The sequence below is a fragment of the Camelina sativa genome, chromosome 18 (genome assembly GCF_030686135.1).
Source record: "Camelina sativa cultivar CO46 ecotype springtype chromosome 18, ASM3068613v1".
NCBI lineage: Eukaryota > Viridiplantae > Streptophyta > Magnoliopsida > Brassicales > Brassicaceae > Camelina > Camelina sativa.
The window spans coordinates 3,958,829-4,241,521 of record NC_141897.1 but is presented as its reverse complement, the minus strand read 5'-3'; the positions used below and the strand labels follow the sequence as shown (position 1 = coordinate 4,241,521).

Here is a 282,693-nt window from a genome sequence, read left to right as displayed (position 1 = left end):
CACCCAAACTTCCTCTTATCATCAATAAGACCTTCAAAGATACAAAAACTGTTTTGCAGTTAACCAAGCCACGAGATTATCGTAGAGCGCTTGTTTCTTCTGTTGATGATTTTGCAGGACATAAAAGAGGCAAACCCATCCCTAAATCCCGCCCTGGTCTTCTTCCTCACATCCTTGGCAGAATTCATGCACCTAACGCTTATACACCATCTTGGATGAAAAGGTCATCCTGTGGGAGGCATTCACTGCCACGTTCTGATCCACCCGATGCCTGAGCTTCACCACAGTCAAGCTAATGACTGATAACAAGCGCTTAGTGGGAGGCAACTCATTTCTAGAATAATCATCCAAGGATTGATCCATCAACACAACTATCTGCAACTAACAAGGATTTATGGCCAAAAACACCATTCGTGATGAGTGTCGATCAACACTAAAATGGTGTCGGTTGACACCGCTGGGTAACCCGAAAACAGTTCATCTTTTCATTACAAATTTCAATCCGTTTTTGTTTCTTTTTGCTTTCCTCTTACTTGAAAACACTGGGGACAGTGTCGTTTAAGTCTGGGGGAGGTTAGTACTAACTACTAACATAGTTTTGGTTTTTAGTATGTCAAAACCGATTTTTGTTTTTATTGAGTCAAATTTTTCAAAATTGTGTTGGGGACTATGATTTTTCTTTTAGGTGTATTGCCTTGGTTGACTAATGCTGCAGATTGAATCCACTATTCCGACTAATGAAAAATCCAATGGTTGACCAGTAAACCAGAGACATCTAAATTTCCAACTGAATCCATAAAAGCATGAGGTAACTTCTGCACTTTTCTTTTACCTCATCAAGGAGATTGACTCCTTGTTCATACCTGACAAGTAAGATTTTCAAAAGAAAATGGTACTCATCTCCCTTATTTAAGTTGAAGAGATTATTCTTGAGAGCTTTGTTTAGAAAAAAAAGAGAGACTAAAAGATGAGATGATTTTGATCAGTTTAGATAGGTAGGTATATTACATGTGACCTCATCATTCTACTCTTGAGTCAAATGATCCCACAAAGCTTGGAAGCGATGGGTAGGTAAATTATTGATGACCCCATTATTCGCCTACACCTTTGCTAGTAAAAAAAACAGCAAAGCAAAGCTCAAAGGAGGATAAGAATAGAATAAGTCTGGGGGATAGGAAGACTACCACATGTTGTAAAAAGATATATCTTGCTTGTTATGGTATAGTACGGGAATGAGTCTAGAAGGTTCTTGACATTGATAAAATTGATGAGACCCACCGATGAAGGCTTAATGGAGGAAGTAGTGGAATTTGGTTTGAATTTGGGATGCTACGAATGTCAACGGAGAAGTACATGGTGGTTCGATTTGGATTTGTCTGCTAAGCATATGGATTATGGTTTGGATGATCATGGCAGTACCTTAGAGAGAAAATGAGTTTCTGTTTTGCTTGAGGGCAAGCAAAGGCTAAGTCTGGGGGAGTTGATATATCATGGTTTTTGTGGTTTTTAACCATGATATAAAGAGTCTTTTAGAGTCTTTTGATTTATTTTCTAGGATGTTTTAGAGTTTTTACAGGTTTTCTAGGATTTTGGCATGAAATGAGCAAAATGGAGCAATTAGGATGATTTTGGAGCATTTAACCAAAGGAAATGAATTTGGAGCCGAGGAAGGATGAGAGTGTCGATCGACACTGCCTTAGCATCGATCGACACCATGTTTAGCCGAGAGAGAAGCAAGTTTTGGAAATTTTACAAATCTGCCCTAAAGTTTTCCATATTTGCATCATTAGTGCCTCACGTGTTTTTGGACATATAAATAGTATTTTTAGGTTTTAGAAGACCCTTAAGTTTTATTCTAGCAAGTTTTATTTTTCTGCAATCCTGTGAGATTTTGAGAGCTTTTGGGAGAGAGATCTGAACTACTTTGAGAGAAGAATTCTTGAACTCTCTCTTTACTCTTTTAATCTCAATTGCTTATTATTCAGAATTATGTTTTGCTCTTCATTGAATATGTCTGAGTAGTTTGCTTGTTAGGTTCAGAATTTTTCACAAAGATTTTATGAATTATTATATCTGTTTATTTAGGATTCTTTATCTTTCTAAATCTTCATCATAAGTTGTTATTAATGCTAGATCTTTGATTAGTCACCTAGAATTAATAACATAGGAAAATAAATTGATATGAGAATATAATTGATTTTCCTGATAAAACCTTTTGATGAGCAAAATTACTTCTTGCAAAGAGATTTGATTTAGTAATTTTGTGAACAATCTAAACTTGTTTTTAAAGCTGATTTTTAACCTAGAATTTTACAAAGAGATTTGGATTTTCTGGTTTTAAATTTAGATAATATTTGCAGTGAGAACTGATTTATTTTACAGAAGTGTTTAGAGTTCTAGATCTGATTTTTAATTGTTTGAATCCTATTTAATTATTGATTTAATATTTTGTAATTTCCTGAAAATTTCCCTGGACCTAGCTTTTTGATCTTCTGAATTTACAACAGTTTTATTTGATATTTTGCATTGCTTTTTTATTTATTTAAATCAACTTGTTTAGCTTAATTATAAAACTCTATAATTTATTGTATAGACTTGAGTCCTTGTGGAATTCGACCCCTAAGTATTATAGTGACCTCTTAATTTGAGAGAGTAACTCTAGAGTTTAATTTGAGCACATCACTTTTGCCTCTGCCTTGTCATCCTTGCTGATTAATCCTGACAGTTGGTCTTCCTCTTTCACTTGTGTAGAGAACCGTTGGTGAGCTTCTTTCATTCACTTTAGCTCATCCAACTCTCTCTAAAGACCTTGCAGATGAGACCACATCCTGTAGTGACGACAATGTCTGATTCCCATACTTTAAAGTATGCTTTAGCTGAGTGTAGCTACCAAGTAGACCATTCACTAACAGAACTGCTTGAACTTCCTATGCTACATAAATCTCCAGGCTACCTAGCTCAGCCACAATCTTCAAGAAGTCATTCACATTCTTATTAGTGGTCTTCGATTCACTCATCCTGAATAAGTAAAACTTATGTTGTACATAGATCCAATTTGATAAAGATGTCTCCATCTACAACTTATTCAAGGTCTCTCACATCTCGGCATCACTAGTACAGTGATTGATCTTCCAACATCACCAACATGAGTTATTATAAGATCCATAGCCTGTTCTGACTTCACAACCTTGTCAAGATCAGAAACTTTGTTTGAGAAAATTCTGATTCACCTTCTGCAGCCTTCTTTCCTTCAGCTTTTGTAAGTGAAACCATATTCATCAGAGAGAAGTCTTCAGTGATTCCTTTTAGCCCAGCTAAACCCAAATTAACTTGCATCTGAATCTTCCATAACGAGAAATCTGAATTCTCATTAAAGACTTGGAACGAAGTCTTCAAATTCGTGTTCTTGATCAAATCCTTCTACAGTTTTGATTTCTTTCAAACAAAATCATATTTTTTCTTCGACTTCCAAAACTGATGCAACCAAGTCACATCAAGCTAACCGGTTGAATTGGATCACACCATAACATACAAACATAGATCTAATTCGTTGTGAGCCTATGGTTGATTGATCTCACGAGTCACGACCATGACTTGGGTCATGACTTAAGAAGGTGTTGAAATTGGTTGATTGGGTTTGGGTGTTGGAATTGGAGGTTAGGATACTCAAGGGCTTGATTAACGATATGAGTTTGTACTAAATTGATCAGAATTGATCTTTCTCCACCGTCGTAGTGAGTTTTCCGGTGGAAACTGCTGAAACAACCTATTATTGAGATGGAAACATTGTTAAATGGGTTTGGAGCAGATGATATGTGAGGTTTAAAAGAGAGAAACACATAACAAAAGATTTGAGATTGGAGAAGAAGTATTGAGTTTGTTTCGCTGGAATCACAAATTGTGATAATTCACTTCTTTAAAATGATAAGAGCATAAGAAAAATATTTTTTTTGTCCAGAAAAAAGCATAAGGAAAAGATTTAGGTCACAAAACGGGGTGTAGAAGAAGAAGAATGGCAAAAATGAGATTAACTTGGATCAAGAAGGAGGTTTATTGATCGGTTTAATTAGAAATGCAGTTATTTGTATTAAAATAAAAGTTTAAGTTATAAATTCAGATTTCTATATTTATGAAATTTATATATCCCAAAGATCATCTAGATTTGATCTAATTCAACCATAAACACTTTTTTAGAGAAGAAGAAATACTAACCTTGATTCATTGCTTGATTATGCTTGATGATGGATCCAAGTCTTCAGCAAATTGATTTTCTCTTCCCTTACTCCTTATTGCTTTCACGTGGTCTTTGATGAAGAAGATCACAAATCTCTCTTTCTGGTGTGTATTTGGTGTGGTAGTGTTTCTCACATTATGAGAACACAACCGTTGCAGTAATGATTCAACAACCACACATATATATACATGTATATATAGTCACGTTTGAAGAGTTGTACTGGCTTGTAATAGCACCTCTTAATAATGTATAGACATAACATATATATGTATATATATTACTTATATAATATAATTAAGAGAAGGGAAGAGGGTTTTCAATACACCCAAATTCTAATACATTAATCGAAACCGGTTCCTCACGGTGTCGTCTTTAATATTAGAATCCACAATGTTAAATATAAATAAAACTTTATTATTAAACCGAATGACACATAGACCACATAGAATATAAAATATTTTTACATTCTCCCACTTGGCTTTTGTGTCAATTTAATGGTTTAATAACTTTAACGCACACTTTAATATCAAGTTCTCTTCACCTTTAATGATTTAAATAAAATCAAATTGATCGAATCTTGGCGGTCACACATCATTGAACAACATGCTCCCTTCCATGTATCACAAATCAATTCCAATTTTATATTATTCTTTTATATTGAGAAGAACCTTAATTCTCAAATAGTTATGTTATCTATTAACCATAAATGTGTACACTTACTTTAATGATAACATGTCTAATAAAAACAGAAACATAACTTTAAGTGAATTCATAGTGTCTCATACATAATAAGCATCCTATAATCAAAACAGCAAGGTCTTATCTATAACACTTATACGCTCTACATGGCCAATGAACACATTGGGTGGTAATTCCTTAGTTAGCGGATCTGAAACCATCATATACGTCCTTATATGCTCAAAAGACACTCTACGTTTCCGCACTTCTTCTTTGATAGATATGTAATTTATCTCCATGTGTTTAGCACCTTTCGAGTACTTGTCATTCTTTGGAAAGAAGACAGCTGCAGAATTATCACAGTAAATTCTCAACGACTTCTCTATGTTGTCGACAATCCGAAGCCCTGAGATAAAGTTCCGCAGCCACAATGAATGAAACTGCGGCCTCAAAGCATGCCACAAATTCGGTCTCCATAGTGGAAGAAGCATTGACATAATGCTTTCCACTTTTTCACGATATTTCTCCTCCATCTAACAAGAACAAATATTCAAACGTCTATTTCCTACTATTAACGCATCCGGCATAGTCTGAATCTGAATATCCAATGACCTCGAGGTCATCAGATCTCATGTATGTAAGCATGAGCTCTTTGTGCCTTGCAAGTACCTGAGAACCTTCTTTGCAGCCTTCCAGTTGTCCATTCCGAGATTACTTTGATATCGACCCAACATACCATCATCAAAACTGATATCTGGTTGAGTACATGTTTGAACATAGTTCAAACTCGCAAACACTGATGCATAAGGAATTCTTTCCATTTCTTTACATTCCAATTCATTTCTTGGACATTGCATTTTACTGAACTTGTCCCCTTTCTGAATTGGAATTTTACTAGCAGAGCATTCACTCATTCTATATCTCTGTAAGACCTTATTGATATATCTTTTCTGAGACAAACTTAGCAATCTTCGTGATCTATCTCAAATTATTTCTATTCCGATCACAGAAGATGCCTCACCTATATCTTTCATTTCAAAGTTCTTAGATAGATACTTTATTTATGTCATGTAGCATACCCATATCATTCGCAGCAAGCAAAATATCATCAACATATAAGACTAAAATTAGAAACTTGCTCCCGCTGACCTTTATGTAGATGCATCGGTCAACGATATCCTCTACAAACCCATATGACGTAATGGTATCATTAAACTTCAAATACCGTTGTCTGGAAGCTTGTTTAAGTCCATATATTGACTTTTTCAACTTACACACCAGTTGTTCATTTCCTGTGGCCACAAACCCTTCAGGCTGATCCCTATATACTTCTTCCTCAAGCTCTCCATTCAGAAAGGCAGTTTTCACATCCATTTGGTGAAGCTCCAGATCATAATGAGCCACCAAAGCCAAAACAATTCTAAGAAAATCCTTCTTTGAAACTGGAAAGAAGGTCTCTTTATAGTCAATGTCATCTTTTTGGGTGAAACCTTTGGCAACAAGGCGAGCCTTGTATCTTTCAATGTTACCTTTCGAGTCGCGTTTATTCTTAAAGACCCATTTACAACGGTTTTGAAACCGTTCGACAGCTCTACTAAGTCCCAAACATTATTATCACCAATAGATTTTATTTCTTCTTTCGCGACAATAGACCATTTTTCAGAATTGTCACTTTCCATGGCTTTTTGGAATATGTTCGGGTCTTCGTCAATGCTTAAGTCACATTCACTTTCAACAACATAAACCACATAGTCATTTGAAACGGCAGATCTTCGGTTCCGTCCAGATCGCCTTAATGGTTCTTGTGGTACACCATTTTCTTCATGAACAGCGACAAGTTCAATAATTGTCCCTTCATCTATTGGGATTGGTACATCATCATGTTGTTCTATTGCCTCATTTGACTGTACTGAAACAATAGGAACGACAACCTTATGTGTAACAGCAGGTGAAGAAACTTCAACCTGAACTTCTTGAATGTCCACCATTCTTGGTTCACCACTCTCACTAGTTTGACCATTTTCAATGAACCTAGCATTTTCCGTTTCAACTATTCTCGTACTATGCTTAGGACAGTAAAATACATACCCCTTTGATTTTTCCGGACAGCCAATAAAGAAGCCACTAACAGTCCTCAAATCAAGTTTCTTTTCATGTGGATTATATGGCTTTACTTTTGCTGGACATCCCCAAACACGTAAATGTCTTAAGCTAGGTTTCCTTCCCGCCCACAGTTTAAAAGGAGTCTTAGGAACTGCCTTACTAGGAACCCGGTTTAAGACATACATTGCAGTCTTTAATGCATATGTCCACAACGAAAGGGGTAAAGAACTATTACTTATCATGCTCCTAACCATTTCCATTAAAGTACGATTCCGCCTCTCAGCTACACCATTATGCTGAAGAGTACCAAACATTGTATATTGTGCACAAATACGTATACTATCAAGTAGCTTTGCAAATGGACCAGGACATTGTCCATTTTATGTGAATTTTCCATAAAACTCACCACCTCTATCAGATCTCACTACTTTCACTTTTCTATCTAATTGTCTTTCCACCTCATTAATGAATATCTATAGGATATTCACAGACTCAGATTTTTCATGCAGGAGATAAGTAGAACCATAACGTGAGTAATCATCAATAAAGGTATAAAGTATTTTTCATCGCACCAAGATGGAGCATCATACGGAACACAAATATCAGTGTGAATTAACTCAAGAACTTGAGTACTTCTTGTGATTGGTTTCTTTGTATTGTGTTTAGTCTGCTTTCCTTTCATGCAGCCTACACACACATCTAGATAGACTTCCTACAATCGACTTGTCAGCCAAATCAGATTGTGAACACTCCTTAATTTTCTCTGTCTTAGGCATAGATGGCTTAACACTTTCTGCTATCGTCATTCTGATGAGGTTCAAACTCAGCTTGTTAGATCGCTCCTAAATCTCATAACGAGATTTTTCAGTTTCGAAGCAATCTGCTGTAATTGCTGCAGGTTCATCATCCAAAGTCATTATACCCAATGCAAACCGGATTTGATCGTTCACTGTAATTCAGCCCATTGAACTTTTACGATAGAGTTAGCAGATGCATACAAGTCTGAAGAAGCTGCAAACATGTAAACATGTTTACCTATTAGTGCTTTGACACTTTTACACATATTCTTAAGGCCTAACTTAAATTTAATGCATGAATTTAAATAACCTTTGGGCAATATTTAAACACAAACACTTTAACCAATGCTAAAATTATAATTTTATAATTAATCAAATAACATATTAATCAAAAATAAACATGTTACCTTTGGGTATATATATTATTGACTATATTAAAAAGATTAATTCTTTTCCTATTATTAACTATATTCAGTGATCCACCTTTAAGTGATTTTCAAGAATATAGATAAAAAAATAATTGATCAATCAAAGCTTTTATGTTATTTTTTAGCATCTCTTTAATCATGATCAATTAATAAATCTCTCAAATTTTAATATCTATATGTAATATAACAAGACCACTTTGATGACTAACAAGTTATACCCAATATAATCATTAAAATATTTATTTATTTGATGGGTATATATTATTTTTATATTGTGTTAATGTTACTTAACACAAACTACCCTATTATTAACATAAACTAAAAAAATTTACAGCGGAAGCAAATTAAGCAATAATTCTAAAAAGTCATAGTTACTGATCACGACTTTACGGTGGCGCTAATGGTGTTTTCAACATAAAAAATTGAAGATGCATCGTTACTAAAACAAAAGTAGTACAGGATGTGGATCAGCAGGGTCAAGTTAAAGAAGAAGGAAATCTATTTAGTGTTCAAGAGAAAACTCGAGAAGCGACAAGAAAGATTTAGAAGACTAAGGATTTTCTTAACATAAACATAAAAGGAAGTTTTATGAGAATTGTTAATTACCTAAATTCTAAAAAGGAAATTAACAATTCCTAGTTTGATTAGAATTGGGAATTAGCCTATTGTGTGGCTAAGTCCAATTAGTATAAATAGGGGAGGCTGAGTCTTGAGAAAGATTAGCACTTCATGAATTTAGAGATCTTAGCGTTTGAATCTTAAACTTCAAGAAAGAATAGTTTGAAGATTCAATCTAGGCTAGAGAGAATAAGATTAGAAAATAGAGTTAAGGAAAAACCTTGTAAGAACTTATTTTCTAATAAAAAGAGAAAGTTGATTTGATATTCTGTCTTAAAAGCTAAATCACATAGCTCTTGCGTTTTCAATTGGTATCAGAGCAAGCACTTGTAAGGATTTAGTACGGGTGAGATCCTGTGGAAAAGATGGAGAGCTACGGTGATCTTCTCAACAAAAACAAGGTCATTCTTGACGATGGAAACTATGGATTTTGGAAATCAAGGATGAAATCGATTATTGGTGGAATAGATCGACTTGCCTAGAAGACAGTTCTTGAGAAGTGGGAAGAACCAACAATCAAGGATGAAAAAGGTTCGAAGAAAGCTAAGCCAGAGGAAGATTGGACTGAAGATGACCTGAAGAAGTCAAAATACAACTCACGGGCTATCACAGCTATTCACTGCAGCGTAGGAAGGAAGCAATTTGAATTAATTCAAGGATGTGAGACAGCAAAAGAAGCATGGAATATACTTTAAATCCAGTATGAAGGTACATCGAAAGTTCAAAGCTCCAAAAAAGACATTTTGGCGTCTCGCTTTGAAAATCTGAGAATGGAAAAACATGAATCAATTTCTGATTTTAGTTCTAAAATCAGTACCTTGGCTCAGGAAGCTGTAACCCTTGGGAAAACATATAAGGATCAGAAATTGGTTAAAAAGTTTCTCCGATGCCTACCCACAAAGTTCATGGCTTACATAATTGCGCTGTGTGTATCAAACAAAATCGAAGATTTGACCTTTTCAGAAGTAGTAGGAATGCTACAAGCTCATGAGTTGGAATTGGGAGGAGTTAAAAATACTAAAGGTGTCGCTTTAACGGTCTGTGAAACCAAGGAAAAGATAGAAGATGATGACCCCGTCAGTTTGTTTGTTTGCAGATTCGATCGTGTACTCAAAAGAGTAGAACAAGGTCAAGGTCAGAAAAGGTTCACTTCGTACAAGAAGACTGGCCAAGAGAGCAAATTCACAAAAAAGGCAGAGATGCAATGTCATGAATGTAAAGGTTTTGGCCACTTTATTCGTGAATGTCCTACAATCAAGAGGAGAGAAAACAAATTTTCTGTGTGCAAAGGCTTAGGACATACCCATGAAGAATGTGTAAGTCGAAAGAAGAAATCTCTGTTAAGTATGGATGAGGATACTGAGGAAGACAATGAAGAAGAAATTCTGAATTTTGTGGCATATCTGGGTATTACAGAGTTCGTAGATGGGGAGGAGGTTTCAAACTCAGAAGGTGAACCTGAAGAAGAATTAATAGACAGCTATAATGAGGTGCGAACTGCACTTATTAGAATTGGAAAAGAGAATCAAGAATTGATAAAAGAAAAGGATCGCCTTGCAAGTTTGGTTAACTGTCTACAAGATGAATTAGAGTCTGAAAGGAAGCTTAGCCAAGAAAGTGTGTTACTGATTAAAGAAAAACTCAATTTGTCTAAAAGGTGTGAAGAAGTATAGAACAATTTACATGCAGAAAAAGAAAAATCTACAAAGTTGCAAACAGAACTTGATGCCCAACATAAGAAGATTCACATGTTTGCAGGAACTAAGCAACTAGATGATATTCTAAGCTATGGAAGAACAGAACAGACTCATAGAGGCTTAGGATTTGACAGTCGAACAGCTGGTAATACAGGACGAACCAAGTTTGTTTCAGGTGGACTAAATACTCCGGTAACAAATACAGTGAGCAATCAACAAAGTACGGTCGTCAGGTGTTTTTACTGTGGGAGACATGGACACATAAAAGCTTTCTGTTACAAATACTGGGAAAAGGTTCAAAGACTCAAGCGTCAAGGCAAGTTCCTCTGGAATTGATTTCGTAAACAAATTTGGATAAGAAAGTCAGATCTATATCAGAGTGTATCAAGGGGAGTCACGAAGTTTACTTCAGGTATAAACTTCAGATGCAATATGGCATTGATTACAGAAGAACCAGATAATGACAGTCCTTGGTATTTCGATAGTGGTTGTTCTCGTCATATGACCGGCACACAAAATTATTTACAAGATTTCAGAAAAATCAGAGGTGGTAAAGTTACATTTGGTGATGGAGGTCATGGAGATATTCAAGGAAAAGGAAGGTATACCTAGTTCATTGCCTAAGCTAATGAATGTATACCTAGTTCAAGGCTTGAAAGCAAATTTAATAAGTGTGAATCAATTGTGTGATGAAGGATTGACAGTATCATTTACTAAAGTTGACTGCAAAGCTACTAACGAAGAGAATGATGTTGTGCTAAGAGGAAAACGATCTGGAAACAACTGTTACATGTGGATTGGCAATTCAGATGTGTGTTTTCAGCAAGAGATGATCTCAATTTGTGGCATCAAAGGCTTGGACATATAAATGTCAGAAATCTGACAACTTTGGTCAATAATGAGATAGTACGAGGGGTCCCTCATATCAAAGGAGTTGATCGTATGGTGTGTGGACCATGTAATCAGGAAAAGCAAGTGAAGATCCAACACAAGAAATTTCCTGATGTGCAATCAAAAGATGTTCTGAACTTAGTTCATATTGATTTAATGGGGCCTATGCAAACAGAGAGCTTAGCTGGGAAGAAATACGATTTTGTTCTAGTTGATGATTATTCAAGATACACATGGGTTCGCTTCATTCGTGAGAAATCAGATACTATGGAGAGTTTTAGGATCTGGGCTTTGCAACTCATAAATGAGAAAGGAGGAATTAAAAGAATACGCAGTGACCATGGTGGTGAATTTCAAAACGAAGCAATGAAAATGTTTTGTGAGAATCATGGCATATCACATCAGTTTTCTGCTCCTAGGACACCTCAGCAAAACGGAGTGGTTGAGAGGAAGAATAGAATTTTGCAAGAAATGGCTCGAGCAATGATTCATGGAAATCGAGTTTCACAAAAATTATGGGCTGAAGCATTAAATACAGCGTGTTACATCATAAATCGAGTATATGTGAGGAAAAACTCAACCAAGACGCCATATGAGTTGTGGAAAGGCAAAAGTACAAATCTGAGTTATTTTCATGTATTTGGATGCAAGTGTTACATCCTGAATGACAAGGATTATCTCGGGAAATTTGATTCTAAGAGTGATGAAGGAATATTTCTTGGTTATTCAGAAAGTAGTACAGTTTTCAGAATTTACAACAAAAGGTTGAGCACCATAGTAGAATCAGTTAATGTGGTCTTTGATGATTTGTCTTTTAATCAATGGACTGGAGATGAATCTGACAGTGATTCAGAAGATTTGGGTACAAGTAGACCAGAAGAAGTGGAAGCTGATATCAAATCTGAAGAAAAGTTGATCAAAAGCCAAGAACCTTCGCTGCAAGTTCATAAAAATCACTCTGCATCAGATGTTATAGGGGATCTCAGAGAAGGTATGAAAACCAGAGGTGTTAAGATTGATTTTAAGAAAAGGGAGAACAACTTTGCAAGATGGGAAAAGGTTCACTTGGAGTGTTTTGTTTCATTCTTTGAACCAAAGAATCATCTTGAAGCTCTTGATGATAATTCATGGATTATAGCAATGGAAGAGGAGTTAGAGCAATTTGAGCGAAACGAGATATGAGAGTTAGTTCCACGACCTAACAATGTAAATGTGATAGGGACGAAATGGATTTTCAAGAACAAAACTGATGAGAATGGAACTGTGGTTCGAAACAAGGCAAGATTGGTGGCTCAAGGATATACACAGATTGAAGGAATTGATTTTGAGGAGACATTTGCTCCAGTAGCAAGACTTGAATCAATAAGATTTTTTCTAGGAATGGCGTGTATCATGAATTTCAAGGTGTTTCAGATGGATGTTAAGAGTGCTTTTCTAAATGGAATTCTACAGGAAGAAGTATATGTGGAACAACCTAAGGGATTTGAAGATCCAAGGAATCCAGATTATGTGTATAGTCTAAAGAAAGCCTTATATGGTTTGAAACAAGCTCCAAGGGCATGGTATGAAAGGTTGACTAACTTTTTATTACAGCAAGGTTATGAACGAGGAAATGTAGACAAGACTTTGTTTGTATTAACCAGAGAGCAAAACATCATGGTTGTACAAATTTATGTGGATGATATCATCTTTGGAAGCACATCACAAGATTTGGTGAATAAGTTTGTGGAGAATATGTCTCAAGAGTTTGAAATGAGTCTTGTTGGAGAATTGAAGTACTTTCTGGGTTTGCAGATCACTCAAACAGATGAGGGGATATTTGTGTCACAAAGTACCTATGCAAGGAAGCTACTAACAAAGTTTAAGGTAGATAAGTGCAAAGAAGCGGTCATTCCAATGAGTACGACAAAGAAATTAACAAAGGATGAGAAAGGGCAAGATGTTGATGTTACCTTGTATAGAGGTATGATCGGAAGTTTGTTGTATTTGATAGCAAGCAGATCTGATTTATGCTACAGTGTAGGAGTTTGTGCAAGATATCAAGCAAAATCCAAACAATCTCATCTAGAAGCTGTGAAAAGAATTATCAAGTATGTCAAGGGAACACTTGATCTCGGTCTTTGGATGTCAAAAGGGTCAAATTCGAGTTTAGTAGGATATTGTGATGCAGATTATGCTGGGAGTCTGGATGATCGAAAGAGTACAAGTGGTGGTTGTTTCTTTTTGGGAAATAACTTAATTTCTTGGTTAAGTAAGAAACAGAATTCTGCATCATTATCAACAGGTGAGTCAGAATATATTGCTATGGGAAGTTGCTACACTCAATTACTTTGGATGAAGCAAATGTCTGCAGATTATGGCATGGATTCAGGAATCCTTCAAGTTTTATGTGACAACCAAAGTGTCATCGATTTGTCAAAGAATCTTGTACAACATTCAAGGACAAAGCATATTGATGTGAGGCATCATTTTATTAGAGAACTTGTTGAGAACAAAGAGGTTCAAATTGATCATATGTCTACAGAGATGCAATTGGCTGATTTGTTCACTAAAGCACTAGATTATCAAAGATTTGTGATGCTGAGAAATCTGATTGGAGGAGCAGAATTTGATTGTACCTTTGTGGTACAGTAACTGGTTCAAGATTGATAGAAGTAATTGTTTTGACAGTGGACCAGTTGGGTGTTTTTGTGCTTGGATCGTATAGTTATGGGCTTGAGCTGTTTTGTTTCTTTTTAATAAAGGGTTTATTGGTTTATAATCGGAGGTCTTGTAGCTATCGAAGAAGAGGAATAGGCAACTATAAAAAAAACCCTAAATTTTTGCTTGTCGAAGAGAAGAGAGTGTGAATTGCAATGGTTCGAGCAACACGAAGTGGGTTGATTTATGGAAGAAGAAAGTGTGAGAATCGGTCCGATGGTGATAAAAATCAACCACATCTAGTTGATGAAGAAATCAAGGAGTTGGAGCATGCACCAGGTTTGGTTCCGTATTCGGAGGATTCATCTTCGAGAGACACAATTTCGGACGAGAATGAGTCGTTTGGGACGGCATGTGATGTTGATCTGAATGAATCGGAGGAAGTCGAGTTCAATGAGCAGCCTTGTGGGATTTTGACTACTCGAGTTCGTGATTCTCGAAAAAGAAAGGAACTGATTTTAGAGAATTCGGATGATGGAGTCGATCCAATTGAAGTTACGGTTGAAGAGCAGATTGATCGGATGACTAAGAAAAGAAAAATCCCCAAGAAGTCGGGGCATGTTTCACCAAGCAAAACAAGAAAAACAGGGGAACCGAGTACAAGATCTAAATCAAAGGTTAATACAACAGCTTCATCAAGGTACAATATTTTTATTTCTCGTGGAATTACGGAGGAACGTTCTGTGAATCTTAAGTGTAAGGATGAATGGGGCTTTCTAGATTTGATTAAGATAATGGGTATACCAGATTGTGTTGAAAATTTGCCTTGATATGTTAAAGAAGTAATCGCTGAGTTTTATGCTAGTTTGCCAGTCAAAGCGCCAACAGGTGGAGTTGTAGTGAGTGTTCGTGGGTATTCTTATGATTTTTCTCCAGCTGCTATTAACAGAGCATTTCGCCAATCACCTTTGACTGAAGCAGAAAAACAAGCTGATGTAGATGCTGAATTACTTAGTCTTGGTAAAATTGCTGAAACTCTGAGTGGAGAAGATAATATTTCATGGGCAGATATGAATCCAAAAGATTTACCAGCTGCGTTTGGAGCTTTATTCAGCATCTCGGGTTATAACTGGATACCATCGTCTCATAGGAATCATGTGTCTGAGCAGCGAGCTAGGCTTGTGTACAAAATTTTCAAAGGAATTCGCTTCGACTTTGGAAGAATGGTTTATGATCAGGTGTTTGAGTTGTCTACTGTTAAGAAGAATGATTCTCGGTGGTTAGTGTTTCCTAGGACTATTTTTAAGGTTCTTATGCATCAGAAGAAGATATAGACAACTGAGTCTGAAGTGTTTGTCAAACTTGTAGCATATTGGAAAGATGCTCGCACTGGTAAGGCCTATGCTACTAAGTTCCCTGAGTGTCCTAGTTTTTATGTTCCACCATTATCATCTGCACCACCTCCTGCTGCAAATCCTGGTCAGAATTATCTTAATGTTGAGCTTGGAAGCATTCATATGCCATTGATCGATCAGAATGATCCTGAGGTTGTTTATGGAGCTCTAATTGATACAGCTCGAGTACTACAAACTCTATCCGGAGTGGTACATCGATTGACCCAGAATCATCCAATGTCAAAGATGCTCTGATTGGCTTTTAACCTGTATACTCTTCAAGCAGGGGGAGAAGAATCAGTTTATGGGGGAGTATGTCTCAGTTTGCGGGGGAGCATCAAGATAGTTTGTTCTTCAGTTTGTTTTAAATGTTGAACTTCTTTTGTTTTTAGACCTTGGTTTTTGGGATGTTTCAGTTTCGTGTTAAACTTTGAATGCTTGTCAATCAGACTTTCTGATAAGTTTATGAAGTTTAGTATTGCTGCAAATTATAGATCATGGATGCTTGAAGGAGCATAAGGTTAAAAAAGGGGAGACTGAAGATGCATCTATTGACATAGATGATGTACTAAAACAAAAGTAGTACAGGATGTGGATCAGCAGGGTCAAGTTAAAGAAGAAGGAAATCTATTTAGTGTTCAAGAGAAAACTCGAGAAGCGACAAGAAAGATTTAGAAGACTAAGGACTTTCTTAACATAAAGATAAAATGAAGTTTTATGAGAATTGTTAATTACCTAAATTGTAAAAAGGAAATTAACAATTCCTAGTTTGATTAGAATTGGGAATTAGCCTATTGTGTGGCTAAGTCCAATTAGTATAAATATGGGAGGCTGAGTCTTGAGAAAGATTAGCATTTCATGAATTGAGAGATCTTAGCCTTTGAATCTTAAACTTCAAGAAAGAATAGTTTGAAGATTCAATCTAGGCTAGAGAGAATAAGATTAGAAAATAGAGCTAAGGAAAAACCTTGTAAAAACTTATTTTCTAATAAAAAGAGAAAGTTGATTTGATCTTCTGTGTTAAAAGCTAAATCATATAGCTCTTGCGTTTTCAAAAATCACCTGTTGCCGTTTAGCACTACCACAAATCAAAGAACATAATTCAAGGATATACCAATAAAAGAAAAAACAGAATCATGCACACGGATATCATCAAACGTGAACGTGAACTTAAATAGACAAACAAGTAGACATGTGCCATGAACTTATACATGGAATCGAATACATGTATGCATAAACATCACTACTCATCATTCCTATAATTCCATCTACGACCATGCATATTTTATTATTATAGGTTATGATATGGTTACACAGTAAATATGTGTTAACCGTCTATAGACATAACGAGTGATTTCTAGAAATCAAGAAAGAAGTTTTAACACAATCTCGAAGAAAATCTCTTTATTACTTTAGGAAAAATAACTCAAAAATTCAAAGTTCTCTCTTCTTTCAAATCTTAATAATAGGAAGTCACAACTTGACAACTCTATATATAAAGATCTCTCAACTCGCCTTTCCTAATTTCTATAGGAAGACGATTTCCTTATTTCTCATAATTTCCTAAACTACTAATCCTAATCTCTTTAGACTTGCTTGTGCGTCAAGCTTATCGCAATATTCTCCTCTTTAAGCTTGAAACACATTTTCACTAAGTCTTGAACTCCCATGAACTCTCTCATCTCTTTTAACCTCATTTTTCCCAATACCTTATTAAGAATATCCGCCTTTTGCTTGATTCCTGGAAAATGCTCAACCTCAACTTCTTCATTCTCCATACATTCTCTGATGAAATGAAAATGTCTTTGAATATGTTTGCTTCTGCCATGGAAAACAGGATTCTTCGTAACAGCTATGGCGGATTTATTATCAATATGAATAACAGATTTCTTGACTTCGACTCCCGCAATCTCACTCAGCAAGTCTCGCGACCAAATAGCTTGTTTAGTTGCTTCGGTTCCAGCCATAAATTCTGCCTCACATGATGATAAAGCCACTACAACCTGTTTTTGTGAGCACCAAGATATAGGACTATCTCCTAAATAGAAAATATGACATGTCGTGCTTCTTCCATCGTCCAGATCAATGCTAAGGCTGCTGTCACTATATCCAACTAGTCTTTGTATTTTCTAGCTTCTTTTAAAGGTTAAGCCAAGAGTTGTTGTTCCTTTAATGTACCTAAAAAATTGTCTCATTGACTCACCATGTGACACCCTGGGACTATGCATATACCTGCTCAAGACACCTACACAATACGACAAATCCGGCCTTGTGTGGATTAAATACGGAAGACAACCGATTTTTTTCCTTAAGTCTGTAGCGTCCATCTCTTTCTCATTCTCTGCTTTCAACAGCGTGAGTCCAAACTCCATTGGTATGTACTCGGGATTGCAATCCACCATTCTTGTTTCTTCCAAGATTTTCTGAGCATATCTCCTTTGACTTAGAACAATTCCATTCTCATGTTGGATTACCTCTATCCCGAGATAGTAAGTTAACTTACCAAGATCACTCATTTCAAATTTAGCAGCCATCTCCTCCTTAAATTTGTAAATGATTTGCTTGTCTCTTCCTGTGACAAATAAATCATCTACATAAACTGAACCAAGGTTTGTTCTTTCTCTGTCTGTCGATAAACAGTCTGCTCCTTCTAAAACTTTTTGAACTGCAGCTCCTCAAGAATCTGGTTTAGTTTGTTGTTCCATGCCCTTGGAGCTTGTCGCAAACCATACAACACTTTATTCAACTTATAAACCTTGCCTTCACACCCTTTCTTCTCAAAACCCTCATGTTGAGTGACATAAACTGTCTCCTTGAGTTCTCCGTGAAGAAACGCTATTTTTACATCTAAATGATGAATTTCCCACCCGTTTGTCGCTGCAATAGTTTATGAGAAGTCTTATAGTTTCGATGCATGCAACAGGAGCAAAAACTTCCTCGAAATCGATTCCATATTGTTGCACATATCCCTTAGAACCAAGTCGGGCTTTATACTTGTTGATGTTGCCATCAGAGTTTCTTTTCAGCTTAAAACCCCATTTGAGTCCAATTGGCTTTATACCAAGAGGTAGGTCGAATAAAACCCAAGTATTCAGCTTTTCGATTGACTTAATCTCTTCGTTGCAAGCATTAAGCCACTTATTTGATCCTCTTGCTTTATTAAAACTTCTTGGTTCATTGTTAAGACACAAAAGAAGTGTTTCTCCTTCTTCTTCGGCAAATAGGACATAGTCTCCAAGATACTTAGGAGTATTACTCTGTCTTTGGCTTCTTCTTAGAACCGGCTGATTGTTCTCCACATCATCAACTTCTTCTCTGTTTTTTGCAGTCTCGTGTTCTGTTATTTTAGGTGTATGACCATTGTTCTTTGTTTCTTCTCTCTCATCTTCATTACCACCATCAGTATTTTCACCAAACTTCGGGTTATCACAAACAACTTCTTGCTCATACACTATACCATGGTTCCCAAACTCACCAAGAATAATATTAAAGCTTCCATCACTGTCTTGCTCTGTAAAGTTTTGTTTCCAATTCCAGCATTTACTCTCATCAAATATCACATCCCGACTTACGATAACTCTTCTTTTCTGTAGCTATTCTATTTAGCAGATATGTGGAGTATCTCACTGCTTCCCCCCAAAGATAATTTGGAACTCTCATGTGCTTTAGGATACTTCTTTTCATCTCCATCATTGTTCTGTTCCTTCGTTCTACAACACCATTCTGCTGTGGTGTATATGGAGCAGTAAGATGTCTCTGGATCCCGACATTCTCACAGTACTCATTAAACTCTTGTGAGAAAAACTCACCACCTCTATCTGTTCTAAAGGTCTTGATTCGAGCCCCTGATTCTTTCTCAACATGATTCTTAAAGGTCTTAAACTTCTCAAATGCTGAGCTCTTTTCTTTCAACAAGGTGATCCACATGTAACGTGAATGATCATCAATGAGAACAAAAATAAAATGATTTCCAGCAGCTGTACTCGGTGTTATAGGTCCACAAAGATCTCCCTGGACCAGTTCTAGAGCTGAAGATTGTAACATCCGCGAACCAGTTTTTAGATTTTTAGAGTGAGTGTCGACCGACACCAGGTGTGTGTCGATCGACACCACTATTTCTGGGTTCGTCGAGTTTGGTTTTAATTCGTAATTTTTTGTTTGGTTGGTTTGGTTTAGTTACCTAAACCTAGTATATAAGAGGGGAAGCAATAAGTTAAGGGTTTTAGAAGGTGTTGTCGTCGCCGTTTGCAGAGGAAAAAGAGAGAAAGGAGAGAACTTGTGGTTTTTGAGATTTTGGCTTGTTTTTGGCGAGATCTGAAGCTGTAGAAGGGAGAGCTGTTGTTGGGAACGAAGGAGAAGCTTCTTAAGGTGTTGGTTCCACCGTTTGTCATTCAAATCTTCCTGTAAAAGAGGTGAGTGCTTGACCATGGCTGATCTAAGCCTGAGATCTCTTTTGTTTGGTTGTTCTTTGTCTATTTGTGGTGTTTTGCTTGTGTGGTTTGGTTGGTTTCATGTTTCCTTAGGTTCCTAAAGCATTTGGGGGAGTTTTGGGATGGATTGGAGATGATTAAGAACGGAGATTTTGACGACCGGCTTCGAGCAAAACGTGTCTGCGGGGTCAGTTTCAATCGACACCAAGTGGATGTCGGTCGACACCATGTTTGGGCCAGTGTCGATCGACACCTATCTGGTGTCGGTCGACACCAACTTGTGTGATTTGTGATTCTTGGTTTGTTGTGTTTTGTTGTTGTTTGTTAAACATTGGAGTCTCAGTTGCTTGTGTGTATAGCCTAGTAGATGGGAGGATGGCCTCACTGAGTATTTATAATAATACTCATGCATCTCAATATGTGTTTGTGGTGCATGTAAAGGCAAAGTGTGATCGTGGAATCAGGGCGATGAGGAGGAGGATGTTCTAGAGGCTTGAATGTTTGTGGTCTAGCTATTGTTAGGTTTCTTGTGTTGAGTTGATAGAACATTGTAGGATGTTGGAACTTGGTTATTGCATTATTGGTTTAATGGAATTGTTTTGTTATCCGCTGTTGTAGATTGTTGCTAGGTTGTTAGTGGGTATGAGACCACTTGTGAATTAATATTATTATATAAAAAAACGGGAACGGTTGTTTCAAAGATACTCTGTATGTGGTGGCTTGTGGAAGCGTCTGTCTTGTATGTTTTCCAAGAAGACATGACCTAAAGATCTCCTTTTCGAACGCTACGTGTGGGAGTCCTTGGACAAGTGATATAAAAAAACCATGATATAAGTGTGCTTTTTGAGTCTTTTGATTTGTTTTTATGTTGTTTTTGATTCTTTATAGGATTAGGTACTCAATTGCACGAATGGAACATAATGGAGTTAAATGGGAAGATTTGGAGCATATTCAAGCATTGAGGATGAGATGTGAAGTTGGGAGACGAGTTCATGAGTATGCATCGACCGATGTAACCTAAGCATCGTTCGATGCAGCAGTCACAATCCAAGGCGGAAGTTTTTCCCACAAGTTTTGGAAGATTTACAAAAATTGCCCAAGTTTTCCTTATTTGCAATTGAGGCCCATTCGTGTAAACAAGTATATATAGGATTTTTAGATTATTGTTTAGACCTACGTTTTATTTTCTGCCACTTTTTGAGAGAGAGAACCCTGAGAGCTTTTTGGGAGAGAGAAATCAAGAACTCAGCCCTGTTGAGAGAAGCTTTCTAAACTCTTTGTTTTTCTCTTTTATATGATATCTATTTTATTCATGATGATTGCTTATTTCAACATGTCTGAGTAGATCTCTTGTTAGGTTCGGGGTTATCATAGGGTTTTTATGATTTACTAGATCTGTTTTTTTATTAGGATTCTTATTCTTCTATGATCTTCATCTTTGGTTGTTATTCATATTAATTCTTGATTGATCACCTAGAATTGATAACCTAGGAAAATAAATTGATATGAGAATATAATTGATTTTCCTGATAAAACCATTGATGAGCAAAATTACTTCTTGCAAAGAGATTTGATTTAGTAATTTTGTGAATAATCTAAACTTGTTTTTAAAGATGATTTTTAACCTTGAATTTTACAAAGAGATTTGGATTTTCGGGTTTTAAATTTAGATAATATTTGCAGTGAGAACTGATTTATTTTACAATTGTGTTTAGAGTTCTAGATCTGATTTTAATTTATTGAATCCTAATTTATTAATTGATTTAATGTTTCATAAATTCCTGAGAATTTTCCTAGACCTATCGTTTTTAATTCCTGAATTTACAACACTTTTTAATTCTGTTTTTGAATTGTTTTTAAATTAATATTTTGATTTAGCATAATTAAAAGATTAATAAGTCTATTGTGTGATCCAGAGTCTTTGTGGATTCGACCCTTAGAGTATTACAACTGCAAGGCTGTTAGTACCATTAGGGTATTACAATTTGAGCATATCAACTAACTCTCTCTGCTTCATAAACTTGATAGTTTCGGAATTTATATGTCCAAAACAAGCATGCAAACGACTAGATTCACTTATAGATGACAGGTTCAAATAAGCATTGTCTTGAAAGTCCATACGAATCTTGTAAAGTCTGTTCTTCAACCTTGGAGCTTTAGCGAGTAATTTTCCTTGAGCATCTCTCATTGTTAGATATCCTCCCCTTAACCTGATGTCACATCCTGCTTCTGTTGCTTGGCCCAAACTGATAATGTTACTTTTAAAATCAGGGATGTAGTAAACATCTGTCATGACTCATAACTCACCATTCATGTCAACAAGCGAGATTGATCCTTTTCCTTTTATATCAACAAGATAGTCGTCTCCAAACCTTACCTTCCCGGTAACAGACTCATCCATCTTTTCAAAGTATCTTCTATCTCATGTCATGTGGTTACTGGCACCATTGTCAAGGTACCATATATTGTCCTCTCCCGTGTTGGTTTCAAACTTACTTGAAATGCATCGTTATTCATTAAGAAAAACAATCTCATGCATCATAAGTTCATCAGCCTCGTGTATTAGCATTATCTAGAACTTGAGCTTCTTGGAGCTTTAGTAAACGGTCAGGACAATCAAAAGCAAAATGACCTTGTTTGTTGCATTTGAAGCAGGTGATGCGAGAAGCGTCTCCTGGTCCATTATCGCGTCCTCTCCCTCGTCCTCTATAGAAACGGCCTCCTCGACATCTGTTTCGATAGTTGTTTGTATATTCTTGACTATTTTGGGTCTCCATGTTTGCATACTTTTGTGTCTCCATGTTTGCATACATTAGTTTAGATTGATCCTCTTGTACTTCGCCTGCATCAACGAAGATTTTTTCTTCATATGCTTTAAGCCGCCCTATAATGTCTTCAAAAGTGGTGGTGTTTAGGTCTAACACATGTTTAAAAGAAGCCACTATGTGGATGAACTTCTTGTGAGGAAGGCAGTTAAGAAACTTTTTAACCATCTTGGATTCTTCAATAGCTGCTCCGAGAGAGGCGGATTTTGAAGCTATCTCTGACATCTTTCCTGCGAACTCATCTATTTTCTCTGTATCTTTCATCTTCAGTCACTTAAAGTCAGCCATAAGTGTTTGTAGGTGTGCTTCTTTCACATGTTCTGCTCCCACATGTCTTGACTTGATGGCATCCCATATCTGTTTAGCCGTATCTAGATCACCAATTTGCATAACAAGGGCCTCAGATATAGACTGAAACAATAGAGCCATAGCCATATTATTTTTGTCTTCGTCGGTTAATTCTGTTTCAGGTTCGATGGCTTCCCAAACCTTGTGAACCTTTAAAGCAATCTTCATCTTTAACGCCCATACCGTGTAGTTTGTTGAATTGAGCATAGGACATTGGATGGTCGTAGATAGGGACAATTGCACCCTCAGACATCGCTCCATAGGATATCGTAACGCTCTGATACCAAATCTAGAAATCAAGAAAGAAGTTTTAACACAATCTCGAAGAAATCTCTTTTCTTACTTTAGGAAAAATAACTCAAAAACCTAAATTTCTCTCTTCTCTCAAATCTCAATAATAAGAAGTCACAACTTGACAACTCTATATATAAGGATCTCTCAACTCACCTTTCCTAATCTCTCTAGTAAGACCAATTCCTTATTTCTCATAACTTTCTAAACTACTAATCCTAATCTTTTTAGACTTGCTTGTGCGTCAAGCTTATCCCAACATTATTTATAACGCACCTGTTCATGAATGATGTCGTTATCATTCTAATAATCGCAAATGACCCAGATTGCATGAATATGTAAACACTCGATCAAACAAATACATTACGGTTGACTATCGGTGAATTAAATAAATCTAGTTTTGCTCTTATACCAAATATAAATTCAGATTTCTATATTTATGAAATCTATATATATCCCAAAGATCATCTAGATTTGATCTAATTCAACCATGAACACTTTATTAGAGAAGAAGAAAACACTAACCTTGATCTATTGCTTGATTATGCTTGATGATGGATCCAAGTCTTCCGTAATTGATTTTCTCTTCCCTTACTCTTTATTGCTTTCACGTGATCTTTGATGAAGAAGATCATTCATCTCTCTTTCTGGTGTGTATTTGGTGTGGTAGTGTTTCTCACATTATGTGAACACAACCGTTGCAGTAATGATTCAACAGCCACACATATATACATGTATATACAGTCACCTTTGAAGAGCTGTCCTGGTTTGTAATAGCACCCCTTCATAATGATAGACATAAATATATTACTCATATAATATAATTAAGAGAAGGGAAAAGAGTTATCAATACACCAAAATTCTAATACATTAATCGAAACCGATTCATCACGGTGTCGTCTTTAATATTAGAATCCACAATGTTAAATATAAACTTGAATTTTATTATTAAACCGAAAGACAAATAGGTCATATAAAATATAAAATATTTTTGCATAAGTAGCTCTACAAAGAATAGACTTGTTAGGTGAATTTTAAAGAAGTAAAATTTTCATGTAGAAAAGTTGAGAAAGCAATAAGTATAAGGGTGAAAAATACGGCAAACCAAAGAACATGTATTGAACCCAAGTTACAGAGTCATTCATGCACGCTCCAAGTCGAGATGATGGACGAGCTGAGATTTGAGTTTTGATTTTATACCGTAAAAAACTACATAAAAATACAAACTCGATATTATTTTTACTCGATATTATTTTTATACTATTGAAACATTGTGTTTTTATTTTCCGTATGGTTTATGAGTGACATTACTTTTTGGCACGTCGTCGATATACTCAAAGGGTTATATTGTAGGTGACTTTTGAGGTTGTAATACTGACCTACATTTTTGTAGAGTCATATGGTGTAGTTGCAAATTTTATATTTTGGATGGTTTTGTTCTGGAAAAAAGATAGTCAGCTACACAAACTATATCAGAATACATGACCACACATGTCAATTTTGGAAATGTATATTCAACTATACAAAGTATATGTATTACGTGATCACATATATCAACTATATGATATCATGTGCTCAACATCACAACCATCTTATTTCGGTACACTATTCATCAGAATGCGGTGTTGACCAGTATTGACCGGCGTTGACCGATGTTGACCAATAAAAATATGCATTTTTTTTTTGTTTTTAGTATTACAAACCAAAATAAAAAAAATTAATTGAATTATTTAAGAATCATTTATGGTGTTTTATAATTAAAAATATATATGGATCCAAAATAAAGATATATTATATATATATTCCATTCATTTAGTCTTATAAGAGTTCCTTTTTTTCAATTTCAAAACTTAAGTAAAATTGAAATAAAAATCATTCATAAGATATGAAAATTTAAATTCAAACCAGATAATCTTGTTGTAATAAATCAAATAAGAAAACGAATTATTTTAACATTATTAATTTAAAACATCAACTTCTTACTTAAATTATCTAAATAGAAAATTAATATTATTTAATATTCTCAACCACAAAAAATATTTCTACAACAAAAATACTTAGAACCAAACCCAATAGATATCAAAATCATTAGAACTATTGAAATTTTTTATAATTAAATTTTATTAAGAATTATTATAATATCTGAAAAAATATTAAGGCTTTTTCATTTCACTTTTATTAAGTTTTGCAATAGAAAATATAGTGTATATATGTTAATTCATCCAGTCTTATAATAGTTAATTTTTTCTATTGCAATTAAAAACATCAACTTATTATTTGATTTATTTAAATACATTTTTCATTTAATAAAGAAATATATTTGATTGTAAACAACAAAAACACACAATATTTATTTTTAATATATAGAAGATAGAAGATCCAAAAAATTGATTTTGCAAAACAATATATTTGACTGTAAAAAAGTTGACTATTTGTTTAGCTTCAAAATAAAAATTACTAATTATAAGAATGTATACATTAAAAATGTAAACAAAATATTTAGTTATATAATATAGAATATGTCTTAATTTTAAAAAAAAACTATAACTATTTCATATAGCAATTTATTTTTTTTGGTTTTTAATAGTATACATAAAAAAAAAATTGGAATATTTTTTTGGTCAATTTTGGTCAACGCCGGATCAGTCAACTGGTGTATCGGAATTGTATGTTTATGGTGTTAACCACATGACGTCATATAGTTTATGCATGTAGTCTTGCAATACATCTATATTGTGTAGTTGAGAGTGCAATATTATACTTGGCATGTGTGACTATGCATTCTCGCATACTTCATATAGCTAACTGATGACACGAGGATTTTCAATCCTCTGCTCTACCAACTGAGCTATCCCGGCGAAGGATCATCCTCGTTTTACGAATGGTGACGCAAGGATTTAAAGTCCCCCGCAATTATCATCTCCATAGACCAAGAACTACGAGATCACCCCTTTCATAATGATTTGGTCAATCATGAATAATTGAGTTCTGAGATCCCATAAATAAAATTGAAATTTATCATAATTTATGCAGAGATAACAAAAAAAAATCTTTTTTTTATTAAAAGTTATTTTTTATTATTAAATGTTCCAAGAGTAAGACTATGATTAAATTTACTGAATATTGAATTTGGGCTCCTATTTATAAGGAACTAAAGAAATTGAGTTTTCTATGTATACATAGTGTATTGAATCCGCCGGGACTGATGGGGCTTGAACCCACAGCTTCCGCCTTGACAGGACGGTGCTCTGACCAATTGAACTACAATCTCACTTTTACACATTTGTATGAAGAAAAAGATTTGTCCAAATCTGCGGTAGAGTTTGTAAGACCACGATTGATCCTGAAAGGAATGAATGGAAAAAATAGCATTATTTTCTGGACAAAACAAATAAAATATCCCGACATAGTGGCATCTTGATACAGCCAGGAAGAGGAAAGAAAAACTCGAAAGAATCCAAAAATTTTAAAAATTGGATTTATGTCCAACTGATCACACCAACCAAGAAAAAGTTTTTTGTTTTGGTGCGGCCCGTAGCCACCTATGAGATGCTCACGATTTGGATAGTCATAGCAGTGATTTGAATCTTTTTTTTTCACAAAAACCTTTAATTTATTATGTTTTAGGATTGACCACTTACTTTAATGGGCTGGGCCTTAAAGAAAAAAGGCCAACATAAAAGGTTACAACTTAGAAAACTCTTCAAAGGTGCATTTTCGTTATTAAGACGTGAAATTCAAAAACCGGGAAGGCAAGGCACGGCGGGAGCTCCGGGACCTTGTCAGCGATGACGGTGGCTCATTCACACCGGTTCTCGACGGCGAGTAACCCCTTTAACATAAGCTTGCTTTCAAAACAACTACTTCAGCTAGGAAGAACCAACAACAATTCCGTAACATTTCCAGAGATCAGCCATCAAAGAGAGTTTCTAGTGTCTTCACTCATCTCGAACCTCGATGATTGCATCAATCTCAATCAAATCAAGCAAATCCACGGTCATGTTATCCGTAAAGGTCTCGATCAAAGCTGTTACATTCTCACCAAGCTAATTCGCACGTTAACAAAGCTCGGTGTTCCCATGGATCCGTATCCTCGCCGCGTAATCGAGCCTGTGCAGTTCCGGAACCCGTTTCTATGGACAGCAGTGATTCGTGGGTATGCGATTGAAGGTAAAATTGATGAAGCTGTTTCAATGTACGGATGTATGAGGAAAGAAGAGATCACGCCTGTTTCTTTCACTTTCTCTGCTCTTTTGAAAGCTTGTGGATCAATTGGAGATTTGGAATTGGGTCGTCAGTTTCACTCACAGACGTTTCGTCTTAGGGGGTTTTGTTTTGTTTACGTTGGGAATACGATGATTGATATGTATGTGAAGTGTGGCTCTCTTGATTGTGCGCGTAAGGTGTTTGATGAAATGCCTGAACGAGATGTGATATCGTGGACAGAGCTTATAGCTGCGTATACGAGAGTTGGGAATATGGAATCTGCTGTGGAATTGTTTGAAAGTTTGCCTACGAAGGATATGGTGGCTTGGACCGCTATGGTTACGGGATTTGCTCAGAATGCTAAGCCTCAAGAAGCTTTAGAGTACTTTGATAGAATGGAGAAATCAGGAGTTCGAGCTGATGAAGTTACTGTCGCTGGATTTATATCGGCTTGTGCACAGTTGGGAGCAAGTAAGTACGCTGACAGGGCTGTTCAAATCGCTCAGAAATCTGGTTATTCTCCTAGCGACCACGTTGTTATTGGGTCTGCGTTGATCGATATGTACTCAAAATGCGGAAATGTAGAAGAGGCGGTAAATGTGTTTGTGTCGATGAACAACAAAAACGTTTTCTCTTATAGTTCGATGATCCTTGGTCTAGCTATGCACGGGCGGGCTCAAGAGGCTTTAGATTTGTTTCATTACATGGTAACGCAGACCGCGATTAAACCAAACACGGTTACATTTGTTGGTGCGCTTACGGCTTGCAGCCACTCGGGACTCGCTCACCAAGGACGTCAAGTGTTTGCTTCTATGTATCAAACATTCGGTGTTGAACCTACGCAGGATCACTATACTTGTATGGTCGATCTTCTTGGCCGTGCAGGGCGGTTACAAGAAGCCCTTGAGCTGATTAAAAGTATGTCTGTTGAGCCACACGGAGGTGTATGGGGTGCATTGCTCGGTGCCTGCAGGATTCACAACGATCCAGACATAGCAGAGATTGCTGCAGAACATTTGTTTGAATTGGAACCGGACATTATCGGAAACTATATATTGCTCTCCAACGTCTATGCGTCAGCTGGAGACTGGGGCGGAGTTTTGAGAGTGCGGAAACTGATTAAAGAAAAGGGTTTGAAGAAGACACCCGCGGTTAGTTGGGTTGTAGATAAGAATGGTCAGATGCATAAGTTTTTCCCGGGAAACCTGAACCATCCGATGTCAAATAAGATTCAAGAAAAGTTAGAAGAGCTAGTAGAAAGATTAACGGTATTAGGGTATCAACCGGATTTAAGCTCTGTGCCCTACGACGTGAGTGACAATGCGAAGAGGTTGATACTGATACAGCACACCGAGAAGCTGGCTTTAGCATTCTGTTTACTCACTACAAGCAGAGATTCTACAATAAAGGTAATGAAGAATTTGAGGATGTGCCAAGATTGTCACACATTTATGCGTTTGGCGTCAGAGGTTACAGGGCGGGTGATTATTATGAGGGACAACATGAGGTTCCACCATTTTAGGAGTGGAGCTTGTTCTTGTGGTGATTTTTGGTGAGAATCAAGGTTGTACACAGACCGAGTTAAATCTTCGAGGAGATTTTTTCTTGAGAATCGACTTGGGAAAATTGGAGAACTGGATATAGTTTTGCTAGACAGTCAAAAGATTCGTCGAAGAATTTTGAACAACATCTCCTGAAGACGTTGAGAGTCTTAACAGAAACGCCATGGATCTGAACCTGATCATAGTTATACAACGTATTGTTATGTGAAATTTGATTTTATTTGGTTCTTAATACTCATCTTTTATTTGAGATACATTTTTAGCTTGTAGAATGTAAAAAGTAAAATTATTGTCTGAAGTCTCAAGTCTGAAAACGTCTTCGTTGTAACTCATTTTTCACGTGGACAACTTTGATCAATAATACAAACGTGTTTCTATCATCGCTATCATAACAACTGTAAAAGTTTGGTAATATAAATGAAGATTTTTTTTGGAACGATGGTCCACACTCCACACAAAGATGGTATATTCGGGGACGGCGAGAGCATCGAAACTTCGTCGTAGGTGTGCACCACCGTTTTGTTTTGTCTTTTACTCGCCCAGAGATAAATGCGTGCCGTTTTCTGAAACAGCAAACAACGGAACGTGTCATCTGAATCAATCTAAACTGCATCACGAGGAGCCGATTTCTACGGAAGTCAACAAAACGCACCGTCGCTGCAGATCACTACCTCCTTTTCCTCCTTAACGAAAACATTGAACAGAGCTGAGAACAAAAAAGTCACGAAAAAAGCAAAAGAATTCTCAAAACTCCTAAGAGAAAAGGAAAAAAAAAAAAAAAAAAAATCGAGCTCCTGGGTGATCGATAAGGTAACGTTTCGTTCAATCTTATATATAAGAATTTGGAAGGTTTGCGTTTGAATTTTTTTTTGCTTCTTCAAGCTTGTTTGTTTAGCGAGATGGAATAAAACAATTGAGGTTTCTCCTGATCTCGATGTGTTGAATTGAATCAGATTTGAGTTGAGATCTTGAGAGATTTGTGGTGTTTGAAATTTTGATTCGATCTTCCTTCCTAATTGGGGGAAACTGTTATTGTTTTCCTCTATGTGGGTTTTGGCTTCTTCAACAATGGGGTTTATTGTTTGCCCACCCGACCCGAGTTCACTTATATTGTAGAATGATAGTAATTTGGAATTAGGAAGTGGTTTTGTTGTTACTACGTTTATGTTCAATGTGCTTTTGATTTAGATTTACAAATGTCATCCCTTAATGTGAAGTATTGCTTAACCATTCATATTTGGCAGTTGATTGGTGGTAAACTTCAATCATCGTTTTCTGAGGTTAAGGATGGAATGAATATTAGAAGAGTTTTTCTTTAACAATGAAGCGTTTTGTTTACATTAACGATGATGAAGCTTCGAAGGAGCTTTGTTGTGATAACCGCATATCTAACAGAAAGTATACCTTGTGGAATTTTCTTCCCAAGAACTTGTGGGAGCAATTCAGGTATTGGTTCTCATGTTCTATAACACTATCATCATTTTTATTAAGTTTCGACTTCTCTGATCAAGGTATGTTCTATCTTCTTCTTTTTCAGCCGGTTCATGAACCAGTATTTTCTGTTGATTGCGTGCCTTCAGCTATGGTCGCTTATCACCCCTGTAAATCCTGCTAGTACCTGGGGTCCTTTAATATTCATATTTGCTGTCTCTGCTTCCAAAGAAGCTTGGGATGATTATCACAGGTTTCTATCAGATAAGAAAGCAAATGAGAAAGAAGTTTGGATCGTGAAACAGGGGATCAAGAAGCATGTATGAATCACTTCTGCGAGAATTTTTCCTTTGCGATTGATTTTTTTAGGTGATATTTTGGGTTAACTGTACTAGTATATTGCTTGTAGATTCAAGCGCAGGACATTCAGGTTGGCAATATTGTCTGGTTGCGTGAGAATGATGAAGTTCCTTGTGATCTAGTTTTGCTTGGTACCTCTGATCCACAAGGTGTTTGCTATGTAGAGGTAGACTTCTTGTTCATGCACCTATATGATTTATGCTACAATTTAGTTTCAAGGTTGATGCTGGTAGCTTTTCTTGAGTACTTCCAAATGTGCTAAAAAGTTAATTAATACATGCAGACTTCTGCTTTAGATGGTGAGACTGATCTCAAAACAAGAGTTATACCCTCAGCATGTGTGGGAATTGATTTAGAATTGTTACACAAGATGAAAGTAAGTAAGACTTCTTAAATAATCAGGTCGTTCCTGGCTGTCCATGTTGTTTCCTATAAACGAATTTTATATTAAGCTGTCTATGTTTTCAGGGTGTGATTGAATGTCCTATTCCAGATAAGGATATTCGAAGATTTGACGCAAACATGCGCTTATTTCCACCATTTCTTGACAATGACGTCTGTTCTTTAACCATAAAAAACACTCTTCTTCAGTCCTGTTACTTGAGAAATACAGAGTGGGCTTGTGGAGTATCTGTTTATACAGGTAACGTTTTCTTATAAAATCGTTTTTTTCTTGTGGACCATGCATTCTCAATATCTCTGGTCAGTTGTATGATTGTAGTTGATCTTGACAAAGGGGGTTCAATGATTTTTCATACTTCTATAGGCAACCAAACTAAGCTTGGTATGAGTAGGGGTATAGCTGAGCCGAAGCTTACTGCTATGGATGCAATGATTGATAAACTGACAGGAGCGATATTCGTTTTCCAAATTGTTGTTGTTATGGTCCTGGGTGTAGCTGGAAATGTTTGGAAAGATACAGAAGCAAGGAAGGTTTGATTCCTACCTAATCCTCATATAATGTCATGTCGATAATAAATCTTTTACCCTTGATTTTGTATGCTTGGGGCAGTTCTGAGCTATACGAACTTGGTTTTTTTTTTTTCAGCAATGGTATGTGCAGTATCCAGAGGAAGCCCCGTGGTATGAGCTTCTTGTAATCCCTTTGCGGTTTGAGCTCCTATGTTCCATCATGATACCCATCTCCATTAAGGTAGTTTAGACTTCCTTGCTATACTATGTGGAACTTCTGGTAGCTCCCTTGCTAGCTCTAGACTGACATAAAGAATGCATAAATCAGCTTCTTGGCATGTGAAATAGATATTGGATCGAAAATCAGGGCTGATCATATTTTATGGAACAACATCTTGATTCTTGAAGATAACGAAATTATGATAAATTATCATGCCTGTTTCTGCTAAGCATGCTAAGCATGCTAAGCATCTTATCGATGTAATGTGGCAGGTGTCTCTAGATTTGGTTAAGGGTCTTTATGCAAAATTTATAGAATGGGATGTGGAGATGATAGATCAAGAGACTGGTACAGCATCTTATGCAGCAAAGTAAGTTTAGGATAGAGTCATACTACCTAAGACTCACCTGCATTGAACACGTTAGTTTCATAATCTTCTGTTGCATTATGTGGCTTTTTGTGCATGACAGCACAGCAATAAGCGAGGACCTTGGGCAAGTAGAGTACATTTTGACTGACAAAACTGGGACCCTGACTGACAACAAGATGATATTTAGAAGATGCTGTATTGGTGGCATATTTTATGGGAATGAGAATGGAGATGCTTTAAAAGGTTTCAGACTTTGTTTTCTAGTGTATTATGTTCTCACTTTTATGCTTCCCCAAATTTGTGTCGATCATACTAATTTATACATTATTTGAAACATGTGCATCAGCGAGTATGCATCAAAGGAGTATTCTTTCTTACTTATTTTTGATTTATCTTTCTGATCAGATGCACAACTTCTTAATGCCATCAACAGTGGCTCTACAGATGTTATCCGATTTCTTACAGTTATGGCCATCTGCAACACAGTTATACCTGTGCAGGGGTAAATTTTAACTTCTTGAAATCTTCACAATATCTGTTTTTGGAAAAAAGGGAACTTCATAGATCGTTTCAAGCTCTGCAAATATATTCCATTTGTCTAGAACTTTCATTTAGTTATGATTTTTTGGGTTTCTATCTGACAGCAAAGCTGGAGATGTTGTTTACAAGGCCCAATCACAGGATGAGGACGCTCTTGTAGTTGCTGCTGCAAAGTTGCATATGGTCTTTGTCGGCAAAAATGCCAATCTTCTAGGTAATAGTCATCTGATTTCAGTGTTGCTCTCCATGGAATATCCGAATATGTACCTAAAAAGTAGTTATCATTTGTCTTTCCTCCTCTATATTAAACGCAGAAATCAGATTTAATGGTTCGATAATTCGCTATGAGGTACTGGAGATTCTTGAATTCACTTCAGATCGAAAAAGAATGTCAGTGGTAGTGAAAGATTGTCAGAATGGGAAAATTATACTTCTGTCAAAAGGTGCAGATGAAGCAATCCTTCCCTATGCATGTGCTGGTAAGTTGACGTATCTCTTATCAATATGTGACGAGTACATAGTATTCAATTGAATGTGCTCAGAGCTGATGGCCGTTTATTCTCCTCTATGCTTTTAGGTCAACAAACCCGAACTATTGGTGACGCCGTAGAGCACTATTCCCAGCTGGGGCTTCGAACATTGTGTTTAGCTTGGCGTGAACTGGAAGAGGATGAGTATCTAGAGTGGTCAGTGAAGTTTAAAGAGGCTAGTAGTCTTCTGGTTGATAGGGAGGTAATTGAAACAATTCTCTTTCTGTTGATATTTTGACCTACAACTTAACTGGCTAAGTTGATGCACTTGATTGCCTCAAAATGATATGTTTCTCATGTCACAGTGGAGAATTGCTGAGGTCTGTCAAAGGTTAGAACATGATCTTTATATTCTAGGGGTCACTGCAATAGAAGACCGCTTGCAGGTAAAAGTTTAAATGTCCAGGACATAGTGAGGTTCACAGTGTAATATTATGTAGCATCCTAAATAGGAGAGGACTGTCTTATATATATTTTTGCCTTATTTACTTAGGATGGTGTACCAGAGACAATCGAGACACTTAGAAAAGCGGGCATAAACTTTTGGATGCTGACCGGAGATAAGCAGAATACAGCTATACAGATTGCTCTTTCATGTAATTTTATCTCCCCAGGTAAGTTGGGATCATTTCCTCTTTTTTTGCTATTTGTGTTAGAAAGATTTGCCTATTGCTACTTATCATGCTTTTCTACCATAATCATGTTTATATCAGAGCCTAAAGGTCAACTTCTGATGATTGATGGAAAAACTGAAGAAGATGTTTCTCGAAGTTTGGAGAGGGTTTTGCTTACAATGCGGGTTACAGCTTCAGAACCCAAGGTAAAATTTTGAACTTTTGCATCCTTGGAACAATTTCCTGTCACCTGTATCAGAGAATAATTATATGGATCGTACAGGACGTGGCATTTGTCATTGATGGCTGGGCTCTAGAAATTGCTTTGAAACACCATCGCAAGGATTTTGTTGAATTAGCTATACTTTCTAGGACAGCCATATGTTGTCGCGTAACGCCTTCACAAAAAGCCCAGGTAACCCACCCAACGTTAGGTGCTATTGTCTCTAATTACATTTATTTAAGTATTCACTATTTTCCAAGTGGCCTTTAAATGCTCATCTTATTTGATGTTTTAGTTTAAATTTTTCTCTCGACTTTGCAGTTAGTTGAAATCTTAAAATCCTGCGATTATCGAACCCTTGCAATTGGTGACGGTGGGAATGATGTAAGAATGATACAGCAAGCTGATATTGGGGTCGGCATCAGCGGAAGAGAAGGGCTGCAGGCAGCAAGAGCTGCAGATTACAGTATTGGAAGTAAGAGCATTAGCAAGATACAATTTTTCCTTAATATTAGCTTGAAGATATGTATCATGTACATATTTTCCATATACCTTTATATCCATGCTTCTCGATTGTTTTGCATGGATTCATTGTTTTAGCCAGTTAAAACAGTTTCTGATTGGTTTTTGATGGATTCTTTAATCGCAGGATTCAGGTTTCTCAAAAGACTGATTCTTGTTCATGGGAGGTATTCATATAACCGGACAGCATTTTTGTCCCAGTATTCCTTCTACAAATCATTGCTAATATGCTTCATCCAGATTTTGTAAGTTTATTATCTCAGATGTGTTGTCAGTAAATACATTCCAGGTTGTTCCTAAAATACTGACAACAGAATCTACGTAGCTTCTCGTTTATTTCAGGCGTTTCGGGAACCAGTCTTTTTAATTCAGTGAGCTTGATGGCTTATAACGTTTTCTACACCAGTGTTCCTGTTCTTGTTAGCGTAATTGATAAAGATCTTAGTGAAGCATCAGTGATGCAACACCCTCAAATTTTGTTCTACTGCCAAGCTGGAAGGTATGCTTGATCAATCGTGTCTAAATCTTGTTTTACTATTTCTGAAGGTAACTGTTCGTACGTTCATGCATATTTGTTAACTTCATCTTATTTTTGAACTACTCAGGCTTCTAAACCCAAGCACATTTGCGGGGTGGTTTGGCCGATCCCTTTTTCACGTGAGTATTGTCATCACAAATCTACTTAATTGAGTTTATTTTCTTCACTACTTCAAAACTCTACATCACTAATTAATACAGTATAGTACAAATTATGCAAGCTCCACATACCTAGTTGAAATGCTTATAGTACCTGTTTTTTCTTCTTCCTCCTTTTTGTTCATCTTCCCTTGTATAAATATGAATTCTGAAATTTATCTGCAGGCAATTGTTGTGTTTGTAATAACCATACACGCATATGCGTATGAAAAAAGTGAAATGGAGGAGATTGGAATGGTAGCTCTCTCTGGATGTATATGGCTTCAAGCTTTTGTTGTGGCTCAAGAAACCAAGTACAGCTCCCTTTTCCTTGTGGCTACTCACATATAGACGCATACATCACATTTAAATGTGCATGTTCGCAATACAAACACCCATGCTCAGTGCTTATTCTCTCTCTTTCTTTTTGTTCGTTGCAGTTCCTTTACGGTGTTGCAACACCTTTCCATTTGGGGAAATCTGGTTGGTTTCTATGTCATAAACTTTCTCTTCAGCGCCATACCATCGTCGGGAATGTACACAATCATGTTCCGCCTCTGTTCTCAACCTTCTTACTGGATAACGATGTTTGTGAGTATCAATCATAGTCATCTCCTAGCACCTGTGTATAAGTCTTCTTTACAAAACACCAAAGAAGAATAAAACTTCGTCTCTTTTTCTTGTGCAGCTAATTGTTGGAGCAGGCATGGGTCCAATTTTCGCATTGAAGTACTTCCGCTATACATACAGACCAAGCAAGATCAATATACTCCAGCAAGCTGAACGAACAGGCGGTCCAATACTGACTCTAGGAAACATTGAAACGCAACCAAGGACCATCGAGAAGGACGTATCTCCACTATCCATCATTCAGCCCAAGAGCAGAAGCCCGGTCTATGAGCCTCTGTTGTCAGATTCTCCAAACGCAACACGGCGCTCATTTGGCCCTGGAACTCCGTTCGAGTTTTTCCAGTCACAATCAAGACTATCATCATCCTCTGGTTATAGCAGAAACTGCAAAGACAACTAAAAAATCACTGAATTTGTTTTCCTTCAATTTTTACTGTTCCGTGACCTTTGTGACTCTTCTGATCTCAATGGTAAACGCAGTCCAAGTCGCGGGCATTAACCAGAATTGGTAAAGCACAAAAAGAAAGAAACAGTTGTATATAAGAAGACTACTTTACTGAAAAAAAAAAAAAAAAGACTACTTTACTGGGTCTGGCAGATATTGACTAAGTCTTTGATTTAAACAGCCAAGAAAACACTTTGTCTTGTCTGCAAAATAGATCTTACTTTATTGATTTATTAGAATTATGCGAGGGAAAACCAAATGGGATTCCTCTGCCATAGTTTCTGAAGAGAACAAATGAATACTTATTATATATATGTATAATAAACTCAAGTATTACAATCTCGATCTACGTATAAACCTCGTCCCCGGTTTCCGCCTAGACCGCCTGGTTTCCAACAACTTTACATCCCAATCCTCGACATTCTTCGGAATGTAAACATCAAATAAGATTTGGCCAAGAACACCATTGGGTTTAACTGTGTCATCATCAGTTTGAGTACTGGACAAACAAATCATATCTTGTTTGTGTACATCTTGCACAGACCCTCCGTTGCCCACGTAGTAACCTACAGTGCTAGGCACGAAGAAATGATCGGTTGTGACAAGTGGAGTTCCGTTGAAGCTTCGGTTAAGACCAGAGGTTGATTGCCCCAAGCTTTGAATTGGCTCTGTTATCTCATCATCACATTTAGTTTCTTTCATAGCTTCTTCTCTGTCAAGTCTTCTTGCCTTCTGCAAATATACCAACGCTGCTTTTGACAAGAACTGGGATACAGCAGCTTTATAGTCAACCTGGTTATAACGATAATGACCTGAAAAGCATTATGTATTGATTAAGGTTCCGACCATAAAGAACTAATTTTGGAGATAAAAACATCAGTAAGTGTTAGTCTATACTTACCACAATGAGGGGAATCATTCCATTTTACAAGTTTTACATTTCCTCCTAGTTCTTGGAGACGTGTAGCGAAATTGTGTATAGTTTGATAAGGAGCGAGATCATCGTTTTCAGAGCATAGAATGAGATAAGGTACTTTCATATTCTGCAGCAAATGAACGAACATAAAAGAAAGAATGCAAATGAGATGAGAGGTAAAACCAAAATCAAAGTTAAAGAACTCTTTCACCATTTCATAGTATGTTAAAAAAAAAAGGCTCTTACTATAGTAGAGTAAAGAGTCTGCCAGTACTCGGCTCGCTGTGATTCAAACCTGCTGAGGAAAACATAATCGAGACTCGAAGCAAGACCATTCGCTGCCCATACAAACGGTTTAGGTGGATTAGACATTTTGAGGGTAGATGGATGAACCGCTAATCGAGCTCCCAAGTCGCTAGTGAAATCCACAGGACATGAGTCATAGATAAACCCTGAGATGCAGTTTCTAACCAATCTACAATCATCCTGATATGAACCAAAAACCCATTAACCTAAGATTCATCTAGAGATGTAACAAGAATGAAAAAAACAACAATGGCATACCTGATTTAGTCCAGTTTCACATATTCCTTCAAGTATCTGCAAAAAGAAGGATCTTGGTTATGTACTCAACTTCCATTCTCTAAAGACATCAAAATGTTGAGTAAAATGGTGTAAAAAACAAAAACCTTACTTGAAGAACTTTATACATACAAGCATTAGGACCACCTGAGAAAGAAGCAAAAACTAAAGGAACTGGCTTTGCTTTGAGCTCCTACAATAACATCATCAAAACCAAGAACTAAAATAAGCTTCTGATGAGATCAATTAGATCAACCAAAAACAATCAAAGTTTCAACCTTTTTCTACCTTCACAACCTCAGACACAACATTAGAAGCTAAATCCGCAGCTTTTTCTGGAAGAAACCTAATACACGAAATCAAGATTGAATCAAGGATCAATCTCAATTATGAAATTTAATGGAGAAATTGAAAACAGAGAGAGAGAGAGAGAGGTAAAGAGATCGAACATGTTGAGAAATTGAGAATGGCAAACGAGAGAATCGCAAAGAAGAGAAGAGTAGAGATCGACATGGTTCTTGAGATTGCGTTCTTCACTAGACATCCAAGCGAATACCACAACGATCGCTTCGCTTTCTCCTCCTTCTCCGTTGTTGTTGTTGTTCCTCTTTCGCCAGTAGTAGTTTCCTCCAACTCCCCACATCTTCTCTGTAAACTAATTAGGGTTCTTTTCTTTTTTTTCTTCTGGAGGAGAAGAAGATGATGTTTCAACTGAGGTTTGACATAAGAAATGGAAGGCACAAGCCTCGAGCACAGAGACGTAGAGGAGGAACAAGATAGACCAGATCACTATCGTTATGTTTTGCCTTAATTATTATTATTATTATTATTAAGAAATCTTTACTTTTAACAAGTTTAACCAATCAGAAACAATATTGCATGATATAAAATATTAAACTAATCTAAAAGTTGCATACAAACTTAAAATCATCTTATATTATGAAACAAAAAACTTCTCTAAAACATCTTATATTTTGAAACGGAGGGAGTATAATTAATTCAGAATTTTATTTTAGCTTATAATATATTATTTACATTAGAACGTTTGTGGTTTAAAAGTATTAAATAATAGAAAAACTAATTTTTTGGTAAAAAATAATAGGAAAACTCTAATACCTAAATAAATTATATTAGAGGTTTTTTTCCAGATAAATTCAAAATCAAATTACAAAGTTATTATAAGCGTGGAAAAAAAACACAATTTAGTTTAATATTTTTAACAATTTCTTAATGCCATATTATATAATTAAATCCATATAGTACTAAGGTTTTTCTTAATTTTTTCAATCATTTTCTTATATTATAAATATATAAAAATTATTCAAAACAATTACATTCTTTCAAAATAAACAAAAAGAATAAATCACCATAGAAGAAACTACAACTTATTTGCTATTTCCAAGAAAACTTCAAGAAACAACTATGCATTAAAATGAGCACAATGAAAGACTTAATTTATGAATTTAGAATTAGATTAGGAGGTGTATTCAATCTAATATTCCATCTGATTTGATTTTTCATGAGATTTTAAATAATTTTGATGATTTTAGGGAACTTGATATGATTTATTGTAAAAAAATTTCAAATCCCACCTAAGACCATGAAATTTGGATTTATGTATTTTTAACTCAAGAAATCCTCTCAAATACTCCAAAATCCCTAAATATCATTAAAATTCAAATCCACTAACTGTTTGAATAATAATAGATTTTAAAGTAAATTTTTAAATCATCAGTTCAATAACAGTAGATTTTAAAGTAGATTTTTAAATCATCTATATTAACATTTTTGGAGTACATTTTGGTTTATGCCCTTTAAGTTTTAATTATTTATTTTTTTTACAACATTAACCCCTAAAACAATTCCATAAATAACATTGCTGAGAAACTCAAATACTAAACTTTACCAACATTTGTTACATTTATCGCCATAAAATCTTAACAAGATATATACATTCCGATTTTTCCAAAAACAACTCTACCCATTAAAGTTTTAACCCATTAAATCTCCAAAACTATTTTTATGGATGCTAAAATCTCTCAAATTTAAATGATATACAACAGATTTTCCATAACAAAAGTTTACAATATCCATAATTATATTAACATTAATAAATTTCCTAAACCGAAAATCCAATTATAAAATGTCACATTAAATATGTTGAAGACCCCCATATAATTTGGTTTATTTTTAATTTTTTGAGAAATTACCAAAAAACTTGAAATTCTATTAATTATTATAAACTATATATTGACATGGAAAAATTATAAACTGTATAAATATGCTAATTTGATAAAACAATTAACATAATTAAACTTGATAAAAAAAACTTATATTGATTTTTTTTTACGCAAAAATTTATTTTGATTTTGGTGAGACGGGTTGGCATTAATCTTATATAGGGAGTTAAGTGAAATTGTTTTTTTTAAACACTTTTAGATGTGTACAAGGGGATAAATGTATTATTAGACTATACATATACCACACGGGTTAAAACCTTGAATACACTACAAAAATCCTATACTTTGAATATCAAGTACCTGTAAAATTTTCTATTTTTTAACTCAATAAAACAATAATAAAATAACAAATAAATACAATATAAATTTTAAATTTTTAAAATTAAAAATATTGTCCCACGGTGTACCGCGGGTTAAATCCTAGTAATTTCAATAATAGTAGATTTTAATAGACTTTTAAAAAATCTATGATTGAATAACTTATAATTTGTAAATTTTACATAAATCACTTAAAATGTTAAGTTGAATACACCTCCTTTTGAACAACATTTAAAGCCAAAATTGTAATTAACTTTGTGATTTTGTGCACCAAAATAACCAAAAATGTGATAAAGTGTAAAGACATCGTATGGTAAGATAAGATACAGTACTTTATTTCCTCAATCTTACTATGACAAACCCCCATAATATATTTTTAGTTAATCTTGTTGATAGTGTACTTACAACCAAACTTTCTATATAAGACGAATATTAAGTATGACCATAAGGATTAACAGTTATATATATATATATATATATATATATATATATATATATATATATATATATATATTCTATCCTAAATATAAAAACAATAAAATTAGACAGATTTTTGATAGACTCTTTTATATACCTCGTCAAAAATTTCAGCAAATGTGGTTTGATATTAATTTTCTAATGGGTGTATTAACATATATATTCTAACATAAATCCAATGTAGTTTTGAAAGATATATGTTATGTCAAAATTTTGTCTTTAAATGTAGACGAAGATTTGACGAACTTACTATGAAATCCATATTGTTTAAATTTTTATCCATTTCCAACAAATCTCATTTTACTGAAATAACCATATTTTATTTTAATGTGATGGATGCACTAAACACCATTTGATTTGGATATTGTTTAAGTGTATGTACTACTTTGTTCCTTATAAATTGATGGTTTACAGTTCTCACACATTTTTAAAATTAATTAATAGGAGTATTTAATTATACATTATATTATTTTCCAATACAAAACTACACTTTCCTATAATGCTATATATAACAATTAACCAATAACAATTTAGTAAATTAATCAGATTTATCAGTTAATATATTTTGGAATTGACAAAACAAACTTGGCACACCAATAGTCTCATAATAAACTTGTCTAGCAAGTTGAAAAACGGTTCATCAACGTCCATGGACGCTCTAACGATGATGCTGGTATCTGCGTCGCAGATCATGACTACCAAACTTGTTACCAAATTGCGTCTATGATTGGGGTAAGATTTTTTGCCTAATTTAACTGAAACCTTATTTAAGTGTCGATCTCCGTTGATTATGGGGATAACGGGATCTTTGTTTGGGTGGGTAGACGCGCATTGCTTCGTTTATTGGCATATCTATCTAGGATTTTCAGTAATAATATAGGAATTCTGTTTATATTTGAAGCTAATTGAAGAGAATTTATGATTTATGATTTATGATTTTTTTGGGAATATGCGTTTCCGGATATGGTATATAATCAAGCACCCATTTTGTTTGTTTCACCCTTTTTGTAGGAGGAGATCCGCAGAGAAGAAGAGCGAACGACAACAATGTTGTTGTTCAGATCCAGGAAGAAGCAACGACCAAGGTTTACCAGGAGATTTCTTTGATGTGCTCATGAGTCTAGCTGATGACATTTTTGGTCACGAAGTTGGTGGTGTTAATCTTGGACTGGGAATGTATCATTTAGCGTAACATTCATAAATGGCATTTGAAGGGCCAACATGATACTTTTTAAATAAAAATACAAATTTCAAGAAATATCAAACAGAATTACTGACTTAAACAATAAAAAGTATTAGCTCACACATTTTTAAAAATTATTAATAGGAGTATTTAATTATATATTATATTATTTTCCAATACAAAAACACACTTTCCTATAATGCTATATATAACAACTAACCAATAACAATTTAGTAAATTAGTCAGATTGATCAATTAATATATTTTGAAATAGACAAAATGACAAAATGACCATTATAAACTTTTTTTTTATTTAATCTTCAAAGGAAACAGATTTTGTGAAAAAGAAACGGGTCATAGACATATGCAAACCACAAACTAACGATATAATTAAAAGGGGCATTCTCAAAAATACCCCTTTTTGCTTGCCCAATTTTTTAAATACCTCTCCTTTATACCCATTTTTTTAAATACCTCTCTTTGTTAACCATTTTTAAAACTACCTCTTTTTATGTACAAAATGATCAAATTACCATTTTTTTGAGTGATAGCAAGAATGTACAGTCACCAAAATCAACAAAAATTTACCGCCAAAATCGGAAAAAATCCCGCCAAAATTACAAAATTGGATTTTCCCGTCAAAAGTTTTGAAATTTATACATTTAAATAAACATATAAAAACCTTGTAAACGCTTTTAAAAACTTTTTAAAAAACTTTTTAAAAAACTTTTAAAAACCTTATAAATACCTTGTAAACGCTTGTACAAGGTTTTTAATAAGTGTTTAAAAAGTTTTCAAAAGATTTTTATAAGACATTTACAAAGTTTTTACAAGGTTTTGCAAGGTTTTTATAAGGTTTTTAAATCGTATAAAACCTTATAAAAATCTTATAAAAGCCTTGTAATTTTTTTTTGCGAGAAATTTTTTTTGTCAAAATTTTTTTTCGAAATTTTTTTTGGCGGAAAAATTTGTCTTTTATTTTATTGATTAAAATATTTTTCATATAAGGGTAAAATAGTCATTAAAAATTAAAAAAATGCAAAAATGAAAATAACCAAAAAAGATGGCATTTTATAAATATAATATATTAAAAAGTGTATTTCTAACAAATTCTCTAATTACAAAGCAATTAATAATAAAAGAAAATCATATTTGCACTTGATTATGAGCCATGTTGGTCCTTTAGAGTGCCATTTATGAATGTCACGCTAGATGATATCGCCTTAGTAACAAGATTGGCTGAAGTTGCCACTTCATGAAACTCACAAATCTCAAAACCTGTAATATCATTTTTGTGAAATTTTTTAAAAAATTCTAAAACATCAACTTATATAATTAAGAACAAAAGGAATATTTAGGTATGGATGTATTGGCTGAAAAAAAAAAGGTATGGATGTATTGGCTGAAAAAAAAAAGGTATGGATGTATTGATATTTGCTGATCTCATCCTAACGTTAGTAAAGTATTTCGCTTGGATCATGCATGCTACGAAATCATTTATGTTTTTGAGTGTGGACGAAGTGGCCTATATATTTGAAGAGCTGAAATGGTTATGAGTGTAGGTGATGAAAAAGTATAAGAAGCTTATAATAATCGAATTGGATTGTTAGTTTGTTTTGGCACAATGTTTCTAACTTTCTCTTTATATATATTTAACCGTATGGTTATCTAATTTATGTTGATGCATGTGCTCTATTTTTTGGTGTTTTAAAACTTAATTTCATAGTTAAATTGTGTGACTAAATACTAATTGTGTTGCGCGATATGGCATGAATTAGGTGTAAATAATCGTGAAAAATAAATTCATGTTTTCACCACAATTCAACTCCAAACAGTTGTGTTACCTTGCATTGTAAAGTTTTGCCTATGATTTGGGCTTTCTCGATCCAAGTGTCGACAAAAAAAAAAAAAAAAAAAAAAAAAAGAATGTATATGACGTTGAGGCAAAATCTCTTTATACTGCAATGTAATAAATGGAGACATGGGTGACATCCATGCAAAAAGTCTTAATGTAATTGGTATATTGTGGATGAAAAGATGCACTTATAAGTATAGGTTTTTACATCTCAACAAAGTAGAGGTGAGCAACGTACAGCTGTTGAGTATTAAGCTAATTATCAAATTATTTCGAATAATTAAGCAGACAAAGTTATTTTAGAGTAGGAACAGGATGAATAAAGGTTTCATGGTTTTGCAAACAGCACCACAAGAACCATGAAGCTAAATGCATTGGAATTTTCAAAAGCTGAAAAACTCCATGAACAAAACTCGACACTTGATGGATATCAAGAAAATATAAGATAACTGCACTTGGGTGGGAGTGGGACAGAGACATCAGACATATATCATATCAATACTCCATCAGATCGAAAAAGTTGTAACAACAATAGAACGACAATACTTTGTAGCTAAAGTCACAGTATAGTAAAAGGTGGAGATTAAATGCATAATTATAAAAAACAAACTTTCTCAATGTGTAAACAAAATTTCAGATCTACTAAAAGTCAATTCTAATATTTAAAAAAAAAAATTCTACACTCTTCTATCGCATTGTATTATGGGATTCATCTACCGTGGTCCTCACTCTCACTGTCTCACAGAGTCATATCTCGAAGAGTGAACACTCCATTAGATCGAAAAAGTTGTAACCACAAGAGAACGACAAGACTTGTACCCAAAATCACATATGTTAAGCTCCGATCATAGGAAGTAGAGTTCGAGGACGCAAGCCCTTATATGATAATAGGTGGAGATGAAATACATATATGTAAAAAAATTTCAGATGTACAAAAAGTCAATTCTAATATATGTTAGATTCTCTCTCTCTCTCTCTCTCTCTCTCTCTCTCTCTCTCTCTCTCTCTCTCTCTCTCTCTCTCTCTCTCTCTCTCTCTCTCTCTCTCTCTCTCTCTCTTCGCATTGTATTATTCATCTACCGTGGTCCTCACTCTCACATCTCAAAGAGTGAACACTCCAAAAGAAAAATCAAGATAAAGATGGGAAGTTAAGTACATGCATGCACCAAACTCTTCAACAAGAAGTTAAATGGTTAGAGTTCCATGTATCATAATATTTAAATCCAAGCTTATTAGGGTCCATTTTTATGGTGTTATTGGCCCACAGTCCTTTCTCCAAAAACATATGTAAATGATCATCTAATGTATGATAGTGAATATGTCTCCAAGGAGACATCTAAAGGACTTACCGACCCATGGAGATGAGAATGGGAACTAAGTATTGGTGGGTCATGCGGTCCACGTGACACCTACACACCCCGACACACTTAACTTTTGTACATTTGCTACTATGTTTATCTATTTATGTATATACATGATGCACATGATCACATGTGTAAGTATGTATAAATTGTGTATTATATCGTATCTATATGAGTAATGAACACCTCTACGCATGTACAGCTGTCGTTCAGATAAGTATGTCTCCTAGGAAACAAAGTGCTCTCGGACTGGGGGAAATATATCATCATTTTTTATACTCTAAGTGTCAAAATATTTAAGATTTTGCAGTGAATGGCGAGAATAGTATATTTGCTCCACAATCAACCAACGAAACCTAACAATAACGTTATTCTCCACTATATAAACTCGACTCGAGCGACATCTAATGTTACAATTACAATGTTAGGGCTCAATACTTGCTTAATTACCTTTGACATAGAGCATATATGTAAAGAATAAATTCTTATAACAATGTCTGTGGACAATTTATGAAAAGCATTAGACATATATAATTACAAAGTTTTTTATTAAACAGAATATTTTGAAGTAAACATTACATAGGAGTTCGATCCCAAATATAGAAGATATTACAAGTTCCAAGAGATCAATTATAGCAATAGAAGTTACTATTTAACAAATAATAACTCAGAAGAAAGTACTGTAATATTTTTAAAGCACGACATAGTACAGACTCTTAATTAGCTCACATGAAAAAAATCGTAAAACTTAACAAATATTTCATAAACAATGTACCACGACGGAACTCCGCCGCCGTATAATTCCTGCCGTCGGGAAAGAACTCCGACGGTTCACCGTTAACGTCACATTGTTCATGTCAAAAGATCGTTCACCCATCCGAGATCAAGATCACCACTAGAACCAACTTCAAAGCTATTCTTATCCCTAGCTTTCGCCGCCGTGAAAAGGCCACCGCGTGGTGTGAATTCATCGCTGAAGAAGCTCGATGACGGCTGGCTATGGAGGTAACTTGGAGTAGAAGAAGGTGAAAGAGCAAATTGTAAAGGACTGCCTTGATGCAATTGGAGATCTCTATCTCCGACATCAAGCCACGGCGGAATACGGTTCTGGTGGTGGTTGCCTAGATTCGCTGAGGCGATCATCGCCGCCGTGGAAACTGGCATGGTAACCGGAGACGACGAGGAAGCCGCCAGTGCTTCCGTGAGACTAAAGGAATCTAAAGAACTAATCAACTCGTTTAGCACGGCGGTGCGGCGTCGGCTCAGCCGTGAAAACGCAGCGGCTTTATCAGCCGGAGACAACGGTGGAGACGAAGACGGTGATCTTGACAACCCCAAAAGAGTGCTCGTCGGAGAGTGTGAACAAAACAAGCAACACCGGTTATTTTTATTACTTAACACCGACGCGGGAGATGACGACGCCGATCCGCCGCAACCGCCGGAGATATAATTCTCCGGCGAAGACGGCGGAAGAATTCTAAGCTGACGTGGAGAATGAGCAAAGAAACATACTTTTCTCTTACAATGCTTACCGTCTTTACAAGCTTCCGTACGGTAACGACTAGGGTGAAGCCAACACTCAAAAACACCATGCGCAAAGCCGCATTGGTCACCACGGCTACAATCACCGCCGCCTTGGCGACTATACTCAGGGCATACTTCGCCGATGTAGTGAAACCGGCGAGGGTCACGACGACGAGCCTTCTCACCAGGATGAGAGAAAGGACAGTCAGTCCAATCATGGCTACGGCTACGTGTGCACCGTCGGATCTTGAATTCGTACATCCGGAAATGGTCCCCGGCGTAAGGATCTTCCGAGTCAGAGTCGTAAGAATAGTCACTTTGGTCTTTATAGTCCCGAAGAGGACTTGAAACCGACGAAGGAGACTTGGAGGAGGAGAGAAGCTTTCTCGGCGGGATATCCACCGTTGGTCTATTGATGTGGCCGACGTCCATGTCTACGTGGCGAAAGATGAGAGATTGAGAGATATATATATACTTCGTTTGTGAACTAGTTTTGGGTTTTGAAAGAGAGATAAGTGTGGGATAAAATGAAAGATGCCTAATTGTCTATATATATATACGAGATATGGAGTGGTTATTAGAGAATAGAGATGAGGCCAAGAAAAGTTAAAGGCGTTTTATATTAGTTGTTGACAAACAAAATATCAAGACCTTGGACGTGGTTATATTCGGCTTTATAGGATATTTTGCTTAATAACACCATGATTAAAAAACTATAATTAATCTATGGTAAAATTAAAAAATTATAACTTTAAATATACAAAAATATATTTAATAGTTAATATATATATATATATATATATCTATAAGTTGTTTTATATAAAAACATGAGACAAACCTAATTTTAAAACTAAAGTGTTATTAATAATTAATTAAAAGTCAATCCAACCTATAAAAAAGACTTCATAATTTAAAGAGTCAAAAATATCAACAACATTAAAATCTGCCTAAAATTTTGTAACACATTTTATAAAGTAAAAAAAAAAACAAATCTTCTTAAACATCCTATAATATATATAGAACCACAAAGAGATTATAATATATACTAGAAAAGAAAAACATAATGATTATTAATTTTATATATTTATAATTCAATGCACCTCATTAATTAGTTTTAGTTCATATATTTACATTCTCTTTTAATCATATATATAGTCTGAAAATTTTGTTAACATTCTAAACTGAAATGTTTAGTAGTAGTATATATGTTAGTGTTATTGTTGTGTAGATGATAAGTAATTATAAGTTATTTTAAAAAAGGAAGAAGGATGATGAGGTGTAGAGTAAAGAAGGGGACAAAAGGGAAGAGTTCGTGGCGAGAGAATATAAAGATAGGTTCATGCAACTGAGTAGGAGCTGGCGTTCTCTTACGGATATCGAGTCATTGTTTCTGAATATACAATTTGATATATTTTTTTTAGATAGGCATATTTACATTACATGCATGTGTTATCTTATATTCTTGATATAAAAATTAAAGTAGCTAATGGTCAGGAGTCATGACTTATGGATAGTTCTGGAGGAAACTTTGCAACACAGAAAGGCACGTACATGATAATAAAACACTATTAAACATAACCATATAATATCTATTCATAATACATGTAACTTTAATGTTAACAAGCTTTCTTGATTTCTATAATTGTTACGTGGCTAGCTCACATGGAAACAAAGAACCTTTGTTTTTTTTCTTCCAACCGGTAGTTTCTTCTCAACGACAACTGATTCTATGTGCAAGTTTTAAAACTTACATTTTTTTTTTGTTACGGTCAAACAAATCGAAATTATAACTTCAATACAAAACGTTCCCAAAACAAATACGCATATGGTTTTTTTTCATTTGTATACTATTTAGGGATCCCTACGTTTTATGAAACAAAAATATTGTCGACGACATATTTTAACTAAACTTAAGGCAATTCAAATGTTTTCTTAATTTAAACGACAAAGATAAAGAAATTTTATATTGAAGAAGCATTTCATTCGATTTGGCTCTTCAGCACTTTTGTAAGAAAACTGAATTCGAAACCAAAAATGACACCAAGACCAGACTCAATTTTTTCTTTCAATTTGGCTGTCACATTCTCTGAACCAAAATACTCTAAAGCTGAAAAGGTTGTACGATAATAAAAAAAAAAAACAAAACCAAAATTGAATACAGAGATCCATTTTTGTTACCCCCTTTAAAAAATTGGCCACACAACAACCCATCAAGTCTTAAACCCTGCATAACAAATCACCATACACACGATATCATTAATAATGGTTTTGACTATATAATTTATGTTTTTATAATTTCTTATATAACGAGGATCATATTGAGTTGAACCCAAACTAATCTCAAAACCTACAAAGAAAATTCAAATATATTTCCACTTAAAATAAAAACTAATGTTTACATACTTACGTGGAGCAATCCATGCTAGAGGAGATAGGGAAGCTGAGATGTGTGTTGCAAAGAAGAGGAAGCTGTTGGATCTTATCAGCCAAGATTGGAGGCGTATAACCTCTCGTCATTATCTCAATACAATTACACAGAAGCCTCGGGTTCTCTTTTTTGTGTTTTGCAATTACGTTGAGTTTTGCGATATGGACACAACATTTTTTATCGGGTTTGTAGTAATAGCCCGTGAGAAAGTCTAGACAATAAGCAAAATAATCATATGTGTATGCACAAAATGGTACGTATGAGTGAACCTGAATCAGTGGCCTAGTGTGATCGGATATCACGAGAAGTACTAGTAGTAGTGATATCACGACTAATTTAGTCGTGTGTGTATCCATTTCTAGACTTTGATTTGATGACACAATGAGACAAATAAACTCTTAGACTAATTAACTTGATATATAATTAAGGAAGATTGTACATATAGTATTTAGTATTAGTCATGTTTAGTTCATGAGTTTTTGGTTTTGTTGATAGTTGGGGCATCGTATACGTATATTACCAATGAAACAATACCAACTGAATGAACCTAGCTAGGTTTTTTTTTCCTTCATAAAAAACGATTAAAAAAAACCTCAGGAAAGAACTAGCATAATAATAGTTACTAGGCGAGATTTTTATGTGCAAGTTTTCACTATATTTGTAAATAATGGGGTAATTTTCATGAACACTAGACAAAAGTAAAATCTTATAATTGATTTCTGAAGTGTAGGTGTTTAGCCAAAATATCTATGTAAATGATGTTTTAATACTCGTTATATCATGTGAATATTTTTCTAATAAATTTTTATAAAGGCTTTTTTCATACCAATATTAAGTTTACATTTTCTTGTGATCCTTTAATTGCTGGTTGTATATAGAACTTAATCTTTTTCAAAAGTTTATTTTCTTAAATTAAAATTTATTTTGATGATGATTTGGATTTGTATAATTAAGTCGACAACTAGGTTTTAGATGTTATCAGAACTCAAGAATGAATATTATTATTTTAACATAATCAAGCAATAGATTAGCAAGTAAGAAAAAATGGGTACACTAAGGATTTTGTTTATTTATCACACTATGATTAAATATACACGAAAAATTGAAGAAAAAACAAAAAGATTAAACAACCACTCTTATAGGCGCACACTAAATAAATTTTTATTTGTCTTCATGAGATAATTAGATTATTTTATAAATTTAGCGTGATTTGTTTTGTCTCACTCATTCTAGTGAGCAATAACGACACAATACAATTTCCAAGTTTAGGTTATGGAGGCTTATATTCAGATTTAGCTTGTTCATGTGTCTAGCTAGTTGGTGCTCTTTGATACTTTTTAAGTTTTTAACAGTATCAAATTAATATATGAATGATGATGCATTTGCATGAAGTGAAGTCAATATATATATAAAGATAAAAAATATATATATTTACAAAGAATTATGCAAATCCTACTCAATAAAAGGTTTGAAAACTAATATTAAATATTCTGATCAACCATTTACAAAAAACAAAATAGAAAAGGTCACCGTATATTGTTATCTTTTTTTCCTTGGCTAATGATTTCAATTAACTCACCATCCAATCTCTATTGATGCATCATTTGTGTGTTGTAGTCCTAGTGCATAAACAGTGCTTATAGCTGACTTTGAGTTTTGATTCTTGTGAAAAACTTAAAAAGTTTTTTTTTGGAGTACTGTGTATAAATCCGGTTTTATGCTGCTTTTACTTACATCTAATTAATTGTCTCCAATAATCTCAAGTAGTTGTGATTTTTCGTAGTACCTTTACGTAAAATTTTTGTTTTTATATGCGTTTTAAAAAATTCAAACGGTTGTATCTGTTCATTATAAAGTTGTATCTTTTCACTATATTTTATTTATATTTGTTCATCACAACTTTCATTGTAATAGGTGTATGACGTCATTGGCTTGTGTCTATTTAAATAGTCATGTCTTCTGAACTCTCTTTATATTTGTCTTTTCATCAGTAACCAACAAGTTCGTTGAAACAAATTTTTCATTTTATATTGAATCTAAATAATTGAATATTAATATCTAATATTTAATGTTATTCTATAATCTAACTAAAATTTTAGAAATGATTATAGCAATAGAAAAATTTAATACAACTTACTATAGAATTTATAGTTGCGTCTATTTATCGTAACTTTTCATTAAAACAACATTTTAATATTTAATATTTAAAAGTAATAATAACAATCTTAATAAATGAGAACAACAGTTGCGACTTTTTTTTAGTATTTTTTTGTGAAAAAAAAAAATTATTTGTTTTTTTTTTAACTCAAATAGTTGTATCTGTTCATTGTAGAGTTGTGTCTTTTTGCACTATATCTTATTCATATTTTATCATCACAATTTTTTCGTTCTAATAGGTGTGTCTATTTAAATAGTCATGTATTTTGAACTTTCTATTGTCTCTTCATCAATAATTATCAAATCATAGTTCGTTGCGACTTTCTATAATATAACATTTAATATCTAATATTAAATTCTAACTAAATTTTTAGAAATGATTATAGCAATATAAAAATTTAATAAAACTTACTGTAGAATTTATAGTTTCGTCTAATTATCATAAGTTATCGTTAAAAACTATTTTAATATTTAAAATTTATTTTACCATGTTTTTGAAAGTTTTGTATTTTAATTTCAATATTTTTTTGATATAGTTTCACTCTTATTAAATACATTTTTAATTATAATTATTTGATAAAAATTACATTTATTCATTACAACCATTAGTTCAATATTCTCAATTAAGATCACTTTGTCATTATGATTTTTTGTAATTGTAGCTATTTACCATAATTCTTCATAAAATATCTTATATATTTATAATACTTCAGACAATGTTTTCTGCAAATTTACGTCTATTCTACATAATATTTTTTGTTTATAAGTTTTCATTTTGATGGTTGTGCTTTTAAACCGTTTCTGTTTAATGTTTATATATTCAAATTATTCTATTACATTCAAATGATTTCATAATGTATAATTTCAAATTTCAAACTTATTAACTTTTTATAAAATACTTTCCCCGCGACATCGCGGGGGTCTGAGTCCTAGTAATAATACAATAAATCTCTATAAATTTACTGCCAAATATAAAATGTATCCAAGAAAAGAGAATGATTATAAGTGTAGTTTACCTTAAACTTTGTCAGGTAGAGGAATAATGAGCTCTAAAACAACTTAAGAAGGACAATGGTTCCTCATGCCAGAACAGAGCCAAACTTCAACAACCCATTCTTACCCCAAAAGTAAGTTCTGATCCAAATCAGGAGTTGATTTCTTCTCTTGTTTTTTTTTTTTTTACCTAAGCTGAGTAAAAAACACAAAACTCCATGTCAATTAAACACAGGTCGAACAAGGAGACGACAAGACCAAAATCACCAACTACGCTTCTTCTCCAATCTCCATTATAAAATGAGGCAGTAGTAAAAACTTCATGTGTTCTGAAACTTGGCTGATATATATATATATATATATAGGGAAAATGACACCCACACCCACTTTCTCCTAAAGTATTGACACTTACACTCACTTTCTACTATCCCTATACTTTTCTTATGTCAAATTACAACTTACACCCTCTAACTAAACTAACCTTCTCTTTCTACTTTTTTTTTCCTTCTCATCTCTCTCTCTAACTTTTCTCTTTCTTTTCTAATATTTTTTTTCTTTAACATTTATTTTTCATTTTCATTACTAAATTTTAAGTTTAGTAACTTTAGTTGGTGATAAACATACTAAATTTTAAGTTTAGTAACTTTAGTTGTTGACAAACAAAAGAAAGTTAACCTTATACCCTAAATATTAAATCCTAACACCACATAGACACTAAATCCATATAAGCCCAAAAACGTAAACCTTATACCCTAAATCTTAAATCCTAAACCCTAAACCGTACACCTTGAACCCTAAATCCTAAACCATGAATTAAAAATATAGACACATCATCCACATACCTAAACCTAAACTTTTAACCTTAACCCCTAAATCCTACACCTTGAACCTTAGACAATACAACTTAAACTCAAAACATAGACATTGAATCTATATACCATCTAAAGTCTAAATCCTAAACTATGGTGATGTTTGAACATGCAACAAACTTGTCAATAAATTTCATCTGGATTGCTTGTCCACGTGGTCAGAGTTTGGTGGATAGGCTTAGAGATTAATAATGACCATGTTTGTTGTGTAGTATGCTTCTAGTAACACTTCTAAGTTCTAATATCTCTAATTCTAGCTTAAAAATAGTACAAAAACATTTGGCTAAAAGACATCTAAGTGGCTAAACTATAGTGATGTTTGAACATGCAACAAACTTGTCAATAAATTTCATCTGGATTGCTTGTCCACATGGTCAGAATTTGGTGGATAGGCTTTGAGATTAATAATGACCATGTTTATTGTGTAGTATGCTTCTAGTGACACTTCTAAGTTCTAATATACCTACTTCTAGCTGAAAATAGTACAAAAACATTTAGCTAAAAGAAATCTATGTGGCTAATTTATCTTGGACAAATTTCTGCTCATGTAAAGAATGAGCAAGATATTATAAGATAAGTATCCATAACTACTAATCCACATGATTGATATTCAATGTTCTAAGTAAATCAATGTTGTTAATTTTTATTTTGTTTATTAACCACTTATGAGTGTATATGTTTCTGGACCAACACAAAATATGAAGCAAGGAGCTCATGGTGTCTATGGATTTAATTGTGTGGATGTTTTATGATGATTCTTTGGTCTGTCTACATTGGTATCCACAAAAAAATATCCACATGATCACATCCATAGCCACCATTCAACTGCTATTCTTCAGCTTAATGTCTAGATATGCTTTGTAAATCCATTGAGACCTATCCACAGTTTTTCTATCCACTAAACTTTGTTTTTTTTTTTTTAAAGTGAATAGTGTTGGTTTTAGGTTCAAGGGTTTATGTTCTAGGATTTAAAATTTAGAATTAAAGGGTTTTGTACTTATTTGGTCTATGTTGTGTTATGGATAATATGCTATGGATAAAGATCTAACCAAATTTATGTATGTATATTTTGTATGAATAAACACAAGTAACTATCTATTAACAATACTGCAATTGATTATCCACTTATAATTGAACAAATGTTCAACGACTGATGGATACTGTATAATCTAAAAATTCATAAAAAATATAGCAATATGTATCTTAAAATGTAGAAAATATATAATCATAACATATTTTATATAAATAAATAGAAAATTTGTTTTATGATAACAAATAAATATATTTTACTTTGTTAAAGTGTTAACAACAAAAAAGAAGAGAAAAAGAGAGAAAAGAAGGAGAGAAAGAGAGGTAAGTTGTTAGTAAGAGCAAAAATGTAAAAGAAAAGTGGACACATAAACAAAAAACTTGGGAAAGTATACCATGAGTGGAAAGTGGGTTTTTGTGACAGAACTCACACCCAAAGTGGGTTTTCATGACATTTTCCCATATATATGTAGTAAAACAAAAGGTTTGCCTTATAAATACTAAGTCTGTCACAAATGAAAAACTTCCTAAAACTAAAAAGCAACTGAGATATATAATCTAGCAAACGGACAAACATGCCCTGATCCATCTGTTTGTATATAATACATTGTTCGCACTTCGCAGCACGTCCTTAGGCTCCCAAGTTTCTTCACTCGGTTTGCTTCTTCTGGTAAGCTATGATCTAAGGCACAATCCAAATAAGGAAAACGTCTCAGAGAGTTGAATCATACTTTAGATTAGAATGAAAGACAAATAGAAACAAATTATTTATTATTGACGCTACCAAATGTTGTTCATGGCTGGAAATGAAATCGACTTTGAGCCTTGACAATGCTTCATTGTCTTCGAGACTTTGCATCTCATCTTTGGATGATGGTGCTGAAGCTGAAGTCACTACAGGGAGATTCTCTATTGTCGCATCTTCTCCTGCTCCTCTTCTTGTTACTAACAATTCAACCTCTTCACTCTTCAAATTCATCTGAAGTGCTACGAACTGTTCACCATTGGGAAGTTCACAAAATATCATATTGAAGAACTTTCACATCTATATATGTAACGAACCTTCTATATATGTAAAAATAATCACTTTCTATTGTGACAAGTATGTTAAGAGAGAGAGAGAGAGAAATGAGTACTCACTTCACGGAGCTGTTTTACAAGCAACGCGGGCTTGCAACAGAGATATGGCTGCGGTAAGTCTGGTATACAGTTTGTATCCAGCGAGACAAGCTTGAGATGGATATCCACCTGCAGGGAAAGAGAGATTAAGTTCAATCAAAATCCAAGAAAACAGCAATCTGAAACACAGGTCATCAAGAACAAGAGAATTATCGTTTCTTATCTTTGGTACCTCAACACTGGATCCATCTATGCTGCTACGTAGATATTCAACAAGTTTGTTCACGCGAGCATTCCTCGCAATCTTACTACTGCCTCCTGATATATTATTCCCATGCCTTGTGTTACTCCTTGTACCACCTCTTCCCCAAGCCAGTATCTCTGGATTCCACACAAGCCCTGGAGATAATCCTTTACTATCTTTATAAACTTCAGTGTCATTATCTGCGCAGTTACCATTGTTATTGTTTGCACCTGAAGAGGAAGGGTGTTGTGTTGAACGACTTGTAGACCGTTTTCTACGTTTCTTCTGTCGGACTTCTGTACCACGCTCATCTGAAGACGAATCTTTGCCTCCTCCGTTGTTGTTAATATCATCATTATTATCATCATCAGGGGCTTCTGATACGTTTTGTTGTTCCATGTTTCTGCAGTTCCTTCTCCTTCTGGAGCCACTAGCAATACGCGGTGATCTCACCAAGACTGCTGCCTCTTTACCTAAAGATCGTCTTTTCACAAGAGCCTCTGACTGTCGTTGCGATATTTGAGCTATAGATGCTTGAATCTACACAAAAGCCATAACAAGGTAGAGAAAAACAAATTTCAAGAACATAGCTTTAGCAACAGTCGAAATTTTTTTATAACAACAATATCCATATGACACATATTGCCTCAGGTATCAGACCTGCTTATTACGAGCCTTTTCATCTTCGTGAAAAGCCAGTTCCTGAAACAAACAAAACAATAAAAGCGTTTAACAGAAACAATCTCTCCAAAATAAACAAGCAGATAATATATGTTGATGCTTTACCGCTTCCTCATAACTATCAATATTTGTGAATAAAGCTGCAATAAGAGAATCAAATTTTGGGTCGTCTCTTAGAGAACGCCGGCTTGCACAATGTTTCCTGCAAGCAGGACATTCATTGTTCCTGCAATAGCAATTTCAGTTAATGTAAACTCAGAACAAAGCTTTAGAAAGCTGAAAGCCAATAGTTAAGGCTCCCAAGAGAATGAATGAACATGCAACTGTAAAGTGGCAGGAACAATTTGAAGCCATACCCCAATCTCATAGACTTATCAATACATTCCTGGCAGAAGCGGTGAAGGCATTCCATCACAGTCCTTGTCTTCCTTATGATTCCTGGAGACAGGATAGCAAGAAACTCACATCAGCCAAATGTAGCATACTGTATTAATGGAACTTCTTCATTTTGTGAAGGACTTGCAGCAGTAAAATAATGAGAAAGCTAGGCAAAAAAAGTTTCCCTCAAAAGAGACAAGTTTCAACATATTCGCTGCGAGTTATCTACAAGAATACGACATCAAAAAGCCGCAAGAATTTCATGCCGACTGACTGAAGAAAGTAACGGCTCTGTAGCTTTCATAAAAGTTTCGTTCCCAACGAGGAATGGATGCTGTAAGATTAACAAAATTTTTTAAGTACCTAGGCATATTGGACACTGCACGTCTTTCCGGATTTCTCCAAGATCAATTTCCATAAATCTGCATCAAAAAATTTCCAGACTCAATTAAACAACAAAGATTCATCACAGCATCTTTATTAGAGAACTATAGCAGGATCTTTCTAGATGCTATACACTGAAAGAGGTTAAGTTAAATGTTAGATGAATCATTCTTTAAGATCAACCTCCACAATGGTCACTATAATAAACCAAAGCTAGAAACTTTACATTTATATAAACACAAGAGCTGCAAATACGACTGGAATCACAACATGCAAGTGCTAAGAACGATGAAATCATCAGATTGCTAAATCAAGCAGAGGGATTTTTAACATGTAATTGAGTAGAAACTGTTTGCTAAAACCAAGAAATTGAAATGGAGAAGCGAACCCATCAAAGCAAAACACACATCTGGACAAGAGAGTGGAGAAGAGAAGAAAGACAGAGAAATGTAAAAATCATACTCTGATTGGTCTCCTCCTGGTAGAGAAGATGGACTTGTTTCCTTAGAATCTGAAACAAACAAGAGAGACCAAAATCGTGAGCAAACACACACACACACACACACACACACTCCCACGTTTAAGCGTGATTTACGTTTCCACGAGAGTAGACACAACCAGAAAAAGGAACACATCCTTTACCTTCTTCGTCTTCTTCTTCTTCATCTTCCTCTTCCTCTTCCTCTTCTTCCTCTTCCACCTCTTCTTCTTCTACTAACTTCTCAGCATCGTCGTCATCACCATCATCATCTTCCTTATCTTCTTCTTCCTCCGCTTCGTTGGGTTTCACTTCTTCTTCCTCCTCTGCTTCGTCGCGTTTCACTTCTTCTTCGACTATATTCACATCACCCTTCTCTTCTTGTAGATCCTGTTGAGCTTCCGGGTTAAATCGGTCGTTTCGTTGGTCTCCCTCATCGGGAATCTCAGAGGACGGGAAGCTATTACTCACAGGCATTGTAAAGGGACGCACACACACAGTGAAGATCTTCTTCAACAGAAACGCAAAAAAGGTTCAACCTTTCTCTCTCTCTCTCTCTCTCTCACTACGTATCTCTCTACTCTCTTCTTCTTCTTCTTCTTCTTCTTCTTCTTTTGCTTTCGTTTGGTTTATGGTTCGGTGCCGATATAGAACGAAGCAAAAAGTGAGAATTTTTAGCCCCTTCTTCTTTTCTCAATTATGTTAATTTTTTTCCCAAATTATCCAAATTATCTTATTTAATCGGTATTAAAAATAAATTTCCTTTTTTTTGTTTTGGAATATATATCTTATGCTATTGTCAAATTTTGGCCTGAATGATTTTGTATTTATTTACTCTGATTAAATACTTTCTGTTTATTTGCAAAATCAAATAGTAATACTTTCCGTTTAATGATCTTACATATATATTTTTTTTTGGGACAATTAGGGTGCTAAGTGATCGAAATAAAATATGTTGGGTTAAATTTTAATTTGACCGATAATAGTGGGGGCGTCAAAGGATAATTAACCGCTTATTATAAATTTTTAACTAATCCCACTTGCCATAGCCCATTTGTTGTCGAATGATTTAAAAAAGAAATTGAAGTACTATTTAAAAAGAAAGTTAAGCTCCGCCGTCTGTGGGGATCGAACCCACGGCCACGTGGTTAAAAGCCACGCGCTCTACCACTGAGCTAAGACGGCTGTTTGTTAATGTCATTCCTCAGTTAGAATGTATATGTTGCTACATAAATGGGCCCAATATCGTTTAAGCAATGAGGCCCAACTAAAGAGACGTTTTTTTTATTGACTGACTACTTTTTACTTTTTGTAACCAAATCGGTCCGAACTGTAATTGTACTTGTGTCCAAACAGAATTTAAGATTTTGTCTCTTTTATTTAGTCAAACTTGATCACTTTTACGGGGTGTATACAACTTGATATTTTAGAAGATTTTGGAGAATTATTAAAATCTTCTGTTATTTAATTGGTGATTTTTTAAAATCATATGAAATCTCATGTTATTGAATGTGAAATTTATAAAAATCATTTAAAATCACTTGTTATTCAATCAATAATTTATAAATCTCACTCCAAATTTACTGTTATTTTTTTAAAATTATACTGAATGTGATTCTAGAAGACTTTTCTAACATTTTTTAGTTCAAAAATATAACTTACAAATCACAACTTTAAAGATGAAACTTTGGATGATTTGTTTTTTATTAAAAGAGTTTGATGCCAATATTGCAACTTTTTATATAAAATACCTCCATCTCTGCAATTCTCTCTCTTTCTCACTTTCTTTCTCTCTTTACTCTCATATTCCACTCCGACACGCTGCATCTGGTGGTTGTGGGAATAACCACCGTTTAATTTGAATTACAGAGCCTCCACCGCTATCTTGAGGTCAGTGGCAACAATTTTTGATCAACCAAGACATTCACCATCTAATCAAATATATACGGCTTGCCCTCCCCCGCCGTTTTATAAAAATCATATGTCTCGGCCACCTCCGCAACGGAGCTTTCGCCAACGACGACTGTTAAAACCTTCAGATCACCTTGAATAAGAACATGCTAAAACGCCACTGCCTTCTGGCTCCAAGAAGTTTTGCTAAAAAATTGATCATCTCATTCAACTTCACACCACTTTGTATGTTCTCACAATTTGATTTATCTTTTTTATTGTCGAGGTGTTGGGTGATGTTGAGTGTAATAGTATTAGAGAAGTTATGTTGAAATGATGCTAATTGTATCTTCACAAGTCACAACGATGCCAGCTTTTGGATTAGATATATAGGTTGATCATATGCTTGGATCATTTTTGATAGGAAAAAAATAGTCAGCTACCTCAAGTATCACATAATGCATGGCCACACATGCGAACTATGGTAAAGGACATCCAGCTACATGACCTATATGTAATACATGGTCACATGTCTGAAGTTTAAGAAGTTATGTGCGGAACACTATACACATCAAATGTCGACAAACCGGACGATTTGCGTCGGTGTTGACTCATCGTTGACTCGTTGGACCCGAATTAAAACCCGATCGGATTTACAAATCTGAACCCGAGACCAAGACCCGGTTGAGTTTATGGGTAATTATCTTATCAGGCTGTGGGCCTAGAGATTAAACAAAAAATATCAGGCCCATTATCTTATTACCACAACATCGATGAAACGTAAAAAATTTAAAACTTTACGATTTCCCAATTGAGTGTGTAGAAGTCGATCTACTCTTCAACTAGGGTTAACTCGAAGAAGGAGAAGAAATCATCTGTTGAAGAGGGATCTGCTGTAATCGTTGGTTTTAATCGGAAGTAATTTGGTGTTCGGGTCTGATTCTCACAAATGAGGTAAATTTTTCAATTTCGTTTTCATGTTATAACATTTTTAGTAGTGGTTGAAGTATGAACTAGTGGGGATGTGGGGATGTGAGGATGTTGTCGGGTACTTTATGGGGTTGGTTTAGGTTTTTATATAGTCGATTTTTGTTTGATTCTTTATTATGTGAGTTGATTCCATTGTCAGTGAGTGACTTGTCGGGGTGGTGGGGAATATTGTTGCTTTATCCGATACAGTAAATATAGAAACAGACAAGTATTGTCTTCTTATGTGACCGAATATTTGTTTTTTTTTTGTAGTGAGAAAATTTCTGTTAAGGTGAAATGCCATCATTCTGGCGAATTCAAGTTACTCGGTGGAGTTTTAGACTACGTCGGTGGAGTTGTTGAGGAAATAGAAGTGGATTCTATCACTATCTTTGAAGATGTACTTATATATATGCTTGAGAAGCGAATTAAGTACATTGGGAAGATGTGGTACAAGCTACCATTTGAAGATGTATCAGATAGGAAGCCTTTGTGGGAGAATGTTGATGCTAACAAGAAGAAGTTGGTCTCAAAAGGACGATGGATGAAAGAAGTTGTCATTTACTTTGAGAAGGAAGGAGAAGAATGTGTTGAAGCTATAGACACAATAGCTGTTGGAAAGGAGAATGCGTGTGATGGTGCTCTTATTCTCAAGGAGAATGTTTGTGAATATGACGAAGGTCAGAGTTCGGAGGCAGGTTTATCTGAATCATCAGACTCAGAGGTTGATGGTGACATTGGTGACGAAGAGGCCGAGATTGAAGAGGAAGATATACAAGTTTTCAACAATGAAAATTATGAGGAACAGATACCAGACGAAGATGATGTATATCCTGCAACTGATGATGAATCAGGTGATGAGGAAGCACAAACAGAGAAGTTAGTTAGAAGAGGTGTAGTGGATGGTGTGTTCAGTTTAAGGTAGGTTTTCAGCAGTGGGATTGATTTTAAGAGGAATGTGATCAAATATGTCTTAAAGACAAGGCGGAATGTGGTGTTCGACAGGTGAGAAAAGGAGAGGTTGGGTGCTAGATGCAAAGCAAAAGGTTGTGGATGGAAAATCTGTTGTGCTGTGGAGATACCACTTGGAGGAAAGTGGATGGTGAAGACTTATGACTATGACCATCAATGCCATCCAACAGGAAGGTGTGAGATAACTCCTGTCATTGCTGATTTATTCCTTCAAGATATAAGAAGAGATCCGGAGATGAGCGGTCCAGAGATAAAAGATGAGATGAAGAAGAGGTATAACATAATAATCTCGCCAAACCAAGCCAAAGTTGCTAGAAGACGTGTATTTGATAAGCTGCAAGCTGAATGTGATGAGCAGTTTGCAAGATTAAGAGACTATGAGCTTCACCTAATAACGTAAGTCACAGTTTTGTTTTTGTATTATCACTTTGTTCTGATTAATTTTCGTATTTGTGTTAACAATTTTGTGATTTATTGTAGGTCCAATCCGCATACTACAGTTGAGGTTAATACAACAGTAAGGGCTGATGGTCGTGAGGCATTTCATCAAATCTACATCTGCTTTGAGCCGTTGAGGATTGCTTGGAAGCAGAACTGTCGCCCAATCATTGGTTTGGATGATACCTTTTTGAAAAACTCGACGAATGGGATGATGCTTACTGCTGTAGGAAGGGATCCTAATAACCAGATATTTCCAGTGGCATGGGCCGTAGTGGATTGTGAGAACAATCCCAATTGGTAATGGTTTGTTCGAAAGCTGAAAGAAGATCTGGACTTGGGGCTAGGTGAGAACATCACTCTGATATCAGACATGCATAAAGGATTAATTCATGGTGTGTCAACTGTGTTACCAATGGCAGAACATCGAGCTTGTGCTAGACATATCTACTCCAACTTGAAGAAATCCAATAAGGCAGATATGTTGAAGCCACTATTCTGGAGAGTGGCAAGCAGCTACAATGAAGCTGATTACAAGGAGAATTTGGCGGTTTTCAAAGAGTTTGATCCCCAAGCTTGTGAAACTCTACTTCAAAAGGATCGAACTACATGGTGCAGGGCATTCTTTAGGGTTGGTTGTTGTTGTGCTGATACTCACAACAACCATACTGAGTCGTATAACAGAACCTTAAAGATTGCAAGGAGGAAGCCATTTGTCCAGATGTTAGAGCTGATAAGGAGGGATGCTATGCAACGGGTTGCCATCAGGTCCACTATTGCTGGAAAAAAAACTGCTAAGTACACAAAAAAGGCAAGAAAAGAGCTAGAGAAATCATGTAACGAAGCTCAATATTGTGCAATGATCACAAGCACTGGTGGCGAGTACGAGATTGTTGAGTTTGGGACAGGATATTTTGTGAATTTGTCTGCGCGGACTTGTGCATGCAGGAAGTGGGATTTGACTGGTATCCCATGTCGTCATGCTGTTTGTGCAATAAGAGAAATGAATTACGAAGTGGAAGACTATATGTCAGATTACTACTTGACTGAAAAATGGCAAGGGACATATAGGAGGGGTCTGAGGCCTGTTAATGGATCCAAATTTTGGAAGGACTCTGGAAGACCACGGATTGTTGCACCTCCTTACAAACGTCTTGCAGGGAGACCGAAGGGCAAGGCAAGAATCAAGGGTCTAAATGAATCACCAAGCAAAAACAAATCTGACAAGAAAGTTGGTCGCCAAGGAAGAGTGGTCCACTGTGGTCTATGTGGTCAAGTGGGTCATAATTCAAGACGATGTCCTAATGAGGTATGTCTTCACACTATTGTTCTTTCTCTTTTAATTTGGTTCGGTTGTTCTGACTATACTTTGTTAGTCCTCTGAGAACAGGGCCAAGAGAAGAAAACTAAATGCGGCACCACAAGTGGAAGCTCAAGATCAAGCTGAAATGGCAGCAGCTTTTGCAGCAATGGAAGCTCCTGACCATGAACCTGAACCTCAAGTCGAACCTGAGGTGCAAGATGTTTCCTCATCTGCACCACAGAGAAGAAGCTTTGTCGAGAGGATGTTATTCGGATGAGGTAGCTGACTCATTTTTTGGACATGTCGGGTTGGTTTTAGACTCCTTTTGGTACAATATTGACATGTAGGGTTGGTTGTACATGTAGGGTTGGTGACTTAAAACACCTAATCGGGTATTATTTTGTTCATGTATTTGGTGAATTGAAACACACCTAAGGTGCTCTTATTTTGGTCATGTATTTGGTGACTTTAAACACACTTAGTCCCATATATTTTGTTTTGCAAAACCACTAAGCAAAGTCATTAGAAATTCATTAAAAAGTCATTACAAAGTCATTACAAATTCATTAAAAAGTCACGACATAATCACTAACCAAAAGCATTCATACAATAACAAAGCTATCTAATAACTCAACCAAAGACAATGGCTCCAATGGTGCATACCAGCAATCCTGTCAATCCAGTGATGATAATGCCTTGACGATACATAGTTGTTTCCATCTCAACATTCTTTAATAACATCTCCAATTGATGCTTCTCCAACTCATCACGAAGCTCCATGATTGTCGATTTTAGTTGACTTATCATCCTATTCTTCTCGTTAATTTCAGCTTGAGCTTCTACCAACGCTTGTCTGGGCCAGCCTTTCACCTCTTCTTCATCAACCCACCTAAAGAATTTGCAGTGTTCGTTACCACCTTCCTAAATCCACATCAATAAGAGACTGAACTAATCAACAAATCTCACCACCTCAACACTGTTAATAACACTTACGAAACATACCTTGTACAACTCACACCCAAAGAACTTTCGATGTGGATTCCTCGCCGTTTTAGATTTGAAAATCTTAGCCGGTAATCCACAATCACAGACTTGTTGCCCTCAATATCTGCTGCTACTGGAGGATCCCGAGCTTAATTCCATCTTCGAAACAATTAACCCTAAAAACCCTAATCGTCGACTCAAACCTTCGAAAAGATGAACACTAAGAACCCTAATAATGGAGAGCAATCGTTTAAAGACTGTGTTTCGGCTATATCGAAGAAGAAAAAAATTGTTGTTGTGGTAATAAGATAATGGGCCTGATATTTTTTGTTTAATCTCTAGGCCCACGGCCTGATAAGATAATTACCCATAAACTCAACCGGGTCTTGGTCTCGGGTTTTGATTTGTAAATCCGATCGGGTTTTAATTCGGGTCCGACGAGTCAACGATGAGTCAATACCGACGCAAATCGTCCGGTTTGTCGACATTTGATGTGTATGGTGTTCCGCACATAACTTCTTAAACTTCAGACATGTGACCACGTATTACATATAGGTCATGTAGCTGGATGTCCTTTACCATAGTTCGCATATGTGGCCATGCATTCTGTGATACTTGAGGTAGCTAACTATCTTTTTTCCATTTTGATATATATAAAATGAGCAAAACCAACCCAACAATCTATAATATTGGCTGCACAAGTGGTCCATATATACTACATGAGTTGGGGATACTTTCACGGTAGCATTTGCAGTGGCTATGGTAGAGGGGCAAGCCCCATGAGGAATTGCATTTGCAGATGAGCTCTTTTATCACTGTCTTGTGGAAGGATCAGTTGGAGGAGCTTGTAGAAGGTGATGGTGACTGAAACAAGAGAGAAGCTTCTTCACATGGCTTTTTTCATACATTATACAAGTCACGGCTTCACATGACTTTTTTTCTGAAAAAAATATCCTAAAATCACCTAAAATTAAATAACCAAATCTCCCCAAATTCCAAATTCTAATCTCACCAAATCCTTAAAATTTCAAATTCAATAATCAAATCATCTAAAATTTACATTCAAATCTCTCAAAATTCTAAATATTAAAATCCCACCAAATATCAAGTTCAATACACCCTCTTAGGGTTTCTTCTCAATCTCTTATAAATATCTTATCTTCCGCCACTTCTATAATCATTCTGCTTCTTCTTCTTCTTCTAGTTTCAATGTTCTTCTTCCGCCTTGTTCAGTTTCACTACTGTATTTGAAAAAAAAATGATTTGGGCTGGAGAATATGATGAAAGTTGTCGATTACGTGTGATGATTCTTATAGATTTAATTGATCGATAAAAAGTTTCAACTCGCTACGTTCTTTCTGATTCTTCATCCTTTTTAATACAAAAACAGTTTTCATATGATTTTTGGATTTTTGGTTACTACTTCAAATTCATTTTTTTTTATGAGAGTAATCAAATCCGTGAAAGGTAACATCTTGGAGAAATATGATGATAATAGTCAGTAAATATCTTAGGACACCTTCTGACACAGTTTTACTGTGCGTGAGAAAGATTAGTTAATCTGATTCTCCATATGATGTTATCTTCCAAATCTTTTATCAACCTGTTTTAATAACTTGAGATGTTTTTTATTAGCCTTAATACATATTGAATCTGGGTAGCGAAAAGTTTTGTAACAAAATCATAGGCAAGAACTGCATATCAAAAAAAAGGAGTGTATGACTATGTAATATACACATCTCTGTAATATATGAAGAAGTGTACACAAAGATCAAACTCATTGTTGAGTCTGTATAAATGTTATAATACACAATAATCTATTATAATCACAGAGCTGAGCTTTTTTTTATAAGCCAACAATCTTTTAATCTCTATATTACAAACAAATTTTCCCAAAAATTCACGAACCAGATAAAGACTCTTCTTGATACGATACAACAAGACTTGAATGGTTCTCTGTTTTTCTCCTCTGATAATGATTCCCAGCAATATATAAGCAGACACACATGATTTAGTTTCTCGACTGTTTTGCTTTCTGTCTGGTGAATTCCTGGAGTTGCCGGTCGTGTTCTTCCAGCATCTGGTCTACTTTACTTGGCTGAGCCAGTAATGGACCGGACATGTACATCTTGTTATCCCCTGAATCATACTGAATAATAAACAAAGACCGAGATAAAGGACAATGTAAATGAAAGGTGAAAGACAGTTTCTTTGTCTGTGAAATGAGGAAAAAAAAAGAATCTCGTGAGATCACTTACCCAAGATGGGTCATTTGGGATTTTGATTTGCCTCTTACTATTATCCATGGTGTCAGCTCTGTTGAAAGCTCTCATTTCCTTCCTTTCCTGATCCATGATTTGTTTATCTGAGCCAGCATAACCGCCTTGTCCTACTGAGTTACCTCTGTATGACGGTATTCTAGGGCCTGCATGGTCCTTGGTTAACCGACTGAGATTCCGAGTTTTCATCATCGGACCCGAGTGAGCGATTCTTCCACTCGTTTGATTGTTGCAGGCCATGTCATTTGTAACCTGCATTTGTCTTTGCGAGTTACCCGGGACACAGCTTCTTAGATATGGATTCTGTATTGGCCAACAAGTTTTTGTTAAGTTAAAGATTCTGATGGATCAGAGGCAACACCGAACCATAGCAGATCGAGCATTTCTGTTACCTCCACAGCTGCTGAAAGTGATGGATTATTAGCTTTTACCGGCGGGATGAGTTTTCTTTCGTGTGATCGTCTTGTCTGAGAGTCTTGTCTTTCATGCTTCTCCTGGTTGGGTCTTTGCCTTTTCGCTTCATCGCGGAGTTTAGCATCAATCTCTTTGCTTGGTGGATATTTTGGTAGAGAAGATGGATCACAAGCAAAGGGCTCTGTTCTGAAGTACTGCTCCACAAAAACTTAGAATGCATGAACGATCATTGATCACAAAGTCAAAATAACATCAACCATAAGTTAAACACACGCACCTCACTCTCAAGAGCTCTAGCTGCAGAGCCTCTCTTATCAGGATCTATGGAAAGCAAAGCATCCAAGAGCGAAAGAACATTCATCGGCAAGTCCTTGAACATCTCTGCTACACGTCTTCCATAGGGAAGCGCGGGTCTAAACGCAGCTGAAGGTGGTAGCTTTAGTTTCCTCCAGTAATCTTCTGTTGGTGAACCACATAGCTTGAAGATTTTATGCAGTTGCTCTACCTAGAAAAGATTAAATCATAAGTCGAGTTCAAGCTTACTAGAAGGTGAGTTCTGGATGTTTTAAAGAGTGTATGTACCTCGGTTTTCCCTGCCAGGATCGGTTTCCCGGAATATAATTCACCTAATATACAGCCTGTGCTCCACAGATCAACCCCAACACCATAATGACAAGCTCCAAGCAGAAGCTCTGGTGGTCGATACCAAAGAGTCACAACACGGCTTGTCAATGGAACGCAGTTTTGTGGGTCAAAAAACGTTGCTAACCCAAAATCTGCAATCTTCAAGATTCCATTACTGTCAATCAGTAGATTTGAGCCCTTGATATCACGATGCAGAACACCACGACTGTGACAATGATGAAGCCCGCTTAGAAGTTGTTGCATATAACATTTAACCTAGGCAGCAGAAGAACAAGTTTGATTGATGTCTACACAAGTTGATATACTGAGAATAAGAGTACGCAAAGCATAGTAAAGGGGTAAACCTGAGGCTCTGAAAACTTGATACCGGGTATGGAAGCAAGCCCGACGAGATCATGATCCATATACTCGAAAACTAAGTAAAGAGAAGATGAAACAGAGGCAGTGATCAAGCCTTCTAACTTAAGTACATTAGGATGATCAAGCCTTCGCATTACAATGATCTCTCTCGCCATAAACTTAACACTCTCTAAATCGCTAAGATCAAACCGAACTCTTTTAAGCGCAACAGTCTTGTTATTAAGAAGATCACGAGCCTTGTATACACTGCTATATGTACCTTGTCCAATCTGCATCCACACAAGAAGCATTGAAGCAAGACGTTCATGAAACAAGTTCATTTCATCAAAACAGAACAGATCGAAAAGGCAAAAAAAGAAACAACAGCTTACTTTCTCCAGTTTCTCAAAGGTACTAGCACGTCGTGGAGTCCAATTCACAAGTGCCTCACCAGCCACTGAGACTAACCAAGCTGGCCATCCTGCAGCCAATTCAGCAGCCTCCTTTGAAACGGTTTCAACACAGGGACGAATCACAACACTAGGCTCTCTCTTCAATTCCTCAGGAGGATGATGATCATCATCTTCATCTTCATCTGTATCACCAATCTCAGAAATCTCCAGATGTTGTTTCTCAGAAAACCTACTTGAACTAAACTTGTCAGATTCAATCAACCTAACTTTATTCAACCGATCTTGTTCCTCTTTAGTCTGGCTAGAATCATCAATCCTAGATGAAGTGATCCTCGAAGAACGCTTCTCTAATGGTTCTTTCCATGGTGGATTCTTCTTTGGAGACTTCTTCTTAGAGATTATACAACCCATGATAGAGAAGAAGACTCAACAACAAACAACAAGAACAGCTCAGAATCTAAATCCCTAATTCATCATCCACAACAACTTCAACGGCTCAACGAGACTCAATTTCACCATTCCTGAACACACACACACAAAGCAATAAAAAACAAAACTTTGATGTCAAATTCAAACTCAATCAAGAGAGAAGATTGAAGAACTCGATTAAGCAGAAGCCACAAGAACAACAACAAGAAGAAGCTCAAGAATCCAAATTCATACACTGTAGAAGAACCCTAGTTGTTCCACCATATAGCAAACAAAGACAACACCTTTTGGGGGGAGAGACAACGATCTTGATTGCAAAGACTTTAACAAACAGAACTGAAAGCAAAACCCATGAAAGAGGAACTCGAATCAAGAGAGCAAGTGATGACTTTTGTGACCTTTTTTGGGGGAGAGACAATTCAAGAGCAAGTGATGACTTTTATGGGGAAGAGAAGATGGAGAGATAGAGGTGTACGCAAGAAAACATATAAAGCAGATTGGATTATTTATTTTTCTTTGTTTTCAGATTGGTATCATTTGACCAAAGAAACACTGCATTGACACACACAGAGAGAGAGAGAGAGATGTGTATACAATTAAACAATGTATACATACATTAAATTGTATTTTATACATATGCAAAACACAGCTAACACAGGCGCCTACGTCAACCGAGAGAGAGATTCTTCTCTATCACTTATTATTATTATTACTAGGTGATTACCGTGCTATGTCGGGGTTTCTTTTCTTCTTCTCTATCACTTATTCTTTTTAACAATATCACTCACACAAAAACACATCATAAAATTCGTTTATAACCTTGTTTCATTGAAAAAGAGAAAAGTTTTCTTAGATCTTATAGAGACAAAAATTTTTAATAAAACAAAACTCATTAATAAAGCAATTTGCCACACAATTAGCTTACTGAGCAATTTTGATTTTATTTGATTTTTTTAATATCTGCATCACTTTTGTGTGATTTTCTCTTTTAAATCCCAACCCTTCTCCTTCATCACAACATCTCTATACAAAATGGAAAAGTTCAACTTTAGTTAATGATGATTTTACAATTAAATATGGACAATGACAATGAATCATTAACCTTTGGAATGGAAAAAGAAAAAAGGATATATGTTTCAAAGTTAATCTTAATTATAGACATGTGGCAGATATTAGAATGATGATGTGACACTCATATGTAGAGAGTTGGTTATTTTTGGCTAAATTAAGTTGAAATCTTCTTCTATGAAAAAAATGAGTTAAAATACTTTTTTGTTTTATTTAATTTTTCTTTGATCCAAATTAATTGGTTTCAGTATTTATATAGTAATATTAAATGTATAAAAGTTAGTTGCATTATAAAGTCAATTCAATAGATGACCATATATGGTGAAATTTTTGAAGTAAAGGTAACAAGACAAAAACAAATTATTACCCTTTTAGTAAATGAAGATAAAACAAAATTATTTTTTTTAGTTCTAATTTTATCATTTATTAAACTTTTATAGTAAAATAGTGATTATTTGATTATTTATTAAACTTTTACCTCAATAGTGAAATTTTATCATAAGTTTGTGATTGTGTGTGTAATTTTCATTAGTCATATATATAATGCTCTAACAAAAAAACCTAACCCATTATTCCAAACCCTAAATTCTAAACTCTATATTAAATTTTAGATTTCTACATAAAAAGAACACATGCCAAAAAAAAAGGCTTTCTTAATTGAGACAACTAAACTAAAGGTCTTCACATTAAAAAAAAAAAAAAAAAAAAAAAAACTAAACTAAAAGTAAACTTATCCAAATATGTTTAAAAATATCACAATCTATTAATTGCTTGTGACTTGTGAGTTTATTATTGTCATGCCACCTAACTACTCTTATAGTCATAGATATAACTTAGTTATGTCTAGCACTAGCAGTTTATGATTCTAGAAATGTCAACTAAAGGTTGAAAAGCTGGTGGGTCGAACACACATTGTTTTTATCATGGAATGAGTAAAAATTTTAACTTTTTGATGCCAAAAGAAATATGGGTTTTGGGGATACTCCATTGCGTAAATTGGTGACTGTTTTTACTCAAAGTAGAAATTTGCATATTTCCTTTTTGTATGCTATTCAAATCTTAATTACGTTGACATTTTGCGTTTTGATTAATAATAGACTTTTTATGTTGAGAAATAAAAAAGAGATAAAAAGCAACTGAGAAACTCAAGTGCCTTAAATTTATTTAAACATTCATTATACGGCATACAGCACTGGTTTATTAATTAATTATCTTGAATTTTCAAAACTGACGACTTCATTTTTATGAACTCTTGACTTATTAATTTGACGGTTCGTTGATAACGCCATAACGGTACGCTTTAACGGTGCTTGCTTCTGGTCTCGTCGCTGTACATCCTGTCATGCAGCAAGCAACAACTAAAACTATAATTTTTGTAAACCCTTAAAACCAACTTTAAAATTCACATAATAATAAGGTATATCTACAAAGTTAATATGAATTTAAAATCTTTGAGATCCAACTATATAAAGATTATATAATCATATACCAGTCATAAACTGTGGGAGAATTAGGATGAGAGGGTTTGTCAAAGACATTAGCACCAATCTCCCTTGTGGTCACATTACTTGCCGGATGAAACACACTCCTCCACACATCCACTTTCCGACCAGATCCTGGTGTCACTGGAGTAGATGGACTCGCCGGAAGAGATACCGATCCAGCCACCGACATTCCTTCTAAACACCCACACATGTAACATTCCGTTTAGAGAACAATATAGATTGAAAGGGTTGTACAATTAGAAGAATATAATATAGATTTTTATTAATTCATCTCATCAACTATATTCAAGAAGAAATTAGTGAAAGAAATTATCCCTTTAGGTTTTAGTATCCTAATATATTCATCTTTTTCTACTAGTTCCGGTCTGAGAAGATGACAAGATGTTATTGTTACTTAAATATTTTGGTTCACCTGTGGTATTGTTCAAGCTAGTTAAGCCGGTGGAGATTCGCCGGAGATGGCCACGGCCACCGGCTTCAGGTCGAGGACCAGCCACAACGTCGTCCCATAGGTTTTCGAGTACTCCCATTTTTTTTCCTTTTGCTTAGAGATATTCTTCTTTTCATGTCTCTCCTTTAAATACGTGACAGTGGGAGCTGGTCTCTTGCAACAATTTGTCCGTGTCCTTCGGAGATAAAATTAAAGCTTTCAAGAATTGCAAAAATAGTCTTTTTTTTTCTTTTTCACTCTCAGTTTTCGTATATACAAACAATTTTTTGAATACATATTAATTAAAGCGTGTGTATTTTAATATAATCATTTCTTATGTACATATATGTTCTCTTTAACTTTCTAGCTCGCAAGCTTCTTTAAAACAGCAGTCCATCTTTACATAAGGAAATATTCAGATGAGAATTTAACTTGTAAAGAATAAAAGGTCCCTAATAGCGCAAAACAGAGGAAACAGAGTTTTACACAGAACCGATTCACTTGAAGGCTCTTTACTTGGGTATGAGGAAACATATATTAACAGTCACATATATATTCTCTTTTTTTCTTCAGTCATGGTTCCTTACCTACGAAGTAAGATTTAGACTTTGAGGATCACATGATTTTGTCTTTTTAGATCATTCTCAAACCTAGAAGAGTTGTAGCAACGACATAAGTTGATGTGGCACAACCTAGGTTTATGTGGCACGAAGACGGGAACTGCATCACCAGTTGATGCTACTATAACAAACTTCAGGGGAGTTGTCCCCACCTGCTTCATTCAATGTTATCTCTACACCACAATGTGATACCACAACTTTGGAAGGGACCCAAGAATACAAACCAACGGTTAGACGAACCGAACCGAAACACCCAAGTGTTTGTTCATGACCTAACCGGCTACAATTGCATAAGCGTGTTTTATAATAATGGTTCGTGAACCCTATCAAATCGGGAATTGAGTTGAGCTGGTTTATATGAAAAATTCAAAATTCTCACCTAAATAAAGCTTTTAGGCAAACCGGGACAAAAGCTTTTAAGTATCAAAGGAATAGAGATAAAGTCACCAATTCTCGAACAGTAAAACTGGTGGTGACTCAGCATGATTAAAAAGTCTCACCAGGGTTCGAGTAACTATATTGGTACCCAGCTCGAAAGGGAAGAAAACACTGTTTCTCTTCTTTAGAGAAATGGTTTCGCTTCTCGCCTCCCGAGAATAATTTGGTGGAATCTGCACGACATGACGAGTTGAGTTCATCTACGTCGGGTCTGACACAGATCTCCTGAGAAAGTCTCATGGAATGAACTAGCCTGACGAGTAACGGAAATGGCTGTCGTAGGGTAGGGGTGTGTCTATCACAGAGAATCATGCCTTTGTCGTAGCAATTTGAGCTAAATTAGTCACTAAGATCTGTTAGGTTATAAAGGATTTCCTTTTGTTGACTTTGAAGCCGAAACCTTCTCATAGGGTTTCACATTAAAACCAACAACAACAACAACAACCTTCTCATAGGGTTAGGGTTTTGCCTCGTGAAGATGCCAAATGCCAAAATGGAAGAGACAACTGGCGAGGACATTTTAGTGACTTGCTGGAAGATTTGTTTGTGATAGTATTGGGTCTTGTCCCGACAAAAGACATAATGACCATCATCTTTATGTCGAAAAATGGTCCTCTATTTGGCCGATGATGACGACGGAGGTGAATATAAGATCTTCAAACCCATGATGTGACATATCCTCTGCTCCTTCCTTTGAGTAGTCCTTCTTTCTATTTTTCGTCTCCTCCGCTTTATCCGCAGCTCTTTTAGCTCCCTCTGTCACCTCTTATTCTTGTCTCTTCTGCGTAGTCTTTAGTCTTCTCTTTCATATCATCATAAGCTTTTTGTCCTTGGCTTTGTCTTTCGTCTCGTAGGCTTTATCAGCTGCTCTGCTTGCACCTTCGTTCACAGTTCACTTTATTTTTCGTTTTTGCCTATTCCTTTTTTCTTTACCGGTTTCCGCATTTTCTCCTGATTTCAAAAAAATTACAATTCATTAAAAACAAAAATAGCAGAGGAAACAAAGTTTTACAGAACCGGTTAGCAGTTGAAGGCTCTTTACTTGGATGTTAAAGTTATTAATAATTGTTGGGATAAGCTTGACACAAGCAAGCCTAAAGAGATTAGGATTAATAGTTTAGAAAGTTATCACAAATAAGGAAATATTCCTAGAGAAATTAGGAATATTGTTTTGAGAGTTCTTTATAAATACAATTCACTAAAAACATGTAAAACTTTATTTTTCGTTTTTTCCTATTGCTTTTTTCTTTACCGGTTTCCGCATTTTCTCCTGATTTCAAAAAAATTACAATTCAATAAAAACAAAAATAGCAGAGGAAACAGAGTTTTACAGAACCGGTTAGCAGTTGAAGGCTCTTTACTTGAATGTTAAAGTTATTAATAATTGTTGGGATAAGCTTGACACAAGCAAGCTTAAAGAGATTAGGATTAGTAGTTTAGAAAGTTATCACAAATAAGGAAATATTCCTAGAGAAATTAGGAATATTGTTTTGAGAGTTCTTTATAAATAGAGTTGTCAAGGTGTGACTTCCTATTATGATGATTTGAGAGATTGTGAGAACTTTAGGTTTTTGAGTTATTTTTCCTAAAGTAATAAAGGTGATATCTTTGAGATTGTGTTTAGTTTTGATCTTGATTTCTAGATTTTGTATCAGAGCATTACGATATCCTAGGGAGAGATGTCTGAAGGTGTTATCGTTGCTTCTAAGCCAAAAGAAGGAACCGGATCTACGTCCATCTAATGTCCTATGCTCAACCCAGCAAACTACACGGTATGGGCGTTAAAGATGAAGATTGCACTGAAGGTTCACAAGGTTTGGGAAGCCATCGAACCTGGAACAGAAGCAGCTGACGAAGACAAAAATAATATGGCCATGGCTCTTTTGTTCCAGTCCATCCCCGAGGGTTTTGTTCTGCAGATCGGTGATCTAGATACGGCTAAGAAGATTTGGGATGCCATCAAATCAAGGCATGTGGGAGCTGAACGTGTGAAGGAAGCACGTCTACAGACACCTATGGCGGAGTTTGAACGACTCCAGATGAAATATTCAGAGAGAATTGATGAGTTTGCAGGAAAGTTGTCAGAGATTGCTTCAAAATCCGCCTCTCTCGGAGTATCTATTGAGGAAACCAAGTTAAGAAGTTTCTTAACTGTCTTCCTCATAAGAAGTTCATCCACATAATGGCTTCTTTAGAACATGTGTTAGACCTAAACACCACCTTTTTTGAAGACATTATAGGGCGACTTAAAACATATGAGGAGAGAATCTCTGTTAGTGCCGTCGAAGTACAAGAAGACCAATCTAAATTTATGTATGCGAACATGGAGACATCAAAGTATGCTAATACGGAGTCACAAAATAGTCGAGAATTTACAAACGACTATCGCAACAGAGGACGCGGAGGTCGATTCTCTAGAGGACGATGAAGAGGACGCGATTATGGACAAAGAGACGCCGTCGAAGTACAAGAAGACCAATCTAAATTAATGTATGCGAACATGGAGACATCAAAGTATGCTAATACAGAGTCACAAAATAGTCGAGAATTTATAAACGACTATCGCAACAGAGGACGAGGAGGTCGATTCTCTAGAGGATGAGGAAGAGGACGCGATTATGGACAAAGATACGCCTCTCGCATCACTTGTTTCAGATGCGACAAACAAGGACATTTTGCTTTCGATTGTCCTGACCGATTATTAAAGCTCCAAGAAGCTCAAGTCCTGGATACTGCTAATATGCAAGAGGCTGATGAACTTATGATGCATGAAGTTCTATTTCTCAATGAAAAACGGTGCATTCCAAGTAAGTTTGAAACCACCACGAGAGAGGATAATGTATGGTACCTTGACAATGGTGCTAGTAACCACATGACAGGCGATAAAAGATACTTTGAAAAAATGGAAGATTCTGTTACCGGGAAGGTAAGGTTTGGAGATGATTCACGTGTTGATATAAAAGGAAAAGGTTCAATCTCACTTGTTGATATGAATGGAGAGTTACGAGTTATGACAAATGTTTACTACATACCTGACTTAAAGAGTAACATTATAAGTTTGGGACAAGCGACAGAAGCAGGTTGTGACATAATGTTAAGAAGAGAATATTTAACAATGAGAGATGCTCAAGGAAAACTACTCGCTAAAGCTCCAAGATCGAAGAATAGACTTTACAAAATTCGTATGGATTTTCAGGAAAATGCCTATTTGAACTTGTCATCTATAAGTGAATCTAGTCGCTGGCACGCTCGTTTTGGACATATAAATGTCGAAACTATCAAGTCTGTGAAGCAGAGAGAACTTGTACAAGGTCTTCCACACGTAGCATTCGAAAAGGAAATTTGCAGGTCCTGTCTACTTGGAAAACAGACAAGACAAATGTTCCCACAAGCCACCACTTATAGAGCATCTTCACCTCTAGAACTGATCCACAGAGATCTTTGTGGAACTATAACACCGAGTACAGCTGCTGGAAATAAATTTATCTTTGTTCTCATTGATGATCATTCACGTTATATGTGGACCACCTTGTTGAAAGAAAAAAATTCTGCATTTGAGAAGTTTAAAATCTTTAAGAATCGTGTTAAGAAAGAATCAGGAGCTCAGATTAAGACCTTTAGAACAGACAGAGGAGGTGAGTTTGTCTCACAAGAGTTTAATGAATACTGTGAGAATGCTGGGATTCAGAGACATCTTACTGCTTTATATACACCACAACATAATGGTGTTGTAGAACGAAGGAACAGAACAATGGTGGAGATGACAAGAAGTATTCTTAAACATACGAAGGTTCCAAATTATCTGTGGGGAGAAGCAGTGAGACACTCCACATATATGCTAAATAGAATAGGAATAAGGGCATTGACGGATAAGACACCATACGAAGTCTACAAGAAGCAGAAACCTTGTATCGATCATCTACAAATTTTTGGGTGCATAAGTTATGCAAAAGTTGATCAACATTTGTTAAAGAAACTAGACGATCGATCCAAGTTGTTAGTTCACTTGGGGATAGAACCGGGTTCTAAGGCTTATAGACTGTATGATCCACATACAAGAAGAGTTGTTGTAAGCCGTGATGTGATTTTTGATGAGAGTAAAGGCTGGAATTGGAGGCAAAATTTCACAATGCAAGACGGTGATGGAAGCTTTAATACTACTCTTGGTGAGTTTGGGAACCATGGCATAAGGTTTGAGTAGGAAAATGTGGGTAGTGAACCAGAATTGGATAACAATACAGATGGTGGTGAGAGAGATGAAACAGAAAGTAACGGACACACACCTGAAATCATAGAGCACGAGACTGCAGAAAACAGAGAGACTACAAAAAACAGAGTAGAAGCTGATGTTTTGGAGAATAATCAGCCGGTTCTTCGAAGAAGTCAAAGACAGAGTAATACCCCTAAGTATCTCGTAGACTATGTTTTACTTGCTGAAGAAGAAGGAGAAACGCTTCTTTTGTGTCTTAACAAGCAGCCAAGAAGTTTTATGGAAGCAAGAAGATCGAATAAGTGGATTAATGCTTGCAATGAAGAGATTAGTTCAATCGATAAACTGAATACCTGGGATTTAGCCGACTTACCTCTTGGTGTCAAACCAGTTGGACTCAAATGGGTTTTTAAACTGAAAAGAAACTCTGATGGCAGAATTAACAAGTACAAAGCCCGACTTGTTGCTAAGGGATACATGCAACAATATGGAATCGATTTCGAGGAAGTTTTTGCTCCCGTTGCATGCATTGAAACTATAAATCTTCTCATAAACATTGCAGCGACAAACAGATGGGAGATTCATCATTTAGATGTAAAAACAGAGTTTCTACACGGAGAACTAAAAGAGACAGTTTTTGTCACTCAACCGGATGGTTTTGAGAAGAAAGGGTGTGAAGAAAAGGTTTATAGGTTGAATAAAGCGTTGTACGGTTTGCGACAAGCTCCAAGAGCATGGAACAACAAATTGAACCAGATTCTTGAGGAGCTGCAGTTCAAAAAATGCTCCAAGGAACCCACTGTTTATCGTAAAACAGAGAGAGGACAAATCTTGGTTATTGTTGTTTATGTAGATGATTTATTTGTCACAGGAACAAACAAGCAAATCATTTACAAATTTAAGGAGGAGATGGCTGCTAAATTTGAAATGAGTGACCTTGGCTTGTTAACTTACTATCTTGGGATAGAGGTTATTCAACATGAGTATGAAATTGTTCTAACCCAACGAAGATATGCTCAGAAAATATTAGAAGAAACAAGAATGGTGGATTGCAATCCTGAGTATATACCAATGGAGTTTGGACTCACGTTGTCAAAGGAAGAGGATGAGAAAGAGATCGACACCACAGATTTCCGAAAAAAAATTGGTTGCCTTCGGTATATAATCCACACAAGACCAGATTTATCTTATTGTGTTGGTGTCTTGAGCAGGTATATGCATAGTCCCAGGGTGTCACATGGTGCGGCAATAAGACAATGCTTAAGATATCTTAAAGGAACAACAACTCTTGGCTTAGTGTTTGGAAGAAGCTCGAGAATACCAAGGCTAGTTGGATATAGTGATAGCAGCCTTAGCATCGATCCAGATGATGGGAGAAGTACAACATGTCACATTTTCTACCTAGGAGAAGGTCCTATTTCTTGGTGTTCACAAAAACAAGATGTAGTGGCTTTATCTTCATGTGAGGCAGAATTTATGGCTGGAACCAAAGCAACTAAACAGGCGATTTGGTTGCGAGACTTGCTAAGTGAAATTATGGGAGTTGAAGTCAAGAAAGCTGTTATCCGAATTGACAATAAATCCGCAATAGCTCTCACGAAGAATCCTGTTTTTCATGGCAGAAGCAAACACATTCAGAGACGTTTTCATTTCATTAGATAGTGTGTGGAGAATGAAGAAGTTGAGGTTGAACATGTTCTAGGAATCGAGATGAAAGCGGATATTCTCACAAAGGCTTTGGGAAAAATGAAGTTCAAGGAGATGAGAGAGTTCATGAGAGTTCAAGATGTAGAGAAATTGTGTGTCAAGCTTAAAGAGGAGAATGTTGGGATAAGCTACACACAAGCAAGCCTAAAGAGATTAGGATTAGTAGTTTAGGAAGTTATCACAAATAAGGAAATATTCCTAGAAAAATTAGGAATATTGTTTTGAGAGTTCCTTATAAATAGAGTTGTTAAGGTGTGACTTCCTATTATGATGATTTGAGAGATTGTGAGAACTTTAGGTTTTTGAGTTATTTTTCCTAAAGTAACAAAGGTGATATCTTTGAGATTGTGTTTAGTTTTGATCTTGATTTCTAGAATAATAAATTAATAAGAATGGAAAAAGGAATAGAACTCCATCTTCTATGACTAATTAGAACAGCCATGAGTTAGATATATAAACAAAACAGGAAACGCTATATACAAACACTAGTTAGAGAATAAAGTCCCAAATCGAGCAAACTAGTAGAAAGGAACTTAAACTCGATCGTGGTGGTTAGTGAAATTATAAAGTGCATTACTATTTAGATAACTAGATCTTTGTGTACTCTTTACTCTTTTTACATATCAACCTCAAAACGAAAAGAGACTCTCTCTCTCTTAAAAACCTTTTAATACCTTACATAAAAGTTCCAGAAACAGATCTTTTCAAACATACAAAGATGAACACTACTTATACCAAAATAACAACGAAACGCAAAAGGCTTAAGATGATCAATGAATTTAGAACCTCGAGCTTGAAATAGTCATCCTCATTAGTCATTACGATTTTCATTATTATAATTTTTTTTTTTTTTTTTGTGATAATATTTGGCATTTGAATGGTAAGTGATTCTACCATAGTTTTTGGATTTTGTTTTTCAAAACCTTTTTTTTTTCCATTCAAGATTTTACACTAAATATTCCCTAAAAATTAGAAAAACTAGGTTGTAACTTTTCTTTACAAATATTAACAAAAACTAGCCACATAATTAGATTTCTAACGTAAATATTTTTAGAGACATACTTGGGTTCACCTCTTGAGGTGAACCTCTTCATTCACCCTTTTACAAAATAAGGAAATAAAATATGTATACATTATTATAAAATTAGAAACTTAAACCGCTGTTTTATAAACTCAAACCGACATATAATTTCGTTCTAATTGTAAAATCTAAACCCTAATCATCTCATTTGTAAACCCAAACCAACATTTAATTTTTTTCTAATTGTAAAATTTAAACCCTAACCATCTCATTTGTAAACCCAAACCGACATATAATTTTGTTCTAATTGTAAAATCTAAACCCTAACAATCTCATTTGTAAACCCAAACCGACATATAATTTTGTTCTAATTATGAAATCTAAACCCTAACCACCTATTTATAAACCCAAACCGACATATAATTTTGTTTTAATTATAAAATCTAAACCCTAATTCTCATTTATAAACCCAAACCTATATATAAATTCGTTTAATTGTATAATTTAAACCAAGCCAATATTTAACTTCCTTTAAATAAAAGTATACATAATATGTTTCCTTAATTTGTTTGGCTTTTTAATTTAATTTGATTTATTTTTAAAATAAAATATTAGATAGAACATTTTGATTGGTTAAGAGGGGAGGGGGTGAATACCTAGGGGTGAACCTAAGGGCATCCTCAATGGTGGGATATAAAATTGAGTATATATGTTCTAATTTTTAAACAATATATTATGTACTGTTTATAAAATAAGAACTTTTAGAATTTTAATTAATATTATCCCCTCTCCAATGGTAGGATATAATTTTGAGTCTCTAATTTTTTAAAAGATAGTATTTTGAAAATAATTTTTTTTAAAGTAGAATAGAATTAGTATAAATGTTTAATTAGTTAGGAGGATTTGTGCTTAGGACAATTTTAATTAGGACAGATCATATAAGAATGGGTGAATGGAGTTGTTGAGAAAGAAAGCAACTTTCAGGATTTGGATGTTGTTGTAGGTCGTTGCTTCTTACGAAAGAGATTGTTTAGGAGCAGTCCAAGTAAAGGCAAACCTGTAACCATGCCTATGTAACCAAGCAACCATACAGGCCGTTTCATCTGCCGACACAGCTCCTTAAAGCTTCTCTTTGTTACATCTTCCTCAAGATTTTGTCCTCTCTGCTTCGATGATGCGGTGGTGGTATTGGTGTCTTTCTCGTATTTGACTGATGCCACTAACCCGTCTTCTGCAATGTTTAGGTACGGGCCTTGGTTTATCAAAGGCTCTTGTTTCCCTGATGACTCTGAGCTTCTTTTCTCTTCAATCTGCAAGAAAAATAGCTCACCAAGAGGTCCCATGGAGAGAAAATAGCCAAATAGCTACAACACCCCTCAGAGGAGTCTTTTCACCCTCTTCCCCAAAGTACTTAACCTGAAGCATGAGATAGTTTTCAGTAACCTCATATCAATATGCAACAGAAGGTCCATGATAGAAATCAAAACCATCACACTTCAACATAATTCAAACCTAAGACTTGTTTCTCAGCTGGATCAAATTGGAAGAAACCAAAATTGTAAAACACTAATGTTCCTGATTGAATACCAGAACATTTGCTCCAATGCTAGTTCCAACAGCAAAGATAGGAGCATTTGGGTATTTTTGTTGAAGATAACCAAGAACTACCCGCATATCCCCTGTCCATCCAGCATTATAGAAGTGATCAGACTGCATTCATTTGCAGCATAACAAGATTGTATATAAGCAAGCATAACGTTTTATAGAGAACAAGAAATCAGAATGCTAGGAGACTAGCGTAACTCACAGTAACCGAAACACCACCCAAACCTCTAAGGTTGCCTCCGCCGATTCGCATCTCCTCCGACCTTAACCCCCTCTGATTTCATCTCCTTCCATTGTCAATTGGCGAGTTCGATCGAGTTCCTGTTATCATTCACTAAGGTACATACACTAAGGTTCCTGATAGAAACAGAGAAAGGGAGAGGAAGAGAAAGAAAGAAAACCATTCGACCCTCAAGAACACAATCGGTTTTGTCCAACAAATTGGTGACACGTATGATCTCTTATTACCGAATTGAGTCTACTAAATAACAGGTCCTCTTATTATTTTTCTTTTCTCTGATTTAGTTTTTTCCTTCTTTTCACTTTAAAACCTCTCTAAATACCCTGGTTCGAGAAGGCCCAAGTATTTTTCATATTTTTATGGTTAACTAAAAAAACTTACTGATTCTTCTCTTTTATTCTGTTTTCTTATGTACATGTTTTTTAAAAACCAAAATTAAAATCTATTAGAAAAAAACTAAAAACCAAAAACTATAATCGAAAATCCATTTAAAACCATCTTCCATTCATGGCCTTTGTCTTCTCTATTGAAAGCTTACTAGGTTTTACCCCGTGGTACACCACGGATCTATTATTTTGTTGATATGATATTGTAATAGTTTTGTGGTGCTTGTAGTCGATGGTGAATTGCATCTATATATACTGTTAATGTTTGTAGATAGGTTTTGTATAAACTCTTGATTCGGAAGTTGAGAATATACATTTTATGATTTCGTTAGTTATGATTTAAGAATAAATGATATGGCATATTCTTATTTTGATTCTCAATTGATATTATTGGATTAATAGTGTACATTTAAAGCTAATAAGAACTTAGCAAATATGTAATCGTTTATTAAACACAACTTAGATTTTTCCTAAGATGTGTTCATCGTGAATTAGTTGCTATATTATAGGGATGTGATTACAAAATTTGTGTTATCAATTTTTTTTGTCAAACTCAGCCCAAAAAAATTGGCATGTAAATTAGATATTTCCTAAGATACAATGGGCATCAATTGACATTAATTGGATGTAAATAAGTACGCTATGGATTAAAAACCGGCCCAAAATATTCGGTAATCTTAAGGAAGATCCAGATAATTGAATCAGTTATAATTTTAGTTAAAAATCTGATCCGAAGTTGGCAAAGCCAAAAAGTGATGGCACCCTATTATACTTCAAAAATGTATTTCAAGCTCTATATGTGGATATACTTGTTTGGTTATAAAGATCCTAAGAAAAATTTTAAAGTATATATCTATTTATAAAAATTCAAATCACATCATATGTTAAAAAAATCTAAAATTTTATTAACTTTATGTATTAAATAGTAATTAAAATAATTAAATATAAGATTAAATAAAAGCGCAAAGAGAATTATATTTTAGTCTAACATATTGATTTAAATTAGGTAGATAGTTTTTAGGAAATTAATGTTATCAAATAAAGAAATGATTGTGTTTGGTTGTAAGGATTGTAGAAAATTTAGTTGAGACTTGTTTGGATACAAAGAGAAGAGAGGATGACACAAAAATGTACTTCAAAAATGTTAAGATAGATACATTATGAACCGAAAATTTTCATCACCAGTTTTGATTATTGTTTTCTATTTTATTTTACTGTATTTGACTATTGTTGAGCTTTGTTATAGAAAGATCTGTTTATATATGAGAAAATCCAGCACATAAGCTTGTATTATAAATAGGACCTTTTTTGTTTGGTATTATAAACTTATACTAGATTTTAACCCGCGGTACACCGCGGGACAATTTTTAAAAAAATAATAACATTTTAATTTTTTTTGTTTTTTTTATATTTAGTTTGTTTTGTTTAAGTAAATAATATTTTTGCTTAGATTGTCAATTATTAGAACAATAATAGGGGAAATAAATATATAAATATGTAATTTATAAGTTATTGTCGGATTAAGTCTCAATTTTACCAATGATTTAATTGTTTTACATAGTTTTAGTTAAATTACTCTAATTTAATATGTCTAATATTCTTATATTAGTGGTATTGACCAAATAATTAAAGGAAGATTTAACCTGTGTTTCAAAATCAAATTAATAATATTTTATATTTATACTAATGTTATTTCAAACCGTCATGTTAATAACATGTCCCCCTATATAACACCAAAGTGTCATATTAGTGGTTTAACTCGTGTTTCAAAACTGCATATTAGTGGTTTTGGTTGTGTGTTGTGTTTTGTTTGTGAAGTTGATATTTATACATGGAAAATGCTTGATGAGCAAGGAGTTTACGATCCATAGCAATAAAAGAGAGATTTTAGTGTTTTCCTATTTGAGTTGATAACATTATCGCATAATAATATTCAGTTTCTTAACACGTATATTTTATATTAAATGTTTTTCTTGATGCTAAAGTTAAATATACCCGATTATTGAGTTTCTAAAGTTGGGTTCTCGTTTTTATGAACTTTATTAACGTTATAATAATTATTGTGATTGTAATCATTTGTTACTCAAACTCGACTGTGTCATTTAAATTTAAGAGATCATACAGTCTCTAAAGATCTATTAAAATATGTTTTTAGATTTTTATGGGATTAAAAATTTAATGCGTAGAGTTCTTTTTGGAAAAATTGAAATGTATAGATGTTGTCAAGCTATTTATGGCAATAAATATATCAAATTAGGTCGATTTAAATAGTTCTATTAAATGAGTTTCCAGAAATTGTTATTTTAGAAAAATAGTTAGTGGTTAATGTTGTAAATAAACAAATTAAATAAGCAAAACTTAAAGGGCATAACACAAAATGTACTTCAAAAATCAGATTCTACTAATTATTATCTAGGATTTAACCTGCGGTACACCGCAGAATAATATTTTATATATAATATAATTTAGTTTTTATAGTTTTTAATTTGATATTAAAATAAGAATTTTGATTTTGATTTTTTTTAAAATTTGACCTGTAATATAGTGTAATTTAGTAATTTAAACTGTAGTACATAGATTTATTTTATTATATATGTGTAATATATGATTTCAAATTATTAGTGTTTTTAGATTTAATCTATGGTAAATGACTACATGTGTAATTTTTTAAACTCGTGGTACATTGCCAAATAATATTTTATTTTTATATATAATAATTTAGTTACCTTTTAATTGTATGATTTAGATGTTTAGTGTTTTTAGATTAAACTTGAGGTACATATGTAATTGAATATATAAAAAGGATAAAAACAAATCTATTTACATCATCATATATGGAACTAAAGCCAATACTAAGAATGGGCTAATGTCGATTATGATCAGTTCAACCAAGTTTTCATTTCACTTTAGTCATATTTTACAGTAAAAATTATTTAAGAATATATGTAGTTATAATTAATAAATAATAATCAATATGATTTTGATATTATGCTAATCAAAATAATTTGTGAAGAGAGAGAGAGAGAAATAGTAACAATCCAAAAGAAATATATATTAATTGTGATTTAGATTGGTTGATATATTTAGTTCCAATCTTTATTTTAATTCGTAGTTTTCACTATGATATGACTATTTTTTCTTCTCCCAAATTAAAAAAAAAATTATGTATTCTAAATTTATTTTTAAAAATCATTATCGGTATAGATGCAGATTTTTGAGATCTTTTAATTCTAGTTGTGTTGTTTTAATCTTAATAACTAATATTAATTATGATAATTCTTGTTGTGTAAATAATTAAATAGAAAAATAATGATACAATATTAAAGAGAGTAGGCTTATTTTGTGGTTTATATAAGGACAATACCTTTTCAAATAATAGACGACCGTAAAACTTAGTGAAAAGGCAAATACAATTTTTAAATTTTTGCCTTTTTGGTTATTATGTTATGGTTAGTATGTTTGGTTGTTATAATAAGTGGTAGATTATAAAACGAACAAAATAAGATGTACTGCAAAAAAAAATGAAACAGAAAACTTAATTCTATTGATATAATAAGCAAAACTATATATATCATGATAGAACATGGATTCATCTCTTAAAGATGAGAGTGACTTACTTACAACGAATATTAAATAACATCAAAAGCAAAAGAAAAAAAACATAAAGAAAACACAAAACCGTTTTTATAGATTACTGTAATGTTTAAAAAAAAAAAAATACTACTGTAAGGTTTCTTTGCTGGTTGTAAGTATGTTTGGTGCATTCTCCATTAGGTAGTGAGAGATTATTTATAGTGTTTTAAAAATGCATTAGGTGTGATATGAATTTAAGACTAAATTGGTGAGCAAGCAAAAAATCATTTAAAATGCCATGAAGGATCTTTCAAAACGTGAAGGATTTAAGGTATATTTATGGAATATACAATTTATTAGTTTTATATGTTAAATTTTAAATTTACTTTCCATTTAGTTTTATATATTGATTTTGTGTACCATAAAAATCGGAAATGAATATTGGATTAACATAATTATTATGATAGCATTAAACGATTAAATCTATATTTGAAGTATTAAGAATATTATTCGATTTTAATGGACTGTCGATTTTATGTATTCTAGTTTTTATTATTTTGGAAAACTTTCTAGGGATTAACTTTGTAAAATTTAAGTTATGCACTCATTTAAAGAGAGATTTCAGCAATCAATGTTTTATTAAAACAAAGATTTCTTCGGTTAATATTTACTTTACAAATAAGATATATAGACAACTAAATATTTGTCTTGGTAGTGTCATTATGGACGTCTTTGGAAATATGAATTTAATAGGCTAATAATTATGCACTCAACTTTAGTACCATCGAGATTTGAACAGATTGTAGTAATCGAATATGAAGGATTATGTATTTAAAAGACATAACATAACAATAAAATCTAATTTAATATGTCTAATATTCTTATATTAATTCCATTAATTGAGTTAAGTAGAACTGTTTATTTTAAAAAAATTTGTAGAAATTAATTAAGTAGAAATATTATTTTAGAAAATTTTGTAAGAGTTAATGTTGCAAATAAATAAATTAAATAAGATAAACTTCAAAAGCATAAACCAAATGTTAATATAGATTTTTTTAATGTGATTTAAGTATTAATCGAATTGAGATTAGGAGAGTCTCACCAGGGTTCGAGTAACCATATTAGTACCCCGTGAGAGGAGGAAACTTCTCACGTTCTTCCTGGTGAGAGAATGTCTCTCGTGGAAGGATGAATGGGCCTGAAGATGGCAGATTAGATAAAATCTCCATTTGGTCTGGCAGAGTGGAGTTTAGACGTAAGCTCCATCTGGTTCCCCGTGTTCTTCCCTGAAGTGGAGATCAACGGATGCCGGGTTTGTGTCTGTCACAGAGAACCATGCCTTTTTGATAGCGATTTGAGGTAATCTAAATTACCTCTTTTTGCTTTAGAACTTGATTCTTGACTACTCTTTACTTCTACATTGATTCAAAGCGATAAGAGAGTCTCTCCTAAAAGTAAAACCTTTTAATACCTTACTACCCAAGTTTCTTAGACAGAGCTTATTGAACATAAAAAGATGAGAACTACTTATATAAGTTATAACAAAACAAAAGGCACAACGTGATCAGTGAATTTAGAACCTCTTGAAATCATCATCATCCTTATTCCGATTTTCATTCGCCTTTTTAGACAGATCCTCCAAGCCCTTATCAACATCATCCCGAGCCCTATCCGCCTCCTCACCGGACCCAACCACCGCCTCTGTCACCTTCTGAGCCGTGCTCTTCGCCGTCTCCCACACATCTTTTACAGTCTCCTTAGTCTTCTCCCCAATATCTTGAGCCTTCTCCTTTAACCCATGTGCCATATCATCTGCTCTCTCCTTTGAGTCCTCTGCATAGTCCATGGCCCTCTCTTTAGTCTCGTAGGCTTTATCAGATGCTTTGCTCGCTCCTTCGTTCACCTTATCCTTGGCCTCTTCTGCGTAATCTTTAGCCTTCTCTTTCACATCATAGGCTTTGTCCTTAGCTTTCTCCTTTGTCTCGTAGGCTTTATCAGCTGCTCTACTCGCTCCTTCATTCACTCTATCCCTAGCCTCTTCCGCGTAATCTTTAGTCTTCTCTTTCGTATCATAAGCTTTGTCCTTAGCTTTCTCCTTCGTCTCGTAGGCTTTATCAGCTGCTCTGCTCGCTCCTTCATTCACCTTATCCCTAGCCTCTTCCGCATAATCTTTAGTCTTCTCTTTCGCATCATAGGCTTTGTCCTTAGCTTTCTCTTTCGTCTCGTAGGCTTTATCAGCTGCTCTGCTCGCACCTTCGTTCACTTTATCCTTCGTTTGTTCTGCCTAATCTCTCGTCTTCCCGTTCATATCGTACGCTTTACCCGTAGCTTTTTCTTTACCCGTTTCAAAGTATTCTCCTGATTCTTCTCTCCATTTCTTCGACTCATAGGCCAAATCAGCCCTCGAGTCTCTTGATTTCTCTACCGGATCATATCTCCCTGAAAAACCAAAAAAAGCATTGATCAGTCCTATAACTTCATCACTTCACCTGATTTCTTGTCAACCACGTTAACCTAATTATACCAACTTCTTTAATCAATATAGCTCACTTAGGATTTAGGAATTAATTAGCTAAATACACACGCTTATGAACCGGTTCATTAATTAATTTACCTTAGAATGGTTTACCGACGAGGCGAAAAAGACACGAGATGTTTTGCGACCAATCACCACCGCAAGAGTTCTCGGAGCTCGGCTTATAGGGAAAACCAAAAAAAGCAGTTCTCGTTAGTTGCATAGCCGCCATGTTCATCAATCAACGAAACAATATCTTCTTCTTCTTCTTTTTCGTAATTTAGCTTTATAAAATGCTTTTGTCTTAACTTTTTTCAATATGTATTCTTTTCTTAACAATATCTTATGTTGCGAACTTATAGAAACCATTTAGGACAGCTGGTGATACGAATTTGACACGTGTTGGTGTCGTGACACGTGTTTAGCAATGGTAGCTAAATTAACTATGGTGCGTTATCGAACACTTGCGGTGTATCTATATGGATAATGGACCGTTGGATTAGTGATTCTTTCTAGTTTCTATGCCTTTGTTTTGACTTTTTGAGTGTAAAACGCGAATTGACGTTTATCAAACGTTCGAGCATTCATAAAACGAAAAAGAGCATTCGTCATGTTTTTTTTAGTTAACATTGTATTATTCTTTCTACATCACCAATATTTTATATAAATATTAATTAGAAAAAAATAAAGTGTGACAATTTTTTTTTTTTACATATATACTCGCTTGATATCCCTCATCATCTGGAGTGTCCCTCCACTACCGATGTTTTAAAAATAATCACCATTGACTCATCAAATCAAATGGCTTCTATTTTTCTATCCAATGCACCTTTCTTTAATTTAATTACGACAATGTAAAATATGCAAAGGTTGCGAAAAGGACTACCGTAATTAATTAAGTAGCTTACTTTTTATCTATAAAAAAGCAGTTTAATACTAAATAATTAGTAATACACAATGTAATATTTATGCATATGTTATAAACATTTACATGGTCACATATATTTATTTTTTAAAGTTATAAATGTGGATTTGGATTTTGTATTGAGTGAATTCGATTATATACTATTTATAAACATTTTACAAATTTAGCTGTCATTGAGAGTTATATTTATTACTAGTTTTGACTTTCCGGGGTTAACTTACATTTTTTCTACAATTAGAAAATAAAGTTATAAAAATTGGCGACTGATTTTTGTTTTTTATTGAAAAGTACTCTATGTTTTTTTAATTAGGTTTATAAAGAAATTTTCTATTGTAGGGGCATGTATATAAACTATCTATATTAACATTTTTCATAAAAAGGCTTTAAGTTCAAACTTATTTATAGACAATGCTATTCTAATTACAATCAATAAAAAATAATAAAAAAATAACACAGTTTCGTTGGCCGAAAATATAGAAACTACAATCTCTTTTAACTTCCTTCGACTTCAGGCCTAATTTTCTGCAAATGCAACAATCAATCATAATCATTTACTACTAGGATTTAACCCGCAGTATACTGTGGGATAATATTTTTAATTAAAAAAAAAATATGTTGTATTTATTTGTTATTTTATTATCGTTTTATTAATTTTTAGATTGTATAGTAATGAATATTTATTGGTATTTGATATAAATATTCAAATTATAGGATTTTTGTAGTGTGTGCAACTTTTTAATGGTATATGTATAGTTTATTAATACATTAATTCCCTGGTCCACATCTAAAAGTGTTTTAAAAAATCAAATTTCACTTTACTCCCTATAATGCCAACCTGTCATATCAAAATCAAAATAAGTTTCCCGTCTCACCAAAATCAAAATAAGTTTTTTATCAAGTTTAATTATGTTAATTGTTTTACCAAATTAGCATATTTTTATATTTTATAATTTTTCATGGCAATATATATAGTTTATGATAAATAATGGGAATTTTATTATTTTTGGTAATTCCTCAAAAATTCAGTAAACCAAATTATATGCGGGATTTCAATATATTTAATGTGACATTTTATAAAACAATTATTATCATTATTTTAGTCAATTCTTAAACACAAAACAAAAGGAAAAAAATTAAATAAAAAGACTTCAAAAACATTTTTAAGAAGAATTATTGATAAAAACCAAAAACTAAACAAATACCCTTCAAGATTATTTTGCAAGAAATATTATCTACACCAAAAATAAAAACTAAAAACCATAAAACAAAAAATAAATTAAAAACTGCAAAACAGTTGATATGTACAATTTTTTAAACATTAAAGAGTATATAAACATATGGAAATAATTATTGTAAAAAACGCTTAAATAAATAAGAAAGGGAAAGTGTATCCATTTAAAACATCCGCTGATTGAAAAAAAAAATAAAAAAAGCATCAATGTAATATAACATAGTAGCATCAATGTTATAACTTTTGATTTATTACAATTTCTTTTTAAACACTAATAAGAATTAAATATAGTTCTTACTCCTCCATCATTCTTTATTGACTCTGTAAGTTTGTTGTAGTGAGCTACACCCTGATTCAACTAAAAATGATTTAATTGCACATGAAAACGTTAGTGAATATAAAATTACATTTACAACGAAGATCTCATTGCTCCTCTGTCAAAAGAAAAGGATGATATTAGCAAATTTAAAATTTGTATTTGTAACATAAATAGTTTAAGTAGATTACTACTGATTCTCCAATGGAGAATTCTAAAGAAAATCAGTTATTTAGAAGGAAAAAAACTAAACAGCAAAGATAAAACAAAATAAAAGTAGTTATGATAAATAAATTAGAAAACATACCTTTTGATGCACCGATTATTGCCATGATTACAATTGAGCTGCAAAAACAAAACAATTAAGAAATGTATATTAGTGATGCAGATTATACACTACAACATAGAACATACTATCTTACGTGGATAAGTATATTGAACTGACAAGTTAGCCCTTGGTTACGCTTTATCTACACCATTGGTTAAGACTTAGGAGTACAATTAATGGAGTGATTTTTGATAAATACAATACAAAGGCCAATAAACAAATCATATAAAAAAAAAAAAGGTTTCACTCTCTTTTTATTGGTCCACTTGGCAATGCAATTTTAACAAAAAAAAAATATTTATATTAAAACACAAATTTTAAAACAATTAATTTCACATTTAACTCATATAATATAAAACTGAAATTATATAAATTCCCCCTATGCATTAATTTTATTTCTCCACTAAATTGTATTAAAACAAAACAATAAATTAGAATTGTAACTCTCATTTTTCTAAATCTATTTTTTCATCATTTCTCTTCCTATAAATACTCATTATCTTATTCTCTTATTCTATCACTCTTTCATTCTCTCATCTTCTTCCACTACTCTCAAATCTCTTTTTTTTTGTTTTTTTTTGTTTTGTATTTTTTTTTGTTATTGTTGTTGTATGGGTTATAAAAAATTAAATCAAATAACATTGTAAAAGCTTAGTTTTAGAGTTTGAATAATATATATATCTTATATATATATATATATATATTAATCTTTTAAAAGGTTTATCTCCATTTTCTATTTTATATTAACATCTTGTAAGTTATTATTTTCATACTTTCTTACAATATTCACCACACAATAAGATCATGAAGTTGAAATGATCCATATCTAATTATCTAATATGTCTCTAGTTATCTCACATAATCATGTATTATTTTTAATAATTTATAAAGATCAATATAATATTTAAAGATCAATATAATTATCCATTTATAAAGTTTATTTTGTTTTGTAAAATCTATCAACTTTATTTATAAAGACTATGTTGTTTTGTGATCCAATTGATAAATCTGCAAATATCAATATAATATATATTTTTTTATGATTTGAGGTTTTTGAAAACAAAAAGAACATAATTAAACAATAGGTTTTTGTGTGTTTAATCAAAATAAAAAATGATCCAAAAAAGAAATCATATTCAACTGGAACTTAAATATAAAAATAAAATATAATTTTAAATATACCATTTAACTAAATTCTCTAAAGATGAAACCATTAATATGAAATCTAGCACTATAAATTAAATTGATGAGTGAAAAAACAAAAAAAAATATAAGTTATCCTTGGGGTTTTAAAAATCATTGAGATTGAAGAATTCATATAATTTTATAAGAAAACTAATTTAGTTTGTCACTTCAAAAGTAATATTTTTTTTATTTTGAAATATTATGTGTAAGTGTTGAGTTTATATCAACAAACAACCAAATCATGTGAATTTCGATTCGGCCACTTGGTATTCCTTTTATTTTAGGTTATAAAAAATTAAAATATTTATTTATAATTAAAGGCATGTAACTCCATTTAACTCAAATGTATCTCCTATCCAATAATTGTACATTAATTCATTCCTCATACTAACTTATTTATCTTTCAAGAGAAAATATTTTTGGTTAAATTTTAATATATTTTTAATTATTTTGGTTGGCTAAACTTATATTCATATTTTGGTTGGCTAAATTAATATATTTCTCATGTAAAATTATTGTTTATAATATATTTCTCATTTCAAAGTTTAAAGCAATATATCATATATATAAAAGTAAGGTTTTGGTCTCACCTTATTGGTTGATTTTCATTTAATGTTTTCTAATTTTTTTATTTTTTTATTTGCATTATAATTGCTTTAAACAATATTTAAGACCCAATAAACACAATACATTTAACTCACACATTAAAATAAAATTATAACTGAAAATAAAATAATTTATGCATTAATCATATTCTACCACTCAATTTTATTCAAACACAATAAATTACTATTGTAACTCCATAATTCTAAATGTAACTTCCATCATTTCTTATCATATAAATAAGCATTCTCTCAATCTCTCATTCTCTCATATTGGCATTCTTTTACTATATCATTTTCACATTTTCTCATTCTCTTATACAATACCTCAAATCATTTTTCGTTTTTTATTTATTTTTTATTTCTTATTTTTGTTGTATGGGTTGTAAAAAATAAATGAAATATCATTTTAAATTTTTAATGCTAAAGTTTAATTTTAGAGACTAAATGATATATATTTTACACTGTTCTTATTTTAAAAGATTTATCTCCATTATCTAATTTGGATTATTATCTTATAAGTAATCATTCTCTCTTCCTCTCCCACTAATATCAAATGTTGTTATATCTCATATGTGTTGTAAGAGTTTGATTCTATATTTTAATTTAGAAAGGACTAAATGATATATATTTTACATTGTTCTTATTTTTTAAAGATTCATCTCCATTATCTAATTTGGATTACCATCTTATAGTAATCATTTTCTCCTCCTCTCCCACCAATATCAAATGTTGTTATATCTCATATGTGTTGTAACTTGTAAGAGTTTGATTATATACTTTAATTTAGAAAGTATTACATATATTTAACATTGTTTTCAATTTTTATTTTATTTATATAAAAATAAAATATTTCTTTTATATTTCTTGCCTTTCTGATCTATTCATATTTATTTTTAAAATTTGCATAGTTATATATTAATTCACATATGTTGGTTTTAACAAAAAAATCAACTTTATTTGAGAATTAGATGTTCCTATTCATTTTTGAACGATCAATGTGTAACATAATATATATAAACATTTTGTCTTGCAATCACAAGTTTCATTTCCATTGCTTAACTCCATGGTTAAACTATAATATATGTTGTCCTATTTGTAGGAACAACAACATACTTATTTAATATATTTAAAAGAGCAGATGATTAATCGAAATGTTTATAATTCAATTAGTGTGAGTGTACTTATTACTTTGAAAAAACTTTACATTGAAGTTCATAAAATCATATAAGAAAACTAAAATACTATGTCACTTCAAATTTGGAAGGAAACACTTGGTATTCTTTTTTTAAAAAGTCAAGACACATAAAAATTTATTAATATTCAACTCACTTTAAAGGCATAAAAGGTCATTTAACTCAAAAATAACTTCTATCCAATAATTCTATAAATTCCTCCCACAAATATAAATATATATATATATATATATATATATATATATATATATATATGTTCAAGATTATCTTTAAATATTACAGAATATTTTTGTTAGCTAAACTTATAGTCACATATATAAAATATATATACATAAGAATTTATATTACTTATTAACACCATAATTCGACCCATTATTTGATTAACTCAAAATTGGTTACAAAGCCAGCTAAAGAAAAATAGAAACGATCTTATTGATATTAGACCAAAACATAGGCATACAAACATAATCACTTACACGAAAGATAATTATTTTTTAAAAATAACTTATTATTGCAACATTAACGTATGAAGGGTTTACATAAGCAGTTAATTAGAAAATCTAAAATACAATAAATGATAAGATTGGATCCTCAAAAGCAAGAAACAACATCCTCATAATTCATAAAAAATAAATGCTACAATTGTACACATCTAAACGAAATGGTATAACATATAGTGTATAAATACAAGTGACTGCGAAGCCCGTATATGCCTAATTAAAACGAAATAATACAAAAGAGAAAACGAAAAAGACAAAAAAAACAAAAAAAGTGCCAACTAAACCACAATCCACGCGTTGCGTGGGGAAGCACCTAGTATTAAGTAAACTTACCTTCAAAAAGATTTTGGTTGATGAAAAAAGAAACAAATTTTGGTATATGGGATTGAGATCTGTGAAACTATACAGTAAATCAATCCCTTATACCAAAATCAAAAGGCAAGTAACAATTACACAAAAAAAAACAAAAGTAACAATGCTAAAGTAAACATACCTTTAAAGAATAAGTTGTGCTAAATCATTTTCTTAGTTCTCCAAATTCTGAAACTCCTCTTCTGAACATCACATGAGTTGTGTCAAGCCATCCCACCATATAACTATGCACAAAAAATCACAATAAAACCTTCTTAAAAAAAAAATTATAGCCACTAATAAGAAGATGATAGTTTCTTTTTCGGATTCAGTACTTTTAGTACTGCCAGTGAATGGTATATATAGTGGCTTAAGAAGATGATAAAGATATATGTGTGTGTGAATCTAGAAAATCTTGTTAAGCAAGATTTGATTACGAAATAATGTATAGGAAAAATTTTTTATGTAAGGAATATGCCATTAATAAGATTTTGGTGTAGTAATTAGTTTCTGTTTTACATATTATCTCGATTTCCGCTTTATTATATTTATAATTATGGAAACAAAGATTTGTTTTTGATTTTTTATGGTTTATTGTTAATATTCAATCGTCATTATTGTTTTCCTTAAGTAGGCAAAATCCTATCATAAAAGATTCACCCATAAGAGAAACAAACGATTAAGTAAAAATCTCAATTTCATTGGAAAAATATGTTCTTGGGATATTATTGTTTCTTTTAAAAAACTAAAACATTTAACTCTTTTAATTTAAAAGGAAAACACAAATTAATTACGTACATATATCTTAGAAATAATTTTTTTTTGCGGTTTTAAGAATAATTTAGTTATTGCTAGTTTGAAAAAATTGTAAGGATTAACTATGTAAATATGGATAATTTTAATGTGTAGAGTTGTTTTTGGAAAAATCGAAATGTATAGATGTTGTCAAGCTATTTATGGCAATAAACATATCAAATTAGGTCGATTTAAATAGTTCCATTAATTGAGTTTATACGAAATGTTATTTTAGGAAAATTGTTAGGGGTTAATGTTATAAATAAAACAAATTAAATAAGCAAAACTTAAAGGACATAAACCAAAATGTATTTCAAAAATGTTAATATAAATTAATTCAACAATCAATCATAATCAATAAATATTATTGTGATATCAATCTACGAAGATATCGCACCCATAACATCCTCTTATTCCTTAATATACGCAAATTAACGTATCCTTCTAAATACTATCGGCAAAAAATCTAAACTTCCCAACAATAGCGAATCCCGTATATTCTTAATTTTTTAGACGCAATCATAACAATCCTTCTTTTCCATACTATATAAATACAGTCTCACCAATGATAGCCTCACAACAAACAAAGCTAAATAAATCCATACCTAAAATAACGCCGGTTTCTTTTGCTTTTCTCCGCGACATCCGTCCATACAAGAGGTCAAAGTCCTTCGTGCCAATATACAACTACCACATGCTAAGCCCTTGAACTCATTTTGGCTGACTAGACTGTGAGTATCACTTTCAAATAATGTATTCTTTTCATAAGTTTCTCTTCTCTCACTATAAAATATACCTTCACGGAATGAAAATACACGGGTCCGTGAAAAAAGACTTGGTGAACCGTTATGTCAACCACCTTCCCATTGGCTCATGGAGGTTCATGGTGAAATAAGTATTTATACTTTTTGTAGATGGCTAATTTGGAAGGAGGTTAACTGAAGATACTGGGTTGAATAATTTTTTGTTAGTTATTATCGTAACTCTTGCGACAAAAACTTTTTATTTTTCAGCTTATTTTTAAGCCAGATTGAAAACTAATTATTAAGTTGAAACTACTTCATTATCAAAGTGTAATTTTAAGACGTGGATTTTATCTATAAACATACCGCTTAAACTGTTGTGAATTACTACTTAATTTGACATAGAACAAAATCGCAAGTTCAAGACGTGAGAAATTTAAATACGTATCAGACAATATATAGCAAGGGTTTCTATATCTATAAACATAGTTCTTAAACTGTTGTGAATTGGTGTGTAGAAACAAGTCCCGTAGATGATGCGTTTTCATTACCATGTTGTCTTTGAAATTAGCCTACACAACAAATATTTTTGGACTATAAGTCAGATGATATATTAAGCAGAATGATCAGATTCAATTTATAAGAAAGACTGGAATCGATTCTTATTTCTCTGGCAAAACTTCTACATACTCTTTCATTGATATTCAGGTCCAAAACCTGACCTGAATAGAGACATAAGAAGCGCCTGTAAATATACTTATTAGGAACATTATAAGGCTGCTACTATAGCTGGTCATACTAAACTTCTTATTAAGAAAGTATGTTTTTTTTTTGGAAACCAAACTGACCTTAATGCATCTAAAATATGAAAAAGGAAAATTCACTGATCTTACACTATAGACGATTAAGGAAACCAATTTCAGGAAATCTGTTCATGAGGATCGACATATAAAACCTGCAAATCACATAACACAGTTTGAGTAATAAGAAATGTCATTTAGAATTCTTAAATTTCCTTCGTTAAACAATATTCAATCCTACCTAAGCAAAATTCCCAAAACCCGATTTTGGAAAACAGAAAATTGATTGCATCAAATTCCATAGTAGCAAACGAAAGACTAAAAAACAAACCGACAGAGTCGCAGTACAATTTTGGAATCAAAAATTACCTCCGTCACTTTATAATTCCGGAGATTATGACCAACTTCAATCTCATCGGACACTGTATGGATTTTAATCGTTTCAGGGGAAATAAAGAAGACCTTCAAGAGGAACATCCGAACAGACAAAAATTGATTCAGATATGTTCTTCATATCCGAAAAAAAGACGATACAGACAAAAACGAGAGAGAGAGAGAGAGTGAGAGAACATGGGTCAGAATATTATATTTGTCAATTGTATTAGGACCAAAATCTCATATCCTTTTCATCAAAACAATTTCTCAAAAACTTTGCTAAAACCCCAAAATCTCATATCCCTTTTTCTGCATTACTCCGACTTATAGGGGCAGAAAAGAACTAAATCCGTATTATTATTCTTATTGGACCTAACAAGAAAACGAGAGAGACAATGCACTCGGCCACACAATTGTAAACTCAATAACATTTGATAGTCAATTTTAATTCTTCTTAATGGGCCTCTACAGACTCAATGTGATTCTTGTTTGTTTTCTAAAAGGGTGTACAAGTCATACATAGAATAAGTTACAAGGACATAGATTTTATAAGAATCATTGTTTTGCTGATGCAAACAAATGTCTAGAATTGTAGATAATCTACTCAAATGAAAATTATAAATTACAATTATACAATCATTATACATAAACGCCAAGAACAAGAAACGTTATGTCACAAATTAACAAATTTTACTAATTTAAAGATTATACATTATACAATCTTACAGTTTTTAAATTTTAAACAATTAACCCATTTAAAAAAAAATCAATAGAAATCTACAGAATTTAGTTTAATTACGCCGCAGGTTGTTTTAGATTATTTTGTATTTATTAATTTATTTTGTATTTTTTGGAATACTATTTGTATTTTATGTTGTTTGGAATCAAATATATCATAATCAATAAAGGTTTTTGTAGTGGTTAATAATAATTTTTTTTGTATTCTTATTTTTATAATTTGTTTTAGTTTTCAAAGTAAAAATTGAAAAAAAAATAGAGTTAAACAAATTGTGATTACTATAATTTTTGTTACACATTGGTACGTGAGTCCGCATAAATGGTTTTTAGAAAAATTAAATAGTTAGATAAATAAACATTAAAATTTACTTTAATGATATATAAATTGGATGATATTGTATATAAATGTGACTTTTTATTATAATTCAAACTTACCCATTATATATATATATATATATATATATATATATATATATATATATATCACTACCAAGTACAATATTTTTGTCAATCAAGCTCAATAATTGAAGCCATCCAATTTAGTTCAATTTTCCAATACAACATGATAAACCGGGATAAGATTTTCCTTTGTAAGTATTATTAGTGGACGTTGATTAGTTAGCTTGACGACTTTAGAATAAAGTGTTTGGTTTAAATCATTGTCAACTTCTCCACAATATATCTTTTATAAAGCTTTGAAGTCTTGGCCATGCTTAGAAGAACCAACGGTTTGAACCAAACATCTTGAATCACTTTCTCATATGAAGGTGGCGATTCTGTTTTTAATGGTGTTCTCTATATGGCATTTGTTAGTTGTTTCGTTTTGTCCATAACTCATATATTGAAGCACGCCTCCAACCATTTTAGATATTGCAACTACATAACTGATCATGATTCCAATCTATCATCTGTTGTTTGCTACAAATCAAAGATGAAGATTTTGAAATTTACTAAGATCGAAAGGGAAATAAATAATGATAATTTTCACATAGAGAGTTCTGGAGTAGTAGTAACATTTATTGTACTAAACCTTGAAAAAAAAACGTTCTAGTCCAAAGCATCAATTTGCTCAACATCATCTTCATTCAAGACCTAAGTCAGCAAAAAAGAGGTGAGTCAATTTACACAAACGACATCTTTACCTCAATTAGACCTGCGATTCTAAAAGAAATTAATGAACTTTGTTATGCCTAAGTTGCTCTTTCGTGAATTTTATTAATTTTTTGTATATCAGACGACAATTGTGTGGTTAGGGAGGGGCTTACCTGAGAAATTGATATCTCTATGTCTCTCTTCTCTTCTTCCTTCATCTTCACATCACTCTCTCTCTCTCTCTCTCTCTCTCTCTCTCTCTCTCTCTCTCTCTCTCTCTCTCTCTCTCTCTCTCCTTTCTCCTTCTCTCTCTTTAGTATATCTTTTCAAATTTCTTCTCTATCCTAATTTTTAACTTCGCTTCTTCTTCCAAAGAGTTCTCGATAACCAGATAATTTTATTTCATAATCTGTAGATTTTGGTAAAATTATTGTTCGAATTAATCAAAGGTGAATTTGGTGAGATTGCTTTGCCTATTTAACAATGACCTAAGCTTCTTCTATGTCTCTTGCCGCACGAGTCATGCGTTTTCTTCTCTTTTTGATTGTTTCATTGAAGACAAATCTTTGTGACGATTCTTTTGTTTCTTCTCTCTAATTGAATTCAAGAGAAGTTAGTGTGAAGGAGACGAACAAACAATTAGAGTCTTGGTGTTTTTCTTTTATTATGTGTGTAAGAGTTTATGAAGTGAAAGACAACGTGATGTGGCACATAGGGATGTCAATCGGGCTGGCTCGACCCGGTCCGGCTTGAAATCCACAAAACCCACATATATTTGAGCCCTTCTCGGCCTGGTCCAAAATATTTCCGAGCATATATTTCAAAGTCCGGTCCGGCTCTAACAGAGCTACAAGACTTTTCGGACTATTCAGGGCTTATCTTACAGATCAAAAATTCAAATTTATAAGTTAGTTTATAACATGTCTTAAAAAGCAATGTTTAAAGGTGCAATATAAAACAAATCAATCAAAACTTAAATAACTCATCTATATTCACTAAAACCAACTTAATCTAAAACAAATAAATAACTTAAAACCAAATAAATTTTTATACTTTAACCAAATAAAAATATATATAATTCATATAAAATATCACAGATAAAGATTTTAAAAATATTAAGTAAGGGCATTAAGTAAATATGAAAACTAAGATTAGAGTTTTAAACTTTATTTACAATCAAACAATCATGAGAAAAATATATAATTATATTTGTATAATGGCTTTTCGGGCCGGTCCGAGCCCCATTGGGCTAAGTCCTATAACTCTTAAGCTCGACCAGGCTGAGACCAAAAAGCCCAATTTTATGGACATATATTTAAGTCCGAGCTCAGTGTTTTTCAAAGCCGGATCGGGCCGGACCAGCCTTCAGGCTCTAGGGCTTTTCGGGCTGGTCCGAGCCCCATTGGACTAAGTCCTTAAACTCTTAAGCCCGAACGGGCTGATGAGTCCAAAAAATCCAATTTTTTGGACATATATTTAAGTCCGAGCTTAGTGTTTTTCAAAGTAGGGTCGGGCCGGAACAGCCTTCGGGCTCTGGGCCTAATTGATACGTCTAATATCACATAGTTTTTTTTATTGATTTAGAAATCTTGGTTGTATTAATTCAAATATTTTTATTGGCTATTGATTTTAATTGATGTGTCAACAATAGCTTGAATGTTAAAGCTGATGTGTCATCACCTGGTGAAAACATCCAAGTTTTATTGTATTGATCAACGGAAAAACAGTTTAGTTTAATTTAAAAAAAAATTGTAATCAATATATTTACAAAATTTTAAGAAAAGTTTATTAATAAATATGTCGACAATATTCTACAGAGTAGACTCACTGAATATATATATATATATATATATAGGAGTATAGATATATACATATTTAGCTTTCCACAACCGCAAACACTTGCACAAAAGTTTTTTTTTTTTTTTTTTGGAAAAACTGAAAAAATGATTTTGACATATTATATTTACTTTTTAATATGCCGTGGCAGGAAAACAATCTTTTATAACTTGTGCTAAGGATATATATAATTTCCCTTTTTTTAATACACGTTGAAACCAAAATACAAAGAAAGAACAATCTCCGAACAATGGCGTGTCTTGTCCCGCACGGTAACTCCGGATTCTCTCCACAACCCGTTTCAGTTTCTTCCAAATCATCAAAAGGGTTTCATCCCAAACCCGGTTTTTTTAAATTCCCATCTCCCAAAACCCTAAACCCAACTAGGGTTTTCAAAGTCAGAGCTGAACCAAAAGATAAATTTCAACACTACTTTGAGAATCCAGATTACGACAAGAAATATGGATTCTCTGAAGATATAGATTCGTTCAGAATCCCTAAAGGTTTATCTGAAGAAACGATTCGATCGATATCGAAACTTAAAAAGGAACCTGATTGGATGCTTGAGTTTAGGTTCAAAGCTTACGCCAAGTTTCTGAAACTGAGAGAACCTAAATGGTCAGATAATACATATCCTCGTATTAATTTACAGGATATGTGTTATTACTCTGCTCCTAAAAAGAAACCAACTCTGAATAGTTTAGATGAAGCTGATGATGATAATACTCAGCTTCTTGAGGTTTTCGATAGATTAGACGTTCCTTTAACAAAAAAGAAGTGTTCGGGTAATAAAGTTGCGGTTGATGCGGTTTTCGATAGTGAATCGGTAGCTACCACTCATAGGGATACTCTAGAGAAGTCAGGTGTAATATTCTGTTCCATGTCGGAAGCTATTAGGGAGTATCCGGGTTTGATTAAGAAGTATTTAGGAAGAGTTGTGCCTAGTGATGATAATTACTACGCGGCTTTGAACTCCACTGTTTTCAGCGATGGATCGTTCTGTTATGTTCCGAAAAACACGAGATGTCCGATGCCTGTTTCGACTTATTTCCGGATCAACGCGACGGGGACTGGTCAGTTCGAAAGAACTTTGATTGTTGCTGAAGAAGGGAGTTTTGTTGAGTATCTAGAAGGCTGCACTGCTCCTTCTTACAACACGAATCAGCTTCACGCTGCTGTGGTTGAGCTCTATTGTGGGGAAGGAGCTGAGATTAAGTACTCAACGGTGCAGAATTGGTATGCAGGTGATGGTCAAGGTAAAGGTGGGGTTTACAATTTTGTGACGAAGCGCGGTCTTTGCGCGGGAGATGGTTCCAAGATCTCATGGACTCAGGTTGAGAAAGGGTCGGCAATAACTTGGAAGTACCCGAGCGTGGTTTTAGAAGGTGATGGTTCCGTTGGCGAGTTTTACTCCGTGCATTGACTAATAACTATCAGCAAGCTGATACAGGTTCCAAGATGATTCACAAAGGAAAGAATACCAAAAGTAGAATTATTTCAAAGGGAATCTCGGCAGGGCATTCAAAAAACTGTTACCGCGGTCTTGTTCAGGTTCAATCTAGGGCTGAGAATGCTAAAAATACTTCGACTTGTGACTCAATGCTTATCGGTGACAATGCAGCTGCTAATACCTATCCATACATTCAGGTAATTAAATTTGCCTATCATCTCATATTTAATTTATTATAAGGTTTATAATAAAGCTGTACATGTTTTTAATATGTGGTGGGACTCTGAAAAAATAACAGGTAAAGAATCCATCGGCTAGAGTAGAGCACGAAGCGAGTACCTCAAAGATTGGAGAAGACCAGCTTTTCTATTTCGAGCAGAGAGGAATCGATCATGAGAGAGCATTAGCGGCAATGATCTCTGGATTCTGCAGAGATGTTTTCAACAAGTTGCCTGATGAGTTTGGAGCCGAGGTTAACCACCTTATGAGCATTAAGCTTGAAAGATCAGTGGGTTGAACAAAACTCACAGTTACAGAACACAGTAATTAAAGAAAAAGAGACTGCTTTCTCATTATATAAATTTCTGATCTCTTTATAATTTAATCAACTAATTAAGTTTGTAATGTGAATCAAATTAGAAACTCAGTCGCTTCAATGTCACCTTTTTCATTTTTATTATTGTCTTAAGGAAGCAAAAAAAGGAAGAACAAGAAATGTAAGGCGGCATGAACACATTTAGGGGTCCACATTAACTAGGCTTCGTCCTGTCTTTAAATGAACGAAATATATTCAAACAATAGCTGAGATGTTGTTGAAGCCCTAGGAATATCTTTCAGCTTCTCCATCATCAGATGTTTCTCTTCATGATTCCTTTCCAAGGTGTACTCCAAAGAGATTATCGTGGTATTTAAACACTTAGAGCTGGCTAAGACGTATCTCAAGAACTGTTCTTCTCCTTCTGTTCCCCTATATTCTTTCCACTTAAAGGTTTCGAGCTGCGACGACAAGCATCCGGGAGTGGAGATCGGTTGATTCCATGAAAGTGTAATATCCTTGGCTGATCCCCAATCCTGAGAAACAACGATGGTTATATTTTTAACACATTTTAACTTTAATTATTCTAAAAATTTCATAACAAAGCTAGAAGAGGATCAGAGGAGAGATACACGTACACAATCTACCCATAGTTCTTTTAGTTTTGGGGAATTTTCAAGTAAAGATATGATGAGTGGTTCCAACCAATCTGATTCTCGTGGACATATTCTTAACTTTAAAAGTCTAGAGAATTTGATATTTCTACTACACACAAGCTGCGATAAAACAAACACAACATTAGTGGATGCTCGTAAAGAAAAATTAAGAAAGACTATTAATATTAATAGAGATATAAAAGATAGTTCTACCATTTCATCAGACAAAAAGAACTCAAGAGATGAGACCGAAGAAACAGAACTTATAATCTTTTCACTAGTGCAAGTGTCAAGACTGATATATGCACACTTGAGAAAATGCATATTCTCGATCGAGCTAAAGTCTCCAAAAAAATCACAGATGCTAAAGTCCTCTAATCTCGGAGTATCGATAACGAGGGCATCGTCTAAATCATAATCAAACAAACGATTAATATAATCTAATTCCAATAAAGAAGGAACTTTTATAGTGAACTTTTTCGCATTATCAGTCTTTTTCCGCTTCACGTATAGACACTTCAGAACGGGGCAGCCCGATAAGAACCTAACAATAGAATCCTCGTCTTTATACACCACACAGTCTAGATCGAGCTCTCTAAGGGATGGTAGGCATGATGGAGAAGGAACATCCACGAGAATCTTGTGGCAGAGAGTCAATGTCACGAGAGATTCGCAGGAGTAAAGGCTATAGGGCAAGCTGGTTGGATCTGCAGACCAGGAGAGCACGAATTCTAGGTCAAGCAAGCAACGAGAGACAGCGTTTGCAACCCACTTTACGACATCAACATCAGTAGGACATGATTGACCGAGTTTGACGCACAAGTGGTCTATTACAGGTGCCTTATGGAGTTGCATCGATTTGTCAAGAAAGTTCCAAACGCTCGTTTTCATTTCCTTGTACCAGACAGCATGCTTATAGAAAAGTTCACCGCCATCGTCGTAATAACCATAATCTTCAACGTCGATGTCTTTGTACTCAAGTGTTCGTATCATCGTCCAGACAGAGAGCCATCGTTTCGAAAGAAACATGGTGGCCACTGCGTCTTTTGTTGGGATAAGACTCAATATCGTTACAAGCAAATCTTCCGGTAACTCACTAATCTTGTCTTTATATATTATCTCTTCAACGTTCTTAATCTTTCGGTCTTCGGTCATCTTCACGAGGCAAAACCCTAGTTGCCGAAAGCAAAAGAATAGGTCATACCGTCATATGCGTATTCGTATATAAATCATAACCGGTACTTATATGTCTTTAAATCTTTAATATATAAAACCAATCCTAAATAACCTTTTTTATTTTTAATTTAGGTTCTACGGCCCACTTAAAACTATCCGAGAGAGAGAAAATAAAGTAAGCAACGGATCAGACTATCACAGTATCAGACCTTTTTCGCACAGGGTTTCATTTCGTGATCTTCAAACTAATGTCTTCAAACAAGAGTTTCTATCACAGTCCCAGTTTTAGAAGAAATGAAAAAGAGAATATGACAAAAAAAAAATCAATATATCATATATATCTTCCAATGAAATTTTGTATGTGTGAGATCCCATTTTGGTATTGGATCAAAAATTAATGTTTCATGTTTATCTAAAATTGAAAAAATTCTCTCAAATAATATCAAATAATTTATATTTTTATATTTAGCACTTTAAAATTCTAAAAACATGGTTTAATTTTTAAAAATTAATTTTAAAATTAAACCCTAAAGTCTATATACTAAAACCCTACCTCTCAAAATTATACATTAAGTGTAAAATAGAGAACCCAAACCTAAAAACATATTTCAAAAACATATTTTTAAATATTGTAATGTGTCAAATAATGCTATTTTGGTGTTCCATTTAGGTTTGGTGTACCATCTAGGTTAAGTTTACAATCAAAGTTTGGTGTACCATCTGGTTTTAGTGTTCAATCTAGGTTTGGTGTATAATATGCGTCTGGCTTATCATATGCGTCTGGTGTACCATCTGAGTCTGGTATACCATCTACATCTGGTGTACCATTTGGGTCTAGTGTACGATGTGGTTATGGTGTACGGTGTACCATATGAGTCTGGTGTACCATCTGAATCTAGTGTACGATGTGGCTATGGTGTACGGTGTACCATATGAGTCTAGTGAACCATCTAGGTCTAGTGTACCATGTGGCTTTGGGGTATCAACTGGGTCTAGTGTAGCATTTGGGTCTGGTGTACGTTCTGAATCTGGTGTACCATATGAATATGGTGTACAATCTGGGTCTAGTATACTATCTAGGTTTGGTATATCATCTAGGTTTAGTATACCATTTGAGTTTGGTTTTACCATCCAAGTTTGGTGTACCATCTAATTAAATCCTAAACTCTAAATACTAACTAGGTTAAGAGAACCCAAACATAAAAAAAAATTAAATATTAATTTAAAATATTGTAATGTTTGAAATACTTTTATTTTGGTGTACCATCTGGGTTTGGTGTACCATTTAGGTTTGGTATACCATCTGGGTTTGGTGTACCACCTAATTAAAAATTTTCACAATTAAACCATACACTCCAAATACTAAACTCTACCCCTTCAAAACTATATCCTCAATGTAAAATACAGAACCCAAACCTAAAAAAAAATCTAAAAATTAATTTATAATATTGTAATATATCAAATAATGCTATTTTGGTGTACCATTTAGGTTTGGTGTACCATCTGCGTTGGGGTGTACCAACTGAGTTTAGTGTACCATTTAGGTTTGGTGTACCATCTAAAATAAATAAATAAATTTCTACATTTTTCAAAATCATTTTTATGTTTTTGTGTTATTTTTGAAAAATAAAACTTTTGTAGTTTTCTGGAAAAAAAAACTTAAAGCGTGGTATTTTAAGATTAATATCAAAGTGTAGATTAATATTATAAACTAACCATTAAATCTTAAACACTAAACCCTACCCCTAAAGACTATACCCTAAATTTAAAATTGTCAACCCAAACCTAACAAAATAAATTCTACATCCTTAAATATAATTTTTTTTGTTTGTGGTATTTTTAAAAAATATTCTTTGCAAAAAAATAATTAAAACTTTTGTGTTTGTGTTATTTTTTGGAAAAAAAATTTGTGGTATTTTTAAGATTAATATCAAAGTGTAAATTAATATTAGAAACTAACCATTAAATCCTAAACACTAAACCCTACTCCTAAAGACTATACTCTAAATTTAAAATTGTAAACCCAAACCTAACAAAATAAATTCTACATCCTTAAAAACAATTTTTTATGTTTCTAATATTTTTGAAAAAATAAAACTTCTGTGGTTTTTTGGAAGAAAACAATTAAAATGTGGTATTTTAGAAAAAACTTAATTGTGGTATTTTGAGGAATTTCTATAATTATTTTGTATAAATTAATAACAAAATCATGTTAAAAAGTTAAAAAGGAAAAAAAGAAAAAGAAAGAAAAAAGTATAGTTGTACAAATACTTTTTGTGGGATATTTATCTTTGCACAAAAGGTTAAATAAGTCAATTACTAAAATGTCTATCTAATAGAGAGTTGTATTACAGAAGAGATAGAAAAGTGTCTATTTTACAAATATATTTTATAAAGTGCCTACTTTACAAATTATTCTATGAAAAAAGTGTATACTTTTCCAATTATGGCCCTTTTGGTTTGTTGCATTCAGATGGACTATCTCGATGGATCATTTAATTTAGATGTTGTTTATTTTTAAAAACAAATGAGCATCATCAATGATCATCATTAAATTTTAGTCAAAAATTTGAAATTCATTTGGATGATTTTCTAACTATACTATTTGGCCGGAGATGGTTCATCCAAAGTTAAAAAATGACAAATATAATATCTTGCAAAATATCAAATTTTTGTTTTCAAAACCCCAAAATATATTTCCTATTTTTTGACCAAAATGCAAATCACATTTTTCCTACTAAAATCTTAAAATCACATTTTTCACAAAAATCACAAAATCAATATTTTCCAGCTAAAACTGTAAAATCACATGATTATATCAAATGTAACTATGATTGTTGATATAATCAGCAAGGTGTAGCGGCTGAAAAATGTTGGATTCTTTGAGATTCTTATGGTTTTTAAATGAAATTTAAATATATTTTTTTTTAAAAAAATCATCCAAAAACTTTAAACACAATTTTTTTTAGAGTTTAGAAGAATGAAGTAAAATATTAAGATTAAGTTTCTTTCACCACAAAATAATTAGGCTAAACATTAGTTTAAGATGTACACCCATTTTTTGCATATGGTCTACAAGAACACCATTACCTCAAACCTATGTTCCCATTTTAGAGAGACTTCATAAGTATTTGGTCTGTTAATTAGGATCTTCAAGAAAAGAGAATTAAGTACGCTTAGTTAAAGATATTAAGATATCCACCTCTAAATATGATTGCGTCCTTTGTACTCGAAATAGGAATGATTCGTTTTCTTAATATTAGTTTTGCTTTGCTTTCCTAGAGTTTTCTTAATATTAGTTTTGCTTTGCTTTCCTAGAGTCTTCAATCTAGAGGGAGTGGTATAAGAAGGTCGTCATTGCTTTGCTCTGTCTAGATATATACACAGTGGAAAACTTGAGATAGATGACAAATTAAAGTTATGAACTGTTTAGAAGAAAGAAAAGAAGGTACTTCGTTTTAAGCAAGCTGACCATACTGTATTGAACACAAAAGAAGACCAAATAATGGGATCTCAGTTTAAACAACTTGCTTGGAGGTTTTCCCAGCCACCAGAATGATAACCAAATCTGTAGTTGTTTCAAGTGGAAGAGGAGAATATATAAATAAAAAAAACCAGGACCAAAACTCTCTTGACTAAGTTAGTATAAGTGGAGAAAAAGTTCCACAGCAATCCTATTTAATCACCAAGAGGAGAACAAAAAAATTGCAATAAAGGCTGTGTTCTTTTTCAAGTCTCTCATCCAGCGATCGCGACAGATGAAAACGACCACGGTAATTGGAATTAAAAATCAAAACAACAACGGTAACGGAAAAACGATGACGGGACGTGTGTATTCCAGTGAGAAAAAGTGTCGCTGGAGAGAGAAAGAGACCGTCGGTTTTTTCAGCAACTATCACGAAAGCTCATTTTAACAGTACGGTGACTCTTCTCCACAATAGCAGCGACTCTTTTTCACAACAATAGGACTCTCCTTGTCTATTATTTATGTCGTTGTCGCTCCTCCAGCGACTTGAAAGAGAAGAGGGCCAAACTCACCAGCATATCAATTAGTCACAACAGATAAGCACATTTTCATTGATATTTATATTGTTGAACAGAAGAAAAGTAGCAAGAAAACGTTGATTAGTAAACAATAGCAGCCTACATATCAAAACTACTTATTCCATATAGGTAACACTAGCAAGAAAACGTTGATTTGTAAACAGACTTATTCCTGAAAAGTGACCAGAAAAGTGAGGATGTGTTTCCAATTATATCTAGCCAATTATATCTAGCCTTGATTTGTAATGTTCTTAACCTTCGTCATCTTCATTGGAGTCTGTGCAAGCAGAGATTCTGTTAGTGGATTTGACAAGTATTAATATATATATAAAAAAAAAGAAAAACAAAGATACAACTATCACCTCATACTCTGGATCATCCGATGGATTCCAGCCAAGATCGAACTCTTCAATGAGGTCAGTCATTGCCTTATACTCTGGATTATCCGATGGATTCCAGCCACGGCGTAGATCCAACTCTTCAATAAAGTCAGGGAGGAAGCTACAACAAGCGTAGAGAGAGAGTCCTTTGCTGAATATCAGTTTAATGGATCATGTTGCAATTATATGGAGGTAAATTTGTACATAATTTGCAATTGTCAATTATATTTCAGATATTCCAAATTTTGCTGATTTTAGATTTTAGATTGGTTGCATACTAGTAGAGAAAGAGTTTGTATTACGATCACTTCGGATGTTGGTTTCTTAGAAAAGCTTGCAGAAATTCAATTAAGACGAAAATTTGATACTATTCTACTTCTTACTCCGTCTGGAAAATCATGGAATTTGATGCCACAATAGGCTGGGACTGGGTTTCTTGTTTGGAAGAAGGTGCATATGTTGTTTGCGCTGATGCTGGAAAACTCCTAGGCGCTGATGATGGGAGATCTCAAAAAGGCTTCTAAAAATATTTGAGATATACTCAAATAAGTGTGTAATTTTATAAAAACATACACAAATTACCTTTATACATGCATAAATTATTATAAATATCTTATAAACAGTTTATAATGACTTTCTAAATATTTTGTAAAAACTTAAAACAAACCATATAAATTCCTTGTAAAACATTAATTTTGAACCTTGTGAAATATCTTTTAAATTCTTTAAACCTTTTAATCACATGGATTATTCAAGCATCAGTTATTATTAATAAGTAATTTTTAAACTCCATACAACTTAATAAAATTTTCAGATTTGATGAAGAATATTTTTTTTTTTTTAAATGAGCAGCTAAAAGATGTATTTTTTAAAAGGACACAAAAAGATATATCTCAAAAATTCTCTTTTATATAATGCTCATATTATTTTGAAATTTTATATCTTATCTGTTATACGGAGTGCATATAATTAAAATTGATTTTTTATGATGAAATCTTATTATATAAAGTTGGGTTTTGAAAGTTAGTCATTAACAAGATTTTGACATGTGTCAAGTTATAAGTCTTAGATTTTGACATATGTCAAGTTATCAGACTGAGATTTTGACATGTATAAATATTTAATAGGAAGAATTTGATTACAACAAAAAGAAAATATTTTGTTTTTAAAAATATTAATAAAGTAAACACAAGCATACAACAAACATAGATAGATAGATTGGAAAAAAATAAATCGTTGTTGATAGATCCATAGGAGCTCAAAGACTCTGACACCCTGGTTTGCGGAAGGTGGAGGAAGTTGGACGCAAGGTTATCTCTCCAAGGGAGAAAGACGGAGCCAAGGTTCTCTCCATGATGGAGGAAGTTGGACGCAAAGTTCTCTCCATAAGGGATGAGGGCGGAGCCGAGATTTTTTCCATGGCAGTCATACATTATTGTGATGATACATCATTGATTAGTATATTATGTTATCTATAAACACATTAAGCCAACTATTTTACTTTCACTTTGGCATAGTTACTATCACGAATACATTCAGAAATTTAACATTAGTTACTATCAAAATATTTTTTGTGAAGTTAGAATTTTTTTTTTTACTTTTATTGGTTGTTGGAACAAGCCATTTTGAGATAGCAAAAAGACGTGAACATATTTCTCTACATAGGAGGAGGGCAAAGCCGAGGTTCTCCCTATGGTAGAGAAGGTTGGACACAAAGTTATCTCCGCAAGGGAGTAAGGTAGAGGAGATTGGACGCAAGGTTATCTCTCTAAGGGAGAAAGGCGGAGCCAAAGTTCTCTCTATGGTGGAGGAGGTTGGACGCAAGGTTCTCTCTATAAGGGATGAAGGTGGAACCGATGTTTTCTCCATGGTGGCCATACATTATTGTGATGATACATCATTGATTAGTATATTATGTAATATATTTTTTATTCAAAATGTTTTTTGAGCCAACAAATTTAGTAATTAAAAAAAGTATGCAGAAGTGAAAGTAATATACTTGGCTTAATGTGTTTATATAGACAGTTTCTAGATGGTGATAAAGAATATTTTTGTAACATACAAGAGTACATTTAGGTATAAAAAATATACTTTTAATAGTAACATACATAAAAGATTTGTAAATGGATATAAATCAGTGTATTATAACAAAAATAAAATTTATATATAACATACAACAAAATTTTTAATAAATTTAATTTCATTTATAAAAATTTAAACCCGCACATCGGGCGGGTCGGGTCCTCATCTAGTTAGTTATATTGTATTAAAAGATGGAGTGATTGAAAATACATGGGTTTTAAATTTTAAAATCAATATGTGGATAACTATTTCATATTTAAATAGTTTCAATAAAATTCAACATATAGTTCTAATATTCAGGTAAATAGTATTTACTCCAGTAAAAATAAAATTTGTGTTTTTCTAATTAAATTTACGATGACAAAAAGATAATAATACTATGTAACGAATAAATAAAATAATCGATAATTAAAGGAAACCGTGGAGAAAAAGAAAAGTAACAAAAATATTCTTTTATTAAGCTCTCGTTATTCTTCTACTCTTAGGGTTTTAATTTGCCTACATGTGAAGATGTTGGATACAACAAAAAGTTGTGGTGGTGGGAGAATTGAAGAGAGAGTTGGTGAAGACATGATCAGTGCTTTACCTGAAGATTTGCTTGTAAAGATACTCAAGTATGTGCCGACTAAAGATGCAGTAGCCACCATGATTCTGTCTAAACGATGGTGTTTTACGTGGACGATGTTGCCTAAACTTGACTACAAAGAAAACAAAGATGATGAGAGCAAGAGGAGCGTTTGATGGTTTCTTGAAAAGTCATTGCAACTCCTCAAAGCACCAGTCTTAGATTTGTTGTTGATAGAACTCGGTCCAAGATGTCCTAGTGATGCTGATGTAGGAAAGTTTGTTGCAAAGGCTGTTGATCACCGAGTGGTTGTGCTAACACTCGAGCTTAGCTGGTCCGCAGATCCAGCAAGCTTGCTCAATAGCCTTTACTCATGCAAAACTCTCGAGGTACTGTATCTCTCCCACAAGATTCTCGTGGATGTTCCTTTGTACCGCCTGCCTCCCATCACTAACAATGCTCATCTTAGACTGTGTGGTGTATAAAAACGATGAATCTCTCATTAGGCTCTTATCAGGCTGCTCCGTCCTCGAGAGTATGTATGTTAAACGGATAAAGGATGACAATGTCAAAAGGTTCACTGTGAAAGTTCCTTCTTTATTGGAATTAGAGTATGTTAATGATGTAGAAGAAGATACCGGTAGGTGCTTTTGGTTATATATTGACACTCCTGCATTAACAGTGTTTGACATAACGGATTACTCAGGAGACTCTTGCTCAATCGAGAATACACCTTGTTTCGAGAAAGTTTATATCGACATTGAGCGGTCTTTTCCTGATGTAGACAACTTCTTAAGATCTTTTAATTTTCCGCAGTCTCGTTTCTTGAGTTGGGTTTGACAGACGAAATGGTAACTCTCTCTCTCTCTCTCTCTCTTCCTCCCGTCGTGATCATATTGTTTCATCTACTTATACCCAATATTTTCACCATGGCAGATTCTGTGTTGCACAACCATCAAATTCTCTCGGCTGACAATGTGTAGGATAAGTCCATGGGACTCAGACTGGATGGACTCACTTGTGCCTTTCCTTGAAATTACTCCGAAGCTAAAGTGTTTTATAGTTGATTATGTATGTACGTACTCTCTCCTCACTAATAATAAATCTATCTAAACCATATATATGTTGGCGTCTAATATATTGATCATGTTGTTTGTCAGAGATCAACCCATAAACCCCCTATTGCCTCTCCTTTGTGGAACGAAACGGGCTCTGATCCAAAATGCTTGTCATCAAGCCTCGAGAAGTTTGAGTCGATAGAATAGACTATACGGGAAGAGAAGAAGAGGTAGAACTGGTGGAATACATCCTAACTACCTCTAAAATTTTGGAGACGGCAACAATCTCCATGAGATCATTGCCAGACTTAAATCTCAAAGACAAAGACACAATGATGAAGGAGTTGAAAGCTATTCCCAGGGTTTCAATTACATCGCAACTTTTGTTCAAAACTTAGACACAATTTTCATAGGGGATTCTTACACATAAAAGTTTCTCCTAAATAGAGAAGAAACAACATCTTAAGGCATCCCCCCCCCCCCCCCCCCCCTCCTATCATCAGATACAAGAATTATAGACTCTCATATTTTACTATCATCTCAGATAAAATCCTTTGGCTTATACCCCAAAACCGATAATATAACCCTTAGCGAGACATCTAATCACAACAAGATCACGAGGACGAACCCTTGAAACAAACCTAAACAGTAACTTTATCATCCTTAGTGAGACGTCTAATCACAAGATCATCACTTGCAAGCTCGTGTTCTTGAAACGTTCAAGTCTACATTCAGCTTTAGGAGTGATACGATCATAACACTCAAGTCCACCACAAAGAAGAAGATCTTCAGGTCTTTTATCTTGTCAACGATGAATCCTAAAATCGGGGACGAAGGTGAGATGGGCTTTATGGGTTTTTATATTGTCATAAGAATTTAAGCCCACTTTGATCTCATACTGTTAAAATGACGTAGTGAAATCATGGTATGGTTTGGATTTACACTGGATTGATTTTCTCAATTGAAATGGGTTATATTTACATACCGGTTGTAAACCGGTTCTTGATTTACTAACGTTTGGACCTAGTGAGACCGCTAAGATTCAAAACTTTATAAGATGTAAGTAAATTACAAATTTACCCCTGTTTTATTTAGATACAAGTCCTTGTCTTATTTAGTTTGCTTCAATTAATTCCCGTTTATATTCGTTGGTTAATTGAAATCCAACTTTATATTAACATTTTCACTCTTCGTTTTAGAGAAAAAAGTTCAAAACTTTGGGTTTTAAGTCCAATTTTCTCGGGAAAATTTCTCATTCAGTCTCTCTTCTCTTCTTCCGGCTCAGAATTGCTTTGGGTTCTTGATCTTTAAACAAAAACGTTATACGGAACCCAAGAATCTGACATCCGGAAACGTTTTTCTCGAGAAAACTAAAGTAAAGTGCGTGAGAAAATCTTGATTTTTCTCCCGAGAAAATCAAAGAGGATTCACGCTATGCCACGTCGCGAGAGCCGTCGTGGTTTGGGAGGAGGTTTCTCGACTCCACCACCGTCACGGAACACGGCGAGAAGAGTTTACGTTGCGATGCCAATGTCGGAGAGAAAAAGAACGTCTTCGATCAAGAATCAAGAATCGTTTCACAAGGTTCTTTCTGGTGATTCTCCTTACGTGAGAGCCAAACATGCTCAGGTAATCTAATCAATTTAATAAAAATTTACGGTTTGCTTTAGTGTATGATGAATGTATTGTTGTTATTGACATTGGATTTGTTTTCAAGAACAGTTGGTTTCTAAAGACCTGAATCGAGCAATCTCGTTGTATTGGGCTGCGATTAATGCTGGAGATCGAGTTGATAGTGCATTGAAAGACATGGCTCTAGTTATGAACCAGTTGGATCGAACCAATGAAGGAATCGAAGCTGTCAAGTCTTATCGATATCTCTGCCCTTTTGAATCCCAAGATTCCATTGATAACTTGTTACTTGATCTCTACAAGGTATAACAACTTTCTCAGTCTGATGACTAATTCTGAAGCTACTTCTATGCTCATGTATTGGTTTGGTGGGTTTTGTAGAAGTCAGGGAGGATTCAAGAGGAAGCAGAGTTGCTTGAACGCAAACTGAAAACACTTGAGCAACAAGACACGCACTATGGTGGTAGGATCATAGCTGTGAAAAGAAGCTACGGGAAGCAGAACAACAAGACTATCGAGCAAGAGAAAGCGCGGTAAGAACTGAAGTTTGTGCATTCCCACCACTACAGATATCTCCTATTTCCGCTTTAAGAGAAGTTTCTCTGACTTTGTTGAATATAGGATTCTAGGGAACTTAGCTTGGGTTCACTTACAGCTTCATAACTATGGAATTGCAGAGCAGTATTACAGGTTTGTGTGACAGACGACCATTGAGCTTATTGTTTTCATTGCCTTAACATGTGAAATGGGTTTTTTACTGTGATAGGAACGCTTTGTCTTTGGAGCCTGACAATAACAAGCTGTGCAATCTTGCGGTCTGTTTGATACGTATGGATAGGATCCTGGAAGCTAAATCTCTGCTTGAGGATGTAAGACAGTCTCTAGGGAATCAATGGAGCAACGAATCATTTTGGAAGTCTTTTGAACGGGCTACTGATATGTTAGCAGAAAGAGAACGTGCCACAGTAGCGGATAATCCAGAAGAATTGTTGAGAAGTAGCTCTGCAGATAACATCTCTTCAAGGTGTTCAGGTGTGATTAAAGAAAACGAGGCTCTAGCTGGAACTAGCACAGAAGTGGATAACATTTACAAGACGAACTCGCACGTTTCCTCTGAATCGGTTGCACAAACCTCGCCAGGTCTGATTACACAACCCCGGGAATGTAAATGGGGAGGAGATGGGGAAGTAGATCAGAGAAAATGGAATGTGACAGTTGGTGCTGCTCGAAGGCTAAGGTTTGGGAATCATTATGAGAAGAGCGTTGAAACAGAAGCCTCGACTACTAAAGGGAAGACACTGGGTCAGACTTTGATTGACGTACTGCATCAATTCATCAGTGGTGGTGGTGATGGAGATTGCATGACAAGCAAAGCAAGGAAGTTGTGTGCAGATTTAATCAAAGAAAGGGAAGATAACGAAAAAGCATGTCAGAGAACTGCTTCAGAATCTTCTTCAGCTTAGCCTAATATGAAGGGCATTGGTGAAAGAAAGGCTTTTAGCGTTGGTCAAAGAAGTGTTTAGGCGTGGCTTTACTACACTACACTACTAAAGGATGTATAGACATTAAACAATATGCAAAGATGACAATTTTTTTTGGAACATTTTAATAAAGTTGCTCAAAAGTGACATGTACCTTTAAGCTTTTTTTTTTGCAAAATGCGACATAAACTTGAAAGAACAAAAGCAATATTTTTCCACTGACAAAAACAATAAGCAATACACGCAAAAGTTAAACAAATCCAGAACGAGAATGGGTTTCAATAACAGAACGAACACACATGAACGAAATAAAGAGATATTACGGAAAAAAATTCAGGATTGAGGGAAAGAGAAGAAAGAGAATGCTGCTTGCTTACACAGCTTACGAATCCAAGGGAGCCATTAGACAACATCTTAAGTCTCGTACTCCTCTTCTTCCTCCTCGTACTCCTCTTCTCCGGCTGTAGCATCTTGGTACTGCTGGTACTCTGCGACAAGATCATTCATGTTGCTCTCTGCTTCAGTGAACTCCATCTCGTCCATGCCTTCTCCTGTGTACCAATGAAGGAAAGCCTTTCTCCTGAACATAGCTGTGAACTGCTCACTCACACGCCTGAACATCTCCTGGATCGAAGTTGAGTTACCAATGAAAGTGGACGCCATTTTCAAACCCTTTGGTGCAATATCACAGACACTGGACTTAACGTTGTTTGGGATCCATTCCACAAAGTACGAGGAGTTCTTGTTCTGAATGTTCATCATCTGCTCATCAACCTCTTTCGTGCTCAGCTTTCCACGGAACACAGCGGATGCAGTCAAGTAACGTCCGTGACGAGGGTCAGCAGCGCACATCATGTTCTTAGCATCCCACATCTGCTGGGTCAATTCAGGGACACTCAAGGCACTGTATTGCTGTGATCCTCTCGATGTCAATGGAGCAAAACCAACCATGAAGAAGTGAAGCCTTGGGAAAGGGATAAGGTTCACAGCAAGCTTCCTAAGGTCAGAGTTTAGCTGACCAGGGAAACGAAGACAGCAGGTAACACCACTCATCGTAGCCGAGATGAGGTGGTTAAGATCACCAACTAATCAAACACATAAAAGAAACAAAACAAGTCAGGACTCAAATCACACACATCACATGAATAAACCAGTTACAAAGAGATTGTATAATAATATACTCACAGGTAGGGTTAGCAAGCTTCAAGGTACGGAAACAGATATCGTAAAGAGCCTCATTGTCCAAAACCATACACTCGTCAGCGTTCTCAACAAGCTGATGCACAGAGAGAGTAGCATTGTATGGCTCAACAACAGTGTCAGAGACCTTAGGAGAAGGAAACACTGAAAAGGTCATCATCATACGATCTGGATACTCTTCTCTAATCTTAGAAATCAAAAGAGTTCCCATTCCAGATCCGGTTCCTCCACCCAACGAATGACACACTTGGAAACCTAAATCATCCAAGAATCAAAAAAAATCACATATCACAGAAACGTACATAGCACAAATCATCACATACACATCAATCAACAAAGACCTAAATCGATTTCGTTTGTTTTCGTTTCCTACGCAGATTCAAAAAAAAAAAAAAAAAAAAAAAAAAAACAGATCGAGATTCAAAAGAAATGGTTCGCACCTTGAAGGCAATCGCTGTTCTCAGCCTCCTTCCTAACAACATCGAGAACGGAATCAATCAACTCAGCACCTTCGGTATAGTGACCTTTGGCCCAGTTGTTACCAGCACCGGACTGGCCAAAGACGAAGTTATCAGGACGAAAAATCTGACCAAAGGGACCAGATCTGAGGGAATCCATGGTACCAGGCTCCAGATCCATAAGAACAGCGCGGGGAACGTATTTCCCACCGCTAGCTTCGTTGAAATACACATCGATACGTTCAAGCTGTAACGGAGAATCGCCTACGTATTGACCGGTGTGATCAATGCCGTGTTCGTCGCAGATCACTTCCCAGAACTTTGCTCCGATCTGGTTTCCACATTGACCGCCTTGGATGTGAAGGATCTCTCTCATTTTTTTTTTTTCTTCTTCTCTCTCTCTCGATGTTGTCAAAGAAAAAACAAAAAAAGAGAGAAGATGGGCGACTCCTTTTTTTTTTCTTTTCCTTTTTTTTTTTTTTTTTTGTTTGTTGTCCTTTGGAATAGGTTTAAAAAGGGATTGTGGAATGGGTAATAATCAGCTATATATAGTTTACGTCTTCTTCAATAAGCTTTTCTAAATTAATTATTTGCAGTTTAGTCCTTTTAGTTTTTATTTGGTACCCTTATTGTTTCGTTTGTTTCGTTTTTTGGTACACTCTGCGCTGTATGACAGCGGAGGATTTCAAAATATATCTGTACTGTCCCACTTGTCTATAAGATATTTTTGGTATTTAAGTAAAAAATTTAAAACACAAGAATATTATATTAATTACGTTTTTGAATAGTACAAAAGATAATTAATTTTTTTTCGCCGTTTCAAAATTATAACATAATGACAAATTACATTATTTTGAAAATTCAATTTATTGAAGGGAGAGAGAGATAGATTAGTTCTTCTACTAAAAGACAGCAGAATTTTAGTCGTTTTTTTTTGTTCAAAAGGAAAGTTTTGACTATCCAAGGGAGATCATATAGTTGGGCCCTCTTTATAATCCAAAAAAGGCCCATCATTTTTGGTATAGCAAAAACAAATGTTAGTCTCTCACAAAATGATCTAAGAGCATTATTAGTGTTTAGCTATGGTTAATTCTTTTTTTATGATACTCTATTTATTGTTATATTCTATATGAATACAAAAATATGCATAAAGCATAATCATTGTTTTCTTTACTCTGGAAACAAACCATGTATGAGTTGGGCCCTCTCAATAGCTTGAAAATGTCTCAATCTCAAATAAAATGATCTAAGACCTCATTTTTGGTGTGTCGAGACAAATATTATGGTCTCAATCACAAATAACATGATCTACGATCTCATTTTTGGTCTATCGACACAAATATTATGGTCTCAATCTCAAATAAAATGATCTAAGACCTAGATCTTCGTTCTCCACCTCCAGTTTCTTTTTGTGTTGTTTTTTTTTAAAAAAAAAAAAAAACAACCTAGTTCCTCTAGTTTTTAACCTTAGCTATCGAGGTTGTCTATTTCGAGATGTCGATGTGTCTTGAAGCGTTGAGTTGTTATTCAGCGTGGCTTGGCTCTGCCGCAGCTATTGGTTGCCTACTTAAAAGACAGTAAGTTGTTCGTCTCCTCTAGACTCTAGTCGCTAGTTATCATTTGAGTTTTCTTTTTGATATATATATATATACTTATAAAAAAGTTAATCATGTGATGTCAATGGCTTAAGCTGTCTAAAACATGTACAAAAGGAACTGAAGGAAACGTTTCAGGTAATTTGTAACCCTGGCACAGGAAAAATCCTTGAACTTACCAAAAGTGGAGACGAATAGTGTTAAGGTGATGATCTTTCCTTGAACGTATGATCCAGTTGAAAAACAAAACAATACAAGGTGTTGTCAATGGCATTGTGTCTGATAGTTTCGAGAAGCATTAAATAATTATGACATTAATGATCGAATGTATTAGACCCATTAATGGTGTTTTGTATAATTACATACGTTCAGTTACAAGTTTTCAGAGGATTCTGTGGTAGTTTGCTTTGATGTTAGAAGTTCAGATTTATTCAAATTGAGGGGACTTTCATTTAGAGGGTGTTATGGAAATATGATAAACTACAATAGTAAATTAGTTACAGGGCTTAATGGTCAAAGCATACATACGTATTGCCAGCTTTGGCAAGATTGTGGTAGGCGTACACATTGTTGGAGTGACTCGGACGAATGAAATTGTGTTGGCATCGTGCTATATTGTGCCTTTCGACCACTTCTACTACAATATCTAGAGAAAAACAATCATAAGACTTCAAATCCAAGGAACTGAAGTGTTTTCTTATAAACTAGCTAGTAAGCATATTTCTAAACCATACAGAGGACGCGAAGGTTTTGCAAGTGATTTAATTAATAAGGACTAGTTCTTTTTTTTTTTCTTATTACGGGGAACTAGTCTGGCTCTAGGTTGGATCTTATTACTGTCATTAACCTTCTTGGATAATTGTTTTCCCTTGTTTACTTGTTTACAGTTGGGCAATGGTTGTTCTAAGCTAAAATTTGAGAAAACATACCAAAAACAAACATAGAACCTCTTTAGTGGGATGCTAGATGGATGATATTTGTTGTAATAGGATTGCACTTTGTATCCATCTAAAACAAATGATTCTTTTACTCACATTTTGATATAAAATGGACTATTGTGGTAAGAAAAAAAAAAAGAAAAAAAACTTTATGGAATGTTCTAAATCTAAACTTTGTAAATAAATGGTTTACAGGCTCATGCCAACCCATAAAAATTGCCTATTGTAGGTTAGATTCCATATCAATGTCACTAATTTGGAATTTTGGAGTACTCTTCATATTCTAAATTAAATATTTCTAAAACGTACTTTTTGTTTCTTTAGAAGAATTTTCCACATTTCTCAATTTTCAAACATCTTTCCGTTCCATAAAAAAAAAATATAAAGTACGAAAAAGCTAAATACATCTACTAATTCCTTCTCTGTTTTAACTTCAAAACTAAGGGGGGTATGCTCCTAATATTCTAAATTAATTCTTTTCAAACTAAATATATAAATTGAATTTTTAATTCAAAAAAAGAAGAAGGATTTCTAGAAGAATTTCCAATTTTCCAAACATCTTTTCATTTTAAAAAATTAAAGTAATTAAATCTTTATGTAATCTATTTCCTTAAATCGGTGTTAACTTTTAAACAAAAGTCACTAATTTGGATTTTTGGGGTACTCCTAATATTCTAAATTAAAAATAAATATAAAGATCATCTTTAACGTACTTCTTTAAATTTTCTAAAAGAATTTTCCAATTTTTAAATCATCTTTTCCATTTAAAACAAAATCAAAGTAATTATAAAGCTAAATTTCCTTTACTATTATCTAATTCCTTAATTCGGTATAAAACTTTACAATTCTTAAATTGTTATATTTCTCTCTTTCCGTTTTCTCCACAATTACTCATCATTTAGCTCGTGTTTTAAAATCACACACTCAAAAAAAAAAGTGGTCTCTTCAACTTCGCTTTCTGCGATCCTTCTTCACTTCCCATACTAGTATTTAAATTGCTTCGACTAACTCAAACTCTTCATCAATCTCTCTTGTTTTTTTTTTTTTAAAAAAACAAACTTTATTTTTTTAAAGACAACTCAAAAGGTCTCTCCTTTTTTTTTTTTTTTAAGAGTCATGTCTCAACCATGGAAAATACCAAAATCGAGCCGTATCTTAAGATTCATATCGGAGTTTCAGAATTCTACGAAACGCGGCGGGTCTTTGTTCGTCGAAACTGGCTTCCCAGCTTCTTTGATCGATCTCTTCTTCAAAAACCGCGATCGTTTCAAGAAACCAACGCCTAATCGCTTCCAACGAATCGAACGCCAGATTCAAACCGCTCCAAACGCTTCTTCGTTGATTAATCATCAAGATACAATTTTGGCAAACCCCCCGAAGAGGGAAGCTATTAGGAGTAAGATCGAGAAATCTAATTGCGTTAATGGTAAACTAGCGGCAGAGAATAAGAACGCGATTAAAAATAGTGGTTGCGTTTGCGGTGGAGGCAGTGCGTTCGTTTTGATGGCGTTTAAAGTTTTAATAGTGGCGTTGCTCGCCTTGAGCACGAAGAAGAAGCTCACTATCGGAATCACTCTCTCCACCTTCGCTCTTCTCTTAACGGAGCTCGTAGCGGCAAGTGTGTTCACTCGCTCCAAGCTCTGTAAAACCGACGGAAACAAAAACGCGATTTCCCGCGTAAAAATCGAAACTTTAGATGAAACTCAAGTTCCCAAATCGGTTCCTTGTCTGAAAGAAACAGAGCAGCCAGTAAAAGCTGAAACAGAGGATTCAAACTCGAAAGATACAACGATCCGTGATCTGTTGTCCAAGGACGAGAAGTCACCAAGTAAAAGTTCAAGACTAAAATCGAAGATTGTGAAGAAGCTGAGGAGTTACAATATGAAGAAGAAGAAGAAGACGATGAAGATCAAAGAAGAGTCTTCTTTGGTTGAAGTCTCGAGTTTGGTTCTAGAAGACAAAACCGAGCTGAGTACTAAGTCTGCTGCTGCTGAGAAAGACGAAGAAAAGTTGAAAGACCAGTCATTGAGTGGGACTGCTCTGATCGTGATTGTGCTGACTAGTCTCTTATTTGGGAAGATCTTAGCCATTGTTCTTACTCTATCTTGTCTTGTTCTTAGATTCGGAGTTGCCAAAAAAATCTAATCTTTGCATACAATTTTTTGTATTCTTTTGAACAAAATTATTGGTATGTATAGTAGTTACATGTTTTGTATATGAAACTGTAAATTTTTCTTGTTTTAATAAGCTTTCCAATGAACCATAATTTTTAGCATAATGTTTGCGTTTGGCGTTTATATCAAAACTTTGCAAACGTAAAGTTATTTTGCTTACATAATAATAAGTGCGTTTGAAACAGATTAAAGTTCATAATGATCAAAATTGAGGTTGCTTTGGAAAATACAGTAATGTTGCTTATGGAAATTATATTAGCACCAAAAGAAATTGTTAGGTAATGTATTAGTATAAATTTAGAAGTGCTTGTAGTTGGTAAGTGAAAGACAATTAGGCTTCACTAAGCTAAAATAGCACTAGATTGTGTAAAAAAAGTGATGGTAGGTTATGTGGCAATATTAATCAAATCACATGACGATTATTAACGGAAAAAAAGGTAACCAATTAGGTTTCTGGTCAGCCACTTAGCAAATAAGAATGGTTAGGTTAATTAAGCCTAGTTAAGCTTGTGTTTAAAAGTTTTGAGAACTCACTCTGATTGGAGATCAAGATCAAATGCTTAGTGTTGTGCTTAATGTAAAGTTTCAATGATTATGTCAAATCTGATATGGTAAGAGATGTGGTTTGTTGGTTGATATCACTCCAAATATATGTGATACAGTGATAAGAGTTTGACTTGTAGATGTGATAAAATATATAATCTTGGTCAATATCACTCCAATTCAGAGTATTACACTTGGAATAGTTTTCTTATTTTTCTAAATTATTACTCTGGAAATTCCCTTTTTCAATATATATGTATATATATATATATACATACTTGGAATGGTTTATTTTGTGTGTTTAATATATGTATAAATGTGTTTCCTGAAATTCATGGTATAATTAAGAGAGTTCTTAATTCAAAATGTTTATTTTTTCCTAACCTTATAAATAAAATATAGTAGATTGTTGAATCATCTTTATAAGAAACATGAAAACACAAGATGATTGCTGTGAATAATAATAGACAAAGAAATCAAATCATGCTTTTGGAAAAAGGTAAAAAAATAGGAATAAAAAATACTGTATGTGTTTACTGTAAAGCTTTGTAAATAAAATAAAGAAATACTACTAAACAAGTTTCGGACAAAGACAGTGTCTTTGGGTTTTGATTCGATAGATCTTTACCTAATTTAAAATTAACTTATAGTGGCAAAGCCTCCATTGCTAAGTTTTCTTATTTTATTGTTACTTGTTTTTTTTTTTTTGGGCATATCATGCTTACCACTAAGTGTTATAGTAAAGCCAAAAAATAAACGATCTTGTGTTTTTTTTTGGGCAGCAAATCTTAGATATTTTGATCAAAAATTTTAAAAAATCTTATAAAACTTATAATATACAAAACACTTGACAAGATATGTGATACGTGTAATATGTTTTATTTTCAGAAACAAATATTTTTCGTCTTTTTCTACTTATAAGTTATAGCAGGGTCTTGGACTGGTGCATTTGCATATTAGTGTAAGTGTATTAACCCTTGATTACAAAATAGTCTAAGATATTTAAGTGGTGCATTTGCATAAGATATTTTCTAAGTGTATATGTTTTCAGTTTAATCAGATTTTCGATGTACTGAAGTCGATAACTGTATTGTAATTGTAAAATTCTGGTCAAGAGTGTAGTTGATGAAAATTTATTAGTATGGAAATAATCAATCACTTGTTCCAAAAAGTAAAACGTGATATGATAATTATACGAGTTAGCGTTAGGATAAATATTGGAAATAAGTCAAAAAGATTAGATAAGTGAAACCAATAATAGCTCATGCGTGAATGTGAAATCTGTCGGACGTGATTATAAAAGATTTTAAAATACAATGATCAACGAATGTCTAATAAAGTAGTAGCCACGCATAATTTGTTCTTCTACTATACCGTAACATCTTTCTTCCGAAAAAGCGACAGCAATACAAATTGAGCATTGAACTTATGCCAAGATTCGTATATATATAATTAAGAATGATGATAAAGATGGATATAAAGGGGGACAATGATAGACCAAATCGAAACCGATCGATTTCGATATATTATTAGTGCAATAAAAATCGAAGCAAAAAGGTCTAAATTTGGTTTGGTTTAATTCAAATCTTCGGCTAATTATAGTACTATGAAATAAATTGTGATCTTAGAGGTTCTTTTGTTTGTTTTCATCTTGTTAAGTAAAAGCAAACAAGAGTTCTCTTGTTCGTTTTAGTTGTACACGTTTTTTGGAAGCCATAATATATTGACATTGTCATGTTGTTTTTAAAAACTAAAAATTGTATACAAATGGTCAGTAATTTGTATTAGTGTCGTTGTTGTATCAATTATTCAAGAATTTAAACATGTCGAATGTATATGACTGAAAAAAAAAAAAAAAAAAAAACATACACGATCACAGAACATTAGTATATTGTTTTCTTTTTTATATGTTCCCCGTTACCGGTTTGACTCGAAGTTCCAAACCAATAAAATTAATAAGATTCAGAATAAGCCACATAACACGATCACTTTCACACTGAACATTTTACATGAGAACTATACAATATTTCATAGAGACATATAAGTCCAATTAATAACAAGAGCACAAAGAAACAAACATTATTTTTTTTTTGTCTAAGAATTAAACCTTAGTTTTCTCTTAGACAACCAAAGGAGGAATACTTTGTTCATTCCTGAAGAAATTGGTTGGATCAATCTTCCCTTTAACCATAGCCAATCTCTTGAAATTACCTCCAAAATACCTATACCCCCATAACCTCGCATCTTCAAAGCTTGTATTAATCCCTCTATTCATACCTAAATCAAGATCTCTGTAATTCAAATAAGCTCCTCTTGGTGATCCCGAGACATAAACGCTCATATACCTATAAAGCAATCTCATCCATCTCACATGCTTCTCCATCTCTCCAATGTCCTTCACTCTCCATTTCACCATATACTGTATATTATATAGATTCCCTCTTCTATGTGGAAATGGAGTCTCTCTTTCACCAATCTCATACATTTTACCACCTAATGGTTCCATTATCATCATTGGAGATTCGACCTCGTGAAACCTCTTCCATATACCTTCTAGACCGATTTCAGGAACCGGGTTCTTGACAAAGTCAGATTTTGCTTTGAAATACAGATCATTGTATCTTTGTTCTCGATCGAGAAGAGTCTCTAGTGGCTGCCCTTTCTTCCAGTTAAAGTACATTATTGAATCGATCCAGCTCATTTCCGAACAGTCTTGAACCTTCAACCCTAATTCCGGAAACTTCTGATTCATCAAAGGAATCAATTTATCGATACCTCCAAGATAATTTGCTTGGAATGTAGCTTGAACAGATCCTCCGGAATTGTAAATGATGACTCGGATGAAGAGGTCATCTTCAAGCTCTGCTGCAATGTGCTGCCATCTATGAACTATTTTCGTCATGTTCTGTGTGAAAGGTAAGTACCTTGTGAAGCACGTTACTTTCTCCGGAACCCTAACTAGCTTCACTTTCCATGAAACTACAACCCCAAAGCTAGCTGCTCCACCTCCTCTAATCGCCCAGAACAAATCTTCACCCATTTCTCTCCTACTGTTGTAGATTCTCCCGTTTGAGTCTACAAAACGCGCGTCCACAATGTTATCTGCGGCTAACCCGTGTTTCCTCATCATTGCACCAAACCCTCCTCCACTAAAATGACCTCCAACTCCAACACTAGGGCATGTTCCTGCAGGAAAGCCATGGATCTTGCTCAATTTAGCAATTTTATAGTAAAGCTCACCGATCGTAGCACCGGCTCCAACCCAAGCTGTTTCATCCGCGAGGTTGATATCGATCGATCGAACATTAACGAGGTCGAGGATAATGAAAGGCGAGTGTAATGAGAGGTAAGAAAGGCCTTCATAGTCATGACCACCGCTTTTAGTCCTAACTTGCACCCCAAGTTTCCTGCTGCAGAGTAATGATCTCTGGACTTCTGATTCAGTTCTTGGTGTAGCGATCAGAATCGGCTTCTGGCTTGTGAAATTCAAGCTCAGGAAATTGTAGTTTTGCGATAAAGATTGCGAGAAATCGGCATATAGTCTTGAATCTGGATTGTGGATGAAGCTTTTAGGGGTTTTGAAGCTTGAATCAGAATGTGTCGACATGCAACTAAGAAATTGGTCTCTACCAGGAAGAGAATTGGAATCAGAATTGACCCATTTGACTAAAAAGACAAGAATAAGAGACACAGCAAAAGCTTCAAGCGTTCTCATCTTTAGTGTTTTGGTTTTCTTGTGTTTGAAGTTACAGAGATATATCATTTCTTCTTGTTCTGGTGATGGGAGAAGGAGTATCAGAGATTTTAATGAGAGAACTGATGAAATGGGAAGAAAAAGTAAACTAGGTTCCAACTAACACCGACGAAGAGATTAAAATTTTAAAATTCAACGAAAATGAATTTTTGGAATTTTGTGTCGCATAGAAACAAATATAATATTAAATAATAGGCTTCTAAGTTTAGGTATAAGAAAATTAAGTATGAGTAGTGATTATATATTCCAACAGTGGGAATTACGTGTTCTAGTATGCATTACCATATTTATCAGTTATTGGAACATTTTCTCATTATTAACTTATACCTCCATAGCCTATGATAAAGACCTTGAAGAAGAAAACTATTCACAATTTTGTGCTAATATATAGTAATTATTTAAATTTTCCCATCTAATTGTGTTAATATGGGCAAAACCTACCAACCTGCATTCATTATATGACTATTTTAATTCTGCATGATAATGTATTCTAATTTTTAGTGTTCTCAAATGTCTCAAAAGAACTCTCATATTATGGGATCCTAAGCAAGTGGATGATTTTGCAGTAAAAAAGGCATGAGTTTTGGTAAATGTAAGGGTTATTAATTAGGGCATCTCCAACTCACCTCTATATTTACTTTTTAACTCTATTTTAGAATAAAATCTACTCCCATCCATCTCTATTTCTACTTCTATAATAGAGATTTTTATTTTTTCCTCTATATGTAGAGGAACTCTATTTTTTCCTCTATAATAGAGTTGAACTTTTTTATTTATAAAGTGGTCCTTAAACTTTTAACATCTCTATATTTATGATCAAAATAAATAAAATATATATTTAAATAGTTTAGTAATATGATGCAATGTATTTCTTTTAATAAATGTGATATTTAAATAATATTTATGAATGTTAGAAATTTAAATAATATCATAATTTTTTGAAAATTTCACAAATACTAAAATAAATGGGTTAATTTGCAACTTTTATAAGTAAAATGTATTAATAGTAAAATAAAAAAGGAATCTCTATGAAATATTCTTTTTAGAGGAAAAAATAGAAGTATCCATTGGATCAAAAGTCTATAATAGAGTTCCTATATTTTAGAGGTAAAACTATTGGAGATGGTCTTGATCATCTCTTACCTTACTTCTACAGTTTTGTGTATTTGTGAACAAATTAGTATTCAAAACATTAAATGAAGCGATCGTCAGGTTAGATTTACTGCAACTCAACGGCATGAAAGCAACGTGTCGACGTTTTCTAATTGTTAGTTGTCTTCCACTGATCGCTCTTGCGGTCTTGCCCACTGCATGAGTCATTTGTGTTACAGTGAGCATAATAAACAAAGATTGAACTAATTTAGATTAATTAAAAGTTAAAAATTAAAACTAATTTGAGATACACAATAACAAATGGAACCAAAATGAAACTGAATCATCTGAATTTTCAATAACGGCCTCGTCAAAACTCATTTTATAAGAACTTAATAACTTTTACAATATGAAATTACAAAACCCCTCAATTATTATTCAATCGATCTAATTAATGAAAATAAGAAACTGATAGAAGAAGAAAATGGGGATACTAAAGATTACAATTTTTTATTCATAGTATATTTGAAAGATCAACCAATTAATACTTTTTTGTGTGATTCAAGTTTATTCACCCCAAAAAAAAAAAATAGTACCAATAAGCCTGAGGACAACATTTCAAAACCATCAGTCAAGAACTCAAGATCTTTACCGCACACAACAACATTTTCCCTCAAAAAATTCAGAATCAATCGATCTTCGATTCAGGCTTCAAAATGTAGAATGTAGAGACTTTTTATTAACTATCTTGACAAGGGTTTCTCTAAAAAGTTTTGATCTTTTCTTCTTCTCAATCAAAGATCCTTTCTCCTGTAGAAAACAGCAAAAACACAACGGAGCTAAAGATACAGAGCAAACCCGGGATGAAGAACACAACTCTCCAGCTCTCAGGGTGTGACAAATCTGAGTAAACCAATTTAGATGCTTCAAGAAGCTTTCCAGTCAAATCTACACCAATGATTCCAGCTAATGTCCCAGCAGTATTTGAAACTCCCATCACAATTCCTGCATATCTTGGAGCAATATCCATATGGTTCACCGCAAAACCTGCTCTTCCTAGTGCCAAAAACCCAAGAGCCACAGAGGAACAAAGGATCACACCACTCTCGGTTCTAAATATAGGCAAAGCCATCAATGCTGCTGAAGCAACTAGGAACCCAACCGTGTTCAAGAACTTGCGGGTTCTGGTTACTGAGAGTATTCTCTTGGTGATCAAATAGTCTGCGATAAAGCCACCAACAATGGAGAACACAAACATGTTGAGGTATGGCACCATCTTTGATGAATCCATTCCTTGGAGACTGATCTGGAGTCCAAGCTCGAAATACGTTGGAAGCCAGTTCATCAACACATATAAAGCGTAATGGAATGTGAAATTGTTAACCACGATTGCCCAAACAGGTAAGCTGAGCATGATTTTCTTCCACGGGATATGAGTAACTTTATGGTGGTTTACATTAGTCGGCAACAGAGCACCTCCAAATCCAGCAGCAGCAGCTTTTGGATGCTCGGACCGAGGTGGGTCAGTAGCGTACCTAATCCAAAGTAATGACCATATAACACCTGCCAATGCCTCTGCTAAGAAAACTGATTCCGGCCCTCTAAGCTCAACTAAAGCAGGGAGAAGCCACATTCCTAAAGCTGCACCTAAATACATTCCCGATGTCGTTATGGAAACCAATCTAGACCTTTCATGAGGAGGAACCCACTGAGCCAAAACTGTGTGGATAGAAGGAAAGATGAAACCTTGAGCAACACCAACAAGTAAACGGGCAACAACTAAAAGCCCGACTCTGTTTGGATCAAGAGGAACCAAGAAACATGTCGATGACCATAACACAAATGACAGAAGAAGAACTTTCCTTCCTCCAATTTTCTGAGCTGCCCAACCTCCAGGGACTTGAGAGCAAGCGTAGCCAACAAAGAATGTAGAAAGTATGGTTCCTTTGCTTGATTGGTTGATCCCAGCAGCATCTGCAGCGACGGTATACGCAATAGAGAAGCCAACACGCTCTATGTAACACACGCAGGTGCTGAGGAAAGTTAAGAAGACTATGACATAACGTTGCGGGATATTTGATAACTTCATGTTAGACCTTTTCTCTGATCTAGCGCATTTATATCATACAAAAACCCTCTCAAGCACCACCACATAAGAAAAAGAGACCAGGAGGAAAAAATAAGCTTCAAGACTCCCCAATCCACAGTCAAAATCTGCAAAGCCAGAAATCGAACTGGTTAATCGTGGACATGTACAAATGACTGCAGTTAACACAAAACTTGCAAGATGATTCGAAATGACTTTAAATTATCCTCTGATCATTAACAAAATAGACACAAACCCAATTTCTGATAATTATAGCCAACATTTGTCCCTTCTTCAGATATATAATACAACTTTTATCCATTATTCAGTTAGGCATCCTAAAAATACACATCTCAGGCTTCTCTAGACATACAATACGGCATCTAGAATGTAGAATCAAGTCAAATCCTTCAACAAATCATAAACAGATCTTGAAAAAAAAAACAAGACAATCAAAAAGCCTAAACTTTAGCATAAGTGATTATCTTGAATCTACTACACTTAGGGGTCACAAACCCAATTGCTGATGAACATTACATTACGATTCAAATGTTACCACAGAGACTCAGTTTTGATAACAAGGCACACAAAGCCAGAAAAAAATCGATGGTTTCTTTCAATCGAGTATCGATTCAACTTATAAACTACCAAAGAAACTAAACAATGGAATCTTCGAAACAAGTATGAAGCAGCCGAATTGTACAGTAAAATGTATTTACCTTCGTTGTTCCAAAGTCGTCAACTTTTTTTCTGGCAATCGAAGTTGAACTCGAGTTCCGAACTGCAAGATCGGATGAGCAGCAATGCGAATTAAGGGTTTTTACGGTAAAAGTAAAGTCGAAATCAAATTTAAGGAATTGGAGAGATTTTGGGGGAAAATGACGGATGGGTTTTTGAGTTTTACGGTGGAGATAGCGAAAGAGAGAGAGAGAGAGAGAGAGAGAGAGAGAGAGAGAGAGAGAGAGAGAGAGAGAGAAGTAATGTGTGACGCAGTGGTCCACGGTGAAGGAGATGAGATTTTTAGGGTTTGTGAAGAAACAAAAGAAAAAAGAAGAATGGAGGAGATCGCTTTTTTTTTTTTTTTTTGGTCAACGTCGACGATGTCTGTGAAAGAAATTTACATAACGGCCATTTCATTTTGTTAAAAAATGTGGAAAAATATGGTGCTGCCCAGGATCGAACTGGAGACCTTTTGCGTGTAAGGCAAACGTGATAACCACTACACCACAGCACCTTCTTGTTTTAAAAATACAGTTTTATATTATTTAATAACAAAATTATCAGAATGTTGATTTATTGTTGAACCTTGAATTTGATAAACAAAAAAAAGAAATAAGTTAGATCCTTGACGTGAAGGTGGAATTATTTTTCCCAACATGAAACCATTGTGTTTGTGGACGTCACAACACGAGACTAACGTCCTTGTTCAAATCTCGTTCAAATAATGTCACTACCATAAGTTTAACAAAGTAATTGCTTTGTTTTTTTCTGTTCTTTTTAATTATTATCAAGAATACGTTTTATGGCGGTAGTTAATTTATTTTATACGTTGTATTAAGCTCACACTACACAAACTGAATCAAATTAATAGATTATATAAGAGCATAAATGGAATCAAATTCATTGATAAAAGAATTACTTATTTTCTTTACCACTTACAAACTTAAATTCATAGATAAAACAAGTATCCTTAAGTTAAAAAGAAAATATTTTTGGTTTTAAAATAATAAAAATTTGAAAGACATGTCAACCATATACACATTAGAGAAATATAGTTACTTTCTATGACTTTACTTAAAATTTAATTGTTAAGAATTGTTGATTGGTGTTTTTACTCTCCCATGTTCTCTTAGCTAATATAGAGTTTCCTTTATAGGGTGCTCAATGTTTTTAAAACTAGACCGAAAAGTGAATCGGAATGTAAATCGGAAGTCTTTCGGGTAATTGGGTTAACTAGTCGGACCGGTTGGACCACATGCCAATTAGTTTATTGGTTTATTTAGATTTTATAAATATAACATCTAATTTTCTCTAAATATATAAACAAAACATACAAAGTATTAAACAACTAAAATTAAACTTTAAATAATTAGATAACTAAGTGATTTTTTTATAAATCACAACATTAAATTTTAATTTGGTTTGAGTTTGAAGTGTTGAAAAAAATAAAATACTTTAATTTCATAGTGTGTTAACAACATTATACTTTAATTTGATATTTGAAAACAGAAACCAAAAACTCTTCTAAAACTTGATAATGAATTTAATTATTATTATTATTTATAAAAAATTTCTGAGAAATGGATCTTATTTTCTTATTGGGTTCCAGTTCTTTTTCTTATTGGGCTTCATCTGAACATGCTAGCTAGTCGCTACGAAAAAAAAACACTATCCTCTGTTTCTCCAAATCCATTGAATACATGTGAAGAAGCTTCGACGGTGAAATCCAAATCCAACGACAATGGCGGATTGCTCTCTCGCACCTTTCTTTCTTCCTCTTCTGCCACTTTCAAATCGTCTCTCTGTGATTATTGGATAATTTACTAAGAAGGACTCTTACCATGTCGGAATCGCACTGCAGGTATACAAAAACTACCGATTCTAATCAAGAACAAACCTTTTGAATACGATTCTAGGGTTGATTGATGAATTGGGTATCAAGAAACATCAATTCGAATTTTTAGGTGAAACAAAGTACTACACGCATATCTTTATATGATTAGCTCCAACAGTTTGTGAAATACACTAGAATGATCATTATATGAATTCTTTACTATTATTTGATTGATGTCGTTAGAGCATAAGTGGGATGCTTTGCTCGTGTCTGAAGAAGTTATCTGGATAAACCTTTGTTTTAATCCTCACCAATCTATTGAAATTTTCTTTGAAGTACTTACCTCCCCAGACTTGAGCTTGTTTAAAGCTCGATCTCGCGTTTTTCGTGTTCTTTCCTAGGTCTAGATCACGGTGGTTCACGTAAGCTTGCCGTGGATTACTTGAGACATAAGGTTTCATGTAACTGTAAAGATCTCTGATCCAGTTGATGTGTTTGCTCGGTCTCTTGTCGCTCTCTGGCCAAGCGGTTAGATACTGAATCTTGAAGATGACTCCTTTTCTATGCGGGAAAGGGATCTCGGATTCAGGGATCTTCGCCATCATTCCTCCGTAACTTGTTTAGTTCCATGTCATCAATGGATTATCTTCTTTGAGAAACTTCTTGAAGATACCTTTGAGCCCTGATCCAGGAATCTGGGGTTTTCACGAAATCTGATTTGGCTTTGAAGCTGATCTTTAGGAAAGGAGACTTCCCTCGAAGCAAAACATTAGTAGGAATGTCGCTCGGGAAACCAGAAATGTAAACTATGGATTCAAGATTTCAAGCCAGCTCATTTCGATACAATTTTTAAGTGTTAGCCCTAGCTCTGGAAACCCGTTCTTCATAACTTTCATCAACGCGTCTTTGCCTTCAAGAAACAGGGCGTTGTACGATGTTGTCACAGTTTGTTTCCAGCTACGTTAATGACCACTCTGATGAATAGCTCTTCAACAAGCTTGTCCGCTGCGACCACTTGCCACTTGGAAAGAATCTTGTTGCCAACGTCTTGTTCTAACGTTTTGGTGACGGTGAAGACGGTTACAGTTTTAGGAACAGGAACAAGTTTGATCTTCCACCGCCTCCTCTAATCGCCCAAAACATATCCTCTAATCGCCTCCTCGCTCCACCGCCTCCTCTAATCGCCCAAAACATATCCTCACCCATCATTGGCATCAACGATCTTTGCGTCTAGCACATTATCTCCACCAAGACCATATTTCCTCATCATTGATCCGTATGCACCACCTGTTATGTGCCCTCCTATGCCTAAGCTCGAGCATAAACCCGCCAGGTACCCATGGACTTTGCTCTTCTCTGCAATCCTACAGGTAACAAAACAGTTCTTATATCAAAAATACCACCAAAGATTTAGTTCTTGAAAGATTGTCTTAGTTTTTGTTTCCTTAATCTATGTACCTGTAATAAAGTTCACCAACTGTAGCACCAGCCTGAACCCATGCACTGTTGTCTTTGATGTTAATGTTGACCTCTCTCATCTTTGACAGATCCATCAATATAAACGGTTTTCCGATTTGTGAGACAAAAGACAAGCCTTCGTAGTCGTGACCACCGCTTCTGACACGGAGATGGATTTCAAGTTTCTTGGAACATATGATGGAAGCTTGGACATGAGACTCATGAGTAGGTGTGAATATGAATCCTGGTTTAGGCATGGATTCTGTCAAGAATCGTAGATTCTGAGCCGTTGACTCGAGGACTTCGTTGAACATAGAGACGTTTTTCGCAGGAGCAAAGAATGGGAAATCAACATTTGTGTTTCTTTGGAGACAGTTGATGAATCGATCTTGCAGGGAGGCTGAAGAAGTTGTCGGTGTTATGGTGTAGAATGAAAAGTATAGAGCTAAAAAGGAAACAAAATAAATTGCAGGGAGTGGTACGTTTTGAGACTCCCATCCCTGCAGCCAATAGTATATAGAACAGAGAAGCAAAACACACACACACAATTAGGCTAATATGGAAACTATGTATATGATTATGAAAGGCTATGATAAAACAAGATCCTTAAATAAGTTGATGAGATTAGGAATGAAACTAGATGGTGTGATTATGATAGGCATAAGATTGGTAGTATGTTTACATTAATTAAGACTTTTTTTGGTCTCTTAATATATATGACACATTGACAACCGATTAATAATAATATAACGTGACAGCCATCTTTCATGTGTCTTATTAGAAAGCGTAGACATTGTTTTTTATTTTATTTTTGTGTCATAGGAAAACTAGAAAATAATGCACAAAATATTGCAAATAGTACTGTAAGTTAAAAGATTCATATGTTTCGAGTTGAACACACATCCAAAAAGCAGGGTTATTTTTTGTGAGTTTGTGATAGAATAGTTTATAATTATGGCTACTCCAAGAAACTTACCTCTGTACGGTGTTGTAAGAGTCTTGTTCTGCAACAAGCTTGTCCGCAACTACTTGCCACTCTGAAAGAATCTTGTTTCCAACGTCTCTTGTTCTAACGAAAATAATGAAGACAGTTAAGCCGTGCCTAGGATCATGAAGGCTAGAGGCGGTTAAAATAACCCTTAACTCATACAAAAGAAAAGTTTTAAATTGATAATTAACGATTATCATCGATCTTTGAAAGACTAAAGTTAAAAATAAAATATTAGTTATAAAACCTAAAATAAATAACACAGAACTGATATAAAAGAAGTGTATTTTGGTAGAGGATTGCAAACAATAAGGAATAAGAAAATAGCTTAAGTGTGACATTAGAAAAAGAAAGTAAATTAGTTTTATAAAAATATTTAGAGGAACACTTTTATTTCTCATCATCTCATTTCTCATGCATGACTTTATTACTTTTGCTACAACAATTTGTGAAATACACAAGAACCATTATATGATTTCTTCTACTTTATTCTTATTTGTTTGATAATTAAAAGTTGTCGCTACACCATAGGTGGAATGCTCTGCTCGTATCTGAAGAAGTTCTCTGGATCAACCTTTGTTTTAATCTTCACCAGTCTGTTGTAATTATCTTTGAAGTACTTAGCCCCCCAGGTTTTAGCTTCTATGGAGTTAACCTTTGCGTTGTTCATGTTCTGTCCCAGGTCTAGATCTCTGTAGTTCACATATGCTTGTCTTGGATTACTTGAGACATAAGGCGCCATGTAACTGTACAACTCTCTGATCCAGTTGATGTGTCTACTCGGTCTCTTGTCATTCTCCGGCCAGTTTGTTTGATAGAGAATCTGGAAGAGGATTCCGTTTCTATGCGGAAATGGGATCTCAGATTCAGGGATTCTCGCCATCATACCACCGTAAGGAGTCCAATTCAGAAACGGTGTGTCTTCTTTAATCAATCTTTTGAACATTCCTTTGATTCCTAAAGGAGAGATGGGTTCTTTAACGAAATCAGACTTTGCTTTGAAGTAATTTTTCCCTAAAGGAGACTGGAGCTGAAGCAAAACATCAATAGAAGAACCATTTGCAAATCCACCATTGCGAAGAGCGGACTCAATCCAGCTCATTTCGGTACAATCCTGATCAGTCAACCCTAGTTCTGGAAAGACCTTATTCATAACCTTCATCAAGGTGACTTTCTCGCCAAGAAACTGACCTTTGTAGGACATCATCACAGTCCTGTTTCCTTTATTTCCAACGGCAGTGAATTCAACTCGGATGTGTAGCTCTTCCATAACCTTGGATGCCATTCTTTGCCACTTTGAAATGATCTTCATCCCTGGGTCTTGTTTTGGCGTTTTGGTAACGGTGAACATGGTTAGGGTCTCAGGAACAGGTACAAGCTTGATATTCCATGCTAGAACTATACCAAAACTAGCTCCACCGCCTCCTCTAAGGGCCCAAAACAGATCCTCACCCATCGAGGTTCTGTTGAGTAATTTACCATTAGCATCAACCATCTTCACGTCTAGAACATTGTCTCCCGCAAGACCATACTTCCTCATCAAGGAACCGTATCCACCGCCTGTCATATACCCACCTATGCCTACGCTCGTGCACAAACCCGCGGGAAATCCATGGATCTTGCTCTTCTCTGCAATTCTGCAGTTAAAAGTAAAAAAGGTAACGTTAATAACATAAATAAAGAATTTTGTTTAAAAATAATAAATACATACAAAGAGTTAAAACTCTTATTTTCATGCATGCCTCGGCTAATTAGCTTATTTCTTATTTGATAAAAATGAAACTGTAAGGCATAATGTATTTTGGTTATAAATATATATACTTTGTAAATAATGCTAGTTAGTTGTTAAGTATAAGTATTTTTGCAATATGAACATGTATTTTTTTGTAAATATACATAGAGAAATAATTTTCAATTAATTAAATAAATAAATTGAATTGCTTGATGATGGCCTTTGTCAATATCATACAAGTTGTGGATGCAGACAACGACAGTTTTGGTCTATTGTGCGGCCAAACATATCTGTTTGACAGCTGATTCTGCAATCTTTTAGCATTTTAAACAAAATTATTTCGTTCGGAGAGTTACGTTGACATTAAAAAAATGTATAAAGTCAAACTAGAGAGATATTAGATATATTTATAGAAAGATATCATATTATGCGTTTATTAGCCAATTGTATTACCTGTAGTAAAGCTCTCCGAGTGTAGCACCAGCTTGAACCCAAGTACTATTGTCCTCAATATTAACATCGATTTGTCTCAGTTTCGAAAAATCTATCAATATAAACGGTGTTTCGATCCGTGAAACAAAAGACATGGCCTCGAAGTCATGACCACCGCTTCGAACACGAAAATGAATCCCTAGTTTCTTGGAGCAGATGATTGAAGCTTGAACTTGAGACTCATGAATGGGCCTGAATATGAACCCCGGTTTAGGCATAGATTTTGCCAAGAACCGAAGATTCTGAGCCGTCGACTCGAGAACTTGGTTAAACATAGAGACGTTTTTCGCGGGAGCAAAGAGCGTTGTCTCAAGTGGGAAATCAACATGCGTGTTTGTTTTGACACAGCTGATGAATTCATTTTGCAGGGAGGCTGATGAAGAAGAGGTTGGTGTTATGCAATAGAATGAAAAATATAAGACTAAAAATGATATACAAGAAATTGTATGGAGTGGCTTTGAAATTCCCATCCTTGCAGCTTATAGGTTTTGCAAGAGAGAAAGCAAAACACACAGTTAGGCTTTCAAGATGGAAATGGATGTGTTTTAGTGTCAATGAAGAAATATGTGTGTATATATATATACACTTTATAAAGACTTATCAAAAAAAGATTCATTTAATCTTTGTGATCGAAGAAGACCCGTTAAAATTAGTCAAGTCTAGCTAGACGAAATAGACTTAACTTGGGATGTAATGTAACTAACGTGCTTAAGCTGGTTAACACTAATGAGTAATGACCATTATTTTTTCATGAAACGACCGGCGTTGCGTAAAGACGACTCGGCGGGCTATGTTTACATTATTTGACAGGTTCCGTGGTCAAACGATTCTGTTATGACATTGACGCGATTTTTTTTCGTCATAAACTTGAAAATGTTGACTTTGTTTTAGCTTTTTGTTATGGAAAAATTGTAAGTTGACGAAAAACTGCATTCAAGTCAAAAAATTCGTACAGATTCACGGCAGGCCTGACCAAACAAATTAAAATCCCCTAGAATAGGTCTTTTTCTCTCTAATTTTTTGTTTTAACCAAATTTAGACTCGGTAAAATGGATTCTTTTAAGGAAAAAGTTTCAAAAGAAATGAATCCCACCAACCCCTATAAGCACTTGCATGTTCTTGTGTGTGGAAACAAAATATTGCAAGGCATTTTTAGTTTTGTGTGCTGATATTTTTATTTCCAATCATAAAAATCAACCAAATTACATAGGATTAATACATGATGCGATGAGTCTTCTACGCGTAGACTTATTTTTTGTGTACCTTGGTACTCGGCTTTTGATTCTTAGAACATTTACGGTGGTTTTTGATCTCTGGTTATCATCATTCAAGCGAGGCCGATGACCATCGACGATTTCTGGTTCACCAAATCGGAGAATTAACCAAATCTTTGTGTTTAGTCTAAGGAAACGACCCGACCCATTTTTTTGTATTTTTTTAATATAATAATTAACTAGTAATCTTATACTCACTAACAACCTAACATATATCCCTCCTGAGAGCGAGTGGAATAACTTTGTGTGAATTGGCCTGCGACTTCGGTTTATCTGGATAATATGGTTTGGGTAGTTCTGTTATTCGGTTATATATATATATATATATATATATATATATTTATAATTGTTAGTGTGCCTGAAAATGTTTAAGAGCATCTTCATCTATGGTCCTTCAAAGTATGTTAACAAATATATTAACATCAAACTAATTAAAATTAAATCAAAATGTATAATAAACTTAAGCATCGATTTTAAGTTAAGCATTTTTAGGATTATCGAGGATTGTGTATGTGTTAATTTATAATTGGTTGAACTACTTAAAAAAAAAAATAGTTGCCTATTTTTTTTATCTGTCTCTTGATCTTTTTATCAAAAATGTGAAATCTGTGAGGAAGGTTCGATCTGTTGAATTGAGAGAAGATATGAGTCAGAAATAGGTTTTTGATCTCTCGTTATCATCATTCAAGCGACGCCGATGACCATCGACGATTTCTGGTTCATCAAATCGGAAAGTTAACCAAATCTTTGTGTTTAGTTCAAGGAAACGATCCGCCCCATTTTTTTATTTTTTTTAATATTCTAATTAACTAGTGATCTCATACTCACTAACAACCTAACAACATTCAAATCAAACAACTGAATTAACCAACATTAAGCCATCAGTTGTCCAACAAATACTTAAATAACCAATATCAATATTCCAAGACAAATCCAACAATTCCAAATGAATAACATAAACCAAGGAACCAACAATCATATGCAAAATTCTAAAGACCCAACTTTAGCAACCTAACAGAAGCCAGACAACGCATCAACGAGCCTCTAGAACATCTTTCTCTTCATTGATTTGATTCCACGATCACACTTTGTCTTTATCTGCACCACAAAATCCAATTGAGTTGCGTGAGTATTATCACAAATACTTCGTGAGACGAACCTCCCATATACTGGGCTATACACACAAGCGAAAAGACAAACACAAACAATACACAAAAGCAAGCAAACCATACAACTTTGAACTCATACATCGTCACTGCGCCATTGCGTCGACCGACACACTCCTTGCATCGACCAATGCAACGCCCATGCGTCGACTGATGCACTTCTTGCATCGACCGATGTAGTCTAGCGTCTCCATCAAATCCCTAGCGGCGTCGACCGATGCACTCATTGCAATGATCAATACAATAGCGCGTCTCCATCAAATCCCTAGCTGCGTCGACCGATGCACACCCTGCATCGATCGATGCAGTCGCGCAAAGCACCGCCGAACACGATCTCCTCCGACTCATTTCTGCTCCGTGATGCCAAAACCGCCTTACAAATGCCACAAACACCATGACAAACACTCACAAACAAGCAATTAACACCCAAAATGACATAAAACACACATCAAATTGCTTACATAAGCCATGATCCCGCACTCACCTCTTGTTTAGGTTGAAACTGATGAAGAACAGCAAGATCCCTTCCAGCGACCTCTACTCGACACCCATGCTCAGACCTTCTGTTCCACGTTCCAAACACACCAAAACAGGTACATAAACCTTCTCCTTCGCTCACAAAACGATCTCACCAAGAATTCTCTTTCTCTCTTCTCTCTAGATGAAAACGACCAACCAAAGGCTCTAGGGCATTGATTCACCCTATATATGAACCCTAGAGTTGTTCCGTTAAACGCGTCGAACCGGAGACATTGAAAATAACCCGAGTGCAAACCGCACAGCTGCATCGATCGATGCCTAACCCTTGACATCAATCGATGCTCAAACCAAAAATCCGGTTCGTGGGTGTTGATATATCATGGTTTTTTTGGTTTTTAACCATGGTATAAGTGTGCTTTTTGAGTCTTTTGATTTGTTTTATAGGTTGTTTTTGAGTCTTTATTGGCACGGGTGGAACACAAAGGAGCTAAAAAGGATGATTTAGAGTATATATGATATGTCTATATTTTGTCTCTCCTTAGCATATATTTATCATGCATTGAGCTAGGATAACTGATTGTTTTGCATCATTTTCTAGTTTTTTCTATACACTTTGCATGTCTAGGTAGTTATTGCATCATCCTTGCATACATTGTGCATTTTGGAGTATTTCAGGTATCTTGGAGACGTCGGGAACACTTCGCTCAACATCGCCGTTCGAGCCATCCTTCACGACGTCGTTCGAGCCATCCTTCAAGACGTCGTTCGAGTCTCCATTCGAGTCGTTGTTCGAACCATCCTCCAAGACGCCGTTTGAGTCACCACTCGAGTCACCACTCGAGCAACCGGTCGAGAGATTCAGCTTTTGACGTCTTCATCAAAGTTGTAGAGAATTGAGTCATCTTTCCTATTCCGTTTATTTCAGGCCAATCGGAGGTGTGGTTCAAGAGTTATCACCGTTTTAGTGGATACATATAAACCTAGCTTGAGTCGCATCACCTCCACTCGACCTACCTCGTGTTGAATGACCTCGACTCGATCCATTCCACTCGACCGCACTCCAGGGAGAGATGACACGCGACTCGACCGCACATGTTTGGTTTCACACGGTTCAGGAGATTCCCGAACCGACACTCTATCTTGTCGATTTAAGTTTTAGGGATTTACATGTTTTTACTATAAATAATTTTTGTTAAGTGTTGGGTGGAGACATCATATCTTTTATCTCATTTTCGTTTTGTTCTTAAGGTTTTACCTAGCCACCATATAGGTTCTGAGACTTTGTAATCCGACATCTGTGATACTAGGATTTTTGTGTGTCTATCCTAGCAGGTTCAATTAACCTTATGCAGTTGTACTACTTAAGGTGTCAATCCAGTTGGGAAACTTCACTAACAATTAAGATGCAATCAAGATTTCACAAGTCAAGCCAATTCAAAGAGAGTGTTTTTGTCTAACAATCCTAGAATGATCAAAATGCAAAACGGAAATGTGTTCTAGGACTAGAAACGAGAATGTATGACAGGAAGCGAAAATGAATGAAAATAGAAAACGAGTCTAAGCATGAACTAAAAGGCAAGACACGAAACAGTCTTAGGAATGTAATAAAAATCAGGAAGAAAGAGGTCCTAAGGATGGGAGTAATTGATGTTGGTGAAGTCTCCTAGTCTACAAAGTGTTTAACATGCCACAAGTAATCTATCCCTAGACAATGAACATTACAACTTAGCTAATCCAATCTCTTGGTAAAAGCTACTCAGACTCAACCACTTCCATACCCAGCTCTCGCCAGAGAAACATGGTTGAGCAGGCATGACAAACAAGTTCATTCATGTCAACAAACATCCTAGACAACTAATCTCTTAGGTTAGGAACGTAAGTCTCTGGCACTAGTTGGTCAGACATTTCATCAAACACCTTTTGGGTGTGGAAATGTCTCGAACCTAGTTCCAATTGATCAGAGAGAAACTAGCATTTCTAACACTAGTCCAGAAGGAAATCATAAAAATCAAAGCTTAAACACTCTACATCCTAAGATCCTCCATCTAATATATCCCATCCTCAAGAATTACCACACTACTCAGATCCGAAAATCATCATGAGGGATACAAATCCAGAAAACATTGAACCAAGCATAATAAGATAGATAGAAATGAGAAGAACAACTTTGCAGAAGAAATCAAGTGCAAACACTGAATAAACTCAAAGGTGTCGGAATACAAAGTCTGAGAACGTTTTTGGTAGCTAGGGTAAACCTTCAGGAAAAGAACGAGATAAAAAATAAGATGTCCAGCCAAAACTTAACAAAACGTATTTATAGTCGTCCAACATGGAAAACTCTAAAACTGAAAACGACAAGATAGAGCGTCGGTTCGGGAATCTCCTAAAGCGTGCGAAACCAAACATGTGCGGTCGAGTCGCATGTCGTCTCTCCCTAGGGTGCGGTCAAGTGGAACGAATCAAGTCGAGTTCATACGACTCAAGGTGGGTCGAGTGGAGGTGGTGCGACTCGAGCTGGATCGAGTGCAGGTGGTGCGACTCGAGCTGGATCGAGTGGAGGAGGTGCGACTCGAGCTGGGTGTATATATATCCACTAAAACGGTGATAACTCTTGAACCAAACCTCCGATTGGCTTGAAATAAATGAAATTGGAAATATGACTCAATTCTCTACAACTTTGATGAAGACGTCAAAAGCTGAATCTCTCTACCGGTGGCTCGAACGGCGACTCGAATGACGACTCGAACGGCAATGGTGTTAGCTCGAACGACGGTTCCAGGAGTGTTAATGACATCCATTCCAGACATGATGGATCGAGTGGGATGCTGGTGCTTTTTCCTGGGAGCGCGTCCAAGTTGGATGTCGGTCGAGTCACATGACGTTCATTCCGAGCATGCTTGGTCGAGCCGCATGTCTCAACCTCCATTCAGTTCCAACAGTCTAGACATCTCCTAAACATCTGAAATAACTCCAATATGCAAGATGTATGCAAGACCAATGCAAAGACTACCTAGATATGAATATTATGCAAAAGAGACTAAAAACAATGCAAAACAATGAGTTAAGAGAACAAAATGAATAACAAATGCATGATGAAAGAGTGTAAAATATATACATATGAACTCCCCCACACTTATTCCTTGCTTGCCCTCAAGCAAATGATCAAGAACAACGTATGGAGAAGAGGTGTGAAGATGGGGTCTCAGAACCTAAAACATGCTGAATAGAGTAGTTAGAATCAAGGTCCTTGTTTTTAGTTCTATTATGCATGGTGAAGGAATTTCATTTGTTTAATCTAGTCATGCAATCCTATCAATCACCCCCTTTAACATTCATTAACAGAGAACCATGAATCAAACTATGCAATGTCATTGAACTCATTTGGCTATGGTGTAAAGTTAAAGACGAAAATGATCTCCTTCTCAAGTGGTTTTTTCAATACACAATAGGGTTCTCTCACGAAAAGGAGTTGAGCTCAAAAGAAGGCTAAAGGTTGAAACCAACTGATACATACAAAAGCAGTGCCCTGTCTACCCAAGGTCCCCAAGGAAACTCAGTCCTAACATTCTAGCCCAGAAGTTTGTCCTATCTCTACCCTTCATCTGAAACATCATCTCAAACTTTTTACACTTAGTCTTAGGAGGAATTCACTTCTTTTCATTCTAGCGGATTGAGAAATCTCTATTATCACTATGGTTCCTTTTCTTTTATTCTAAGGACTCTAGACATCTTAAGCATTTGTGCTTTCCTTTCTTTGTCTAGTCTTTTTATTATATGCCCAGAACCAATAAATCTTTTTACTTGCTCAACCCCAAATCCTTTACTAGACTTGTAAACTTTGATAACACATCCCCTTCCTTAAGACTTTCTACCCTGTATCTTTCTGCACAAATCCATACCCAATCTCCAAAATCGAGTTCTCCCCTAGTCCTGCTAGTCCGGAAAACGCAAACTAGAACTACACAGGAACCTACTCTTGTTGGTTAGAACCTAACACTTTCTAACAAGCTCAACTCAGAAAAGGCCTGACACTCAAGAATACAATTGGCTTGAAAGAACAGTTGGTTAAGGGTGCAGAAAACTGTTCCAAAGATGGGAATCATCTACTTGGATTGACAAGGGTGGTAAAAATGTGAAAGACAATCCAAGTATGTGTATGGTATCCATGAGTTCAACTTCAATGCATAACCAAATAATTGCAAGTCAGAATTAGGTTCAGATAGGTAGGGAGTGATGTCAATTCAAAACATGCTTCAATCTTACATTTTCAAGTTCAATAAACAAGCATCAAAGAACTAATAACAAGGACCTTGATCATATCCTATTGAATCTAACATGCTTACAAGGTTACAATCATCATCAATCCCTATGCTAAATGCAACAATCCTATATGAATAACACTAGACTCAATCCTAATGTGCAAGTTTAAACTACATAAACACTCTATTTTGGTGAAGATTTTTTTTTTTGAAATTTTTTAAAAGTTTTTTAGGTTTTTCTATTCAAATAGATGAATGCAGACTCAAACATGATATGATGCAAAAAGTTGAAATAAGAATCACAAAAAACAACATCAGATACATCATCTCAAACCCTCCCCAAAACTTAAATTATACAGTCTCCTGTGTAAGAGAAATTTGAAGAAGGATTTGAGAATCACAACAAAAATAAAAAATGCAAGGATGAGATGGTATTTACAAAGGAATGGTAGGAGTACCTCAGGAATAGAAGAAAGAGTCGGTGTTCGCCCAAGGAGGAGCGTGGTACTGGCTTTGTCCCTCGCCTTGGTCCGGATCCGCAGGGGTGACTTCAGCTGGTTGGTCAACGTGCTGCTCAACTGCTTGCGTGTTCTGAATTGTGTTCGGGTGCTCATCGCACCGCATGTCGTCGACCCTAGACTCACCATGGTCCGATACTACCACCACGGTAGGCTGATGATCACCTTGATCTTCGACTTGCTGCTCAACCTCCTGCATACCCTGATAATCACCTTGACCTTCATCTCGCTGCCATCCCCTTGCTCAGCTTGAGCTGCGGAACGACGCACTGATCGTCGACTTGAGGAAGCTCTGGAACCGCGCGAACCTTGTCCCTTTCTCTCCCTGGATTCATGTGACGAATGGCGGTACTCGACTGCGTCTTCCTCCATCGGGTCAGCTTCTGCTTCCGCGGCGTCTACATGTGGCTCCTCAGCTTCGGAATCGTAAAATGTATCTGGATGAATTCGATGTGCTCACCCCCCAAGATTGTAGTCAACTCGGTGCAGAGAAGGAGTAACCTCGAGGGACCGACCACAGGGTGCACAAACTTGTAGCGCAGTCGTCCATTCCTCAGGCCCCAGTCCAATGTTCGAAGCTGCCACAAGTTGTTTATGTCTATCCAGCGTGGTGGGTATGGTTCGGATTGTAGGGGGACACCAGCTGCCTCCATAAACCAAGTCACTACGCCTCCCATACACATTATGTCCGGAGTATGGTTGCTGTTGAGTCTCGAGACTCAAGTCTTGTATGACATTATATAGTAGAGAAGGTAGAGCGAGACGGAAGTGTCGGACATGTCACCTTGCAGTGTGGTGCAATACATGGCAGTGAATGAGAGTCCCTTTAGTGCCAGATCGATCATCTCAAGCTCGCCGTATGTCATGTATCCGTTAATCTCCTTGGCGTAGAATGCATTGGCAACCGCCTTCTGGAAGTAACGCAAGACTAGGCTTCTCAGGTTCATTGCCTTTGTTTTAGACGAAGTAAATGTCGGGGCGCTTCCTATCGTTGCCCAGAGAGCGGATATTTCGGTTCTGTTGAACTGTGGCGTAGTCCCCGTTCCGCTGGGAAATCCAAAGATCGCTTCGATGGTTCTGAAAGTAAGCGTGTAGAACTGGCCATGAGCATGAAATGCAATATAGCCCAGACCTCCATCAGACATCATGCCTGGCTCATCCGCATACAAGTGCATCTCCAGAGTAGAGAGGAATTGAATTGTCTCCTCTCTGTATCCATTCTTGGGGGTGTTCATGATTCCCTCCAGATGGCACCGCCGAAATAGATATTTAACATCCTCCCTAATCCCTAGTAACTCCATCGTCTCAGGATGTGGATATCTCGTTCCATTAAACTCGCACTGTTGGAACAACTCGTAGTACTCCTTGGGAGTCAACTTTGTCTCCGATGCTCTCCGTCGTACAGACTTCCTTGGCGCTTGTTCTGAATGCAACGCAGGTTCCTCTTGTTCGTAATCACTGTCCTCCTGTCTTGAGGTAGAAGCTGCTTGTCCTGAACCCCCAACAACCTCATCAACCATGTTCTTCATTTTTAGGAAACGCTCTGCCATGGCTTCAGGGGATGAGCGTTCTCCAGCAACACAACCGTACGCCTCTCTCATCTCATGTATAAGGTCGGTACTCTTCCTGCTTCTATGAGACATATTAAACTCAAAACTGAAATTCAGTATGTTAGTGAGCAAATAACAAGTGCCAAGAGAGGGTAAACCGATCACGTAGTAGGTCAAGTTGTGTGGATCGGGTGGATACGGCTGTAGCTTGATCGCGACTTTGATGGTGACTCGAGCAGGGGGGAATGGCGAGATGTTAGTTCGATGGAGACGAACAGGGCGGCTCGAACGAGAGTTTCGAGTTGACGTAGGTGTGACTGGAGCGAGATTTGAGTAGGAGGGTCGAGTTGATGGCATGTTACTCGAGCGGTTGAGTTCAGATCTGGGGAGTGAAACGCGTGCGGAGACGGCGAGAGCTGGCCTTGGACAAGAATGGTTCACTGTTGGTTGAGTCGTGTGACGAGTAAATGTCGAAGTAAATGTCGGGGCGCTTCCGATCGTTGCCCAGAGAGCGGATATTTCGGTTCTGTTGAACTGTGGCGTAGTCCCAGTTCCGCTGGGAAATCCAAAGATCGCTTCGATGGTTCTGAAAGTAAGCGTGTAGAACTGGCCATGAGCATGAAATGCAATATAGCCCAGACCTCCATCAGACATCATGCCTGGCTCATCCGCATACAAGTGCATCTCCAGAGTAGAGAGGAATTGAATTGTCTCCTCTCTGTATCCATTCTTGGGGGTGTTCATGATTCCCTCCAGATGGCACCGCCGAAATAGATATTGAACATCCTCCCTAATCCCTAGTAACTCCATCGTCTCATGATGTGGATATCTCGTTCCACTAAACTCGCACTGTTGGAACAACTCGTAGTACTCCTTGGGAGTCAAATTTGTCTCCGATGCTCTCCGTCGTACAGACTTCCTTGGCGCTTGTTCTGAATGCAACGCAGGTTCCTCTTGTTCGTAATCACTGTCCTCCTGTCTTGAGGTAGAAGCTGCTTGTCCTGAACCCCCAACAACCTCATCAACCATGTTCTTCATTTTTAGGAAACGCTCTGCCATGGCTTCAGGGGATGAGCGTTCTCCAGCAACACAACCGTACGCCTCTCTCATCTCATGTATAAGGTCGGTACTCTTCCTGCTTCTATGAGACATATTAAACTCAAAACTGAAATTCAGTATGTTAGTGAGCAAATAACAAGTGCCAAGAGAGGGTAAACCGATCACGTAGTAGGTCAAGTTGTGTGGATCGGGTGGATACGGCTGTAGCTTGATCGCGACTTTGATGGTGACTCGAGCAGGGGGGAATGGCGAGATGTTAGTTCGATGGAGACGAACAGGGCGGCTCGAACGAGAGTTTCGAGTCGACGTAGGTGTGACTGGAGCGAGATTTGAGTAGGAGGGTCGAGTTGATGGCATGTTACTCGAGCGGTTGAGTTCAGATCTGGGGAGTGAAATGCGTGCGGGGACGGCGAGAGCTGGCCTTGGACAAGAATGGTTCACTGTTGGTTGAGTCGTGTGACGAGTGGAGAGAGTGTGCAACTCGAGCGGCGGTGATTCCGGTGGTCGAGTCGACGTGGGTTGACTCGAGCGGATGTTGTTGACTCGAGGGTGGCAGGCACAATGGTACACGGGTCGAACGAGGACGATGGTGGACGGCGACAGTCGTTGGCTCAAGCGGGGTGGTCCACGAGTGGTGGCGCGAGCAAAGATTGAAGACGGTGGCGAGTTGAAGCTTGTGCAGATGGCGAGAATGGTGGTGTGAGTTGGTGCTGGTCTCGCCGTGAAATTGAGCAGAGAGAGATGGAAGTGAGGGAGTGAGGAAAAAGTTTTTGGTGGATGTCTTAAGGTAGGGGAGAAGTGTAATAAATAAAGGGAGATGAAGCATGTATGTCGAGTGTGGGGTGAGAGGGAGTGTGGTGGGATGAGGTGACAAGAGAGAGTTTGAGATGGAACAAGAGAGATAGTGGGTGATTGGAGAGGATAGAAGTTCACGTGGGAGGGGGGGGTGAAAAAAGGGTGGATCGATTTTCTCTGTTTTTTTTTTTTTTTTTTTTTTTGGGAAAAACTCTCCTAGTGACTCTGCTTTTCTCTGTATCTTATGTCTCTGTTGTCCATACTCCATTATGTAAATTCCTGAACACAAGAAAACTAAAAACAAAAATTGAAAACACAAGGATCCTAAAGAATATGTACAGTGATACCTTTGGGTTTTTCTCCCAAGTGAGCTTGTTTTAAGTCCCTAGCTTGACTTTGCAGCTTTTAGGCTTTTGGGGGTTCATGGAGGAGCACAGAAAACCCCTCTGGTTGGACTTGGTCAGCTAAATACTTTTTTACTTTTTGGCCGTTTACAGTGAATTCGCTGTCATCCTTGTTCAGAAGAGTGATGGCTCCAAATGGCAGAACGTCTTTGACTGTAAAAGTTCCAGACCACCTAGACTTAAGCTTTCCAGAAAATAACTTAAATCTGGAATTGAACAGCAAAACCTGATCTCCAGCCTTGAGCTCCTTGACAATAATCTTCTTGTCATGAAAATTCTTTGTCCTTTCTTTGTAAATCTTGGAACTCTCGTAAGCATCAAGTCTTATTTCTTTCAACTCATGGATATCTAGAGTTCTCTTAGCCTGAGCAGTATCAATACCCAAGTTTAGCAACTTGATAGCCCAGAGTGCCTTGTACTCAACCTCTACAGGGAGATGACATGCTTTACCATAGATCAATTGAAATGGTTTTCGTCCTATTGGCGTCTTGAACGCTGTTCTGTACGCCTAGAGAGTCTCGTCCAACTTGACAGACCAATCTTTCTTTGAAACTCCAACAATCCTTGATAGAATACCCTTGATTTGTTTGTTCGAAACCTCAACCTGTCCGCTGGTCTGAGGGTGATACGCAGTCGACACCTTGTGCTTGACACCATACTTTCGCAGCATACTCTCGAACACCTTGTTGATGAAGTGAGTTACACCATCACTGATCACTGCTCTGGATATCCCATACCTTGGAAAGATTATACTTTTGAATAACTTCAGAACAACCTTGTGATCGTTGGTAGGACTGGCAATGGCTTCAACCCACTTAGAAACATAATCAACTGCCACTAGAATATAGACATTACCATTAGATGGAGGGTTGAAAGGTCCCATGAAGTCTATCTGCCAAACGTCAAATATTATCACTTCCAGGATCGGATTCTGTGGCATCTCATTCCTCCTTGTGATGTTGCCCATCCTCTGACAGTCATCACACTTGGTGATGAAACTGTGAGCGTCTTTGAATAAGGTTGGCCACCAGAGACCCGCTTGAAGAACCTTCTGAGCAGTCTTGAAAGTTGCGAAATGACCTCCATAGGTGGAGCCGTGACAGTGCTCAAGCACTCCTTTTACTTCCCCTTCTGCTATGCACTTTCTGAACATAACATCAGAACCTCTCTTGTACAGATAGGGTTCATCACAGAAGTAGTGGTTGACCTCTCTGAAAAACTTCTTCTTTCTGTAGGGATCCATGTCATCAGGAACTTCTCCACAGACCTTGTAGTTCACGACATCTGCATACCATGGTGCAGTCTCAGATGTGATAGCCATGCATTTGATCATGAGGCTGTCAAGCTCTGTGTTATGCATCTGCACACAAACTTGGGCGACCAGAAGTTGTTCTTCAGGCATTGAGTCATCAATTGGAACAGCATCTTCAATCCTCATTCTTGACAAGTGATCTGCAACTCCGTTTTCTATGCCTTTCTTGTCAACTATCTCCATGTCAAACTCCTGAAGTAGCAGAATCTATCTCAGCAGTCTCAGCTTGGTATCCTTCTTTGAATAAATGTGTCTCAAAGCAGCATGGTTGGTATACACTATGACCTTGGAACCCACAAGGTAACTCCAGAATTTTTCGAATGCAAACACAACTGCTAGGAGCTCCTTCTCCATGGTTGCATATCTCCCTTGAGTCTCGTCCAAGGTGCGACTTGCGTAGTAGATGACATGAAGCTTCTTGTCAATATGCTGTTCCAGAACAGCTCCAACTGCGAAGTCTGAAGCATCACACATGATCTCAAAAGGGTGATCCCAATTTGGAGCTTGTACTATGGGTGCTGAAACCAACGCCTCCTTGATCTTGCTGAAGGCTTCCAGACATGCTGCATCGAATTCGAACTAAACCTCCTTGCACAACAACCTTGTTAGAGGTCTTGCAATTTTTGAGAAGTCCTTGATGAATCTTCTGTAAAACCCAGCATGTCCTAGAAAACTTCTGATGTCCTTCACTGTCTTAGGCGGTTGAAGATGAACCATGACCTCAATCTTAGCTTTTTCAACCTCAATTCCTGTCTCAGAGATCTTGTATCCCAAACCGATCTCTTCTTCAACCATGAAGTGGCACTTCTCCCAGTTCAGCACCAGGATCGTCTCCTCACATCGTGTCATTACCCTGCACAGATTCAACAAACAGGAAGAGAAAGTGGAACCGTATACAGAGAAATCGTCCATAAACACTTCCACTGACTCCTCAATCAGATCCGAAAAAATCGATGTCATGCACCGTTGAAAGGTGGCAGGAGCATTGCACAAACCTAATGGCATGCGTCTGTAGGAGAAAGTGCCATAAGGACAAGTGAAGGTTGTCTTTTCCTGATCATTTGGGTGGATAGGGATTTGGAAGAACCCACTATACACATCAAGGAAACAATAGTAGGGATGACTAGCTAATCTTTCCAACATTTGATCAATGAAAGGCAAAGGAAAATGATCTTTCCTAGATACATCATTTAACTTCCTATAATCTATGCACATCCTATGTCCTATGATAGTTATAATTGGGATTAACTCATTTTTTTCGTTTTTGATCACAGTGATCCCCCCCTTTTTAGGTACACAATGCACTGGAGATACCCAAGTACTATCAGAGATAGGATAGATAACTCCAGCATAAAGCAGTTTTAAGTTCTTTTTCTTTACTACTTCCTTCAGGTTAGGATTCAATCTTCTTTGGGGTTCAATGCTAGCATAAGACTCATTTTCAAGATTGATCCTATGTGTGCAAAAACTAGGTGAGATTCCCTTGATATCATCTAAGGAATAACCTATAGCCTTTCTTTACTTCTTAAGCTCAGTTACTAGCAACCCCAAATCATCGTCACTCAACCTAGCATTCACTATGACATGATAAGTAGAATTGGTTCCCAGAAAAACGTACCTGAGTCCAGAAGGCAGAGTTTTGAGTTCTACCTTTGGACCTTTCAGTTCCGACCAGTCGTCAGCATGGGGGTCTGGAATGATCTCCGTCGAGTGGGAGGGGTGCGACTCGATCGAACGGGATGTCGGTGCCTTGAGTCGGGTTATGACATCGGTCGAGTGGGAGATATCACGTTCTGAACTCTCTGTCTCAACTTCACATACCTCCTCTACGTCAGATAGCTGCTCGAATTCCTCTGGTCCATCCGTTTCTCTGTGGGAGTCTAGCATATTCTTGTAACAAGTGGTCTCCTCATGCATGAACCCTTCTTCTCCACCCTTGGTCAAAGCAGTCTTGAGATGATCCTCCTCAGCTAATTCCTCCAACAACTCATCAGCCAACTTATCCATCTCTTCAATGTAGAAGACTTGTCCTCCTATTGTTGGCTTCTTCAAGGTATCCTTAATGTCAAACTTCATAATGAAGTCGTCCCCCAGATTGAGATCAATCTTGCCATTTCTGACATCAGTGATGGTTCCAGCAGTCGCCAGGAACGGTCTTCCTAAGATCAGAGGATCTTTTGGTTCTTCATCCATCTCCAGAACCACAAAGTCAGTTGGAACTTCCACGTCTCTGATCCTGACGGGTAAGTCTTCTAAAATACCATGTGGAAGTCTCACTGATCTATCTGCAAGGATGAGAGAGATGTCGCAACCCTTGAAACTTGTAAAACCCAACCTCGTAGCAATAGAGAGTGGCATCAGATTGACTGAAGTGCCAGGATCACATAGACACCTATCAAAAGACATAGGTCCAAGGGAGCAAGGTAGAGTGAATGATCCAGGATCTTTGAGTTTCTTGGGTACAATCTTCTTCTGGATGATTGCACTGCACTCAAGACTTATTACCACCATGCCTTGAACTTCTTTTGATCTCTCCATCACCAAGTCCTTGAGGAATTTCTGGTAGTGAGAAACAAGTGCGAACGCATCTAGCAATGGCATCCTCAACTCAATCTCCTTGACTTGTTGTTCGAATAGATCTTTGTATTTTTCAGTAAGTTGCTTCTTGAACCTCACTGGAAATGGTAGAGGAGGCTTGTATGGTGGAGGGATGAACTTTGCAGGTTTGTCATCAGAAACAACAGGTTCCTTAACTGGTTCAGGCTCGGACTGCTTCACTGGCTCGATTGGATCTTTGACTGCTTCAACTGGATCCTTGATCTGAGCTTCATCTTGAACCAAATCCTCCCCTTCTAATTCCTCACTGTCCTCAGTGACGTCAGATACTCCTTGTCTGGGAGGCAATGTTTTCCCACTTCGCAGCGTAATGGCATTGGCGAACTCCTTGGGGTTTTGAAGTAGAAGCAGATTGGCCTTCCATATATCTTATCTACGAATTCAGAGCTTCAAATTTGACGTTCAAATCATTGTAAGAGCATTCCATCCTCTGACTAAGGTCAGCAAACTTCTTAGCAGTATCCATAGATCCGCTAGCTTGATCCTGAAGGAGTTGTTGCATCATTTGCTTCATCTCTTGATCTGGTGCTGGAGTAGGCTGAACTGGTTGTGGGCGGAATCCTGGCGGTGGTCCTAAGGGAGCTTGGTAACCTTGCTGGAATTGTTGTTTGGGTACGAATCCCTGATTCTAAGGCACGAAAGGTTTTTGTTGACCTTGTTGGTTCTGCTGAGGAGGGTACACCTGATCTTGTGGATTTGCTACGTCGGTAAGACAAATTGGGGTTCGTCTTATAGGGGTTCGTCTTATAGGGGTTGTAGCCCTTGTTGTAACCACCATGATTCTGGACGTAGTTGATCTCCTCAGACTGCTCACCCTCCCCATCTTGAACTTGGAAATGGTCATCCTCATCGACGAAATGGACAGTATGCTGCTGACTTAGCAAGAGGCGGTCAAGCTTATCATTGACATTTCTTAAGATCTTTCTTGTACTTCTCCTCAGAATTGGTGTCACCTCGAACTGTGCCGTCAGACTGGGCAAGATTCTCAACAAGTTGTAATCCGTCTTCCACTTCCTTGTTCAGGAAATTTCCGTTAGAGGCAGTGTCAAGCAGCATGCGGATTTTTGGAAGTACACCACGGTATAGAGTGCTTAGAAGTGACTCGTTGCTGAACCCATGGTGAGGACATTGGCTCTGGTAACCCTTGAAACGCTCCCAGGCTTCACAAAATGATTCTGAGCTCTTCTGAGTAAAACCAGAGATGTCATTCCTGAGACGTGCAGTTCTGGCATTGGAGAAAAACTTTGCCAAGAATGCCTTCTTGCAGTCATCCCAAGTATTGATGGATCCCTTGGGGAGGTTTTTCTCCCATTGGTGAGCTTTGTCTCCCAGGGAGAATGGGAAGAATCGTAACTTGAAACCATCCTCACTGACGCCGTTGATCTTGGTGAGACTGCACAGACGGTCGAACTTGGCGAGGTGATCGAGTGGATCCTCCATGGGAAACCCGTGAAACTTGTTCCCTTGGATCATGGAGATCAGACCACTTTTGATCTCGAAGTTGTTGTTCTGCACGGCGGGAGGGACGATTCCAGCACGTTGAGTGTGAGTGTTTGGTGCATCCCCAGCACCAATGTTTCGCGGTCTCGGATTTAGTCCATTCGGTTGTTCCATAGCGACTGGTGCGGGATGATCAGTGAGAGGACGAGTTTGTCTTGGTCTTTGTAACCGATTGATGTCGTCGATACCAGGTTCCACATCATAAATAATCTCAGGTTAATTGAACCTGCTAGGATAGACACACAAAAATCCTAGTATCACAGATGTCGGATTACAAAGTCTCAAAATGTATATGGTGGCTAGGTAAAACCTTAAGAACAAAACGAAAATGAGATAAAAGATATGATGTCTCCAGCCAACACTTAACAAAACTTATTTATAGTAAAAACATGTAAATCCCTAAAACTTAAATCGACAAGATAGAGCGTCGGTTCGGGAATCTCCTGAAGCGTGCGAAACCAAACATGTGCGGTCGAGTCGCGTGTCGTCTCTCCCTAGGGTGCGGTCGAGTGGAACGGATCGATTAGAGGTCACACGACTCGAGGTGGGTCGAGTGGAGGTGGTGCGACTCGAGCTGGATCGAGTGGAGGTGGTGCGACTCGAGCTGGATCGAGTGGAGGTGGTGCGACTCGAGCTTGGTGTATATGTATCCACTAAAACGGTGATAACTCTTGAACCACACCTCCGATTGGCTTAACATAAATGGAAATGGAAATATGACTCAATTCTCTACAACTTTGATGAAGACGTCAAAAGCTGAATCTCTCGACCGGTGGCTCGAACGGCGACTCAAATGACGACTCGAACGGCAATGGTGTTGGCTCGAACGACGGTTCCGTGAGTGTTAATGACATCTATTCCAGGCATGATGGATCGAGTGGGATGCTGGTGCTTTTTCCTGGGAGCGCGTCCAAGTCGGATGTTGGTCGAGTCACATGGCGTTCATTCCGAGCATGCTTGGTCGAGCCGCAAGCATGCTTGGTCGAGCCGCATGGCTCAACCTCCATTCAGTTCCAACAGTCTGGACATCTCCTAAACACCAGAAATAACTTCAATATGCAAGATGTATGCAAGAACAATGCAAATACTACCTAGATGTGTATATTATGCAAAAGAGACTAAAAACAATGCAAAACAATGAGTTAAATGAACAAAATGAATAACAAATGCATGATGAAAGAGTGTAAAATATATACATATCAATCTGGGAGATTATTGAGTATTTGCATTTGATTTCTTTTACAAGTTGTTCATCTCATTTTTACCTATCTATGAATGCTTGTTTCAATGTTTTCTGGATTCGTGTCTTTGGTGATGCTTTCCAGATCTGAGTAGTGCTAGAGTTCTTGGGGATGAGATAAACTAGGTGGAGGATCTTAGGATGTAGAGTGTTTAAGTTTTGATTTGTATGATTCCCTTCTGGACTAGTTTTAGAAATGTTAGGTTCTCTCTGATCAATTGGAACTAGGTTCGAGACATTTCCACACCCAAAAGATGTTTGATGAAATGTCTGACCAACTAGTGCCAGAGACTTACGTTCATAGCCTAAGAGATTAGTTGTCTAGGATGTTTGTTGACGTGAAAGAACCTGTTTGTCATGCCTGTTCAACCATGTTTCTCCAGCGAGAGTTGGGTATGGAAGTGGTTGAGTCTGAGTAGCTTTTACCAAGAGATTGGATTAGCTAAGTTGTGATGTTCATTGTTTAGGGATAGATCGCTTGTGACATGTTAAACACTCTGTAGACTAGGATACTCCACCGACATCAATTACTCCCATCCTTAGGACTTCTTACTTTCTGATATTTATTACATCCTGAAACTGTTTCTGATCTTTCTATCTAATTCTTGCTTAGACCCGTTTTTTGTTTTCATTCATTTTCGCTTCCTGTTATACATTCTCGTTTCTAGTCCTATAGCTCATTTCCGTTTTGCATTTTCATCACTCTAGGTTGTTAGACAAAAACACTATTTTTATATTGGCTTGACTTGTGATTTCTTGATTGCATCTTGATTGCTAGCAACATCCTATTTGGATTGACACCTTAAATACCACAACACATAAGGTTAATTGAACCTGCTAGGAGACACAAAAATCTTAGTATCAATTTGGCGTCATTGCCATTTAGGATTCGTTTTGCTACATTTAGGATTTTAAGTTTTACAAGATTAAGTTCGGTTACACACATCATTCTGAATACTGACTTGTTTTGGTTGTCTGCTTGTTTGTTTTGCATCTCAGGAACCTGTTGATTGCAACCTTGCATGCACTCCAGATCTAGAGGAACTCAGAATCTCCTTCCTGCTATTGACGACATCAATCGGCTACAAAGACCAGGCCAAACTCGTCTTCTCGCCGATCATCACACACCCATCATTATGGGCGCTCCTAATGGACCAAATCCGAGACCGCGAAACATTGGTGCTGGGGATGCACCAAACACTCATACTCAACTTGCTGTAATCGTCCCTCCCGCCATGCAGAACAACAACTTCGAGATCAAAAGTGGACTGATCTCCATGATCCAAGGAAACAAGTTTCACGGGTGTCCTATGGAGGATCCACTCGATCACCTGGACGAGTTTGACCATCTGTGTAGTCTCACCAAGATCAATGGAGTGAGTGAGGATGGTTTTAAGTTGTGACTCTTCCCGTTCTCCCTGGAGATAAAGCTCATCAATGGGAGAAAAACATTCCCAAGGGCACCATCACCACTTGGGATGAATGCAAGAAAGCATTCTTGGCAAAGTTCTTCTCCAATGCCAGAACTGCACATCTCAGGAATGATATCTCTGGTTTTACTCAGAAGAGCTCAGAATCATTCTGTGAAGCCTGGGAGCGTTTCAAGGGTTACCAGAGCCAGTGTCCTCACCATGGGTTCAACAATGAGTCACTGCTGAGCACCTTATATAGTGGTGTACTCCCAAAAATCCGCATGCTGCTTGACACTGCCTCTAACGGTAATTTCCTGAACAAAGAGGTTGATGAAGGATGGCAAGTAGTTGGGAATCTCGCCCAGTCTGACGGCAACTAAAATGAAGATTATGACCGCACAGTTTGAGGTGATGCCAGTTCTGAGGAGAAGTACAAGAAAGACCTCAAGAACGTCAATGAGAAGCTAGACAGTATCTTGCTAAGTCAGCAGAGGAGCGTCCACTTCGTGTCTGAGGATGACTCTTTCCAAGTTCCAGATGGGGAGGGTGAGCAGTCTGAAGAGATCAGCTATGTCTAGAATCAAGGTGGATACAACAAAGGTTATTGAAGTAACAACGTTGCTAATCCACAAGATCAGGTGTACCATCCATAACAACCGCAGCAAGGTCAACAAAAACCTTTTGTGCCTTACAATCAAGGATTCACGCCTAAGCAACAGTTTCAACATGGTTATCAGGCTCCCTCAGGACCCCCACCAGGATTTCCATCTCCACAGATTCAACCTACACAAGCTCCTGACAAAGAAATGAAGCAAATAATGGAACAACTTCTTCAGGGTCAAGCTAGCGGTTCAATGGATGCTGCTAAGAAGTTTGCCGACCTTGGTCAGAGGATGGAATGTTCATACAATGATCTGAACGTCAAATTTGAAGCTCTGAATTCAAATATCAGGTATATGGAAGGCCAATCAGCTTCTACTTCTGCACCAAAGCCTGACCAATTCCCAGGGAAGGCTGTTCAAAACCCCAAGGAGTTTGCAAACGCAATTACGCTGAGAAGTGGGACAACATTGCCTCCCAGGCAAGGAGTACCAGAAGTCACTGAGGACAGTGAGGAATTAGCTGGGGAGGATTTTGTTCAAGATGAAGCTCAGATGAAGGATCCAGTCGAAGCAGTCAAAGATCCGATCGAGCCAGTGAAACAGTCCGAACCTGAAGCAGTTAAGGAACCTGTTGTTTTTGATGAAAAACCTGCGAGGTTCATCCCTCGACCATACAAACCTCCTCTACCATTCCCAGTGAGTTTTAAAAAGCAGCTTACCGAGAAGTACAAGGCCTTGTTCGAAAAACAAGTCAAGGAGATTGAGTTGAGAATGCCACTGCTGGATGCATTCGCACTTGTTCAAGGCATGGTGGTACTGAGTCTCAGAAGAAGATTGTACCTAAGAATCTCAAGGATCCTGGATCATTCACTCTTCCTTGCTCCCTCAGACCTATGTCTTTTGATAGGTGCTTATGTGATCTTGGCGCTTCAGTTAATCTGATGCCACTCTCTGTTGCTACAAGGTTGGGTTTTACAAGGTTCAAGGGTTGCGACATCTCTCTCATCCTTGCAGATAGATCAGTGAGACTTCCAAATGGTATTTTAGAAGACTTAACCGTCAGGATCAGAGACGTGGAAATGCCAACTGACTTTGTGGTTCTGGAGATGGATGAAGAACCAAAAGATCCTCGGATCTTAAGACGACCGTTCTTGGCGACTGTTGGAGCCATCATTGATGTCAGAAATGGCAAGATAGATCTCAATCTGGGCGACGACTTCATTATGAAGTTTGACATCAAGGATACCTTGAAGAAGCCAACGATAAGAGGACAAGTCTTCTACATTGAAGAGATGGATAAATTGGCTGATGAGTTATTGGAGGAATTAGCTGAGGAGGATCATCTCAAGACTGCTTTGACCAAGGGTGGAGAAGAAGGGTTCCTGCATGAGGAGACCACTTGTTACAAGAGTCTTCTATACCCCCACAGAGAAACAGATGGACCAGAGGAATTCGAGCAGCTATCTGACGCAGAGGAGGTATGTGCAGTTGAGACAGCGAGTTCAGAACGTGACATCTCCCACTCGAACGACGTCAAGAACCAACTCGAGACACCTACGTCCCGCTCGATCGAGTCTCACCTCTCCCACTCGACCGTGATCATTCTAGACTCCCATGCTGACGACTGGTCAGAATTGAAAGCTCCAAAGGTAGAACTCAAAACTCTCCCTTCCGGACTCAGGTACGTTTTTCTGGGAACCAATTCTAATTATCCTATCATAGTGAATGCTAGGTTGAGTGATGATGAATTGGGGTTGCTAGTAACTGAGCTTAAGAAGTATAGAAAAACTATAGATTATTTCTTAGATAATATCAAGGGAACCTCACCTAGTCTTTGCACACATAGGATCAATCTTGAAAATGGGTCTTATGCTAGCATTGAACCCCAAAGGAGATTGAATCCTAACCTGCAGGAAGTAGTAAAGAAAGAAATCTTTAAACTGCTTGATGCTGGAGTTATCTATCCTATATCTGATAGTATTTGGGTATCTCCAGTGCACTGTGTACCTAAGAAGGTAGGCATAACTGTGATCAAAAACGAAAAAAATGAGTTAATCCCAACTAGAACCATCACAGGATATAGGATGTGCATTGATTTTAGGAAGTTAAATGTTGTATCTAGGAAGGATCATTTTCCTCTGCCTTTCATTGATTAAATGTTGGAAAGATTAGCTAGTCATCCCTACTACTGTTTCCTTGATGGGTATAGTGGGTTCTTCCAAATCCCTATCCACCCAAATGATCAGGAAAAGACAACCTTCACTTGTCCTTATGGCACTTTCGCCTACAGACGCATGCCATTTGGTTTGTGCAATGCTCCTGCCACCTTTCAACGGTGCATGACATCGATTTTTTCAGATCTGATTGAGGAACCAGTGGAAGTGTTTATGGACGATTTCTCTGTATACGGTTCCACTTTCTCTTCATGTTTGTTGAATCTTTGCAGGGTATTGACACGATGTGAGGAGACGAACCTGGTGCTGAACTGGGAAAAGTGTCATTTCATGGTTGAAGAAAGGATCGTTCTGGGACACAAGATCTCTGAGAAAGAAATTGAGGTTGACAAAGCTAAGATTGAGGTCATGGTTCAGGTTCAACCGCCTAGGACATGCTGGGTTTTACAGAAAATTCATCAAGGAATTCTCAAAAATTGCAAGACCACTAACAAGGTTGCTGTGCAAGGAGGTTGAGTTCGAATTCAATGCAGCCTGTCTGGAAGCCTTCAGCAAGATCAAGGAGGCGTTGGATTCATCACCCATAGTACAAGCTACAAATTGGGATCATCCTTTTGAGATCATGTGTGATGCTTCAGACTTCGCAGTTGGAGCAGTTCTGGGACAACGAATTGACAAGAAGCTTCATGTCATCTACTATGCTAGTTGCACCTTGGACGAGACTCAAGGAAGATATGCAAGCACAGAGAAGGAACTCCTAGCACTTGTTTTTGCATTCGAAAAATTGAGGAGTTACCTTGTGGGTTCAAAAGTCATAGTGTATATCGATCACGCTGCTCTGAAACACATCTACTCGAAGAAGGATACCAAACCAAGACTGTTGAGATGGATTCTGCTTCTTCAGGAGTTTACGGACCATCTGTCAAGAATGAGGAATGAATATGTTGACACCTTAAGTATTACAACTGCATAAGGTTAATTGAACCTGCTAGGACGTACAAAAATTCTAGTATCAATTTGGCGCCGTTGCCATTTGGGATTCGTTTTGCTACATTTAGGATTTCAAGTTTTACAAGATTAAGTTCTGTTACACACATCATTATGAATTCTGACTTGTTTTGGTTGTCTGCTTGTTTGTTTTGCATCTCAGGAACCTGTTGATTGCAACCTTGCATGCATACCAGATCTAGAGGAACTCAGAATCTCCTTCCTGCTATTGATGACATCAATCGGCTACAAAGACCACGCCCAACTCGTCTTCTCGTCGATCATCACACACCCATCACTATGGACGCTCCTTATGGACCAAATCCGAGACCGCAAAACATTGGTGCTAGGGATGCACCAAAAACTCATACTCAACTTGCTGTAATCGTCCCTCCCGCCGTGCAGAACAACAACTTCGAGATCAAAAGTGGACTGATCTCCATGATCCAAGGAAACAAGTTTCACGGGTTTCCTATGGAGGATCCAATCGATCACCTGGACGAGTTTGACCGTCTGTGCAGTTTCAGCAAGATCAATGGAGTGAGTGAGAATGGTTTCAAGTTGTGACTCTTCCCATTCTCCCTGGGAGATAAAGCTCATCAATGGGAGAAAAACATTCCCAAGGGATCCATCACCACTTGGGATGACTGCAAGAAATTTCTTGAACAAAGAAGTTGATAAAGGATGGCAACTAGTTGAGAATCTCGCCCCGTCTAACGGCAACTACAATGAAGATTATGACCGCACAGTAAGAGGTGACGCCAGTTCTGAGGAGAAGTACAAGAAAGACCTCAAGAACGTTAATGAGAAGCTAGACCGCATCTTGCTAAGTCAGCAGAGGAGCGTCCACTTCGTATCTGAGGATGACCCTTTCCAAGTTCCAGATGGGGAGGGTGAGCAGTCTGAAGAGATCAGCTATGTCCAGAATCAAGGTGGATACAACAAAGGTTACAACCAATACAAGGCAAACCCCAATTTGTCTTACCGAAGTAACAACGTTGCTAATCCACAAGATCAGATGTACCCTCTACAACAACAGAAACAAGGTCAACAAAAACTTTTTGTGCCTTACAATCAGGGATTTGCGCCTAAGCAACAGTTCCAACATAGTTATCAGGCTCCCTCAGGACCCCCACCAGGATTTCCATCTCCACAAGTTCCGCCTACACAAGCTCCTGACCAAGAAATGAAGCAAATGATGCAACAAATACTTCAGGGTCAAGCTAGCGGTTCTATGGATACTGCTAAGAAGTTTGCTGACCTTAGTCAGAGGATGGAATGTTCATTCAATGATCTGAACGTCAAATTTGAAGCTCTGAATTCGAAGATAAGATATATGGAAGGCCAATCTGCTTCTACTTCTACACCAAAGCCTGGCCAATTCCCAGAAAAGGCTGTTCAGAACCCCAAGGAGTTCGCCAATGCCATTACGCTGAGAAGTGGGAAAACATTGCCCCCAGGAAAGGAGTACCAGACATCACTGAGGACAGTGAAGAGTTAGATGAAGCTTGCTATCAACTGTTTTTGTGAAGATCTGATCAAGAACATCCTTAATTTTGAAGTTTTTTCAGGATACTTGACATAAAAGATAAGTACACTTTAATAACATTAGTGATCAAATCAATTTTTATAAATATTTTGGCATGTCTTTCATATGCCATGATTTAGAATTTTTAAAACTAGTAAAAATTACTTGATAAATGATTTTTTTTCTTTTTTTTCTTTTTGAAGTGAGAACTTGTCAGTGTCGAAAAGAAATTATAGATTTTTAACAACTTGATTGAAAGCAAGAACTAGCTTTAAGCACTATATTAATGATTGCGTCTAGGAATTGGATAATAAAGAACCAGTTGAGTGACTCATAAGAAGCAATGTTTCGAAACTTGAAAATTGAAATAAAACAACGTACGTCACACTGTCACATGCATTCTTAGGTAGAACATTTTCTGAAATACAGAATAATCATTATCTGATTCTTCTAGTTAATGTTCTGTTCTTACCTTTATTTTTATATTGATATGGACCATATGGTTATCATGTACCATATGGTTACCATGTGCTTAGCTTCGAACGGGCAGAGTTGGGATACTCTGCTCGTGTCTGAAGAAGTTATCTGGATCAACCTTTGTTTTAATCTTCACCAATCTGTTGAAATTGCCTTTAAAGTAATTAGCTCCCCATAGTTTAGCTTCTACGAAGTTAGAGTTTGAGTTGTTTCTGTTCTGTCCCAGGTCTAGATCTCTGTAGTTCACATAAGCTTGTCTTGGATTGCTTGAGACATAAGGTTTCATGTAACTGTACAGCTCTCTGATCCATTTGATGCGTCTGTTTGGTCTCTTCTCGTTGGCTGACCAGCTCCTGTAATATTGAATCATAAAGATGGTTCCATTTCTATGCGGAAATGGGATCTCAGATTCAGGAATTTTATCCATCTTTCCACCATAAGGAGTCCAAATAACTAACGCTACGTCTTCTTCAAGCAACTTCTTGATCATCCCTTTGAGCCCTACAATAGGAATAGGTTCTTTAGCGAAATCCGATTTCGCTTTGAAGTAAACTTTTCCGATCGGTGAATTCGCTTGAAGCAAAATCTCAAGAGGAGGAGGAGGGCTTGTAGGGAATCCAGAGTTGTAAACAATGGATTTGATCCAGCTCATTTCTATGCAATCCTTCTGAGTTAGCCCTAGTTCTGGAAAACCCTTCTTCATAACCTCAAGCAAGGTGCCTTTCTTGCCAAGAAACTGACCTATGTAAGCCATCTTCACAGTCTTGTTTGCGTTGTTTCCATCTACACTGAAGAACACTCGTAAGAAGAGCTCTTCAACAAGCTTGTCCGCAACTCGTTGCCACTTGGAAAGAATCTTGAAACTTGCATCTTGCTTCAACGTTTTGGTGACCGTGAACACGGTTAGGGTTTTAGGAACAGGAACAAGTTTGATCTTCCATGACAAGATTATCCCAAAACTCCCTCCACTGCCTCCTCTAATGGCCCAAAACAGATCCTCCCCCATCGCGTTTCTGTCGAGTAATTTACCATTAACATCAACAATCTTTGCGTCAAGAACATTATCTGCAGCAAGACCATACTTCCTCATCAAGGAACCGTATGCACCCCCTGTTATATGCCCACCTATGCCTAAGCTCGGGAACACACCTGCAGGGAATCCATGAATCTTGCTCTTTTCTGCAATTCTACAGCCAACAAACCAAAGATTCAATAGTGAAATATTGTTTACTCTTGTTGCAGATACAAGTTAAAATTCTGTTGAATGTTTATTAGATTCGATACGTGTAACACAAGATGTTTATTAGATTTTGAAATCAAATAAAATATACAAACTTATAAACGTCACTATATAATTTAGGAATGTGATATTTGTATAGAAAACTTTAATATATAAAACCAAACGACTTAATTATATTACCTGTAGTAAAGCTCACCAATCGTAGCACCGGATTGAACCCAAGCACTATTGTCTTCAATGTCAACATTGATCTGTCTCAATTTCGACAAATCAATCAATACAAACGGTGTCTCGATCTGTGAGACATAAGACACGCCCTCGTAATCGTGACCGCCGCTTCTAACAAGGAAATGAATTCCAAGTTTCTTACAACAGATGATGGAAGCTTGGACGTGAGATTCGTGGACCGGTTTAAATATGAACCCCGGTTTAGGCATTGAGTTGGTCAAGAACCGTTGGTTTTGAGCCGTTGATTCAAAGACTTCAATGAAGTTGGAAGCGTTTCTCTCAGAAGTGAAGAACGTTTTCTCAACTGGGAAACCAACATTTGTGTTTCTTTGGAGACACTCAATGAAACCATCTTGTACGGATGCTGAAGAAGTTGGTGTTATAGTAGCATATAATGAGATATATAGTGAAAAAAACGAGATACAAGAAATTATAGGAAGCGGTTTTGAAATTCCCATCCTTGCAGCCAATATTAGTATATGCATGCAAGAGAGAAGCCAAATACATTAATTATATAGGCTTCACGCTTCAATATGGAAATAGTTGTTTTTTTCTTTCTTCTTCTTCTTCCTCTTGTCAACGAAGAAATGAGTTTACATTTTTTTTTCTAAATTAAATGATTGTGATACATAAAATCCGATCCACCGATTTTTTTTTTCTTTTCTAAACTCAATGATATTAGGTGGGAAATGATAGGAGCGTGACCACCAATTTTCACGTGTTTTGAAAACGTTAAAATACATTGCATTAAGTTGGAAAAAAAATAAAAAATTCATATGGTTTCAAGTTGTTTCAAATTCACCAGGATTTCATTTATTGTAACATAAAATCAGACAGAAGAAAAGAAAAAGATTTACTTTACTTGTGAGTCCGTGATAAAATAGTTTTAGACATAGGAAAAACATGTAAATTGACAAGTATGGCAACAGATAGCAAAACAATGATCAAGTAGGTGAATCTAAGATTCTAAATCAGAAATATATGATTAATGATAAAAATCTTAGATGGTTATTCGATTTTCAGAGATCAAAATATTTATGTTTTTGTAAGTTTGCTAGCTAAATGTAATATATCTATGCTTATTTTGTGATATCATATATTGATCTCTAATATATATATATGCTTATATTACATTTAGCATATTGCATGACCAATTACCTCCATTTTTGTGATATATATATAGAAATGATTCTAACAAAATCTGATGAATTAAGAGAAAAAAACATATATGTATTGAGAAGAACCCAATGGACTCAGACAAAAGCAAAGCCCAGGCCCATCAGCAAAGTTTGTCCTTTGCACAATCAAAGCTTCAACGGTCGAAACAGAGCAACAACGATGGCTGTACGGAGAAGACGACAAGCTTCTCTCATCCAAACAGATTCAAGCTTCTGGAATCCTCCTCCGATGACTCAGCCAATACAGCTGTCGATTAGGATAAGATTTACTTTTGTGAATTCTAGATTGTTCTGTATATTGTGTATATAAAACAAGATGTAAAACCCTAATGAATCAATTAGTGAAGTTATCAGTTTTCTACAAGTCTCTTCTCTGTTTCTAAAATCATATATGGTATCAGAGCCACTGTAAACCTTAACAAGTAAAACAATGGCAACCACTTACCCGTTTCCCGACAACGTTCATGTCACCAGCTCCGTTACCCTCAAGCTGACGGACAACAATTACCTTCTCTGGAAAACGTAGTTCGAATCTCTCTTGTCAAGTCAGAAGCTTATCGGTTTCGTCAATGGTGTTGTCACTACACTATCTCAGACTCGCCTTGTCGTCAATGGTGAAGTCACTACTGAAGTCCCAAATCCGCTGTACGAGTCTTGGTTTTGTACGGATCAACTAGTCCGTTCTTGGTTGTTTGGTACCTTGTCCGAAGAGGTCCTTGGTCATGTCCACAGTCTTCAGACCTCTTGCGAGATCTGGTTGTCTCTTTCCGAGAACTTCAACAAAAGCAGTGTTGCTCGTGAGTTCTCCCTTCCCCGCAGTCTTCAGCTTTTGTCCAAGAAGGATAAGTCTCTTTCAACCTACTGTCGTGAGTTCAAGTCGATTTGTGATTCTATGAGTTCGATTGGAAAGCCTATAGACGAGTCCATGAAGATCTTTGGCTTCCTGAATGGTTTAGGCCGTGAATACGATCCTATTACCACCGTGATACAGAGCTCTCTGAGTAAACTCCCCTCTCCGACCTTCAGTGATGTCATAGCTGATATTCAGGGGTTTGATAGCAAACTGCAGTCGTATGATGACACCAACTCTGTCACACCACACATGGCGTTCATGACTGAGAAAACCAATTCGTGTGCTCCTCAGTTTGATCCAACTCAGAGAGGTCATGGACGCAACAGAGGCAGAGGTGGCTACACAATAGGTGGTCGAGGCTTTCCTCAACATCAAAGTACCTCACAGTCGCAAGGGCAGAGACCAATTTGTCAAATTTGTGGGAGAGTTGGTCACACAATGATCAAATGCTACAACTGCTTTGACAACAACTATCAGAGTGAGGTATCTGCACAAGCCTTCTCCACTCTACGTGTGTCTAATGAAAGAGAATGGCATCCAAATTCTGGTGCCACCGCTCACGTCATAACATCAACCTCTGGTCTTCAAAATTCCAAGGTCTAGGAGGGGAATGATGCTGTAATGGTTGGAGAAGGAGCCTATCTTCCAATCACACATGTAGGATCTGCCACCATTTCTACTTCCAAAGGTAATATTCCCTTAAACGAAGTGTTAGTGTGTCCTGATATGCACAAATCTCTTCTGTCTGTGTCCAAATTATGCGACGATTATCCCTGTGGTGTGTTCTTTGACTCTAATAAGGTTTACATAATCGACTTGACCACTCAGAAAGTGGTGTCAAAGGGTCCTCGTAAAGGAGGGCTATATGCGCTGCAGAATCAGGAGTGTGTGGCGTTCTACTCAAACAGACAATGTGGAGCAGACTTGGATACATGGCATCACCGTTTAGGACACACAAACTCTAAAGTTCTTCAGCATCTTCAAAGCAGCAAGGAAATAGAAGTCAATAAGAACAGAAGATCTCCCATTTGTGAGCCTTGCCAGATGGGGAAGAGTACTAAGTTGCCGTTTTTTTTCTTCTGATTCTAGAGCTATGAAGCCCATAGATCGAATTCATTGCGATCTTTGGGATCCTTCACCAATTATATCAAACCAGGAGTTCAAATACTATGCAGTATTCATTGATTATCATTCCAAATTCTCTTGGTTCTATGTCAATCTTCATTGCTTTCCAAAAGCTAGTCGAGAACCAACTTGATGCAAAGATAAAAACTTTCCAGAGTGATGGTGGTGGTGAGTTTACAAGTATTGCATTCAAAACACATCTTGCAAAGCATGGGATTCGACACCAAATCTCATGTCCATACACACCACAACAAAATGGGGTTGCCAAAAGAAAGCACAGACACTTGGTCGAACTAGGTCTATCAATGCTATTTCACAGTCACACTCCTCTCAAATACTGGGTCGAGGCATTTTTCACAGGAAATAACCTGATCAACCTTCTCCCATCGACAGTTCTCAACAATGCTAGTCTGTTTACAACTCTCCTCAAACAAAAGGTTGATTACTCTCCTCTACGAGTCTTTGGATCAGCCTGCTATCCCTGTTTGAGTCCACAAACACAAAACAAGTTCCACCCACGATCGTTGCAGTGTGTGTTTCTGGGCGATAACACTCAATACAAGGGTTACAGATGTCTCTATCCACCCACTGGAAAGGTATATATTTCTTGACATGTTATATTTGATGAAGGTCAGTTTCCATTTCAAGACAAGTACAAGCATATCATTCCTCAATATCAGACAACCCTACTTCAAGCTTGGCAACACTCAGAATCACCACCTGCAACAAGACTCCAGCTCCTCTTCAAGCGTTGCCAAAACCGCCTGCAAAAATTACAACAGAGCAAGTTGCAGAGCCAAATACCTTCACACCTGAAGTAGATACAGTGAATGATCACAATGATTCTGATATGGAGACCAACCATGAAGAAGAAAATGAGGTAGAGATGGCTGAGGAACCTGCTCAACCAGTAACAAACAACGACCACCCGATGACAACAAGGTCAAAATCTGGAATTCAGAAGCCAAATCCTAGATATGTGCTTCTTGCTTCTAAGCTTACAACAGAGGAACCGAAGAGCATCATCTCAGCAATGCAACACCCAGGTTGGAACGAAGCAGTCATGGATGAGATTGGTCGTATACACATGCTACATACGTGGTCTTTAGAAGAACCTACCGAAGATATGAATATCTTGTCTTCCAAGTGGGTCTTCAAAACCAAACACAAGCCTGATGGTACTGTCGACAAGCTCAAAGCCAGACTAGTCGCAAAAGGATTTGAGCAAGAGGAAGGACTCGACTACCTCGAAACCTTTAGTCCAGTCGTAAGAACAACAACCATACGCCTTGTTCTTGATACTGCCACAAACATGGATTGGCCTATTAAGCAACTCGACGTGTCCAATGCCTTTTTACATGGTGAGCTGTAAGAGCCTGTTTATATGTATCAACCAACCGGATTTGTTGATCCTGAGAAGCCAGTTCACGTTTGTCGTCTCACGAAAGCCTTATATGGACTCAAACAAGCTCCACGAGCTTGGTTTGACACCTTTAGCAACTTCTTGATTGACTTCGGCTTTGAGTGTAACACATCTGATCCGTCACTCTTTGGCTACAATCAAGATGAAAAGACATTGGTGCTTCTCCTATATGTCGATGATATTCTCCTCACAGGTAGTGACACTGAACTGCTAGAACAACTTCTTGCAGCCTTAAACAACAGATTCGACATGAAAGAATTAGGGCCTCCTTGCTATTTCCTTGGGATTGAAATTGAAGATTACAAGGATGGTGGCTTGTTTCTACATCAAAAAGGCTATGCTTATGATATTCTTCACCAAGCTGGGATGACAGACTGTAACCCAATGCCCACACCTCTGCCTCAACAGCTGGAGAAACTTGACACTACACCATTTGCAGAGCCTACATACTTCAGGATTCTTGCGGGCAAGTTGCAGTATCTGACAATCACCAGACCAAACCTTCAATATGCGGTGAACTTCATTTGTCAACGGATGCATGCTCCAACCAGTTCTGATTTTACCCTGCTCAAAAGAAACCTCCGGTACGTCAAAGGGACTCTCAATCTCGAGATGCCAATACGCAAGCATAACAACCCCTCTCTCTCTGCTTTCTGCGATAGTGACTACGCCGGATGCAAGGATACAAGGAGGTCCACAACTGGCTTTTGTATCTTGCTCGGATCCACATTGGTGTCTTGGTCTGCTAAAAGACAATCAACAGTTTCCAATTCCTCCACAGAATCCGAATACAGAGCCCTATCCATCGTAGCTAAGGAACTTACATGGCTGTCTTCTCTACTACGAGACATTGGCATTGCTCAATACCAACCCACTCTAGTGTTCTGTGACAACTTGTCTGCAGTTTACTTGTCTGCTAATCCTGCTTTGCACAACCGAACTAAGCACTTTGATAAAGACTTCCACTACATCAGAGAACGAGTTGGATTGGGGTTGATCGAGACACATCATATTCCAGCAACACTCCAGCTTGCCGATATCTTCATAAAACCTCTGCCACGACCTTCCTTTTTTGATCTTCGCGGCAAACTTGGTGTGTCAGCTCCTTTGGTCGCCTCCACGCCAAGTTTGAGGGAGAGTGTAGAGAAAAACCCAATGGACTCAAAAAAAAAGCAAAGCCAGGCCTATCAGAAAAGTTTGTCCTTTGCACAATCAAAGCTTCAACGGTCGAAACAGAGAAACGATGATGGCTGTACGGAGAAGACGACAAGCTTCTCTCACCCAAACAGATTCAAGCTTCTGGAATCCTCCTCCGATGACTCAGGCAATACAGCTGTCGATTAGGATAAGATTTACTTTTGTGAATTCTAGATTGTTCTGTATATTGTGTATATAAAACAAGATGTAAAACCCTAATGAATCAATTAGTGAAGTTATCAGTTTTCTACAAGTCTCTTCTCTGTTTCTAAAATCGTACATGTGTAAGTTTGTGTAAACAAGTTTATTAGTTTAGAGAAATATTTAATAAAAAACTACAGTTTGAGAGTATTACCAAATATCAAATTTTATAAGACAAAAGCAAGATTAAAATACTTAAAATGTTATATCCAAAATTTTTATTGTCATCTTAAATATGACATGGATGAAAGCCGGTTTACAATAATTCAAATAAGATAATTCATTCAGATAACTTGATTCCCTGTCACAAAAAGCAACAGCTGCCTAAAATTATCTCGGGTGAAAAAGTAAAAAACTCTTAAAATATCTTTTTTTTTTTCATTCACTATATCATGCCTCTTCTCTTCAACAAAATAGTCATAAGGTTATTTTGATGGTGGTAATAAATTTAAATATATAATTTTTTTTAATTACAAAATATAATATATATATGTACTCTTTCAACAGTACATCTTCATTGTTTGATTTGGCAATAAATAAATAATAATATTAAAAATTAATTACAACCTTAAATCTTTATAATCTTACTATATTAATTGGGAAGTATAAATATGAAACTAACATTAAAATGTGTAAGAAATTACATTCAATTACCATTAGAAAAACTTAATTAAGCTTAGTTAATTAATTAAATAAATATAATTAATTAAAAAAAAAAACGCTGACAGATTAAATATACAAAAATCTAGAAAAAATATATATTTTCACTCTCTAATAAATTATGGACGAAAATTACTAAATATTTTTTAAAAAATAAAAACCAATCAGAATTTCAAAAACTAAGATTTTATATCTAAGTACACAATATATTTATTTTTGATAACTAAATTTCAAAGATTTTGTTAAGATTTCAAATTATGATTCTCCTATCATCTTTATTTTCTTTTATTTACAAATTGTTTGGAATTTTCATATAATACTTATGATTAATAAAATGCAGAATTTTTTTCTGCATATGTTGTGATTTGATTTTTTTTAAACGAATATATAGTACTCAATCTATAAAATATGTGTATTTTAATTTCCACATTGGAGGGTTAGTAAAACTAAAATTTATATAAATGATAAATTAATAATTTTTATTTGTTTACAAATATAACATTAAAATTACTACTTCATATTCCACAAAATAATGATGCAAATACAACAAACAAAAAATATAAAACTGTAATATACGTCAAAAATAAAATACTATAATATTCTAAAACAATTAGTATTCAAAAAGACTAATAGATTTACAGAAAATAAAAAATAAATATTATCTCAAACAAAATAATTTTTTTAAAAAATATAACAATAATTTTTATTATTATATTGGAAATGTTTTTTAAAATGTTGATACATGCTTAAAGCACAGGATATCTCCTAGTTTTTGTTAAAAAAGGTTTCTTTAACCCCCGTATCCCGAAAAAATAAACGATTTAAATTATGTTAGAAATTAGAGTAAAATCGGTTAATTTCACCAGGTTTATTAAATTAGTCAACTTATTAAAAAATGGCGTCCTTTTTCTCTAGAAAAGGCGATCTTGAAGGCGATGACGGTTTTTTTCGCCGTCGATTAATTTCTCCGCTTTGGAATGTTTTTTCGATTGAATTGTATCAACCTAAGATATCAATCAAAGGTTTCTTTCTGTGTGGTATCTTCCATGGCAGTTTTCGGGTTTCTTATTTCACGGATGATAACTACCACCGAAAACCGCCATGGCCAAACGACTATAAAATCCAAGGAAAAATCTGTTTTTTCTCCCTGTCGTTTCTGTTACGCCTAACTAATTCTTCCACTACAAAAATGAGTGACAATTTGAGAACTTCAATGCAAGAATTGGACTTGGGTATTGATGATGTTCCGGTTGCGTTACCACCGGAATTCTGTGCCCGGGCAGCTGAACTTAACCGCTTCTCCTTGGTCGTCTCAATAGTCAATCCAAGGAAACAGAATCTACGGGCTCTGATCAATAACATGCCAAGAGTCTGGGGACTACCAAGATCATGTTATGGCCGAATTCTGGGCAATGGCAAGGCACAATTCATTTTCCAATCTGAAGCGGAAATGAATTTAGTCCTAACAAGAGGACCATGGGCTTTCAACGATTGGATAGTGATGGTCCATAGATGGTATCCCAACATTTCTGAGGAAGAGATGAAGAACATCCCTTTCTGGGTGCAGATCAGGGGAATTCCACTTCTTTATTTCTCCAATGCAATGGCCAGGTACTAGGGTAATCAAATTGGATATGTTAGGGAAGTAGACTTTGATGAGAATGCTAGGATGGTGGAATTCGTTAGGGTTAGGATGGATTGGACCGTATATTATCCCCTAAGGTTTTAGCGTAATTTCCAGTTTGTTGAAAATGTCAACACTATCATCCAATTTCGGTTTGAAAGGCTTAAGAATTTCTGCACCAAATGTTGATCTCTCTTGCACGATGTCAAAGAATGTGCTATGACTGCACACAATGATGATCCAGTGATGGACAGTGATGATGATAATAATGACGATGATGATCGTCCAAATATCAACAGGGAGAACAACAGGAGTCCTGTCTCCGAGAATACACTACAAACTGTGGATCCTTACGTTCCAATTCCTGGTCTCCAAATGGGAATACCAAACTCTAACCACACATCTGGAGAACCATCATTGTCTTCAATGCCAAATGTCTTTGAAGATATAGAACTCACGACTGAAAGGATCTGTTACTTGCATGCTAAACTGACTGAGAACATTGAGTTTCCTAAGTATGACATTCTAGAGGAGGGAACAGATAATTCTAATGGACAGTGGATGGCGAAGAAGAGGGTTTGATTTGAAACCTACTATCGTCAAGTCGAGGCTGTTGAGGATAAGGCGGTCCTGAGCCATATCCGAAAGAAAGCAAGAGGAGCGGAATCACAGGGATCTTGCTCACCATCTGTTGGAGGCGCAGGGGGCCCGGTACTCCCAATGCCTCCATGAGAGTCGCTTTCTGGAACTGTCAGGGTGTTGGTACACCACTGACTCGTTCGCGACTAGCCCGCCTATGTAAATTATCTAAGTGTGATGTACTTTTCTTAATCGAAACTCTAAATACGTGTGCTGTTGTTAAGGATTTGGCATGTTTTTTAGGATTTCCAAACGTTATAACTCAACCTCCACAAGGTAGAAGTGGAGGTTTAGCTTTATTATGGACGAATGTTATTTCGATATCCGAGGTTTGTAAGGATGATCAAATGATCGATGTAAAACTTAAGTATTATGATGTGTGTTTCTATTTGTCGTGTGTTTATGGTCATCCTAACCAAAGTTTAAGACATATGTTTTGGGAGAGACTAGAACATATGGCTTCAAATAGAACATGACCATGGATGCTCCTTGGTGATTTTAATGAAATCCGATCCAATGATGAGAAGATAGGAGGGCCTCCGAGAGATGAATGGAGTTTTCTATATACAACATAAAGGATATGAGATCAAGAGGTGATCGTTTCTCTTGGGTTGGAGAACGATATAGACACACAATACGTAGCTGTTTGGACAGAGTGTTCACAAATGAGGTTTGGTCAGCCATGTGCCCAAACTCGAAGACTCATTTCTTGGAATATACTGGTTCAGATCACAAACCTGTTTTAATCAATATCAGTATGTCTGAATACATTGTTAAGAAACCTTTCCGATTCGACAAAAGGCTAATTCATCATCCAGGTTTTAAAGACTCTGTTACAAGAGGATGGGAAAGTCCACAATTGAATGGAGAGAATTCTTTGATAACTGATCGAATTCGATCATTTAGACAAGCAATATCCCGATTCAAACACAATAATAATATGAACTCGGGTCACCGTATTGAGGATGAACAAGCCAAAATTAATAAAGAATGTCCAGTTTACACAGAACTGATCGTCAAAACATACCACAACTCCACCAACTGTTGGAAAAAGCCTACCGTGAGGAAGAAGTTTATTGGCAACAAAAGCGTAGATCGCAGTGGATGACAGATGGAGACCAAAACACAAAATATTTCCAAGACTTTGCTAAAACAAGATGTGCGAAAAACTATATCACAAGCATTCAAGATGAAGCTGGTACAATCCACCGAGGCGAATTAATATTGGTGTGGCTGCAGAACATCATTTTTGTGCTGTTTACACTTTTTCAGGGATACCCGTTTCAACTATAGACTTTGCAGATTTTACACCTACAGTCACTCCCGATATCAATGATGATCTCACACAAGACTTCACAGCAGAAGAAATTTACAATGCCATATGTTTAATAGGGGATGACAGAGCTCCGGGTCCTGATGGTCTAACTGCAAGATTTTACAAAGAATGTTGGGACACAGTGGGAGGTGATGTAGTAAAAGAGGTTACGCATTTTTTCGAGACATCAACAATGCGACCTGGCATTAATCATACAAATATATGTATGATACCAATGATGGATAATCCGGTAACTCTCTCTGACTTCAGACCCATAGCTTTATGCAACGTAATTATCTCAAAGTGCTTAGTGGCTCGCCTGAAACGTCATTTAGATGCAATAGTCTCTGATTCCCAAGCGGCATTCATTCCTGGTCGAATGATCAATGACAATATCATGGTGGCTCATGAGTTAATGCATGTTCTTAAAGTGAGGAAAAGAGTTTGTCAAACTTATATGGCTGTGAAAACTGATGTTAGCAAGGCCTTTGATAGAGTAGAATGGAGTTTCCTTGAGACCACGCTAAAATTGTTTGGATTCTGTGATAAGTGGATAAGCTGGATCATGGCTACAGTTTGTTCTGTCCACTATTCTGTTCTAGTCAATGGATCTCCATTTGGTTCAATTATACCTGGGAGAGGAATAAGACAAGGAGATCCCTTGTCTCCATATCTTTTCATATTATGTGCGGACATACTGAGTAATTTAATCCGAACAAAAGCTTCTTCGGGTGAGATTAGAGGTATTCGTGTGGGGAATGGGGTGCCTGCAATAACACATCTGCAATTTGCAGATGACTCTTTTTTTTTCTGCCAAGCTAATGCTCGCAATTGCAAAGCCTTGAAGGACGCCTTTGACACAACAAAATCAGTCATCACATTTGGTTCAAGAGTATATGGAAGCACTCAAAACAGATTAAAGGAGATATTACAGATACCAAATTATGGAGGAAGTGAAAAATATCTAGGCTTACCTGAACAATTTGTCAGTAAAAAGAAGGAGATGTTTGAATATATAATCGACAGAGTAAAAAAACGAACTTCGGGATGGACTTCAAAGTTACTTTCACAAGCCGGGAAGGAAATACTATTGAAAACAGTGGCAGTATCAATGCCAGTCTACTCCATGTCTTGCTTTAAATTACCGCAAGGGGTCATTGATGACATAGAAACCTTGTTAATGAGGTTTTGGTGGGATAAAACATCACACCATAAAAGCATTCCATGGGTTGCTTGGAAACGACTTCAATATTCGAAGAAAGAAGGTGGTCTAGGTTTTCGCGACTTAGCCAAATTTAATGATGCTCTTTTAGCCAAACAAGCATGGAGACTGATAAAAAATCCAAACTCCCTACTGGCTAGATTGTTGAAAGCGAGATATTATAGAGACACCTCTGTTTTGGATGCGAAAGCTCAAAAATATCAATCATATTGTTGGTCTTCTATACTTGCTGGAATAGACTTAATTAAGAGAGGTTCGTATTGGGAGCTAGGTGATGGTGCTTCGATCCAAATGGGAAAGGATAACTTTATAACATCAGATCCACCAAGACCAATTCAAATTCAAGAAGAAGAAGTTGATAGTCTACTACAGAACTATATCTTCCCCAGTGGAGATCATCGCTATTGGAATACAGAACTGCTTGAATCTCATGTTTCACCTGATGATACCATTAGGATTCAAAACATGTACATTCCGATGCAATATGTTGAAGACAAACTGTTTTCGAAGTATAACACATCAGGTGAATACACTGTTAAATCAGGCTATTGGTTTACTACACACAATGAGGATTATAGACAAGATATGCCACACATCCCACATGGTTCGGTTGAAGTCAAGACAAGGTTATTGAAACTTTCTATTCTTCCAAAGATTAAACACATCATGTGGAGAGTTCTTTACCAGGCAATCGAGACAAAAATAAGATTAAATACAAGAGGAATGAATTTAGATCCAATTTGCTGACGATGCGGATTACATGACGAAACCACCAATCATATATTTTTTCATTGTCCCTACGCACAAAAACTATGGAGGTGGTCAAATTTACCAAGACATATAATCCCACAACCATTTCAGCATGATATCGACTCCATCCTCACTGCTTTCCTGGATATACAACATGATATTGACATATCATTAGGTCAATAATTAACACCTTTTTGGCTAATGTGGAAAATCTGGAAATCGAGAAACAAATATGTTTTTGAAAACATTGTTATTTCTCCCCGGACACTTTGGTCCCAAACTGCAGCAGAAGTTGAAGAATGGATAACCGTGAACAATAAACAGGAAGAACAAACAAGATCTCATAACTCTGTTTTAAACATCAATCAATGGACACCACCGAGACCGACAGTCATTAAGTGTAACTTTGATGCTAGCTATAATAAGGAGGATTAGTTAGTGACATGAGGGTGGATATTTCGAGATAACACAGGTAAATGCTTAACATGGGGGGCAAGCAAATTAGGATCAGCAAGAATACCACTTGAAGCAGAAACAAAATCTCTACTGGGAGCAATCCAACAAGCTTGGATACATGGATATACGTCCGTCATTTTTGAAGGAGATTGCTTAATCCTAATAAATAACATCAATGGTCTTTCATCCAATGCAACTATTCGCAACATGTGTCTTGATATATCTTATTGGGCAAGAAATTTCAAATTCAGAGAATTCAGTTATATACGTCGTACATGTAATGAGTCGGCTCACGTTTTAGCAAGATATGGTTATTTACACAACATGTATTATTCAGATTCTGTCAACATGCCTCTTTGGCTAAAGTCAACCTTGTATCACCCAAACATTGGTTAATTTATAAATTTTTCGACGAAAAAAGAGTCAATTTATTAATTAAACCAAAAAGATGTTTTAATTAATTATTGGTTTAGCTAAATCTTGGTTTGGTTAAAAATTAAACCAAAAGCTAGGTTTTTTAAGGACGCTTATCTTCTTCTTCATCTTACACCTCGAGGTCGCAAACAACCAACGGAAAGGGGAAAAGGGATGGAGTCGTTGAGATAGTTCGGTGGTGGTGATAGAGGAAGGGAAAGTGAAGCTTCGATAGTGGCGATAGAGTAGAGAGGGCTGAGGTTAATTTCGGTCGAGAAAGGAAAGGGTATCAAGTCGATGTTGTGTTGATATGCTCATGTCGTTGTGTGTTGACGACATTTGTTGTGAGTAGAACGATGACAAGGTGTTTGTTGTTATGCTTATTTTTCCGTTACGGCTTGTTACAACCTCACCCTCGAAACCACCACACACAAACTTGTGTAGTTGTACGCAACAGAGAACGACAAAAGTTTAGAATAGCAGAACAGAGAAGTAGAACAAAGAATAAAAGAGAAAGACACACAGAGCTTTAACGAGTTCAGGTATCGAATGAATACCCTACGTCTCGGCTTGACGGCACAAGCAATTCACTAGTATTTTTCTTGTGTTATGTTACATCACGTACAAAGGATCCTTATATAGAGACTAGCCCTAGATTTGAACTTATCTCTACCTTTGTACCTATCCAACTATGATTCTAGCTGATCACAATAACAAACTCTCCTTATCACTCATATATATAGAGTGAGCCGATTACAACTTGAGCCAACTAAATAACAACCACTTAACCAATGATCTTCAATCGACTCTTTGTACCTGTTTAAGTTACAACCAAACCGGTTTAACTCAAACCACAAGTGTTGTCTGTCACATGAACGATCAACAATCTCCACCTTGAAAAAAACACCTTCTTGAGCTTGTTCCTTGTACCGCCAAGCGTAGCCAGGTTCTTAGTGCTTGGTTACTTTGAACAAAGCCAGAGCTTGCTCAAACTTCTGAACAGGAATCACCTTAGTAAGCATGTCCGCAGGATTCTTTGATGTATGAATCTTCTGCACAGCTAATCCTCCATACTCAATCACATCTCTAATGAAATGCATCTCCACATCCACATGCTTCGTCCTCTCATGATGAACATTGTTCTTAGCAAGGCAAATCGCACTTTGAGAGTTACAAAATATATTGACTGTACCTTGTTTGAAACCCAATTCCTCTGTCAACCCTTTCAGCCATATGCCTTCTTTGACTGCTTCTACCAAAACCATGTATTCAGCTTCAGTTGTTGAAAGAGCTGTAACATGTTGTAGACCCGACTTCCACCTCACTGTGTTCCGCCTACAGTAAACACATATCCAGTGATGGATCTTGTACGATCCAAGTCTGCTGCAAAGTCAGAGTCTGAATAACCTTCAACTCTAAAATCTGGACTCTTTCTAAACACCAAACACTTGTCTTGACTTCCTTTCAAGTATTTGAGTATCCATTGTACTGCAGTCCAATGAACTCGTCCTGGATTACTCATGAACCTGCTCACCAGTCCCATCTGGTCGCATACCAGTCATACCATACATGATGCTTCCTACATCATTTGTGTAAGAAAACTCACCCATCTCTGCACTTTCCTCTGAATTCTGAATAGCAGCCAGCTTGAAGTGAGCACCTATGGGAGTTGACACAGGTTTTACTTCATCCATTCGAAACACTTGCAGAACCTTCTTGATGTAAGTAGATTGTGATAGTGTAAGAACTCCACCTACACGATCTCTCTCTATATCCATGCCCAAGATTCTCTTTGCTGGAGCCAAATCCTTCATATCAAACTCACTCTTCAGTAGACTCTTCAATTTGCTAACTTCTGACATATTCCTTGATGCAATTAGCATATCGTCTACATACAACAGTAGGTAAACGAATCCTTCATTCTTCAGCTCCTTAAAGTATACACAATGATCATATGCACTTTTGAGAAAACCATGTTTGATCAAAACATTTATTCCATTGCTTTAAGTCGTACAGAGACTTCTGCAGATGACAGACCAACTCTGTCTCACCTTCGACTTCATAACCCTCAGGTTGATCCATGTAGATGTATTCTTCTAAATTTCCATGTAAAAAAGCAGTCTTTACATCAAGCTGTTCCAGTTCCAGGTCTTGATTCACTGTTATCGACAACAACAGTCTTATAGACACATGCTTGACTACAGGTCAATATATCTCCTGATAGTTAATTCCTTCTCTCTGTGAATATCCCTTAGCAACCAATCTAGCCTTGAATCTAGGCTCTTCAACTCCAGGTATGTCATGCTTAACCTTGAACACCCATTTAGAACCTACAACCTTCTGATCCTTTGGTAGATTCTCTAAATTCCAGGTCTGATTTTTCATGAGAGAATTCATTTCTTCATCCATGGCTGCCTTCCACTTCACCCAGTACTTGCTTCTCCGAGCTTCATAGTAGTCTCTAGGTTCTTCTGATTCAACCTCCTCTGCAACAGAGAGTGCAAAGGCAGCAGCATTTTAATCTGTAAACCTGCTTGGACGAATGATCTCTCTTCAGACTCTTATCTCTGGCCAGCAGATAATTGTCCAAGTTCTCTTCTTCTTCACTAGTATCATTCCCACTATCAAGAGCTTCTTCTGCTGCTCTACCTTCAATTGTATCATCTGAAACAGTCTTACAAGTTTCAGAATCCTGAGCAGCGTCAACTATCACCTCGTTTCTTCCAATTCTTTCAGTCTCAGGTTGAGGTTTCTATAGTTTCTTCTCTTCTCAAAAGTCTTTGTAGAGCTTATCTTCTGTTAATACAGTGTTTCTACTAATAACACACTTCTTTTCATTAAGAAGCCACACCTTGTAACCCTTCACTCCATAAGGATATCCAATGAAAATTCCTTGCTCTTGGCTTCAGTTTTCCTTGATCTGCATGAATGTAAACAACTGAACCAAATCTTCTTAAATTTGAATATCCAGGTGTCTTTCTTAGCCATAACTCTTCAGGGATGTTGTAATCGTTTGCAGACGATGGCGTCCTGTTGATGATGTACACTGAAGTAGTTGCAGCCTCCGCCAAGAATTTCTCCTCCAAGCCTGATTCATTCAACAGACATCTCACTTTCTCCATGATTTTTATGTTCATACGTTTAGCAACGCCATTCTGTTGTGGGGTGTATGAGCATGTTCTGTGTCTCTCAATGCCATGATCTTTGCAGAAATTATCAAACTCAGAGTTACAAAACTCCAAACCATTGTCAGTCCTGAGACACTTCACCTTCTTGTTAGCTTGATTCTCAACAAGAATCTTCCACTCACGAAACTTGCTAAAAGCTTCATCCTTTGTAGCCAGAAAATACACCCACACCTTTTTCGAGAAATCATCAATGATGGATAAGAAGTATTGCTTATTTGACAAGGAGAATTGAACGTTTGTAGATCCCCATAAATCCGAGTGTACATACTTCAGTACTTCCTCACTGTTGTGTTTACCAACATTGAAACTCAGCCTTTTGTTCTTTCCCATTACACACACTTCACAGAACTCCAAGTTGCTGATCTTCTTCTTGTCAAGAATTCCTTTCTCAGTCAAAACTCTGAGAATCCTCATACTCATGTGGCCCAGTCGACTATGCCACAAAGCAGTATCATCCTTTAACATAACACTATTTGATTCACTGATAACAGTTTCTCCATCAAGATAGTAGAGAGTTCCACACAACGTTCCTTGCAGTGCCAGCTTGTTGTTCTTAAAGAACTTGTATTTTCCATCACCACCAGTCTGTTTGTAACCTTACAGGTCTAGAGTCCCAACAAAAATCAGATTTCTTTTAAGGTTGGGAATATACATGACATTAGTTAGTCTCTTGACTGTTCTTCCTACAGCTTTGATTGCAATTGTACCAATCCCTTGTACTGTGACAGATCATCTCCCAAGAGAACCTGACTAGTTGTAACTTCTTCAAAGCTGTCAAACCAATCTCTTCTTGAGGTCATGTGATACGAACAGCCAGAATCGATAATCCATCGTTCTTGAGATCTTTGATCTGAGACGGAGAGAGCCTTCACTTCCAGCAACTTGTCGATGATCACAGCTGCATCACCATCTTCACTCTCCATCTTCTTCTTTCGTGCAAAGCAGTTCTTCTTTAAGTGTCCTTCTTTCTTGCAGTACTAACAAGTAATTCTGGACCCAGACTTAGATCTTGATCTGCTTCTGCTTTTGTTCTTGTTGAACGGTTCTCTTGTTTCAGTTCTTCCTCGAACAGAGTAACTTTCACCATTACCAGCGTTTGAACCATTCTTCCTAGCTTCTTTCAGCTCTGTCTCCTTTGATTTAGCAGCTTCTGCAACCTCTTCTAAGGACAAAGTTTCTCTACCATACTTTAGTGTCTCCTTCAACTGATCGTAATGAGACGGTAAAGAACTCAATAACAAGATTGCTTGAATCTCCTCTGTGACTGAGATTTGCAGACTATTTAGATCCAAGACTATCTTCGGGAAATCATCAATATTCTCATTTATAGTCTGTGATTCCAGCATCTTAAACGTATAGAACTTATGTTGCAGATAAATCCTATTAGGCAGAGATTTAGAAAGATATAACCTTTCTAATGTAGACCAAGTTGTTGCAGCGGTAGTACATCCATCAATTTTCCTGAGGACATGGTCTCCAACATTGAGAATAATCAGATTCATAGCCTTCTCTGATTTTTCAAGCCTTTCGACTTCTTCTTTCTCCACTCTTGCCTTGTATGATTCATCACTTTCGTCTTTCTTGATATCAGGTCCTGTTGAAGGTGTTGTTGGTTCCATAAGAACATCCTTCAACCCCAAAACAGAAAGATGCGCAAGCATCCTCTTCTTCCACAGTGAGAAATCTCCTTTCCCATCAAACCATTCCACCTCGATCCGTGCGTTCGTCATCACTTTGAGCAACCAGAGGCTCTGATACCACTGTTACAACCTCACCCTCGAAACCACCACACACAGGCTTGTGTAGTTGTACGCAACAGAGAACGATAAAAGTTTAGAATAGTAGAACAGAGAAGTAGAACAGAGAATAAAAGAGAAAGACACACAGAGCTTTAACGAGTTCAGGTATCAAATGAATACCCTACGTCTCGGATTGACGGCACAAGCAATTCACTAGTATTTTTCTTGTGTTATGTTACATCACGTACAAAGGATCCTTATATAGAAACTAGCCCTAGATTTGAACTTATCTCTACCTTTGTACCTATCCAACTTTGATTCTAGCTTATCACAATAACAAACTATCCTTATCACTCATATAGATAGAGTGAGCCGGTTACAACTTGAGCCAACCAAATAACAACCACTTAGCCAATGATCTTTAATCGACTCTTTGTACTTGTTTGAGTTACAACCAAACCGGTTTAACTCAAACCACAAGTGTTGTCTGTCACATGAACGATCAACACGGCGTCATGGTGGTAGGGTCGTCGAACTCGTGAGGAAGAGAACAAATATTGGCCTTGGAGTCACCTTAGTTATGATGTGGCTGTGAGTTGGTATCAGAATAAAGAGGGAGACAAGGGAGAAAAGAGAAAGTCGTGAGTTGTGGGGAGGAGAGAGAACGTGTTTTGGCGGAGGTGGTGGACCACCAGTGGTTATGTATAGACCTACCATGGCTGTGGGAAGCTTCTTTGATGGTGGGAAAACAGAGCAGAGTGAATAGAGCTGAAAAGGAGAAAGAAAGCAAAAGAAGGTTGGAGATAAAGGCAGTGTGGAGGACCTGACTTTGGAGGCTCGCTGGAACCGGATCTGACATTGGTTCAGAAAGGTGAAGTTACCGGCGTAATATACCAAGAGTGCATAGCAATTGGCGGATTGTTATTCAGAGTTAAACTGAAGGAGTTATGCGCATTACTTCCTGGACAAGTAATCGCTGAAACTCTGAAAATCAGGGTTAAGTATGAACCCTAGAAACTATTCCTAGACGGCTCTTCTACACAACATTTGGAGGTCTAACCCTAGTCTGATTGGGACGAAACTTGATGGGGGGACTCATGATAATACATGCTACTTATCTAACGGTGGGATTGTTTTTATAACAGTTAGTTTGTGTTTTATTCGAGTATTGATATGGAGGTTTTATAGTTTGAATTGTTATAGCCAACAAGGTCGGTACGAGATGGAACCTTGCATGAGCTTTTATGGCTTATGGTGTTAGGTCATGGTGGTTGGAGAACCTAGTTATAGCTCAAGAGTGCGGGGTTCAAGCTAAGAGCGTGAATCGAAGGGTTCATCGGAAAAGGGTTATGTGGCTGGATGGAACAAAGTATTCCAACCCACCTCTCTTGTTACTCGGTCGCTAGGGGTGGTTGGTTGTGCGACTCAGTAACAAGATGATGTGGTGTTTGCTCGGAAGGTAGAGTCGAGTGGCTTGTCCGGTCGGATGTCGAAGGAGTATGATGGAGGGTGATCGGAGTCTACGAATGTGAGGTGCTTGTGGAGATGAGGTACGTTCGTATGACAAATGTTGGTTGAATTTGTGGAATTGTTGTAAGGAGTAATTTCTACGCTGGTTGTCTCGTCGGAATTATGAGGTTCCGGTGAGATTGTTTTCCATGTGTAATGTGTGAGGATTAGGAATCCGGATGCGGTCGTTTTAGTTTCTAAACAACCTCAATTCGGAATTTTTTTTATATATATCTCACCTATATCCTCAATTTCCATTTTAGAAAAGGTGAAAGATATTCTTGTTAACAAGTAAAAAATGTTTTAACTATTTTACCACATAATAAAAATGGCATTTTTCTTTTATATAGAAAAATAAGTAATTAACTCATTCCTCTTTTTCAGGGATCCTCATTTTATTTTTCAACCTCACATTCACTTACTTCATAACTGTTAGTTTTTCTCCATCTCATGCTTTTTTTTGGGAGGTTTTTACTTTCTCATTTTCTTCAATAAATCTATATATGTTGAGGCTTCGATTCCAATTATCTCAAAGGTTGTAATTACACTCATTCTCATAGTTTGCTTTGTTTATGTTCTAATCATGATTTTATGAACATTGAGGAGATTGATATATATGTACTCCTACATGGTTTGGGAAAAGATAATGTAAAGGTATTCTTATACTTTCAAATAATTTTTCTATATCAAACAATATTCAAAAAATATAATTCTTTAATATTTTTTGTAAAATGAAGATATTTTCAAGCATCATGATAATTCAAATGTAGCCAGACCCAACTTACAATCTTTAGTCTACATGTAGAAGTGGCAACCTAAAAAAGAAAACCCTTTTCAAGGTAAAGGAATAATGTCCGCAAGACAATAGAAATGAAGTAACATGGAACAAAAGCAAGATGTGTTTCATAAACGCGGAAAAAATCATTGCTCGATTATAATCTTAGATCATATTACTATTTTTTCTATAAAGGGTTGATGATGATGTATATTACTAGGGTTTGAATAAGATTTGATTTACTAATGGTGATGTATTAGTAAAGGATTTAATAAATTTTTGTTGAGATTTTAATAGATTTTTTAGATGGTTTTTGTTAAACAAAATATAATAGTTACTAAAAATATTTTTTTATGAATTAAAAAAAAATAGAAACACGGAAATTATATTAAAATATAGAAAATAACATAATTATTGGAAATAAATTATAAAAATTGGCATTAATTTTGACATGAGTTTTCCTTTCCACTTCTATTTTTTAATTAGCAATTTTGTTTACCAAACAAATACCATCTTTTCAGATCTTTGGTAACCAACTTTTTTTTTTGGTTGCTGATGATTAAATTTGAGAGGAATGTCACATGTTGAAAGAATAGAGCGCTATTTATCAGCTTTTTAGAATATGAATTTTTTATAAAATTAATTTATTTTATAAGATAAATCATGGTTTGGATTTTGGAGTCAAGAGAGACTTTTGTATGACTATTTGTCATTTTATAAATGAAATACCTTATAAGTTTTATAAGGCCTGATGGATCCTAATTCTCTTATTGGCCTCCGTGGTTATCTTATAGGATTTATAGGTATAAGATCTTAAATTCACCAAGAACAAGAACAAGCCTTTAAATAGGATTTTTAAATAGGATTCTAAACTTGATTGAGGATTAGGTACTAAGAAGCAACATTTCGAATTATAGGTGAAGCAAACTACTACAAGCGCTAGAACATTTTTTTTTTCTGAAATACAGAAGAACCATAAACTGATCTCTTCTAGTTTATTCTTATTTGATTTAATAAAGATGTTGTTAGGGCATAGGTGGGATGCTCTGCTCGTGTCTGAAGAAGTTCTCTGGATCAACCTTTGATTTAATACTCACCAATCTGTTGAAATTGTTTTTGAAGTAGTTAGCTCCCCAGCCTTGAGCTTGTTTGAAGCAAGTTTTTGTGTCTTTCGTGTTCTTTCCTAGGTCTAGATCTCTGTAGTTCACGTAAGCTTGTCGTGGATTACTTGAGACATAAGGCGTCATGTAATTGTAGAAATCCCTGATCCAGTTCATGTGTTTGCTTGGCCTCTTGTCGCTGTCCAGCCAACTCGTTACGTACTGAACCTTGAAGAGAACTCCTTTCCTATGCGGGAAAGGGATTTGAGATTCGGGGATTCTCGCCATCATTCCACCGTAAGGGTTCCATATCATCAATGGAATATCTTCTTTAAGTAGCTTCTGGAAGATCCCTTTAAGCCCTGATTCGGGGATCGGGGTTTTCACGAAATCTGATTTGGCTTTGAAGTTGACCTTTGGGAAAGGCGACTTCCCTTGAAGCAAGATATTAGTAGGAGTGTGGATAGGGAATCCAGAAATGTAAGCGATGGAATCAAGCCAGCTCATTTCGATACAATCTTTCAGTGTTAGCCCTAGCTCCGGGAAACTCTTCTTCATAACTTTCATCAATGTGCCTTTCCCGCCAAGAAACATACTGTTGTACGACATGGTCACAGTCTTATTCCCACCGGTTCCAGCTACGTTGAAGAGCACTCGGATGAATAGCTCTTCAACGAGCTTGTCCGCGACTCGTTGCCACTTTGAAATAATCTTGTGGCCAACGTCTTGCTGTAACGTTTTGGTGACGGTGAAGACGGTCACGGTCTGAGGAACAGGAACAAGTTTGATCTTCCACGCTAGAATTATCCCAAAACTCCCTCCAGCGCCTCCTCTGATAGCCCAAAATGTATCCTCACCCATCGCTGCTCTGTCGAGTAATCTACCATTGGCATCAACGATCTTTGCGTCTAGAACATTGTCTGCACCAAGACCGTATTTTCTCATCATAGAACCGTATGCACCGCCAGTTATGTGCCCTCCTATGCCTAAACTCGAGCACAAACCCGCAGGGAACCCATGGACTTTGCTCTTCTCCGCAATCCTACAAGTAACAAACATTTTGATCAAATCTTTTTTTTTTTTTTTTTTTTTGTGTATGGTCATTGTTGCGTTTATTACCTGTAATAAAGTTCACCAACTGTGGAACCAGATTGAACCCAAGCACTGTTGTCTTTGATATTGATGTCGGCCTGTCTCATCTTTGACAGATCCAGCAATATAAACGGTTTGACGATCTGTGACACATAAGACAAGCCTTCATAGTCGTGACCGCCGCTTCTAACACGGAGATGCAGTCGGAGTTTCTTGGCACAGATGACGGAAGCTTGGACGTGAGACTCATGAATAGGGCTGATTATGAAACCCGGTTTAGGCAAGGATTTTTTCAAGAACCGGATATTCTGAGCCGTCGATTCAAGGACTTGGCTGAACATAGAGACGTTTTTCGCAGGAGCAAAGAACGTTTTCTCTAGTGGGAAATAAACATGTGTGTTTCTTTGGACACAGTTGATGAATTGATCTTGCAAGGAGGCTAACGAAGAGGTTGGTGTTATGGTGTATAATGAAAAATATAAGGCCAAAATCGAAAGAAATGAAAATACAGGGAATGGTCTTGAAGATCCCATTCTTTCTGAAGTAAGTTTCTTCTGTTGCTTTATGGTTGTTTGCTACTCTTTGCTCCCAACAGCATCTGCGGAAGTAAGTGTATAAATATGGAAAAATCTAAACCTTTTTACACGCTTGCTTCTGTCTTAAAGTTTCCACAAATGTACAACTTTATTTTTTCTACTCTATGAAAAATCATTGCGCAATGGCCTAAACTCTTTACATAAAGTAGTCACTGAACAAATAATATTTTACCAAGTCAAGTTCTTTCATCATGGATCGTTTGATTTTAGTGATACCACAAAAACTCAGTGCCATTTAAAGTTTAAACAAAAAAAGGCCATTCTTTGAGAGACTTACCAACTTGACCGTAAGCGTTGTGGAGATGAGATGAGATGAAGGCGACAAAGATGGAAGAACATTCAAGGGTGTGACTGTTGTGGTGTGTTAAGAGTATTGAAGGCTAGAGAAATATATAGTAATAGAGTAGAAAAAGAAAAAGACTAAAAGAGATGGGAAACGAAAAATTTCACCCAACCTCATTAAGCCTTTTTCTATATTCTAATAATAAAGTAAGTAAATTTATTTATTGATAAAATGTTCACTCTAGAAAAAATTATAAGTTTATGGATAGCAATTCTGTGACTTAATATTTGGATGATTTTATCATTCATATAACTGTTACAAATGATATTTTTTTTTTATGTAGACGTCTAATTTATCACATGGTGGTTATGCTTTAAAATTCCAAGTTTATTATTTATTTTTATTAGATAGTTATAGGATATATTTAGACGATTACAGTACATAATAAGTACTATTAAAGCCGTTCATTATGTGGTAGATTAGTTATCTACTAACCCAAAAATGTGGATGAAAATAAAATATAAAAAGACTGTTAAATGGCAGATTGACAATGTTGACTATTATTACTATACTTTTTAAAACTTTAATCTTTTCTATTGTCATTTGTCAAATTTACTATTTGTCATTTACCTAACTAAATTTTGTTTATTTGTCATTTAACCAACTCACTATTATATTCATGTGTTTTGAGTCAAATTCATATGTGTAAATATGAAAAATAGGCCATAGATTTCCCCATTTTTTTCAGGTCAATGAAGACGAGTGAGATTAGCCAACTTATGCAATGGTGTAAATGTGACGAGAGCCATTGTCTCAAGTGACGCAACGTGACGGACATTTTCTTCTCATGGGCCTCAAAAAACGTTGCACTTGTGTTTGTCGAAAACTGAAAGTATACGTTTACTAGTAGTGGTAGCAGAATATTCATGTTATCCGTGTTTTGAGCTGTTTTTTAGTTTACATGTAATTCAATAAATTCCCGAAAATCTAAAAACTTAATGTTTATATTAAAATCAACTTTATATTATAAAACTCAAAATTTTAATATCTGATTTGCTCTAGATTTACAAATATGTATATTAATATTTATATAAATAAGCATAAAACATGTATGAATTAATAATGTTTACAACTGTTTTAATGTTTTTGAAAACCGTAACCACCATAGATGATAAATTAGAAAATCGTGGATTTTTTTTCAACTATAAAATAATATGAATATTTTTAGTAATGAAAAAATTTGTATCTTTTTTTTTTTTGTTTTTGACAGCAAAAGAATCAGCTCAATTATGTTTTATGGTAGGAAATTCGTATCTTTCTAATAAATATTAAATAAATCATGTTTTTGTAGGATTTTTTTTCCTATTTTTAACTCAATTTAAAGAGTTTTAAAATTATACAAGTTGGAAAATATTAAACAAAGAAAAAAATTTGTGAAGCTTTGAAAATTTTCAGTTTAATTGATTTTCTAAAATATATAGCTTATTATTATCATTATAATAAAGTAGATCGAATATCCCGATAGTGATAAAGATGCTAGTCGTACTTACCAGAACTCTACAGTTGAGTTAACAACCCCAATTACTGATACTACAGAAGTACGGATATCTAAGCACACTGAATAAAACATTTGATAACAAAAGAAAAAAGACTGAATAAAACATCAAGATGTTCATGCTGCTCTCATCCTCTAAGTTTAAGAAGGTTTTTTTTTTTTTTTTTTTTTTTTTTTCATTCTTCTGTTTGTGTTGCATGGTTGGTAAAAATCCCATATACCGACACGATCTTGTTCATCTAGATTGACTTTTGGGGTTCGGTCGACGTTTACGGTCCTACCTAGGTACAAACTCCAAAACCCACCAAATTCGTCAATTTGTTTTTATTTTGGTGGAGAAATGTGTGGACTGGTCCACATAACCAGACATGATATAAAAAAAAACAAATCCGTTACACAGGTGCCGATATAAACCAGTCCATTGCAAACGTTTTCAACTAATGTTGTGTCAATTATGAATCATGCTCAAAGATCAGATAAAGACATTATTTGAAGAGAGGAAAAATAATAATTAGAATTGGTGATTGACACAATTATAAATACTTTTGAAATATCAGGTGGGGCATTTTACTTTTTTTTTGTTAGCACTCAGCACATTTTATGGATAGGAATGTCTGTGTGTGGGACATGCCAATTATTTCTATTGATGCCACTCTATGGTTTTTATAAGTATTCAAATTATTAGGTGGTAATTGGATTTTTGGATGTTGCTTATCGTCTAGAACGTTTAAAGACTTTAGACGTTAATCAATCATACACAAATCACTAAAAGTATTAGTATACGCCGTGTTCGAATTTTGATGCTTTGAAACCTGTCATTTTGAGCCGTCATTTTGAGCCGTCAGGTGAGACACAGACACCGATTGAGCATTCATATTTTATATATATAGCAAGTTCTCTTGTATTTCCCTCTCTCCGATAAATAGTGTCATGACTTGAACCCATAAGATAGAGCTAATCCAGCTAAGCCCTTAATCCAAATGTGCTACAAGTCACAAGATCAGCTTAGAAAAAATTAATCATTTGAAAATATCTATTTTTAATTTAATGGTGGAGTATGGGACAATTCATGTCTATCATTTCCTATTATTTCACTTTTTGTACTTTATGTATATACCCTAATTATTTTGTTCCACCAGATTAGACTAGACTAGACATGTCCACTCAAAATTTGACATCCCGGTTTGAATATTTAGAACATACCCGTTTACAAAAACTCGGTTTATTTTTGGTTCAGTTGGTTTAATTCAATTATTAAAGGAAACAAGTTTGAAAATTTTTAAGTAAAAGATTTCAGAATTGGAATACTTTGTTCATCACAGAAGAAATCCATTGGATCAACGCTAGTTTTAACTCTCACCAATCTATCGAAATTGTTTTTAAAATACTTAACACCCCAAATCTTTGCTTCCTCGTACTTTGTCTTCATACTCATCCCAAGATACATTCCCAAATCAATGTCCCTAAAATTAACATAAGCTCTTCTTGGAGATTTTGAAACATAAGGAGTCATAAATTTGTGCACGCTCTCAACCCACCTGAAGTATTTTTTCGTATCAGTCTTGTTCTTTATCTTCTCCTTCACTCCAATAAGCCAAATATTGAATCTCATACATATTCCCTTTTCGATGTGGAAATGGTATTTTAGATTCCGCAATTTCACTCATTTTACCACCAAATGGAGTGAGTATAATCTTAGCACGCTGAGCCTCGGGTGTGTAGAACCGTCTCCAGAGATACTGAATTGCGGTTTTAGGTATCGGTCTTTGGATAAAGTCGTCTTTCCCTTTAAAAGATCTCGAGGTTCGTTTTCGTTTCGCAAGACTATCCATCGATTCTTCTTTGATAAAATAGAGGACAGACTCAATCCAACTCATTTCTCTACAATTTTTAACCTCAAGACCTAATTCTGGAAACTTCTTCTTCATTAACACTAGTAGATCGTTTACCGGACCGAGGTAAAGTCCCGGGAACGAAGCGTAAACCTTAGTTTCCTTCTGCAACATAGCTCTTATGAACAGATCATTAGGAACCTTATCCGCGATATACTGCCACCTGTTAAAGATCAAGACAGCCTCTTCTTCTGATGTTTTGTTGACAAGAAATACAGTTACTACCGTTGGAACATCGACCAATCTAATCTTCCATGATATGATAATGCAAAAGCTCGATCCCCCACCTCCACGGATAGCCCAAAAAAGATCCTCACCCATGCCTTGTCGGTCAAGAAAGCTTCCGTTCGCGTCCACAATATGCGCGTCAATTACATTATCCGCGGACAAACCGTGTTTTCTCATTAACGTACCATACCCTCCACCTCCGAATTGCCCTCCAACGCCAACCGTTGGGTAAAGACCGGCTGGGAAAGCTAAAGATTTGCTCAACTTCCCTATCTTGTAGTACAGTTCCCCAACTGTTGCTCCGGATTGGACCCAACCGGTCCGGTTATCAACATCTAATGTAATAGACCGGAGATATCTCAAATCAATGACAACGAACGGTCTGCTTTTGGCGATGTAAGAGAAGCCTTCGTAGTCATGACCACCGCTCCTAGTCCTGACGTGGATACCGTGAGACCGTGCGCATGTAACCGTGGATTGAACATGGGTGACTTGAACCGGAGTAATGATTGAGACCGGTTTAGGTGTTTCAAGAACAGAGAATCTTGGATTTTGTATGGAAGAATTCAAGATTGAGTAAAAAGAAGGGTCTTTGGTTGTGTGTATGATTCTTGAATCAACGGTGTAGTTGTTTATATTGTAAGAGAGACACTTGAGAAAGTCTTCGTGGTTAGTCCACTGGGCTGAAATCGATGGAACATGAGAAAGAAAAAGATTTAACAGGAGAAAATTTGCAATGAGAGAATGAAAAGTTCTCAAAAACTCCATTTTTGATGCATAGATAGATAGAAATAGAATCATAGAAACGGTGACGAGGAAAGCATAAGGTTCCTTTTGAAGAACTTTATTTGGTTTTTATATATCAAGTGGCCATGAGTTAAGATTATTTTTTATAATATCAAAATAAGCTAAAAAAGTGGTAATTGTAAACTATTGTTGAAGAAAACGATTGATTGGGTGTCATTTCTGAAGAAAATAAAATTACTTCAAAACTTTTTAAAAACATTGTGGAAAATGTGGTTTGAGGCCAATTCTAAATTTCTAATTTTATTCTTTAAAAGGGAAACAAGAATCTAATATATTTAATTGGTAATAATGAGACAAAAAAGTTTATAAATGAAATTTGGAATGTGTTCGTAGCTTCTGAAAGTAAGAAAACTTTAATTGATACAAAGAATATATATAACAATATATATAGTCAAAATTTAAAATAAGAGAACTTTTAAGAGAAATAAAATTTGAATCTATATGAGGTACACGATTAGTAGAATAAATCATAAAAATGCAACAATGATACGTAACATATAAGTTGAGAGTAATACACATTACTATTTATCGAAAAAATAAGTTTTTAACACGAGTAGAACTGCGATACTACACCACAATTAAAAAAAACATATGTTTACCAATTCTACTTTTGACTTAAATCTTATTAACCTAAAATCTATTAAAAGGGAAGCATTATTCGTTAAGTAGGCATAAAGTTGGAGATTATTATATGAAATGCCATTACAAATAGAATAAACAAAAAACAGAGAAAATGGTAGAATTATATTAAATTAAAATTCAAAAGACGCGGACTCTGTCAAACCCGACCCGAAGTTTATGGGTTTGATAAAAAATTTGAACAAAACATAAATGAGCGACAAAGTATATTTTTCAAATCTAAAAAAGAAAACTCGCAGAAAAAAAAAGGGAAGCATTTAATAATATATTACATGTTTGTATGACTAATGATCCAAACGTTTTGGGCTATCTTATAGTACAAATCGGCCCACTTTTATATAACGTGTCCAATACTTTGGTTCATAGTTTGCTATGGAATGACGTTTTTTATTGGAAAGTAAATTATGGGAACGAACGATACATGTAAAAAGTATCCAAACAGATGTTGATTTCTAGAAATTTTGTCAATCAATGACTCACACGTAAATTAAAGAAATTAAGAGAGGACTAATAATTCTCAAATACAGCATATCAAATATCCGGTAAACTAAACATATCAATTAACGTAATTCGAGCGCATTTATTTATATGTCAATTTTCCAAATTCAAAATATATTATAACAATTATGGAAAACCAGATTTTACAAAATTTTGGATGCATTTCACATGTTTAAATATTTAATATTCCTCATTAGTAGTGAAATTACGCAAATTTGGGAGTTATTCCACGTTTACGGAATATTAAACATGGCAAAATGTTTGCCACTTACCTAATTTTCCTATCATGGTGTACGACTATAAAAACCATACAACGTGATGTTATTGTTACTCAAATCAAACACATAAAACAGTATACTACAAGCACTACTTCCAAAAAAAAAAATGGCTGCTAACAATGTTTTCACAAGTCTTGCTACCATTAAGTCTTTCAAAACGACTTGGAAGATCCAAGTCAAGATTGTGCATTCTTGGAGGCAGTACACGTCTTTCTCCGGAGAAACCTTGGAGGTCATACTCGCTGATGTTGATGTGAGTATATTACAAGGATACTACTCATTTTATTTCTTTATGTTCAGAAAACATATAATAACTGTTCATGTTTTCTTTTAATAGGGAATTCTGATTCATGCAACTATAAAAAAAACCAGGTCAACAAGTTTTTCCGTATGATAGTTGCGGGAGAGTGGAGAATCATTGAGAATTTCCAGCTGACTAAATCTATGGGAAAGTACAGGGCAACTAATCATGCATTTAAGATGTCCCTAACAAACAGCACAATCATTAGCCGTTCTCCTGTACTATCAGATGATTGGTATTTGGATTTGAAAAGTTTTGAAACAATCACTGCTGATGAAGGTCTTAGTGAGAACATCTTGATCGGTATGTACTTTGTAAACATTTTTTAACATTTAACAGAATACAATAACTGCTCCGCTCAATTTATATTTTTGGCATTGTAGATGTTGTTGGACAGGTTGTCAACATTGGTGCTATGGTAACTCATGATGTCAATGGGAAGATTTCCAAGTGCCTGGATGTTGTTTTGAGGGACACTAGGTGATACAAACTATTTTAAAGAGAAAAATAATGATGTATACAATCATAATGTATAACGGTTCTAACTTATAAAACTTTTTTTCAAACAGTGACAACCGCTTGCCATGTACCTTATGGGGGAGATTTGCAGATACCATGTAATCTATAGATTTCAGCGGGGAAAGCAAAATGGATTATGGGTACTAGGTATTTTACATAATCGACGATATTAAATAAAATCCTTGCGTGTGTTTCAGATTGATGTACTTATCTGTTTTCAATATTTGGTTTCAGGGCCTGTACTTTTTTTAATGTACTTTACAATAAGAAGGGAGTTATGAGCAAAACAATGATGCTTTCCAAATCTAAATATGGTATTACACTGTCTTCATTATCCAAACCACTATCAATGTCGCGAATTACTAAGATGGTAATGTGAAAGAGAAAACTGATTATGTTGGAAAGACAGAAGTTTCTAAATGGGTTACATTTAAGAAGTATTTCGATGTGAAGATTGAACCAAGTGTAGGCAGAACGGAGAAAATGAATGTGACAAGAACCTAGATGTCAGATATGTGATGCTAACTATCCATGATTTCATCTATTTATCTGATTACTTTGGCAACTTAGTTCTGTTTTCGAAATTTAGAATACAATAATTTCCAAATGATTAATTAAGCATTAAGACAGAGTTTTCAATTTTTGGGAAATTTGTTATGTCATACGATATTCAATAATATTACCAAAGTTCTATTCCGTTAAAGTCACTCCTACTTATTAAGTCTAAACTATCTATACTTGAAAATAAAGTTTGAAATTACTAACCGATTAACAAAGTGCTAGACCTTTGCACGTCTTTGATAAACCCCCATACTTCATCAACTTACAGAACATACCTGCATATGACACAGTTTCTTAAAATAAGCTTGAATAACCAAAAAAGATAACATATCAAAACTAGCAAAACGGAAATTATAATAGATTTGATGATAGAGGTTACCGGAATTACAAACTGATCGACGAACCGGCACTAACGTTTTCCATAAATCAAACACCGACATTACAGACGCTTTGTTTGTGATATATTAACTTTCCGTATATATAATATATGCAACAATCACGTACAAACTATTAGTCTTATTCCACAAAATAAATTTACAAATATGCATACTATTCGAAATAAAATTATGCATATACTATTTGTAATAAAAAATATTTTATAAAAACACTTGCAACATTCTTGAAAAAAATTTCTAATTAACAACAACATAACAATTCATTTGTAAATTAAAATAAACTTATGAAAACATGCCCGCACGTACGTGCGGGTCCGACTCTAGTATATTTTAAAAACAACAGATATAAGGTAGACTTCTTTGATAATAAAAAAAGGTAGACCTCATTTATAAATGACATAGTTGTAGTACTAGTTGAAGGCCTCATATGTCCAACTAGTTATACGAAAAGGGTTTTTGTTAGGCAAGAGGTAGTGCAGAATTTAGCTGATGAAGAATCATTTCTATTTATTGTTCAAAGCATTCAGACAAAATCTCATTTTCACAAAAAAAAAAAAAATTGGAGTGCAAGGATACTCTTATTTATTTATCAAAGCATCTAGAAAATGATGATTTGTTTGGGGTTTTACGTTGGTTGGTTTGATCCGAGTAGAGGGAAGCTGTGTACCTCCCAATTGGTCTGTGTCTCACTGTGATTTTGCATAATGATTTGCATCCGTTCGCATTGTTGGAAACCTTAAACACTTGAGCCACTTTGAAATTGCCCTTACACCTAGACCATAATGTTTTCGATATCCCCTTCGTGAGAGTGCACGCATTTACTAATGAATGTTAAAAGGTCAAGTTATCTGACTCTAAACTCTTTGTGTACTTGGGATTTAATGAAGTTGATATGGTCATGGCGAAGTACGATTTAGTATGGTTTGATATGAGCTTTGTGATAGTGGTTTGTAGGCAATTGTTTGAGAGCATGATCCCAGAAGAATATGTGAGTTCTCGCGTTTTCAAACCTCTCTCATTGACAAAGGTTTTTGCTTTGCTTGAGGACAAACAAATATCTAAGTCGGGGGGAGTTGATGTATTGTGTTTTTGGTGTCTTTTGTCCTTCATTTAATATTCGTTTTGAGTCATTTGTCGCATCTTTGTCCGTCTTTTGTGTCTTTTTGATCTTTTCTTGAGTTGTGATTAGGTGTGGAGACAATGTGCTAGATTTGGAGACTTTTGGTTGGATTCGAGCTTAATTAGAATAAAGAAGCAGGAAATTTTTGGATATCTTCAAGTTGAACTGAATCATGATGTCTGGTGAAGTCTATAGACAAGTCTGGGAAAGTCTAGTAAAGTCTATAGACAATTTTGTTGAATTATGGAGAGGTCTGATGAAGTCTGGTGAAGTCTAGTAAAGTCTGTAGACAAGTTTGTTGAAGTCTGAAGAAGTCTGGTGAAGTCTGGTGAAGTTTGAAGTCAGGTCTGGTGAAGTCTGGTGAAGTCTATAGACAAGTCTGGGAAAGTCTAGTAAAGTCTGTAAACAAGTTTGTTGAAGTCTGGAGAGGTATGGTGAAGTCTGGTGAAGTTTGAAGTCAAATATGGTGAAGTCTGGTGAAATTTATTCACAAGTCTATTGAAGTCTGATAAAGTCTGTTTTGACTACAATCGAGACACTTATTTCCTTTTTCTAAACTTTTCTATTCTCATTTTTTATTTTAATAAGGGTATAAATACCCCCAAAACCTAATTAGCAGGGGGGAGGCTATATTCTATTTTTCTGAGTTTTTCTGCAACTGAAGACTTTTGTAAGCCATTTCTGGAGATTAGAGATTCATCATCTTTGACAATTTGGAGAAGATTTCTAAACTCTTTCCTCATTTTATTTCATCAATTTAATTATGTCTTCTTCATCTATTTGTGTTGTTGCTTTCAATATGTGTGGGTAGTCACCTAGTTGGGTTTTAGTGTTCTAAGTAGGGGATCAAATGATTTAATGGTTTAATTGTTGCTTGGGAATTCTATTTTCTTTGTGGTTCTTTGATTCATATGCTCTTAATGCTAGAATAGGACTGATCACCCTGTTCTAGATTCTAGGTCTTTCTACGCATAACAAGTGTTCGATAGAATGGCTAAACCAATATGAATAGAGCAATATTTCTCTAACCTGCGAAAGTTGATGTTAGGGGATATCGTGAACTTAGTGAACTTGTTTGATAATGCAAATTTGATTAGGAGATTATTAATGAAAGTTTAGTAATTGAGTAGTGAACTTTAGTGATTAACACCTTGAAAGAGGGTTAGTCAAATCTTGTGTTCATGTTCTAGAACGGTTCTTAACTATTGAATTCCTTGTTTCATTTCCCCATTGGTCATTGATCTCTGAAATACCCTATAGCCCAATGTTTTAATACCATAAGTTAAATAGTTTTATTTATTGCATTTTTATTAACAATTTCTGAAACCGAACAAACAAACTTTTGTTCGCTTTAGCTATTTACAAGTCTCACAAATCTTTAGTGTACCATTGGTCCTTGTGGATTTGACCCCGCATATACTGCCTTGCGGTTAAGTGTATCGGGTAAATACTCGAGCAATCAAGTTGGCGTTGCCCGCTTAGCTGCTTTTAATCAAAGACCAGCAAATGTTTGACAGACTTTGAGGGAACATGATGCTCCCAACGCTGAGATGTACCGCGGAGGTATCCAACATCCTCCAATCGCCAGAAATTATTTTGAGATCAAACCGGCACTCTTGGGTTTAGTGAAGCAAAATCAGTTTCATGGTCTACCGTCATAGAACCCAGTTTATCATTTGGAGTACTTTGAGGATATATGTGGCACGACGCGAATGAATGGGGTACCTGATGATGCTGTCAAATGCAGGTTGTTCTCATTTTCTCTGAGTGAGAAAGCTCATCGCTGGTTTAAGTCGTTAAAGGGAGATACCATTCGAACATGGGATGAGTATAAAGCTGCGTTCTTGGGAAAATATTTTACTCAAGCAAGGACTACTCTTCTTAGGAATAAGATTTCAGGCTTCCAGCAGCATGCTACTGAGTCATTCCATGAGGCTTGGGAAAGGTTCAAAGACTATAAGAGAGAATGTCCTCACCATGGATTCACACCAGAATCACTCATCAACACGTTCTACAGAGGGGTTGATGAGAGGTATAAGATGGCCCTGGATACAGCTAGTAATGGGGACTTCATGACAAAAACAGAAGGAGAAGCTGGGATTTTGATTGATAACCTAGCTGCTAGCAACAGTAACCATTATGTTGACTATGATAGGCAGTGAGAAGTAATGGAGGAGTAGAATCAAAACAGATTGCTGAGTTGACTTCAAAAGTGGAGCAGCTTTTGAGAAGAGATCAGAGGAGTTTGAAAATCTGTGATGATACTGGTGATGGTAAGGTTTATCACGAAGGTGCTGGGGATGTTAATGAGGAACTACAAGCTGAGCTGAATTACGTGAACCAAGGATATCAGAACAATGGTTTCAACTAGGGTTACAAGAATCACCCCAACCTCTCTTACCGGAGCACTAATGTTGAGAACCCACAAGATCAAGTATATCCACCACAACAGTTTCAACAAAAGCAGTTTATATCAGGGCAAGGAAACTACAATAAGCCATTTGTGCCTCAGGAGCAAGGACAGGGAAATGGATATGGTCAAGGAGGTTTTCAGCAAAAACCTCAGTTTAACAACTTCCAGGGAAGTTACCAAGCACCAGTTTAAGTTCCTGTGAGCAACACTTCTACGTATTCTTCAGGGGATAATGAAATGAAGTTGATGATGCAGCAGATTGTTGAAGGTCAGGTGAAGAATGCTGCTGAAATCAATGTTAAGGTGGACAACATGTACCGTGATCTCAATGGGAAGTTCACAACACTATCTTCACATGTTAAAACTCTTGAGAACCAAGTAGCTCAGATTTCTTCCTCCTCTACGCGACCATCATGTGTTTTACCAGGGAAAAGTGAACCCAAAAATAAAGAGCATTGTTATGCTGTTATGATTTAAGAACCTACAGAAGTTGCTGAGAGAGGTCTACAAGAAGCTGCAAATGAGAGTATTATTTTAGAGATGGAAGTTCTTGTTGTTGATGTTGCTGTAGATGATGAGATTGCAGGAGATGATGAGCCACCATACGTTGCACCACCACCATATGTTCCTAAGCTCCCATTTCCAGGTCGTATAATGGAAGCTAAAATACAAGCTAAAAAGGCGAAAGCTCGCTTTGATGAAGTTATGAAAGAGTTTCACATCAAACTCCCATTCCTAGAGTCAATAAAGAATACAAAAACATACAAGAAATGTTTGAAGGATGTCTTGTCTTACAAGAAGAGCATTGAAGAAGGGGTCATGATGATTTCAACTGGGAAGGCATATGTTCATTTTGAGAAGCAGGAAAAACATCAAAGGAACAAGGAGAAAACCCTTGCAATGGCACACTTGAAAGAGGAGGTAGAGATGGTTAGTTCTGAGTGCAAAGCCATCATCCCGATTGAGATTCCTAAGAAGCTTGGAGATCTAGGGAGTTTTGTACTACCTTGCCAAATTGGGAGATTCATGTTTGAGAGATGCTTATGTGACTTGGGAGCTAGTGTCAATTTGATGTCGCTTTATGTGTCAGAGCATTTGGGAATCACCAATTTCAAACCGTCAAGGATCTCCTTAGTGCTTGCTGATCGTTCTGTGCGATCTCCAGTTGGGTTGGTGGAGGATGTTCATGTTAGAGTTAGGAACTTCTACATCCCAACCGACTTCATAGTTTTGGGGCTTGATAAAGAACCACATGATCCTCTCATTCTTGGTCGCCCATTCTTACATACCGTTGGGGCTATGATTGATGTTAAAAAGCAGTAAATTCACTTGCAGATTGGTGACCATACTCAGGAGTTTGACATGCAAAGGTTGCTGAAAAAACCTACTATTGGAAGACAAGCCTTTTCAATTGAAACCATTGATGATCCTAGGGGTAAGTATGTGAAGAAATGCGTTGGTTGGAGTGAGGTCAAGGAAGTCCTGGATGGAGACCTTCAAATTCCAATTAAAAAGCTTAGTGCTCCATGCAAGGTTAAGCCCAAAAGGATCAAGGAAAATCCTCATGTAACCTTAATACCAATGAAGTGTGTTGGAGATACCATAAAGTATAAGGTGCAGTGTAAGGGAACCTCAAAACCTTTTTCCAAAGCTATGAGTATTTTAACATCAGAGTTGAAAGGAAAAGGTCGAAAAGTTGTGAAAGGGGTTATGGGTAGAGTTCTGAAGCTGAAGATGAATGACTGGGGACCTTGTTTTGGAGCACGTTCTCATGCTCACACCCATTAGTTCACAAGAATCCGGTCAAGCTAACGACATAAAACAAGCGCTTTGTGGGAGGCAACCCACCAGGTATTTTTCTCTCTTACTAATTATTTTTCTTTTCTATTTCTTTTGAGTCTGTTTGACCTCTTTTCTTGGATTTGTTTTCACACCAAGATGGTGTGAAGCAAGTCTGGGGGAAGGTGTCATATGTCTACTAATCTTGTTTGCTTTGATTGTTTTTCCTTTGTTGCTTTCTTTTGAGTCAGTCGATTTGTTTTATCGTCAAAAGTCAAAAGTGTGTTTTATTGAGTCAAAATGTTGGTTGAGAATTATGAGTTTTTCTTAGGGAATTGCACCATGCTTGATTCCTTGCCTTGGGACCATTTAGCATAGTTTAAGGATGACTTGGAAGTTTAGAAAAAAATCATGACTTGATCACTTCAATAATTCATGTCGCTTTGAAATTTGGATGATTTGAGCTTGGCCTTGCTTATTTGGACATAATATGGATTTATTATATCTCACTTAGGGGGTTGAGAATCATGTAATGGATCATACATTCAGAGTTTAGTTTACACCATTTTTACCACTCATTGTAAACTCTGAATGGCTAGACTCATTTTTAGTCTAGTACCACACCTTTACCCCTATCCTTGTTTCATACCACTCACATTCTTTGGTCATCATCGTCATGTGCATTCATGTGCAAAAACTACGGAGTATATAGACCGACATAGTTTTCCTCTAGTTAGGATTGTCATTGTAGTTTGTTTGGGTGATTGATTTTGAGTTCATGTGGTCGTGTGGTTATGTTCATAAGCATGTGTTGAGTTTCCATGATTTAGTTCTTTTGATGCAATTTTGTGAGACGAGATCCGGTTCCACTCCCCCATATATATTAAAAAAAAAAAAGCTGAGAATGAAAAAAAAATGAATAAAATGGGAAAGGAGAAAAAAAATGGAATCTGAAAAGTTAGAATACTCCTATTTATTTATCAAAGCATCTAGAAAAATGATGATTTGTTTGGGGTTTTACGTTGGTTGGTTTGATCCGAGTAGAGGGAAGCTGTGTACCTCCCAATTGGTCTGTGTCTCACTGTGATTTTGCATAATGATTTGCATCTGTTCGCATTGTTGGAAACCTTAAACACTTGAGCCACTTTGAAATTGCCCTTACACCTAGACCATAATGTGTTCGATATCCCCTTCGTGAGAGTGCACGCATTTACTAATGAATGTTAAAAGGTCAAGTTATCTGACTCTAAACTCTTTGTGTACTTGGGATTTAATGAAGTTGATATGGTCATGGCGAAGTACGATTTAGTATGGTTTGATATGAGCTTTGTGATAGTGGTTTGCAGGCAATTGTTTGAGAGCATGATCCCAGAAGAATATGTGAGTTCTCGCGTTTTCAAACCTCTCTCATTGACAAAGTTTTTTGCTTTGCTTGAGGACAAACAAAGATCTAAGTCGGGGGGAGTTGATGTATTGTGTTTTTGGTGTCTTTTGTCCTTCATTTAATATTCGTTTTGAGTCATTTGCCGCATCTTTGTCCGTCTTTTGTGTCTTTTTGGTCTTTTCTTGAGTTGTGATTAGGTGTGGAGATAATGTGCTAGATTTGGAGACTTTTGGTTGGATTCAAGCTTAACTGGAATAAAGAAGCAGGAAACTTTTGGATATCTTCAAGTTGAACTGAAGCATGAAATCTGGTGAAGTCTATAGACAAGTCTGGGAAAGTCTAGTAAAGTCTGTAGACAAGTTTGTTGAATTCTGGAGAGGTCTGATGAAGTCTGGTGAAGTCTAGTAAAGTCTGTAGACAAGTTTGTTGAAGTCTGAAGAAGTCTGGTGAAGTCTGGTGAAGTTTGAAGTCAGGTCTGGTGAAGTCTGGTGAAGTTTGAAGTCAAATCTGGTGAAATTTATTCACAAGTCTATTGAAGTCTGATAAAGTCTGTTTTGACTACAATCCAGACACTTATTTCCTTTTTTTAAACTTTTCTATTCTCATTTTTTATTTTAATAAGGGTATAAATACCTCCAAAATCTAATTAGCAGGGGGGAGGCTATATTCTATTTTTCTGAGTTTTTCTGCAACTGGAGACTTTTGTAAGCCATTTCTGGAGATTAGAGATTCATTCTCTTTGACAATTTGGAGAAGATTTCTAAACTCTTTCCTCATTTTTATTTCATCAATTTAATTATGTCTTCTTCATCTATTTGTGTTGTTGCTTTCAATATGTGTGGGTAGTCACCTAATTGGGTTTTAGGGTTCTAAGTAGGGGATCAAATGATTTAATGGTTTAATTGTTGCTTGGGAATTCTATTTTCTTTGTGGTTCTTTGATTCATATGCTCTTAATGCTAGAATAGGAATGATCACCTTGTTCTAGATTCTAGGTCTTTCTACGCATAACAAGTGTTCGATAGAATGCCTGAACCAATATAAATTGACCAATATTTCTCTAACCTGTGAAAGTTGATGTTAGGGGATATCGTGAACTTAGTGAACTTGTTTGATCATGCAAATTTGATTAGGAGATTACAAATGAAAGTTTAGTAATTGAGTAGTCAACTTTAGTGATTAACTCCTTGAAAGAGGGTTAGTCAAATATTGTGTTCATGTTCTAGAACGGTTCTTAACTATTGAATTCCGTGTTTCATTTTCCCATTGGTCATTGATCTCTGAAATACCCTATAGCCCAATGTTTTAATCCCATAAGTTAAATCGTTTTATTTATTGCATTTTTATTAACAATTTCTGAAACCAAACAAACAAACTTTCGTTCGCTTTAGCTATTTACAAGTCTCGCAAATCTTTAGTGTACCATTGGTCCTTGTGGATTCGACCTCGCATATATTGCCTTGCGGTTAAGTGTATCGGGTAAATACTCGAGCAATCATTTCTCATCAGCAAGTTGGACCAATGACTAGAGCAAAAGCTAAGAGGCTAAGAAATGCACTAAATGGGCTTATTCAAGAGCTTATGGCTAAAGAGAGCATGGGAAGAACTAATGGGGAGGATACCTATCAAGTCCAGCCCACTTTGAGCCTAATTCAAGTCCAAGAAAACCCAAAATAATCACTTTGTTTTGTGGTCAAAGAGGAGTGACGAAAATAGAGTTCAACTAACTTGGGAAGGACACCTTGGGAAGACAAACTTCAAGAGTTGAATCTTCATTCAACTATCTATCTTATTGTGTTTTAGTTTCAAGAATAATACTTGGCTTTGTGACCAAGTTTTCTATCTCTATATAAACTTATGTAATCTCATTTGAGAATCATCAACCAATTTTACTTTTCATTTTATGAGTTTATCTCTTTGTTCTTTGTCTAGAACATTTCTTTGTTTTTTGGTGTGTATATCCAAGAAACAGCCTCCTTTTGCTGGACTACTGTGTCATATCTAGCAGTAATTGGAGTTGGGAATATCAGCAGCCTTCCGCAACTGCTGTGCGACCCCTCAATCCATCAAATCTCCCTTGTTGCATCTTGCACCTTGGCGAGTTTCTATCTTTTCTAATCCGGATGAGTGATCCTCGAATTTTGGGCGTATCAGGTGAGCAAGGTGGATCTTAGCCAACGGAAGTTGAAGTTGAGGCACCTTGTGAACTTATCAAACTTGAACTTGTTATTGCTTGCTTGGTTTGCTAGGTCCAAACGACGGTTTAGGGTCTAGTGAATTCATTGCATAGATAGTTAACGCTGCGGAAGTAGGTTAGCTTTACAACCGTGATTTGAGTTCTAGAACGGTGTTTAACGCATCCCCATCTAACCACCTTAGTCCGAGAATTGTATCCCCCAGAGATTCCCTATGCCCATTATTTTCCTTTCTGAATTAACAACAGTTTATTTACTTTCCAATTTTGATTATTACTTGTTTTACAAAACTTCCTCTTTTGTCTTACCTATATTTAATCTTCATAAATTTCATAGTGCAATTGCTTGGTCTCTGTGGATTCGATCCTGAAGTGTTACGACGACACCACTAGATCGTGGTTGAGTACACATTAGGTTTTAATTGACCTTTTGATCAATTTGGCACCGTTGACGGGGACCAAAACGATTGCCTTCGAGATTCTAGATTTAAATTTAGTCTAAGACTTAATTTATTTTTATTTACTAATTTGTTCTTGTGTTCTTTCTCTTGTGTTTCAGGTGCATGCAAACAAGAAGCCACAAGCCTACTGATTTGCGAAATTTGCAAAACGAGGAGTTAGCACAACTTGAACGAGAAAACCAAAAAGCAAAAGACCAGTCCAACAATATGGCCGACGAAAACAACACGGAGACACATCAACCCAACCCCCAAGGGATTGTTGTTCAGCCTCAACAAAGACAGGTCCCACAAGAGCGAAACGAACCTGATCCGAATCCACCAGAAAGACTTGATACTTTGAGGGATGAAGAAGCTCACAACAGACTTTTCATGAATCGATCTACAATTCAACCTGTTGCCCCTGCGAGACAAGACTACGAGATTAACCATAGTTTCATCAATTTGGTTCAGAATCGTGTGTTAATGGATTAACATCAGAGAGCCCTCTAGACCATATTGACGCTTTTGAGAGATTGGCTAGTACTACGAGGTCTAATGGAGTTCCAAATGATTATCTCAAGTTGACTTTTTTCCAATTCTCCTTAGGAGATAAGGCTATGAGATGGTTAAATCTCTTGGACCGAGGATCACTTACCACTTGGGAGCAATGTAGACCAGCATTTTTAAACCACTTCTACACTAAGTCACAATCAGCTATGTTAAGGAGCAAGATTACTACCTTCTCACAAGGTGGTTGATATGTGTATATTTTACACTCTTTCATCATGTATTTCACATTCATTATGTTCTCTTAACTCATTATTTTGCATTGTTTTCAGTCTCTTTTGCATAATATGCATATTTAGGTAGTCTTTGCATTGGTTTTCCATGCATCTTTAATATTGGAGTTATTTCAGGTGTTTTAGGAGATGTCCAAACCATCAAAAGCAAACAGGGAGCAAGAGAGCAGTCCAACGACCCAACCTTCCACGTCTTTGATCGAGTCGAGTGAAGATTTTACGTTGGTATTCAGCTTTCTACCTCTTCATCAAAGTTGTCGGGAATCGAGTCATCTTTTCAATGCCGTTGATTTCAAGCCAATCGGAGGCGTGATTCAAAAGTTATCAACATTTTAGTGGATACACGTACGTTCTGAATTCCGACTCGACAGAGCTCCCACTCGATCGAACATGTTAGCAGCGACTCGACCAAGACGTTGATACACAGAGTTTTAAACCCTATTTTCCTACTGCAAGTGCACAGCAAAGAAGTAGTACTTAGGGGTCGAATCCCACGAAGACCAAGTTTTACTCTATGGTTCTATTGGTTCAATTTCAAGCTAAGACAATTCAAAGTTGGGTTTGTTTGGTAACAGTAACGCGATTAAAACGGTATAAAAAGGCAATAAGCAAAACACTAGATCAGGGGTAATTCTCGGTAATTTTAGAGATAGCAACTAAACAACTATTCAGGGCATAGATTAAGTATCAGTCTAGAACTCAAACATAAATATAAATTGATCCACTGTCGTGGTATCAATAACTCTATCTGATCGATTCTGTGCGGAAACGTGGAGCACGTGCTCAGACATCCGGAGCACATGCTCGGCGGTCCATAAACCCTAAACTGTCGTTTGAGCCCAAAATCCCAGACAAGCATTAAAGAACAGGAATGATAAGTTCACAAACCACCTACACATCAACTTTCGCAGGTCTAGGATAATTTGCCCACTAATGTCTTTTCTAGCAACCTATTACACTTTTGATGAATAGATAAACCTAGAATCATAGATTGGATGATCAAATCAACCTAAGCATTAAGTCTAACAATAGTGAAGACAATCGATTACATAAAGCCCTATTTGTGTTATGTTGCTAACCCATGAAACCCCTTTTGAAACCCCTAATCTAGCAAAGAAAACTACTCAGACATAGAGAAATGAATCATAGCAAAAGATGAGAAATTCAATGACATAAAAATAAAAAGGGTTCAGAGAATGCTTCACAAGGTAGCCGCTCTTCTTCCTCTCACAAAAACGTCGCTCAAAAACCAAAAAGAAAAAGTATATCCTCTCTCCTAAAAACCCTAGGTTAAATAGCATACAAGTAGAGAAAAATAAGGAAAGAATCCAAATTCAAATCTCCCTATTAAAAATCGAAATCCTGTCCCTTTCTCTCACAAAGGATCGCCTAAAATAAGGGGAATTAGGCAGGAAATCGGCGCCTAGATGCTTGCCACGTGTCGTCATGAAACCGTAGAGTTGGGAGCATGTGCTCGGAAATCGGGAGCATGTGCTCCTGGGTCTAAAATCAGCTTTTCTGCTCCAATTCAACTCCTTTCTGCTCCGATTGCTCCTGCTGTTCCAATCATTGCTTTTAGCTTCCTAGCCTCTTATTATAACCTGAAAAGGACTCAAACAACTATAAAACTATCAAATAAATGGGGTCAAAGTGAGTCAAAACAGTAACATATCAACTCCCCCGGACTTAGATCTTTGTTTGTCCTCAAACAAACTCAAACCAAGCGCCAAGAGGGAGCCAAGGTGGGACCTCGCAAAAATCTCAGAAACCGTGAGTAGACCATGACCTGCAGACCACATGTGTTAGAACAAGCTATACCAAAAACTTCTCCAGCAAACATCTCCAAAACCAGAACCATAATTGGCAATCAAACCCAGAAAAACATCACTTTCCAGACAAAGACTCTTTACATTCAATTAAAATTGGCGTGAGCTTCTCATTAACGGCATTAAGCTAGTGAAATCGAGGCTTGGTAGATAAAAGGCTGTTTTAATGGTGGAGCTTTAGAGTGTTTAGGGATTACCATTACTTCGAAAGAGATGCAGGATATCGCACAAAATGGTAAGGGAGAGTGGACTCATTGATGTCCACAACCTCTAATCACTCTCCTCTTCTTATCTTCTCAAACTCAGCCTCTCTTTTCTCCTCAGGGTACAACGCATGCTCGGGGGTGTGTAACACTAGCTCTGGTCCCTTTCCATCATCCTTAAGCGTTTTTTTTTTTTTTTTTTTTTTTTTTTTTTTGAGAAATTAAGGATGATGGAGGATCTTCTTCTGATATTGCCCCTGGAGCATGCGGACCGTATCCTAGGCTCTCTCCCTGCTCAAAACAACTCGCGGACTCTGATGTATATAATTTCGGAGCAGGTGCTCGCTGGGTTGGAGCACGTGCTCTGTCCGTCCGGCTCTTTCCTCTTTTTTTCTCCAGCAAGAGCGAGTTAGAGATTGTGTCAGTCCTGCTCTCCCCGACCGTTTTGCACATAGCTGCACAGAATGAGAAAACAAAAATACAAGTGCAAGTAGTTTGAAAGGAGGTTAGGCTCGGGGTGGGTACTAACTTAAAATGAGCTAGCTATTCAGGATCAACAAGATTGGCAAAATGAATAAGAAGTCCTGAATATGTGACACGTTCCCTATCCTAATGCCCAAAACGAGAAGAATTTAAATCCGGTTAGGTTCCAATAAGGTAGAGTCTAAGTCTTTCCGGTGAAACCTTAATGGGATGAAGCTTTTCTGGCCAGGAGAAGGGTCCGAATGTGAAGAGGTATTAGCTCGTTTCTGTACTCTTAGTTCTGCAACAATGGTCACTAGGAAAAACGGTCAAACTCACAAATGGTTAAAAACATCACAGATTTCGGTCCTAATTCCCACAAGTTTTGGTTCGACTCACATGACAAACTGACTCAATAAAAAGAAAAATAAAGAAAACAAATGTCATAGGTGACCCTCCCCCGGACTTACTTCACACCGTCCCCGGTGTGAAAATAAGCCAAAGAGAGACCTAGACAAGAAGAAAAATAAAGATAACAATAAAAAAAAATGAAAAGAAAATAAGGCGGATAGGACAATGATGGTGTGTGTAACCGCGATCAGGCGTCGGAATCGTCTGGGCTCTCGCTCTCCGAACGGGCAAGGTTGCGCCTCCGACGTGGTGGTCTCACCGGTGGGCTTGGGTCGGCAGCTGTGGTGGTGTGGTGGCAGCAACCGCGAGATAGTGTCGTCAGGATCCTCTGCATCAAGCTGTTGTTCTTCTGCTGCGACTCGACCATCCATCTTCTGTACTCAGCGGTATCGGGCTCATCAGAGATCGGTGGGAGATCAAACTCACCCTGAGGATCGAATGATGTGAATGGTGGAACGCTGTCCTCGCGGTGGTGGGATGAGCTAGCAAAGTCCGCTGGTGGTGGATCAAACTGGGTAGGTGGAGGCGGAACATCTCCCAGAAGCAGTGGGGCGCGGGAGAAACGCAGATCATCCACCATGGCTAGCTGCGTAAGTTCAGGAGCTGGGAGGCGAATGCTCCCCTGATTACCGTCAGGGCCACCGTACCGGTATGTGTAGAAGGAGTTGGCTAACTGGATGACTCGGGAGTGGACCAGATGCTGTATGTCAATGCGCTCCCTCTGCTCTACACGAGAATACCTCGTCAGATCGATCCGCATGTGCTCAAAGAGATGAGTGAGAAGGCTGCCAATCCTCTCTGTACGGCCAGAAGTCTTGTGCTTAGCAGCACAGATCGTCTCAGCGAAGTGCATAGCCATGTTGCACCGCACATCAGATGGAGCAGGTGCTCCAGGAAACAGAGCATGTGCTCCGAGAGGCGCGGGTGTCAAAAAGCTGCACCCCAAGTACAACATCAGCAAGTCGTCGTGGTGGACTTTGTTCCCGATGTCGCGGTTGAAGACGAGGTTGCTGAAGATGCGGGAGGCGATCCTGACTGCAGGATGCGAGATGCTCGTCTGGCTGGCCCTGTTGGAGCGGTAGGGCCCCGAAGCTATCAAGCTCCAAAAGGTGGCTGCCTCTGGGAACTTCCTCGGGAAGCTCATGTTCTCGTCTTCGAGATAGAACCCGTAATGGAGGCCGAAGTCATGCAGGGGCAATTTGTAACGGCGCCCGCCGGCCTTAAAAGAGAATGTGGCGCCGGCGATGGATTTCTTCTTGGGGTCAGCGTGTGTGAGTGTGGCGGAGGCGAGGCACTGCCGGACGAAGTCAGGGTATAAGTCTCCCTCCCAAGTGGTAAAGATCCCAACACGCGCTTGGCACAATATCTGGTAGACTTGGTCGTGCAAGCCGAGCATCTTGAGTGTGTCATCACAACGAGTGCGGGTGGGCTCGATCTTTACGGACAGCAGCTTGTTGTATTGGTTGGCGTCCCTCTGATCCCAAACCCTGTCAGACTCGGCGGGTAACGAGTCATCGTTCATGTTGAACGGTTCTCCCTCGCACTGTGGCCACGGGAATGATTGTGAATCGTCGGTTGGTCTCTTTGTTGTGCTCTTTCTTCCCGAGGTAGAGCGTCTAGGGGCCATTTTGTACCTTGAGTGTGTGCTTAAATGGACTAGAGATTGAGGATTGTGGTGGATAATAAAGCAATCTAGTCTCAAAAATCACTGAAATTGGTCTATTTTTGAAAAAGTTAGCAATGGGAGAGAATGAGAGCTTCGACGGCGATGAGGAGAAGAAGAGAAGAAAGAAGGAAGAAGAAAAGAGAGAAGGGTTTGCGATTTGGTGGGTTACCTGGGCCTGGTGGGCCTGGGCCTGAAATTCATTAAACTTACCTGGCCCAATCGCTCTTCTCTTTTTCTTCTTTTGTTCTCAGTTCGCCGAGCATGTGCATCGGGTTGCTCGCGTCCGGCGAGCATGTGCTCCGCATCTTTTTTCTTTTTTTCTCAGTTCGCCGAGCATGTGCATCGGATTGCTCGCGTCCTGCGAGCATGTGCTCCGCATCTTCTTCCAACATTCCTGAAACCGAAGAGAGAAGAAACAAATCCTAAAAAGAAAAAGAAAAACTCAGCAATATATACCTAGTGGATTGCCTCCCACCCAGCAGCTTGACTCGAAAGCCCCTTAGGCAGTAGGAGGGTCGCCTAGGGCGAAGGTTTCACCCCTTGCGTGCTCAGAGGCAGCAAGATATGGTTTCAGCCTCTATCCATTCACCACAAATTCTCCTCCTTTTGTGTCCAGCAACACAACAGCCCCATATGGTCTAATCTCCTTGATGGTGAAGGGTCCGGACCATCGTGATCTTAGCTTTCCGGGAAACAGTTTCAGCCTAGAGTTGAACAACAAGACTTGATCATTAGGAGCAAAGGTCCTAGTGAGGATCCGCTTGTCATGGTAGGCTTTGGTACGCTCCTTGTAGAGTTTTGAGTTTTCATAGGCGAGGTGCCTAATCTCCTCTAGCTCATGCAGTTGCATCTTCCTCCTTTCATGGGCGCTCTTAGTGTCAAAGTTCAGCATTTTCACTGCCCAACCAGCCTCGTACTCTAGCTCAACAGGAAGGTGACACGCCTTACCATACCCCAAGTGAAACGGTGTAGTCCCCAGGGGTGTTTTGTAGGCGGTTCTATAAGCCCATAGAGCCTCATCTAGCTTCAGAGACCAATCCTTCCTTGTTGTGTTCACTGTTTTTTGCAAAATGCTCTTGATCTCTCGGTTAGAGATCTCAACTTGGCTGCTTGTTTGTGGGTGGTAGGGGGTGGCAACCTTGTGCCTCACTCCATTCTTCTTGAGAAGACTCTCAAAGACCTTGTTAATGAAATGCGATCCACCATCGCTAATGACTACCCGTGGGACACCAAACCGTGGGAAAATAACCGACTTGAACATCTTGAGCATGGTCTTTTCATCATTATTGGGGCTGGCCAAGGCTTCTACCCACTTGGACACCTAATGTACAGCCACCAATATGTACTCATTGCCGAATGAGTTCGGGAAAGGTCCCATGAAGTCAATTCCCCAAACATCAAATACCTCAACCTCCAAGATGAAATTCTGAGGCATTTCATTCCTCCTGCTGATGTTCCCTTGTCTCTGACATGTGTCGCAAGTAGACACGAACCGCTGCGCATCTCTGAACATGGTAGGCCACCAATAACCCGCTTGAAGAGCTTTGGACACGGTTTTGAAAGTAGCAAAGTGTCCAGCATAGGGTGAGCTATGGCAATGAAACAAGACTCCAGGAACCTCCTCCTCAGTCACACACCTTCTGAAAACACCATCCGAGCAATGCCTATAGAGGTAAGGCTCATCCCAAAAATACCGCCTTATGTCTTTTAGGAACTTCTTCTTCTTGTTCCCCACAAACTGAGTAGGTTCTTTCTCTGCTGCTAGGTAGTTTGCATACTCTCCAAACCAAGGAAAACTCGGCTGTTTGTTGGTATAGATTGCCTTGCACGGGGTTTTCGGAGCATGTGCTCCCAGGCGGAGCATGTGCTCGGCGGGATCAAAGATGCCGATCGAGTAAACATGTTCTTCAGGAAGGCTATCATCCAAGGGTAGCTCTTCTTCTACCCTCATTCTTGACAAGTTATCTGCAACTCCGTTCTCAATACCCTTCTTGTCTTTAATGTCCAAGTCAAACTCTTGAAGCAACAAAATCCAACAGAGTAGCCTTGGTTTTGCTTCCTTCTTGGTCAGTAGATACCTCAATGCTGCATGATCAGTGTGAACAACCACTTTGGAACCAACAAGGTATGATCGGAACTTCTCAAAAGCAAACACAACCGCTAAAAGTTCTTTCTCGGTTGTAGCGTACTTGCACTGAGCCTCATCCAAGGTGCGGCTGGCATAGTATATCACGTGCAGCTTCTTGTATTTTCTCTGTCCCAGAACTGCTCCCACGGCATAATCACTCGCATCAGTCATGACCTCAAAGGGAAGGTCCCAATCTGGCGGTTGTACAATCAGAGCGCTAACCAAAGCTCCTTTGATCGTGTGAAAGGCCTCCAAGCAAGCAGAATCGAAATCAAACTTCACTTCCTTACACAACAGCTGGGTAAGTGGTCTTGCTATCTTGGAGAAATCCTTAATGAACCGTCTGTAGAAACCGGCATGGCCAAGGAAACTGCGGATCCCTTTTACCGAATTAGGCGGTTGTAAACTCATCATCTCCTCAACCTTGGCTTTGTAAACCTCAATCCCCTTTTCAGAAATCTTGTGTCCCAGCACTATCCCATCTCTGACCATGAAGTGGCATTTCTCCCAATTCTGCACCAGATGTTTGTCTTCACACCGCTGCAACACCCTGCACAAATTAGACAAACAAACGGAAAAGGAGCTCCCATAGACGGAGAAATCGTCCATGAAAACTTCCATTATATCCTCAATCAGGTCAGTGAAAATGGACATCATGCATCGTTGGAAGGTCGTTGGTGCATTGCACAAGCCAAACGGCATTCTGCGGTAAGCAAAGGTGCCGTAAGGACATGTGAATGTGGTCTTCTCTTGATCGTCGGGATGGATTGGGATCTGAAAGAAACCTGAATAGCCATCTAAGAAACAGTAGTAAGGATGGTTAGCCAATCTCTCAAGCATTTGATCAATAAACGGCAAAGGAAAATGATCCTTACGGGTCGCAGCATTATGTTTTCTATAGTCTATGCACATGCGATGTCCCGTAACTGTCCTAGTAGGAATCAACTCATCCTTATCATTCTTAACCACTGTAATTCCACCTTTCTTAGGGACTACATGAACTGGACTAATCCAGGAACTATCAGAAATAGCATATATTACACCCGCATCTAGAAGTTTCATTATCTCTTTCTTAACAACATCCTTTAGATTCGGGTTCAACCTCCTCTGATGTTCTACCGAAGTCATTGATTCATCTTCTAGATGTATCCTATGCATGCAAAGATCTGGTGAGATTCCTGGGATGTCATCTAGTGAATACCCTAGAGCATTTCTATACTTCCTAAGTTCACAAAGGAGCAAAGCGGTCTCTACATTGTTTAGTTCAGAGTTCACTATCACGGGGTATGTAGAGTTAGGACCTAGGATTGCGTACCTTAGCCCGACTGGAAGTGGTTTTAGCTCTACCTTTGGAGCTCTTAACTCGCTCCAAGGGTCGTCCGCTGACTTTACCGGAGCATGTGCTCCCTCGGCGGATTCCTCCCCTGATTGGTTCTCATCGTCTAGGCTGGCGTAACCTACCAGTTGCTGGAACCGTGTACCTGCATCCAAAATGCGTGTAAAACCATCAGCTTCCTCATTCAAGAATCCATACTTACCCTCTGCCTTTGTCAAGGCAACCTCCAACAAGTCGAGAGTGAGAACTTCATCGGTAACCTCATGTGCAACCTCTGAACCATCATCAACCACAAAAGTCTGACCATCTATCATAGGTTTCTTGAGCAGCTTGTTCATCTCAAACCTTGCAATCATATCCCCCAGCTGGAGATCGATCGCTCCCCCTTGCACATCTATAATCGCACCAGCTGTGCATAAGAATGATCTACCTAAGATCAGGGGGTCACGTGGTTCTTCTTCAAGTTCCAGAACCACAAAGTCTGCTGGTATAAGCGTGTCCCCTATCTGGACATGTAAATCCTCCAACACTCCTATGGGGCGCTTGGTGGATCTATCCGCGAATACTAACGAAATCCGTGTAGACTTGAACTTCGTGTATCCCAGCCTTTTACCACTGAATATGGCATAAGGTTCACACTGGAACCTAGATCACAGAGGGAGTTTGCAAAAATCGTTTTACCGATTCTCACGGATAAGACAAATCGCCCTGGATCATCTCTCTTCTTTAGCACTTTGTTTTGCAGCACAGCACTGCACTCTCTTGAAACCATCATCACGTTCTCTTCCTCTGACACTCTCCCAGAAACTAACCCTTTCACATATCTCTTCAAAGCAGGTATCATCTGAACAGCATCAGCTAGGGGTAGTTTTATCGTCAATTCTCTCAACATCTCCTTGCACTTTGCATCCTCCAAATCCTTGCGAGATTTCTTAGGAGGAACAGGGTAAGGAACCCTAGGGGTGTACACGCGTGCAGGAGGTACCTCAGTAGGAACTGTCTGATCGGGAGTCGGGAGCACGTGCTCGCTGGATGGGAGCACATGCTCGCCGGATGCTTCGGCTTCTTTTTGACTCAACGGTGGAGTCTCAGCAGCATGTTGAGGAAGGTATTCTTCAGCAATACCCTTGCCCTTGTCAATCCTAGCGGATGGTGCTTCTCTAGGGGGTAACTTCTTTCCTCCCCTTAGCTCAATCGCATTGACATACTCGTTCTGCGGGTTTGCTTCCCCTTTTCCGGGCAGAGTCCCAGGAGTTCTTTTCACGGCTTCAGCAGTCTGTGCAACCTGAACATCAAGCTTCTTCACATGTGACATTACTGCCTCATACTTCCCATTAAGGTCATTGTACATGGTATCGACCTTAGCGTTGATTTCCACTGAAGCTTTTTGTTGATTCACCAAGAGTTGTTGCATCATGTTTTTCAGCTCATCCTGAGAGCTGCTAGCAGATGAAGGTCCCAACTGCTGGTTGGTGAAAGGCAGTGCTTGTTGAGCGCTTGTATATGCCTGCTGGTTCCCCCCTTGGAAGTGGTTTTGAGTGGGTACAAACTGTTTGCCTTGGAAGTTGTTTGAGAAGGTTTTCTGATAACTCATCTGATTCTGAGCTCCTTGCTGCGGATACACCTGATCCTGAGGGTTCTCCACGTTGGTGCTTCTATAGGACAAATTCAGATGGCTTCTGTAGTTCGGGTTGAAACCTCTGTTCTGCACAAAACCTTGCCCACTCACATAATTAACCTCCATCGTTTCATCCTCTCCATCACAAATCTCCTGAGCTACCGGCATGTCTCCGGTCTCATCGACAAAATGGACAGTTTTCTGGCTCCCCTTCAGAAGAAGGTTCACCTTGGCTGTCAACTCGTCAATCTTTTGCGTATCGACACTATTGACCTTCACGAACCTGTCATACTCAGGAGCCTTGTTGCTGGAGCTTGCAGCTAGGTTCTCAATCAACTGATATGCTCCTTCCTTAGACTTTGTCATAAAATCCCCATTGCTGGCCGAGTTGAAAACGTTTCTGTAGTCCCAGTTAACTCCGTATAGAAAATGCCCAGAATCTGTTCATCACTGAATCCATGGTGCGGACACTCTCTACGGTACTCTTTGTACCTCTCCCAAGCCTCGCAGAAGGCTTCTCCAGTGTGCTGTTGGAACGATGAAATCTTGTTCCTCAGGGCAGCGGTCTTAGCCTTGGTGTAGAAATGGTCCAGAAACGCAGACCTACACTGTTCCCATGATGTCAGAGACCCAGGTGGCAATGACTTCAGCCTACGTGAAGCTCTATCTGCAAGAGAGAAGGGAAAGAGCTTGCACTTCAGAAAGCCTGGCGGTATCCCCTTTGAACCAGTGGTGCTACATATCTCCTCAAAATTCTCGATGTGGTCCATCGGAATCTCAGCTGGGAGACCGTGAAATAGGTGCTGCTTCACTAGAGAGATCATCTGTGGCTTGATCTCAAAATCTTGGTTCGGGATGGTGGGAGGAACAATCGCCGCTCGGTTGGTGTAGGACACATGCGGGTTGTCCTTGTCCCCAATGGACGGTTACGGCGACGCGGCTCTTTCGTGTTGAGCACGGAGCAACTGCCCCAACTGTTGTCGAAGTTGCTGCAACTCGGCAGCCATATCCTCATTGTTTATGTTGTCACCCATGTTGACGGATTGAAACTTTCTGTTCTTGCGGTTTGTTCTTTCTGCCAAAGAGAGCTCTGCGGCTGACAAAGCGACTAGTTCTTCGGTGTTGTTTCTTCTTGTAGATCTTCTTGACATGCACCTGAAACACACGCAAAGAAGAAGCAGAAAGACAAATCAGTAAGGTCTTAGTCTAGTAATTTCGCCGAAAACAAAAGGTAAAAATTTGGTCCCCGGCAACGGCGCCAAAAACTTGATACACAGAGTTTTAAACCCTATTTTCCTACTGCAAGTGCACAGCAAAGAAGTAGTACTTAGGGGTCGAATCCCACGAAGACCAAGTTTTACTCTATGGTTCTATTGGTTCAATTTCAAGCTAAGACAATTCAAAGTTGGGTTTGTTTGGTAACAGTAACGCGATTAAAACGGTATAAAAAGGCAATAAGCAAAACACTAGATCAGGGGTAATTCTCGGGAATTTCAGAGATAGCAACTAAACAACTATTCAGGGCATAGATTAAGTATCAGTCTAGAACTCAAACATAAATATAAACTGATCCACTGTCGTGGTATCAATAACTCTATCTGATCGATTCTGTGCGGAAACGCGGAGCACGTGCTCAGACATCCGGAGCACATGCTCGGCGGTCCATAAACCCTAAACTGTCGTTTGAGCCCAAAATCGCAGACAAGCATTAAATGATAAGTTCACAAACCACCTACACATCAACTTTCGCAGGTCTAGGATAATTTGCCCACTAATGTCTTTTCTAGCAACCTATTACACTTTTGATGAATAGATAAACCTAGAATCATAGATTGGATGATCAAATCAACCTAAGCATTAAGTCTAACAATAGTGAAGACAATCGATTACATAAAGCCCTATTTGTGTTATGTTGCTAACCCATGAAACCCCTTTTGAAACCCCTAATCTAGCAAAGAAAACTACTCAGACATAGAGAAATGAATCATAGCAAAAGATGAGAAATTCAATGACATAAAAATAAAAAGGGTTCAGAGAATGCTTCACAAGGTAGCCGCTCTTCTTCCTCTCACAAAAACGTCGCTCAAAAACCAAAAAGAAAAAGTATATCCTCTCTCCTAAAAACCCTAGGTTAAATAGCATACAAGTAGAGAAAAATAAGGAAAGAATCCAAATTCAAATCTCCCTATTAAAAATCGAAATCCTCCCCCTTTCTCTCACAAAGGATCGCCTAAAATAAGGGGAATTAGGCAGGGAATCGGCGCCTAGATGCTTGCCACGTGTTGTCATGAAACCGTAGAGTTGGGAGCATGTGCTCGGAAATCGGGAGCATGTGCTCCTGGGTCTAAAATCAGCTTTTCTGCTCCAATTCAACTCTTTTCAGCTCCGATTGCTCCTGCTGTTCCAATCCTTGCTTTTAGCTTCCTAGCCTCTTATTATAACCTGAAATGGACTCAAACAACTACAAAACTATCAAATAAATGGGGTCAAAGTGAGTCAAAACCGTAACATATCAGACGTCTCAGGAGGGCTCCTGAGCACCCTCAAGATGCGACTCGATCAGCAGCTCCCAGACAACACTTTTCAAGCTGCCTCTCGATCGACGATTTCAAGCTGCCTCTCGATCGACGATTTCAAGCTGCCATTCGATCAAACATCCTAGACCCCGACTCGATCGACACTCTCATGACGCGACTCGATCGACGCTATTAAACCGACGTCCTGGTTTTGTTCTGAAGGCGTCCGAGAAGGGTTCCTGAACCGACCTTCTATCTTGTCGTTTTATGTTTTAGGGCTTTCCATGTTTTACTATAAATACATTTTGTTAAATCTTCACCCGAGACATCTCGATTTTCCTTAATGTTTACTAGCCACCTAAATTGTTCTCTGATCTTGTAATCTAAATAGCTTTGATTTTATAGAGTTTTTGCATTGGATTTCTTATAGAAGGTTGTTCACCTCATTTTTATCTATCTCATGATGCTTGCTTCAATGCTTTCCGAGATTGTATCTTTGATGATGATTTCTGGATCTGAGTAGTGTTAGAGTTCTTGAGGATAGGATAGATTAGGTGGAGGATCTTAGTATGTAGGGTGTTTAAGTTTAGATTCGTATATTCCCTTCTGGACTAGAGTTAGAAATACTAGTTTCTCTCTGATCAATTGGAACTAGGTCTTAGACATTTCCGCACCAAAAAGGTGTTTGATGAAATGTCTGACCAACTAGTGCCAGAGACTTGCATTCCTAGCCTAAGAGATTAGTTGTCTAGGGTGTTCGTTGCCGTGAATGAACTGGTTCGTCATGCCTGCTCGACCATGTTTCTCTAGCGAGAGCTAGGTTTGGAAGTGTTCGAGTTTGAGTAGCTTCTACCAAGAGATTGGATTAGCTAAGTTATGATGTTCATTGGCTAGAGATAGTTTGCTTGTGGCATGTTAAACACTCTGTAGACTAGGAGACTCCCCCGACATCAATTACTCCCATCCTTAGGACTTCTATCTTTTTGATTGATATTGCATTTCTGTTCTTGCTATCTAGTTCATGTTTAAAATCGTTTTATGCTTTTACTCATTCAGTTTTGCTTCTTGTCATGCATGTTCGTTTCTAATCTTGTAGTTCATTTTCGTTTTGCATTTTTATCATTCTAGGAATGTTAGACATAAACACACTCTTCGAATTTGCTTGACTTGTGATATCTTGATTGCATGTTGAGTGATAGTAAGGTTTCCCAACTGGATTGACACCTTAAGTATTACAACTGCATAAGGTTAATTGAACCTACTAGGACACACAAAAATCCTAGTATCAATTTGGCGCCGTTGCCATATGGGATTCGTTTTGCTACATTTAAGATTTCAAGTTTTGCAAGATTAAGTTCTGTTACACTTATCATTCTGAGTACTGACTTGTTTTGGTTGTCTGCTTCTTTGTTTTGCATCTCAGGTACCTGTTGATTGCAACGTTGCATGCACACCATATCAAAAAGGCATCATAATCTCCTTCCTGCTATCGAGGACATCAATCGGTTACAAAGACCACGACAAGCTCGTCATCTCACTGATCATCCCGCACCAGTCACTATGGAACAACTGAATGAACCAAATCCGAGACCACGAAAAATTGGTGTTGGGGATGCACCGAACACTCATACTCAGCGTGCTGGAATCGTCCCTCCCGCCGTGCAGAATAACAACTTCGAAATCAAAGGCAGTCTGATCTCCATGATCCAGGAAAACAAGTTTCATGGGTTGCTTGTGGAGGATCCACTAGACCATTTAGACGAGTTCGACCGTCTGTGCAGTCTCACCAAGATCAACAGCGTGAGTGAGGATGGTTACAAGTTGCGCCTCTTCCCATTCTTCCTGGGAGACAAAGATCATCAATGGGAGAAAAACCTTCCCAAGGGATCAATCACCACTTGGGATGGTTGCAAGAAAGCTTTCTTGGCCAAGTTATTCTCCAACGCCAGAACAGCACGTCTCAGGAATGACATTTCTAGCTTTACTCAGAAGAGCTCAGAATCATTCTGTGAAGCCTGGGTGCGTTTCAAGGGTTACCACAACCAGTGTCCACACCATGGTTTCAACAACGAGTCACTGCAAAGCACTCTATACCGTGGTGTACTTCCAAAAATTGCATGCTGCTTGACACCGCTTCTAATGGTAACTTCCTGAACAAAGACGTTGATGAAGGATGGCAACTGATTGAGAATCTCGTCCAATCTGACGGCAACTACAATGAAGACTATGACCGCACGGTTAGAGGCGACGCTGGGTCTGAGGAGAAGTATAAGAGAGACCTTAAGAATGCCAATGAGAAGCTTGACCACCTCTTGCTAAGTCAGCAGAAGACTGTCCATTTCGTATATGAGGATGACCCTTTTCAAGTTCAGGATGGGAAGGGTGAGCAGTCTTAAGCGATCAACTACGTCCAGAATCAAGGTGGACACAACAAGGGTTATAACCCCTACAAGACGAACCCCAATTTGTCTTACCGGAGCACCAATGTTGCAAATCCACAAGATCAGGTGTACCCTCCTCAGCAGCAACAACAAGGTCCGCAAAAGCCTTTTGTTCCTTACAATCAAGGATTTGTGCCTAAGCAACAGTTCCAGCAAGGTTATCACGCTCCTTCCGGAACACCACCAGGATTTTCGCCTCAACAAGTTCAACCTACTCAAGCTACAGATCAAGAAATGAAGCACATGCTGCAACAACTTCTTCAAGGTCAAGCTAGTGGTTCTCTGGATACCGCTAAGAAGTTTGCTGAACTCAGTCAGCGGATGGAATGTTCTTACAATGATTTGCATGTCAAGTTTTAAGCTCTTAACTCCAAGATGAAGTATATGGAAGGCAAGACTGTTTCTACTTCTACCCCAACAACTGGCCAACTACCTGGAAAAGCAGTTCAAAACCCCAAGGGCTATGCTACTATGCATGCCATCACCACCCAAGCTGTAGATGTACGGCTCACTGAGGACACTGAGAGTTTATATGGGGAGGATTTTCTTCAAGATGAAGTTCAGATAAAAGATCCTGTCGAGGTGCTCAAGGATCCAATTAAGTCAGCCAAGCAATTTGATCCTGAAGCTACTAAAGAACTCGCTGCTCCCAAGGATAAACCTGTGAGATTCATTCCTCCACCATACAAGCCACCTCTACCATTTCCAGTGAGGTTCAAGAAGCAGCTTACTGAGAAGTATAAAACTCTGTTCGAAAAACAAGTCAATGAGATCGAACTTAGAATGTCTTTGCTTGATGCATTTGCACTTATGCCTCAATATCAAAAGTTTTTAACTGATTTGGTAACAAAAAGGACAAAAGAGAAGGAGAAGATAGCTAAAGGAGCTCAAGCTAAGGCTCTGGAAGATGAGAGGGTAGTGCATGACATAGGTGGGGTTATTCATGAATGCAAAGCTGTTATTCAGAAGATTATTATCCCAAAGAAGCTAGAGGACCCTGGTTCTTTCACCTTACCTTGTTCTCTAGGTCCATTGACCTTCAAAAAGTGCCTATGTGACCTTGGTGCTTCAGTAAGCCTCATGCCACTCTCTGTAGCTCAGAGGCTAGGATTCAACGAATACAAGTCATGCAACCTCCACTTAATATTGGCAGATAGGACTACTAGATTGCCTCATGGTCTATTAGAGAACCTGCCCATTAAAATTGGACAAGCTGAGATTTCTACTGACTTTGTGGTGCTGGGAATGGATGAAGAGCCTAAAGATCCACTAATCCTGGGAAGACCTTTCTTAGCTACAGCTGGAGCAGTCATTGATGTCAAGAAGGGAATGAATGATCTGAATTTGGGTAAAAACTACAAGATGAAGTTTGATATCAAGGATTCTAAGAAGAAACCAACTATTGATGGACATACATTCGTGATTGAAGAGAAAGATCAGAAAGTTGGGTCTGACATCTTTGAGGGTGTGAATGAGGCAGAAACAGAGGTTTTGGTAACCAAAGAGAAAACTCAAAGGGTCACTCAACCATGCTGCAACTCGCGTGCAATCGATACCCTCCCTAAGCGTCGAGACTTACCTCCTAAACTTCACCAACCACAACAGACAAGTCTTCCCGCGCTTGACAGGTTGTCTGAGCTCCAAACAACCAAGATTCTAGCTGATGCAGTGGGGGAGTTAACAACCATGGTGAAGGAGATGAGTGGGCAAATCATGCAGCTCGAGGGTAAAGTTAAAATTTCTTCTCCAAGAAAAGCAAGGCCGAGGTTTGGAATACTGAAGAAGAGCAGTTCATCTGTTGCTGAACCTACAGATAGTTAAGAAGTATCTGGCTAGACAAGACGTAACAGAGGGGAGCTCATCACCTCTCTATGAACCTCCCAAAGCATAAGGAGTATGCAAAGTCAAGCTCAGAGACTTTAAACAAGCTCACTTGGGAGGAAGTCCCAAAGGTATCTCTGTAAATACAATTTAGGATCTAGTGTTTTTAATTTTTGTTTTTAGTTTTCTTCTTTTCAGGAAATTGCAGAAAGGAGTATGGATAACTAAAGTGGAAAAGAAAAAAAATCGAGTTGGCAGTTGCGAGAGGCACCAGAAAAAAACAAAGGAAATAGCAGTTTGTTGGGTTTTACAGACGTGGAATGAAGCACCAAAAGAGGAGCTCTGACTCGACAAACTCAGGAGACTGTGACTCGATCGACCACGGCTACGAAGCTCCAAAGTCGACTCGACTGGATCTCTCCAATTCCAACTCCTCTCTCATCTTTACGTCTTCACGCGACTTGACCGATGGCAAAATTTGACTCGATCCGCCTCTCTCAACTGCCGACTCGATTGACGTCCTGGACCACCACTGCTATATGTCGTCATCGTGTACAAGCTCCGACAAGGCGCTGAGTCAAGAAGAGCAGTGAAACGCTCTAGTAAAAAAAAATCTCGTGGAAAGAAGCCAATGGAACAGAGGGATGAGGTTAGCGGCTATGAGATGGAGCAGAACGTTTATCGAAGACATGCAGTGCGACGACCAGCATAACGTTGATCAGAACACGCAAACGGTTGAGCAGAAAGTCGACCAAGCAGATGAGGCCACTCTTGCGGATCCTGAACAAGGCGAGGGACAACGTCAGTACCACGCTCCTCCTTGGGCGAGCACCGACTCCTTCTTTTACTACTGAGGTACTCCTACCATTCCTTTGTATATAATATTTCATTCATGCATTGTTTTTGTTGTGATTCTCAAATCCTTCTTCAAATTTCTCTTACACAAGGGACTGTGTAATTTAAGTTTGGGGGAGGGTTTGAGATGATGTATCTGATGATGTTTTCTGTGATTCTTATTTCAAATTTTTGCATCATATCATGTTTGAGTCTACATTCATCTATTTGCATAGAAAAACCAAAAAAATTTGAATTTCCACAAAAAAAAAAAAGAGTGTTCATGTAGTTTGCATTTGCATATTAAGATTGAGTCTAGTCTAGTGTTATTCATATAGGGCTGTTGCATTTAGCATAGGGGTTGATGATGATTGTAATCTTGTTAGCAAGCTGAATTCAATAGGATAGGATCAAGGCCCTTGTTATTAGTTCTGTGATGCATGTTGATTGAACTTGAAATGTAAGACTGAACTAGGCTTTGAATTCTCGAAATTGCATTCTAGTCTTGATTGAAGCATGTTTTGAATTGGCATCATTCCCTATCTATATGAACCTAATCATGACTTGCAATTATCCTGTTATACATTGAAGTTGAACTCATAGATACTATATACATACTTGGATTATCTTTCTCCTTTTTACCACCCTTGTTAATCCAAGTAGCTGATTCCCATCTTTGGAACAGTTTCCCGCACCCTTAACCAACCGTTTTTTCAAGTCAATTGTATTCTTGAGTGTGAGGCCTTTTCCGAGTTGAGCTTGTTAGAAAGTGTTAGATTTTAGCCGACAAGAGTAAGATTATGTGTAGTTCTAGTACGCATTTTCTGGACTAGTAGGACTAGGTGAGAACTCGATTTTGGGTTTTGAGATTGGATTTGTACTGAAAGGAGAAAGAGTAAAAGAGAAAGAAAAAAAGGGGAAAGAGTCTTTAGGAGGGGAATGTGTTTTCAAGTTTTACAAGTCTAGTAACGGATGTGGGTTGTGCAATGTAAAAGTGTTATTGGTTCTGGGCATAGAAAGAAAAATTTAGATAAACAAGAGAAAGCAAAACGCTTAAGAAGTCTAGAGTTCTAAGAAGAAAAGAAAGAGAACCATAGTGATAAAAAAGTTTCCCATCCGCTAGATTGATATGAAGTAACCTCCTCCTAAGGCTAAGTAAAAAGAATGAGAGAATGGCTTTAAAAAGAGAGATCGATGAAGGGTAGAGATAGAACCAACATCTGGGTTAGAAAGTTAGAGCTAAGTTTCTTTGGGACCTTTGGGTAGACGGGACACTGCTCTTGTATGTATCAGTTGGTTTCAACCTTTAGCCTTCTCTTAAGCTCAATTCATTTTTGAGAGAGAACCCTGTTCTACATTGTTAAAACCACTTTCAAAGGAGACCATTTTTGTCTATACCCTTTCAACGCAGCCAAATGAGTTTAATGACATTGCATAGTTTGATTCATGGTTCTTTGTTAATGAATGTTAAAGGGAATGATAGAAATTATAGCATGTGTAGATTAAAGTTCGGAATCGTTTCAGGTTGTGATGAGCTTGTCTAAAGTTTTTAAAATAGAGTTCCTTCACCATGCATCATAGAACTAAAAACAAGGACCTTGATTCTAACTACTCTATTCAGCATGTTTTAGGTTCTGAGACCCCATCTTCAAACCTCTCTTCCATACTTTGTTCTTGATCGTTTGCTTTGGCAAGCAAAGAATAAGTTTGGGGGAGTTGATATGTGTATATTTTACACTCTTTCATCATGCATTTCTCATTCATTATGTTCTCTTAACTCATTGTTTTGCATTGTTTTCAGTTTCTTTTGCATAATATGCATATTCAGGTAGTATTTGCATTGGTTTTGCATGCATCTTGCATATTGGAGTTATTTCAGGTGTTTTAGGAGATGTCCAAACCATCAAAAGAAAACAGGGAGCAAGAGAGCAGTCCAGCGACCCAACCTTCCACGTCTTTGATCGAGTCGAGTGAAGATTTTACGTTGGGATTCAGCTTTCTACGTCTTCATCAAAGTTGTAGAGAATCGAGTCATCATTCTAATGCCGTTAATTTCGAGCCAATCGGAGGCGTGGTTCAAAGGTTATCAATATTGTAGTGGATGCACGTATGTTCTGAATTTCGACTCGACAGAGCTCCCACTCGATCGAACATGTTAGCAGCGACTCGACCAAGACGTCTCAGGAGGGCTCCTGAGCACCCTCAAGATGCGACTCGATCAGCAGCTCCCAGACAACACTTTTCAAGCTGCCTCTCTATCGACGATTTCAAGCTGCCTCTCGATCGACGATTTCAAGCCGCCATTCGATCAAACATCCTAGACCCCGACTCGATCGACACTCTCATGACGCGACTCGATCGATGCTATTAAACCGACGTCCTGGTTTTGTTCTGAAGGCGTCCGAGAAGGGTTCCTGAACCGACCTTCTATCTTGTCGTTTTATGTTTTAGGGCTTTTCATGTTTTACTATAAATACATTTTGTTAAGTCTTCACCCGAGACATCTCGATTTTCCTTAAGGTTTACTAGCCACCTAAAACGTTCTCTGATCTTGTAATCCAAATAGCTTTGATTTTATAGAGTTTTTGCATTGGATTTCTTATACAAAGTTGTTCACCTCATTTTTATCTATCTCATGATGCTTGATTCAATGCTTTCCGAGATTGTATCTTTGATGATGATTTTTGGATCTGAGTAGTGTTAGAGTTCTTGAGGATGGGATAGATTAGGTGGAGGATCTTAGTATGTAGGGTGTTTAAGTTTAGATTCGTATATTCCCTTCTGGACTAGAGTTAGAAATACTAGTTTCTCTCTGATCAATTGGAACTAGGTCTTAGACATTTCCGCACCCAAAAGGTGTTTGATGAAATGTCAGACCAACTAGTGCCAGAGACTTGCATTCCTAGCCTAAGAGATTAGTTGTCTAGGGTGTTCGTTGACGTGAATGAACTGGTTCGTCATGCCTGCTCGACCATGTTTCTCTAGCGAGAGCTAGGTTTGGAAGTGTTCGATTTTGAGTAGCTTCTACCAAGAGATGGGATTAGCTAAGTTATGATGTTCATTGTCTAGAGATAGTTTGCTTGTGGCATGTTAAACACTCTGTAGACTAGGAGACTCCACCGACATCAATTACTCCCAATCTTAGGACTTCTATTTTTTTGATTGATATTGCGTTTCTGTTCTTGCTATCTAGTTCATGTTTAAAATCGTTTTATGCTTTTACTCATTCAGTTTCGCTTCTTGTCATGCATGTTCGTTTCTAATCTAGTACTTCATTTTCATTTTGCATTTTTATCATTCTAGGAATGTTAGACATAAACACACTCTTCGAATGTGTTTGACTTGTGATATCTTGATTGCATGTTGAGTGATAGTAAGGTTTCCCAACTGGATTGACACCTTAAGTATTACAACTACATAAGGTTAACTGAACCTACTAGGACACACGAAAATCCTAGTATCAACTGCATAAGGTACAAAGTCTTTTTGTGAAGCGTGGGAGAGATTTAAGGAGTATATGAGGGATTGTCCTCATCATGGCTTTTCACAAGAGAATTTTATGAACATCTTCTATGGAGGAATTGACCAGAAGTACCAAATGGCACTCGATACTGCCAGCAGAGGAGATTTTTCTACTAACACTACTGCTGAAGCAAACCTCTTGATCGAAAACCTTGCAGCGAGTAACAGTAATCATAGTCATGAGTATGATCGTTCTTTGCATGTTGTTAGTTCTGTGGATACAAATGTTATTAAGAATCTCACTGCTAAGGTAGACCTTCTTTTGAAGAGAGATCAAAAAGCTATCAACATGTGCGACGGGCAGACAGGTGTTTATCAGCAAGTTGGAGTACATTCAGGTTTTGAGCGGACAAAGGAGTTGAACTATGTAGGAGGACAAGAGAACTATCAGAATCATGGGTTTAACCAGAATTATAGAAATTATCCTAATCTCGCTTACAAAAGCACTAATGTCGAGAATCCTCAAGATCAAGTGTATCCTCCACATAGTCAACAAGGTAACTTCCCGCAAGGGTTTGAGAACAAGGGTGCTGGATTTAATAGCTCAAATGTCCAAGGATACCACGCTCCATCTGCAGCTCCACTAGATAACAAACTAAAATTGATGATGCAAGCACTGCTGGACGGCCATAAGAAAAGTTCTGCTGAGATTAATGTCAAGATGGATAGCATGTACAATGATTTGAATGGGAAATTTGAGAGGTTGAGTTCACGTGTTGATTCCATTGATAAGAGAGTTTGTGCTATTTCTTCTAGCTCTAAGAACAAAGAGTCATGCAATGCTAAGTTGTGTTGTGATCAACTCATGTTTGGCTTCCGCAGAGCCATGATCGATCAGTCTTGAGCATAGATCGACCAGTCCTATTTATTCTGATAATTCGAGTTTGATCCCCAGAGAAGTTGGATCGACCTATCCCCCATATAGATCGGCCGATCCCGTCGTTGTTGTAGAGCCTGTCTCAGAAAATTTCACTCCTTCTGTTGAACGACCATTCCATGCTGCAATAATGGGGAATTACGATTCATCTGCTCCTAATATGAATACCAAGGAATCACTTCTTGTGGAACCAAAGCCCTATAGGCCACAAATTCCTTTTCCAAGAAGACATGTGAAGAAACCTCTGGATGAAAAGAAGTATGATCGGTACAAAGAAGCTATGAGTGAGTTCACCGCTGACATTCCCTTTAGAGAGGCAGTAAAGCATATATCTTTATTGAAGAAGGTTTACAATGATGTTGTGGTTGAAGAAAAGGATTTGGTGGAGGTTAAGGCGTTTTTGGCTCTAGAGAAGAAGAACATTCATGCTCCAGTTTTGAAAAGACTACCAAAGTTAGAAGATCCAGGAAAATTTGTTGTTCAATGCTCCATCTTAGGAGTGAACTTTGAGGATTCCCTTTGTGACACTGGATCTAGTGTGAACGTAATGTCTAAAGCTGTCGCAGAGAGGTTGGGGATTGATGATATGAAGGCATCTAAGGTCTCTCTTAAGTTTGCAAATGTTGTCTCCACGACTCCACAAGGCTTCATTAGTAATTTAGATGTTCAAGTTTGGAGTTGCTTGGTTGCTACAGATTTTCATGTTGTGGAAATGAGCGAGGGTTCTGTTATGCCTTTGATTCTTGGAAGACCTTTCCTAGCAACAGTGGGAACAGTTGTTGACTTGTCTAATAAGAGGATCACTTTCTCTAACATTGATGATAAATTCTTCTACAACGTAATCACTACAAATGGAGTTACAAGACATTGTCTAACTGTAGAAAATGAGAAGAAGGTGGATGCCATGATAATGGGAGAGAATGGTGATAAGAATGAGGTCAACGAAGTCCTGGATGGAGACACTCGTTCTTCTGCGAAGAGTTCTAAGAATGTTAAAAAGAGAGACAAGCCAAAGATAGAGAGAGTAATACACGATCTTCACATAACCTGGGTACCCCAGAGATATGTTAGAGACACCATTGATTACAAGGTGAAGTGTAAAGGAGTATCTCGGCCTTTCTCTAAGGTTACAGCCATTCTCACTCCGGAGTTTCAAGAGAAAGGCCAAGAAGCAATGGATGATATGATGAAAAAGATTCTCGAGCTTAACCTGACAAATGGGAGAGCTTGTTTTGACACATGTTCTCACCCTCCCATCACTTGACACCTGAAACCACGGTCAAGCTATAGACCTTAAACAAGCGCTTATGGGAGGCAACCCATGGGGTTTGTGTTGGCTTACCCTTTATTTTTTTTATTTGCCTTAAGATTTTGGTTTTGTTTTTAGGATTTATTACCGTGGAATCACGTCTGGTGTTAAGTATTTTCAGGAACAGGTTCCAAACGCAGAAGATGCGAAATTTTATTTTTGTTCTAGGAGCTTCGGATCGATCGATCCTCCTTACAGATCGGTCGATCCCGTTGGTTTGCTGCGGGTATCTCCAAGTTCAGTAATTTTGCAGATCGGTCGATCCCATCTTGAGACCGATCCGTCCCCACCCTTGCCAACACAACTCCGACACCAGATGCGAGATCACCGGTTTTTCTTTCTTTTCCTTTCTTTTTCTTTTTCATTTTTCTTATTTTCTTTGTGGGATTCATTCTTTTCTTGGTTTTGCTTTCACACCGAGACGGTGTGAAGTAAGTCCGGGGGAGGGGTGTCTCCAAGTTACTAATGTCGTTTTCTTTAGTCGTTTTCTTTAGTTGTTTTATTTGGTTTTTTTTTTTGAGTCTTTTTATTTTCTAAAAAATAAAAAATAAATGTTGGGAAACTATGATAATTTCTAGGAGTGTTTGCTTTGAACTAACACTCTTATGATTGCTTTAGTACTTTTGATTTTTGAATGAAGCTTGGAAAGAACATGAGAAGAATTAACACGCCCCAAAAGACCCTCACCGACGAGAACAAGAAGTTGATCCTGCGTTGTCTCTAGCTTTGAAAGGAATTAACCGGATTTAACTTCTTGCCTTGGGACTTGGTATACATCGAACAAGACTCCTCCCTTAAGCAATACAAGACAATCATCTCCTCACAAGTATGCTTCCCCTCTCTCTTCCCCTCAATAATCAATAAAAAAAAAAGAGAAAAGAAGAAGAAGAGGATATATGTAATAAAGAAGTGAACCGAGGGTTGTGCGTAAACCTGTGTATCCTTCGAAATTCATGGAAACCTTTCCAAAGAAAAGAGCAAAGGATCAATAAAAGAAAATACAATGATACCCTAGAAAATTAAGGAAAAATCGATCCTTTGGAAGTGAGAAAAGAGAGAGGAAAAGAAGCATATGTAGGAAGTCTTGGGCATTAAAAGGTTGAAGGAGTCAACAAGTTCAGTGATCGATATTCCCTCGACGAGACCACACATTTTTCACTAATCTGATTTAGAGAGGCAACTAGGCCTGGGCAAAATATCCGGATCTGAAGATCCGATCCGAACCCGATCCAAAAAACCCGATCCGAACCTGTATCCAAAATTTTAAAATACCCAAACGGGTTCTAAATCTCTAAATCCGAAAACCCGAATTCGAACCCAATCTGAACCGAAATCCGAAAGGGTATCCGAATATACCCACATTATTAATATATAGTAGTAATATATTAGTAATATTTATAATTTTAATTATATAAATGTTCAAAATATTCAGATATTTAGATAGTTTCGATAATTTGAAGTATTTAAACTGTTTATTAGTAAATTTGGGTAAAAAATACTCTAAATTTTTAGATATATTACGTATTATTGAATAATTTAGACTAAATTAGATACTAAAATTTTGAGTTTTGTGAACTTTGGGTAATCCGAATCCGAACCCGAAATACCCGAACCGAATTTGATCCGACCCGAAGTCTAGAAATACCCGAATGGGTCCTATATCTCTAAACCCGAAAACCCAAAAATCCGAATTACCCAAACCAAACCCGAACGGGTACCCGAATGCCCAGGCCTAGAGGCAACAATGGGGATGCTGAAGGTTTTTTAAGGTTGTGGAGTTCAGAGTAGGAAGTGTTGATCCTAATCATGGGCAGAGTACAAAAAGTAGTTCTTAATTTCATTTGATGAAGAGTACAAAAAAGAGGTTCTAAAGATTATGTGAGTTTCCACTTTCAAAACTTTTCTCTGATCATGAGTTTTTGACTGTTCTTGCTTGAGGACAAGCAAAGATTCAAGTCCGGGGGAAGTGATGTGTCTGTATTTTATAGGTTTTAACCATAGTTTTTAGGTTTGTTTTGAGTCTTTTATTGAGTCAAAATGTGCTTTTAGAGTCTTTTTAGTCTTTTATGAGTTTGTACAGGTTCTAGGTTGCTTTTGAAGGAAACTGAGTGTTTTGGGGATGAAAACAAGCATCTGGAGCCATTTTGGTGAAGACTGATCGAACTAGCAAGCAGATGGAGCGAACACAGAAAAAGCATCCTGGATCGGATCGACCGATCCTGAGCCCCACACAACTTTTCCTTTTTCGTTTTAAACCGACTTTTAGGGTTTTATTTTAGTATTTAAGAAAGAGGCACGACCTCTAGAAAGACAACTTTTATTCTACGCAGCTTTTGAGTATTTGTAAACTTTGGGTGAAGATCTCTAATCCTTCTTGACACCTTTGAGAAGAATTCTAAACCCTCTTTATTTCTTTTGCAATTCAATTATGTCTTATTCATCTTTGATTTGTTGTTTCTGTTTCTCCATGTCTGAATAGTTTCTCTATTCGGTTTTGGGTTTCAAAGGGGTTTATGATTCTCTAACGATGGTGTTTTAGATAAGGGATTGAATTATTTTGTTCTTCATCTATTGTTGTTCTTAAAGCCTAAACTAGATTAGCTACCTAGTTTATGATCATAAATTAAATTCATCGGGGCACCGAAAGTATTGTTGAGTTGCTAGAAAAGATCATAGGTGAGCAAGGTGGACCTTAGCCAACGGAAGTTGAAGTTGAGGCACCTTGTGAACTTATCAAACTTGAACTTGTTATTGCTTGCTTGGTTTGCTAGGTCCAAACGACGGTTTAGGGTCTAGTGAATTCATTGCATAGATAGTTAACGCTGCGGAAGTAGGTTAGCTTTACAACTGTGATTTGAGTTCTAGAACGGTGTTTAACGCATCCCCATCTAACCACCTTAGTCCGAGAATTGTATCCCCCAGAGATTCACTGTGCCCAATATTTTTCTTTCTGAATTAAAAACAGTTTATTTACTTTCCGATTTTGATTATTACTTGTTTTACAAAATTCCTCTTTTGTCTTAGCTATATTTAATCTTCATAATTTCATAGTGCAATTGCTTGGTCTCTGTGGATTCGATGCTGAAGTGTTTCGACGACACCACTAGATCGTGGTTGAGTACACATTAGGTTTTAATTGACCTTTTGATCAATATCTAAGCATATGATTGGATGTGGACCTTGTAAGTCGCGAGTGTTAACCTTGGTATGGATTGTGTTGGTCAGTTGGTTAAGAGTTGTGCAGACTGTTGCGATAATTGCAGGAGGTGTGTTGGCAGTTGGACTGCATTGCGAGATTCGAGGAAGCATATCTGTTAATGGAGAAAAATTGTAATGCTTGTAGCTTAAAAAGTGGACTTTTGATATGAGTGTCGATCAATACCATTAATTTTTAGGGTTTTCTATTTGATTTTGTTTCCTTCGATTTGGTACGGATTTGGGAAAAACTCCAGGTCTCTATTCAAAGGGGCGATGCCCTAGTGTTTTGGGTAGAAAGAAACTTATTTCGTCGTCTTTGTGAAAGAGAGAAAGAAGTCTCCCTGTTGTGAGATTGTTATGTGATCAATGATCAATAAAGGGCTTTATGTGTTGTCTCTTGTGACAAATTTATGTGGGGAAGAGATCAGGGCATGATATTACGTTAGGAGGTTGCTATGCTATGCTCATGCTTGTATCGTTTTTGGTCTGTCAATCATTTTTGTTTTGATTTGAGTGAATGACCATGACTTATCTGAGCAATTAGAATTTGTTTGATTCGTTTTGGTGGTTTGTGTGATTGATTACGTATTAGTTTTCTAAGCAATTGTGGTGTTTCTATGTCCTTGTGTGGTTGTGTCTTGGATGTGTCGTGAGAGATGATGTGATAGAAGAAAATGGTTGTTGATGGGGAGATCGTCAACGAATGTGTGAAAAGATCAGGGTGTCGACTGACATTAGGAGGGTATTAAGATAAATCACCCTCCTGGCCGTCACCTCTATATTTTCTTTCCAAGGCAATTCTACATATCAAGTCGCTTGTCAAACTCGAAAGAACTCCGCTATAAACTAACCGATGAAGAAGAAAAAATCGCTTTCTCTACCGTCTCCATCATTACGTTTATCTCCTCTTATCTCATCTGGAAGGACTGAACAATTTTTTGGCTGAGAAGATGCATAACAAATTAACACATTTACTCTGAATGGAAATTTGAAATATATTTGTTTGTTAATTAATTACTGTTACGATAAAACATTAGATAACTCGTTGAGATGTTTATTATTAATGGACAAGTTTGCAATGTTGCATGATTATCGTACATTCCATTAACATTATTATGGGGATATATAAAACGTATTGGAGACAAATAGATTACAAGAATTATTACAGAGTAGATAATACAAAACTTTCTCTATATGGGGAAAAGGCCACATCTCTCCCACCATTCAAGAATGTAGCAACAGCTTTTCTTTCCCGGCGGCTGGCGAACTTAAGATCGTGTGTTTTCATGACATTCATGAGCCATCTTGTAAATGCGGATGTGGATGGCTGAAGTAGTGTCTGTGTGATTTAAGACGTGATACATAATTGCTGTTGTTTAATGTGTGTGAGAAGTTTCTAGAAGGTTTGAGAAGGCAATATTGAATGACAGTTTAAGGATGGATTGAAGAGGAAAACTACTATTTTTTTGGTTGATTAAATTGGAGTTTTACAAGGAAAAGGAAAATAGCAAAAAGGAAAAAAGTCTTTTTTCTTATGGAATTTGGAAATATTCTCTTATGGTGATTAGGAAGTCTTGATGGATATATAAGGAGGTGTTGGGCACGTCGTAGAGAAGGAAGAGAGCTGAGAGATAAAAGATAAAAATACTAGAAAGCTTTCTCATTGTGTACGACTTAGTTTCGCGGTTTGGTGCTTGTGTTGTTCAAGCTTCTTTGTTCGTCGGTGTGATGTGTGTGTGAAGGTTGCTCAAGACAGTTGAAGATTTAAAGTCTAGGCTTAGGGAGAGTTTAGCCCAAGGTTAGGTTATCTTGGTTTGAATCTAGGCTTGGTGTGAGTTTAGTTAAGGGTAAAGATTTATCCTTAAGATTTCATGTTATAGAACGGAGCGGTGAATTAAGAGGGTTGTGCTTGATTTACGCGTAAATCAAATATAACATGAAATCTATTCGAGGATACAGATTTCGACTTTCTGCAAACGCGTAAATCAAATACAACCTATTCGCAAACTCGTGAATCAAGCACAACCCTCTTAATTCACAGCTCAGTTCTATAACATGAAATCTTAAGGATAAATTTCTACCCTTAACTAAACTCACACAGAGCCTAGATTCAAACCAAGATAACCTAACCTTGGGCTAAACTCCACCTGAGCCTAGACTTCAGATCTTCAACTCTCTTGAGAAACCTTCACACCGACGAACAAAGAAGATTGAACAACACAAGCCCAAACCGCGAAACTAAGCCGCACATAATGAGAAAGCTCTCTAGGGTTTTTATCTTTTATCTCTCAGCTCTCTTGCTTCTATATGACGTGCCCAACACCTCCTTATATATCCATCAATACTTCCTAATCACCATAGGAGAAGATTTTCAAATTCCATAAGAAAATGACTTTTTCCTTTTCCTTGTAAAACTCCAATTTAATCAATCCAACAAATAGTAGTTTTCCTCTTTAATTCATCCTCAAACCGTCCTTCAATATTTCCTTCTCAAACCTTTTAGAAAATTCTCACGCACATAAAACAACAACAATCATGTATCACGTCTTGAATCACACAGACACTACTTCAGCCATCCAATATATATTCACATCTCGGCGGGTGAGACTACGAGGGTGGGAACGCGGCCGAACTGAAGGAGCATGAGCGGTCCATAACAGAGGCTGAGAAAATGAAGGGGTGAGGGTGGAGGCTGAGCTGGTGGAGGTTTCCTATAACTGCAAGCCGCCACGAAGGTGGTGGGTTCAGTTTTGATGTCGTTGTTCGCCTAGATTGTGATTTTAAGAAGATAAGTGCTAAGAAGGTCGATACACAGTGATATTTTCAAGATCATTTCCATTTTCGTTCACAACAACTATTTGTGTGTTTAATGAAAAGTTGTGTGTATCTTGTAAACTTCGCTTTACTTGTATTATATTATACAGTGTTTAATATAACATGATTAACGTGGTATTAGTAGTTGTCGCATATAGTGATTAAATAAAATGTCATTGTTTCATGATATAACATAATATAATTACGTCCCCACTAGTGTTTCGGGAAAGTTCAACTTTTTTTGTTCTTTTAAATGTATGAATACTTTTAGTGCTAAAATATAGCTTTTGTAAAAGCCACTCACTGTATATACAGTAGTTTTCTTGGCAAAAAAGGAAGTAAAAAGTAAATAAATTTAAACAAGGGAAATTGTTTGACAAAAAAACAAAAACAAAACCGCACTTCACTATCCTGTTTCTTATGGGCGCACTACTGTATATTCTCCAATACCATCATTTCTATGTCTTCTCTGTTCACTTCTACCATGACTGATGACTACTACTCGGTCTTGAACTCTTCATTTAAAATCTTCCTCATGTGAGAACCATATATAAAATCCTGATATAAATTTTGCTTAATACAAATAATATCCCTCGCTAGAAAGCTTTCATTATCATTTGACACAAGGGAAAAACATAATACCTCTAGGTTAGTTGCAAAACGCATGTGTGAACTCCGTTAGTCCTTTCTTGTATGTGTTTCAAATATCTGCAGTCTCTTTTTCCAAATGTTTGTACATCCTGATCCACTCTCTAACTTTATATATCTTGTGTCCAACTTTGTAGCCGAAAATGCGTCGAAATTAACCAATATATATAGGACCATGTCTTGCTAATTAGTTTCTAACGATATATTAACGAATTACCTATTATTTTTCAATGAAATTGTTTGTCGGTAGTTCCCGATGAAAGTTTTGGACATATTAATAACAAAAAAATAGTATATACTGTATATAAATAAACATAATAATTGAAGTTCAAATACTTCAATGATTTATATTAATATGCAAATAAATTAGTAGGTATGCTTAAACTATATATTTGTGGTTCTAGTCTAGTGTTAAATTGCATTTAATATATGTTTGTAATTTTTATTTTTCCATTTGAAAAACACACAAGGGATTTAGTATAAAGAAATCTTTATATAGACATCATTATTATTTGAAAATTTGAAAAAATTTAATTATGGTAATTTTAGTAGATATTTATATCTATTTGAAAATTATTTTTCTATAATTAGAAGAACTTGTATATGGAATTAGAAGTGTTTGACAAGAAAAATAATAGAATTATACAAATGAAATTAATTAAAATGTTGAAAATATGTATTATAATTAAAATATATATAAATATGTAACGTTACGTTTGATAGAAACATACTCTCGGATAAATCATCTCACTCCAACGTTGATATTGATATGGAAGGTCTTATATACAGCAAATTTAAGCAAAATCAAGTTCTAATGAAATCTGACACAACTTTCCCTTTTTTAAGTCCTTCAAGGGTTCTATTTTTTGTATCTTCAGCCCACCCATTTGTCCCAATAAATTGGAGGTTACTCTTTGAAGACTTGCTGGGTTTCTTAGTATTGTTGTTGGTCATAGAAGAAGTTTCTCCTCTTCCCCCATTTTCATGGTTGCCATATCTCATTGGAAAGCCGTCATATTCCAGGTTACTCTTTGAAGACTTGTTGGGTTTCTTAGTATTGTTGGTCATAGTAGAAGAATCTCCTTTCCCCTTAATTTTATGGTTGCCATGTCTAACTGGAAAGCCGTCATATGGTGGTCTTGTACTGGTGAAACCTGAGGCATGGCTAGGTTGAACCACCCCTATATGAGGGCCTTGTACTGGTTGCACACCGAGTGGCAATGCGTTAGCTGGAGAAGCTGCTTGTGCAAATTGAATTGTGATACGACTGCCTTGTACCAGGGTTTGACCGTGTCCTGAGGAAATGTATTGAGGAGCTAAAGAGTTGCTTGCATTGAAACTTATGATCTCATTAGGTTTAGGTTGACTCTCTAGGTTTCCCTTTTGAGCCTTAAGGGATTTTTAAGAATTCTTGTTCAATGAAGTTTCTCCTCTTTCGGGATGTTTGTCGACATGAGAGTTTTTGGTTATCTCCTCTATTGATATCAAGACCTTTTTGAAGACATTTCCAATGAAATCACTCTCTGACAAGCTGCAAAAACGAAAGAGAAAAAAAAATTGGGACTTTTCTATTAGATTTCACGGAAAAAAAAAATCACAAATATGTATAAAGAGAGTACTACTATACAAGCTTAATTATCTAATGAACCTAGCGTTACATACTATGTATCATACTTTGGAAGCTCACATTAAAATGTGATAAAAACGTAAGGTATATATACTATATATCAAATAATATACTCATCAGAAATTGAACTCATTTTTTTTTTTTGTCCCTCGAGAAATTGATTTTAATATAGGAATCCATAAATCTTAACATGATAGTATGGACCAATTTAGCTTCTAGCTACAAACTCGAAGAAGTAGCAATGACTAAAATATGTCAAGTACATTTCCAATTATATTGAGGAACTTAATTAGTAAAAGACTACGAAGAAATATGCTATTTATATACTTAGAATTATCTTGAGTGTAGAACTGTAGAAGATACACCGGTTGTCAAAAAAATTGTTTTCTTAGAGAACGTCTTCCCGCTGCTTAGCTACTATAGGGAAGCTATCTGAGGCGTTGGCAGTTGTATCAAGAGATAACGATCAGACTTAACTATGGCATATATTAGAATATGACACATTGGTAAACAAGCTCTATATATGTTGATTAATAAAGGGTGTAATTGAAAAAAAACACAAAAGGTTAGATTAATGGGGTTCAACAATTGTTCCTATGAGTTTGAGTGGGAAAGAGTGAATAAAGATCTAGGTCTCTAGAGGTTTCAAGGTTAGCAGAGTAATTCTGAATCCCGATAACATTGTTTCAATTCGTTACAGGCAAGCAGGATATTTCAAACAACGGTTTCATCTCGTAGATGGTTTAGCTTTAGCTTTACAAAGGAATGTGATAAATACTTCATTTGTTTCTAATAGATTAATGGTTTTTTTTTTCACACATATATATTTACAATATATTATATTCTAAATTATATTTTTGTGGGAATAGGAAAATAAACTATACTAATACCATGTGGAAAAAACATCAAGAAATGAATTATTTCAGTTTTTCATCTATCAAATCAATCTAAAAAAAAAGGTAAATAAATAAAAAATCCAAAACCAATATTAGGAACAAAGAGAATACCTTTTATCATCGAACACCATCCCAATCCTACCAGAGACACATGCCACAGCCTCTTTCCATCTATTGATCCTTTCTTGCTCATACGGTCATACCGATATTCCCATTCTCGACGCCTAAATTGGTCACCAAACACTCCCACAAGTTGTTTCACACTTTCAGTAGGCACTTTGTAGAAGATAGGAATTGCCTTTGTGATAAATCATATGCATTCGAACAGTTAGTATACCATTTTCTCAATGTATGAATAAATATACAACATTAAGCTTCAATATATATATTGTCATAGATCACACCTTAAGCTCGCCTACATCTGCACGTTCACTTATCTTCACAAGCTCATCCAAGCACCATCTTGATTCTGTGTACCTTTCCGAGAACACAGCTAGCGCAATCTTCGAATCTTTGATCCTCTCGAAAAGATAGCTTATATTTTCACCCGTGCTCTCTTCCTTGTCTGTAAAGGTATTTTTATCCCATTCCTTTGTAAAGCATCTATGAGATGGCTGATGAAACTGTTGCGCAGCTCCTCCCCACGAAAATTGATGAAAACTTGATGTTGTGGAGGCTAGACTTTACCGTCCATTGGAGAGTTAGTGAGAGAGTTCTTTACCAGACGAAAATAAGAACTAAAAAAAGAAGAGTACAGTATTAGGGTTTATTGGGAATACGTGGCTAATCTTTTATAACCCAACCAAAGATATATACGCTTAGCCGTCAACTTTGAAAGGAGTCATAAACACTCAACTTAGTCTTTCTTTAATGTGAATTTAATTAAGAACTTGAGTTCTTATACAAACAAGAACTTGTCTATAATGCTTAGAACTAATGGTTCTTCCATTGGTAAAAATATTTTTAAACAGCAACATTTAAAGAAAGAGTGTGATAAAACAGTTATACAGGCACGCCTATAACTATTAATATATATATTGATATTAAACATATATCTTATCATAAAATTCAAATAAGTGATTTTAACACAGTTTTTGTTTTGCATTTACAACGGACTGATGTGATACAAAACCTTAAAATCTACGAAAAAAAAAAGTTTTAAGTGCTTTAATGAAAGCTTGGATTTGGGTGCATACATAACAATAATTTAATGAGAAATTTTCGAGATCCGATCTTAATTTATAAACTTATATTCGACCGAACACATTATTAATAGACTAAAATGCGCAAAGAAAATAGCGATGCTTTTGTTGATCTGGCGCACATGGATTGAAATCATCTTGTCTGCTGGTGGTTACTCAGTCCTTATTACATCGGATTATTTAGAGTTAAGTCGGTAAACGAAAAAAAATGAAGATTATTCAGATCAATGATAATCTAGATCTAATATTGTTATTAGATACCATCATAATTCTTTAGTACTTTCATACATGATGCCCATTATTTTACAAATTAAGTTTTACAAATACAAACATTTACTATATGCATCCATAAATATATTTACTTTTAAGGGGATAAACAATTATATAGATCAGACAATGAACTCTAACAAAGAAAAATAAGTATCACAAGATATATATATATATATATATATATATATATATATAATATATATATATTCGATTAATATAATAATGTTAGTTATCTACATGAAAGAGAAATACATGGTACAAACATTGATGAATTATGCGACATTGAAACTGTTTGTGCAAAAATATTCGATTCGTTTATAGTCTATGGAAAACGAGAAAGAAATAGTTGAATAGTATTTTTATTAATCAAATATCGATCGCAAAGTACAAGAAATCAAGCGCAGCGAGTCAATCTATGAACTGAGTTGTGAGTCTTGTGGTTTCGTGAAGTATCTGGCTTTTGCTCTCGATTTCGTGTCATATCATAAAGGCGTAGCTTCCTTTTTATAGAGAAACCTTGTCAACCCTAATCCTCATAGGACTTGGATACGTGTAACCACCTCTTCATGAGATAAGATAGTTTTCCAATATTCCCTTCACAAGATAAAATTATTTTCCAATATTCTCTTGATGAGATCAACTTCGAATATTTTCTTGATGATGTCATTTCGTCAAAGGAACGCAGTCGGTGTCAAGGTCCAGTTACGGCCCGTATTGACTCAATGCTTGCCGTTACGGCCCGTATTGACTCAATGCTTGCTGTTACGGCCCATATCAATATAGTCTTCTAGAGAATACATAATTCTCCATTATTAATGGAATATATCATAATTATAATAGAATTTATCTATTATAATTTATATGATTAAAATTATGCGCAACAGTTTGCTCCCACTTTCTATTTCTATAGTAAGAATTTAGAGAGTTGTATAGACATATGGTATTATTTTAATAAGTCATAAATATAATAGCTAAACATTTGTTAAGTCAAAGCATACCTTTAGACGTAGAAGTTTTCTCGCACTTGATTTTTTAGTCATTTTAGTTTAGCTCCATGCTGATTCATTCGCTGCCTTTCGTTAACGATGTCATGATCCACATCGTGATCTTGTAGTTTTGGGACGTGATGCAACATTGTTCACGATGTTATACGTCGTGAAGGTATTTAGTATTGTGACGACGTGAAGGCGTTTCATATCGTGATGATGTTTTGCATTACGATGACATTTTGCACGTTTTTACATTGTAGAAACGGTTTGCGTCGTGAAGATGATGCACGTCGTGAAGATGTTTTCTACTGCGATGACGTTTTAAACGTTTCACATTGTGGAAATGCTCGCTAACAAGCAGTTGCAGCAAGTATTTCGCTTTTAAGTGATTACCCAATTTTCGTAGTAAGCCTATCGTTCACGTGTTCGTGAATCAATGGCCTCATTACTATATAAAGTAAACAACTTCAGGATCGTTTCCTGAATTGTAAGACTTGTTTATCGTATCTTGACAAGTTTCACATCACATGACGTGATTTTTTTCTTGTGACATGTTTGTAACTCATGTTCATGACATGAGTTCTAAGTTTTAGTAGAGTACGTCTTGAAGATTTGTACATCAAGAGTCTCACTATAAGATTCTTGTTAATGAGTGTTTCGTTGTCATGTTTTCCTGCGTTGAGTGTTTTGACACAATTTTGTTGTTTGCGTCTGCTTCCTCAATGGGTTAGCACTTAGCAGCAACTATCTTGCTGAAAAATCCTTTGTTGATAGATAATCGCTCATATACTTTCTAAGATTTTCGATTATAGCCCATGGCTACCAGGTTTGCAAGGTATGCTTGCACGATAGTTAATTAGTCACTATATTTCTGTTTCTATTATCTTTAAAGCTAAAACTCATTTATTTTATTGAAAGATCCTATCAATGTTAGAAAACAAGCAAAACTAAAAACAAACCAAAAATGAATAATAACTTAAAAAACCTGATATCACCATGCCGTAAAAATCGATACGTCGTAGATGTATTTGTCATGTTGTTAATTTGCGCTCCTCACTTTCAGTTTTGTTCATAGTTTGATGAGTGTTGTCACTATTGCTTAGGCTGTAAGTGTTTTCGCTTCGGAGTCTTTTGTAAGACTCAACATGTTGAGTTGTTCTTTCATTCCTTATTACACGAGAATCAAATTGTGATGACTTTCTAAGTCGATATTGTGTGTTTTGTTCCCATTTTATTTGTGCCCATGCCCGCGAGAGCACATCTTCCATGGTTCTGCATTGATATTTTGTAAGTTCTTTGTACAAGTCACCATCATGTAGTAAACCTCTTTTGAATGTCGAGATGGCAGTTGACATATTGCAACTAGGTATTGACACCTTCTCCTTGTTGAAGCATCCCACATAGGCACGCAACGACTCGTCTCTTTTTTGACGTATTTCGTGAAGATCATCAGTTGTTTTCTCTAGATTCCTGCTACTTGCGAATTGCTCCACAAAAAGATCTGTCAATTGCGCAAACAAATTTATTGAGTCGTTTGGCAAGTTGATAAACATTAAAGTGTAGCCCATGTAAGGCTTGAGCCAAATCCTTTGCACATGGTAGCTTTTTGATATTCCCTTTGAATGGTTGTCGTGAAAATTTGTTGCTTGTATTGTGCTATGTGGTTATCCGGGTTGGATGTTCCATCATACATCTTCATGGTTGGAAACTTGAATTTCCTTGGCATCTCGGTTAGTGCAATTTCATCAGAGAAAGGTGTATCAGCATACAAGTGAAAGTTGTTTTTCCGGATCGGTGGAGCCACTCCTGGTAGTCGTTCAATCATAGCTTCTACTACACCGAGACGTTTTCTGATTATAGCTTCCAAGTAAGCGGCTTCGGCTGACTTGGCATATGGTTCATTTCAGTTTCCTGTCACATGTGGTGTGTTGACAGTTCCTTGTTGATCCAAATTTTCTTCACGGGTAAGGTTTTCACGCACCTGCCTTATGTCAGGGTTTCCTCCGCCGTTCTCTTCCTCATGAGGAGCTTCCAGCCGTCCATCTTCCGTTGTGGGTGTTCGATTATTAGTTCTAGGCGTTGAGTTAAGGTTATGCATCTGACTCACTTGCACGCCACGAAATCTAGAGCTTGCTTCGGTAAAAACTCTCCCTGCTGTCACCAGCGAAGCGTTCTCCTCCCGTAGCCTAGCGTTATCGGCCTCGATCTGTGATAGCTTCTGCACTGTCTTGTTCAGCTTAGTAGTCAAGGTTTCAAGCTGAGCAGCGACATTCGCATCGATGTTAGCAGTATCACCTCTGTTTCTCGTCATCTCACGTAGTTTACTCTACCCCTCCTTCTAGCGCCAATTGTTTGGGCAAAAATAATCGATTTGTTTAGAGTCTACGGAAAACGAGATAGAAATAGTTGAATAGTATTTTTATTAATCAAATATCGATCGCAAAGTACAAGAAATCAAACGCAGCGAGTAAATCTATGAACCGAGTCGTGCGTCTTGTGGTTTCGTGAAGTATCTTGCCTTTGCTCTCGATTTTGTGTCGTATCATGAAGACGTAGCTCCCTTTTTATAGAGAAACCTTGTCAACCCTAATCCTCATGGGACTTGGATTCGTGTAACTGCCTCTTCATAAGATAAGGTCGTTTTCCAATATTCCCTTCACAAGATAAGGTTATTTTCCAATATTCTCTTGATGAGATCAACTTCAAATATTCTCTTGACAATGTCGTTTCGTCAAAGGAATGCAGTCGATGTCAAGGTACAGTTACAGTCCGTATTGTCTCAATGCTTGCCGTTACGGTCCATATCAATATAATCTTCTAAATAATACATAATTCACTATTTTTTATGAAATATATCATAATTATAATAAAATTTATCTATTATAATTTAAATGATTAAAATTATGCCGAACAGAAACTACGTTAAACTCTATTAGATAACATATATTTGTTCACACTAAACCAACTTTAACATGTTAACACGATGAGTCACCCACTTTCTAATAGCTAAATTATCCTTGTCTTTATTTTATTTTATTTTGTTTATTTTTGTCTTTTTAGGTCAGAAACCCTCGTTATTTTCTAACTGTAAGTATTTTTTTTTATTATTATGGAGTGGTAATAGTCATTTTGTTTTCCTAGAATCCTAGGTTAATGATAGGTTATAAGGATAGACACTACCAAGAGCATCTCCAACAAACCCTCAAACCCTCAAAATTTTGAGGGGTTTTAAGTTCCAACAACCCTTAAACATTGAAATTTTAAGGAGTTGAATATTGAACATTCAAATTTGAGGGTACACTATTGAGACCTTCAAAATCTTTCACATATTTCATTTAAGTCCTTTAAACATATAGATTTTACAAATCATTCTATTAAATTTAATTGTTTGAAAGATATTTATATAAATTCAAACACACTAAATTAAAATTCAAATTATTGATATTTGAAAGATACACCATTAAAAACAAAATTTATACAACAATAACATTAATCATAACTTTTTAAGACACACTAATTAATCATCTATGTGAGCATTATGGGAAAAATTATATTGAGTAATTTTATATCATGTAATTTTATTTTATATATTTTTTTTTTTACAAAAATTACATATTAGTTTGTGTAATCATATAAGGTTTTATTACTATTGTATGATATAATTTTTTAATTGTATGTTTTAATTGTATTTTTTATATTTATATATGAAAGTTTTATTATTATAACTAATTATTAATGATATTGTGGACTATAATGTGAATATAAAAAATAATGTGAATATAAAAACTTTTAGAAAAGAATTTGAGGGTGTATCATTGGAGTAACTAACCCTCAAACCTTTATTTTGAAAGTTTATCCCCTTAAAATGAAGGTGATTGTTGGAGATGCTCTAATGTAAGATGGTGTAAGACAAATAAATAATACTTTCTTAAAAAAGCAACTAATACTTGACTCATGTCATGCTTTTCCTTCAAGAAGTTTGTTTAAAATTCTAAGCTTAGCATTATGTATAAAATTAGGTAAGACGAATAAGAAAACAATTTATTTATTTAAAGAGCAAGCATCCAACTAAGGGTTGAAATAGTTGCATTAGAGATGAATGAGTTGAAAAAATATGAGTTGAATAAAATTGGTCGAATAGCATTCAACTCATTCATCCACTAAATAGGAGATGAAAGAGTTGAACGAAATTCTTTTATAATTTGTTCATTTCTCCAGCTTTTTTGGTTGAATGGATTGAATAAGTTTTCCAACTTATTTATCTCAAATGATAAAAAATTGGCTAAATGATCATTCAATTTATTCAACCTATTAATTTAAGTCATCCATTTACACTCTAAGTTTGTATCTGAATAGTGACGTATACACTAATACAACACACAAGCGATATCTACTAGTAAGAATTTTTTTTAAAAAAAAAAAAAAAAAAAAAAAAAAAAAAAAAAAAAAAATTATCTTGTGGATTTACTTCGCAAAACGGTATCAGAAACTACCTTTGTTGGATGAACATGTTCATATAATATGTTATCGTCCACCAAAATTTGACCATTAAAAAAATAAAAGAACGGCTGACCTGGTTGATGATGATCCTCTAACTCGTTTTAGGATATACTCAAAACACTTAATATTCCGATTCTTTCTATTCACCGTTGTATCAATCGTGATTATGTACTCTGAAATATAATGTACACATAAATTTAGTCCATCTATTAGACAAATTTTACTAAAACATTTTGAAAATGTAATTTACAAAGAAATCACATTTGTAACCTTCTTTATATTATTAAAATACGAATGGGTTGGAGACACTGCTGACAATTGTGATACCCAATGCTTTGGTTGTACAAGGACAGATTTGGCAACGATAAACCAAGCGCGTCACATTTAAATGTCTCCCAATATATTACAAATGTGGGTTCTTTCAAAGATCCCGTTAGCAATAGGGAGTTTTGTAAGGTTTGTCATCGAACCTTATCTGGAAAGAGAATTACATGCGCAAGTTTGGGTGAAAAATCGAATATTGGCCCACTGGAATAGTAACCGAGAGGTTTAGTCGATGATCGAAAAAAAATAAAAACTAGAGAAAACTGGGTTAAAACATTCGAGATAAATTGAAAATTATAATTAATCCCAATAGTTCATTGACTCCTTAGACAATAGTCAAAGTTTGTTGTTGGCAGAGTAAAGAAAACTCTTTAAGTTCTATAGGAAGCTGGTACAGTCGAGCTCCGAGGTGACCGGTCCGGTCGTAGATAAACTAGAAGTCAAGTTTTCAACCCAAAATAAAGTAAAGTGGCAGAGATATTGAATAGCTGTTTAAATAAACATGGCAAGTCTCCATTACATGAAGGTGAAGATGTTCGAGCAGGCCAAAACCAAACCATGTGACAGTGAAGCAGCCAAGTCTTGATCCAGATCTTACAACAACTTTGGTACGTAGCTTCTCTCTTACAATTTAAAAGACTAAGATTCCATAATAAACCTGTCATTTGATAATCTGCGGTCTGTTGCTATGAGTTTTTGATCTGGTTCGGTGGATTTTGGGTGGTGTGTCAACCGTTAAAGCATACATTTTTACAGCGAATAACTCTTGTGGGAGACCTTTTTGATCCTGCAAAATGTGATTTTGAAGAAAAAGACTGTAAAATCTCTAAACCAACGGTTCTTAACTTTATGGGATTTAGATTTTTAAAAACACTAACAAGAATTCGACCTTTGTTCTATAGAGATGTAACCCACATCGGCGAAAGAGTTGTTTGAAGTAGGGATCCGATCTGGTGATGCTATGATCCTCTTTATCCAAAACAAATCCTGCAGGAAAAAAAATATATATGTAGTTTTGTGTCAGATCATAAGAATGTCAAAGTGTCGGTTCCAAAAGAGAGATCGGAAGAAACCTTTTTTAGCATTATTCTCCTTCACGACAAGAAACCCACCAGGTTTTAGGCAGCCCTGAGATCAACCAATAACACCACACAAGATTAAACAGCAACAACACAGTGCAAGGGAACTACAAATTTACTCAACGTGTAGTGGAGTGACTGAACATAGAAACAAAGTCTCTACCTTTGCGCGGTTAAAGAAAGAAACAAAGTCATCATCAGTGAGATGCCCAATGCACCATTGAACCCATATGACATCATATCTTCCAGCAGCTGGAGTAAACTCCTATGATTATATAACTTTCACAAATCAAAGATGAAGAAGGAATCGAAAACAAAGATAACATATAACGAAAAAGTACAACAAATACTTCAAGAAACGTTACCTGAAGAGGGATACAGAAAAAGTTGGTTGCTTTGTGCGTTTCTGAGCCCGCAGATGCCAAGTTTTCACGAGCTGCATTCAAAAATTGCTCTACAGGCTCAAGAAGATCAACCTGAAGATCAAAAAGAATACACAAATGGTTATCAAACGACAGAGAAGAACATACACTAAAACATGAAGCATTCAAGAGAAAAAAAAAAAAAACACTTCACCTCGTTAAAATAACGAACCAGAAGATTCTTGGTGATTCTCCCAATACCAGAACCACAATCTACAAGTGGGATTTGTAAGAAACACATAAGTAATAATAATCCAGTGAAGCATTACCAACAAGAGAGGAGAGTTACCAAGAGCTACTAAATGCTGATTAGCTCCACCATTTACTAATCTTTCTTGCATAAGAGTCTTAAGAAACACTTCACTTCCTATAATATCAGCATCATTCACATGACCATATCCTCCTAATACTCCATCAACCGAAGCTTCAACACCCTTTAATTTAACAACACATACACACAAAATCAAATCTAAGAAACTATACAGGAGAGAACTAAAACTAAGTAAAGGTTACGCTTTTGAGATCAGAGGATTTCGAAAGCTTACTTCCCAATAAGAAACACCATCTCTGTACCATTGGGTTTTTCTAGTTTCGTCTCCTTCTTCTCCAATTTCTTCTCTCCACATGTCTTGTACGCTATCAAACTCTTTCCCTTCAGAATCTACGCCACAAATCTCCATGGAATCAGAAAAGAGTGTTGTAACGCTTCTCCTCTCTTTCTTCCGTCGGTACAGATACGGTGGTGAAGCAAGTTTCGTCGTCGACGGCGGCGGTGAGATATGGTTTTGGTGGTTGTGGCAATGGAAGTGGCCAATTGAAACGAATGGGCTGTATAGAGACAACAACATGTTTTTGTTGTTGTTGGGCTTTTGAGGTTCGTGGCTTTGTTTATCAAACCCGGGTCTCGGACTATCCAGAGTTTCACCCGATTAGGTTTTGTCAGTGGTTTATTTTCTTCTCTTCTAAAAACTTTTTTTGTCTGTCGCATAAAAACATCTTTTATAATATAAATCACCTGACTTTACAGTTAACTCTCATAAAAACAATTCTAAAATAGAATCAAAATCGTGCAAAAAAAAAATACTTCCTCCGTTTTAAAATATAAGATGTTTTAGAGAAGTTTTTTTATTTCATAATATAGGATATTTTCAAGTTTCAATGTAACTTTTAGATTAGTTTAGTATTTTATATTATGCAGTATTGTTTTTAATTGGTTGAATTTGCTAAAAGTAAAAACTTTTTAATCTGCGTACTTTAGTTAAAACATAACGGAGTGAATAACTAACAAAAAAACATTAAAAAGGATGAATTTGCCTTGGTAACCAAAATAACAAAGATAATAAAAAAATATAGTTATCTAATGGACGAAATTAAGTGAGTAACCAAAGAACATTGTAAGATTACTATATTACGCTCAAGTGACATTCACATTTTAATGGTGTGGTGGTGGTGATGGTGGTCGCCAGAGATAGTGGTCAATGGAGGTGGTGGTCGGATATGGTGATCGGAGGTGACTGCCAGAAGTGATGGCTGAAGGTGGTGACAGGGGTGGTTGCCGAAAGTGATGGCGACCGGCGATTGTGACCAAAGATAATGGTGGTAGAAGGATGGTAATAAGTTAAGTAAGTAATATATAAAATTAGAGTATATAAGCTTTTGATAGTTAGTATAGTTAGTATAATTAATGGGTGAATTATATTTTTTTTTTGGTTATACACTGCAATTCTTTAAATTATAACTATAAGCTTTTCGCCAGTTGTAATAATTATTTTATTTTTATTTTTTCTTCCATATCTTTTTAATCTTGTAGTAATTACAACACGACAATATAATACAGCAGAGTCAGTCCCAACATCGATGCCGATGAATGTTTTGATAACTGGAGCTTAAAATAATTGATGCTTAAAGATATATGCTTAAAGATATTTAAAATTGTTAGACGTTCAGTAGGGATCTAGCGCTAGATCATCTAAACATATGCGTTCAAATTTTTTAATATAATTTTACAATAAAACATAATCTATAATGTTTAAAATGTTACTTATTAGAACATTTTTAATATATTTACATCTAGTTAATATGGAATATAAATTAGTTTAGTTCCAATAAATAAATAAAAAAAAAGTAGAGCTAACTAAATCATAGTTAACAATGTTAATAACTAAGCATTTTTTCATGTCGTAAAAGATTTAGTGGACTCTATAGACCGGCTCATCTCTTAAGCTCGTGATCAAGTTCTATCGATAACCTGATCGAGGTTCGTGGTTCCGGTCCGGGGGTGAGTTCGAGTGCAAGCGGTACAAAGGAGCAGTTCGTGGGAAGATGTTCGCGGTTCGTGGGAAGCTGTTTGTGATCCGTGGAAGCTGTTCGTGAAAGCTGTCCGTAGTCCTGTTCGTGGTTCGTGAACGAGAGAGAGGTACAACCGAGGTCTGTTAGCTCCCGGTTCACATCCAGTCAGATCCAAATCGGTGAAAGGTAAAACAAATCTGAAACCCTCTTAAAACCCTATGAACCGAATTTGGACTTAAACATATAGAACCCTAAAACAAACAAGTACACAACCAACAAAGTTTAAAGATCTCTAAAACCTAAAACTTAAAAATCGGTTGGTGTTTAGGTTGTTAGATTTCTTGAGAATTAAAACCAATTATATTATGAATTAAATTTGGTTGTTTGTTGCTTGTTGTGATGCATAAGAACCTAGAAATATTTTGTTGTTTAAAGTTATTCTAGGATATTGAAACTTGGATCATTCATGCATCATATTGAAATCGGATCATGTATAAGATAGGATCTATTTAAGCATAACTTGTTCATGTAAATTTCGGTTGCATGAATTATGTTCTAGGATTGTTAAAACTCAAAACCCGAATTTCATAGTTTTGCATCAAGGGTGAATCCGATTAAGTTTTTAGTAAATTATTAATTTTCTAAAACTAAAACTTTATGAAATCGGAAATTAAAACATTGGTTAGGATAAGTTCCTAATTAATTATAGTAATTATGTAAAACCCTTAAAACAAATTTACTAAATCCTAGAAAGAAAAGGAAATTTAAGAAAAAGGAAATCCTATCTAGAAATAAGGAAATTGTTGCATGCATACATATTTGCTTTTGTTGTCTTTGCATGTATGAATTTAAACCAAACGAAATCTATAATAGGCAAGGCATGTTTCGGTCTCAAATACCGCATGGCCTAAGGCATGTTTCGGTTTTAAATACCGCATGACCTGAATCAATATTTGTTGCATGATTCGATCTCAAATATCGCATGCTAACTATCGGTTGTCTATCTTATATGCAGATGGCAAACCTCAAGAGCCTAGACTATCCCATCTTGCAAGTTTCTGGAAAGAACTACTTGGAATGGGTGAAAGACACCGAAATCCATCTAAGGTCAAACGGCCTAGCCGGTTGCATTGATGAGGAAGTTGAGAGCACTGACAAGATAAAGAATAAGTGTCTCCAGCATATGCACCATCATATTGCGGAGAGTCTCAAAAGCCAGTACCTCTTCATAGACAATCCACTCGCCCTTTGGACACAGCTTAAACGCGGGTACGGGCACCAAAAGACGGTGCTCCTTCCAAAGGCCGAGTTTGATTGGAAGAACCTAAGGATCCAGGATTACAAATCCGTGGAGGAGTATAACTCTGAGCTTTTTAGGATTGTCTCACTCCTTAGGTTATGTGGAAAAGAGGTGACTGAAAGGGAGCTGATAGAAAAGACCTTGTCTACCTTCAGCCCTAACAATAAAGTTCTTCAGCAACAATATCGGCATCAAGGTTTTGCTGACTATGGGGCACTCATTGAATGTTTACTGCTAGCTGAGCAGAATGATGAGTTGTTGCTGATGAACAGTGCTATGAGACCTCCTGGTACAGCCCCATTACCGGAAGCAAATAAGGTTGATTTGGGAAAGAAAACTGCAGTAGAGTCTAAGGAGCCAAGAGAGCCTCATGAGACCAACTACGTCCACAGAGAAAGACACTACGGCCAAGGCCGTGGTGGCAGAGGACGTGGTGGCCGTGGCGGACAGGCTGGCCGAGGAGGCCGCGGACGTGGTGGTAGGGGCCGTGGGTCCTTTAAACCACACACCAAGGCCAAATCGGTCTGCCACAGATGTGGTATGTCAAACCACTGGTCCAAGACTTGCAGAACTCCCAAACATCTCATTGATGCATATCAAGAAGTTCTAAAGAAAAATCCGGAAGCCAACTATGCGTACATCGATGATGAAGGAGACTTCGATCATGAGAATGACGACTTGCTAGAGATTTCCGATTGCCTTCACAATGATGATTGATTTTCGTTTTATTTTGGTTTAATTTCAATGCTTTTATGCTTTATTTTCCTTTATTGTATTGGATTATTATTTTGATTTAAATGCAATGGTTTTTATTTTATAATTGTCTTATTAAAATACAAAATTATGTCCTATTTATAGAAATGGCCAAGGACATGAGTGAACTAGTGGTGGACAGTGGATCCAGCCACACTATACTAAGAGACAAAAGATATTTCATAAATCTTATAAAGAAAAGTGCAAATGTTAGTACAATTGCGGGTATAGCTAACTTGATAGAAGGCTACGGCCAGACTCACGTTTTGTTGCCTAACGGCACACACATTGAACTAAGTGATGCCTTATACTCACCCATCTCTAAGAGAAACTTATTGAGCTTTAAAGATATAAGACTAAATGGTTATCATGTTGAAACCAAGGGTGAAGGAACTAAAGAATTCCTATACATTACAGAAAATGTAAATGGCCAAAAGAAGGTCCTAGAGACTATACCTGCACTAGCCACTGGTTTATACCATGCAAAGATAAATATGATAGAAGCTAACTTGGCAAAGCACAAAATGTTCACTGAACAATTCACTCTATGGCATGACCGGTTAGGCCACCCGGGTTCGAACATGATGCGTAAGTGATTAAGAGTTCGAATGGGCACAATCTTAAAGAGAAAAAGGTTTTCCCTAAAAATCTCACTTGTGTAGCATGTGCACAAGGGAAACTTATCACAAGACCATCACCAGTAAAAGTCACAAAAGAGACTTTACATTTTCTGGAAAGGATACAAGGTGATATATGTGGACCAATACACCCACCATGTGGGTCGTTTAGATATTTCATGGTTATGATCGATGCATCAACCAGATGGTCTCACGTTTGCTTGTTATCCACAAGGAACCTAGCATTTGCTAGGCTGTTGGCTCAAATCATAATATTAAGAGCACACTTTCCAGACTTTCCACTTAAGACTATACGTCTAGATAATGCTGGTGAATTTACATCCCAAGCGTTTAATGATTATTGTATGTCCATAGGGGTGAGTGTGGAACATCCTGTGGCACATGTCCATACACAAAACGGATTAGCTGAATCCTTCATTAAACGTATACAATTGATAGCTCGACCATTGTTAATGAGATCGAAGCTTCCTGTGTCGGCTTGGGGACACGCGGTCTAACATGCAGCAGAACTCATACGCATCAGGCCATCTAGTGAACACATATATTCACCATCCCAACTATTATCGGGTCAAGAGCCAGACTTATCCCATCTCAAAACATTTGGTTGTGCCGTTTATACACCTGTTGCTCCACCACAGAGAACTAAGATGGGACCTCAAAGGAGGATGGGAATATATGTTGGATATGAGTCTCCCACCATTATAAAGTATCTTGAGCCATTGACAGGAGATCTATTTAAGGCCAGATACGCGGACTGTCAATTCGTTGAGTCCGAATTCCCTATGTTAGGTGGTGAGACCAGCAAGCTGGTCAAGGAATTAACATGGAATTAAACATCCTTAAATTGGCAAGATCCTCGAACTCTAGCATGTGATGCAGAGGTTCAAAAGATTATACATTTACAACAGCTAGCTAATCAATTGCCAGATTCCTTTGCTGACCCAAAGAGAGTAACAAAATCGTACATACCAGCTTGCAATGCACCAGTACGTATTGATGTTCAGAAGGAACACAATAAACAAGTTGCTACAGAGTCTAAACCATGTTTGAAACGAGGTATACCGTTAGGTTCCAAAGATAAAAATCCTCGAAAGTCTAAAGGTGCAAAACAGACCGAGGTTCAGGGAACTACAGAAAAACCAGACATGGCCGCGGAAATAATTAATGTACCAGGTGAAGTTCAGGACGCTGAACCTCAAGAACCTGAAGGAATTGATAACAATGAGATATCAATCAATTACATAATGTATGGAATACAATGGAACCGGAAAAATGTTGACATTGATGAAATATTTATATACAAGGTAGCACTTGAGATAAATGAGGATCTAGAACCCACATCTATATTAGAGTGCACTCAAAGTAAAGATTGGCTTAAATGGAAAGAAGCCATTGATGTGGAGTTAAACTCTTTGAAGAAGAGAAGTGTGTTTGGTCCGATCTTAAGGACAACACCTACCATTAAACCAGTTGGACACAAGTGGGTCTTTGTAAGGAACAGAAATGAGAAAAATGAGATAGTGAGATATAAAGCACGGCTTGTAGCACAAGGATTCTCTCAAAGACCCGGCATAGATTATGAGGAGACATACTCCCCTGTGATGGATGCAACGACTTTTAGATATCTAATAAGTCTGGCCATAAGAGAAAATTTGGATTTACGGTTAATGGATGTTGTAACCGCCTATTTATATGGTCCACTGGATAATGAGATTTATATGAGATTACCAGAGGATATAGAACACAAAGATAAAAGTGGTTTTCGAGACCAGTACTGCATAAGGCTAGACAAATCGCTTTATGGACTGAAACAAAGTGGTCGAATGTGGTATAACCGACTAAGTGATTATTTAGCTAAGAAAGGCTATAAGAATGACCCAATCAGTCCATGTATATTCATAAAGAAGTTTGCAAACAAAGGATTTGTGATAATAGCAGTCTACGTGGATGATTTAAACATCCTCGGTACCTCTGGAGAAATCGCCCAAACTGTAGAATACCTCAAGAAAGAATTTGAGATGAAAGACCTAGGCAAGACAAAATTCTGTTTGGGATTGCAGCTTGAGTACAGAAACAATGGGATCCTTGTGCATCAAAAGGCATATACAGAAAAGGTACTCAAGAGATTTAATATGGAGCAAGCTCACCCATTGACTAGCCCAATGGTTGTTAGAAGCTTAGACTTGGATAAAGATCCATTTGCTCCTAAGAAGGCCAATGAAGAAGTTCTTGGTCTGAAGTGCCTTACCTCAGTGCTATAGGATCGTTAATGTTCTTGGCTAGCCACACTAGGCCGGACATATGTTTTGTCATGAACCTCCTAGCAAGATATAGTTCTTGTCCGACTATAAGGCACTGGAATGGTATTAAACACGTCCTACGGTACCTGCAAGGAACGGTAGATTTTGGTCTATATTATACTAACCATAACAAAGAAGGTTTAGTTGGTTTTGCTGATGCAGGTTATCTATCCGATCCACACAATGGTAAGTCACAAACAGGTTATGTGTTTACACACGGTGGTACGGCGATCTCTTGGCGTTCAATGAAGCAGACTCTTGTGGCCACATCGTCAAATCACGCGGAGATTCTAGCCATCCATGAAGCCAGCCGTGAGTGTGTTTGGTTGCGGTCCATGACCCAGCATATTCGGACAGATAGTGACTTGGACGACAACAAGGAAGCCACTGTACTCTATGAAGACAATACGGCCTGCATCGCACAGCTCAAGGAAGGATACATCAAGGGAGATCGGACGAAGCACATACTGCCAAAGTTCTTCTTCACACATGAACTACAAAAGGCCGGAGAAGTTCAAGTGGTACAAGTACAGTCATGCGACAACTCAGCCGATCTCTTCACCAAAGCATTGCCGACAACAACATTCAAGAAGCTCACGCACAAGATTGGAATGCGGAGGCTTAAGGACTTGGAATGATGTTTGGAACAGGGGGAGCAATGTGTGCTGTACTCTTTTTCCTTCACCAAGGTTTTGTCCCACTGGGTTTTCCTGGTAAGGTTTTATTGAGGCAGCATCCCCTAAGCACATTGCGTCGATCCCGTCCAACATGGCATGGTCATCTCGTCTAAGGGGGAGTATTGTAAAACACTTAGTGGACTCTATAGACCGGCCCATCTACAGTCCATGGTACACGGCCATACGGTCCATGTCTTGTGTCATGGCCTTTAGGCCCATTAGTCCATTAGCCTATTCTTATGTCGGTTTGGGCTTTAGCCTTTGTACTCCCTATATATATGTAACCTCCATTCGAATATGATTAATATGAACGAGAGATTTCTCCCTTTAACTCTCTAGTTTCATAGCATTTCAATATATGTATTTATTGAACATTTTCATTTATTCAAAACGATGTCAAAAAAAAAAACTTTAAAAGATAAAGAAAACAAATACTAAACCGAGTTGACCGATTATTACCAGTTTTGAACTCTTAACCCGTTTTATCGGTTTGATTCACCGATTTCCTAAAATCGAGGCGCATCTTATCCAATTTTTTGAACCATGTAGATATATTAATTAGTTTGTTTCAGTATGTTTTAAACTTCAAAACTTTGTTGACTTTTCGGGTAGATATTTAAGAGTTTATAGAAAAATAAATTGTATTGTTGTGGAAGAGTAAGTTTAATAATCCTGTATTGAAGTTAAAAAGTAGTACTACAAGACCAGTTAACCACATTTCACGTTATCAAATTCATGTATCAACAACGTTCCGTAAAGGTTTCAAGAGGTTTCTTGGTCTAGTTACACTTGCTTGCTCTTGAAGAAACTGCTTTTAGTTAAACATTTAAACCATGAAATCTTTATTCCGAAACACACTTCTTATATCACAAACACACAGAGAAATCTTGAATACTTGGAGCATCATCAAGTATTCAATAAAAACACAGATGATTTCACAGATAAAAAGACTAGCTCATAGGTTATTTTTAGATGTCGTCAACGGACTTGAGCAGAGGAATGCTCTGTTCATTGCAGAAGAAATCTGTTGGATCAACACTAGTTTTCACCTTCACCAACCTCTCGAAATTGTTCTTGAAGTACTTCACTCCCCAACTCTTTCCTTCATCGTACTTTGTCTTATCTTTTCCAAGATACATCCCCAAATCCATATCCAAGAAATTGACATAAGCTCCTCTTGGAGATTTCGAAACATAAGGTGTCATAAGATCGTAAACACCCTCAACCCATTGGAGATACTTCTTTGTATCAGCCTTGTTCTTGTCTTCCTCTTCTCTCCAGTAAGCCAAATACTGAATCTCATAGAGATTTCCTTCTCGATGTGGGAATGGCGTTTCGTGCTCTGCGATCTCACTCATTCTCCCACCAAATGGAGTTAGTATGAGCTTTGCAAGTCGAGCCTCAGGCACCTCTAATTGTTTCCATAGCTCATGAACAGCCGCCTCGGGTATTGGTTCTTGAACGAAATCGTCTTTTCCTTTGAAAGATAGAGATGTACGCTTCCTATTCGCAAGAACACCAAGTGATTCTGCTTCAGCGAAATCAGCAAACCAGAGTACAGACTCAATCCAACTCATCTCTTTGCAATCTTCGATCACAAGCTTTAACTCCGGAAACTTCTCTTCCATCAAAGCCACAAGATCGTTCACGGGACCAAGATAAAGTCCAGTGAACAAAGCATGGACCATGTTTTCATTCGATCTCTCCATCGTTACGCTGATAAAAAGATCATCAGTAACCTTATCCGCAACGTACTGCCACTTGTTGATGACCTTAACAGCTTCTTTCTTCGATGTTTTCTTGACTTTAAACACGGTTACGGTTGAAGGAACATCGACTAACTGAATCTTCCATGACAGTACAACGCCAAAGCTTGATCCCCCGCCTCCACGAATCGCCCAGAAGTAGTCTTCTCCCATTGCTTGGCGGTCAAGAATCCTCCCACTCGCGTCAACAACAAGTGCATCGATTATGTTATCAGCTGCTAAACCGTATTTTCTAAGCAACGTACCGTAACCTCCGCCGCTAAACTGTCCTCCGACGCCAACGGTTGGGTGAATACTGGCTGGGAAAGCAAGAGATTTGGAGGTTTTCCCAATCTCAAAGTACAACTCGCCGGTGGTTGCTCCGGTTTGGACCCAACCAGTCCGGTCATGGACGTCTAGTGATATTGACCGAAGTTTTCTCAAATCGATGACAACAAATGGTTTGTCGTACGCGATGTAAGATAGACCTTCAAAGTGGTGACCGGCGCTGCGGATCCTTACATGGATACCGTGCAGCCGCGCGCATCTAATCACGGCTTGAACGTCACTTGCTTTAACCGGAGTTATGATTGAAACCGGTTTAGGTGTTTCGGCAATCGAGAATCTGGGGTTTTGTATGGAAGAATCTAAGATGGAGAAAAAGGAAGAGTCTTTATAGGTGTGTATGACTTTGGATCCGACGGTGTTGTCGTTCATCCGGTGAGAAAGACACCTGAGAAAGTCTTCGTGGTTAGTGGTATGAGCTGAAACAAGAGGAGGCGGAGGAGAAAGATACACTAGAAAGAGTAAGAGAGAGAGCAAAAAGCTTGACAAGTCCATTTTTAAGATAGGTGATAGTGGAGAGTGAGTGTAGAGATGGGAGTGATTTTATAGGAAAAAAAAGAATAGAGGGAAGCCCTAGCTTTTAGGACCCTATAGAATTTTGACGTCGAAAAACAAAACCCAAATTATAAAAATTGATTAATCGTCATTTAAATTGAGTAGATTGAAATAGTTTTTTTTTCATCTTTCTAAATACAAAAACTCAGAAAAAAAACTATAAAGAAAGGTTTATGAATACTATCGAGACGATAACACCGTTAGTTTCAATGTTTGTTACCATCATCAAACGCAGTGTTTGGGGATGATTGTGCTTGTTAGCGTTTAAAAGCAATCATAAAAATGTTAAATATATATATATATATATATATATTAATATAAAAATGTTAAATATTGCTTCGGTTCAACGAAACAAGTAGGATACAAAACGCCCAAAAGTGGGAAGCTAAAGTCGGTAGACGATATAATGTCCCTAGAGTCAACAGCCGTAAGAAGACGAGATTTCTTCAGAAATTAAGCCCCATACAAGAGAAACAATATAAACTAGAAATACAACTCAGAACTTTTAAATTCAACTCGAAAGAGCACATAACCTTACACCAAAAACAAAAGCAAAACGACTTTAAACCGAAGCGAGATAGAACCCAAGAAAGCTAAGTAACCTCTTCTTTACAAGAAACCAGTGAATGAGATTTATCAAAGATACCCTAGGCAGGGCCGGTTAACACCCACAATGACCCACCACAACCAACACTAAGAAGAGAGACCACCTGCAACTAAGAGAACATTACCCAATTTCAGAACAATCAAAGCTTCCTCTAGGAAAGGGAATGAGCCTAGAAGGAACTGAAGGCTAATTCAAAGGTATAAGGAGAGCGCGGAAATACAAAGGCTGGACTGACTAGAGCCCAAACCCAACCTCTATTGGCGGCATAGAAGCGACTGCAAACACCGGGAACCAGATCTACGTCGGGAGCTAAAATGGCGACATGTCCTGACTTACCCCGTAGATCTAATTGATCCAACCTCCATACTCTATACGAGAACCACCCAAACAAAATTCGCCACTCGACCGCTTCCACCAAATCTCAGAACCACTGCTTGAAAAAGATCTACGGATCCCCAATCGAAAGTCAAAAGAACTGCAAACCAAAGGAAAGGCAAAGCTAAAGAGAGAATAAGATACCCTCTTATGGCGCCGGCCACCGGAGAAGGAAAACGCATATCTGAAGGCTGTTGACGGCTAGGGCAACTCTTTCGTCGGGAGAGAAAAAAATTCTCTTTTCAGAATTACGTACTTACTTTGAGTATATCTAAGTTCCGTTGTATTCTGTTTTTTTTTCACTAAGTATTACTAAAAATATTGTTAAGGTCATAGAAATATTGTCGATCAGTCATAACTTTCAGTTTCAATTCTTATCGTCTTAAGATTTTAATATTGTTAACGTCATAGAAATACATACATTGTTTATCTACTTTAAAAAATGATTCTCCTTGTGGAGGCTTCTTCTTTTATGAATTATGTCCCCAGATTGTATATTCTATTATGCCAGATTGGGTAAAAAACAAAAAAAAATGTGGAACTTGACGTGTAATCGTTTATGGGTGAATGAAAAGTAGTTGAGCCAAAAAAAACCCAAAAAATGATTCTCCTTGTTTTATAGGATAAAGTTGGTGTGGGATGTGGATAACACTTATCATGTTTAGAAAATGGAACACCTCTTTTTTTTCGTCAATATGATTTTATTGATAACAAGGTGAGATTACAAGGTCAGATACAAGAGCTGGCAAGGATCTTAATCCTTCCAGAGGCTTAAGCGGGTGAGTACAAAACACTCCTGGAGACTAAGGGGAAAAGATCCAAACAACTTAAAACATAACATCCCTTCAATTACAACCCGGATCAGAAAATAGAGACCCAAAAATAGACAATTAAAACTTAAATCTTTGAAAATTAAAACTTAAAACAGATTTGAGACAAGAAAAACCACACAAACGGATGCTAATACAAAAATCTCCTAACCGCAATACTTGACCCGGAATAAAGTGTCGTGCGACCTCTTTTTGTTGCTCCGACATGGAACTACGTAGGTGGTGAGACAGCTTCAAACGACTCTTCAGGAGGAAAGGAAGGAGATCTAGATCTACGGTGGTGAGATTTCTTCATCTGAGGCAGTGAAGAAACCAGTTGAAGACTGCCTCTCCCATGGAGGACGGCCAGATCTGAAGATGCGCCTATAACACAAGAACCAAGCCATTAACCTAAAGATGGGAAGATTTAAGCTTTAAAATTCTAGATCTGGAAAACTAGATCTGATGTCGTTGGAAGAAAAAAGAGAGGGATGTACCGATAAAAGGAGAAACAAAGCTAAAAAAGGAGAAAAAACCCGACTCCGGTGCTGAGAGAGCTACCGGAGCCGGTTAACCTAGACTGGCGGCGAGTTTTTGTTTAGTGAGAAGGGAAAGCGTTTCGAGGGTTTTTAGGGAGAGAGAGGAAAAAAAAGCTTCAAAACGAAATGGAACACCTCATAACCGTTAATAATTGTGTAGTTATTAGTAGAATTTAATATACCGTGAAACAATATTTTTATATCTTTATAATTAAATTAACTAAATTCAACATGTGTAATATTTTCATATATATAGGTGTTAACAAAATAATAAATGATAATTTATTTTTTTTTTTTGTTAAAGATAAATGATAATTTATCATATTGTAGAACTGGGTTAATAATATTTTAAGTTTATTTGAATGTCAATATAACCCGTCCCATGATATTTAATAAGTTTATTGTTTCATTTGTATGTAAACATCATTTTTTTTTGGTCATCTAAAATTTTATTATAACTTGTTTTGGAACCAAAAATGGATTACAAACATCTAAAAGAGGGACACTTAAGCCGGCGGAAAACTAAATTTTCCTACAGTCAACTGTCGAAGGAAAAAGAAATTCCTCAGAAAATAAACTAAGCTCTATCGAAAGGAGACAATAAACTGAACTAGAAATATAATAACTGAAAGTTTGAAGCATATGAAGATGTATTGGATGGCTGAAGTAGTGTCTGTGTGATTCAAGACGTGATACAAGATTGTTGTTGTTTTATGTGCGTGAGAAGTTTCTAGAAGGTTTGAGAAGGCAATATTGAAGGAAGATTTGATGATGAATTGAAGAGGAAAACTACTATTTATTGGGTTGATTAAATTGGAGGTTTACAAGGAAAAGGAAAATAGCAAAAAGGAAAAAGTCCTTTTCTTATGGAATTTGGAAATCTTCTCCTATGGTGATTAGGAAGTCTTGATGGGTATATAAGGAGGTGTTACGCACATCCTAGAGAAGCAAGAGAGCTGAGGCATAAAGATAAATCCTAGGGAGCTTTCTGTGTTTGTGTGCGACTTAGTTTCGCGGTTTAGTGCTTGGGTTGTTCAAGCTTCTTTGTTCGTCGGTGTGACGTATGTGTGAAGGTTTCTCAAGAGAGTTGAAGATCTAAAGTCTAGGCTCAGGAGGAGTTTAGCCCAAGGTTAGGTTATCTTGGTTTGAATCTAGGCTCAATGTGAGTTTAGTTAAGCGTAGAGATTTATCCTTAAGATTTCATGTTATAGAACGGAACAGTGAATTAAGAGGGTTGTGCTTGATTTACGCGTTTACGAATAGGTTGTATTTGCTTTCTTGTTCTAGTGGAATCGAAATCTGGACGTGGTCTCTGGGAGTAGGAAAAACCGAACCTCGTTAACAAAGTTCTTGTGTTTTTTACTTTCTGCACTTTATTATTGCCTCATCCGCATTTACAAGTGGTATCAGAGATTAAGTCTAGTTTCGGGTAAATCAAGTGTGAGGGTAGTTCAGGAAGTAAGACAAAGCTTTGAATCAGTTGTGATGACTTCATACAGAGAAGGCACGTCTATGTCAAGACCACCGTTGCTTGATTCAACGAATTACGGGTATTGGAAGGTTCATATGCAAGCGTTTATTAGTAACCTTGATGAAGATTGCTGGAATTCGATTAAGCTTGGTTGGGAGCCTCCTAAAGTTGTGGATGAGAAAGGGGTTGAGAGTTTTAAGCCCAGGGATAAGTGGACTACTGCAGAGAAAAAGCTATCAAGCTGTAATTCGACAGCCAAGACAACGATTTACAATGCTATTGATTCAAGCCACTTCGAGTTAATTTCTCAATGTGTATCAGCTCAGAAAGCATGGAAGTCATTGGAGAATATGTTTGAGGGTACTTCAAGTGTTAAGAGAAAAAAGCTGGATATGTTGGCATCACAATTTGAGAATCTAAGGATGGAAGAAAAAGAAACTGTGGCTGAGTTCAGTGGTAATTTATGTGATATATCTAATGAGGTTTTTGCTCTTGGAAAGCAGTACAAAGACAAAAAGCTTGTGAAGAAACTGAAGTGATCTGTTCCTGCAAAATTTGAGTCAAAAATTTCTGCAGTTGAAGAAGCTCATAATTTAGATGAGATGGCTTTTGATGAGTTTGTTGGGATTCTAAAGGCTTTTGAATTAAGCAAAGCATATGAAGCTGAAGGAGTAAAGAAGAAAGATGATGAAGTTAATGAAGCAATAAAGAAAGAAGTTGACATTGAAGTAGCTCTTAAGGTATCATCTTGTGAAGATTCAATGGCTATGTTATCAAGACAATTTGCTAAAATTTTGAAGCGTAAGGGCGAAGAGAAGAAAAGCAGAATGGGTGAAGAGAAGAAAAGCAGAATGGGTGAAGAGATGAAGACTTCATCAAAGAATGTTCAATGTTTTGAATGCAAAGGATACAGTCATGTACTATCTGATTGTGCCAATCTACAAAAAGCATAAGAAGAAGGCTATGAATGTTGTTACTAGTGATTCTGAAACTGATTCAGATAAAGAAGAAGAACTGTAGAATTTTGTGGCATTTACAACTTTTGAAGATAGTTCAGAATCAGTGTCTGTATCAGCGTCTGCATTAGTGTCTGCAACTGCTTCTGAATCTGCAACAAAACCTGCAACTGCATATGAACATGAATCTGATAGTGATAGTGATGGAGAGGATATGAGTTATGAAGAGCTTGGTAAGAGTTATGAGAAGTTGTATGCACATTGGCTTAAGGTAGTTGATGATAATTCAGTTTTGATTAAGGAGAAGCTTGAATTAGAGGCTAAAGTCGTTGAAGCAGAGAAATATGCAACATAGAAGGGAGAAAAAGCATTACAAGCTAAAGTGCAGCTTGTAATGGTACAGAGAAGTTGGATCACATTCTGAGTATTGGCAAGACAGATAAGTGTGGCCTTGGATATGAAGGAAAAGTTTCAAAATCGGATCCAGTGTTTGTTTCAAGTGGAAAAATCAAGTCTGCATCATGAATTGTGTCAGAGACTGCTTCAAAGACTGCATCAAAGACTGCTTCAGAGACTGGTTTTGTGAAAGAGCAGAATGCACCTAGAAACAATTTTCGACCTGTTTGTCATCATTGTGGTGTTGTTGGGCATATTAGGCCAAGATATTTCAGATTGTTGAGAGAGAAGAGCCAAATGGAGAATGCTTATGATGTAAGGTTTCATGGTCCTACATGTTATCATTGTGGAGTTCAAGGACATATCCAGAGGAATTGTTTCAGATTCATTCAAGGAGTCAATCATGGAGGTCTAAGGCGCAATAAGATATGGGTTAGAAAAGATAATTTCATTGGAGGTGGTGTACTAGGATATCAACCGCGTATTGCAAAGCGGGGAGAATTTTCCAGTTAGTTTTGACCATGTTGTGACTCATTCAGGGGGAGAATGAAGATGTGTTTGGTGATGTGTTTAGGTGTTTGAACTGATGAGTTCACAAGCATAGTCAAAAAGGGGGAGAATGAATATGTATTGGATGGCTGAAGTAGTGTCTGTGTGATTCAAGACGTGATACAAGATTGTTGTTTTTTTATGTGCGTGGGAAGTTTCTAAAAGGTTTGAGAAGACAATATTGAAGGAAGATTTGAGGATGAATTGAAGAGGAAAACTACTATTTATTGGATTGATTAAATTGGAGTTTTACAAGGAAAAGGAAAATAGCAAAAAGGAAAAAATCCTTTTCTTATGGAATTTGGAAATCTTCTCCTACGGTGATTAGGAAGTCTTGATGGGTATATAAGGAGGTGTTAGGCACATCCTAGAGAAGCAAGAGAGCTGAGGCATAAAGATAAATCCTAGGGAGCTTTCTGTGTTTGTGTGCGGCTTAGTTTCGCGATTTAATGCTTGGGTTGTTCGTCGGTGTGACGTGTGTGTGAAGGTTGCTCAAGATAGTTGAAGATCTGAAGTCTAGGCTCAGGGGGAGTTTAGCCCAAGGTTAGGTTATCTTGGTTTGAATCTAGGCTCGGTGTGAGTTTAGTTAAGGGTAAAGATTTATCTTTAAGATTTCATGTTATAGAACAGAGCGGTGAATTAAGAGGAGTGTGCTTGATTTACGCGTTTGCGAATAGGTTGTATTTGCTTTCTTGTTCTAGTGGAATCGAAATCTGGACGTGGTCCCAGGGATTAGGAAAAACCAAACCTCGCTAACAAAGTTTTTGTATTTTTTACTTTTTGCGCTTTATTATTGTCTCATCCACATTTACACAATATAATTAAAAAAAAACTAACAAATATAAACTAGTTAGCAATTTGAATTTGCTGCAAATGGATCTCACCAAGATAATAGAGTAATATTGACTATAAGAAAATGAGTAGTGAGATCCATTTGCAGCGAGGGAGATACACAATTACATAATTAAGCACTTGCATGTTTTTGTGTGTGGAAACAAAATATTGCAAGGCATTTTTAGTTTTTGTGTGCTGATATTTTTATTTCTAATCATAAAAATCAACCAAATTACATAGGATACATGATGCGATGAGTCTTCTACGCGTAGACTTATTTTTTGCGTACCTTGGTACTCGGCTTTTGATTCTTAGAACATTTACAGTGGTAGTTTTTAACGAGATTTTACCCATAAAAAGATATAAAATATTAAAAAAGAAAAAAAAAACTATGAGTTTTCCAAATGAAAAATTTTGAAAATTTTATGAGAATCTCATTTAATAAATAGCTGAATATAATTGGTTCTAAATTTTGTTTAATAATATAATGCATGCATGCTCCCTCTGTTCAATAATATAAGATGTTTAAAAATATTTTCTTTTTCATTTTATAACATGTTTTTCAAATTTTAATGTTATTTAATTTGATATTTTTGTTTTAAAAAAAAACAATTCAAACATGGTTTGCTGCACGATTCTATTAAATTTAGCATTCATATTTTCGAAACAGATTTGTAAACAAACGACCATGCACCTGCATTGTAAAAACGTTTATTTTTCTTGAATTTAATTTAACATTATATTCAAAAAAAAACAATTCGACAGTCATTTTCACAGTTAATTGCATTGTATTTCATCTATATATTTGATATTTTTAACTAAACATTTGATATTTTTGAATGAATAGAGTAATATTATATCTAAAGTGATCGTAAATGTTTTTCCTTCTTCCACAAAACATAAATTTGAATATTTTTTAGGTTATTTCAGAAAATCTTAGTTTAAAATATACTACTTCTTCAGTTTTATTTAATTTTTATATTACTAAAAATCACTATTTATATTTTCTCATAAGGATATATTGACCAGTTAATAATCTTGGATCTGGAAGAAACTTTTACCAAATTTTATCCTTTTAAGATTTCAATATTCTTACGTCATAGATTTTGTTTTATGTACTTAAAAACTGATTCTCCATCTTTTATTGAATAGAGTAGGTATGGATTGCACTGAATGTTTATAAAATGGAACACCACATTCCCTTTAATAATATATATATATATATATATATATATATATATATATTTTCGTGATAAGAACATGTAGATACCAAAACACGTGATGCAAGATATTTACTTTTGATATATATATATATATATTTGTTTTGAGGAGTATAATATTTTTTTTATAAAGTTACTACAATTTGTATCTGCGCACGTGCGGAATTTGATTTAAAATATTTTTTATCAATAGAAATTGTTGAGCTCAGATATAATCATTCCAACTTTTGAGTATAAATCTATATAAATACTAAACTTATTTTACTCAGTGATATACAACATATATATTTATGAAGATAATATTTATTTGTTATATCTATTTACGATTTTACGTGGGATTTTGGTTAAATTTTTTATCAATAAGAATTATTGAATATAAATATAATTTGAAGATTAAAAGATAAATCTATATAAATGTCGTATTTATTTTACTCATATATATATAACATATATTTCTAGTGTCGCAATAAGTTTGTCGACAATCTTTAAAAGAGTTCATTCCATATTCATATCGCATAAAAACATAATTTTAAAAGTTCTAACGTCAATGTCGATCGTTGACCTAATTATAGAGATAATTTAAATATATCGATATTCTACATTAAATGCGAATGTACAAATTTTATGAACAGTTTTAGTGCTATATCGCTACAATGAGGTTGTCCAAATGCATCATCTGCCATAATAGAATTTCTGACTAAGTCAAGAATGCTTAAATGATGAAACATTTAAACCCCACAATGAATATCTATTCACTAATCCAAGTTAAATATTTTTCTAAAATCTCATATATTATTTGCAGATGTTAATTTTGTGATGTAACCCCAGCTTCATCTTCTAAAAAAAGAAACATAGTATACTTTAAATATGTTGTTTTTACCAATATTTTGGGTTAAAACTTAAAAGCATTTGATAATATATATATATATATATGTTATATTTGTTATAAATGTTTTATATCATGTTATAAAATTGTAGCTCCAGTTGATAATATACCTTATGAGATATGCTATATAAATCACATGCCACTTTTTGTAGCGGCTTAAATATCATTTTTTTCTATATTTCGTGACCATTGATTTTGTTTTTTAGATAGATTGTTTTTCAAAATTGTTTTTTTATAGTTTTCCCAAAAAAAAAGTGTGCCCCTTACAATGTCTTTGTTTTAGATCAAAACTTTTAAGTTAAGTAATTAATTTTTTCTTTCTTATAAGTAAAATTTAATAATAAATCTTTATGGTATATGTTTCTTAGAAACTAATGTTTCACTTCAATTTTATTTTCATGTTTAGATTTTTATAAATACAATTACATAACTTGTTTTTTTACTCCACCATGCTTTAAAATCTTACTTACATTCTAAACTCATTAACCCATTCTAAATTTTGGAATGTAATTTTAATAATAAAATTAATACAAAAAAAAATTTATAGTATTATTTTTACTATTTTAAAATTTTCATTTATTTTACTTAATTCTTTTTTAGATAGTTATTATTTTTATTATTTACTAAAAAATATATTATTTTAAAATTTAATTAGTTTTAGTGAATTCGTTTTTTATTTAGTTTTTACTATTATTAATTATAAGTAATAAATATACAATGAATGAATATTAAAAATAGTATTTTTTATGCAAAAAAGGTGGATGCTGATGTGGAAGAAAGAGAAGTGAGCAAAGTTAACTTTATATATATAGATTCTATAAATTAAATATGAAAATTGCATCTTTCTTGACAGTGAGAGTTTACTCATTAGTTATACACTAATGAGTTATACACTAATGAGTGTCTTAAAATTAAAATTATATATATATATATATATATCTATTTTTTTCTCCAATTAATATATCTTATTATATAAACTTCGGTAAATAAAGTTAGTAACTCACCAGATCGTGACACATGTTAGATTTAACGATTATAGATCAAAGTTAGAAACTCACCAGATCGTGACACATGTCAATTTTAACGATTAAATATCAAAGTTAGTATCTCATCAAATCGTGATACGTGTCAATTTTAACAACCAAAAGTCACAGTTTTCAATATTGGTAAAACAAAACATAAGACAATTGTAATCTTATTATATTTTAAAAAACAACTAAGATAAATATACTATGTGCCATCCATATCAAAGTTTCATTATTACAAAGATTCTCAACCATTACATGGTAAAATAAATATACTATGTGTCATCCATATTTGGTCGTATAATTATACTATATAACCTAAAACATTAAATTTTATGTCTTTGTTTACACAAAAAATAAATGAATAAATTTTATGTCTCTATGGTTAGCCAATTTCGGACACTGAGTACTGCAACAAGATTTGTGAAGGCGCGAAGAAAACGAAGATCATGAAGAACCGATTGGTAGTCGTAGGAAAAAAAAACTTGAATTGAAGTCTGAACTAATATTTTTATTATATTAAAAATTTTATTATATAAATTTGAGTTTTCAAATTAACCATTAACATGATCATGATACGTGTGAAGTACACTGATGAGATGTTGACACATGTAAAAAAATATTATTTTTCAAAACAGCTAATTAAGAAAAGAACATTAAATCTAAATAAAATTTACATGTTTATATCTAAAAAACAAATTCTAAATCAAAAAGGAAAATTAAGAAAACTAATCTATTTTCCATTGTACATTACTTATATTATACGTGTTTTCTCAATAAGATTTTGACATGTATAAACAAATAAGTAATTCACTAAGCATGTAGATTATTATTAATAAATAAATAGTGAATAACAAATTTAAAAAGAATAACGTAAGTTATGTCAAAAGAATTACTTTTTTTGAAACATAATAGGACAACTAATTAAGAAAATAACATTATATCTACATAACATTACATGTTTCTATCGAAAGCTTTGATCTTATGATTTTTTTTTCTTATATAATTTTGTCGATCTATTGCGTGGGTCTTTGATTCGTGCGGGTTTTTCAATGGAAACTATCAGATGAAATGAAATGAAATCGAAGTATATAATGCCCGCTAATTTAATCTAGGATGGAGACAGTGATGGAGGTTCCAAAAGTGATTTTACAGTAAGTAGGATTATAAGTTTGGAAGATAAGTCGGTGGTTGATGTTTCTGGTCAAAATTTAAAGTTGTCTTTTCTGAATAATGTTGATGATTCCGGTACTGAAACAAGAGCTGCTTGATTGAGTAATTGAGAAGCGGTTTCAAATTTGGAAAGTTGGAACGATATACCATTTTAAAATTGGTTTCAAACCGGATTTATATGGTTTTTATCGGATTAGGTTCGTAAACCGTTTAAACATGGTATATGGAGAAATATATGAGAAATTTTTATTCGAGTAAAAATAAGTTGAGAATTTATGATTCGAGAATATTGAGACGAGGTCATAATTTTAAGTTGTTTTGGTACAATTGGATACTTCTAAAGAGAAAATAGGTCGTTGATCCAATGATCCTTAACGTGATTATGGCATACGTCATGTTTTGGATTGTTTATAAAGTTTCTATTTTGTATATCTAAATTATCATAGACTTATATATACCATCTTGATAAAAAATCTCAAATTTTTGTTTTTTTTATTATATTATATTAAGTTTCTTTCAATTTCTCAACTTATATTGGGTTAGTCATAAAATCATTGTAATCGAGTAGATAATTTTCAGCAGTTGTTCATCCAAAATATCTTTGGAGTTAAAAAAACTTCATGGTTAAAGAAATTATGTCACAAAACAGTTTTAGTAACTATAAGAACATAAAATTTGTTTAATTATGCCAAAATGAAAGTAAAGCAACATAAAATTTGTTTTGAAGACATTTTATAGGTGGTGATAAAGAACATACTTTAACAATAAAATAATTTTAGGTGTAAGAACATATTTTTAATGGTAAAACATAGAGTAAAATTATATGTGGTTACTTACTAGATGTTGCTTTGATAAATTTGTTGCATGTAAAATATTTTGTGAATAAGTTGTGAAACTTTTCTGAAATTTGACAATAATAATATTTGTAATGATGAGTATTTGGTAAAAAATTTAGTGGGATATAATTTAGCTTTAGATTATTGTAATAATTGTTATAATATATTAAAAATATAAATATATAAATAAATGTATGAAGGTAAATACAAATATTATCTAACTTAAATTGTTCATATATTTACATTAGGAAATAAAATTTCGTTATATATTTTCAAGAAATTGTTTAAGGTTTAAGATTTATTTTTTTCAACAATTTTTTAAACCCGCACAACGTACGGGCCCTTATCTAGTATCTATATTGTAACATCCGCGAACCGAAATCCTGGTTTGGGATGTGCATCGGTCGATGCTGGTGGTGCATCGGTCGATGCAAGGCTGGTAAGTGCGGACGAGTTTAAATTAAACGCTGTGTTTTGGGTTAGGGAAAAACCCTTAAGTAGTGTTTTTGTCTCATTAGGCGAGTTTTGCCGTTTTGGTGAGAATAGAGAAGAGAGAAAAGGTTCTTGAGTGTTCTTGAGGATTTTGGGAGATTTGAGGCTGTTCGTGTAGAGATCTGTAGCGGGGATCGTTGTAGGAGCTTACTGGGAGTGTTGTTTTGATTGTTTGTGGTTCAGAATCTTATGTGGCAAAGGTAAGTGCATGACGATGGCCTATCTAAGCTGGAGATTCTCTGATCTGTTTGTTTGTGTGTTGTTTGGCTTGTTAGAACGTTGTTTAGGTTCGTGTGAGGCTTTCTTGTGGCTTGGGATCGAGTCTTGTGGTTGCAGGAAGGCGAGGAGCTTCGAGGAAAACGATGCTCGGCATCTGCATCGGTCGATGCACTTGTGCGTGGATGCAAGTGCGAGGATGGCGCGGATTGACCTAAGAGCATCGGTCGATGCCATGTGGAGGCGTCGGTCGATGCAATTAGGGTTTTCGCGTGATGTCGAGCATGCGTCGGTCGATGCAAGTGAACCTTGCATCGGTCGATGCATATCATGCGTCGGTCGATACAGTCCCCAGTTGGTGTCGGTCAATGCAAGCTTTGTGTCGGTCGATGCAGAGCCTGGTTTGTCTGTTGATTGTTGTATGTTGGTTAGAGTATCTCTATAGCTTGTGTGTATAACCCAGTAGATGGGAGGATTGTCTTACTGAGTGTTTATAAAATACTTATGCATTAAATAGTAGTTTTCCTCTTCAATTCATCCTCAAATCGTCCTTCAATATTGTCTTCTCGACCCTTCTAGAAACTTCTCACGCACAAAAAACAACAATAATCTTGTATCACGTCTTGAATCACACAAACACTACTTCAGCCATCCAATACATCTTCATTCTCCCCCTTTTTGACTATGCTTGTGAACTTATCAGTTCAAACACTTAAACACATCACCAAACACATCTTCATTCTCCCCCTGAATGAGTCACAACATGGTCAAAACTAACTGGAAAATTCTCCCCGCCTTGCAATACGCGGTTGATAGCCTAGTACACCACCTCCATTGAAATCATCTTTTCTAACCCATATCTTGTTGTGCCTTAGACCTCCATATTCAACCTCTTGAATGAACCTGAAACAATTCTTCTTAATATGTCCTTGAACTCCACAATGATAACATGTAGGACCTTGAAACCTTACATCATAATCATTCTCCATTCGTCTCCTCTCTCTCAACAATCTGAAACATCTTGGCCTAATATGCCCAACAACACCACAATGATGGAAAACAGGTCGAAACACTTGTCTAGATGCATTCTGCAATTCAAAAATTCTTTTACCATGCTCTTTCAAAAATACAGTCTCTGAAGCACTCTTTGAAACAGTCTTTGAAGCACTCTCTGGCACAATTCCTGATGCAGACGTGACTTTTCCACTTGAAACAAACACCATATCCGATTTTGAAACTTTTCCTTCATATCCAAGGCCACACTTATCAGTCTTGCCAATACTCAGAATGTGATCCAACTTCTCTGTACCATTATTGAACATCCTTAAATTCTTTTGAGTTTCTTCAAGCTGCACTTTAGCTTGTAATGCTTCTTCTTCCTTCTCTGTTGCATGTTTCTCTGCTTCTACGACTTTAGCCTCTAACTCAAGCTTCTCCTTAATCAAAACTGAATTATCATCAACTACCTTAAGCCAATGTGCCTACAACTTCTCATAACTCTTATCAAGTTCTTCATAACTCATATCATCTCCATCACTATCTCTATCAGATTCATGTTCAGATGTAGTTGCGGGTTTTGTTGCAGATTCAGAGGCAGTGGCAGACACTGATGCAGACGCTGATGTAGACACTGATTCAGAACTATCTTCAAAAGTTGTAAACGCCACAAAATTCTTCAGTTCTTCTTTTTCATCTGAATCAGTTTCAGAATCACTAGTAACAACATTCATAGCCTTCTTCTTATACTTGTGTAGATTGGCACATTCAGACCGTACATGTCCATACCCTTTGCATTCAAAACACTGAATATCCTTTGATGAACTTCTCACTTCATCATCCATTATATTCTTCTTCTCTTTTCCTCTAAGCTTCAGATATTTAGCAAATCCTTTTGATAGCATAGCCATTGAATCTTCATAAGATGATACCTTAAGAGCTACTCCAATGTCAACTTCCTTCTTTATTGATGTCTTAACTTCATCATCTTTCTTCTTTACTCCTTCAAATTCTTTGCTTAATTCAAAAGCTTTAAGAATCCCAACAAAGTCATCAAAAGCCATCTCATCTAAATTATGAGCTTCTTCAACTGCAGAAAATTTTGACTCAAATTTTGCAGGCACTGATCGCTTCAGTTTTTTCACAAGCTTTTTGTCTTTGTACTGCTTCCCAAGAGCAAAAGCCTCATTAGATATATCACATAACTTAGCACTGAACTCAGCCACAATGTCTTTTTCTTCCATCCTTAGATTCTCAAATTGTGATGCCAACGTATCCAGTTTTGTTCTCTTAACACTTGAAGTACCCTCAAACATATTCTCCAATGACTTCCATGCTTTTTGAGCTGATACACATTGAGAAATTAACTTGAAGTGGCTTGAATCAATAGCATTGTAAATCGCTGTCTTGGCTGTCGAATTACAACTTGATAGCTTTTTCTCTACATCAGTCCACTTATCCATAGGCTTAAGACACTCAACCCCTTTCGCATCCACAACTTTAGGAGGCTCCCAACCAAGATCAATCGAATTCCAACAATCTTCATCAAGGTTACTAATAAATGCTTGCATATGAACCTTCCAATACCCGTAATTTGTTGAATCAAGCAATGGTGGTCTTGACATAGACGTGCCTTCTCTGTATGAATTCATCACAACTGATTCAAAGCTCTGCCTTACTTCCTTAACTACCCTCACCCTTGATCCACCCGAAACTATACTTAATCTCTATCGAGAACCCGCTCTGATACCACTTGTAAATACGGATGAGATGCAAATAATAAAATACAGAAAATAAATAACACAAGAGCTTTGTTAACGAGGTTCGGTTTTTCCTACTCCCCGGGACCACATCCAGATTTCGATTCCACTAGAACAAGAAAGGAAATACAACCTATTCGCAAACGCATAAATCAAGCACAACCCTCTTAATTCACCGCTCTGTTCTATAACATGAAATCTTAAGGATAAATCTCTACCCTTAACTAAACTCACACCGAGCCTAGATTTAACCAAGATAACCTAACCTTGGGCTAAACTCCCCCTGAGCCTAGACTTCAGATCTTCAACTCTCTTGAGCAACCTTCACTCACACGTCACACAGACGAACAAAGAAGCTTGAACAACCCAAGCACCAAACCGCGAAACTAAGCCGCACCAAACACAGAAAGCTCCCTAGGATTTATCTTTATGCTTCAGCTCTCTTGCTTTTCTAGGACGTGCCCAACACCTCCTTATATACCCATCAAGACTTCCTAATCACCATAGAAGAAGATTTCCAAATTCAATAAGAAAATGCATTTTTCCTTTTTGCTATTTTCCTTTTTGTTTGTAAAACTCCAATTTAATCAACCCAATAAATAGTAGTTTTCCTCTTTAATTCATCCTCAAACTGTCCTTCAATATTGCCTTCTCAAACTTTCTAGAAACTTCTCATGCACATAAAGCAACAACAATCTTGTATCACGTCTTGAATCACACAAACACTACTTCAGCCATCCAATACATCTTCATGTATCGTGAGAGAGAGGAACAAACGAAGAAAAGAGAAGAAAAAAAAAACAAAAACAGAACAAACCCAATACATTATTGACGCGTACGTGTCTCTCTGGATATCTAAAATGGTCTAGGCAAAGACAAAGATCTCTGAATAGTTAGGATCAAAACTTTCTTTTTCTTTAATTTTATTATTAAAAAAATAAAAGATATCCTAGAGGTATGCTGGAGATGCTCTCATATGTACACCGATGTAAGAAACAAATATTATGTATCGAAGAGTATAATATTTAAATTTTAAACCTGCATATACTTTTAGATTTTATTTGTTAATTTTGTACAATATCAAATTTGATCTTCACACGCATCTTGCAATACAATTGACAAATTTCCTGCAGCTTTGATGATATTTTCAGTCACTTCAGTGAAAGACTTAATTGAACTACTATATAACCTTTTATGTAAAGCATGCAAAATAAAAGGATTTTGTAGTCGACTCGATCGTATCATATTCAGCAAATCATCTTGGTTAAATTGATATGGGCGCAACTACTTCATTGTATTTTTTTAGGGCTGTCTCATTAGATTTTATTCATCAATTATTTCTTGAACCTCTCTCAAAAGAATCTCCTGAGCTTCTAGCATATAACTACTTCACATCACAGGCTAACTCTACTCATGCGGATATTTCGAAAGCAGTTAAAGGAAACGTTGCACGTTGAACCAACTCTACATGTGGCTCATGGATGAAAATGACATGTGAACCACTTTTACATGGTACCTAGTATCCAAACCCGTGTGAGGTATGCTATATTATAAACACATCTTTCACCATTTGTGTAGAGCTTAAATCGAATCCCACCCGAATCCGCTTTCACCCGATCTCAAAAGAAAGTTTATTTATAATGGACAATTCTTATTTCTTAGGTTCACCCCTATCTTATTCACTCCCTCTCAATTATGGAAATGAATTCTTAATTAAAGAAAAAATTATGTATATCAATTAATTTTAATTTAAAATTATTAATTTTAAAAATTTTATTGTAGTTTTTAATTATAACATCTAAACCAAAGTTACTTTTTTATAAACCCAATTCACTTTTTAATTATATAATTTAAACCCTAACCATTTTTTTATAAATCCAAATTAAAATACAATTTTGTTTAATTATAAAATCTAAACCCTAACGACTCTTTTATAAATCCAAACCGACATATAATTTTATTTAATTGTAAAATATAAATCCTAAACCCTAACCACTCTTTTGTAAACCTAGACCGACATATAATTTCGTTTAATTATAAAATCTAAACCCTAACCAATCTTTTGTAAACCCAAACCGACATATAATTTCATTTAATTATAAAATCTTAACCCTAACCACTTTTTTGTAAACCCAAACTGATATATAATTTCGTTTAAATATAAAATCTAAACCTTAACAACTCTTTTGTAAATCCAAACCGACATATAATTTTGTTTAGTTTTAAAATTTTAATCCTAATTCTCCTTGATAAACTTAAACCGGCATATTTTCCTTAATAAAAACCTCTACAAAATTTGTTTCCTTAATTTGTTTTATTATTTTATTTTATTTTTGATTTTATTTTATAAATATTATATAACATAGCGTTTTGTTGTATTTTGATTGGTGAATTTAGAGGGGGTGAATGAGAGAGGTCACACTAATAGATAAAACCAAGAAATTTTCATTTATAAATGAGAAAACCAAATACTTCAGCTCTCGTATCATCTTTTATGTGTTAACTTTTGTTTTCTAACTCTTTCATGAGCTTTCTTTGAAATAATTAATAAGCATCAGAGAGAATCTTTAAGCAATATCAGGTTGCTGTTTTAATTATCATGCAAAAATTAAATGATTATGATTATTAATTATACACTAAATATATTCTATGCTAGTAACTTTTAATAATTTGTATATTTATTATATCTAAATATCATTTTAATTGATACATACTCCATAATTAAAAAAAAACATTAAAAATGAACCGTAGTTAGCATCTTAAATTTGCTGACAAAAATTAATATCAAATTTATTGCTTTGGACATAACAATTGCATAACTACGCACATGCACGCATGTTCTGCTGTCTCGAAACAAAATATTGCAGACCATTTTGATTTTTTGCGTGCTGATATCTTATTTACAATCATAAAAAACAAAAGGTAATTACACACAGTTATTATAATCCCCCACTAATCCCCATATCTCGAACACGTAGCCGCTAGGCGTTAGTCCATCGCTTAAATAGCGCTTAACTATTTTCAAAACATTAAAGACTAACCAATGCAATGAGTTTTTTTTTACGTGTAAGGTGTAACTAATATTTTCGTATACGGGTTCTTTGGCGAACCCCTAAAACATAGTTGGTGGAACCATAAAATTTATGATTCCTGTTTGTTAAATTGAGAAGTGGCGTTACGAAGATCTCTTTAATGATATCAATCCTTTACTTACGGCAAGATGAGGGAGGGCTTGGTTGCAAATGAAGTGTGTTGCCTATAACTAATTATTTGGAGAGTTGTCTCCCATGGGAAATCTCTGTGGGTGCAGTGGGTTGACATGGACCTGTTAAAACGCACATCTTTCTGGGCGATAGCTGAGAATACAAGTATATGCAGCTATAGACTGTCATTGGAGTGGCCAACGTACCGTTCAAAGTTAGATAAAATTGCTGAAGTAATAAAGGTGATGGAGAGGCACTACAAGAATATGGTGCATTAATAGCATTATACAATAGCGATTAACATAGTTACGCTATAATTGACTTAAGTCTGTATAGGTTATAGCGTTTGTTAAAATTGAAACGCTATAAATTAGGGCTTATGGAAAAAAAAAGTACGCGTGTTAATATTTTTATAGTTCGAAGTTCTATACGAATACTATTCAATTGCAAATACAATTGATTAAACACTATACAATTGAATAGCGGGAATTAAAATTAATAGCTCCGCCTGAAAATTAAGATTGGGGGTAAATTTTTGCGAAATCTAAAAATTGGGAAATTTTTTGCCTCACTCTCGTCTCTTTGGTCACTTAGCGTCTCTTGCTCACAGGTAAAGAGAGAGACAAACAATTTTCTAACTTTCATTCGACTCTCACTAAATCTCTCCTATTCTTCTCACTCTCCCTAGTCCTTAGTCGCAATATTCTTGTAATGATTCTCTTCTCTCTCAAGAAGTCCGGTTTGTGTCGTCCTTCTTACAGATCCAATTCCACCATCTCTCTCTCTGGTAAGACCCCTAATTTGACGTATGTTTATAGATCCAATTCATCTATTTTTTTAACTTCTTCTCCTCTTTCCTCATTTTAATTTTCTCCATATTTTCTCATTTTTTCAGATCTACTTTTTTTCCAGATCTCATCACCATTCAGTCTCTATCGCCGAACCAATTGAAGAAGATATCGCAAGAGACGATTCGCTAGGGATCTCCTTCGTCATGCCATCTTCATATGCGTAAATCCATCACTGTCCTTGGTCTGTCGCTGTTTCCACATCTTAGTCGGTGAGTTTGTTCCTAATTCTTAGGGTTCACCGATTTGTGTATGTCATTCATATATTATTATGATTTTGTTAATCCTTCGTGTTGGGGTTTTTCCTAATTTAATGTAAGGATGGTTTTGGGAAATCCTTTTCGGCGAGGCTTTTCGATGGTGGAAGGGAGGAACGGTATGGTGAGAATTGAACATCAGATCGTGAAGACGGTTGCATATATAGTTGAGGTGAAGTCAGATTCGAGGTTAGGTTTTAATCCTTCTACTAGTTTGGATGTAGTTATCAAGCGTAAGTCTTCTTCTCGCCTTATTTTGATTCTCGAAGAAGCTAAGTTGTATCTTCACTACACGAAAACCTGCAGATTGGGACTACTTTTTGTGACTGAATTTTTAGTCGCAAACTTTTGTGACCGTTTGGTGACATATTTGCGACGTACTCACGACGAAGAATATTCTGGACGTAAATGAGTCGCAAATTTACGACACCCAAATACAGTTGCAACACCGTTGCTATTATGCGACTGATTTGAAACAATTTATCGACAATAAAGAGTTAGTCGCAAAATAATCGCAATTGATGACGAATTAAAGACTGATGATTTAGTCGGCAACACGCGTCGCAAATATGTCTTAAAAGCACGACGTATTTGCCACTTATATTTTGCTTTAACATTGATAGTTACAAATCAGTCGGTAAATGATGTCGGTAACAAACGTGGTAAATGTGGAAGTTTTGCATTTGTACTGAACATTTGCGACCTTTATTTTGTCTCTATTATGTTGTTACAGAGTGGTAAAGTAGTCGTAGTTTACGACTCTTTTATTTGTAGTCGCAAATGCAACGCAAAGAAGTCGGTCAGTGATGTCGGTAAATAACGTGGTAAATGTTGAAGTTTGCTTTTGTACTGAATTTTTGTGACCTTTATTTTGCCTCTATGTGGTTAACGAGTGACAAAAGAGTCGTAATTTGTGACCGTTTCACTGGTAGTTGCAAAGGAGTTGCAAAGTTTATACTATATATAACATATCACTCTCACCATTCCATTCATATCACTCTCATTAGTGTGTAAGTAGAAAGAGGAAAGAAAAAAAAGTCAGAAAAAAAAAGAAGAGTGATTTTTTTAGAGGAGAAGAAAAAAAAAAGAAAAAAGAGTTTTTGTTGTAGAGGGAAAGAAAAAAAAAGTGATTTTTAAAAAAGAGTGGTGAAAAAACTACGTGGAATTCAACTCGAGAGTGGATGTATAATCGGATCGACGGAAGAACAAATAATATCTCTAAAACTTTTTTGGCAGGGGTGGAGCAGTTCATAAATTTCGCAAACAGCCAGCCTTTAGCACAAAACAGTAGAGGTAGGTTTTATTGTCCTTGCGTAAAATGTCAGAATGATGTTATTTTGCATGGTACGACAATATCTAATCTTTTGTATAGTAAAGGATTTATGTCAAATTATTATGTATGGTCTGAACATGGAGAAGATTATAATGTGCTAGGGGTAGGAACCAGTAATCATTATCCTAATACAGGTTATACTAGTACTGGTAGTCATCATGGTAGTCAACCAATAGGATTTGAGGGAAATGTATATGCTGAGATGGTGAATGATGCATTCATGGTACCACACCTTTTAATGAGTATCATGAATATGAAAGTGGATATGATCATATTCAAGAAGAACCTACTCAAGAGGCGAAACGGTTCTACGACATGTTAGATGCTGCAAATACTCCACTTTATGATGGATGTCATGAAGGTCATTCGCAACTATCGTTGGCGTCTAGGTTCATGAACATCAAGGTAGACTATAATTTGTCTGAGGCATCCATGGACGATTGGGCTGAATTGTTTACGGAGGTTTTACCAGAGGGTAATCAAGCTACTGGTTCATACTACAAGACAGAGACTTTAGTGCGAAAGATAGGATTGCCATACCGTACAATTGATGTATGTATAGAGAATTGTATGCTCTTCTGAAAAGAAGATGGGAATTTGGATCATTGCAAGTTCTGTAGAAAACCAAGGTACAAAACTAGTGAGGGAAGAACTAGAATACCCTTCATTTGTATGTGGTATCTACCTATTGCTGATAGATTGAAGAGGATGTACCAATCAGAGAAGACCGCATCATCAATGAGATGGCATGCTGAGCATGATTCAGAAGATGGAGTAATGTGTCATCCATCTGATGCGCCAGAATGGAAGAATTTCCAACATTTACATCCCACATTTGCAAAAGAAAAGCAAAACGTTTACCTTGGGTTATGTACAGATGGTTTTAATCCGTTTGGGATGTCCAAAAATCATTCTTTGTGGCCTGTGATCTTAACTCCATACAACCTACCTCCAGATACGTGCATGAACAGCGAGTATTTATTTCTTACGATTCTGAACTCCGGACCAAACCACCCACGAGCCAACCTTGATGTTTTCCTCCAACTATTAATCGATGAGTTAAAGGAGTTATGGTATAATGGGGTTGAGGCTTATGATATCTCACTAAATGAAAATTTCAACATGAAAGTTGTTCTTATGTGGACAATAAGCGATTTTCCAGCGTACGATATGTTGTCGGGATGGACTACACATGGAAGATTAGCATGTCCAATTTGTATGGATGACACTGGTGCTTTTCAATTACCATCTGGGAGGAAAACATGTTGGTTTGACTGTCATAGGAGATTTCTTCCTACAAGTCATCCGGTGCGGAAGAATAAAAAGGACTTTTTGAAGGGAAAACATTCATTGAATGACTATCCACCTGCATCTCTAACTAGTCAAGCTATATATGAGCGTATAAGGAAAGCCAAAGCACCTAAAACATCTGTCTGCGGTGGGAATGGTCACGAAAAGAAAGTTAAAGGCTACGGAAGATGGCATAATTGGCATAAAGAAAGCATATTGTGGCAGTTACTGTACTGGGTCGATCTGAATTTAAGGCACAACCTGGATTTGATGCACATCGAGAAAAATGTCTTTGATAACTTGATGTACACTGCTATGAATATAAAAGACAGATCGAAAGACAACGTGAAGTCAAGATTAGATATTGCAAGATTTTGTTGCCGGCAAGATTTACATCTGGATGCTCAAGGGAGAGCCCCATTTCCTATTTGGAGATTGAAAACCAAAGCGAAAGAGGCTTTATTAAAATGGGTAAAAGAAGATGTTAGATTCCCAAACGACAACACGTCAACAATGCCTCCAGTCACATGAGAGGTATTTGCAATTCACCAAAATTAATTATAACCATATATTCTTAGGTAAACGTTAATATATCTACTTTATGTTGACAAAACACAGATTGTTGGAGGCGCAAATTCGATATGAATATCCAGGACTATCTGATGAAGATGTGAGGTTGAAAAGAGATGAAGATTTCCATGACTGGATTAAGCAATATGTATGGATGACTATACTCATATCCACTATATCAACATGATAAATATTGTCTTTTAAAATTTTGTTTACTAATATTACAAAGGTGCGTGCTGGTTTTGAAATTTTTCCTCCATGGGTCCATGAAGTCGTGGACTGTCCTGAAAATAAAGTCAATTCATGGCCAATATATTTTACAATAGGTTATCTGTTTCACACCAAAGCTCACAGTCTCACTAAAAAAACAATGAATTATTGGGTATGTGTCCGAGGACAAACTTATTCTGATGCATCTGACGAGGACGATTTTTACGGGACCGTGGAAAATATCGTAGAGCTTACGTATCCAAGATTTTTGAATTTACAGATCACACTTTTCTATTGTGAATGGTATGACCCTACAATTAACAAAGGCACTCGAATACGTGATGGAGGCATAGTTGACGTGTTGTCGTCAAGGAGATACCAACATTATGAACCATTTATATTAGGTATTGTTCTATTTAAAATATATATTTATATATATATATATATATATACATTTAATTGGAAACTTCTTTTTGACGTGTAGGTTCTCAAGCTGATCAAGTTTGTTATTTTTCATATCCTCACACTAAACGACCTCGAAAACTTTGGCTCAACGTTGTGAAAGTTAATCCAAGGCATGCTGTACAAGGAAATTTAAAAGAAAAGGAGGTTGTTATATTGCAGCAAACAGTTGATGATGGAATGACATATACAATAGAGGAGATCATAATTGATAATTTCGTAGATGGTAATCATCCTAATGAAGAAATTGATTTTGAAATCAACGACGCTGATCTAGAAGACAAATTTTGTGGTAACTACTCGTCGTCGTCTTCAGATGAGGATGAACACAATGAAAATGAAAATGAGGAGGCTACGCCCTTACACATACGAGAGAGATATTTAGATCCTTTGCGGTAATATGTGACACAGTTTCTATTTTTTTACTATTCTAAGTTAACGAGTTTGTCTTCTGTTTAAGTACTTGACACTAACTTTACATTGTTGTACTGTGTAGCGGAAATACAACTGGGATGTTGCGATTACTGAGCTTGTGAGAGAAGGATTTTTGAAGATAGCGAAAAAAGAATGAAATGAATTGTAAGCCAAGCAAAGACGCATGCTGAGCCACCGATTTGGATCAATCCTACGCTTTGGAGACAAATGTGAGAGCATTGGGACACACCCGAAGCTAAGGAGAAGAGCTCTAATGCATCCCAAGCCCGTACTTCTGATCGTGGCGGTCTTGGACTCCACAAACATCTATCCGGCCAGAAATCTTACTTGCAAATTCAACAAGAGATGGTAAATGCTTTAAACTAACTATAATTATTTCATTTAAATATTACCACAATTAACATTCTTTTTATCCATTGTAGGAGGAAAAATTGGGACGTCCTGTCTCGCTTGGAGAGGTGTTTGTCGCAACACATACGAAGGCAGATGGAAGTTTTGTTGATCAGAAGGCCAAACAAGTTGTTGAGACATATGAGAAGAACATAGAAGAGGTAATGTCTCAAATGGATTTTGATGGTACAGACCACTCCTCGCCGGAATCTACTTATGCAACCATTCAACAAAAAGATGACATTTTCTTAAAGGTAATTTCCTGTACAATTGTCTTTGTTTTGCCTATGATAATTGTCTTATTTTGCTAAGCTAAGTATCTGATTTTGATTGATATACTTTTGACTCATGCTTAAGAATCCTTGCTATTGATATACTTTTGACTAATGCTTGAGAATCCTCGATGTTTATTATCTGGTTTTGTGTGATATTTCTATAAGTGGTTTTTACATAACAACTTATAATCATGAATCTTTCATTATGTTTGTCTTGTTAATGCTTTTCTCTTTTTCTGTTAATTATGTTTGTTTTGTGAATGATCATCTCTTCTTCTGTCTTAGTGGAGTGTAACAGATGCCAAGGGAACCCCCTTTGGACTTGGAAGTTTCTTGGAGATAATCACCAAAGGGAAGAGAAAGGCTACTTATCCAAGCACTAGTCCAACTTCGCTGTTAGAGATTCAAGAACAACTCCAGGTTGCTCGTCGTAAGCTCGCTGATCAAGATGAAGAAAATGCTCGACGTGTCAGAGAAGATGCTAGACGTGATGAGGAGCAACGTAACGCTCAAAACCGCACTGCAACCTTGGAGATGCTCGTATCCTACTTGAAGACCAGTGATCCCGGGCTTGCAGAATTCTTGTTTACTCAACCACCAGCCCATGCGCCATTCACCTCAGCAGCACCAGCAGTCAACATCACTCCAGCCACATCGGCCAATGTCAACCAACCCACACCAACAACTTCAGGAGCTAGCTCACCATCTACTTCACCAATCACTTCACCAGCGACTTCACCAACCACTTCACCTTTGTCAGTATCATCCTCTCATGCTTAACTAACTAATTATATCTCTCTTAAGCCTATATAACTATTTTTTGGATTGTGCAGTAGTATTTCTATCTCCCTTAGCCTAAAACTATTTTCTGGATATGATCATTGAATGATTTGTATGTTTTTGGTTAATATCATTCACATTCGGGATTTTAATTTAGATTCAGGTTTTTTTTTTCAAATTTAATTGTATACTGTCCCAAATTACTAGCTATAGTTTCACTGATTTGCGACCATTTACAATTTAAAAAACCACAAACCAGTACCAAATTCGTTGTATATACATCACGATTTTGGGACTAAAAATACTTAGTCTTCAGTCAGTCACAAAACATGCTGACTCCTTTGCGACTACCCTGTGACTGAAACAGCGACTACCCTGTGACTGAAACAGCGACTACCCTGTGACTGAAACAGCGACTACTTTAGGACCAAAATTTCAGATTTTTAAAAGTTCAGCCTCAACACTATATTTAATCAGTCTTCGAAACGTAGCTAATTTGTGACTCCCATTTCGTCTGACCCAAGTCGTACTTTACGACTCCATAAATGAGTAACTGTATAGTCGTTAATTACGACGGTATTTTGCTGTCTGTCCGTAGTCGCCAATTAACGACCATAACCCTTGTCTTCAATGTGTT

General features: G+C 36.3%; 30 protein-coding genes, 4 long non-coding RNA genes, 10 other non-coding genes and 5 pseudogenes across 66 annotated transcripts in view; 20 read left to right on the top strand and 29 right to left on the bottom strand.

The window, feature by feature from the left end:
* Positions 1 to 4,444, bottom strand: part of LOC147921504 (uncharacterized) — a 4,912-nt gene extending 468 nt beyond the window's left edge. Inside the window, exons 1-2 of the long non-coding RNA XR_015588507.1 lie at positions 4,213 to 4,444; positions 1 to 3,766 (exon numbers count right to left, since the gene is read on the bottom strand). The exon at positions 1 to 3,766 is cut by the window's left edge and continues 468 nt beyond it. This is a non-coding gene — a long non-coding RNA (uncharacterized LOC147921504). The remainder of the gene's footprint in view (positions 3,767 to 4,212) is intronic.
* A 22,641-nt stretch (positions 4,445 to 27,085) lies between these two features.
* On the top strand, positions 27,086 to 29,522 carry LOC104760520 (pentatricopeptide repeat-containing protein At5g44230 pseudogene; annotated as a pseudogene). The gene has a single exon (XR_015589424.1). The product of XR_015589424.1 is annotated as a pentatricopeptide repeat-containing protein At5g44230 pseudogene (transcript).
* A 13-nt stretch (positions 29,523 to 29,535) lies between these two features.
* On the top strand, positions 29,536 to 36,754 carry LOC104760519 (phospholipid-transporting ATPase 2). Of its 2 annotated transcripts, none has more exons than XM_010483461.3 (25): positions 29,536 to 29,952; positions 30,387 to 30,588; positions 30,680 to 30,893; positions 30,983 to 31,099; positions 31,217 to 31,309; positions 31,402 to 31,576; positions 31,700 to 31,866; positions 31,982 to 32,086; positions 32,338 to 32,435; positions 32,536 to 32,678; positions 32,841 to 32,937; positions 33,080 to 33,189; positions 33,290 to 33,454; positions 33,553 to 33,707; positions 33,811 to 33,891; positions 33,999 to 34,119; positions 34,219 to 34,325; positions 34,403 to 34,534; positions 34,664 to 34,817; positions 34,992 to 35,109; positions 35,190 to 35,363; positions 35,470 to 35,521; positions 35,726 to 35,853; positions 35,980 to 36,130; positions 36,228 to 36,754. In XM_010483461.3, the coding sequence occupies exons 2-25, from the start codon at positions 30,464 to 30,466 to the stop codon at positions 36,567 to 36,569; spliced, it is 3,324 nt and encodes a 1,107-aa protein (XP_010481763.1). In that variant the 5' UTR covers positions 29,536 to 29,952; positions 30,387 to 30,463; the 3' UTR covers positions 36,570 to 36,754. The 2 variants fall into 2 exon arrangements, with proteins under 2 accessions (XP_010481763.1, XP_087356318.1); XM_087500192.1 differs by having other exon boundaries at positions 29,583 to 29,952; positions 32,541 to 32,678.
* A 59-nt stretch (positions 36,755 to 36,813) lies between these two features.
* On the bottom strand, positions 36,814 to 38,933 carry LOC104760518 (uncharacterized). 6 transcript variants are annotated; one of them, XR_015589425.1, is made up of 7 exons: positions 38,562 to 38,931; positions 38,401 to 38,458; positions 38,225 to 38,305; positions 38,095 to 38,130; positions 37,826 to 38,016; positions 37,516 to 37,657; positions 36,814 to 37,426 (listed from the first exon to the last, which is right to left on the bottom strand). XR_015589425.1 is itself a non-coding variant. In XM_087500193.1 (7 exons), the coding sequence occupies exons 1-7, from the start codon at positions 38,753 to 38,755 to the stop codon at positions 36,948 to 36,950; spliced, it is 1,230 nt and encodes a 409-aa protein (XP_087356319.1). In that variant the 5' UTR covers positions 38,756 to 38,933; the 3' UTR covers positions 36,814 to 36,947. The 6 variants fall into 6 exon arrangements, 4 of the variants coding, with proteins under 4 accessions (XP_087356319.1, XP_087356321.1, XP_087356320.1 ...); XR_015589426.1 differs by having other exon boundaries at positions 36,814 to 37,338; positions 37,553 to 37,657; XM_087500193.1 differs by having other exon boundaries at positions 37,777 to 38,016; positions 38,562 to 38,933.
* A 7,140-nt stretch (positions 38,934 to 46,073) lies between these two features.
* On the bottom strand, positions 46,074 to 47,679 carry LOC104760517 (zinc finger CCCH domain-containing protein 61). The gene has a single exon (XM_010483459.3). The coding sequence runs from the start codon at positions 47,500 to 47,502 to the stop codon at positions 46,399 to 46,401; it is 1,104 nt and encodes a 367-aa protein (XP_010481761.1). The 5' UTR covers positions 47,503 to 47,679; the 3' UTR covers positions 46,074 to 46,398.
* A 1,794-nt stretch (positions 47,680 to 49,473) lies between these two features.
* On the bottom strand, positions 49,474 to 49,888 carry LOC104760516 (non-specific lipid-transfer protein 13). The gene has a single exon (XM_019240305.2). It carries the CDS (start codon positions 49,852 to 49,854, stop codon positions 49,474 to 49,476), a length of 381 nt encoding a protein of 126 aa, XP_019095850.2. The 5' UTR covers positions 49,855 to 49,888.
* Positions 49,889 to 54,958: 5,070 nt separating this feature from the next.
* LOC104760514 (putative E3 ubiquitin-protein ligase RING1a) lies at positions 54,959 to 58,533 on the bottom strand. 3 transcript variants are annotated; one of them, XM_087498827.1, is made up of 11 exons: positions 57,995 to 58,533; positions 57,815 to 57,863; positions 57,332 to 57,390; positions 56,947 to 57,028; positions 56,696 to 56,816; positions 56,570 to 56,611; positions 56,140 to 56,449; positions 55,898 to 56,064; positions 55,687 to 55,794; positions 55,331 to 55,540; positions 54,959 to 55,228 (listed from the first exon to the last, which is right to left on the bottom strand). In XM_087498827.1, the coding sequence occupies exons 1-11, from the start codon at positions 58,305 to 58,307 to the stop codon at positions 55,196 to 55,198; spliced, it is 1,494 nt and encodes a 497-aa protein (XP_087354953.1). In that variant the 5' UTR covers positions 58,308 to 58,533; the 3' UTR covers positions 54,959 to 55,195. The 3 variants fall into 3 exon arrangements, with proteins under 3 accessions (XP_087354953.1, XP_087354954.1, XP_087354952.1); XM_087498828.1 differs by having other exon boundaries at positions 55,898 to 56,046; XM_087498826.1 differs by having other exon boundaries at positions 55,898 to 56,449.
* A 410-nt stretch (positions 58,534 to 58,943) lies between these two features.
* On the bottom strand, positions 58,944 to 59,015 carry TRNAK-UUU (transfer RNA lysine (anticodon UUU)). Its single transcript has one exon. It is a non-coding gene; the product is annotated as a tRNA-Lys (tRNA).
* A 1,990-nt stretch (positions 59,016 to 61,005) lies between these two features.
* Positions 61,006 to 63,502, top strand: LOC147921503 (uncharacterized; annotated as a pseudogene).
* A 2,153-nt stretch (positions 63,503 to 65,655) lies between these two features.
* Positions 65,656 to 65,755, top strand: LOC147921502 (small nucleolar RNA R32/R81/Z41). The gene has a single exon (XR_015589955.1). It is a non-coding gene; the product is annotated as a small nucleolar RNA R32/R81/Z41 (small nucleolar RNA).
* Positions 65,756 to 65,862: 107 nt separating this feature from the next.
* Positions 65,863 to 65,958, top strand: LOC147921501 (small nucleolar RNA snoR31/Z110/Z27). Its single transcript, XR_015589951.1, has one exon. It is a non-coding gene; the product is annotated as a small nucleolar RNA snoR31/Z110/Z27 (small nucleolar RNA).
* A 147-nt stretch (positions 65,959 to 66,105) lies between these two features.
* LOC104760513 (putative serine/threonine-protein kinase At1g54610) lies at positions 66,106 to 69,949 on the bottom strand. 3 transcript variants are annotated; one of them, XM_010483452.3, is made up of 8 exons: positions 69,140 to 69,949; positions 68,456 to 68,997; positions 68,069 to 68,353; positions 67,662 to 67,979; positions 67,357 to 67,584; positions 67,058 to 67,273; positions 66,645 to 66,968; positions 66,106 to 66,535 (listed from the first exon to the last, which is right to left on the bottom strand). In XM_010483452.3, exons 2-8 carry the CDS (start codon positions 68,885 to 68,887, stop codon positions 66,398 to 66,400), a joined length of 1,941 nt encoding a protein of 646 aa, XP_010481754.2. In that variant the 5' UTR covers positions 68,888 to 68,997; positions 69,140 to 69,949; the 3' UTR covers positions 66,106 to 66,397. The 3 variants fall into 3 exon arrangements, with proteins under 3 accessions (XP_010481754.2, XP_087354951.1, XP_010481755.2); XM_087498825.1 differs by having other exon boundaries at positions 69,630 to 69,819; XM_010483453.3 differs by having other exon boundaries at positions 69,190 to 69,589.
* A 1,145-nt stretch (positions 69,950 to 71,094) lies between these two features.
* LOC104760512 (dormancy-associated protein homolog 2) lies at positions 71,095 to 72,031 on the bottom strand. The gene is made up of 3 exons (XM_010483451.3): positions 71,891 to 72,031; positions 71,463 to 71,652; positions 71,095 to 71,310 (listed from the first exon to the last, which is right to left on the bottom strand). Exons 1-3 carry the CDS (start codon positions 72,006 to 72,008, stop codon positions 71,274 to 71,276), a joined length of 345 nt encoding a protein of 114 aa, XP_010481753.1. The 5' UTR covers positions 72,009 to 72,031; the 3' UTR covers positions 71,095 to 71,273.
* Positions 72,032 to 87,155: 15,124 nt separating this feature from the next.
* LOC104760511 (uncharacterized) lies at positions 87,156 to 88,497 on the bottom strand. Its single transcript, XM_010483450.3, is given in 3 exon segments — positions 87,156 to 88,150; positions 88,325 to 88,417; positions 88,419 to 88,497. Coding segments are annotated over 3 exon segments (1,005 nt in total). The 5' UTR covers positions 88,463 to 88,497; the 3' UTR covers positions 87,156 to 87,282.
* Positions 88,498 to 94,603: 6,106 nt separating this feature from the next.
* On the bottom strand, positions 94,604 to 97,956 carry LOC104760510 (uncharacterized). Of its 2 annotated transcripts, none has more exons than XR_002036480.2 (4): positions 97,566 to 97,956; positions 97,290 to 97,351; positions 96,259 to 96,968; positions 94,604 to 95,103 (listed from the first exon to the last, which is right to left on the bottom strand). It is a non-coding gene; the product is annotated as an uncharacterized LOC104760510 (long non-coding RNA). The 2 variants fall into 2 exon arrangements; XR_015589423.1 differs by lacking the exon at positions 94,604 to 95,103 and adding an exon at positions 97,087 to 97,118 and having other exon boundaries at positions 96,745 to 96,968.
* Positions 97,957 to 101,487: 3,531 nt separating this feature from the next.
* On the top strand, positions 101,488 to 103,204 carry LOC104760509 (iron-sulfur cluster assembly SufBD family protein ABCI8, chloroplastic). Its single transcript, XM_087497479.1, is given in 3 exon segments — positions 101,488 to 102,649; positions 102,652 to 102,884; positions 102,986 to 103,204. Coding segments are annotated over 3 exon segments (1,614 nt in total).
* Positions 103,205 to 103,458: 254 nt separating this feature from the next.
* On the bottom strand, positions 103,459 to 105,033 carry LOC104763128 (putative FBD-associated F-box protein At1g05080). Its single transcript, XM_087497709.1, has 4 exons — positions 104,839 to 105,033; positions 104,092 to 104,772; positions 103,855 to 103,998; positions 103,459 to 103,758 (listed from the first exon to the last, which is right to left on the bottom strand). Exons 1-4 carry the CDS (start codon positions 105,031 to 105,033, stop codon positions 103,459 to 103,461), a joined length of 1,320 nt encoding a protein of 439 aa, XP_087353835.1.
* Positions 105,034 to 109,256: 4,223 nt separating this feature from the next.
* Positions 109,257 to 110,216, top strand: LOC147921500 (uncharacterized). Its single transcript, XR_015588171.1, has 2 exons — positions 109,257 to 109,670; positions 109,899 to 110,216. It is a non-coding gene; the product is annotated as an uncharacterized LOC147921500 (long non-coding RNA).
* Positions 110,217 to 112,070: 1,854 nt separating this feature from the next.
* On the top strand, positions 112,071 to 113,581 carry LOC109130464 (putative FBD-associated F-box protein At1g05080; annotated as a pseudogene).
* An 800-nt stretch (positions 113,582 to 114,381) lies between these two features.
* Positions 114,382 to 116,447, top strand: LOC104763127 (Tetratricopeptide repeat (TPR)-like superfamily protein). The gene is made up of 5 exons (XM_087500191.1): positions 114,382 to 114,812; positions 114,906 to 115,118; positions 115,197 to 115,348; positions 115,437 to 115,505; positions 115,582 to 116,447. The coding sequence occupies exons 1-5, from the start codon at positions 114,618 to 114,620 to the stop codon at positions 116,276 to 116,278; spliced, it is 1,326 nt and encodes a 441-aa protein (XP_087356317.1). The 5' UTR covers positions 114,382 to 114,617; the 3' UTR covers positions 116,279 to 116,447.
* Positions 116,448 to 116,486: 39 nt separating this feature from the next.
* Positions 116,487 to 118,599, bottom strand: LOC104760508 (tubulin beta-4 chain). Its single transcript, XM_010483448.2, has 3 exons — positions 117,937 to 118,599; positions 117,482 to 117,751; positions 116,487 to 117,381 (listed from the first exon to the last, which is right to left on the bottom strand). Exons 1-3 carry the CDS (start codon positions 118,328 to 118,330, stop codon positions 116,711 to 116,713), a joined length of 1,335 nt encoding a protein of 444 aa, XP_010481750.2. The 5' UTR covers positions 118,331 to 118,599; the 3' UTR covers positions 116,487 to 116,710.
* A 2,760-nt stretch (positions 118,600 to 121,359) lies between these two features.
* LOC104760507 (uncharacterized) lies at positions 121,360 to 122,765 on the top strand. The gene has a single exon (XM_010483447.3). The coding sequence runs from the start codon at positions 121,604 to 121,606 to the stop codon at positions 122,630 to 122,632; it is 1,029 nt and encodes a 342-aa protein (XP_010481749.1). The 5' UTR covers positions 121,360 to 121,603; the 3' UTR covers positions 122,633 to 122,765.
* Positions 122,766 to 125,172: 2,407 nt separating this feature from the next.
* On the bottom strand, positions 125,173 to 127,118 carry LOC104760506 (berberine bridge enzyme-like 23). The gene has a single exon (XM_010483446.3). It carries the CDS (start codon positions 126,965 to 126,967, stop codon positions 125,324 to 125,326), a length of 1,644 nt encoding a protein of 547 aa, XP_010481748.1. The 5' UTR covers positions 126,968 to 127,118; the 3' UTR covers positions 125,173 to 125,323.
* A 1,423-nt stretch (positions 127,119 to 128,541) lies between these two features.
* LOC104760505 (putative anion transporter 5) lies at positions 128,542 to 131,244 on the bottom strand. The gene is made up of 2 exons (XM_010483445.3): positions 130,856 to 131,244; positions 128,542 to 130,264 (listed from the first exon to the last, which is right to left on the bottom strand). The coding sequence occupies exon 2, from the start codon at positions 130,137 to 130,139 to the stop codon at positions 128,841 to 128,843; it is 1,299 nt and encodes a 432-aa protein (XP_010481747.1). The 5' UTR covers positions 130,140 to 130,264; positions 130,856 to 131,244; the 3' UTR covers positions 128,542 to 128,840.
* Positions 131,245 to 131,297: 53 nt separating this feature from the next.
* TRNAV-UAC (transfer RNA valine (anticodon UAC)) lies at positions 131,298 to 131,370 on the bottom strand. The gene has a single exon. It is a non-coding gene; the product is annotated as a tRNA-Val (tRNA).
* A 1,523-nt stretch (positions 131,371 to 132,893) lies between these two features.
* On the bottom strand, positions 132,894 to 134,751 carry LOC104763126 (berberine bridge enzyme-like 26). The gene is given in 7 exon segments (XM_010486542.3): positions 132,894 to 133,385; positions 133,387 to 133,515; positions 133,518 to 133,639; positions 133,642 to 133,822; positions 133,825 to 133,897; positions 133,899 to 134,054; positions 134,149 to 134,751. Coding segments are annotated over 7 exon segments (1,467 nt in total). The 5' UTR covers positions 134,463 to 134,751.
* Positions 134,752 to 135,476: 725 nt separating this feature from the next.
* LOC104760504 (berberine bridge enzyme-like 24) lies at positions 135,477 to 137,923 on the bottom strand. Its single transcript, XM_010483444.3, has 2 exons — positions 137,322 to 137,923; positions 135,477 to 136,773 (listed from the first exon to the last, which is right to left on the bottom strand). The coding sequence occupies exons 1-2, from the start codon at positions 137,828 to 137,830 to the stop codon at positions 135,657 to 135,659; spliced, it is 1,626 nt and encodes a 541-aa protein (XP_010481746.2). The 5' UTR covers positions 137,831 to 137,923; the 3' UTR covers positions 135,477 to 135,656.
* Positions 137,924 to 140,793: 2,870 nt separating this feature from the next.
* On the top strand, positions 140,794 to 221,750 carry LOC147921490 (uncharacterized). The gene is made up of 8 exons (XM_087497706.1): positions 140,794 to 141,049; positions 141,351 to 141,577; positions 155,505 to 155,659; positions 205,273 to 205,737; positions 217,489 to 218,253; positions 219,520 to 221,106; positions 221,359 to 221,417; positions 221,535 to 221,750. Exons 6-8 carry the CDS (start codon positions 220,305 to 220,307, stop codon positions 221,748 to 221,750), a joined length of 1,077 nt encoding a protein of 358 aa, XP_087353832.1. The 5' UTR covers positions 140,794 to 141,049; positions 141,351 to 141,577; positions 155,505 to 155,659; positions 205,273 to 205,737; positions 217,489 to 218,253; positions 219,520 to 220,304.
* LOC147921498 (uncharacterized) lies at positions 148,642 to 154,238 on the bottom strand. The gene is made up of 2 exons (XM_087498221.1): positions 150,707 to 154,238; positions 148,642 to 148,820 (listed from the first exon to the last, which is right to left on the bottom strand). Exon 1 carries the CDS (start codon positions 152,776 to 152,778, stop codon positions 151,696 to 151,698), a length of 1,083 nt encoding a protein of 360 aa, XP_087354347.1. The 5' UTR covers positions 152,779 to 154,238; the 3' UTR covers positions 148,642 to 148,820; positions 150,707 to 151,695.
* Positions 153,905 to 154,011, top strand: LOC147921499 (small nucleolar RNA R71). The gene has a single exon (XR_015589852.1). It is a non-coding gene; the product is annotated as a small nucleolar RNA R71 (small nucleolar RNA).
* On the bottom strand, positions 157,066 to 157,171 carry LOC147921497 (small nucleolar RNA R71). Its single transcript, XR_015589853.1, has one exon. It is a non-coding gene; the product is annotated as a small nucleolar RNA R71 (small nucleolar RNA).
* LOC104760452 (berberine bridge enzyme-like 25) lies at positions 162,564 to 164,827 on the bottom strand. The gene is made up of 2 exons (XM_010483377.3): positions 164,134 to 164,827; positions 162,564 to 163,900 (listed from the first exon to the last, which is right to left on the bottom strand). Exons 1-2 carry the CDS (start codon positions 164,664 to 164,666, stop codon positions 162,769 to 162,771), a joined length of 1,665 nt encoding a protein of 554 aa, XP_010481679.1. The 5' UTR covers positions 164,667 to 164,827; the 3' UTR covers positions 162,564 to 162,768.
* Positions 165,520 to 166,815, top strand: LOC147921496 (uncharacterized). Its single transcript, XM_087497708.1, has 2 exons — positions 165,520 to 165,633; positions 165,886 to 166,815. The coding sequence occupies exons 1-2, from the start codon at positions 165,520 to 165,522 to the stop codon at positions 166,813 to 166,815; spliced, it is 1,044 nt and encodes a 347-aa protein (XP_087353834.1).
* LOC147921495 (uncharacterized) lies at positions 172,008 to 173,174 on the top strand (annotated as a pseudogene).
* Positions 185,339 to 187,802, bottom strand: LOC104760453 (berberine bridge enzyme-like 26). Its single transcript, XM_010483378.2, has 3 exons — positions 187,515 to 187,802; positions 186,669 to 187,239; positions 185,339 to 186,591 (listed from the first exon to the last, which is right to left on the bottom strand). The coding sequence occupies exons 2-3, from the start codon at positions 187,172 to 187,174 to the stop codon at positions 185,475 to 185,477; spliced, it is 1,623 nt and encodes a 540-aa protein (XP_010481680.1). The 5' UTR covers positions 187,175 to 187,239; positions 187,515 to 187,802; the 3' UTR covers positions 185,339 to 185,474.
* Positions 190,352 to 192,026, bottom strand: LOC104763124 (berberine bridge enzyme-like 27). Its single transcript, XM_010486541.3, is given in 2 exon segments — positions 190,352 to 190,645; positions 190,647 to 192,026. Coding segments are annotated over 2 exon segments (1,641 nt in total). The 5' UTR covers positions 191,997 to 192,026; the 3' UTR covers positions 190,352 to 190,354.
* On the top strand, positions 198,026 to 200,514 carry LOC147921493 (uncharacterized). The gene is made up of 6 exons (XM_087497707.1): positions 198,026 to 198,443; positions 198,494 to 198,673; positions 198,791 to 198,859; positions 198,953 to 199,159; positions 199,205 to 200,016; positions 200,062 to 200,514. Exons 1-6 carry the CDS (start codon positions 198,026 to 198,028, stop codon positions 200,512 to 200,514), a joined length of 2,139 nt encoding a protein of 712 aa, XP_087353833.1.
* Positions 198,191 to 198,297, bottom strand: LOC147921494 (small nucleolar RNA R71). The gene has a single exon (XR_015589906.1). It is a non-coding gene; the product is annotated as a small nucleolar RNA R71 (small nucleolar RNA).
* Positions 215,426 to 215,532, top strand: LOC147921492 (small nucleolar RNA R71). The gene has a single exon (XR_015589914.1). It is a non-coding gene; the product is annotated as a small nucleolar RNA R71 (small nucleolar RNA).
* Positions 219,445 to 219,551, bottom strand: LOC147921491 (small nucleolar RNA R71). Its single transcript, XR_015589870.1, has one exon. It is a non-coding gene; the product is annotated as a small nucleolar RNA R71 (small nucleolar RNA).
* A 4,273-nt stretch (positions 221,751 to 226,023) lies between the features above and the next one.
* Positions 226,024 to 226,127, bottom strand: LOC147921489 (small nucleolar RNA R71). The gene has a single exon (XR_015589926.1). It is a non-coding gene; the product is annotated as a small nucleolar RNA R71 (small nucleolar RNA).
* A 10,197-nt stretch (positions 226,128 to 236,324) lies between these two features.
* On the bottom strand, positions 236,325 to 241,489 carry LOC104760454 (vesicle-associated protein 1-4-like). Its single transcript, XM_087497705.1, has 4 exons — positions 241,261 to 241,489; positions 237,880 to 238,040; positions 237,587 to 237,773; positions 236,325 to 236,483 (listed from the first exon to the last, which is right to left on the bottom strand). Exons 1-4 carry the CDS (start codon positions 241,487 to 241,489, stop codon positions 236,437 to 236,439), a joined length of 624 nt encoding a protein of 207 aa, XP_087353831.1. The 3' UTR covers positions 236,325 to 236,436.
* Positions 241,490 to 245,036: 3,547 nt separating this feature from the next.
* LOC104760456 (alpha N-terminal protein methyltransferase 1) lies at positions 245,037 to 247,231 on the bottom strand. 2 transcript variants are annotated; one of them, XR_015589207.1, is made up of 8 exons: positions 246,807 to 247,126; positions 246,551 to 246,695; positions 246,416 to 246,474; positions 246,205 to 246,315; positions 246,003 to 246,091; positions 245,834 to 245,888; positions 245,650 to 245,747; positions 245,037 to 245,547 (listed from the first exon to the last, which is right to left on the bottom strand). XR_015589207.1 is itself a non-coding variant. In XM_010483379.3 (8 exons), exons 1-8 carry the CDS (start codon positions 247,107 to 247,109, stop codon positions 245,422 to 245,424), a joined length of 999 nt encoding a protein of 332 aa, XP_010481681.1. In that variant the 5' UTR covers positions 247,110 to 247,231; the 3' UTR covers positions 245,037 to 245,421. The 2 variants fall into 2 exon arrangements, 1 of the variants encoding a protein (XP_010481681.1); XM_010483379.3 differs by having other exon boundaries at positions 246,003 to 246,104; positions 246,807 to 247,231.
* A 2,334-nt stretch (positions 247,232 to 249,565) lies between these two features.
* On the top strand, positions 249,566 to 250,567 carry LOC147921488 (uncharacterized). The gene is made up of 3 exons (XM_087497704.1): positions 249,566 to 249,819; positions 249,946 to 250,139; positions 250,452 to 250,567. Exons 1-3 carry the CDS (start codon positions 249,566 to 249,568, stop codon positions 250,565 to 250,567), a joined length of 564 nt encoding a protein of 187 aa, XP_087353830.1.
* Positions 250,568 to 255,030: 4,463 nt separating this feature from the next.
* On the bottom strand, positions 255,031 to 256,893 carry LOC104760457 (berberine bridge enzyme-like 28). The gene has a single exon (XM_010483380.3). The coding sequence runs from the start codon at positions 256,801 to 256,803 to the stop codon at positions 255,187 to 255,189; it is 1,617 nt and encodes a 538-aa protein (XP_010481682.1). The 5' UTR covers positions 256,804 to 256,893; the 3' UTR covers positions 255,031 to 255,186.
* A 1,632-nt stretch (positions 256,894 to 258,525) lies between these two features.
* On the bottom strand, positions 258,526 to 259,337 carry LOC147921487 (uncharacterized). The gene is made up of 2 exons (XR_015589382.1): positions 259,152 to 259,337; positions 258,526 to 259,038 (listed from the first exon to the last, which is right to left on the bottom strand). It is a non-coding gene; the product is annotated as an uncharacterized LOC147921487 (long non-coding RNA).
* Positions 259,338 to 260,678: 1,341 nt separating this feature from the next.
* LOC147921486 (uncharacterized) lies at positions 260,679 to 261,203 on the top strand. The gene has a single exon (XM_087497703.1). It carries the CDS (start codon positions 260,679 to 260,681, stop codon positions 261,201 to 261,203), a length of 525 nt encoding a protein of 174 aa, XP_087353829.1.
* Positions 261,204 to 261,266: 63 nt separating this feature from the next.
* Positions 261,267 to 263,301, top strand: LOC147921485 (uncharacterized; annotated as a pseudogene).
* Positions 263,302 to 275,155: 11,854 nt separating this feature from the next.
* LOC104760458 (uncharacterized) lies at positions 275,156 to 282,234 on the top strand. Of its 10 annotated transcripts, none has more exons than XM_010483382.3 (7): positions 275,156 to 275,993; positions 276,102 to 276,500; positions 279,995 to 280,118; positions 280,199 to 280,571; positions 280,673 to 280,959; positions 281,034 to 281,255; positions 281,562 to 282,234. In XM_010483382.3, the coding sequence occupies exons 5-7, from the start codon at positions 280,957 to 280,959 to the stop codon at positions 282,054 to 282,056; spliced, it is 720 nt and encodes a 239-aa protein (XP_010481684.1). In that variant the 5' UTR covers positions 275,156 to 275,993; positions 276,102 to 276,500; positions 279,995 to 280,118; positions 280,199 to 280,571; positions 280,673 to 280,956; the 3' UTR covers positions 282,057 to 282,234. The 10 variants fall into 10 exon arrangements, 7 of the variants coding, with proteins under 7 accessions (XP_010481684.1, XP_087356166.1, XP_087356167.1 ...); XM_087500041.1 differs by having other exon boundaries at positions 275,558 to 275,993; positions 276,119 to 276,500; XM_087500043.1 differs by lacking the exons at positions 275,156 to 275,993; positions 276,102 to 276,500 and adding an exon at positions 277,110 to 279,468 and having other exon boundaries at positions 279,553 to 280,118.
* The last annotated feature ends 459 nt before the right edge of the window (positions 282,235 to 282,693 follow it).

Coding starts and splice junctions, on each gene's coding strand:
- LOC104760458 (XM_087500040.1), top strand. CDS start 278,317: ATGTGGTATCTACCTATTGCTGATAGATTGAAGAGGATGTACCAATCA.
- LOC147921493 (XM_087497707.1), top strand. CDS start 198,026: ATGAATGGGGTACCTGATGATGCTGTCAAATGCAGGTTGTTCTCATTT. Junction 198,860..198,952: donor AAATGGATATGGTCAAGGAG/GTTTTCAGCAAA, acceptor CGTATTCTTCAG/GGGATAATGAAATGAAGTTG. Junction 200,017..200,061: donor GTCGCCCATTCTTACATACC/GTTGGGGCTATG, acceptor ATTCACTTGCAG/ATTGGTGACCATACTCAGGA.
- LOC104760514 (XM_087498826.1), bottom strand. CDS start 58,307: ATGCCTGTGAGTAATAGCTTCCCGTCCTCTGAGATTCCCGATGAGGGA. Junction 56,817..56,946: donor GATAAGTCTATGAGATTGGG/GTATGGCTTCAA, acceptor TTGCTATTGCAG/GAACAATGAATGTCCTGCTT. Junction 55,795..55,897: donor TAGATGGATCCAGTGTTGAG/GTACCAAAGATA, acceptor CTTTCCCTGCAG/GTGGATATCCATCTCAAGCT.
- LOC104763128 (XM_087497709.1), bottom strand. CDS start 105,033: ATGACCGAAGACCGAAAGATTAAGAACGTTGAAGAGATAATATATAAA. Junction 103,999..104,091: donor TCTTTTTGTCTGATGAAATG/GTAGAACTATCT, acceptor GTTTTATCGCAG/CTTGTGTGTAGTAGAAATAT. Junction 103,759..103,854: donor TATGGGTAGATTGTGTACGT/GTATCTCTCCTC, acceptor GTTGTTTCTCAG/GATTGGGGATCAGCCAAGGA.
- LOC104760518 (XM_087500193.1), bottom strand. CDS start 38,755: ATGTGGGGAGTTGGAGGAAACTACTACTGGCGAAAGAGGAACAACAAC. Junction 38,306..38,400: donor TTGTGTCTGAGGTTGTGAAG/GTAGAAAAAGGT, acceptor ATGTTATTGTAG/GAGCTCAAAGCAAAGCCAGT. Junction 37,427..37,515: donor GAATGATTCCCCTCATTGTG/GTAAGTATAGAC, acceptor AATGCTTTTCAG/GTCATTATCGTTATAACCAG.
- LOC104760453 (XM_010483378.2), bottom strand. CDS start 187,174: ATGGGATCTTCAAGACCATTCCCTGTATTTTCATTTCTTTCGATTTTG. Junction 186,592..186,668: donor GTTGGTGAACTTTATTACAG/GTAATAAACGCA, acceptor TGTTACTTGTAG/GATTGCGGAGAAGAGCAAAG.
- LOC147921488 (XM_087497704.1), top strand. CDS start 249,566: ATGGCAAACCTCAAGAGCCTAGACTATCCCATCTTGCAAGTTTCTGGA. Junction 249,820..249,945: donor TGGACACAGCTTAAACGCGG/GTACGGGCACCA, acceptor CTCACTCCTTAG/GTTATGTGGAAAAGAGGTGA. Junction 250,140..250,451: donor CAGTGCTATGAGACCTCCTG/GTACAGCCCCAT, acceptor ATGCATATCAAG/AAGTTCTAAAGAAAAATCCG.
- LOC147921496 (XM_087497708.1), top strand. CDS start 165,520: ATGGCTGTACGGAGAAGACGACAAGCTTCTCTCATCCAAACAGATTCA. Junction 165,634..165,885: donor TTAGGATAAGATTTACTTTT/GTGAATTCTAGA, acceptor TGGAAAACGTAG/TTCGAATCTCTCTTGTCAAG.
- LOC104760512 (XM_010483451.3), bottom strand. CDS start 72,008: ATGGGAGTACTCGAAAACCTATGGGACGACGTTGTGGCTGGTCCTCGA. Junction 71,653..71,890: donor TAGCTTGAACAATACCACAG/GTGAACCAAAAT, acceptor GTGGGTGTTTAG/AAGGAATGTCGGTGGCTGGA. Junction 71,311..71,462: donor TCTCCCACAGTTTATGACTG/GTATATGATTAT, acceptor GCTGCATGACAG/GATGTACAGCGACGAGACCA.
- LOC147921498 (XM_087498221.1), bottom strand. CDS start 152,778: ATGCCATTGCTAGATGCGTTCGCACTTGTTTCTCACTACCAGAAATTC.
- LOC104760457 (XM_010483380.3), bottom strand. CDS start 256,803: ATGGACTTGTCAAGCTTTTTGCTCTCTCTCTTACTCTTTCTAGTGTAT.
- LOC104760504 (XM_010483444.3), bottom strand. CDS start 137,830: ATGGGAATTTCAAAGCCACTCCATACAATTTCTTGTATATCATTTTTA. Junction 136,774..137,321: donor CTCGGAGAGCTTTACTACAG/GTAATACAATTG, acceptor TTTTAACTGCAG/AATTGCAGAGAAGAGCAAGA.
- LOC104760517 (XM_010483459.3), bottom strand. CDS start 47,502: ATGGACGTCGGCCACATCAATAGACCAACGGTGGATATCCCGCCGAGA.
- LOC104760508 (XM_010483448.2), bottom strand. CDS start 118,330: ATGAGAGAGATCCTTCACATCCAAGGCGGTCAATGTGGAAACCAGATC. Junction 117,752..117,936: donor GAACAGCGATTGCCTTCAAG/GTGCGAACCATT, acceptor TGGATGATTTAG/GTTTCCAAGTGTGTCATTCG. Junction 117,382..117,481: donor GAAGCTTGCTAACCCTACCT/GTGAGTATATTA, acceptor GTGTTTGATTAG/TTGGTGATCTTAACCACCTC.
- LOC147921490 (XM_087497706.1), top strand. CDS start 220,305: ATGAAGTATATGGAAGGCAAGACTGTTTCTACTTCTACCCCAACAACT. Junction 221,107..221,358: donor GACTACTAGATTGCCTCATG/GTCTATTAGAGA, acceptor TCGTGATTGAAG/AGAAAGATCAGAAAGTTGGG. Junction 221,418..221,534: donor TGAATGAGGCAGAAACAGAG/GTTTTGGTAACC, acceptor CAACCACAACAG/ACAAGTCTTCCCGCGCTTGA.
- LOC104760513 (XM_010483452.3), bottom strand. CDS start 68,887: ATGGGTTGTATAATCTCTAAGAAGAAGTCTCCAAAGAAGAATCCACCA. Junction 67,585..67,661: donor TCCTGGCAGGGAAAACCGAG/GTACATACACTC, acceptor AATCTTTTCTAG/GTAGAGCAACTGCATAAAAT. Junction 67,274..67,356: donor CTAGAGCTCTTGAGAGTGAG/GTGCGTGTGTTT, acceptor TTTGTGGAGCAG/TACTTCAGAACAGAGCCCTT.
- LOC104763127 (XM_087500191.1), top strand. CDS start 114,618: ATGCCACGTCGCGAGAGCCGTCGTGGTTTGGGAGGAGGTTTCTCGACT. Junction 114,813..114,905: donor TGAGAGCCAAACATGCTCAG/GTAATCTAATCA, acceptor TTTCAAGAACAG/TTGGTTTCTAAAGACCTGAA. Junction 115,506..115,581: donor ATTGCAGAGCAGTATTACAG/GTTTGTGTGACA, acceptor TTACTGTGATAG/GAACGCTTTGTCTTTGGAGC.
- LOC104760507 (XM_010483447.3), top strand. CDS start 121,604: ATGTCTCAACCATGGAAAATACCAAAATCGAGCCGTATCTTAAGATTC.
- LOC104760452 (XM_010483377.3), bottom strand. CDS start 164,666: ATGCATATACTAATATTGGCTGCAAGGATGGGAATTTCAAAACCGCTT. Junction 163,901..164,133: donor ATTGGTGAGCTTTACTACAG/GTAATATAATTA, acceptor TGTTGGCTGTAG/AATTGCAGAAAAGAGCAAGA.
- LOC104760506 (XM_010483446.3), bottom strand. CDS start 126,967: ATGATATATCTCTGTAACTTCAAACACAAGAAAACCAAAACACTAAAG.
- LOC104760505 (XM_010483445.3), bottom strand. CDS start 130,139: ATGAAGTTATCAAATATCCCGCAACGTTATGTCATAGTCTTCTTAACT.
- LOC104760516 (XM_019240305.2), bottom strand. CDS start 49,854: ATGGATACACACACGACTAAATTAGTCGTGATATCACTACTACTAGTA.
- LOC147921486 (XM_087497703.1), top strand. CDS start 260,679: ATGACTTCATACAGAGAAGGCACGTCTATGTCAAGACCACCGTTGCTT.
- LOC104760454 (XM_087497705.1), bottom strand. CDS start 241,489: ATGTTTATCAACTTGCCAAACGACTCAATAAATTTGTTTGCGCAATTG. Junction 237,774..237,879: donor CAGATGTAGGCGAGCTTAAG/GTGTGATCTATG, acceptor TTTATCACAAAG/GCAATTCCTATCTTCTACAA. Junction 236,484..237,586: donor ATGGTGTTCGATGATAAAAG/GTATTCTCTTTG, acceptor TCGTTTTTGCAG/CTTGTCAGAGAGTGATTTCA.
- LOC104760519 (XM_010483461.3), top strand. CDS start 30,464: ATGAAGCGTTTTGTTTACATTAACGATGATGAAGCTTCGAAGGAGCTT. Junction 32,938..33,079: donor ACAGTTATACCTGTGCAGGG/GTAAATTTTAAC, acceptor TCTATCTGACAG/CAAAGCTGGAGATGTTGTTT. Junction 33,708..33,810: donor GTCTTCTGGTTGATAGGGAG/GTAATTGAAACA, acceptor CTCATGTCACAG/TGGAGAATTGCTGAGGTCTG.
- LOC104760456 (XM_010483379.3), bottom strand. CDS start 247,109: ATGTTGTTGTCTCTATACAGCCCATTCGTTTCAATTGGCCACTTCCAT. Junction 246,316..246,415: donor TGGTTCGTTATTTTAACGAG/GTGAAGTGTTTT, acceptor TTTGATCTTCAG/GTTGATCTTCTTGAGCCTGT. Junction 246,105..246,204: donor TTTTCTGTATCCCTCTTCAG/GTAACGTTTCTT, acceptor ATATAATCATAG/GAGTTTACTCCAGCTGCTGG.